At 51.9% G+C, this 231,041-nt stretch overlaps 2 protein-coding genes across 5 annotated transcripts; both read left to right on the plus strand.

The window, feature by feature from the left end:
- The first annotated feature begins 17,798 nt into the window (after positions 1 to 17,798).
- FHIP1B (FHF complex subunit HOOK interacting protein 1B) lies at positions 17,799 to 178,438 on the plus strand. Of its 4 annotated transcripts, none has more exons than XM_073661086.1 (14): positions 17,802 to 18,170; positions 111,372 to 111,631; positions 112,401 to 112,622; positions 114,936 to 115,328; positions 118,660 to 118,818; positions 119,390 to 119,476; positions 119,564 to 119,731; positions 121,889 to 121,968; positions 122,567 to 122,736; positions 129,343 to 130,371; positions 133,121 to 133,299; positions 133,543 to 133,705; positions 135,776 to 136,183; positions 136,291 to 137,673. In XM_073661086.1, exons 2-13 carry the CDS (start codon positions 111,503 to 111,505, stop codon positions 136,069 to 136,071), a joined length of 3,075 nt encoding a protein of 1,024 aa, XP_073517187.1. In that variant the 5' UTR covers positions 17,802 to 18,170; positions 111,372 to 111,502; the 3' UTR covers positions 136,072 to 136,183; positions 136,291 to 137,673. The 4 variants fall into 4 exon arrangements, with proteins under 4 accessions (XP_073517188.1, XP_073517189.1, XP_073517187.1 ...); XM_073661089.1 differs by having other exon boundaries at positions 17,812 to 18,170; positions 112,401 to 112,480; positions 115,232 to 115,328; positions 136,291 to 137,672; XM_073661087.1 differs by lacking the exon at positions 119,390 to 119,476 and having other exon boundaries at positions 17,799 to 18,170.
- A 943-nt stretch (positions 178,439 to 179,381) lies between these two features.
- LOC141188830 (uncharacterized) lies at positions 179,382 to 202,351 on the plus strand. The gene is made up of 2 exons (XM_073661090.1): positions 179,382 to 179,528; positions 199,213 to 202,351. Exon 2 carries the CDS (start codon positions 199,254 to 199,256, stop codon positions 202,092 to 202,094), a length of 2,841 nt encoding a protein of 946 aa, XP_073517191.1. The 5' UTR covers positions 179,382 to 179,528; positions 199,213 to 199,253; the 3' UTR covers positions 202,095 to 202,351.
- Positions 202,352 to 231,041: the final 28,690 nt, after the last annotated feature.

Raw genomic sequence — 231,041 nt, forward strand, 5'->3', positions numbered from 1 at the left:
TCCGCATCATCACTGCTACGCCTCCGTCAGGGAAGTCTCACCGTGGGCCAATATGCCATACGGTTCCGTACCCTTGCCTCGGAGCTGGCCTGGGATAACGACGCTCTGGTATCCGTCTTCTGGGAGGGTCTGTCCGGCCGTATTAAAGATGAACTTGCCGGTCGGGACATTCCTACCACTCTCGATGACCTAATAACTCTTGCCACCCGGATTGACCTACGGTTCCAGGAGCGTGCCAAAGAGGTCACCCGTGAGAGGAGGTTACCATGTCTAGCTCCTACTTTTCAGAAACCCGTCACTCCCTCCGTCTCTACCCAGGTACACTCTCCTGAGTCTATGCAGGTCGACCAGACCAAGATGGTCAAAACCCGTCAGGACTTACGCCGTGCCGAGGGGAGCTGCTTCTACTGTGGCAGTAAGGAGCACCGGATCCGTGCCTGCCCGGAGAAGTCGGGAAACGCCTGTGTCTAGGTTCGCTCAGAGAGGTCAACCTAGACAAGAAGAAATCCTCTCCATCTCTGCTGCTGTCAGTCTCAATCGTCTGCGGGGAGAACCATTATTTCGAACTAGCCCAACTTGACTCTGGAGCAGCCGGGAATCTTATTTCACAGTCCCTGGTAGAGAAATACCGCATCCCCACCAAACCTCTGGCTGTACCCTTGTCTGTTGCTGCCGTAGATGGGGGCCTCTTACCACGCCCCATCCAACTCATCACCGAATCCATTACTCTGCAGGTGGGAATGCTGCATTCTGAGAGTATCTCCTTTCATGTTCTGCCTGGACTCTCTCACGCCCTCTTGCTAGGCCTACCTTGGCTCCAGAGACATGCACCCGTGCTTGACTGGCAGACCGGAGAAGTCCTTCGCTGGGGACAGGACTGCCATAAGACCTGTCTGGTTCCCGTCCATCCCGTCCGTCCTTCTCCTACCCCAGCTAATCTACCTGGACTTCCGATTCCTTATTGGTCTTATGCTGATGTCTTTAATAAAAAGGAAGCAGAGACACTACCTCCTCATAGACCATACGACTGCCCTATCGACCTGTTACCTGGTACTACTCCTCCCCGTGGGCGTATTTATCCTTTATCCGCTGCTGAGACCCGGTCGATGTCCGAATATATTGAGGAGAATCTGGCCAGGGGATTCATCCGGAAATCTACCTCCCCGGCGGGAGCAGGCTTCTTTTTCGTCAAAAAGAAGGACGGCTCTCTCCGTCCCTGTATAGACTATAGAGGCCTTAACCAGATCACGGTGAAGAATAAGTACCCCCTTCCGCTCATTCCGGAGTTATTTGATCGTCTGAGGGGGGCTAGAATCTTCACCAAACTGGACCTCCGTGGGGCGTACAACCTGGTTCGTATCCGTCAGGGGGATGAATGGAAGACGGCATTCAACACCCGGGACGGCCACTATGAATATCTGGTAATGCCCTTTGGTCTCTGTAACGCTCCTGCCGTCTTTCAAGAGTTGGTCAATGACATCTTCCGGGACCTTCTCTACTCCTGCGTAGTGGTGTACCTGTTATGTTCTGCTACCAAAGCTAAGGAAAGAGAGGAGATCTGTCCCTACTATAAGACTCAGCTGAATCCCTACGATGTAACAGGGAACCTGATCCTGCGATCAGACCTGCTAAAGTCCTAATCTAGTCTGTACGGAGACCTATAGATTTGGGGAGGGAATCCCTACAAGTACTAAGGACTGGGAGGAATATGGGACACCTCCTAACAGAAATAGCAGCAGACAGACGAACAAACAAAATAGATAGAACCTAGAGGTCCGTAGACCAAGCAAACTAACAGAGTTAGATACAGAGCACAGGCTAGCTAGAAAGTAGATATACAATGAAGTCCAGCAAAGCCAGAAGGGCGGAGCAGGATTAAATAGGCCAACAAGGTCATGTGACCAGCAAAGGAAAAAAAACCTAACAGCAAGGTTCTAACAGTACCCCCCCTTCTAAGAGGATCCTCCGGATCCCCTAGGACCAGGCTTATCAGGAAATCTCCTGTGAAACGCTCTGATAAGTCTGGACGCGGAAACATCATCTGACCTCACCCAAGAGTTATCCTCGGGTCCGAAACCTTTCCAGGCCACAAGATACTGCAAACTACCTCTATACCGTCTAGAGTCAAGGATGCGAGAAATTTCATATTCCCCGTCCTCCACCACCGGAGGAACAGAGGCAGAGGCGTCACCATCCGACACAACAGCTTTTTTTAACAGAGAGACATGAAATACCGGATTAATTCTCCAGGAGGTAGGAACCTCCAACCTAACAGCAGATTGGTTGACAACCTGAAGCACCTTAAAGGGCCCTACAAACTTGGGACCCAATTTCTTAGAAGGAATCCTCAACCGCAGATTCCTAGAGGACAACCAAACCATGTCACCAACAGCGAACAAAACCTCCTGTCGTTTCCTATCAAAGTAGTCTTTAGATTTTCTGTTGGCCTCCTGAAGATTACCACGCACATCCGTCCAAACTCTTTCCAAATCACCGGAAAAATTCTCCTCCTCAGGCACGGCAGATCCCAACTTGGAGAACGACCCAAACGACGGATGTCTCCCAGAACAACAAAAAAAAGGCGAACAACCAGCAGAAGAAGATGTATGATTGTTCAGAGCAAATTCGGCAAGTGGCAGAAACTCAGACCACCCCTCTTGATTGTCTGCCACAAAACAACGCAAGAACTGCTCAACATCCTGGTTTTTCCTTTCTGTCTGGCCATTAGATTCAGGATGATATCCGGACGAAAACGACAAATGAATTCCCAACCTGTCACAAAAGGCACGCCAAAAACGAGCCACGAACTGAGGACCCCTATCAGAAACAATGTCAGTAGGAACGCCATGAAGTCTGACAATTTCCTTGACAAAGGCCTTAGCGAGAGTTTTAGCGCAGGGCAGTTTGACGAAGGGAACCAAGTGACACATCTTGCTAAAACGGTCCACGACCACCCAGATGACAGTAAAACCCTCAGAGGGGGGAAGGTCAGTTATAAAGTCCATAGCCAAATGTGTCCAAGGAGCACTGGGGACCTCCAAAGGACAAAGCAACCCCGCAGCAGGAGTATGTGAGGACTTAGATCTAGCACATATAGTACATTGGCGCACCCACTTAATGACTTCCTTCTGCCATCCAGGCCACCAAAAACTGCGACCCACCAGTCTCTTGGTCTCAGAGATTCCGGGATGACCTGCCAACCGAGATTCGTGACACTCAACAAACAAATCTCTCCTAAAGGTCCCAGGCACAAACAACCTCCCATGAGGAGTGTTAGATGGGGCATTCTCCTGAGCTTTAAGAATCTCATCTTCCAAAACGGAGTCTAAAGCAGCTATCACAACACCTTCTTGTAAAATGTTCTCCTCTTTCTCAGCACCGACTATGGGAGAAAAACTGCGAGACAAGGCATCCGCCTTAACATTCTTAGTACCAGGGATGTAAGTAACGGAGAAATTAAACCGCGAGAAAAACAGTGCCCACCTAGCCTGACGGGCATTCAGGCGCTTGGCAGCGTCAAGATATATCAGATTTTTATGATCCGTAAGAACCTGAACGGGAAATTCCGCACCTTCCAAGAAGTGGCGCCAGTGTTCAAATGCGAGTTTAATAGCCAATAATTCCCGATTACCAATATCGTAATTCAATTCAGTCTCCGAAAATTTTTTTGAAAAAAATGCACAGGGATGTAATCCATCCCCGTTATCCTGAGACAATACTGCGCCAACCCCCACAGAGGAAGCATCAACCTCAACCAAAAACGGCCTAGTAACATCAGGCTGCATAAGGATGGGAGCAGAGGTGAACCTCTCCTTGAGATACACAAAAGCTTCAATGGCCTCAGAAGACCACTGAACCGCATCAGCACCTTTCCTGGTGAGATCAGTCAGAGGTTTGACAATACTAGAAAAATTTTTTATGAATTTTCTATAGTAATTGGCGAAACCCAAAAACCTCTGTATTGATTTCAAACCAATAGGCCTAGGCCATTCCTGCACAGCCTGAACCTTAACCGGATCCATCTCAAAACCTTTGCTGGAGATAATGTAGCCCAAAAAACTAATTCTCTGTACAGCGAACTCACATTTCTCCAGCTTAGCAAAAAGCGAATTGTCCATTAATAACTTTAATACCTCACGCACGCTCCGCCAATGAGACTCCAGATCTGGCGAATAAATCAAAATGTCATCCAAATACACAACCACATTTTTACCGATCAAAGGTCTAAGGATGTCATTAATCAAATTCTGAAAAAATGCAGGAGCATTAGTAAGACCAAAAGGCATAACCAGATTCTCAAAATGACCCACAGGAGTGTTAAAAGCAGTCTTCCATTCATCACCCTCCTTCATGCGCAACAGATTGTATGCCCCCTTAAGGTCAATTTTAGAGAACCACTTGGCCCCCAATAACTGGTTAAACAGATCAGGAATCAATGGCAGTGGGTAAGGATTGCGTACCGTAATTTTGTTAATCTCACGAAAATCCAGACAAGGACGTAAACCGCCGTCCTTTTTTTTTTACAAAAAAAAATCCAACCGCCACAGGAGACTTAGAGGGCCTAATGTGACCGGCGGCCAAACTTGTCTGTATGTATTCCTCCAAAGCCTTCCTCTCAGGAATAGTAAGGTTAAATAAACGACTTTTAGGAAGAGTCGCTCCAGGGACAAATTCAATAGAACAATCATAGTCTCTATGGGGAGGCAAAACCTGCGATTCTTTCTCAGAAAAAACTCTCCAAAAATCCTGAATAGGAACAGGCAATTCTCCCCTATCCAAAGCTGCAATACGCCCGTTACAACACTTGTCATAACATTTATGGCTCCAGGATTTAATTTCACTGGTAGACCAATCCAGTACAGGATTGTGAAATTTTAACCAGGGCAAACCCAATATTACTGGAGAAGGCAAGTTATTCAACACTACCAAATCCAATTTCTCATGGTGAACACCATTAATAGTGAGAGGAAATTCACTGACCTTGAGAGTAATATTCTTCAAAGGGGAGCCATCCACAGAAACCACAGCAATGGGGGATGATAAAGGTTCAGGTTTTAAATTGAGTTTTTCCACGAATCCCCCATCAATAACATTCAGTGTAGACCCGCAATCAACAAACACCCGAAATTCCATTAATTTTTCCTGAGCAATCGTGGAAGCAGCTAAAAATATACCCTTGGAATTTAAACAGGCAATACGGGCGTGACTGACCATTTTTTTTTCTTTCTTCATACGAAGCTCACAGCCTTTAATCAAATGACCAGATTTTCCACAATAGAAACACAAGCCTTCTGAAAAACGACGGTGTTTTTCTTGAGAGCGAGATGCCACCGATCCAATCTCCATCGGTTCACCACTGTTAGTACACACATTCTCATAACCAGAAACTGACATAGCAGAGGATTTGCTCTCATTAACCCTTGCACGCAGTCTTCTGTCCACCCGTATAGCTAATTGCATAGCCTGTTGCAAATCCTCAGGTGTAGGATAAGCAATTAGCAGGTCTTTAACCTTTTCACTGAGCCCAGCAAGAAATAGACTTTTCAGAGCAGAATCGTTCCACCCTGTTTGAGTGGACCAACGACGAAAATGTGTACAATATTTTTCCATATTACCTGATCCTTGTTTTAAACGTCTCAACTCAGTCTCAGCTGATGCCACACGGTCAGGATCATCATATAATAGTCCTAAAGCAGAAAAAAAACTATCCACTGATCTGAAGCATGTATCACTAGGTTGCAAAGAAAAGGCCCACTCCTGAGGCTCTTTGCGCAAAAGTGACATTATGAACCCTACGCGCTGGGATTCATCCCCAGAGGACTTGGGTCTCAAACGAAAATACAATAAGCAAGCATTTTTAAATGAAAAAAATTCTCGATGTTCACCAAAAAATAAATCCGGCAAACATACCTTAGGCTCCAAGAAATATGCTCCAGGACAGTTACTCACGTGCTGACGGAGCTCGGCCACTTCCAGAGAGAGTCCCTGCAGGTGTTTAGCCAAATCCTGAACCGACACCATGATGGAACAAAAAAAAAATCTTTCCTTAGAGAATTTACAGGCTGGACTTACTGTTATGTTCTGCTACCAAAGCTAAGGAAAGAGAGGAGATCTGTCCCTACTATAAGACTCAGCTGAATCCCTACGATGTAACAGGGAACCTGATCCTGCGATCAGACCTGCTAAAGTCCTAATCTAGTCTGTACGGAGACCTATAGATTTGGGGAGGGAATCCCTACAAGTACTAAGGACTGGGAGGAATATGGGACACCTCCTAACAGAAATAGCAGCAGACAGACGAACAAACAAAATAGATAGAACCTAGAGGTCCGTAGACCAAGCAAACTAACAGAGTTAGATACAGAGCACAGGCTAGCTAGAAAGTAGATATACAATGAAGTCCAGCAAAGCCAGAAGGGCGGAGCAGGATTAAATAGGCCAACAAGGTCATGTGACCAGCAAAGGAAAAAAAACCTAACAGCAAGGTTCTAACAGTACCTGGACGACATCTTGGTCTTCTCTCCGGATCTCCAGACTCACCGGAGGGACGTTCGTCAGGTCCTGCTCAGGCTCAGGCAGAATTACCTCTTCGCTAAATACGAGAAGTGCCTCTTTGAGCAGACCTCGCTTCCGTTTTTGGGCTACATTATTTCTCAGACCGGCCTACGAATGGATCCAGAGAAACTGTCTGCCATCGAGAAATGGCCTCGACCGGAGGGGTTGAAGGCCATTCAGCGATTCCTGGGCTTCGCCAACTACTACCGCCTCTTCATACCACACTTCTCTTCCCGGACTGCCCCAATTTCCGCGCTCACCCGTAAGGGTACTAATCCCAAAGAGTGGCCGCCCGAAGCAGAGGAGGCCTTTCTTTCCCTAAAACAGGCCTTCTCTTCCGCCCCGGTGCTGCATCGCCCGGACGGCAACAAGCAGTTCTTCCTGGAAGTTGACGCCTCCTCCTCTGGAGCCGGAGCGGTACTTACTCAAAAATCATCTTCCGGGAGAATGGTAACTTGTGGCTTCTTCTCCAAACTCTTCTCCTCTTCTGAGCGCAACTATTCCATAGGAGACCGAGAGTTATTGGCCATCAAACTGGCATTGGAGGAGTGGCGTTACCTACTCGAGGGGGCTCTTCACGCTAATAATTTACACTGACCACAAGAACTTGGCTTACCTCCAGCATGCCCAGAGACTTAACCCGCGCCAAGCCCGGTGGTCCTTGTTTTTTGCTCGCTTTGATTTTGTTCTTCATTTTCCCCCGGCTGACAAAAACGTCAAAGCAGATGCCTTGTCCCGATCCTTTTTGGTGTCCGATCTCGAGGAAGAACCTAAACATATCATCGATCCCGCCAGAGTAATGCAGGTGGCTCCCGTGAGCCTAAATCGTCTTCCTCCCGGTAAGACGTTCGTATCAGTACCTGATCGGGAGAAGATCCTACACTGGGGTCACTCGTCTAAACTAGCTGGCCACGCCGGTCAGAAAAAGACCCTCCAGCTTATTGCCCGGCACTACTGGTGGCCTACCCTGCACAAGGACGTAATAGACTTTGTTTCTGCCTGTGTGTCCTGCGCCCGCAACAAAGTCCCGAGACACCTGCCAGCCGGTCGCCTTCTTCCGCTTCCTGTGCCTGCTGCCCCCTGGGAGCATATTGCTATGGACTTCATAACTGATCTCCCCGTCTCTGCCGGTTGTACGGTCATTTGGGTGGTCGCTGACCGCTTTTCCAAGATGGCTCACTTTATTCCCCTGCCTGGCCTCCCGTCTGCACCCGAGCTGGCTAAAGACTTTATCCGCCACATCTTCCGTCTTCATGGCCTGCCCCTCCACATCGTGTCGGATCGTGGGGTACAGTTCACCTCACGTTTCTGGAGAGCCACTTGTAAACTGCTAGACGTCACCCTGGACTTCTCTTCCGCTTACCACCCACAGTCCAATGGTCAAGTGGAGCGGATCAATCAGAACCTGACCATTTACCTCCGGCACTTCGTTAATGCCCATCATTCTGACTGGGTGGATCTCCTACCATGGGCCGAGTTCTCCTATAACAATCACGAGAGCGAATCCTCCTCCAAATCCCCGTTTTTTGTAGTCTTCGGTCAGCATCCTCGGATTCCTTTTCCTGTCTCCACCTCTGTGGACAACCCGGCTGCGGAATCTCTCGTTAGCAAATTTTCCTCCATTTGGGAGAGTACCCGATCCGCACTCCTTCAGTCGTCCGAACGGATGAAAAGACACGCTGACAAAAAACGCCTGGATCCTCCACAATTTCGTCCTGGAGATAAAGTCTGGCTCTCGTCTAAATATGTCCGACTCAAGATACCTTCTTACAAGTTAGGGCCTCGGTTCATCGGTCCTCTGGAGGTCATCAGTCAGATCAACCCGGTGGCCTATAAATTAAAACTCCCGGCCAACTTACGGATCCCTAACTCCTTCCATGTATCTCTCCTCAAACCTGTGGTACTTAACTCTTTTTCCAAGTCTACAGGTACGCCTCCTGCTCCGGTTTCTGCTGAGGACGAGTTTGAGGTAGAGAACATTCTGGCCACCAAAAGGGTAAGAGGAAAGACCTTTTTTCTAGTAGATTGGAAGGGGTTTGGTCCTGAGGAGAGAACGTGGGAGCCCCGGGAGAACATCCATGCCCCGCTCATCCTTGCTAAATTTCTGTCTGGCCTAAAAAAGGGGGGCCTAAAGGGGGGGGGTACTGTAGCGCCGGCGTCCCTGCCCTCTGCTAGGCAGGGACGCTGTTCCCCTCACCTCTCTGCTCCGTGCCCGGCGTCCTCCTCCCGCTCTGCTGGCAGCGCGCGCTCCTTCCCGGCCACTGTGCTTAGGGCGCGCGCGCGCTCTCCCTCCCTCTTAAAGGGGCCGCGCGCGCCGTCCTAAGGAGTCCCCGGCCAATGGCCGGAGGACTTCATCATATATAAGGCACCTCCTCCAAAATGGAGGTGCCCGAGCAATGTTGTTGCACTGTTTACTACTCTGCTTCAGCCCTCAGGTCCCGTTGCCAGTTACCTGCCAGATTCCTGCCTGATTATCTGCTACCTGCCTGCTAGTCTGAGGTCCGACGGTCTGCCTTACTACTCCTGTTAGTCTGTCTAAGGACCAGTCTGCCCGCTCACCTGGGAGCGCACATCAGCCACCTGCCTGCTTGCCCGAGGTCCGACGGTCTGCCTTCCAACTCCTGTCAGTCTGTCTATGGACCAGCTTGCCCGCTCACCTGGGAGCACACACCTGCTACCTGCCTGCTAGTCTACCTGGAGGCTCCGCCGTCACGTGCTGTGACCACCTGCCTGTCCAGTGACTCCTGCCCGCTCACCTGGGAGCGCTCATCTGCTGCCTGTCTGCTAGCCTACCTGGAGGCTCTGCCGTCACGTGCTGTGACCACCTGCCTGTCCAGTGACTCCTGCTCGCTCACCTGGGAGCGCTCATCTGCTGCCTGTCTGCTAGCCTACCTGGAGGCTCTGCCGTCACGTGCTGTGACCACCCGCCTGTCCAGAGACTTCTGCCCGCTCACCTGGGAGCGCTCATCTGCCGCCTGTTTGTTGGTCTTCCTGGAGGCTCCGCCGTCACATGCTGTGACCACCCGTTCATCCAGAGACTCTCGCCTGCTCACCTGGGAGCTCACGTCTATCATCAGCCGCTACAGGTCGTACCAACCCTTTACCTAGAGACTGCCCCGGTCACTTGCCGTGACCATCTGCCCGTTCATCCAGAGACTGCCCCGGTCACTTGCCGTGACCATCTGCCCGTTCATCCAGAGACTGCCCCGGTCACTTGCCGTGACCATCTGCCCGTTCACTCAGAGACTGCCCCGGTCACTTGCCGTGACCATCAGCCCGTTCATCCAGAGACTGCCCCGGTCACTTGCCGTGACCATCAGCCCGTTCATCCAGAGACTGCCCCGGTCACTTGCCGTGACCTCCAGCCCGTTCACTCAGAGACTGTCCCGGTCACCTGCTGTGACCTCCTGCCCGTCTTCCCTGGTCGCCACCCGCTCCCTTACAAGGACTGCCCCCTTGTATAGTAGCTCAGAGGTTCCGCCTCCCAGACCCGTTACATCGGCATTGCGCTGTGAGTCACACGTCTCGCGCCCGGCACAGATACAATATTCTAGATCTGCCGGTTGTGTCGGTGTTGCGCTGTGAGTCACACGTCTCGCGCCCGGCACAGATACAATCTTACAGATCTGCCGGTTGTGTCGGCGTTGCGCTGTCAGTCACACGTCTCGCGCCCGGCACAGATACAATCTTACAGATCTGCCGGTTGTGTCGGCGTTGCGCTGTGAGTCATACGTCTCGCGCCCGGCACAGATACAATCTTCCAGATCTGCCGGTTGTGTCGGCGTTGCGCTGTGAGTCACACGTCTCTCGCCCGGCACAGATACAATCTTCTAGATCTGCCGGTTGTGTCGGCGTTGCGCTGTGAGTCATACGTCTCGCGCCCGGCACAGATACAATCTTCCAGATCTGCCGGTTGTGTCGGCGTTGCGCTGTGAGTCATATGTCTCGCGCCCGACACAGATACAATCTTCCAGATCTGTCGGTTGTGTCGGCGTTGCGCTGTGAGTCACATGTCTCGCGCCCCGCACAGATACAATCTTCCAGATCTGCCGGTTGTGTCGGCGTTGCGCTGTGAGTCACACGTCTCGCGCCGGGCACAGATACAATCTTCCAGATCTGTCGGTTGTGTTGGCGTTGCGCTGTCAGTCACACGTCTCGCGCCCGGCACAGATACAATCTTCCAGATCTGCCGGTTGTGTCGGCGTTGCGCTGTCAGTCACACGTCTCGCGCCCGGCACAGATACAATCTTCTAGATCTGCCGGTTGTGTCGGCGTTGCGCTGTGAGTCATACGTCTCGCGCCCGGCACAGATACAATCTTCCAGATCTGCCGGTTGTGTCGGCGTTGCGCTGTGAGTCATACGTCTCGCGCCCGGCACAGATACAATCTTCCAGATCTGCCGGTTGTGTCAGCGTTGCGCTGTGAGTCATACTTCTCGCGCCCGGCACAGATACAATCTTCCAGATCTGCCGGTTGTGTCGGCGTTGCGCTGTGAGTCACACGTCTCGCGCCCGGCACAGATACAATCTTACAGATCTGCCGGTTGTGTCGGCGTTGCGCTGTGAGTCATACGTCTCGAGCCCGGCACAGATACAATATTCCAGATCTGCCGGTTGTGTCGGCGTTGCGCTGTGAGTCACATGTCTCGCGCCCCGCACAGATACAATCTTCCAGATCTGCCGGTTGTGTCGGCGTTGCGCTGTGAGTCACACGTCTCGCGCCCGGCACAGATACAATCTTCTAGATCTGCCGGTTGTGTCGGCGTTGCGCTGTGAGTCATACGTCTCGCGCCCGGCACAGATACAATCTTCCAGATCTGCCGGTTGTGTCGGCGTTGCGCTGTGAGTCATACGTCTCGCGCCCGGCTCAGATACAATCTTCCAGATCTGCCGGTTGTGTCGGCGTTGCGCTGTCAGTCACACGTCTCGCGCCCGGCACAGATACAATCTTCCAGATCTGTCGGTTGTGTTGGCGTTGCGCTGTCAGTCACACGTCTCGCGCCCGGCACAGATACAATCATCCAGATCTGCCGGTTGTGTCGGCGTTGCGCTGTGAGTCACACGTCTCGCGCACGGCACAGATACAATCTTCCAGATCTGCCGGTTGTGTCGGCATTGCGCTGTGAGTCACACGTCTCGCGCCCGGCACAGATACAATCATCCAGATCTGCCGGTTGTGTCGGCGTTGCGCTGTCAGTCACACGTCTCGCGCCCGGCACAGATACAATCTTACAGATCTGCCGGTTGTGTCGGCGTTGCGCTGTCAGTCACACGTCTCGCGCCCGGCACAGATACAATCTTACAGATCTGCCGGTTGTGTCGGCGTTGCGCTGTGAGTCATACGTCTCGCGCCCGGCACAGATACAATCTTCCAGATCTGCCGGTTGTGTCGGCGTTGCGCTGTGAGTCACACATCTCGCGCCCGGCACAGATACAATCTTCTAGATCTGCCGGTTGTGTCGGCGTTGCGCTGTGAGTCATACGTCTCGCGCCCGGCACAGATACAATCTTCCAGATCTGCCGGTTGTGTCGGCGTTGCGCTGTGAGTCATATGTCTCGCGCCCGACACAGATACAATCTTCCAGATCTGTCGGTTGTGTCGGCGTTGCGCTGTGAGTCACATGTCTCGCGCCCCGCACAGATACAATCTTCCAGATCTGTCGGTTGTGTTGGCGTTGCGCTGTCAGTCACACGTCTCGCGCCCGGCACAGATACAATCATCCAGATCTGCCGGTTGTGTCGGCGTTGCCCTGTCAGTCACACGTCTCGCGCACGGCACAGATACAATCTTCCAGATCTGCCGGTTGTGTCGGCATTGCGCTGTGAGTCACACGTCTCGCGCCCGGCACAGATACAATCATCCAGATCTGCCGGTTGTGTCGGCGTTGCGCTGTCAGTCACACGTCTCGCGCCCGGCACAGATACAATCTTACAGATCTGCCGGTTGTGTCGGCGTTGCGCTGTCAGTCACACGTCTCGCGCCCGGCACAGATACAATCTTACAGATCTGCCGGTTGTGTCGGCGTTGCGCTGTGAGTCATACGTCTCGCGCCCGACACAGATACAATCTTCCAGATCTGCCGGTTGTGTCGGCGTTGCGCTGTGAGTCACACGTCTCGCGCCCGGCACAGATACAATCTTCTAGATCTGCCGGTTGTGTCGGCGTTGCGCTGTGAGTCATACGTCTCGCGCCCGGCACAGATACAATCTTCCAGATCTGCCGGTTGTGTCGGCGTTGCGCTGTGAGTCATATGTCTCGCGCCCGACACAGATACAATCTTCCAGATCTGTAGGTTGTGTCGGCGTTGCGCTGTGAGTCACATGTCTCGCGCCCCGCACAGATACAATCTTCCAGATCTGCCGGTTGTGTCGGCGTTGCGCTGTGAGTCACACGTCTCGCGCCGGGCACAGATACAATCTTCCAGATCTGTCGGTTGTGTTGGCGTTGCGCTGTCAGTCACACGTCTCGCGCCCGGCACAGATACAATCTTCCAGATCTGCCGGTTGTGTCGGCGTTGCGCTGTCAGTCACACGTCTCGCGCCCGGCACAGATACAATCTTCTAGATCTGCCGGTTGTGTCGGCGTTGCGCTGTGAGTCATACGTCTCGCGCCCGGCACAGATACAATCTTCCAGATCTGCCGGTTGTGTCGGCGTTGCGCTGTGAGTCATACGTCTCGCGCCCGGCACAGATACAATCATCCAGATCTGCCGGTTGTGTCGGCGTTGCGCTGTGAGTCATATGTCTCGCGCCCCGCACAGATACAATCTTCCAGATCTGCCGGTTGTGTCGGCGTTGCGCTGTCAGTCACACGTCTCGCGCCCAGCACAGATACAATCTTCCAGATCTGTCGGTTGTGTTGGCGTTGCGCTGTCAGTCACACGTCTCGCGCCCGGCACAGCTACAATCTTCCAGATCTGCCGGTTGTGTCTGCGTTGCGCTGTCAGTCACACGTCTCGCGCCCGGCACAGATACAATCATCCAGATCTGCCGGTTGTGTCGGCGTTGCGCTCTGAGTCACACGTCTCGCGCCCGGCACAGATACAATCTTCCAGATCTGCCGGTTGTGTCGGCGTTGCGCTGTCAGTCACACGTCTCGCGCCCGGCACAGATACAATCTTACAGATCTGCCGGTTGTGTCGGCGTTGCGCTGTGAGTCATACGTCTCGCGCCCGGCACAGATACAATCTTCCAGATCTGCCGGTTGTGTCGGTGTTGCGCTGTTAGTCACACGTCTCGCGCCCGGCACATATACAATCTTCCAGATCTGCCGGTTGTGTCGGCGTTGCGCTGTGAGTCACACGTCTCGCGCCCGGCACAGATACAATCATCCAGATCTGCCGGTTGTGTCGGCGTTGCGCTGTGAGTCACACGTCTCGCGCCCGGCACAGATACAATCTTCCAGATCTGCCGGTTGTGTCGGCATTGCTCTGTGAGTCACACGTCTCGCGCCCCGCACAGATACAATCTTCCAGATCTGCCGGTTGTGTCGGCGTTGCGCTGTGAGTCACATGTCTCGCGCCCGGCACAGATACAATCTTCCAGATCTGCCGGTTGTGTCGGCGTTGCGCTGAGTCACACGTCTCGCGCCCGGCACAGATACAATCTTCCAGATCTGCCGGTTGTGTCGGCGTTGCCCTGTCAGTCACACGTCTCGCGCCCGGCACAGATACAATCTTCCAGATCTGCCGGTTGTGTCGGTGTTGCGCTGTCAGTCACACGTCTCGCGCCCGGCACATATACAATCTTCCAGATCTGCCGGTTGTGTCGGCGTTGCGCTGTGAGTCACACGTCTCGCGCCCGGCACAGATACAATCATCCAGATCTGCCGGTTGTGTCGGCGTTGCGCTGTGAGTCACACGTCTCGCGCCCGGCACAGATACAATCTTCCAGATCTGCCGGTTGTGTCGGCATTGCTCTGTGAGTCACACGTCTCGCGCCCCGCACAGATACAATCTTCCAGATCTGCCGGTTGTGTCGGCGTTGCGCTGTGAGTCACACGTCTCGCGCCCGGCACAGATACAATATTCCAGATCTGCCGGTTGTGTCGGCATTGCTCTGTGAGTCACACGTCTCGCGCCCCGCACAGATACAATCTTCCAGATCTGCCGGTTGTGTCGGCGTTGCGCTGTGAGTCACACGTCTCGCGCCCGGCACGGACCTCTATGGTAGTTACCGGTGATAGTGATGCTTAGGAAGCTTTTATTTCACAGCTGTAATCTGTCGCAGACAAAACCTACGACCTACGACCGGTCCAGGATTTCATGTGTCGATCTTCATGTCGAGCCGCGAGTGTCCGGTGTGTCGGATCTATTCACAGCCGATATTGTGTCTGCAGAGGACAAAAACATGGCTGATACTATCTACAGACTAATTAATAACTTGGCCAGTGAATTTGTACTGTCTCAATACTGATACTTTGCGGCTACATCTGTTACTGCCTATATATATATATGTATATTTAATATAATATGTATGGTCATTTATATCAACATGTAGCCTTCATTGTTCCCCTAAGCATTTGCACTTTTGAAATTATCTACAGATTAATCGATAGTTCGGTTAATAAATCTTTTATGGACTTTTCCTAACATCATCTTCCTTGTCCGTGCCGCTGTTAGTTTGTATTTTGTTTTTTGTGTCATTTTATCCGATTACTGGTCCCTGCTATCATGGATTTCTTCCCTTCCTCTCTTCTATGTTTGACTATGAATTAATAAAATTTATCTCTATTTTGATAATTTTGTGGATCTTTATTCGAAGTTTCTTCCTCTAGTTTGTTTCTCCATTTACTTTGCTTCGGTGATCCCATATACACATATATTGGTCCGTATTCGGGTGATGATGCTGTATTCATCTATGATTATTTCTACCCGGACGTGTTTCTCTATTTTTGCATTTATAGTATTAGTATTATTATTATTAGTAGTAGTGTTATTAGTAGTATTATTAGTAGTAGTATTATTATTAGTATAATTATTAGTAGTGTTATTATTAGTATAATTAGTATTATTATTAGTATTATTAGTAGTAGTATTATTATTAGTATTATTAGTGTTATTATTAGTATTATTAGTGTTATTATTAGTATTATTATTAGTATTATTAGTGTTATTATTAGTATTATTAGTGTTATTATTAGTATTATTATTAGTATTATTAGTAGTGTTATTATTAGTATTAGTAGTATTATTATTAGTATTATTAGTGTTATTATTAGTATTATTAGTGTTATTATTAGTATTATTATTAGTATTATTAGTGTTATTATTAGTATTATTAGTGTTATTATTAGTATTATTATTAGTATTATTAGTAGTGTTATTATTAGTATTAGTAGTGTTATTATTAGTATTAGTAGTATTATTATTAGTATTATTACTAGTAGTATTATTATTAGTATTATTAGTAGTAATATTATTAGTATTATTATTAGTAGTAGTATTATTAGGATTATTATTAGTATTATTAGTAGTATTATTATTAGTATTATTAGTAGTAATATTATTAGTATTATTAGTAGTAGTATTATTAGTATTATTAGTAGTAGTATTATTAGTATTATTATTAGTATTATTAGTAGTATTATTAGTATTATTAGTGTTATTATTAGTATTATTATTAGTATTATTAGTAGTGTTATTATTAGTATTAGTAGTATTAGTAGTATTATTATTAGTATTATTAGTAGTAATATTATTATTAGTATTATTAGTAGTAATATTATTAGTATTATTATTAGTAGTAGTATTATTAGGATTATTATTAGTATTATTAGTAGTATTATTAGTATTATTAGTAGTAGTATTATTATTAGTATTATTAGTAGTAATATTATTAGTATTATTAGTAGTAGTATTATTAGTATTATTATTAGTAGTAGTATTATTAGTATTATTATTAGTATTATTAGTAGTAGTATTATTAGTATTATTAGTAGTAGTAGTATTATTAGTATTATTATTAGTATTATTAGTAGTATTATTAGTATTATTAGTATAATTATTAGTAGTGTTATTATTAGTATTATTAGTAGTATTATTAGTATTAGTAGTATAATTATTACTATTATTATTAGTAGTAGTATTAGTATTATTATTCTAACTAGATTATTAGTATTAGTACATGTGTATTTTTTCATATTATGATCTCATTAATCTTATTAGTAGTGATATGTTATTACTATATTATATTGTTACAGTATTATTATTATATTTTATCATTTTCACATTATTTTCTTATTGTTTTTACCATTATTACATTATTACTATATTTTTATTGTATTAATAATAATTATTTGTGTATATTTATTGCCATGTGATTATTATTAGCCTTCCACTATATACTCATGACATATTATGCTATTACTCTCTATCAGTCCTCGCTCTTCCATGTGACCATTAGCTTATTACACTTCTAGCATCAGGTTATTATTACTATTTCCACTCTATCACTCTATTATTATTATTATTATTCCATTTCCAGTATTAGATTCTTCCTATCAATCTGTCCCTCCTCTTCCTCCTCCTCCTCCTCTTCCTCCTCCTCTTCCTCCTCCTCTTCTTCCTCCTCCTCCTCTTCTTCCTCCCCCTCCTCTTCCTCCTCCTCCTCCTCTTCCTCCTCCTCCTCTTCCTCCTCTTCCTCCTCTATCACTCTGTCACTCCACTTCCTCCTCCTCCTCTTCTTCCTCCTCCTCTTCTTCCTCCTCCTCCTCTTCTTCTTCCTCCTCCTCCTCCTCTTCTTCTTCCTCCTCCTCCTCCTCTTCCTCCTCCTCCTCTTCTTCCTCCTCCCTCCTCCTCCTCCTCCTCCTCTTCTTCCTCCTCCCTCCTCCTCCTCCTCTTCTTCCTCCTCTTCCTCTTCTTCCTCCTCCTCTTCTTCCTCCTCCTCCTCTTCTTCCTCCTCCTCTTCTTCCTCCTCCTCTTCCTCCTCCTCCTCTTCTTCCTCCTCCTCCTCTTCCTCCTCCTCCTCTTCCTCCTCCTCCTCCTCTTCTTCTTCCTCCTCCTCCTCCTCCTCCCTCCTCCTCCTCTTCCTCCTCCTCCTCTTCTTCTTCCTCCTCCTCCTCCTCTTCTTCCTCCTCCTCCTCCTCTTCTTCTTCTTCCTTCTCCTCCTGTTCCTCTTCTTCCTCCTCCTCTTCCTCCTCTTCTTCCTCCTCCTCTTCCTCTTCTTCCTCCTCCTCTTCCTCCTCTATCACTCTGTCACTCCTCTTCCTCCTCCTCTTCTTCCTCGTCTCCCTGTGACGACCTCTCGCCTCTTCCCCGTGATCTCCCCGCTGCGCTGTCTCCTCTCCCCGGGTGGCGCTGTTGTTGTACTTCTCGCTTCAGCCTCTAGATGGCAGTGCTGAATTCAGTCTGACATTTGCTCAGTGCAGCACACAAAGGTCGATGGGAAATGTAGTCCCTCATCCTTACTTATCCCAAAATAAAAGAACAGCAGAAGACTACAACTCCCATCACGTATCAGTGTTGTGGAGCAATTATATCCGTTACTACACGTCCCGGCATGCCTGAGAGATGCGCCTGCGCGATAGGGAATGGGCGGGGCCAGAATCCTGCACCTTCAGAGCGGAGCAAGATGGAGTCGGAGAGCTGCCGAGAGGACGGAGCCGAGCGGCGGCAGGTGAGCGGCGGCACCGGCACCGACGGACGGCAGCGACCGGACAGGGGCGACACCGGCCACACTGAGGAACAGCGGGGTCACCTGTGGGGGGAGGGGTTACATATATGTGTATAAGGGGTCACCTGTCGGGGAGGGGCTATATATCTATCTATCTCTTATATCCCCCCCACAGATGACAACCCCCTATATATATATATATATATATATATATATATATATATATATATATATATATATAACCCCTCCCCCACAGGTGACCCCCCCATATATATATAACCCCTCCACCACAGGTGACACCCCCATATATATATATAACCCCTCCACCACAGGTGACACCCCCATATATATATATAACCCCTCCACCACAGGTGACAACCCCCATATATATATAACCCCTCCCCCACAGGTGACCCCCCCCATATATATATATATATATATAACCCCTCCCCCACAGGTGACCTCCCCATATATATATATATATAACCCCTCCACCACAGGTGACCCCCCCCATATATATATATAACCCCTCCCCCACAGGTGACCCCCCCCATATATATATATAACCCCTCCACCACAGGTGACCCCCCTATATATATATATATATATATATAACCCCTCCACCACAGGTGACACCCCCATATATATATATAACCCCTCCCCCACAGGTGACACCCCCATATATATATATAACCCCTCCCCCACAGGTGACCCCCCTATATATATATAACCCCTCCACCACAGGTGACCCCCCTATATATATATATATATATAACCCCTCCACCACAGGTGACCCCCATATATATATATATATATATATATATATATATATATATATATATATATATATATATATATATATATATAACCCCTCCCCCACAGGTGACCCCCCTATATATATATATAACCCCTCCCCCACAGGTGACACCCCCCATATATATATATATATAACCCCTCCACCACAGGTGACCCCCCTATATATATATATATAACCCCTCCACCACAGGTGACCCCCCTATATATATATATATAACCCCTCCACCACAGGTGACCCCCCTATATATATATATATAACCCCTCCCCCACAGGTGACACCCCCCATATATATATATATATAACCCCTCCACCACAGGTGACCCCCCTATATATATATATAACCCCTCCACCACAGGTGACCCCCCTATATATATATATATAACCCCTCCACCACAGGTGACCCCCCCCCATATATATATATAACCCCTCCACCACAGGTGACCCCCCCTATATATATATATAACCCCTCCACCACAGGTGACCCCCCCCCCATATATATATATAACCCCTCCACCACAGGTGACCCCCCTATATATATATATATAACCCCTCCACCACAGGTGACCCCCCCCCCCCATATATATATATAACCCCTCCACCACAGGTGACCCCCCTATATATATATATATATATATATATATATATATATATCTATCTATCCCCTCCCCCATAGGTGACCCCCCCTATATATATATATAACCCCTCCCCCACAGGTGACCCCCCCTATATATATATATATATATATATATATATATATATATATATATATATATATATATCCCCTCCCCCACAGGTGACCCCCCCATATATATATATAACCCCTCCCCCACAGGTGACCCCCCCCTATATATATATATATATATATATATATATATATATATATATAACCCCTCCCCCACAGGTGACCCCCCCCTATATATATATAACCCCTCCCCCACAGGTGACCGCCCCCATATATATATAACCCCTCCCCCACAGGTGACCCCCCCCATATATATATAACCCCTCCCCCACAGGTGACCCCCCCATATATATATAACCCCTCCCCCACAGGTGACCCCCCCATATATATATATAACCCCTCCCCCACAGGTGACCCCCCCCATATATATATATATATAACCCCTCCCCCACAGGTGACCCCCCCCATATATATATATATATAACCCCTCCCCCACAGGTGACCCCCCCATATATATATATATATATAACCCCTCCCCCACAGGTGACCCCCCCCCATATATATATATATATATATATAACCCCTCCACCACAGGTGACCCCCCCCATATATATATATATATATATAACCCCTCCCCCACAGGTGACCTCCCCATATATATATATATATAACCCCTCCCCCACAGGTGACCCCCCCCATATATATATATATATATATAACCCCTCCCCCACAGGTGACCTCCCCATATATATATATATATAACCCCTCCACCACAGGTGACCCCCCCCCATATATATATATAACCCCTCCCCCACAGGTGACCCCCCCCATATATATATATAACCCCTCCACCACAGGTGACCCCCCTATATATATATATATATATATATAACCCCTCCACCACAGGTGACACCCCCATATATATATATAACCCCTCCCCCACAGGTGACACCCCCATATATATATATAACCCCTCCCCCACAGGTGACCCCCCTATATATATATAACCCCTCCACCACAGGTGACCCCCCTATATATATATATATATATAACCCCTCCACCACAGGTGACCCCCCCCCATATATATATATAACCCCTCCACCACAGGTGACCCCCCTATATATATATATATATATATATATATATATATATATATATATATATATCCCCTCCCCCACAGGTGACCCCCCCCATATATATATAACCCCTCCCCCACAGGTGACCGCCCCCATATATATATAACCCCTCCCCCACAGGTGACCCCCCCCATATATATATATATAACCCCTCCCCCACAGGTGACCCCCCCCCATATATATATAACCCCTCCCCCACAGGTGACCCCCCCATATATATATAACCCCTCCCCCACAGGTGACCCCCCCATATATATATATATATAACCCCTCCCCCACAGGTGACCCCCCCATATATATATCTATATATAACCCCTCCCCCACAGGTGACCCCCCCCATATATATATATATAACCCCTCCCCCACAGGTGACCCCCCCATATATATATATATAACCCCTCCCCCACAGGTGACCCCCCCCCATATATATATATATAACCCCTCCACCACAGGTGACCCCCCCCATATATATATATATATATAACCCCTCCCCCACAGGTGACCCAACCCCCCATATATATATAACCCCTCCCCCACAGGTGACCCCCCCATATATATATAACCCCTCCCCCACAGATGACCCCCCCCATATATATATATAACCCCTCCACCACAGGTGACCCCCCCATATATATATATATAACCCCTCCCCCACAGGTGACCCAACCCCCCATATATATATAACCCCTCCCCCACAGGTGACCCAACCCCCCATATATATATAACCCCTCCCCCACAGGTGACCCCCCCCATATATATATAACCCCTCCCCCACAGGTGACCCCCCTATATATATATAACCCCTCCCCCACAGGTGACCCCCCTATATATATATAACCCCTCCCCCACAGGTGACCCCACCCCCCATATATATATAACCCCTCCCCCACAGGTGACCCCCCCCATATATATATATAACCCCTCCCCCACAGGTGACCCCCCCCTATATATATATATATATATATATATATATATATATATATATATATATAACCCCTCCCCCACAGGTGACCCCCCCATATATATATATATAACCCCTCCCCCACAGGTGACCCCCCATATATATATATATATATAACCCCTCCCCCACAGGTGACCCCCCATATATATATATATATATATAACCCCTCCCCCACAGGTGACCCCCCTATATATATATAACCCCTCCCCCACAGGTGACCCCACCCCCCATATATATATAACCCCTCCCCCACAGGTGACCCCCCCCATATATATATATAACCCCTCCCCCACAGGTGACCCCCCCCTATATATATATATATATATATATATATATATATAACCCCTCCCCCACAGGTGACCCCCCCCCTATATATATATATATATATATATATATATATATATATATATATATATATAAAACCCCTCCCCCACAGGTGACCCCCCCATATATATATATATATATATAACCCCTCCCCCACAGGTGACCCCCCATATATATATATATATATATAACCCCTCCCCCACAGGTGACCCCCCATATATATATATATATATATATATATATATAACCCCTCCCCCACAGGTGACCCCCCCTATATATATAACCCCTCCCCCACAGGTGACCCCCCCTATATATATAACCCCTCCCCCACAGGTGCCCCCCCCTATATATATATAACCCCTCCCCCACAGGTGACCCCACCCCCCATATATATATAACCCCTCCCCCACAGGTGACCCCCCCCCATATATATATATAACCCCTCCCCCACAGGTGACCCCCCCTATATATATAACCCCTCCCCCACAGGTGACCCCCCCATATATATATATATATATATTATATATATAACCCCTCCACCACAGGTGACCCCCCCATATATATATATATAACCCCTCCACCACAGGTGACCCCCCCCATATATATATATATAACCCCTCCCCCACAGGTGACCCCCCCATATATATATATATAACCCCTCCCCCACAGGTGACCCCCCCTATATATATAACCCCTCCCCCACAGGTGACCCCCCCTATATATATAACCCCTCCCCCACAGGTGACCCCCCCCATATATATATAACCCCTCCCCCACAGGTGACCCCCCCCATATATATATAACCCCTCCCCCACAGGTGACCCCTCCATATATATATATAACCCCTCCCCCACAGGTGACCCCTCCATATATATATATAACCCCTCCCCCACAGGTGACCCCCCCCATATATATATAACCGCTCCCCCACAGGTGACCCCCCCCATATATATATAACCCCTCCCCCACAGGTGACCCCCCCATATATATATAACCCCTCCCCCACAGGTGACCCCCCTATATATATATAACCCCTCCCCCACAGGTGAACCCCCCCATATATATATAACCGCTCCCCCACAGGTGACACCCCCCATATATATATAACCCCTCCACCACAGGTGACCCCCCCCCATATATATATAACCCCTCCACCACAGGTGACCCCCCCCATATATATATAACCCCTCCACCACAGGTGACCCCCCCCATATATATATAACCCCTCCACCACAGGTGACCCCCCCATATATATATATAACCCCTCCACCACAGGTGACCCCCCCATATATATATATAACCCCTCCACCACAGGTGACCCCCCCCATATATATATATAACCCCTCCACCACAGGTGACCCCCCCATATATATATATAACCCCTCCACCACAGGTGACCCCCCCCATATATATATATAACCCCTCCACCACAGGTGACCCCCCCCATATATATATAACCCCTCCACCACAGGTGACCCCCCCCATATATATATAACCCCTCCACCACAGGTGACCCCCCCATATATATATATATAACCCCTCCACCACAGGTGACCCCCCCATATATATATATAACCCCTCCACCACAGGTGACCCCCCCCATATATATATAACCCCTCCACCACAGGTGACCCCCCCCATATATATATAACCCCTCCACCACAGGTGACCCCCCCCATATATATATAACCCCTCCACCACAGGTGACCCCCCCATATATATATATAACCCCTCCACCACAGGTGACCCCCCCATATATATATATAACCCCTCCACCACAGGTGACCCCCCCATATATATATATAACCCCTCCACCACAGGTGACCCCCCCATATATATATATAACCCCTCCACCACAGGTGACCCCCCCCCCCATATATATATATAACCCCTCCACCACAGGTGACCCCCCCCCCCATATATATATATAACCCCTCCACCACAGGTGACCCCCCCCCCCATATATATATATATAACCCCTCCACCACAGGTGACACCCCCATATATATATAACCCCTCCACCACAGGTGACACCCCCATATATATATAACCCCTCCACCACAGGTGACCCCCCCTATATATATAACCCCTCCACCACAGGTGACAACCCCCATATATATATAACCCCTCCCCCACAGGTGACCCCCCCCATATATATATATATATATATAACCCCTCCCCCACAGGTGACCTCCCCATATATATATATATATAACCCCTCCACCACAGGTGACCCCCCCTATATATATATAACCCCTCCACCACAGGTGACCCCCCTATATATATATATATATAACCCCTCCCCCACAGGTGACCCCCCCCATATATATATATATAACCCCTCCCCCACAGGTGACCCCCCCATATATATATATATATATAACCCCTCCCCCACAGGTGACCCCCCCCCATATATATATATATATAACCCCTCCCCCACAGGTGACCCAACCCCCCATATATATATAACCCCTCCCCCACAGGTGACCCCCCCCCCATATATATATAACCCCCCCCCCACAGGTGACCCCCCCCATATATATATAACCCCTCCCCCACAGGTGACCCCCCCCATATATATATATATAACCCCTCCCCCACAGGTGACCCCCCCATATATATATATATATATAACCCCTCCCCCACAGGTGACCCCCCCCCATATATATATATATAACCCCTCCCCCACAGGTGACCCAACCCCCCATATATATATAACCCCTCCCCCACAGGTGACCCCCCCCCCATATATATATAACCCCTCCACCACAGGTGACCCCCCCATATATATATATATAACCCCTCCCCCACAGGTGACCCCCCCATATATATATATATAACCCCTCCCCCACAGGTGACCCCCCCCTATATATATAACCCCTCCCCCACAGGTGACCCCCCCATATATATATATAACCCCTCCCCCACAGGTGACCCCACCATATATATATATATAACCCCTCCCCCACAGGTGACCCCCCCTATATATATAACCCCTCCCCCACAGGTGACCCCCCCCATATATATATAACCCCTCCCCCACAGGTGACCCCTCCATATATATATATAACCCCTCCCCCACAGGTGACCCCCCCCCCCCATATATATATAACCGCTCCCCCACAGGTGACCCCCCCCATATATATATAACCCCTCCCCCACAGGTGACCCCCCCCCCATATATATATAACCCCTCCCCCACAGGTGACCCCCCCCCATATATATATAACCCCTCCCCCACAGGTGACCCCCCCATATATATATATAACCCCTCCACCACAGGTGACCCCCCCATATATATATATATATATATATATATATATATATATATATATATATATATAACCCCTCCACCACAGGTGACCCCCCCCATATATATATATATATATAACCCCTCCACCACAGGTGACCCCCCCTATATATATAACCCCTCCCCCACAGGTGACCCCCCCCATATATATATAACCCCTCCCCCACAGGTGACCCCCCCCCATATATATATAACCGCTCCCCCACAGGTGACCCCCCATATATATATAACCCCTCCCCCACAGGTGACCCCCCCCATATATATATAACCCCTCCCCCACAGATGACCCCCCCCATATATATATAACCCCTCCCCCACAGGTGACCCCCCCATATATATATAACCCCTCCACCACAGGTGACCCCCCTATATATATATATATAACCCCTCCCCCACAGGTGACCCCCCTATATATATATATATATATAACCCCTCCCCCACAGGTGACCCCCCCATATATATATAACCCCGCCCCCATATATATATAACCCCTCCCCCACAGGTGACCCCCCCCCATATATATATAACCCCTCCCCCACAGGTGACCCCCCCATATATATATAACCCCTCCCCCACAGGTGACCGCCCCATATATATATATAACCCCTCCCCCACAGGTGACCCCCCCCCATATATATATATATATATAACCCCTCCCCCACAGGTGACCCCCCCCATATATATATATATATATATAACCCCTCCCCCACAGGTGACCCCCCCATATATATATATAACCCCTCCCCCACAGGTGACCCCCCCCCATATATATATATATAACCCCTCCACCACAGGTGACCCCCCCCATATATATATATATATATATATATATATATATATATAACCCCTCCCCCACAGGTGACCCAACCCCCCATATATATATAACCCCTCCCCCACAGGTGACCCCCCCATATATATATAACCCCTCCCCCACAGGTGACCCCCCTATATATATATATATATATATATATATATATATAACCCCTCCCCCACAGGTGACCCCCCCCATATATATATAACCCCTCCCCCACAGGTGACCGCCCCCATATATATATAACCCCTCCCCCACAGGTGACCCCCCCCCATATATATATAACCCCTCCCCCACAGGTGACCCCCCCCATATATATATAACCCCTCCCCCACAGGTGACCCCCCCATATATATATAACCCCTCCCCCACAGGTGACCCCCCCATATATATATATATAACCCCTCCCCCACAGGTGACCCCCCCCATATATATATATAACCCCTCCACCACAGGTGACCCCCCCCCATATATATATATATAACCCCTCCCCCACAGGTGACCCCCCCCCCCATATATATATCTATATATAACCCCTCCCCCACAGGTGACCCCCCCATATATATATATATAACCCCTCCCCCACAGGTGACCCCCCCCCATATATATATATATAACCCCTCCCCCACAGGTGACCCCCCCCCCATATATATATATATAACCCCTCCACCACAGGTGACCCCCCCCATATATATATATATATATATATATATATATATAACCCCTCCCCCACAGGTGACCCAACCCCCCATATATATATAACCCCTCCCCCACAGGTGACCCCCCCATATATATATAACCCCTCCCCCACAGATGACCCCCCCCATATATATATATAACCCCTCCACCACAGGTGACCCCCCCATATATATATATATAACCCCTCCCCCACAGGTGACCCAACCCCCCATATATATATAACCGCTCCCCCACAGGTGACCCCCCCCATATATATATAACCCCTCCCCCACAGGTGACCCCCCTATATATATATAACCCCTCCCCCACAGGTGACCCCCCTATATATATATAACCCCTCCCCCACAGGTGACCCCACCCCCCATATATATATAACCCCTCCCCCACAGGTGACCCCCCCCCATATATATATATAACCCCTCCCCCACAGGTCACCCCCCCCTATATATATATATATATATATATATATATATATATATATATATATATAACCCCTCCCCCACAGGTGACCCCCCCATATATATATATATAACCCCTCCCCCACAGGTGACCCCCCCATATATATATATATATAACCCCTCCCCCACAGGTGACCCCCCATATATATATATATATATATATATATAGCCCCTCCCCCACAGGTGACCCCCCCTATATATATAACCCCTCCCCCACAGGTGCCCCCCCTATATATATATAACCCCTCCCCCACAGGTGACCCCCCATATATATATATATATATATATATATAGCCCCTCCCCCACAGGTGACCCCCCCTATATATATAACCCCTCCCCCACAGGTGCCCCCCCCCATATATATATATAACCCCTCCCCCACAGGTGACCCCCCCCCCATATATATATATAACCCCTCCCCCACAGGTCACCCCCCCCTATATATATATATATATATATATATATATATATATATATATATATATATATATATATATATATATATATATATATAACCCCTCCCCCACAGGTGACCCCCCCATATATATATATATAACCCCTCCCCCACAGGTGACCCCCCCCATATATATATATAACCCCTCCCCCACAGGTGACCCCCCCATATATATATATATATATATATATATAGCCCCTCCCCCACAGGTGACCCCCCTATATATATAACCCCTCCCCCACAGGTGACCCCCCTATATATATATAACCCCTCCCCCACAGGTGACCCCCCCCCCCCATATATATATATATATAGCCCCTCCCCCACAGGTGACCCCCCCTATATATATAACCCCTCCCCCACAGGTGCCCCCCCTATATATATATAACCCCTCCCCCACAGGTGACCCCACCCCCCATATATATATATATAACCCCTCCCCCACAGGTGACCCCCCCCCCCCCCCATATATATATATATAACCCCTCCCCCACAGGTGACCCCTCCCTATATATATATATATAACCCCTCCACCACAGGTGACCCCCCCCATATATATATATATAACCCCTCCACCACAGGTGACCCCCCCCATATATATATATATATAACCCCTCCCCCACAGGTGACCCCCCCCATATATATATATATAACCCCTCCCCCACAGGTGACCCCCCCATATATATATATATAACCCCTCCCCCACAGGTGACCCCCCCTATATATATAACCCCTCCCCCACAGGTGACCCCCCCTATATATATAACCCCTCCCCCACAGGTGACCCCCCCCTATATATATAACCCCTCCCCCACAGGTGACCCCCCCATATATATATAACCCCTCCCCCCACAGGTGACCCCCCCCATATATATATAACCACTCCCCCACAGGTGACCCCTCCATATATATATATATAACCCCTCCCCCACAGGTGACCCCTCCATATATATATATAACCCCTCCCCCACAGGTGACCCCCCCCATATATATATAACCGCTCCCCCACAGGTGACCCCCCTATATATATATAACCCCTCCCCCACAGGTGACCCCCCCCCCCCATATGTATATATATATATAACCCCTCCCCCACCGGTGACCCCCCCATATATATATAACCCCTCCACCACAGGTGACCCCCCCCATATATATATATAACCCCTCCCCCACAGGTGACCCCCCCATATATATATATAACCCCTCCACCACAGGTGACCCCCCCCATATATATATAACCCCTCCCCCACAGGTGACCCCCCCCATATATATATAACCCCTCCCCCACAGGTGACCCCCCCATATATATATAACCCCTCCACCACAGGTGACCCCCCCCCGTATATATATAACCCCTCCCCCACAGGTGACCCCCCCCCATATATATATATATAACCCCTCCCCCACAGGTGACCCCCCCTATATATATATAACCCCTCCACCACAGGTGACCCCCCCCATATGTATATATATATAACCCCTCCCCCACAGGTGACCCCCCCTATATATATATAACCCCTCCACCACAGGTGACCCCCCCCATATGTATATATATATAACCCCTCCCCCACAGGTGACCCCCCCATATATATATAACCCCTCCACCACAGGTGACCCCCCCCATATATATATATAACCCCTCCCCCACAGGTGACCTCCCCATATATATATAACCCCTCCACCACAGGTGACCCCCCCCATATATATATATAACCCCTCCCCCACAGGTGACCCCCCCCATATATATATATAACCCCTCCACCACAGGTGACCCCCCCCATATATATATATAACCCCTCCACCACAGGTGACCCCCCCCATATATATATATAACCCCTCCACCACAGGTGACCCCCCCATATATATATAACCCCTCCCCCACAGGTGACCTCCCCATATATATATAACCCCTCCCCCACAGGTGACCCCCCCATATATATATAACCCCTCCACCACAGGTGACCCCCCCCCATATATATATATAACCCCTCCACCACAGGTGACCCCCCCCTATATATATATATATATATATATATATATATATATAAAACCCCTCCACCACAGGTGACCCCCCCATATATATATATAACCCCTCCCCCACAGGTGACCCCCCCCCCATATATATATAACCCCTCCACCACAGGTGACCCCCCCCATATATATATATAACCCCTCCCCCACAGGTGACCCCCCCCATATATATATAACCCCTCCACCACAGGTGACCCCCCCCATATATATATAACCCCTCCACCACAGGTGACCCCCCCCCCATATATATATATATATATAACCCCTCCCCCACAGGTGACACCCTCCATATATATATATATAACCCCTCCACCACAGGTGACCCCCCCCCCATATATATATATGTGGGGGTCGTGATGACATTCCACTCGTCCTCCAGTCACTCCAAATTCAAACTATGAGCATGGGTCAACCATTCAAAGAATGAGTCAGACAACAAGCTGGTTCAAGCTCAGAGCATGCTCAGAAGACTACTACAGTCAACCTCCTCAGCAATGTTCTGCCTTTACTTTTACATGCACAAATCTAAATACACTACATAATGGGAGGGGAAAGAGGTTGTCCGGGGCGGGGTAAACCATGAAAGTCCAGTGTCTGGCCACTCCTGATTGGTCCACATCTCCTTATCTCAGTCTCTGGGCAGATATTGCAGCCGTCAGCTTATAATCTTGTTTCGTTTCTCTGAAATAAGTTTTGGCAACGCTGGAAATGTCTTAGTTTAAGTTTCGATTTGAGTATTACGTAGCAAGGAAAGCTTATTGTTATAAGACACAAAATGGTGGTTAGTACATTAGCAAAAAAGCGTATAAAAGTTACAAAAGTATAAAAGTTACAAATATATATATTCTCTTTTACCCCGACATTCCCCCCTAAACACTAAGCTTTCCCTTGCTTCGGGGCCTTTGAGACTGTCCATGTGTGGGGAGAGGGGAGGTGGATTTCTTCACCCAATCATCTTAGAAGCTGCCCCCTTATGGGACGCCCCCAGACAATCGAGCCCTATCCTGAATGACACATGGAGTTCTCCCAACTGATCCTAAACTGAATCTTTCAATTGAACTTTGTTATGGGGGGGCTGGTTAGACTTGTTCAAAGAAGTGTATTTCTCCATATCTTCTCTTGATTCAGAAAGGTCCCGGAGGTTGGGACAGCATTGGTTATAGCTTTCCTATATAAGGGGACTATGCAGCACAGGACCACCAGGCCCAATACTAGTAGACCTCCCATTACTAGACAAACTTGTTGGAGGAATCCCTTGAGCCCTCCCAACCAACTTGAGAAAAAGGAGGTATCTACCCCTGTGTGGTAGCTGTCCACCCTGGGACAGACAGTAAGCATATGGAAAGGATATAGCAAAAGGTAGTCATCTTTTATAGACTCGTTCTGTCTCTCTTGCAGTGGGAGGCGTGAATCCAGGTGCTCTTGCCCTCAAGCTTCAGAGCCGTCGGGGTGGTGAGAAGCACAGTGTACGGTCCCTCGAACCGCGGCTGGAGGCAGTCTTTCCGGACAAACTTCTTCACATACACTAGATCGCCTGGGATGAAATCATGTACTGCATCACCTGTAGATTCTGGGAGAGAAGCAGATACTGGAGAGCGGGTGTTAGTCAATTCTCTAGACAAGGCAATCACAAATTTTACCACTCTATCATGTGTTTCAGACAACTCTTGGGGCCTAATCTCTCCTATCTTGGGTGGGGTCCCAAACAAAATTTTATAGGGAGTCAGCCCATGTTTGGCCTGAGGAGTGTGTGTGATATGATACAATACTATAGGGAGTAGGTCGGGCCAGGGGAGGGGATGATCTTAGGTCATTTTCAAGAGCTGGGTCTTGAGTGTGGAATTCATCCTTTCCACTTTGCCTGAACTGGCAGGATGGTATGGAGTGTGGAGGCCCAAATCTGTTCCCAACATGTTCCAGAGTTCTTCGTAGATATTTGCTGTGAAAGCTGGTCCTTGATCCGATTCTATGACTTGGGGAACTCCAAATCTGCAGGCAATTTCGGTGATCAGTTTCTTGGCTGTGACTTTAGCAGTCATGTTGACAACCGGGTAGGCCTCGGGCCAGGCTGAGAACATATCCACGGCTACCAAAACGTACTCCTATTTTCCTGCTTTAGACATTTGGATATGGTCGACTTGTATTCTCTGCCAAGGGTAGTCTGGTTTAGCCAGGTGTTGGAGAGGGACCCGTGCCGTACACGTTGGGTTGCAGGTAGCGCAGACAGAGCAGGATTTTGAGTATGCAGTCACAGTGGAAGAGATTCCGGGTGCAAAGTACAGTTTCTTGATACATGCCAAGGCTTGATTCTTTCCTCTGTGTGTAGGCCCGTGAGCCCATGCTGCCACAGCTGAGTACATGCGTCTAGGCAAGCAAGGCTTCCCATCCACTTGGTAAAGAGTCGAGTTGACCTTTGAATCTTTGCGACCTGCCAGCACGGCTCCTGCCGCTTTCCATTGCTTGACTTCTTCAGTGGGGGTCTTCCTTTGTTCCTCACACAATTTTTCTTCAGGCATCCTGACCCCCCTGGATTCCACTCGTGTCTCCGCTGGACTTGTATGGTCTTCCGCCGGCTGTTCTTTGGCTCTTGCTCTAGTGAGCGCCACAGCTACGGTTTGCAGGGTCTCCCCCATCTCTTCTTCCTTTTCCTGCCACTTTGATGACACATTCTCCACTGCTGCAGTCTTGGCTGCTTGGTCAGCTAGGTGGTTGCCCCTGGCTTCTCTGGATTCTAGTCTTCCATGAGCCTTGACCTTCATAACAGCAACCTGAATGGGTAGTTCCAGGGCCTTCATTAGGGCCTTAATCCATGAGGCATGTTTCACTGGTGTACCTGCAGCTGTGATGAATCCTCTAGACTTCCACAAGAGTCCAGAATCATTGCAAATTCCATGTCCATACCTGGAATCGGTATATATATATATTCGCCTTTGTTCCTGCTGCCAGGTGGCAGGCTTCTGTGAGAGCCACAAGTTCAGCTTCTTGTGCAGACATGTATGGTGGTAGAGCTTCAGCCTTGAGGACTGTTAGGTCTGTTGTGACAGCATATCCCGTGTGGAACTTCCCTTAAGGGTCTGCGAAACGGGATCCATCAGTCCATAGGTGCAAGGCAGGGTCTGCGAGCGGATGTGCCACCATATTCTCTGGAGCAGAAGTCTCTTCCTGCAAAATTTTTATACAATCATGAAGTTCCACCAATGGATCTTCACCCTCTTCACCTTCCCCCCTAGAAGGTGGAAGCAAAGTGGCAGGGTTGATAGTCAGACATCTGGTCAGCTGACTTGTCAAGGAGGATGTGAGCAGCGTGGACCGCCTTAAGGCACGTGGGGGCAGTTCGGGCGACAGGGTCCAGGCGGGCTGAGTAGTAGCCCAAAGGCCGATACTTAAGATCATAGCGTTGTGCTAGAACTCCAGAGACATGACCTTCTGATTCAGAGACAAAAAAGTGAAATGGCTGAGTATAGTCTGGTAAGCCCAAGACCGGGGCAGAGACAACAGCCTGTTTAAGGCGGTCAAAACATAGTCTGTGTTGATGAGAAACACGTGGATCTTCAGCATGAAGCCAAACTGAGCCTTCATTCTTGAGACAGTCGTACAGAGGTTGCATGAGCTTTGAGGCATCAGGGATCCATTGCCTGCAGTAAGTGATGAGGCCAAGGAAAGTCTGCATAGCGGAGTAGGTGGTTGGGAAGGTGATATCCATGATGGCTTGTTTTCTTTCTTCAGTCAGATGTCTAGTACCTTGTGAAATACAATGTCCGAGGAAAATGACCTTGGGCAGACACCATTGGACTTTGCCTTTCGAGACTTTACAGTTAGCTGAGTGAAGAAACCAGAATAGGGATGCTGACATCTCTGGCAAATTTTCTTCAGTGCCACAGAGTAAAAGATTATCCACATACTGTAGAAGGGTGACCTGAGGGTTCTCTTGAACCCATGGCTCCAGAATAGACTTCATAGAATGAGTGAATTGGTTAGGAGAGTTCTGGGCTCTTTGCGGAGTCCTGGTCCATGTAAACTGTGCTCCTTGAAAGGTGAAGGCAAAAAGAAACCACGAATCTTCATGTAAGGGTATACTGAAGAAGGCGTTGGCCAGATCTAACACCGTAAACAAGGTGGCCGTTGGAGGCACCTGAGACAAAAGGGTGTTTGGGTTAGGTACCACTGGAGTTTCTAAAATGGTAGCTGCATTGACGGCTCTGAGATCCTGAACCAACCGGTATCTTAGAGGCTCTCCCGGAGCGGTTTTCTTTTTACAGGAAAGAGGGGTGTATTGCATGGAGATACACATCTGACAAGGACTCCTGATTCCAGGAGGAAAACGATTTGGGTACCCAAGCTTTGTTCTTGTGCAGCCTTGAGGGGGGGGGGGGGTATTGTGGCAACCGTGGGTACCAGTGTCCAGGCTAGAGGTGTACTCGGACCGGGGGAACCTGCAGGAGGCCGACGTCCTCTGGCCCACTGGACCACAGAGAGTGAGGTTGTATGGTCATCATCATAAAAGGGAAGGCTTTAAGAACACAGCGGTCTTCAGTCCCTTGTTCGGAATGAGGGTCCCGCAAAAAAAAAGCTCCATACCATGGTTTCCGAAGGTAATTGTTGCCTTCATCCGCTCTAAGAGATCGGCTCCCAACAGATTGACAGGGCAAGTTTCAGAGACCAAGAATCTTGTGAGTACTCCGGTGAACGGTCCTGCAGACACAGGGACTGTGAGTGGAAAGGAAATATGTTGGCCTTCCACCCCAACACAGGTGAGGGTATCCGGTGATAGGGATACAGAAGGAGGGAGCTGTGCAGAGGAAATGACAGATGTGGCCACCCCAGTGTCCACCAGGAACTCCAGTGGTTGATGGTCCACCTGTAAAATGACAGTCTCTGAGGATGTGGTCAAGGCTACCACACTCCCAACATAACATTCATCCTTCAGAATCACGAGGTTGTCTTCTGTTTCTAGATGATCCCTTGTCATCTCTTCTGTCTTGTTTTCTATATGTGGGAGGAGTATCATCACCTGTGCCTTTAACCATTACCCACTTGATTCCATGTTGGTTGCCAGGGGGTGGGTAGCTTTCTTGAGCTTGATATACCATGGCAGAAACGGCTTTCTTCCTTGGCTTAGTATCCTTTTCCATTTTTAGCATGGCTTTTTTGGAAAGCTTTGACAATGTTTACTGCGTCGTTAAAAGAAGAAGAACGAATCTCGGGCCGTACTCTCAGGATGTCATCTCTGAAAGCGTCTTGTAGGCCATCTACTAGGGCCTGAACCAACAGGGCGGCCTGCGTCTTGACGTGAGGACTGTATCCGAGATCCTCAAAATGCAAGCTGAGTCTTGCAGCATATCTTTCCACAGATTCATCAGGGTCTTGTTGAACATCTTGTACAGACCCAGCTTGATCTGACAAGCGATTCTGAGCCCAGGCTTTTAACTGTTTCATGTATTCTAGGCCGGATTCATAAGTACTAAGGGATCCTGCTTTTGTGGAATCCATGGCCTTTTGAAAGCTCTCCGTTTTCGGCCAAGTGAGCCTGGCATTCTGCAGCCAGAGTAGAACCAGCAGCAAGGGCAATTTTACGAGCCAATCCTCCAGCATGGCTCATACAGGTGTTTGCAGGGTTGACTATGGCCCCCACCCGATGTGTAAGGATGTCACCATAGCCTATTGACAGAGTGACAGGGCGTCCTAATGGGTCTACTAGATTACGGGAGCGGCAGGGGTCCTAAACTTCTGAGGGGCTGGGGGGGGGTGCTCTTTCAGCAGTTGTTTGGAGCAAGGGCCGGAGTACGGGTAATGGATATGGGGTGGAGGATGCCATAGGAGACGTATGGGGTAAAGGGGGGGCTGGAGTATCTTGAGCCCATCCCTCATCTGGCTCCGTATCGTCTTGAGTAACAGTATGTTGGCGGAGGGAGAGCAGTCTGGCCTGAAATTCTGGGGAGTTGAGGAGGATATCCCCAGGGTTGTGGGTGACTCCCATAGGAAACAGGGGAAGCGTCTCAGCATCGTGGACTGGAGCAGAGGGTGTCACATTAGTTTCAGATGGGTACTCTGGGACTACGGGCTTTTCCACCTGTGCTGGTGGCTGGTAATATGCACCGGACGGATCTAGTAGTGGATATAGGCCGGATTGGGGCTTTCCGGGCCTCCCACAACAAGTAAGAGGTGTAGCAAGATGGCCGTTGGAGGGAGGAGGTGGGAGTGGGGGTGGGATTATTCTTGGGGGCAGGCTGGGCATCGTGCCATGGGCGCCCCCCCCCCCCCACAGACACAGCAGAACTTCGGGTTCTGCTGTCAGCACATACGACACGTCCATCCTTCCGATGATTTAGCGTCGGCGCCATTATAGGGTGGTGGCTGAGGGCTCGGTGTAGTGACAGGCATCAAAGGTGTAACGGCCATTTTGGGGGCACATAACAAATCACAATCTGCAGCTTTCATGTATCCGAACAAAGGCTCGGCATTATCTGTTCCCCCCCTGCACCATCTACTCTAAGATGTGCATGAGCCTGGAGTAGAAATCCTCACCCAACTTTCCCAACTTCTGTGTAACACATTCATTCTAAACTGAAAAGTAAAGCCTGCCTGTACTGGATAAGCTATTATGTTATACAAATTCCTAACATTCTTCTTGCCTTCTTGCCTTCCCGTAACTCCACTAATTGGCTTAACTCTCACAGCAGCATTCCGCAACTTACGAAATCTTTCAAATTTGAATATACGCAACATTTTCTTATAGAATGCAATGATCTGTCGCGACTCAGATCACTGGTGCAGTCCACAGGTCGCCACTCCTCAGTGTAGAGACACCTCGATACACTGTTGAGATAGAGAGACACCTCAATCTAACTCCTTTCCTAGCCTTGAATGGCGACTTTACAGTGCGACTCACCACGGCACCCTGACTACAGGTCACCACCCGTCAGTGTAGAGACACCTCGATACACTGATGAGATAGAGAGACGCCTCGATCTATCTCCTTTCCTACCACGGTACCACCCGACAGTGTAGAGACACCTCGATACACTGTTTAGATAGAGAGACACCTCAATCTATCTCCTTTCCTACCACGGTACCACCCGACAGTGTAGAGACACCTCGATACACTGTTTAGATAGAGAGACACCTCAATCTATCTGCTTTCCTACCACGGTACCACCCGACAGTGTAGAGACACCTCGATACACTGTTTCCTAACCTTGACTTAACAGCAGTCTCTGTGTTAGACGAAGAGCACACCTCAATTCGTCACAGATTCTGACAGCACAACACCTCCTTATGAGGTTTCTCTGTATAAGACGAAGAGTACACCTCAATTCGTCACAGATTCTTTCTCCCTTACACTACAATTCAGGAATGCTTTGTAACCTTGACTATCAGTTACGGGAGGCAGCTATCTAAGAAAAGTACAGTGACCGGGGGAGGAGGAGGTGGTGTGCACACGAGCACGCGCAGGCATGCGACGTCACTCGGTTTAACACTTGCTGGTTCAGGACGTGGTGCGGGACGCCCAAGGTCTCACCACTCGACCGGTCACCCACCCAGATCCATCCTGACAATCCCACAGAAACCGCTGCGGCTGACACACAGGCAAGTGAGACATATAAAATACATCTCAACTTACCGTGTTCGATGGAGGTTGATCAGGCCTCAAATTCAGCCACCGCGGTCACCACCAGGGAAATCAGCAATATGGGTCCGGGAGGGCAGCGTACCGCTAGCCACGCCGCACGTTGAGCGCCATTTGTGGGGGTCGTGATGACATTCCACTCGTCCTCCAGTCACTCCAAATTCAAACTATGAGCATGGGTCAACCATTCAAAGAATGAGTCAGACAACAAGCTGGTTCAAGCTCAGAGCATGCTCAGAAGACTACTACAGTCAACCTCCTCAGCAATGTTCTGCCTTTACTTTTACATGCACAAATCTAAATACACTACATAATGGGAGGGGAAAGAGGTTGTCCGGGGCGGGGTAAACCATGAAAGTCCAGTGTCTGGCCACTCCTGATTGGTCCACATCTCCTTATCTCAGTCTCTGGGCAGATATTGCAGCCGTCAGCTTATAATCTTGTTTCGTTTCTCTGAAATAAGTTTTGGCAACGCTGGAAATGTCTTAGTTTAAGTTTCGATTTGAGTATTACGTAGCAAGGAAAGCTTATTGTTATAAGACACAAAATGGTGGTTAGTACATTAGCAAAAAAGCGTATAAAAGTTACAAAAGTATAAAAGTTACAAATATATATATTCTCTTTTACCCCGACATATATATAACCCCTCCACCACAGGTGACCCCCCCCCATATATATATATATAACCCCTCCACCACAGGTGACACCCCCCATATATATATAACCCCTCCCCCACAGGTGACACCCTCCATATATATATATAACCCCTCCACCACAGGTGACACCCCCAGATATATATATAACCCCTCCCCCACAGGTGACACCCCCATATATATATAACTCCTCCCCCACAGGTGACACCCCCATATATATATATAACCCCTCCCCCACAGGTGACCCCCCTATATATATATATATATATATATATATATATATAACCCCTCCCCCACAGGTGACACCCCCATATATATATATATATAACCCCTCCACCACAGGTGACCCCCCCATATATATATAACTCCTCCCCCACAGGTGACCCCCGCCCCCGCCTGTCCCCAGAGTCCTCCACAGGAGCTATCACATCCATCTCTGGAGGCCAAACTACTGCACCAGCAGAATAGTGAGTGCAGCTCTGAAGTATAATAGAGGATGTAACTCAGGATCAGTAATGTAATGTATGTACACAGTGACTGCACCAGCAGAATAGTGAGTGCAGCTCTGGAGTATAATACAGGATGTAACTCAGGATCAGTAATGTAATGTATGTACACAGTGACTGCTCCAGCACAATAGTGAGTGCAGCTCTGGAGTATAATACAGGATGTAACTCAGGATCAGTAATGTAATTTATGTACACAGTGACTGCACCAGCAGAATAGTGATTGCAGCTCTGCAGTATAATACAGGATGTAACTCAGGATCAGTAATGTAATTTATGTACACAGTGACTGCTCCAGCAGAATAGTGAGTGCAGCTCTGAAGTATAATACAGGATGTAACTCAGGATCAGTAATGTATTGAATGTACATAGTGACTGCTCCAGCAGAATAGTGAGTGCAGCTCTGGAGTATGATACAGGATGTAACTCCGGATCAGTAATGTAATGTATATATACAGTGACTGCACCTGCAGAATAGTGAGTGCAGCTCTGGAGTATAATACAGGATGTAACTCAGGATCAGCAATGTAATGTATGTACACAGTGACTGCACCAGCAGAATAGTGAGTGCAGCTCTGGAGTATAATGCAGGATGTAACTCAGGATCAGTAATGTAATGTATGTACACAGTGACTGCACCAGCAGAATAGTGAGTGCAGCTCTGGAGTATAATACAGGATGTAACTCCGGATCAGTAATGTAATATATGTACACAGTGACTGCACCTGCAGAATAGTGAGTGCAGCTCTGGAGTATAATACAGGATGTAACTCAGGATCAGTAATGTAATGTATGTACACAGTGACTGCACCTGCAGAATAGTGAGTGCAGCTCTGGAGTATAATACAGGATGTAACTCAGGATCAGTAATGTAATGTATGTACACAGTGACTGCACCAGCAGAATAGTGAGTGCCGCTCTGGAGTATAATACAGGATGTAACTCAGGATCAGTAATGTAATGTATGTACACAGTGACTGCACCTGCAGAATAGTGAGTGCAGCTCTGGAGTATAATACAGGATATATCTCCGGATCAGTAATGTATGTACACAGTGACTGCACCAGCAGAATAGTGAGTGCAGCTCTGGAGTATAATACAGGATGTAACTCAGGATCAGTAATGTAATGTATATATACAGTGACCACCTGCAGAATAGTGAGTGCAGCTCTGGAGTATAATACAGGATGTAACTCAGGATCAGCAATGTAATGTATGTACACAGTGACTGCACCAGCAGAATAGTGAGTGCAGCTCTGGAGTATAATGCAGGATGTAACTCAGGATCAGCAATGTAATGTATGTACACAGTGACTGCACCAGCAGAATAGTGAGTGCAGCTCTGGAGTATAATACAGGATGTAACTCAGGATCAGTAATGTATGTACACAGTGACTGCACAAGCAGAATAGTGAGTGCAGCTCTGGAGAATAATACAGGAGGTAACTCAGGATCAGTAATGTAATGTATGTACATAGTGACTGCACCAGCAGAATAGTGAGTGCAGCTCTGGAGTATAATGCAGGATGTAACTTAGGATCAGTAATGTAATGTATGTACACAGTGACTGCACCTGCAGAATAGTGAGAGCAGCTCTGGAGTATAATGCAGGAGGTAACTCAGAATCAGTAATGTATGTACACAGTGACTGCACCAGCTGAATAGTGAGTGCAGCTCTGGAGTATAATGCAGGATGTGACTCAGGATCAGTAATGTAATGTATGTACACAGTGACTGCACCAGCAGAATAGTGAGTGCAGCTCTGGAGTATAATATAGGATGTAACTCGGGATCAGTAATGTAATGTATGTACAAAGTGACCGCAACAGCAGAATAGTGAGTGCAGCTCTGGAGTATAATACAGGAGGTAACTCAGGATCAGTAATGTATGTACACAGTGACTGTACCAGCAGAATAGTGAGTGCAGCTCTGGAGTATAATACAGGATGTAACTCAGGATCAGTAATGTAATGTATATACACAGTGACTGCACCAGCAGAATAGTGAGTGCAGCTCTGGAGTATAATACAGGAGGTAACTCAGGATCAGTAATGTATGTACACAGTGACTGTACCAGCAGAATAGTGAGTGCAGCTCTGGAGGATAATACAGGAGGTAACTCAGGATCAGTAATGTAATGTATGTACATAGTGACTGCACCAGCAGAATAGTGAGTGCAGCTCTGGAGTATAATACAGGATGTAACTCAGGATCAGTAATGTAATGTATGTACACAATGACTGCTCCAGCAGAATAGTGAGCGCAGCTCTGAAGTATAATACAGGATGTAACTCAGGATCAGTAATGTAATGTATATATACAGTGACTGCACCTGCATAATAGTGAGTGCAGCTCTGGAGTATAATACAGGATGTAACTCAGGATCAGTAACGTAAGGTATGTACACAGTGACTGCACCAGCAGAATAGTGAGTGCAGCTCTGGAGTATAATACAGGATGTAACTCAGGATCAGTAATGTAATGTATGTACACAGTGACTGCACCAGCAGAATAGTGAGTGCAGCTCTGGAGTATAATGCAGGATGTAACTCAGGATCAGCAATGTAATGTATGTACACAGTGACTGCACCAGCAGAATAGTGAGTGCAGCTCTGGAGTATAATACAGGATGTAACTCAGGATCTGTAATGTATGTACACAGTGACTGCACCAGCAGAATAGTGAGTGCAGCTCTGGGGTATAATACAGGATGTAACTCAGGATCAGTAATGTAATGTATGTACGTAGTGACTGCACCAGCAGAATAGTGAGTGCAGCTCTGGAGAATAATACAGGAGGTAACTCAGGATCAGTAATGTATGTACACAGTGACTGCACCAGCAGAATAGTGAGTGCAGCTCTGGAGTATAATACAGGATGTAACTCAGAATCAGTAATGTATGTACATAGTGACTGCACCAGCAGAATAGTGAGTGCAGCTCTGGAGTATAATGCAGGATGTAACTTAGGATCAGTAATGTAATTTATGTACACAGTGACTGCACCAGCAGAATAGTGAGTGCAGCTCTGGAGTATAATGCAGGAGGTAACTCAGAATCAGTAATGTATGTACACAGTGACTGCACCAGCTGAATAGTGAGTGCAGCTCTGGAGTATAATGCAGGATGTGACTCAGGATCAGTAATGTATGTACACAGTGACTGCACCAGCAGAATAGTGAGTGCAGCTCTGGAGTATAATATAGGATGTAACTCAGGATCAGTAATGTAATGTATGTACACAGTGACTGCACCAGCAGAATAGTGAGTGCAGCTCTGGAGTATAATACAGGATGTAACTCAGGATCAGTAATGTAATGTATATACACAGTGACTGCACCAGCAGAATAGTGAGTGCAGCTCTGGAGTATAATACAGGATGTAACTCAGGATCAGTAATGTAATGTATATACACAGTGACTGCACCAGCAGAATAGTGAGTGCAGCTCTGGAATATAATACAGGATGTAACTCAGGATCAGTAATGTAATGTATGTACACAGTGACTGTACCAGCAGAATAGTGAGTGCAGCTCTGGAGTTTAATACAGGATGTAACTCAGGATCAGTAATGTAATGTATATACACAGTGACTGCACCAGCAGAATAGTGAGTGCAGCTCTGGAGTATAATACAGGATGTAACTCAGGATCAGTAATGTAATGTATGTACACAGTGACCGCAACAGCAGAATAGTGAGTGCAGCTCTGGAGTATAATACAGGAGGTAACTCAGGATCAGTAATGTATGTACACAGTGACTGTACCAGCAGAATAGTGAGTGCAGCTCTGGAGGATAATACAGGAGGTAACTCAGGATCAGTAATGTATTTTATGTACACAGTGACTGCACCAGCAGAATAGTGAGTGCAGCTCTGGAGTATAATACAGGATGTAACTCAGGATCAGTAATGTATGTACACAGTGACTGCACCAGCAGAATAGTGAGTGCAGCTCTGGAGTATAATACAGCATGTAACTCAGGATCAGTAATGTAATGTATGTACACAGTGACTGCACCAGCAGAATAGTGAGTGCAGCTCTGGAGTATAATACAGGATGTAACTCAGGATCAGTAATGTAATGTATGAACACAGTGACTTCACCAGCAGAATAGTGAGTGCAGCTCTGTAGTATAATACAGGATGTAACTCAGGATCAGTAATGTAATGTATGTACACAGTGACTGCACCAGCAGAATAGTGAGTGCAGCTCTGGAGTATAATACAGGATGTAACTCGGGATCAGTAATGTAATGTATGTATACAGTGACTGCACCAGCAGAATAGTGAGTGCAGCTCTGGAGTATAATACAGGATGTAAATCTGGATCAGTAATGTAATGTATGTACACAGTGACTGCACCAGAAGAATAGTGAGTGCAGCTCTGGAGTATAATACAGGATGTAACACAGGATCAGTAATGTAATTTATGTACACAGTGACTGCACCAGCAGAATAGTGAGTGCAGCTCTGGAGTATAATACAGGATGTAACTCCGGATCAGTAATGTAATGTATGTACACAGTGACTGCACCAGCAGAATAGTGAGTGCAGCTCTGGAGTATAATACAGGAGGTAACTCAGGATCAGTAATGTATGTACACAGTGACTGCACCAGCAGAATAGTGAGTGCAGCTCTGGAGTATAATACAGGATGTAACTCAGGATCAGTAATGTAATGTATATACACAGTGACTGCACCAGCAGAATAGTGAGTGCAGCTCTGGAGTATAATACAGGATGTAACTCAGGATCCGTATTGTAATGTATGTACACAGTGACTGCTCCAGCACAATAGTGAGTGCAGCTCTGGAGTATAATACAGGATGTAACTCAGGATCAGTAATGTATGTACACAGTGACTGCACCAGCACAATAGTGAGAGCAGCTCTGGAGTATAATGCAGGAGGTAACTCCGGATCAGTAATGTATGTACACAGTGACTTTACCAGCAGAATAGTGAGTGCAGCTCTGGAGTATAATACAGGATGTAACTCAGGATCAGTAATGTATGTACACAGTGACTGCAGCAGCAGAATAGTGAGTGCAGCTCTGGGGTATAATACAGGATGTAACTCGGGATCAGTAATGTAATGTGTGTACACAGTGACTGCACCAGCAGAATAGTGAGTGCAGCTCTGGAGTATAATACAGGATGTAACTCAGGATCAGTAATGTAATGTATGTACACAGTGACTGCACCAGTAGAATAGTGAGTGCAGCTCTGGAGGATAATACAGGAGGTAACTCAGGATCAGTAATGTATGTACACAGTGACTGCACCAGCAGAATAGTGAGTGCAGCTCTGGAGTATAATACAGGATATAACTCAGGATCAGTAATGTAATGTATGTACATAGTGACTGCACCAGCAGAATAGTGAGTGCAGCTCTGGAGTATAATACAGGAGGTAACTCAGGATCAGTAATGTATGTACACAGTGACTGTACCAGCAGAATAATGAGTGCAGCTCTGGAGTATAATGCAGGATGTGACTCAGTATCAGTAATGTAATGTATGTACACAGTGACTGCACCAGCAGAATAGTGAGTGCAGCTCTGGGGTATAATACAGGAGGTAACTCAGGATCAGTAATGTAATGTATGTACACAGTGACTGCACCAGAAGAATAGTGAGTACAGCTCTGGAGTATAATACAGGATGTAACTCAGGATCAGTAATGTAATGTATGTACACAGTGACTGCACCAGCAGAATAGTGAGTGCAGCTCTGGGGTATAATACAGGAGGTAACTCAGGATCAGTAATGTAATGTATGTACACAGTGACTGCACCAGAAGAATAGTGAGTACAGCTCTGGAGTATAATACAGGATGTAACTCAGGATCAGTAATGTAATGTATGTACACAGTGACTGCACCAGCAGAATAGTGAGTGCAGCTCTGGAGTATAATACAGGATGTAACTCAGGATCAGTAATGTAATGTATGTACACAGTGACTGCACCAGTAGAATAGTGAGTGCAGCTCTGGAGGATAATACAGGAGGTAACTCAGGATCAGTAATGTATGTACACAGTGACTGCACCAGCACAATAGTGAGAGCAGCTCTGGAGTATAATGCAGGAGGTAACTCCGGATCAGTAATGTATGTACACAGTGACTTTACCAGCAGAATAGTGAGTGCAGCTCTGGAGTATAATACAGGATGTAACTCAGGATCAGTAATGTATGTACACAGTGACTGCACCAGCAGAATAGTGAGTGCAGCTCTGGGGTATAATACAGGATGTAACTCGGGATCAGTAATGTAATGTGTGTACACAGTGACTGCACCAGCAGAATAGTGAGTGCAGCTCTGGAGTATAATACAGGATGTAACTCAGGATCAGTAATGTAATGTATGTACACAGTGACTGCACCAGTAGAATAGTGAGTGCAGCTCTGGAGGATAATACAGGAGGTAACTCAGGATCAGTAATGTATGTACACAGTGACTGCACCAGCAGAATAGTGAGTGCAGCTCTGGAGTATAGTACAGGAGGTAACTCAGGATCAGTAATGTATGTACACAGTGACTGCACCAGCAGAATAGTGAGTGCAGCTCTGGAGTATAATACAGGATATAACTCAGGATCAGTAATGTAATGTATGTACATAGTGACTGCACCAGCAGAATAGTGAGTGCAGCTCTGGAGTATAATACAGGAGGTAACTCAGGATCAGTAATGTATGTACACAGTGACTGTACCAGCAGAATAATGAGTGCAGCTCTGGAGTATAATGCAGGATGTGACTCAGTATCAGTAATGTAATGTATGTACACAGTGACTGCACCAGCAGAATAGTGAGTGCAGCTCTGGGGTATAATACAGGAGGTAACTCAGGATCAGTAATGTAATGTATGTACACAGTGACTGCACCAGAAGAATAGTGAGTACAGCTCTGGAGTATAATACAGGATGTAACTCAGGATCAGTAATGTAATGTATGTACACAGTGACTGCACCAGCAGAATAGTGAGTGCAGCTCTGGGGTATAATACAGGAGGTAACTCAGGATCAGTAATGTAATGTATGTACACAGTGACTGCACCAGAAGAATAGTGAGTACAGCTCTGGAGTATAATACAGGATGTAACTCAGGATCAGTAATGTAATGTATGTACACAGTGACTGCACCAGCAGAATAGTGAGTGCAGCTCTGGAGTATAATACAGGATGTAACTCAGGATCAGTAATGTAATGTATGTACACAGTGACTGCACCAGTAGAATAGTGAGTGCAGCTCTGGAGGATAATACAGGAGGTAACTCAGGATCAGTAATGTATGTACACAGTGACTGCACCAGCAGAATAGTGAGTGCAGCTCTGGAGTATAATACAGGATATAACTCAGGATCAGTAATGTAATGTATGTACATAGTGACTGCACCAGCAGAATAGTGAGTGCAGCTCTGGAGTATAATACAGGAGGTAACTCAGGATCAGTAATGTATGTACACAGTGACTGTACCAGCAGAATAATGAGTGCAGCTCTGGAGTATAATGCAGGATGTGACTCAGTATCAGTAATGTAATGTATGTACACAGTGACTGCACCAGCAGAATAGTGAGTGCAGCTCTGGGGTATAATACAGGAGGTAACTCAGGATCTGTAATGTAATGTATGTACACAGTGACTGCACCAGAAGAATAGTGAGTACAGCTCTGGAGTATAATACAGGATGTAACTCAGGATCAGTAATGTAATGTATGTACACAGTGACTGCTCCAGCAGAATAGTGAGTGCAGCTCTGGAGTATAATACAGGATGTAACTCAGGATCAGTAATGTAATGTATATACACAGTGACTGCACCAGCAGAATAGTGAGTGCAGCTCTGGAGTATAATACAGGAGGTAACTCAGGATCAGTAATGTATGTACACAGTGACTGCACCAGCAGAATAGTGAGTGCAGCTCTGGAGTATAATGCAGAATGTAACTCAGGATCAGTAATATAATGTTTGTACACAGTGACTGCACCAGCAGAATAGTGAGTGCAGCTCTAGGGTATAATACAGGAGGTAACTCCGGATCAGTAATGTAATGTATGTACACAGTGACTGCACCAGCAGAATAGTGAGTGCAGCTCTGGAGTATAATACAGAATGTAACTCAGGATCAGTAATATAATGTTTGTACACAGTGACTGCACCAGCAGAATAGTGAGTGCAGCTCTAGGGTATAATACAGGAGGTAACTCCGGATCAGTAATGTAATGTATGTACACAGTGACTGCACCAGCTGAATAGTGAGTGCAGCTCTGGAGTATAATACAGGATGTAACTCAGGATCAGTAATGTAATGTATGTACACAGTGACTGCACCAGCAGAATAGTGAGTGCAGCTCTGGGGTATAATACAGGAGGTAACTCCGGATCAGTAATGTATGTACACAGTGACTGCACCAGCAGAATAGTGAGTGCAGCTCTGGGGTATAATACAGGATATATCTCAGGATCAGTAATGTATGTACACAGTGACTGAACCAGCAGTATAGTGAGTGCAGCTCTGGAGTATAATACAGGAGGTAACTCAGGATCAGTAATGTATGTACACAGTGACTGCACCAGCAGAATAGTGAGTGCAGCTCTGGAGTATAATACAGGAGGTAACTCAGAATCAGTAATGTAATGTATGTACACAGTGACTGCACCAGCAGAATAGTGAGTGCAGCTCTGGAGTATAATACAGGATGTAACTCAGGATCAGTAATGTAATGTATGTACACAGTGACTGCACCAGCAGAATAGTGAGAGCAGCTCTGGAGTATAATACAGGAGGTAACTCAGGATCAGTAATGTAATGTATGTACACAGTGACTGCACCAGCTGAATAGTGAGTGCAGCTCTGGGGTATAATATAGGATGTAACTCAGGATCTGTAATGTATGTACACAGTGACTACACCAGCAGAATAGTGAGTGCAGCTCTGGAGTATAATACAGGATGTAACTCAGGATCAGTAATGTAATGTATGTACACAGTGACTGCACCAGCAGAATAGTGAGTGCAGCTCTGGAGTATAATACAGGATGTAACTCGGGATCAGTAATGTAATGTATATACACAGTGACTGCACCAGCAGAATAGTGAGTGCAGCTCTGGAGAATAATACAGGATGTAACTCAGGATCAGTAATGTAATGTATGTACACAGTGACTGCACCAGCAGAATAGTGAGTGCAGCTCTGGAGTATAATACAGGAGGTAACTCAGGATCAGTAATGTAATGTATGTACACAGTGACTGCACCAGCAGAATAGTGAGTGCAGCTCTGGGGTATAATACAGGAGGTAACTCAGGATCAGTAATGTAATTTATGTACACAGTGACTGCACCAGAAGAATAGTGAGTACAGCTCTGGAGTATAATACAGGATGTAACTCAGGATCAGTAATGTAATGTATGTACACAGTGACTGCACCAGCAGAATAGTGAGTGCAGCTCTGGAGTATAATACAGGATGTAACTCAGGATCAGTAATGTAATGTATGTACACAGTGACTGCACCAGTAGAATAGTGAGTGCAGCTCTGGAGGATAATACAGGAGGTAACTCAGGATCAGTAATGTATGTACACAGTGACTGCACCAGCAGAATAGTGAGTGCAGCTCTGGAGTATAATACAGGATATAACTCAGGATCAGTAATGTAATGTATGTACATAGTGACTGCACCAGCAGAATAGTGAGTGCAGCTCTGGAGTATAATACAGGAGGTAACTCAGGATCAGTAATGTATGTACACAGTGACTGTACCAGCAGAATAATGAGTGCAGCTCTGGAGTATAATGCAGGATGTGACTCAGTATCAGTAATGTAATGTATGTACACAGTGACTGCACCAGCAGAATAGTAAGTGCAGCTCTGGAGTATAATACAGGATGTAACTCAGGATCAGTAATGTAATGTATGTACACAGTGACTGCACCAGCAGAATAGTGAGTGCAGCTCTGGGGTATAATACAGGATGTAACTCAGGATCAGTAATGTATGTACACAGTGACTGCACCAGCAGAATAGTGAGTGCAGCTCTGGAGTATAATACAGGAGGTAACTCAGGATCAGTAATGTAATGTATGTACACAGTGACTGCACCAGCAAAATAGTGAGTGCAGCTCTGGGGTATAATACAGGATGTAACTCAGGATCAGTAATGTAATTTATGTACACAGTGACTGCACCAGCAGAATAGTGAGTGCAGCTCTGGAGTATAATATAGGATGTAACTCAGGATCAGTAATGTAATGTATGTACACAGTGACTGCACCAGCAGAATAGTGAGTGCAGCTCTGGAGTATAATACAGGATGTAACTCAGGATCAGTAATGTATGTACACAGCGACTGCACCAGCAGAATAGTGAGTGCAGCTCTGGAGTATAATACAGGAGGTAACTCGGGATCAGTAATGTAATTTATGTACACAGTGACTGCACCAGCAGAATAGTGAGTGCAGCTCTGGAGTATAATATAGGATGTAACTCAGGATCAGTAATGTAATGTATGTACACAGTGACTGCACCAGCAGAATAGTGAGTGCAGCTCTGGAGTATAGTACAGGAGGTAACTCAGGATCAGTAATGTAATGTATGTACACAGTGACTGCACCAGCAGAATAGTGAGCGCAGCTCTGGAGTATAATACAGGATGTAACTCAGGATCAGTAATGTAATGTATGTACACAGTGACTGCACCAGCAGAATAGTGAGTGCAGCTCTGGAGTATAATACAGGATGTAACTCAGGATCAGTAATGTAATGTATGTACACAGTGACTGCACCAGCAGAATAGTGAGCGCAGCTCTGGAGTATAATACAGGATGTAACTCAGGATCAGTAATGTAATGTATGTACACAGTGACTGCACCAGCAGAATAGTGAGTGCAGCTCTGGAGTATAGTACAGGAGGTAACTCAGGATCAGTAATGTAATGTATGTACACAGTGACTGCACCAGCAGAATAGTGAGTGCAGCTCTGGAGTATAATACAGGATGTAACTCAGGATCAGTAATGTAATGTATGTACACAGTGACTGCACCAGCAGAATAGTGAGTGCAGCTCTGGGGTATAATACAGGAGGTAACTCAGGATCATTAATGTATGTACACAGTGACTGCACCAGCAGAATAGTGAGTGCAGCTCTGGGGTATAATACAGGATATATCTCAGGATCAGTAATGTATGTACACAGTGACTGCACCAGCAGTATAGTGAGTGCAGCTCTGGAGTATAATACAGGAGGTAACTCAGGATCAGTAATGTAATTTATGTGCACAGTGACTGCACCAGCAGAATAGTGAGTGCAGCTCTGGAGTATAATATAGGATGTAACTCAGGATCAGTAATGTAATGTATGTACCCAGTGACTGCACCAGCAGAATAGTGAGTGCAGCTCTGGAGTATAATACAGGATGTGTAACTCAGGATCAGTAATGTAAAGTATGTACACAGTGACTGCACCAGCAGAATAGTGAGTGCAGCTCTGGAGTATAATACAGGAGGTAACTCAGGATCAGTAATGTATGTACACAGTGACTGTACCAGCAGAATAATGAGTGCAGCTCTGGAGTATAATGCAGGATGTGACTCAGTATCAGTAATGTAATGTATGTACACAGTGACTGCACCAGCAGAATAGTGAGTGCAGCTCTGGGGTATAATACAGGAGGTAACTCAGGATCTGTAATGTAATGTATGTACACAGTGACTGCACCAGAAGAATAGTGAGTACAGCTCTGGAGTATAATACAGGATGTAACTCAGGATCAGTAATGTAATGTATGTACACAGTGACTGCTCCAGCAGAATAGTGAGTGCAGCTCTGGAGTATAATACAGGATGTAACTCAGGATCAGTAATGTAATGTATATACACAGTGACTGCACCTGCAGAATAGTGAGTGCAGCTCTGGAGTATAATACAGGAGGTAACTCAGGATCAGTAATGTATGTACACAGTGACTGCACCAGCAGAATAGTGAGTGCAGCTCTGAAGTATAATACCGGATGTAACTCAGGATCAGTAATGTAATGTATGTACACAGTGACTGCACCAGCAGAATAGTGAGTGCAGCTCTGGAGTATAATACAGAATGTAACTCAGGATCAGTAATATAATGTTTGTACACAGTGACTGCACCAGCAGAATAGTGAGTGCAGCTCTAGGGTATAATACAGGAGGTAACTCAGGATCAGTAATGTAATGTATGTACACAGTGACTGCACCAGCAGAATAGTGAGTGCAGCTCTGGACTATAATACTGGATGTAACTCCGGATCAGTAATGTAATGTATGTACACAGTGACTGCACCAGCAGAATAGTGAGTGCAGCTCTGGAGTATAATACAGGATGTAACTCAGGATCAGTAATGTAATGTATGTACACAGTGACTGCACCAGCAGAATAGTGAGAGCAGCTCTGGAGTATAATACAGGTGGTAACTCAGGATCAGTAATGTATGTACACAGTGACTGCACCAGCTTAATGAGTGCAGCTCTGGAGTATAATACAGGATGTAACTCCGGATCAGTAATGTAATGTATGTACACAGTGATTGAACCAGCTGAATCGTGAGTGCAGCTCTGGAGTATAATACAGGAGGTAACTCAGGATCTGTAATGTATGTACACAGTGACTGCACCAGCAGAATAGTGAGTGCAGCTCTGGAGTATAATACAGGATGTAACTCCGGATCAGTAATGTAATGTATGTACACAGTGACTGCACCAGTAGAATAGTGAGTGCAGCTCTGGAGGATAATACAGGAGGTAACTCAGGATCAGTAATGTAATGTATGTACACAGTGACTGCACCAGCAGAATAGTGAGTGCAGCTCTGGAGTATAGTACAGGAGGTAACTCAGGATCAGTAATGTAATGTATGTACACAGTGACTGCACCAGCAGAATAGTGAGTGCAGCTCTGGAGTATAATACAGGATGTAACTCAGGATCAGTAATGTAATGTATGTACACAGTGACTGCACCAGCAGAATAGTGAGTGCAGCTCTGGGGTATAATACAGGAGGTAACTCAGGATCATTAATGTATGTACACAGTGACTGCACCAGCAGAATAGTGAGTGCAGCTCTGGGGTATAATACAGGATATATCTCAGGATCAGTAATGTATGTACACAGTGACTGCACCAGCAGTATAGTGAGTGCAGCTCTGGAGTATAATACAGGAGGTAACTCAGGATCAGTAATGTAATTTATGTGCACAGTGACTGCACCAGCAGAATAGTGAGTGCAGCTCTGGAGTATAATATAGGATGTAACTCAGGATCAGTAATGTAATGTATGTACCCAGTGACTGCACCAGCAGAATAGGGAGTGCAGCTCTGGAGTATAATACAGGATGTGTAACTCAGGATCAGTAATGTAATGTATGTACACAGTGACTGCACCAGCAGAATAGTGAGTGCAGCTCTGGAGTATAATACAGGAGGTAACTCAGGATCAGTAATGTATGTACACAGTGACTGTACCAGCAGAATAATGAGTGCAGCTCTGGAGTATAATGCAGGATGTGACTCAGTATCAGTAATGTAATGTATGTACACAGTGACTGCACCAGCAGAATAGTGAGTGCAGCTCTGGGGTATAATACAGGAGGTAACTCAGGATCTGTAATGTAATGTATGTACACAGTGACTGCACCAGAAGAATAGTGAGTACAGCTCTGGAGTATAATACAGGATGTAACTCAGGATCAGTAATGTAATGTATGTACACAGTGACTGCTCCAGCAGAATAGTGAGTGCAGCTCTGGAGTATAATACAGGATGTAACTCAGGATCAGTAATGTAATGTATATACACAGTGACTGCACCAGCAGAATAGTGAGTGCAGCTCTGGAGTATAATACAGGAGGTAACTCAGGATCAGTAATGTATGTACACAGTGACTGCACCAGCAGAATAGTGAGTGCAGCTCTGAAGTATAATACCGGATGTAACTCAGGATCAGTAATGTATGTACACAGTGACTGCACCAGCAGAATAGTGAGTGCAGCTCTGGAGTATAATACAGAATGTAACTCAGGATCAGTAATATAATGTTTGTACACAGTGACTGCACCAGCAGAATAGTGAGTGCAGCTCTAGGGTATAATACAGGAGGTAACTCAGGATCAGTAATGTAATGTATGTACACAGTGACTGCACCAGCAGAATAGTGAGTGCAGCTCTGGACTATAATACTGGATGTAACTCCGGATCAGTAATGTAATGTATGTACACAGTGACTGCACCAGCAGAATAGTGAGTGCAGCTCTGGAGTATAATACAGGATGTAACTCAGGATCAGTAATGTAATGTATGTACACAGTGACTGCACCAGCAGAATAGTGAGAGCAGCTCTGGAGTATAATACAGGTGGTAACTCAGGATCAGTAATGTATGTACACAGTGACTGCACCAGCTTAATGAGTGCAGCTCTGGAGTATAATACAGGATGTAACTCCGGATCAGTAATGTAATGTATGTACACAGTGACTGCACCAGCTGAATCGTGAGTGCAGCTCTGGAGTATAATACAGGAGGTAACTCAGGATCTGTAATGTATGTACACAGTGACTGCACCAGCAGAATAGTGAGTGCAGCTCTGGAGTATAATGCAGGATGTAACTCAGGATCAGTAATGTAATGTATGTACACAGTGACTGCACCAGCAGAATAGTGAGTGCAGCTCTGGAGTATAATACAGGAGGTAACTCAGGATCAGTAATGTAATGTATATACACAGTGACTGCACCAGCAGAATAGTGAGTGCAGCTCTGGAGTATAATACAGGAGGTAACTCAGGATCAGTAATGTATGTACACAGTGACTGCACCAGCAGAATAGTGAGTGCAGCTCTGAAGTATAATACCGGATGTAACTCAGGATCAGTAATGTAATGTATGTACACAGTGACTGCACCAGCAGAATAGTGAGTGCAGCTCTGGAGTATAATAAAGAATGTAACTCAGGATCAGTAATATAATGTTTGTACACAGTGACTGCACCAGCAGAATAGTGAGTGCAGCTCTAGGGTATAATACAGGAGGTAACTCAGGATCAGTAATGTAATGTATGTACACAGTGACTGCACCAGCAGAATAGTGAGTGCAGCTCTGGACTATAATACTGGATGTAACTCCGGATCAGTAATGTAATGTATGTACACAGTGACTGCACCAGCAGAATAGTGAGTGCAGCTCTGGAGTATAATACAGGATGTAACTCAGGATCAGTAATGTAATGTATGTACACAGTGACTGCACCAGCAGAATAGTGAGAGCAGCTCTGGAGTATAATACAGGTGGTAACTCAGGATCAGTAATGTATGTACACAGTGACTGCACCAGCTTAATGAGTGCAGCTCTGGAGTATAATACAGGATGTAACTCCGGATCAGTAATGTAATGTATGTACACAGTGACTGCACCAGCTGAATCGTGAGTGCAGCTCTGGAGTATAATACAGGATGTAACTCAGGATCAGTAATGTAATGTATGTACACAGTGACTGCACCAGCAGAATAGTGAGAGCAGCTCTGGAGTATAATACAGGTGGTAACTCAGGATCAGTAATGTATGTACACAGTGACTGCACCAGCTTAATGAGTGCAGCTCTGGAGTATAATACAGGATGTAACTCCGGATCAGTAATGTAATGTATGTACACAGTGACTGCACCAGCTGAATCGTGAGTGCAGCTCTGGAGTATAATACAGGAGGTAACTCAGGATCTGTAATGTAATGTATGTACACAGTGACTGCACCAGCAGAATAGTGAGTGCAGCTCTGGAGTATAATACAGGAGGTAACTCAGGATCAGTAATGTAATGTATATACACAGTGACTGCACCAGCAGAATAGTGAGTGCAGCTCTGGAGTATAATACAGGATGTAACTCAGGATCAGTAATATAATGTATGTACACAGTGACTGCACCAACAGAATAGTGAGTGCAGCTCTGGAGTATAATACAGGAGGTAACTCAGGATCAGTAATGTAATGTATGTACACAGTGACTGCACCAGCAGAATAGTGAGTGCAGCTCTGGAGTATAATATAGGATGTAACTCAGGATCAGTAATGTAATGTATGTACACAGTGACTGCACCAGCAGAATAGTGAGTGCAGCTCTGGGGTATAATACAGGATGTAACTCAGGATCAGTAATGTATGTACACAGTGACTGCACCAGCAGAATAGTGAGTGCAGCTCTGGAGTATAATACAGGAGGTAACTCAGGATCAGTAATGTAATGTATGTACACAGTGACTGCACCAGCAGAATAGTGAGTGCAGCTCTGGGGTATAATACAGGATGTAACTCAGGATCAGTAATGTAATTTATGTACACAGTGACTGCACCAGCAGAATAGTGAGTGCAGCTCTGGAGTATAATATAGGATGTAACTCAGGATCAGTAATGTAATGTATGTACACAGTGACTGCACCAGCAGAATAGTGAGTGCAGCTCTGGAGTATAATACAGGATGTAACTCAGGATCAGTAATGTATGTACACAGCGACTGCACCAGCAGAATAGTGAGTGCAGCTCTGGAGTATAATACAGGAGGTAACTCAGGATCAGTAATGTAATTTATGTACACAGTGACTGCACCAGCAGAATAGTGAGTGCAGCTCTGGAGTATAATATAGGATGTAACTTAGGATCAGTAATGTAATGTATGTACACAGTGACTGCACCAGCAGAATAGTGAGTGCAGCTCTGGAGTATAATACAGGAGGTAACTCAGGATCAGTAATGTAATGTATGTACACAGTGACTGCACCAGCAGAATAGTGAGTGCAGCTCTGGAGTATAATATAGGATGTAACTCGGGATCAGTAATGTAATGTATGTACACAGTGACTGCACCAGCAGAATAGTGAGTGCAGCTCTGGAGTATAATACAGGAGGTAACTCAGGATCAGTAATGTAATGTATGTACACAGTGACTGCACCAGCAGAATAGTGAGTGCAGCTCTGGAGTATAATACAGGAGGTAACTCAGGATCAGTAATGTAATGTATGTACACAGTGACTGCACCAGCAGAATAGTGAGTGCAGCTCTGGAGTATAATACAGGAGGTAACTCAGGATCAGTAATGTAATGTATGTACACAGTGACTGCACCAGCAGAATAGTGAGTGCAGCTCTGGAGTATAATACAGGATGTAACTCAGGATCAGTAATGTAATGTATGTATACAGTGACTGCACCAGCAGAATAGTGAGTGCAGCTCTGGAGTATAGTACAGGAGGTAACTCAGGATCAGTAATGTAATGTATGTACACAGTGACTGCACCAGCAGAATAGTGAGTGCAGCTCTGGAGCATAATACAGGATGTAACTCAGGATCAGTAATGTAATGTATGTACACAGTGACTGCACCAGCAGAATAGTGAGTGCAGCTCTGGGGTATAATACAGGAGGTAACTCAGGATCAGTAATGTATGTACACAGTGACTGCACCAGCAGAATAGTGAGTGCAGCTCTGGGGTATAATACAGGATATATCTCCGGATCAGTAATGTATGTACACAGTGACTGCACCAGCAGAATAGTGAGTGCAGTTCTGGAGTATAATACAGGAGGTAACTCAGGATCTGTAATGTAATGTATGTACACAGTGACTGCACCAGCAGAATAGTGAGTGCAGCTCTGGAGTATAATACAGGAGGTAACTCAGGATCAGTAATGTAATGTATGTACACAGTGACTGCACCAGCAGAATAGTGAGTGCAGCTCTGGAGTATAATACAGGATGTAACTCAGGATCCGTAATGTAATGTATGTACACAGTGACTGCACCAGCAGAATAGTGAGTGCAGCTCTGGAGTATAATACAGGATGTAACTCAGGATCAGTAATGTAATGTATGTACACAGTGACTGCACCAGCAGAATAGTGATTGCAGCTCTGGGGTATAATACAGGATATATCTCAGGATCAGTAATGTATGTACACAGTGACTGCACCAGCAGAATAGTGAGTGCAGCTCTGGAGTATAATACAGGAGGTAACTCAGGATCAGTAATGTAATGTATGTACACAGTGACTGCACCAGCAGAATAGTGAGTGCAGCTCTGGAGTGTAATACAGGATGTAACTCAGGATCAGTAATGTAATGTATGTACACAGTGACTGCACCAGCAGAATAGTGAGTGCAGCTCTGGGGTATAATACAGGAGGTAACTCAGGATCATTAATGTATGTACACAGTGACTGCACCAGCAGAATAGTGAGTGCAGCTCTGGGGTATAATACACGATATATCTCAGGATCAGTAATATATGTACACAGTGACTGAACCAGCAGTATAGTGAGTGCAGCTCTGGAGTATAATGCAGGAGGTAACTCAGGATCAGTAATGTAATGTATGTACACAGTGACCGCACCAGCAGAATAGTGAGAGCAGCTCTGGAGTATAATGCAGGAGGTAACTCAGGATCAGTAATGTAATGTATGTACACAGTGACTGCACCAGCAGAATAGTGAGTGCAGCTCTGGAGTATAATGCAGGAGGTAACTCAGGATCAGTAATGTAATGTATGTACACAGTGACTGCTCCAGCAGAATAGTGAGTGCAGCTCTGGAGTATAATACAGGATGTAACTCAGGATCAGTAATGTAATGTATGTACACAGTGACTGCACCAGCAGAATAGTGAGTGCAGCTCTGGAGGATAATACAGGATGTAACTCAGGATCAGTAATGTAATGTATGTACACAGTGACTGCACCAGCAGAATAGTGAGTGCAGCTCTGGAGGATAATACAGGAGGTAACTCAGGATCAGTAATGTAATGTATGTACACAGTGACTGCACCAGCAGAATAGTGAGTGCAGCTCTGAAGTATAATACAGGATGTAACTCAGAATCAGTAATGTATGTACACAGTGACTGCACCAGCAGAATAGTGAGTGCAGCTCTGGGGTATAATACAGGAGGTAACTCAGGATCAGTAATGTAATGTATGTACACAGTGACTGCACCAGCAGAATAGTGAGTGCAGCTCTGGGGTATAATACAGGATATATCTCAGGATCAGCAATGTATGTACACAGTGACTGAACCAGCAGTATAGTGAGTGCAGCTCTGGAGTATAATACAGAAGGTAACTCGGGATCAGTAATGTATGTACACAGTGACTGCACCAGCAGAATAGTGAGTGCAGCTCTGGAGTATAATACAGGAGGTAACTCAGAATCAGTAATGTAATGTATGTACACAGTGACTGCACCAGCAGAATAGTGAGTGCAGCTCTGGAGTATAATACAGGATGTAACTCAGGATCAGTAATGTAATGTATGTACTCACTATTCTGCTGGTGCAGTCACTGAGTGCAGCTCCGGGGTATAATATAGGATGTAACTCAGGATCAGTAATGTAATGTATGTACACAGTGACTGCACCAGCAGAATAGTGAGTGCAGTTCTGGAGTATAATACAGGAGGTAACTCAGGATCAGTAATGTAATGTATGTACACAGTGACTGCACCAGCAGAATAGTGAGTGCAGCTCTGGAGTATAATACAGGAGGTAACTCAGGATCTGTAATGTATGTACGCAATGACTGCACCAGCAGAATAGTGAGTGCAGCTCTGGGGTATAATACAGGAGGTAACTCAGGATCATTAATGTATGTACACAGTGACTGCACCAGCAGAATAGTGAGTGCAGCTCTGGAGTATAATACAGGATGTAACTCAGGATCAGTAATGTAATGTATGTACACAGTGACTGCACCAGCAGAATAGTGAGTGCAGCTCTGGAGTATAATACAGGATGTAACTCAGGATCAGCAATGTAATGTATGTACACAGTGACTGCACCAGCAGAATAGTGAGTGCAGCTCTGGAGTATAATACAGGATGTAACTCAGGATCAGTAATGTAATGTATGTATACAGTGACTGCACCAGCAGAATAGTGAGTGCAGCTCTGGAGTATAGTACAGGAGGTAACTCAGGATCAGTAATGTAATGTATGTACACAGTGACTGCACCAGCAGAATAGTGAGTGCAGCTCTGGAGTATAATACAGGATGTAACTCAGGATCAGTAATGTAATGTATGTATACAGTGACTGCACCAGCAGAATAGTGAGTGCAGCTCTGGAGTATAGTACAGGAGGTAACTCAGGATCAGTAATGTAATGTATGTACACAGTGACTGCACCAGCAGAATAGTGAGTGCAGCTCTGGAGTATAATACAGGATGTAACTCAGGATCAGTAATGTAATGTATGTACACAGTGACTGCACCAGCAGAATAGTGAGTGCAGCTCTGGGGTATAATACAGGAGGTAACTCAGGATCATTAATGTATGTACACAGTGACTGCACCAGCAGAATAGTGAGTGCAGCTCTGGAGTATAATACAGGAGGTAACTCAGGATCAGTAATGTATGTACACAGTGACTGCACCAGCAGAATAGTGAGTGCAGCTCTGGAGTATAATGCAGGAGGTAACTCAGGATCAGTAATGTAATGTATGTACACAGTGACTGTACCAGCAGAATAGTGAGTGCAGCTCTGGAGTATAATACAAGATGTAACTCAGGATCAGTAATGTAATGTATGTACACAGTGACTGCACCAGCAGAAGAGTGAGTGCAGCTCTGGAGTATAATACAGGATGTAACTCAGGATCAGTAATGTAATGTATGTACACAGTGACTGCACCAGCAGAATAGTGAGTGCAGCTCTGGAGTATAATACAGGATGTAACTCAGGATCAGTAATGTAATGTATGTACACAGTGACTGCACCAGCAGAATAGTGAGTGCAGCTCTGGGGTATAATACAGGAGGTAACTCAGGATCATTAATGTATGTACACAGTGACTGCACCAGCAGAATAGTGAGCGCATCTCTGGAGTATAATACAGGAGGTAACTCAGGATCAGTAATGTATGTACACAGTGACTGCACCAGCAGAATAGTGAGTGCAGCTCTGGGGTATAATACAGGATATATCTCAGGATCAGTAATGTATGTACACAGTGACTGTACCAGCAGAATAATGAGTGCAGCTCTGGAGTATAATGCAGGATGTGACTCAGTATCAGTAATGTAATGTATGTACACAGTGACTGCACCAGCAGAATAGTGAGTGCAGCTCTGGAGTATAATACAGGAGGTAACTCAGGATCTGTAATGTAATGTATGTACACAGTGACTGCACCAGAAGAATAGTGAGTACAGCTCTGGAGTATAATACAGGATGTAACTCAGGATCAGTAATGTAATGTATGTACACAGTGACTGCTCCAGCAGAATAGTGAGTGCAGCTCTGGAGTATAATACAGGATGTAACTCAGGATCAGTAATGTAATGTATATACACAGTGACTGCACCAGCAGAATAGTGAGTGCAGCTCTGGAGTATAATACAGAATGTAACTCAGGATCAGTAATATAATGTTTGTACACAGTGACTGCACCAGCAGAATAGTGAGTGCAGCTCTAGGGTATAATACAGGAGGTAACTCAGGATCAGTAATGTAATGTATGTACACAATGACTGCACCAGCAGAATAGTGAGTGCAGCTCTGGACTATAATACTGGATGTAACTCCGGATCAGTAATGTAATGTATGTACACAGTGACTGCACCAGCAGAATAGTGAGTGCAGCTCTGGAGTATAATACAGGATGTAACTCAGGATCAGTAATGTAATGTATGTACACAGTGACTGCACCAGCAGAATAGTGAGAGCAGCTCTGGAGTATAATACAGGTGGTAACTCAGGATCAGTAATGTATGTACACAGTGACTGCACCAGCTGAATGAGTGCAGCTCTGGAGTATAATACAGGATGTAACTCAGGATCAGTAATGTAATGTATGTACACAGTGACTGCACCAGCTGAATCGTGAGTGCAGCTCTGGAGTATAATACAGGAGGTAACTCAGGATCTGTAATGTATGTACACAGTGACTGCACCAGCAGAATAGTGAGTGCAGCTCTGGAGTATAATGCAGGATGTAACTCCGGATCAGTAATGTAATGTATGTACACAGTGACTGCACCAGCTGAATAGTGAGTGCAGCTCTGGAGTATAATACAGGAGGTAACTCAGGATCAGTAATGTAATGTATGTACACAGTGACTGCACCAGCAGAATAGTGAGTGCAGCTCTGGAGTATAATACAGGATGTAACTCAGGATCAGTAATGTAATGTATGTACACAGTGACTGCGCCAGCAGAATAGTGAGTGCAGCTCTGGGGTATAATACAGGAGGTAACTCCGGATCAGTAATGTATGTACACAGTGACTGCACCAGCAGAATAGTGAGTGCAGCTCTGGGGTATAATACAGGATATATCTCAGGATCAGTAATGTATGTACACAGTGACTGAACCAGCAGTATAGTGAGTGCAGCTCTGGAGTATAATACAGGAGGTAACTCAGGATCAGTAATGTATGTACACAGTGACTGCACCAGCAGAATAGTGAGTGCAGCTCTGGAGTATAATACAGGAGGTAACTCAGAATCAGTAATGTAATGTATGTACACAGTGACTGCACCAGCAGAATAGTGAGTGCAGCTCTGGAGTATAATACAGGATGTAACTCAGGATCAGTAATGTAATGTATGTACACAGTGACTCCACCAGCAGAATAGTGAGTGCAGCTCTGGAGTATAATACAGGATGTAACTCAGGATCAGTAATGTAATGTATGTACTCACTATTCTGCTGGTGCAGTCACTGAGTGCAGCTCCGGGGTATAATATAGGATGTAACTCAGGATCAGTAATGTAATGTATGTACACAGTGACTGCACCAGCAGAATAGTGAGTGCAGCTCTGAGGTATAATACAGGATATATCTCAGGATCAGTAATGTATGTACACAGTGACTGAACCAGCAGTATAGTGAGTGCAGCTCTGGAGTATAATACAGGAGGTAACTCAGGATCAGTAATGTAATTTATGTACACAGTGACTGCACCAGCAGAATAGTGAGTGCAGCTCTGGAGTATAATACAGGATGTAACTCAGGATCAGTGATGTATGTACACAGCGACTGCACCAGCAGAATAGTGAGTGCAGCTCTGGGGTATAGTACAGGATGTAACTCAGGATCAGTAATGTAATGTATGTACACAGTGACTGCACCAGCAGAATAGTGAGTGCAGCTCTGGAGTATAATACAGGATGTAACTCAGGATCAGTAATGTAATGTATGTACATAGTGACTGCACCAGCAGAATAGTGAGTGCAGCTCTGGAGTATAATACAGGATGTAACTCAGGATCAGTAATGTAATGTATGTACACAGTGACTGCACCAACAGAATAGTGAGTGCAGCTCTGGAGTATAATACAGGAGGTAACTCAGGATCAGTAATGTAATGTATATACACAGTGACTGCACCAGCAGAATAGTGAGTGCAGCTCTGGAGGATAATACAGGATGTAACTCAGGATCAGTAATGTAATGTATGTACACAGTGACTGCACCAGCAGAATAGTGAGTGCAGCTCTGGAGTATAATACAGGAGGTAACTCAGGATCAGTAATGTAATGTATGTACACAGTGACTGCACCAGCAGAATAGTGAGTGCAGCTCTGGAGTATAATACAGGAGGTAACTCAGCATCAGTAATGTATGTACACAGTGACTGCACCAGCAAAATAGTGAGTGCAGCTCTGGAGTATAATACAGGATGTAACTCGGGATCAGTAATGTAATGTATATACACAGTGACTGCACCAGCAGAATAGTGAGTGCAGCTCTGGAGGATAATACAGGATGTAACTCAGGATCAGTAATGTAATGTATGTACACAGTGACTGCACCAGCAGAATAGTGAGTGCAGCTCTGGAGTATAATACAGGAGGTAACTCAGGATCAGTAATGTAATGTATGTACACAGTGACTGCACCAGCAGAATAGTGAGTGCAGCTCTGGAGTATAATACAGGATGTAACTCAGGATCAGTAATGTAATGTATGTACACAGTGACTGCACCAGCAGAATAGTGAGTGCAGCTCTGGAGTATAATACAGGACGTAACTCAGGATCAGTAATGTAATGTATGTACACAGTGACTGCACCAGCAGAATAGTGAGTGCAGCTCTGGAGTATAATACAGGAGGTAACTCCGGATCAGTAATGTATGTACACAGTGACTGCACCAGCAGAATAGTGAGTGCAGCTCTGGAGTATAATATAGGATGTAACTCAGGATCCGTAATGTAATGTATGTACACAGTGACTGCACCAGCAGAAAAGTGAGTGCAGCTCTGGGGTATAATACAGGATGTAACTCAGGATCAGTAATGTAATGTATGTACACAGTGACTGCACCAGCAGAATAGTGAGTGCAGCTCTGGGGTATAATACAGGATGTAACTCAGGATCAGTAATGTAATGTATGTACACAGTGACTGCACCAGCAGAATAGTGAGTGCAGCTCTGGGGTATAATACAGGATGTAACTCAGGATCAGTAATGTAATGTATGTACACAGTGACTGCACCAGCAGAATAGTGAGTGCAGCTCTGGAGTATAATACAGGATGTAACTCAGGATCAGTAATGTATGTACACAGCGACTGCACCAGCAGAATAGTGAGTGCAGCTCTGGAGTATAATACAGGATGTAACTCAGGATCAGTAATGTAATGTATGTACACAGTGACTGCACCAGCAGAATAGTGAGTGCAGCTCTGGGGTATAATACAGGAGGTAACTCCGGATCAGTAATGTATGTACACAGTGACTGCACCAGCAGAATAGTGAGTGCAGCTCTGGGGTATAATACAGGATATATCTCAGGATCAGTAATGTATGTACACAGTGACTGAACCAGCAGTATAGTGAGTGCAGCTCTGGAGTATAATACAGGAGGTAACTCAGGATCAGTAATGTATGTACACAGTGACTGCACCAGCAGAATAGTGAGTGCAGCTCTGGAGTATAATACAGGAGGTAACTCAGAATCAGTAATGTAATGTATGTACACAGTGACTGCACCAGCAGAATAGTGAGTGCAGCTCTGGAGTATAATACAGGATGTAACTCAGGATCAGTAATGTAATGTATGTACACAGTGACTGCACCAGCAGAATAGTGAGTGCAGCTCTGGGGTATAATACAGGATATATCTCAGGATCAGTAATGTAATGTATGTACACAGTGACTGCACCAGCAGAATAGTGAGAGCAGCTCTGGAGTATAATGCAGGAGGTAACTCAGGATCAGTAATGTATGTACACAGTGACTGCACCAGCAGAATAGTGAGTGCAGCTCTGGAGTATAATACAGGATGTAACTCAGGATCAGTAATGTAATGTATGTACACAGTGACTGCACCAGCTGAATAGTGAGTGCAGCTACGGAGTATAATACAGGATGTAACTCAGGATCAGTAATGTATTGTATGTACACAGTGACTGCACCAGCAGAATAGTGAGTGCAGCTCTGGGGTATAATATAGGATGTAACTCAGGATCTGTAATGTATGTACACAGTGACTGCACCAGCAGAATAGAGAGTGCAGCTCTGGAGTATAATACAGGATGTAACTCAGGATCAGTAATGTAATTTATGTACACAGTGACTGCACCAGCAGAATAGTGAGTGCAGCTCTGGAGTATAATACAGGAGGTAACTCCGGATCAGTAATGTAATTTATGTACACAGTGACTGCACCAGCAGAATAGTGAGTGCAGCTCTGGAGTATAATACAGGAGGTAACTCCGGATCAGTAATGTAATTTATGTACACAGTGACTGCACCAGCAGAATAGTGAGTGCAGCTCTGGAGTATAATATAGGATGTAACTCAGGATCAGTAATGTAATGTATGTACCCAGTGACTGCACCAGCAGAATAGTGAGTGCAGCTCTGGAGTATAATACAGGATGTGTAACTCAGGATCAGTAATGTAATGTATGTACACAGTGACTGCACCAGCAGAATAGTGAGTGCAGCTCTGGAGTATAATGCAGGAGGTAACTCAGGATCAGTAATGTAATGTATGTACACAGTGACTGTACCAGCAGAATAGTGAGTGCAGCTCTGGAGTATAATACAAGATGTAACTCAGGATCAGTAATGTAATGTATGTACACAGTGACTGCACCAGCAGAAGAGTGAGTGCAGCTCTGGAGTATAATACAGGATGTAACTCAGGATCAGTAATGTAATGTATGTACACAGTGACTGCACCAGCAGAATAGTGAGTGCAGCTCTGGAGTATAATACAGGATGTAACTCAGGATCAGTAATGTAATGTATGTACACAGTGACTGCACCAGCAGAATAGTGAGTGCAGCTCTGGGGTATAATACAGGAGGTAACTCAGGATCATTAATGTATGTACACAGTGACTGCACCAGCAGAATAGTGAGCGCATCTCTGGAGTATAATACAGGAGGTAACTCAGGATCAGTAATGTATGTACACAGTGACTGCACCAGCAGAATAGTGAGTGCAGCTCTGGGGTATAATACAGGATATATCTCAGGATCAGTAATGTATGTACACAGTGACTGTACCAGCAGAATAATGAGTGCAGCTCTGGAGTATAATGCAGGATGTGACTCAGTATCAGTAATGTAATGTATGTACACAGTGACTGCACCAGCAGAATAGTGAGTGCAGCTCTGGAGTATAATACAGGAGGTAACTCAGGATCTGTAATGTAATGTATGTACACAGTGACTGCACCAGAAGAATAGTGAGTACAGCTCTGGAGTATAATACAGGATGTAACTCAGGATCAGTAATGTAATGTATGTACACAGTGACTGCTCCAGCAGAATAGTGAGTGCAGCTCTGGAGTATAATACAGGATGTAACTCAGGATCAGTAATGTAATGTATATACACAGTGACTGCACCAGCAGAATAGTGAGTGCAGCTCTGGAGTATAATACAGAATGTAACTCAGGATCAGTAATATAATGTTTGTACACAGTGACTGCACCAGCAGAATAGTGAGTGCAGCTCTAGGGTATAATACAGGAGGTAACTCAGGATCAGTAATGTAATGTATGTACACAATGACTGCACCAGCAGAATAGTGAGTGCAGCTCTGGACTATAATACTGGATGTAACTCCGGATCAGTAATGTAATGTATGTACACAGTGACTGCACCAGCAGAATAGTGAGTGCAGCTCTGGAGTATAATACAGGATGTAACTCAGGATCAGTAATGTAATGTATGTACACAGTGACTGCACCAGCAGAATAGTGAGAGCAGCTCTGGAGTATAATACAGGTGGTAACTCAGGATCAGTAATGTATGTACACAGTGACTGCACCAGCTGAATGAGTGCAGCTCTGGAGTATAATACAGGATGTAACTCAGGATCAGTAATGTAATGTATGTACACAGTGACTGCACCAGCTGAATCGTGAGTGCAGCTCTGGAGTATAATACAGGAGGTAACTCAGGATCTGTAATGTATGTACACAGTGACTGCACCAGCAGAATAGTGAGTGCAGCTCTGGAGTATAATGCAGGATGTAACTCCGGATCAGTAATGTAATGTATGTACACAGTGACTGAACCAGCAGAATAGTGAGTGCAGCTCTGGAGTATAATACAGGAGGTAACTCAGGATCAGTAATGTAATGTATGTACACAGTGACTGCACCAGCAGAATAGTGAGTGCAGCTCTGGAGTATAATACAGGATGTAACTCAGGATCAGTGATGTATGTACACAGCGACTGCACCAGCAGAATAGTGAGTGCAGCTCTGGGGTATAGTACAGGATGTAACTCAGGATCAGTAATGTAATGTATGTACACAGTGACTGCACCAGCAGAATAGTGAGTGCAGCTCTGGAGTATAATACAGGATGTAACTCAGGATCAGTAATGTAATGTATGTACATAGTGACTGCACCAGCAGAATAGTGAGTGCAGCTCTGGAGTATAATACAGGATGTAACTCAGGATCAGTAATGTAATGTATGTACACAGTGACTGCACCAACAGAATAGTGAGTGCAGCTCTGGAGTATAATACAGGAGGTAACTCAGGATCAGTAATGTAATGTATATACACAGTGACTGCACCAGCAGAATAGTGAGTGCAGCTCTGGAGGATAATACAGGAGGTAACTCAGGATCAGTAATGTAATGTATGTACACAGTGACTGCACCAGCAGAATAGTGAGTGCAGCTCTGGAGTATAATACAGGAGGTAACTCAGGATCAGTAATGTAATGTATGTACACAGTGACTGCACCAGCAGAATAGTGAGTGCAGCTCTGGAGTATAATACAGGAGGTAACTCAGCATCAGTAATGTATGTACACAGTGACTGCACCAGCAAAATAGTGAGTGCAGCTCTGGAGTATAATACAGGATGTAACTCGGGATCAGTAATGTAATGTATATACACAGTGACTGCACCAGCAGAATAGTGAGTGCAGCTCTGGAGGATAATACAGGATGTAACTCAGGATCAGTAATGTAATGTATGTACACAGTGACTGCACCAGCAGAATAGTGAGTGCAGCTCTGGAGTATAATACAGGAGGTAACTCAGGATCAGTAATGTAATGTATGTACACAGTGACTGCACCAGCAGAATAGTGAGTGCAGCTCTGGAGTATAATACAGGATGTAACTCAGGATCAGTAATGTAATGTATGTACACAGTGACTGCACCAGCAGAATAGTGAGTGCAGCTCTGGAGTATAATACAGGACGTAACTCAGGATCAGTAATGTAATGTATGTACACAGTGACTGCACCAGCAGAATAGTGAGTGCAGCTCTGGAGTATAATACAGGAGGTAACTCAGGATCAGTAATGTATGTACACAGTGACTGCACCAGCAGAATAGTGAGTGCAGCTCTGGAGTATAATATAGGATGTAACTCAGGATCCGTAATGTAATGTATGTACACAGTGACTGCACCAGCAGAAAAGTGAGTGCAGCTCTGGGGTATAATACAGGATGTAACTCAGGATCAGTAATGTAATGTATGTACACAGTGACTGCACCAGCAGAATAGTGAGTGCAGCTCTGGGGTATAATACAGGATGTAACTCAGGATCAGTAATGTAATGTATGTACACAGTGACTGCACCAGCAGAATAGTGAGTGCAGCTCTGGGGTATAATACAGGATGTAACTCAGGATCAGTAATGTAATGTATGTACACAGTGACTGCACCAGCAGAATAGTGAGTGCAGCTCTGGAGTATAATACAGGATGTAACTCAGGATCAGTAATGTATGTACACAGCGACTGCACCAGCAGAATAGTGAGTGCAGCTCTGGAGTATAATACAGGATGTAACTCAGGATCAGTAATGTAATGTATGTACACAGTGACTGCACCAGCAGAATAGTGAGTGCAGCTCTGGGGTATAATACAGGAGGTAACTCCGGATCAGTAATGTATGTACACAGTGACTGCACCAGCAGAATAGTGAGTGCAGCTCTGGGGTATAATACAGGATATATCTCAGGATCAGTAATGTATGTACACAGTGACTGAACCAGCAGTATAGTGAGTGCAGCTCTGGAGTATAATACAGGAGGTAACTCAGGATCAGTAATGTATGTACACAGTGACTGCACCAGCAGAATAGTGAGTGCAGCTCTGGAGTATAATACAGGAGGTAACTCAGAATCAGTAATGTAATGTATGTACACAGTGACTGCACCAGCAGAATAGTGAGTGCAGCTCTGGAGTATAATACAGGATGTAACTCAGGATCAGTAATGTAATGTATGTACACAGTGACTGCACCAGCAGAATAGTGAGTGCAGCTCTGGGGTATAATACAGGATATATCTCAGGATCAGTAATGTAATGTATGTACACAGTGACTGCACCAGCAGAATAGTGAGAGCAGCTCTGGAGTATAATGCAGGAGGTAACTCAGGATCAGTAATGTATGTACACAGTGACTGCACCAGCAGAATAGTGAGTGCAGCTCTGGAGTATAATACAGGATGTAACTCAGGATCAGTAATGTAATGTATGTACACAGTGACTGCACCAGCTGAATAGTGAGTGCAGCTACGGAGTATAATACAGGATGTAACTCAGGATCAGTAATGTATTGTATGTACACAGTGACTGCACCAGCAGAATAGTGAGTGCAGCTCTGGGGTATAATATAGGATGTAACTCAGGATCTGTAATGTATGTACACAGTGACTGCACCAGCAGAATAGAGAGTGCAGCTCTGGAGTATAATACAGGATGTAACTCAGGATCAGTAATGTATGTACACAGTGACTGCACCAGCTGAATCGTGAGTGCAGCTCTGGAGTATAATACAGGAGGTAACTCAGGATCTGTAATGTAATGTATATACACAGTGACTGCACCAGCAGAATAGTGAGTGCAGCTCTGGAGTATAATACAGGAGGTAACTCCGGATCAGTAATGTAATTTATGTACACAGTGACTGCACCAGCAGAATAGTGAGTGCAGCTCTGGAGTATAATACAGGAGGTAACTCCGGATCAGTAATGTAATTTATGTACACAGTGACTGCACCAGCAGAATAGTGAGTGCAGCTCTGGAGTATAATATAGGATGTAACTCAGGATCAGTAATGTAATGTATGTACCCAGTGACTGCACCAGCAGAATAGTGAGTGCAGCTCTGGAGTATAATACAGGATGTGTAACTCAGGATCAGTAATGTAATGTATGTACACAGTGACTGCACCAGCAGAATAGTGAGTGCAGCTCTGGAGTATAATACAGGAGGTAACTCAGGATCTGTAATGTATGTACACAGTGACTGCACCAGAAGAATAGTGAGTGCAGCTCTGGAGTATAATATAGGATGTAACTCAGGATCAGTAATGTAATGTATGTACCCAGTGACTGCACCAGCAGAATAGTGAGTGCAGCTCTGGAGTATAATACAGGATGTGTAACTCAGGATCAGTAATGTAATGTATGTACACAGTGACTGCACCAGCAGAATAGTGAGTGCAGCTCTGGAGTATAATACAGGAGGTAACTCAGGATCTGTAATGTATGTACACAGTGACTGCACCAGCAGAATAGTGAGTGCAGCTCTGGAGTATAATACAGGATGTGTAACTCAGGATCAGTAATGTAATGTATGTACACAGTGACTGCACCAGCAGAATAGTGAGTGCAGCTCTGGAGTATAATACAGGAGGTAACTCAGGATCTGTAATGTATGTACACAGTGACTGCACCAGAAGAATAGTGAGTGCAGCTCTGGAGTATAATATAGGATGTAACTCAGGATCAGTAATGTAATGTATGTACCCAGTGACTGCACCAGCAGAATAGTGAGTGCAGCTCTGGAGTATAATACAGGATGTGTAACTCAGGATCAGTAATGTAATGTATGTACACAGTGACTGCACCAGCAGAATAGTGAGTGCAGCTCTGGAGTATAATACAGGAGGTAACTCAGGATCAGTAATGTAATGTATGTACACAGTGACTGCACCAGCAGTATACTGAGTGCAGCTCTGGAGTATAATACAGGATATATCTCAGGATCAGTAATGTATGTACACAGTGACTGCACCAGCAGTATAGTGAGTGCAGCTCTGGAGTATAATACAGGAGGTAACTCAGGATCAGTAATGTAATGTATGTACACAGTGACTGCACCAGCAGAATAGTGAGTGCAGCTCTGGGGTATAATATAGGATGTAACTCAGGATCTGTAATGTATGTACACAGTGACTGCACCAGCAGAATAGTGAGTGCAGCTCTGGAGTATAATACAGGATGTAACTCCGGATCAGTAATGTAATGTATGTACACAGTGACTGCACCAGCTGAATCGTGAGTGCTGCTCTGGAGTATAATACAGGAGGTAACTCAGGATCTGTAATGTAATGTATATACACAGTGACTGCACCAGCAGAATAGTGAGTGCAGCTCTGGAGTATAATACAGGAGGTAACTCGGGATCAGTAATGTAATGTATATACACAGTGACTGCACCAGCAGAATAGTGAGTGCAGCTCTGGAGGATAATACAGGATGTAACTCAGGATCAGTAATGTAATGTATGTACACAGTGACTGCACCAGCAGAATAGTGAGTGCAGCTCTGGAGGATAATACAGGATGTAACTCAGGATCAGTAATGTAATGTATGTACACAGTGACTGCACCAGCAGAATAGTGAGTGCAGCTCTGGAATATAATACAGGAGGTAACTCAGGATCAGTAATGTATGTACACAGTGACTGCACCAGCAGAATAGTGAGTGCAGCTCTGGGGTATAATACAGAATGTAACTCAGGATCAGTAATGTAATGTATGTACACAGTGACTGCACCAGCAGAATAGTGAGTGCAGCTCTGGGGTATAATACAGGATGTAACTCAGGATCAGTAATGTAATGTATGTACACAGTGACTGCACCAGCAGAATAGTGAGTGCAGCTCTGGAATATAATACAGGAGGTAACTCAGGATCAGTAATGTATGTACACAGTGACTGCACCAGCAGAATAGTGAGTGCAGCTCTGGAGTATAATATAGGATGTAACTCAGGATCAGTAATGTAATGTATGTACACAGTGACTGCACCAGCAGAATAGTGAGTGCAGCTCTGGGGTATAATACAGGATGTAACTCAGGATCAGTAATGTAATGTATGTACACAGTGACTGCACCAGCAGAATAGTGAGTGCAGCTCTGGGGTATAATACAGGATGTAACTCAGGATCAGTAATGTAATGTATGTACACAGTGACTGCACCAGCAGAATAGTGAGTGCAGCTCTGGGGTATAATACAGGATGTAACTCAGGATCAGTAATGTAATGTATGTACACAGTGACTGCACCAGCAGAATAGTGAGTGCAGCTCTGGAGTATAATACAGGATGTAACTCAGGATCAGTAATGTATGTACACAGCGACTGCACCAGCAGAATAGTGAGTGCAGCTCTGGAGTATAATACAGGAGGTAACTCAGGATCAGTAATGTAATTTATGTACACAGTGACTGCACCAGCAGAATAGTGAGTGCAGCTCTGGAGTATAATACAGGATGTAACTCAGGATCAGTAATGTATGTACACAGCGACTGCACCAGCAGAATAGTGAGTGCAGCTCTGGAGTATAATACAGGAGGTAACTCAGGATCAGTAATGTAATGTATGTACACAGTGACTGCACCAGCAGAATAGTGAGTGCAGCTCTGGAGTATAATACAGGATGTAACTCAGGATCAGTAATGTAATGTATGTACACAGTGACTGCACCAGCAGAATAGTGAGCGCAGCTCTGGAGTATAATACAGGATGTAACTCAGGATCAGTAATGTAATGTATGTACACAGTGACTGCACCAGCAGAATAGTGAGCGCAGCTCTGGAGTATAATACAGGATGTAACTCAGGATCAGTAATGTAATGTATGTACACAGTGACTGCACCAGCAGAATAGTGAGTGCAGCTCTGGGGTATAATACAGGAGGTAACTCAGGATCATTAATGTATGTACACAGTGACTGCACCAGCAGAATAGTGAGTGCAGCTCTGGGGTATAATACAGGATATATCTCAGAATCAGTAATGTATATACACAGTGACTGCACCAGCAGTATAGTGAGTGCAGCTCTGGAGTATAATACAGGAGGTAACTCAGGATCAGTAATGTAATTTATGTACACAGTGACTGCACCAGCAGAATAGTGAGTGCAGCTCTGGAGTATAATATAGGATGTAACTCAGGATCAGTAATGTAATGTATGTACCCAGTGACTGCACCAGCAGAATAGTGAGTGCAGCTCTGGAGTATAATACAGGAGGTAACTCAGGATCTGTAATGTATGTACACAGTGACTGCACCAGCAGAATAGTGAGTGCAGCTCTGGAGTATAATACAGGATGTGTAACTCAGGATCAGTAATGTAATGTATGTACACAGTGACTGCACCAGCAGAATAGTGAGTGCAGCTCTGGAGTATAATACAGGAGGTAACTCAGGATCTGTAATGTATGTACACAGTGACTGCACCAGAAGAATAGTGAGTGCAGCTCTGGAGTATAATATAGGATGTAACTCAGGATCAGTAATGTAATGTATGTACCCAGTGACTGCACCAGCAGAATAGTGAGTGCAGCTCTGGAGTATAATACAGGATGTGTAACTCAGGATCAGTAATGTAATGTATGTACACAGTGACTGCACCAGCAGAATAGTGAGTGCAGCTCTGGAGTATAATACAGGAGGTAACTCAGGATCAGTAATGTAATGTATGTACACAGTGACTGCACCAGCAGAATAGTGAGTGCATTTCTGGAGTATAATACAGGAGGTAACTCAGGATCAGTAATGTATGTACCCAGTGACTGCACCAGCAGAATAGTGAGTGCAGCTCTGGAGTGTAATACAGGATGTGTAACTCAGGATCAGTAATGTAATGTATGTACACAGTGACTGCACCAGCAGAATAGTGAGTGCAGCTCTGGAGTATAATACAGGAGGTAACTCAGGATCAGTAATGTATGTACACAGTGACTGCACCAGCAGTATAGTGAGTGCAGCTCTGGAGTATAATACAGGAGGTAACTCGGGATCAGTAATGTAATGTATGTACACAGTGACTGCACCAGCAGAATAGTGAGTGCAGTTCTGGAGTATAATACAGGAGGTAACTCAGGATCTGTAATGTAATGTATGTACACAGTGACTGCACCAGCAGAATAGTGAGTGCAGCTCTTGAGTATAATACAGGAGGTAACTCAGGATCAGTAATGTAATGTATGTACACAGTGACTGCACCAGCAGAATAGTGAGTGCAGCTCTGGAGTATAATACAGGATGTAACTCAGGATCCGTAATGTAATGTATGTACACAGTGACTGCACCAGCAGAATAGTGAGTGCAGCTCTGGAGTATAATACAGGATGTAACTCAGGATCAGTAATGTATGTACACAGTGACTGCACCAGCAGAATAGTGAGTGCAGCTCTGGAGTATAATACAGGAGGTAACTCAGGATCAGTAATGTAATGTATGTACACAGTGACTGCACCAGCAGAATAGTGATTGCAGCTCTGGAGTATAATACAGGAGGTAGCTCTGGATCAGTAATGTAATGTATGTACACAGTGACTGCACCAGCAGAATAGTGAGTGCAGCTCTGGAGTATAATACAGGATGTAACTCAGGATCAGTAATGTAATGTATGTACACAGTGACTGCACCAGCAGAATAGTGAGTGCAGCTCTGGGGTATAATACACGATATATCTCAGGATCAGTAATATATGTACACAGTGACTGAACCAGCAGTATAGTGAGTGCAGCTCTGGAGTATAATACAGGAGATAACTCAGGATCAGTAATGTAATGTATGTACACAGTGACTGCTCCAGCAGAATAGTGAGTGCAGCTCTGGAGTATAATACAGGATGTAACTCAGGATCAGTAATGTAATGTATGTACACAGTGACTGCACCAGCAGAATAGTGAGTGCAGCTCTGGAGTATAATACAGGATGTAACTCAGGATCAGTAATGTATATACACAGTGACTGCACCAGCAGAATAGTGAGAGCAGCTCTAGAGTATAATACAGGATGTAACTCAGGATCAGTAATGTAATGTATGTACACAGTGACTGCTCCAGCAGAATAGTGAGTGCAGCTCTGGAGTATAATGCAGGAGGTAACTCAGGATCAGTAATGTATGTACACAGTGACTGCACCAGCAGAATAGTGAGAGCAGCTCTGGAGTATAATACAGGATGTAACTCAGGATCAGTAATGTATGTACACAGTGACTGCACCAGCAGAATAGTGAGTGCAGCTCTGGAGTATAATGCAGGAGGTAACTCAGGATCAGTAATGTAATGTATGTACACAGTGACTGCACCAGCAGAATAGTGAGAGCAGCTCTGGAGTATAATGCAGGAGGTAACTCAGGATCAGTAATGTAATGTATGTACACAGTGACTGCACCAGCAGAATAGTGAGTGCAGCTCTGGAGTATAATGCAGGAGGTAACTCAGGATCAGTAATGTAATGTATGTACACAGTGACTGCTCCAGCAGAATAGTGAGTGCAGCTCTGGAGTATAATACAGGATGTAACTCAGGATCAGTAATGTATGTACACAGTGACTGCACCAGTAGAATAGTGAGTGCAGCTCTGGAGGATAATACAGGATGTAACTCAGGATCAGTAATGTAATGTATGTACACAGTGACTGCACCAGCAGAATAGTGAGTGCAGCTCTGGAGTATAATACAGGATGTAACTCAGGATCAGCAATGTAATGTATGTACACAGTGACTGCACCAGCAGAATAGTGAGTGCAGCTCGGAGTATAATACAGGATGTAACTCAGGATCAGTAATGTAATGTATGTACACAGTAACTGCACCAGCAGAATAGTGAGTGCAGCTCTGGAGTATAATACAGGAGGTAACTCAGGATCAGTAATGTAATGTATTTACACAGTGACTGCACCAGCAGAATAGTGAGTGCAGCTCTGAAGTATAATACAGGATGTAACTCAGAATCAGTAATGTATGTACACAGTGACTGCACCAGCAGAATAGTGAGTGCAGCTCTGGAGTATAATACAGGAGGTAACTCAGGATCAGTAATGTAATGTATGTACACAGTGACTGCACCAGCAGAATAGTGAGTGCAGCTCTGAAGTATAATGCAGGAGGTAACTCAGGATCAGTAATGTAATGTATGTACACAGTGACTGCACCAGCAGAATAGTGAGAGCAGCTCTGGAGTATAATGCAGGAGGTAACTCAGGATCAGTAATGTAATGTATGTACACAGTGACTGCACCAGCAGAATAGTGAGTGCAGCTCTGGGGTATAATACAGGAGGTAACTCAGGATCAGTAATGTAATGTATGTACACAGTGACTGCACCAGCAGAATAGTGAGTGCAGCTCTGGGGTATAATACAGGATGTAACTCAGGATCAGTAATGTAATGTATGTACACAGTGACTGCACCAGCAGAATAGTGAGTGCAGCTCTGGAGTATAATACAGGAGGTAACTCAGGATCAGTAATGTAATGTATGTACACAGTGAGTGCACCAGCAGAATAGTGAGTGCAGCTCTGGAGTATAATACAGGATTTAACTCAGGATCAGTAATGTAATGTATGTACACAGTGACTGCACCAGCAGAATAGTGAGTGCAGCTCTGGAGTATAATACAGGAGGTAACTCAGGATCAGTAATGTAATGTATGTACACAGGGACTGCACATGCTGAATAGTGAGTGCAGCTCTGGAGTATAATACAGGATGTAACTCAGGATCAGTAATGTAATGTATGTACACAGTAACTGCACCAGCAGAATAGTGAGTGCAGCTCTGGAGTATAATACAGGAGGTAACTCAGGATCAGTAATGTAATGTATGTACACAGTGACTCCACCAGCAGAATAGTGAGTGCAGCTCTGAAGTATAATACAGGATGTAACTCAGAATCAGTAATGTATGTACACAGTGACTGCACCAGCAGAATAGTGAGAGCAGCTCTGGAGTATAATGCAGGAGGTAACTCAGGATCAGTAATGTAATGTATGTACACAGTGACTGCACCAGCAGAATAGTGAGTGCAGCTCTGGAGTATAATACAGGATGTAACTCATGATCAGTAATGTATGTACACAGTGACTGCACCAGCAGAATAGTGAGAGCAGCTCTGGAGTATAATGCAGGAGGTAACTCAGGATCAGTAATGTAATGTATGTACACAGTGACTGCACCAGCAGAATAGTGAGTGCAGCTCTGGAGTATAATACAGGATGTAACTCATGATCAGTAATGTATGTACACAGTGACTGCACCAGCAGAATAGTGAGTGCAGCTCTGGAGTATAATACAGGAGGTAACTCAGGATCAGTAATGTATGTACACAGTGACTGCACCAGCAGAATAGTGAGCGCAGCTCTGGAGTCTGATACAGGATGTAACTCATGATCAGTAATGTATGTACACAGTGACTGCACCAGCAGAATAGTGAGTGCAGCTCTGGAGTATAATACAGGATGTAACTCAGGATCAGTAATGTATGTACACAGTGAGTGCAGCTCTGGAGTATAATACAGGAGGTAACTCAGGATCAGTAATGTAATGTATGTACACAGTGAGTGCACCAGCAGAATAGTGAGTGCAGCTCTGGAGTATAATACAGGATGTAACTCAGGATCAGTAATGTAATGTATGTACACAGTGACTGCACCAGCAGAATAGTGAGTGCAGCTCTGGAGGATAATACAGGATGTAACTCAGGATCAGTAATGTAATGTATGTACACAGTGACTGCACCAGCAGAATAGTGAGTGCAGCTCTGGAGTATAATACAGGATGTAACTCAGGATCAGCAATGTAATGTATGTACACAGTGACTGCACCAGCAGAATAGTGAGTGCAGCTCGGAGTATAATACAGGATGTAACTCAGGATCAGTAATGTAATGTATGTACACAGTAACTGCACCAGCAGAATAGTGAGTGCAGCTCTGGAGTATAATACAGGAGGTAACTCAGGATCAGTAATGTAATGTACACAGTGACTGCACCAGCAGAATAGTGAGCGCAGCTCTGAAGTATAATACAGGATGTAACTCAGAATCAGTAATGTATGTACACAGTGACTGCACCAGCAGAATAGTGAGTGCAGCTCTGGAGTATAATACAGGAGGTAACTCAGGATCAGTAATGTAATGTATGTACACAGTGACTGCTCCAGCAGAATAGTGAGTGCAGCTCTGGAGTATAATACAGGAGGTAACTCAGGATCAGTAATGTAATGTATGTACACAGTGACTGCACCAGCAGAATAGTGAGTGCAGCTCTGGAGTATAATGCAGGAGGTAACTCAGGATCAGTAATGTAATGTATGTACACAGTGACTGCACCAGCAGAATAGTGAGTGCAGCTCTGGAGTATAATACAGGATGTAACTCAGGATCAGTAATGTAATGTATGTACACAGTAACTGCACCAGCAGAATAGTGAGTGCAGCTCTGGAGTATAATACAGGAGGTAACTCAGGATCAGTAATGTAATGTATGTACACAGTGACTGCACCAGCAGAATAGTGAGTGCAGCTCTGAAGTATAATGCAGGAGGTAACTCAGGATCAGTAATGTAATGTATGTACACAGTGACTGCACCAGCAGAATAGTGAGAGCAGCTCTGGAGTATAATGCAGGAGGTAACTCAGGATCAGTAATGTAATGTATGTACACAGTGACTGCACAAGCAGAATAGTGAGTGCAGCTCTGGGGTATAATACAGGAGGTAACTCAGGATCAGTAATGTAATGTATGTACACAGTGACTGCACCAGCAGAATAGTGAGTGCAGCTCTGGGGTATAATACAGGATGTAACTCAGGATCAGTAATGTAATGTATGTACACAGTGACTGCACCAGCAGAATAGTGAGTGCAGCTCTGGAGTATAATACAGGAGGTAACTCAGGATCAGTAATGTAATGTATGTACACAGTGAGTGCACCAGCAGAATAGTGAGTGCAGCTCTGGAGTATAATACAGGATTTAACTCAGGATCAGTAATGTAATGTATGTACACAGTGACTGCACCAGCAGAATAGTGAGTGCAGCTCTGGAGTATAATACAGGAGGTAACTCAGGATCAGTAATGTAATGTATGTACACAGTGACTGCACATGCTGAATAGTGAGTGCAGCTCTGGAGTATAATACAGGATGTAACTCAGGATCAGTAATGTAATGTATGTACACAGTGACTCCACCAGCAGAATAGTGAGTGCAGCTCTGAAGTATAATACAGGATGTAACTCAGAATCAGTAATGTATGTACACAGTGACTGCACCAGCAGAATAGTGAGTGCAGCTCTGGAGTATAATACAGGATGTAACTCAGGATCAGTAATGTATGTACACAGTGACTGCACCAGCAGAATAGTGAGAGCAGCTCTGGAGTATAATGCAGGAGGTAACTCAGGATCAGTAATGTAATGTATGTACACAGTGACTGCACCAGCAGAATAGTGAGTGCAGCTCTGGAGTATAATACAGGATGTAACTCATGATCAGTAATGTATGTACACAGTGACTGCACCAGCAGAATAGTGAGTGCAGCTCTGGAGTATAATACAGGAGGTAACTCAGGATCAGTAATGTATGTACACAGTGACTGCACCAGCAGAATAGTGAGCGCAGCTCTGGAGTCTGATACAGGATGTAACTCATGATCAGTAATGTATGTACACAGTGACTGCACCAGCAGAATAGTGAGTGCAGCTCTGGAGTATAATACAGGATGTAACTCAGGATCAGTAATGTATGTACACAGTGAGTGCAGCTCTGGAGTATAATACAGGAGGTAACTCAGGATCAGTAATGTAATGTATGTACACAGTGAGTGCACCAGCAGAATAGTGAGTGCAGCTCTGGAGTATAATACAGGATGTAACTCAGGATCAGTAATGTAATGTATGTACACAGTGACTGCACCAGCAGAATAGTGAGTGCAGCTCTGGAGTATAATACAGGAGGTAACTCAGGATCAGTAATGTAATGTATGTACACAGTAACTCCACCAGCAGAATAGTGAGTGCAGCTCTGAAGTATAATACAGGATGTAACTCAGAATCAGTAATGTATGTACACAGTGACTGCACCAGCAGAATAGTGAGTGCAGCTCTGGAGTATAATACAGGAAGTAACTCAGGATCAGTAATGTATGTACACAGTGACTGCACAAGCAGAATAGTGAGAGCAGCTCTGGAGTATAATGCAGGAGGTAACTCAGGATCAGTAATGTATGTACACAGTGACTGCACCAGCAGAATAGTGAGAGCAGCTCTGGAGTATAATACAGGATGTAACTCAGGATCAGTAATGTAATGTATGTACACAGTGACTGCACCAGCAGAATAGTGAGAGCAGCTCTGGAGTATAATGCAGGAGGTAACTCAGGATCAGTAATGTAATGTATGTACACAGTGACTGCACCAGCAGAATAGTGAGAGCAGCTCTGGAGTATAATACAGGAGGTAACTCAGGATCAGTAATGTAATGTATGTACACAGTGACTGCACCAGCAGAATAGTGAGTGCAGCTCTGGAGTATAATACAGGAGGTAGCTCTGGATCAGTAATGTAATGTATGTACACAGTGACTGCACCAGCAGAATAGTGAGTGCAGCTCTGGAGTATAATGCAGGAGGTAACTCAGGATCAGTAATGTAATGTATGTACACAGTGACTGCTCCAGCAGAATAGTGAGTGCAGCTCTGGAGTATAATACAGGATGCAACTCGGGATCAGTAATGTAATGTATGTACACAGTGACTGCTCCAGCAGAATAGTGAGTGCAGCTCTGGAGTATAATACAGGAGGTAACTCAGGATCAGTAATGTAATGTATGTACACAGTGACTGCTCCAGCAGAATAGTGAGTGCAGCTCTGGAGTATAATACAGGATGTAACACAGGATCAGTAATGTAATGTATGTACACAGTGACTGCTCCAGCAGAATAGTGAGTGCAGCTCTGGAGTATAATACAGGAGGTAACTCAGGATCAGTAATGTATGTACACAGTGACTGCACCAGCAGAATAGTGAGCGCAGCTCTGGGGTATAATACAGGATGTAACTCGGGATCAGTAATGTATGTACACAGTGACTGCACCAGCAGAATAGTGAGTGCAGCTCTGGAGTATAATACAGGAGGTAACTCAGGATCAGTAATGTAATGTATGTACACAGTGACTGCACCAGCAGAATAGTGAGCGCAGCTCTGGAGTATAATACAGGATGTAACTCAGGATCAGTAATGTAATGTATGTACACAGTGACTGCACCAGCAGAATAGTGAGTGCAGCTCTGGAGTATAATACAGGATGTAACTCAGGATCAGTAATGTAATGTATGTACACCGTGAGTGCACCAGCAGAATAGTGAGTGCAGCTCTGGAGTATAATACAGGATGTAACTCAGGATCAGTAATGTAATGTATGTACACAGTGACTGCACCAGCAGAATAGTGAGTGCAGCTCTGGAGTATAATACAGGATGTAACTCAGGATCAGTAATGTAATGTATGTACACAGTGACTCCACCAGCAGAATAGTGAGTGCAGCTCTGGAGTATAATACAGGATTTAACTCAGGATCAGTAATGTAATGTATGTACACAGTGACTGCACCAGCAGAATAGTGAGTGCAGCTCTGGAGTATAATACAGGAGGTAACTCAGGATCAGTAATGTAATGTATATACACAGTGACTGCACCAGCAGAATAGTGAGTGCAGCTCTGGGGTATAATACAGGATGTAACTCAGGATCAGTAATGTATGTACACAGTGACTGCACCAGCAGAATAGTGAGTGCAGCTCTGGAGTATAATACAGGAGGTAACTCAGGATCAGTAATGTAATGTATGTACACAGTGACTCCACCAGCAGAATAGTGAGTGCAGCTCTGGAGTATAATACAGGATGTAACTCAGGATCAGTAATGTAATGTATGTACACAGTGACTCCACCAGCAGAATAGTGAGTGCAGCTCTGGAGTATAATACAGGAGGTAACTCAGGATCAGTAATGTAATGTATATACACAGTGACTGCACCAGCAGAATAGTGAGTGCAGCTCTGGAGTATAATACAGGAGGTAACTCAGGATCAGTAATGTAATGTATGTACACAGTGACTGCACCAGCAGAATAGTGAGTGCAGCTCTGAAGTATAATACAGGATGTAACTCAGAATCAGTAATGTATGTACACAGTGACTGCACCAGCAGAATAGTGAGTGCAGCTCTGGAGTATAATACAGGAGGTAACTCAGGATCAGTAATGTAATGTATGTACACAGTGACTGCTCCAGCAGAATAGTGAGTGCAGCTCTGGAGTATAATACAGGAGGTAACTCAGGATCAGTAATGTATGTACACAGTGACTGCACCAGCAGAATAGTGAGCGCAGCTCTGGGGTATAATACAGGATGTAACTCCGGATCAGTAATGTATGTACACAGTGACTGCACCAGCAGAATAGTGAGTGCAGCTCTGGAGTATAATACAGGAGGTAACTCAGGATCGGTAATGTAATGTATGTACACAGTGAGTGCACCAGCAGAATAGTGAGTGCAGCTCTGGAGTATAATACAGGATGTAACTCAGGATCAGTAATGTAATGTATGTACACAGTGACTGCACCAGCAGAATAGTGAGTGCAGCTCTGGAGTATAATACAGGAGGTAACTCAGGATCAGTAATGTAATGTAATGTATGTACACAGTGACTGCACATGCTGAATAGTGAGTGCAGCTCTGGAGTATAATACAGGATGTAACTCAGGATCAGTAATGTAATGTATGTACACAGTGACTCCACCAGCAGAATAGTGAGTGCAGCTCTGGAGTATAATACAGGAGGTAACTCAGGATCAGTAATGTAATGTATATACACAGTGACTGCACCAGCAGAATAGTGAGTGCAGCTCTGGAGTATAATACAGGAGGTAACTCAGAATCAGTAATGTATGTACACAGTGACTGCACCAGCAGAATAGTGAGTGCAGCTCTGAAGTATAATACAGGATGTAACTCAGAATCAGTAATGTATGTACACAGTGACTGCACCAGCAGAATAGTGAGTGCAGCTCTGGAGTATCATGCAGGATGTAACTCAGGATCAGTAATGTAATGTATGTACACAGTGACTGCACCAGCAGAATAGTGAGTGCAGCTCTGGAGTATAATACAGGATGTAACTCAGGATCAGTAATGTAATGTATGTACACAGTGACTGCACCAGCAGAATAGTGAGTGCAGCTCTGGAGTATAATACAGGAGGTAACTCAGGATCAGTAATGTAATGTATATACACAGTGACTGCACCAGCAGAATAGTGAGTGCAGCTCTGGGGTATAATACAGGATGTAACTCAGGATCAGTAATGTATGTACACAGTGACTGCACCAGCAGAATAGTGAGTGCAGCTCTGGAGTATAATACAGGAGGTAACTCAGGATCAGTAATGTAATGTATGTACACAGTGACTGCACCAGCAGAATAGTGAGTGCAGCTCTGGAGTATAATACAGGATGTAACTCAGGATCAGTAATGTAATGTATGTACTCACTATTCTGCTGGTGCAGTCACTGAGTGCAGCTCCGGGGTATAATATAGGATGTAACTCAGGATCAGTAATGTAATGTATGTACACAGTGACTGCACCAGCAGAATAGTGAGTGCAGCTCTGGAGTATAATACAGGATGTAACTCAGGATCAGTAATGTAATGTATGTACACAGTGACTGCACCAGCAGAATAGTAAGTGCAGCTCTGGGGTATAATACAGGAGGTAACTCGGGATCAGTAATGTAATGTATGTACACAGTGACTGCACCAGCAGAATAGTGAGAGCAGCTCTGGAGTATAATGCTGGAGGTAACTCAGGATCAGTAATGTAATGTATGTACACAGTGACTGCACCAGCTGAATAGTGAGTGCAGCTCTGGAGTATAATACAGGATGTAACTCAGGATCAGTAATGTAATGTATGTACACAGTGACTGCACCAGCAGAATAGTGAGTGCAGCTCTGGGGTATAATATAGGATGTAACTCAGGATCTGTAATGTATGTACACAGTGACTGCACCAGCAGAATAGTGAGTGCAGCTCTGGAGTATAATACAGGATGTAACTCAGGATCAGTAATGTAATGTATGTACACAGTGACTGCACCAGCAGAATAGTGAGTGCAGCTCTGGAGTATAATACAGGAGGTAACTCAGGATCAGTAATGTATGTACACAGTGACTGCACCAGCAGAATAGTGAGTGCAGCTCTGAAGTATAATACAGGATGTAACTCAGGATCAGTAATGTAATGTATGTACACAGTGACTGCACCTGCAGAATAGTGAGTGCAGCTCTGGAGTATAATACAGGATGTAACTCGGGATCAGTAATGTAATGTATATACACAGTGACTGCACCAGCAGAATAGTGAGTGCAGCTCTGGAGGATAATACAGGAGGTAACTCAGGATCAGTAATGTAATGTATGTACACAGTGACTGCACCAGCAGAATAGTGAGTGCAGCTCTGGAGTATAATATAGGATGTAACTCAGGATATGTAATGTATGTACACAGTGACTGCACCAGCAGAATAGTGAGTGCAGCTCTGGGGTATAATACAGGAGGTAACTCAGGATCAGTAATGTATGTACACAGTGACTGAATCAGCAGTATAGTGAGTGCAGCTCTGGAGTATAATACAGGAGGTAACTCAGGATCAGTAATGTAATGTATGTACACAGTGACTATACCAGCAGAATAGTGAGTGCAGCTCTGGAGTATAGTACAGGAGGTAACTCAGGATCAGTAATGTAATGTATATACACAGTGACTGCACCAGCAGAATAGTGAGTGCAGCTCTGGAGTATAATACAGGATGTAACTCAGGATCAGTAATGTAATGTTTGTACACAGTGACTGCACCAGCGGAATAGTGAGTGCAGCTCTGGAGTATAATATAGGATGTAACTCAGGATATGTAATGTATGTACACAGTGACTGCACCAGCAGAATAGTGAGTGCAGCTCTGGGGTATAATACAGGAGGTAACTCAGGATCAGTAATGTATGTACACAGTGACTGAATCAGCAGTATAGTGAGTGCAGCTCTGGAGTATAATACAGGAGGTAACTCAGGATCAGTAATGTAATGTATGTACACAGTGACTGCACCAGCAGAATAGTGAGTGCAGCTCTGGAGTATAATACAGGATGTAACTCAGGATCAGTAATGTAATGTATGTACACAGTGACTGCACCAGCAGAATAGTGAGTGCAGCTCTGGAGTATAATACAGGATGTAACTCAGGATCAGTAATGTAATGTATGTACACAGTGACTGCACCAGCAGAATAGTGAGTGCAGCTCTGGAGTATAATACAGGATGTAACTCAGGATCAGTAATGTATGTACACAGCGACTGCACCAGCAGAATAGTGAGTGCAGCTCTGGAGTATAATACAGGAGGTAACTCAGGATCAGTAATGTAATTTATGTACACAGTGACTGCACCAGCAGAATAGTGAGTGCAGCTCTGGAGTATAATATAGGATGTAACTCAGGATCAGTAATGTAATGTATGTACACAGTGACTGCACCAGCAGAATAGTGAGTGCAGCTCTGGAGTATAGTACAGGAGGTAACTCAGGATCAGTAATGTAATGTATGTACACAGTGACTGCACCAGCAGAATAGTGAGCGCAGCTCTGGAGTATAATACAGGATGTAACTCAGGATCAGTAATGTAATGTATGTACACAGTGACTGCACCAGCAGAATAGTGAGTGCAGCTCTGGAGTATAATACAGGATGTAACTCAGGATCAGTAATGTAATGTATGTACACAGTGACTGCACCAGCAGAATAGTGAGCGCAGCTCTGGAGTATAATACAGGATGTAACTCAGGATCAGTAATGTAATGTATGTACACAGTGACTGCACCAGCAGAATAGTGAGTGCAGCTCTGGAGTATAATACAGGATGTAACTCAGGATCAGTAATGTAATGTATGTACACAGTGACTGCACCAGCAGAATAGTGAGCGCAGCTCTGGAGTATAATACAGGAGGTAGCTCTGGATCAGTAATGTAATGTATGTACACAGTGACTGCACCAGCAGAATAGTGAGTGCAGCTCTGGAGTATAATACAGGATGTAACTCAGGATCAGTAATGTAATGTATGTATACAGTGACTGCACCAGCAGAATAGTGAGTGCAGCTCTGGAGTATAGTACAGGAGGTAACTCAGGATCAGTAATGTAATGTATGTACACAGTGACTGCACCAGCAGAATAGTGAGTGCAGCTCTGGAGTATAATAGAGGATGTAACTCAGGATCAGTAATGTAATGTATGTATACAGTGACTGCACCTGCAGAATAGTGAGTGCAGCTCTGGAGTATAGTACAGGAGGTAACTCAGGATCAGTAATGTAATGTATGTACACAGTGACTGCACCAGCAGAATAGTGAGTGCAGCTCTGGAGTATAATACAGGATGTAACTCAGGATCAGTAATGTAATGTATGTACACAGTGACTGCACCAGCAGAATAGTAAGTGCAGCTCTGGGGTATAATACAGGAGGTAACTCAGGATCAGTAATGTAATGTATGTACACAGTGACTGCACCAGCAGAATAGTGAGAGCAGCTCTGGAGTATAATACAGGAGGTAACTCAGGATCAGTAATGTATGTACACAGTGACTGCACCAGCAGAATAGTGAGTGCAGCTCTGGAGTATAATACAGGAGGTAACTCAGGATCAGTAATGTATGTACACAGTGACTGCACCAGCAGAATAGTGAGTGCAGCTCTGGAGTATAATACAGGAGGTAACTCAGGATCAGTAATGTAATTTATGTACACAGTGACTGCACCAGCAGAATAGTGAGTGCAGCTCTGGAGTATAATACAGGATGTAACTCAGGATCAGTAATGTAATGTATGTACACAGTGACTGCACCAGCAGAATAGTGAGTGCAGCTCTGGGGTATAATACAGGAGGTAACTCAGGATCATTAATGTATGTACACAGTGACTGCACCAGCAGAATAGTGAGCGCAGCTCTGGAGTATAATACAGGAGGTAACTCAGGATCAGTAATGTATGTACACAGTGACTGCACCAGCAGAATAGTGAGTGCAGCTCTGGGGTATAATACAGGATATATCTCAGGATCAGTAATGTATGTACACAGTGACTGCACCAGCAGTATAGTGAGTGCAGCTCTGGAGTATAATACAGGAGGTAACTCAGGATCAGTAATGTAATTTATGTGCACAGTGACTGCACCAGCAGAATAGTGAGTGCAGCTCTGGAGTATAATACAGGAGGTAACTCAGGATCAGTAATGTATGTACACAGTGACTGTACCAGCAGAATAATGAGTGCAGCTCTGGAGTATAATGCAGGATGTGACTCAGTATCAGTAATGTAATGTATGTACACAGTGACTGCACCAGCAGAATAGTGAGTGCAGCTCTGGGGTATAATACAGGAGGTAACTCAGGATCAGTAATGTATGTACACAGTGACTGCACCAGCAGAATAGTGAGTGCAGCTCTGGAGTATAATACAGGAGGTAACTCAGAATCAGTAATGTAATGTATGTACACAGTGACTGCACCAGCAGAATAGTGAGTGCAGCTCTGGAGTATAATACAGGATGTAACTCAGGATCAGTAATGTAATGTATGTACTCACTATTCTGCTGGTGCAGTCACTGAGTGCAGCTCCGTGGTATAATATAGGATGTAACTCAGGATCAGTAATGTAATGTATGTACACAGTGACTGCACCAGCAGAATAGTGAGTACAGCTCTGGAGTATAATACAGGATGTAACTCAGGATCAGTAATGTAATGTATGTACACAGTGACTGCTCCAGCAGAATAGTGAGTGCAGCTCTGGAGTATAATACAGGATGTAACTCAGGATCAGTAATGTAATGTATATACACAGTGACTGCACCAGCAGAATAGTGAGTGCAGCTCTGGACTATAATACTGGATGTAACTCCGGATCAGTAATGTAATGTATGTACACAGTGACTGCACCAGCAGAATAGTGAGTGCAGCTCTGGAGTATAATACAGGATGTAACTCAGGATCAGTAATGTAATGTATGTACACAGTGACTGCACCAGCAGAATAGTGAGAGCAGCTCTGGAGTATAATACAGGTGGTAACTCAGGATCAGTAATGTATGTACACAGTGACTGCACCAGCTGAATGAGTGCAGCTCTGGAGTATAATACAGGATGTAACTCCAGATCAGTAATGTAATGTATGTACACAGTGACTGCACCAGCAGAATAGTGAGTGCAGCTCTGGAGTATAATACAGGAGGTAACTCAGGATCTGTAATGTATGTACACAGTGACTGCACCAGCAGAATAGTGAGTGCAGCTCTGGAGTATAATGCAGGATGTAACTCCGGATCAGTAATGTAATGTATGTACACAGTGACTGCACCAGCTGAATAGTGAGTGCAGCTCTGGAGTATAATACAGGAGGTAACTCAGGATCCGTAATGTAATGTATGTACACAGTGACTGCACCAGCAGAATAGTGAGTGCAGCTCTGGAGTATAATACAGGATGTAACTCAGGATCAGTAATGTAATGTATGTACACAGTGACTGCACCAGCAGAATAGTGAGTGCAGCTCTGGGGTATAATACAGGAGGTAACTCCGGATCAGTAATGTATGTACACAGTGACTGCACCAGCAGAATAGTGAGTGCAGCTCTGGGGTATAATACAGGATATATCTCAGGATCAGTAATGTATGTACACAGTGACTGAACCAGCAGTATAGTGAGTGCAGCTCTGGAGTATAATACAGGAGGTAACTCAGGATCAGTAATGTATGTACACAGTGACTGCACCAGCAGAATAGTGAGTGCAGCTCTGGAGTATAATACAGGAGGTAACTCAGAATCAGTAATGTAATGTATGTACACAGTGACTGCACCAGCAGAATAGTGAGTGCAGCTCTGGAGTATAATACAGGATGTAACTCAGGATCAGTAATGTAATGTATGTACTCACTATTCTGCTGGTGCAGTCACTGAGTGCAGCTCCGTGGTATAATATAGGATGTAACTCAGGATCAGTAATGTAATGTATGTACACAGTGACTGCACCAGCAGAATAGTGAGTGCAGCTCTGGGGTATAATACAGGATATATCTCAGGATCAGTAATGTATGTACACAGTGACTGAACCAGCAGTATAGTGAGTGCAGCTCTGGAGTATAATACAGGAGGTAACTCAGGATCAGTAATGTAATTTATGTACACAGTGACTGCACCAGCAGAATAGTGAGTGCAGCTCTGGAGTATAATACAGGATGTAACTCAGGATCAGTGATGTATGTACACAGCGACTGCACCAGCAGAATAGTGAGTGCAGCTCTGGGGTATAGTACAGGATGTAACTCAGGATCAGTAATGTAATGTATGTACACAGTGACTGCACCAGCAGAATAGTGAGAGCAGCTCTGGAGTATAATGCAGGAGGTAACTCAGGATCAGTAATGTATGTACACAGTGACTGCACCAGCTGAATTGTGAGTGCAGCTACGGAGTATAATACAGGATGTAACTCAGGATCAGTAATGTAATGTATGTACACAGTGACTGCACCAGCAGAATAGTGAGTGCAGCTCTGGAGTATAATACAGGATGTAACTCAGGATCAGTAATGTAATGTATGTACACAGTGACTGCACCAGCAGAATAGTGAATGCAGCTACGGAGTATAATACAGGATGTAACTCGGGATCAGTAATGTAATGTATGTACACAGTGACTGCACCAGCAGAATAGTGAGTGCAGCTCTGGGGTATAATATAGGATGTAACTCAGGATCTGTAATGTATGTACACAGTGACTGCACCAGCAGAATAGTGAGTGCAGCTCTGGAGTATAATACAGGATGTAACTCAGGATCAGTAATGTAATGTATGTACATAGTGACTGCACCAGCAGAATAGTGAGTGCAGCTCTGGAGTATAATACAGGATGTAACTCAGGATCAGTAATGTAATGTATGTACAGAGTGACTGCACCAACAGAATAGTGAGTGCAGCTCTGGAGTATAATACAGGAGGTAACTCAGGATCAATAATGTAATGTATATACACAGTGACTGCACCAGCAGAATAGTGAGTGCAGCTCTGGAGGATAATACAGGATGTAACTCAGGATCAGTAATGTAATGTATGTACACAGTGACTGCACCAGCAGAATAGTGAGTGCAGCTCTGGAGTATAATACAGGAGGTAACTCAGGATCAGTAATGTAATGTATGTACACAGTGACTGCACCAGCAGAATAGTGAGTACAGCTCTAGGATAATACAGGATGTAACTCAGGATCAGTAATGTAATGTATGTACACAGTGACTGCACCAGCAGAATAGTGAGTGCAGTTCTGGAGTATAATACAGGACGTAACTCAGGATCAGTAATGTAATGTATGTACACAGTGACTGCACCAGCAGAATAGTGAGTGCAGCTCTGGAGTATAATACAGGAGGTAACTCAGCATCAGTAATGTATGTACACAGTGACTGCACCAGCAGAATAGTGAGTGCAGCTCTGGAGTATAATACAGGATGTAACTCGGGATCAGTAATGTAATGTATATACACAGTGACTGCACCAGCAGAATAGTGAGTGCAGCTCTGGAGGATAATACAGGATGTAACTCAGGATCAGTAATGTAATGTATGTACACAGTGACTGCACCAGCAGAATAGTGAGTGCAGCTCTGGAGTATAATACAGGAGGTAACTCAGGATCAGTAATGTAATGTATGTACACAGTGACTGCACCAGCAGAATAGTGAGTGCAGCTCTGGAGTATAATGCAGGACGTAACTCAGGATCAGTAATGTAATGTATGTACACAGTGACTGCACCAGCAGAATAGTGAGTGCAGCTCTGGAGTATAATACAGGAGGTAACTCAGGATCAGTAATGTATGTACACAGTGACTGCACCAGCAGAATAGTGAGTGCAGCTCTGGAGTATAATATAGGATGTAACTCAGGATCAGTAATGTAATGTATGTACACAGTGACTGCACCAGCAGAAAAGTGAGTGCAGCTCTGGGGTATAATACAGGATGTAACTCAGGATCAGTAATGTAATGTATGTACACAGTGACTGCACCAGCAGAATAGTGAGTGCAGCTCTGGGGTATAATACAGGATGTAACTCAGGATCAGTAATGTAATGTATGTACACAGTGACTGCACCAGCAGAATAGTGAGTGCAGCTCTGGGGTATAATACAGGATGTAACTCAGGATCAGTAATGTAATGTATGTACACAGTGACTGCACCAGCAGAATAGTGAGTGCAGCTCTGGAGTATAATACAGGATGTAACTCAGGATCAGTAATGTATGTACACAGCGACTGCACCAGCAGAATAGTGAGTGCAGCTCTTCAGTATAATACAGGATGTAACTCAGGATCAGTAATGTAATGTATGTACACAGTGACTGCACCAGCAGAATAGTGAGTGCAGCTCTGGGGTATAATACAGGAGGTAACTCCGGATCAGTAATGTATGTACACAGTGACTGCACCAGCAGAATAGTGAGTGCAGCTCTGGGGTATAATACAGGATATATCTCAGGATCAGTAATGTATGTACACAGTGACTGAACCAGCAGTATAGTGAGTGCAGCTCTGGAGTATAATACAGGAGGTAACTCAGGATCAGTAATGTATGTACACAGTGACTGCACCAGCAGAATAGGGAGTGCAGCTCTGGAGTATAATACAGGAGGTAACTCAGAATCAGTAATCTAATGTATGTACACAGTGACTGCACCAGCAGAATAGTGAGTGCAGCTCTGGAGTATAATACAGGATGTAACTCAGGATCAGTAATGTAATGTATGTACTCACTATTCTGCTGGTGCAGTCACTGAGTGCAGCTCCGTGGTATAATATAGGATGTAACTCAGGATCAGTAATGTAATGTATGTACACAGTGACTGTACCAGCAGAATAGTGAGTGCAGCTCTGGAGTATAATACAGGATGTAACTCAGGATCAGTAATGTAATGTATGTACACAGTGACTGCACCAGCAGAATAGTGAGTGCAGCTCTGGGGTATAATACAGGATATATCTCAGGATCAGTAATGTATGTACACAGTGACTGAACCAGCAGTATAGTGAGTGCAGCTCTGGAGTATAATACAGGAGGTAACTCAGGATCAGTAATGTATGTACACAGCGACTGCACCAGCAGAATAGTGAGTGCAGCTCTGGAGTATAATACAGGATGTAACTCAGGATCAGTAATGTAATGTATGTACACAGTGACTGCACCAGCAGAATAGTGAGTGCAGCTCTGGGGTATAATGCAGGAGGTAACTCCGGATCAGTAATGTATGTACACAGTGACTGCACCAGCTGAATAGTGAGTGCAGCTACGGAGTATAATACAGGATGTAACTCAGGATCAGTAATGTAATGTATGTACACAGTGACTGCACCAGCAGAATAGTGAGTGCAGCTCTGGGGTATAATATAGGATGTAACTCAGGATCTGTAATGTATGTACACAGTGACTGCACCAGCAGAATAGTGAGTGCAGCTCTGGAGTATAATACAGGATGTAACTCAGGATCAGTAATGTAATGTATGTACATAGTGACTGCACCAGCAGAATAGTGAGTGCAGCTCTGGAGTATAATACAGGATGTAAGTCAGGATCAGTAATGTATGTACACAGTGACTGCACCAGCTGAATCGTGAGTGCAGCTCTGGAGTATAATACAGGAGGTAACTCAGGATCTGTAATGTAATGTATATACACAGTGACTGCACCAGCAGAATAGTGAGTGCAGCTCTGGAGTATAATACAGGATGTAACTCAGGATCAGTAATGTAATGTATGTACACAGTGACTGCACCAGCAGAATAGTGAGTGCAGCTCTGGAGTATAATACAGGAGGTAACTCGGGATCAGTAATGTAATGTATATACACAATGACTGCACCAGCAGAATAGTGAGTGCAGCTCTGGAGTATAATACAGGATGTAACTCAGGATCAGTAATGTAATGTATGTACACAGTGACTGCACCAGCAGAATAGTGAGTGCAGCTCTGGAGTATAATACAGGATGTAACTCAGGATCAGTAATGTAATGTATGTACACAGTGACTTCACCAGCAGAATAGTGAGTGCAGCTCTGGGGTATAATACAGGAGGTAACTCAGGATCATTAATGTATGTACACAGTGACTGCACCAGCAGAATAGTGAGTGCAGCTCTGGGGTATAATACAGGATATATCTCAGGATCAGTAATGTATGTACACAGTGACTGCACCAGCAGTATAGTGAGTGCAGCTCTGGAGTATAATACAGGAGGTAACTCAGGATCAGTAATGTAATTTATGTACACAGTGACTGCACCAGCAGAATAGTGAGTGCAGCTCTGGAGTATAATACAGGAGGTAACTCAGGATCTGTAATGTATGTACACAGTGACTGCACCAGCAGAATAGTGAGTGCAGCTCTGGAGTATAATACAGGATGTGTAACTCAGGATCAGTAATGTATGTACACAGTGACTGCACCAGCAGAATAGTGAGTGCAGCTCTGGAGTATAATACAGGAGGTAACTCAGGATCTGTAATGTATGTACACAGTGACTGCACCAGAAGAATAGTGAGTGCAGCTCTGGAGTATAATATAGGATGTAACTCAGGATCAGTAATGTAATGTATGTACCCAGTGACTGCACCAGCAGAATAGTGAGTGCAGCTCTGGAGTATAATACAGGATGTGTAACTCAGGATCAGTAATGTAATGTATGTACACAGTGACTGCACCAGCAGAATAGTGAGTGCAGCTCTGGAGTATAATACAGGAGGTAACTCAGGATCAGTAATGTAATGTATGTACACAGTGACTGCACCAGCAGAATAGTGAGTGCAGCTCTGGAGTATAATACAGGAGGTAACTCAGGATCAGTAATGTAATGTATGTACACAGTGACTGCACCAGCAGAATAGTGAGTGCAGCTCTGGAGTATAATACAGGATGTAACTCAGGATCCGTAATGTATGTACACAGTGACTGCACCAGCAGAATAGTGAGTGCAGCTCTGGAGTATAATACAGGATGTAACTCAGGATCAGTAATGTATGTACACAGTGACTGCACCAGCAGAATAGTGAGTGCAGCTCTGGAGTATAATACAGGAGGTAACTCAGGATCAGTAATGTAATGTATGTACACAGTGACTGCACCAGCAGAATAGTGATTGCAGCTCTGGAGTATAATACAGGAGGTAGCTCTGGATCAGTAATGTAATGTATGTACACAGTGACTGCACCAGCAGAATAGTGAGTGCAGCTCTGGAGTATAATACAGGATGTAACTCAGGATCAGTAATGTAATGTATGTACACAGTGACTGCACCAGCAGAATAGTGAGTGCAGCTCTGGGGTATAATACACGATATATCTCAGGATCAGTAATATATGTACACAGTGACTGAACCAGCAGTATAGTGAGTGCAGCTCTGGAGTATAATACAGGAGATAACTCAGGATCAGTAATGTATGTACACAGTGACTGCACCAGCAGAATAGTGAGTGCAGCTCTGGAGTATAATACAGGATGCAACTCGGGATCAGTAATGTAATGTATGTACACAGTGACTGCTCCAGCAGAATAGTGAGTGCAGCTCTGGAGTATAATACAGGATGTAACACAGGATCAGTAATGTAATGTATGTACACAGTGACTGCTCCAGCAGAATAGTGAGTGCAGCTCTGGAGTATAATACAGGAGGTAACTCAGGATCAGTAATGTAATGTATGTACACAGTGACTGCTCCAGCAGAATAGTGAGTGCAGCTCTGGAGTATAATACAGGATGTAACACAGGATCAGTAATGTAATGTATGTACACAGTGACTGCTCCAGCAGAATAGTGAGTGCAGCTCTGGAGTATAATACAGGAGGTAACTCAGGATCAGTAATGTAATGTATGTACACAGTGACTGCACCAGCAGAATAGTGAGTGCAGCTCTGGAGTATAATACAGGAGGTAACTCAGGATCAGTAATGTATGTACACAGTGACTGCACCAGCAGAATAGTGAGCGCAGCTCTGGGGTATAATACAGGATGTAACTCGGGATCAGTAATGTATGTACACAGTGACTGCACCAGCAGAATAGTGAGTGCAGCTCTGGAGTATAATACAGGATGTAACTCAGGATCAGTAATGTAATGTATGTACACAGTGACTGCACCAGCAGAATAGTGAGTGCAGCTCTGGAGTATAATACAGGATGTAACTCAGGATCAGTAATGTAATGTATGTACACAGTGAGTGCACCAGCAGAATAGTGAGTGCAGCTCTGGAGTATAATACAGGATGTAACTCAGGATCAGTAATGTAATGTATGTACACAGTGACTGCACCAGCAGAATAGTGAGTGCAGCTCTGGAGTATAATACAGGATGTAACTCAGGATCAGTAATGTAATGTATGTACACAGTGACTCCACCAGCAGAATAGTGAGTGCAGCTCTGGAGTATAATACAGGATTTAACTCAGGATCAGTAATGTAATGTATGTACACAGTGACTGCACCAGCAGAATAGTGAGTGCAGCTCTGGAGTATAATACAGGATGTAACTCAGGATCAGTAATGTAATGTATGTACACAGTGACTGCACCAGCAGAATAGTGAGTGCAGCTCTGGGGTATAATACACGATATATCTCAGGATCAGTAATATATGTACACAGTGACTGAACCAGCAGTATAGTGAGTGCAGCTCTGGAGTATAATACAGGAGATAACTCAGGATCAGTAATGTATGTACACAGTGACTGCACCAGCAGAATAGTGAGTGCAGCTCTGGAGTATAATACAGGATGCAACTCGGGATCAGTAATGTAATGTATGTACACAGTGACTGCTCCAGCAGAATAGTGAGTGCAGCTCTGGAGTATAATACAGGATGTAACACAGGATCAGTAATGTAATGTATGTACACAGTGACTGCTCCAGCAGAATAGTGAGTGCAGCTCTGGAGTATAATACAGGAGGTAACTCAGGATCAGTAATGTAATGTATGTACACAGTGACTGCTCCAGCAGAATAGTGAGTGCAGCTCTGGAGTATAATACAGGATGTAACACAGGATCAGTAATGTAATGTATGTACACAGTGACTGCTCCAGCAGAATAGTGAGTGCAGCTCTGGAGTATAATACAGGAGGTAACTCAGGATCAGTAATGTAATGTATGTACACAGTGACTGCACCAGCAGAATAGTGAGTGCAGCTCTGGAGTATAATACAGGAGGTAACTCAGGATCAGTAATGTATGTACACAGTGACTGCACCAGCAGAATAGTGAGCGCAGCTCTGGGGTATAATACAGGATGTAACTCGGGATCAGTAATGTATGTACACAGTGACTGCACCAGCAGAATAGTGAGTGCAGCTCTGGAGTATAATACAGGATGTAACTCAGGATCAGTAATGTAATGTATGTACACAGTGACTGCACCAGCAGAATAGTGAGTGCAGCTCTGGAGTATAATACAGGATGTAACTCAGGATCAGTAATGTAATGTATGTACACAGTGAGTGCACCAGCAGAATAGTGAGTGCAGCTCTGGAGTATAATACAGGATGTAACTCAGGATCAGTAATGTAATGTATGTACACAGTGACTGCACCAGCAGAATAGTGAGTGCAGCTCTGGAGTATAATACAGGATGTAACTCAGGATCAGTAATGTAATGTATGTACACAGTGACTCCACCAGCAGAATAGTGAGTGCAGCTCTGGAGTATAATACAGGATTTAACTCAGGATCAGTAATGTAATGTATGTACACAGTGACTGCACCAGCAGAATAGTGAGTGCAGCTCTGGAGTATAATACAGGAGGTAACTCAGGATCAGTAATGTAATGTATATACACAGTGACTGCACCAGCAGAATAGTGAGTGCAGCTCTGGGGTATAATACAGGATGTAACTCAGGATCAGTAATGTATGTACACAGTGACTGCACCAGCAGAATAGTGAGTGCAGCTCTGGAGTATAATACAGGAGGTAACTCAGGATCAGTAATGTATGTACACAGTGACTCCACCAGCAGAATAGTGAGTGCAGCTCTGGAGTATAATACAGGATGTAACTCAGGATCAGTAATGTAATGTATGTACACAGTGACTGCACCAGCATAATAGTGAGTGCAGCTCTGGAGTATAATACAGGAGGTAACTCAGGATCAGTAATGTAATGTATATACACAGTGACTCCACCAGCATAATAGTGAGTGCAGCTCTGGAGTATAATACAGGAGGTAACTCAGGATCAGTAATGTAATGTATATACACAGTGACTCCACCAGCATAATAGTGAGTGCAGCTCTGGGGTATAATACAGGATGTAACTCAGGATGAGTAATGTAATGTATATACACAGTGACTGCACCAGCAGAATAGTGAGTGCAGCTCTGGAGTATAATACAGGAGGTAACTCAGGATCAGTAATGTAATGTATGTACACAGTGACTGCACCAGCAGAATAGTGAGAGTAGCTCTGGAGTATAATGCAGGAGGTAACTCAGGATCAGTAATGTAATGTATATACACAGTGACTGCACCAGCAGAATAGTGAGTGCAGCTCTGGAGTATAATGCAGGAGGTAACTCAGGATCAGTAATGTAATGTATGTACACAGTGACTGCACCAGCAGAATAGTGAGAGTAGCTCTGGAGTATAATACAGGAGGTAACTCAGGATCAGTAATGTAATGTATGTACACAGTGACTGCACCAGCAGAATAGTGAGTGCAGCTCTGGAGTATAATGCAGGAGGTAACTCAGGATCAGTAATGTAATGTATGTACACAGTGACTGCACCAGCAGAATAGTGAGTGCAGCTCTGGAGTATAATACAGGAGGTAACTCAGGATCAGTAATGTAATGTATGTACACAGTGACTGCACCAGCAGAATAGTGAGTGCAGCTCTGGAGTATAATACAGGAGGTAGCTCTGGATCAGTAATGTAATGTATGTACACAGTGACTGCACCAGCAGAATAGTGAGTGCAGCTCTGGAGTATAATGCAGGAGGTAACTCAGGATCAGTAATGTATGTACACAGTGACTGCTCCAGCAGAATAGTGAGTGCAGCTCTGGAGTATAATACAGGATGTAACTCAGGATCAGTAATGTAATGTATTTACACAGTGACTGCTCAAGCAGAATAGTGAGTGCAGCTCTGGAGTATAATACAGGAGGTAACTCAGGATCAGTAATGTAATGTATGTACACAGTGACTGCACCAGCAGAATAGTGAGTGCAGCTCTGGAGTATAATACAGGATGCAACTCGGGATCAGTAATGTAATGTATGTACACAGTGACTGCACCAGCAGAATAGTGAGTGCAGCTCTGGAGTATAATACAGGATGTAACACAGGATCAGTAATGTAATGTATGTACACAGTGACTGCTCCAGCAGAATAGTGAGTGCAGCTCTGGAGTATAATACAGGAGGTAACTCAGGATCAGTAATGTAATGTATGTACACAGTGACTGCTCCAGCAGAATAGTGAGTGCAGCTCTGGAGTATAATACAGGATGTAACACAGGATCAGTAATGTAATGTATGTACACAGTGACTGCTCCAGCAGAATAGTGAGTGCAGCTCTGGAGTATAATACAGGAGGTAACTCAGGATCAGTAATGTAATGTATGTACACAGTGACTGCACCAGCAGAATAGTGAGTGCAGCTCTGGAGTATAATACAGGAGGTAACTCAGGATCAGTAATGTATGTACACAGTGACTGCACCAGCAGAATAGTGAGCGCAGCTCTGGGGTATAATACAGGATGTAACTCGGGATCAGTAATGTATGTACACAGTGACTGCACCAGCAGAATAGTGAGTGCAGCTCTGGAGTATAATACAGGATGTAACTCAGGATCAGTAATGTAATGTATGTACACAGTGACTGCACCAGCAGAATAGTGAGTGCAGCTCTGGAGTATAATACAGGATGTAACTCAGGATCAGTAATGTAATGTATGTACACAGTGAGTGCACCAGCAGAATAGTGAGTGCAGCTCTGGAGTATAATACAGGATGTAACTCAGGATCAGTAATGTAATGTATGTACACAGTGACTGCACCAGCAGAATAGTGAGTGCAGCTCTGGAGTATAATACAGGATGTAACTCAGGATCAGTAATGTAATGTATGTACACAGTGACTCCACCAGCAGAATAGTGAGTGCAGCTCTGGAGTATAATACAGGATTTAACTCAGGATCAGTAATGTAATGTATGTACACAGTGACTGCACCAGCAGAATAGTGAGTGCAGCTCTGGAGTATAATACAGGAGGTAACTCAGGATCAGTAATGTAATGTATATACACAGTGACTGCACCAGCAGAATAGTGAGTGCAGCTCTGGGGTATAATACAGGATGTAACTCAGGATCAGTAATGTATGTACACAGTGACTGCACCAGCAGAATAGTGAGTGCAGCTCTGGAGTATAATACAGGAGGTAACTCAGGATCAGTAATGTATGTACACAGTGACTCCACCAGCAGAATAGTGAGTGCAGCTCTGGAGTATAATACAGGATGTAACTCAGGATCAGTAATGTAATGTATGTACACAGTGACTCCACCAGCATAATAGTGAGTGCAGCTCTGGAGTATAATACAGGAGGTAACTCAGGATCAGTAATGTAATGTATGTACACAGTGACTGCACCAGCAGAATAGTGAGTGCAGCTCTGAAGTATAATACAGGATGTAACTCAGAATCAGTAATGTATGTACACAGTGACTGCACCAGCAGAATAGTGAGAGCAGCTCTAGAGTATAATGCAGGAGGTAACTCAGGATCAGTAATGTAATGTATGTATACAGTGACTCCACCAGCAGAATAGTGAGTGCAGCTCTGGAGTATAATACAGGAGGTAACTCAGGATGAGTAATGTAATGTATATACACAGTGACTGCACCAGCAGAATAGTGAGTGCAGCTCTGGAGTATAATACAGGAGGTAACTCAGGATCAGTAATGTAATGTATGTACACAGTGACTGCACCAGCAGAATAGTGAGTGCAGCTCTGAAGTATAATACAGGATGTAACTCAGAATCAGTAATGTATGTACACAGTGACTGCACCAGCAGAATAGTGAGTGCAGCTCTGGAGTATAATACAGGAGGTAACTCAGGATCAGTAATGTATGTACACAGTGACTGCACCAGCAGAATAGTGAGCGCAGCTCTGGGGTATAATACAGGATGTAACTCAGGATCAGTAATGTATGTACACAGTGACTGCACCAGCAGAATAGTGAGTGCAGCTCTGGAGTATAATACAGGAGGTAACTCAGGATCAGTAATGTAATGTATGTACACAGTGAGTGCACCAGCAGAATAGTGAGTGCAGCTCTGGAGTATAATACAGGATGTAACTCAGGATCAGTAATGTAATGTATGTACACAGTGACTGCACCAGCAGAATAGTGAGTGCAGCTCTGGAGTATAATACAGGATGTAACTCAGGATCAGTAATGTATGTACACAGTGACTGCTCCAGCAGAATAGTGAGTGCAGCTCTGGAGTATAATACAGGATGTAACACAGGATCAGTAATGTAATGTATGTACACAGCGACTGCACCAGCAGAATAGTGAGTGCAGCTCTGGAGTATAATACAGGAGGTAACTCAGGATCAGTAATGTAATGTATGTACACAGTGACTGCTCCAGCAGAATAGTGAGTACAGCTCTGGAGTATAATACAGGAGGTAACTCAGGATCAGTAATGTATGTACACAGTGACTGCACCAGCAGAATAGTGAGTGCAGCTCTGGAGGATAATACAGGATGTAACTCAGGATCAGTAATGTAATGTATATACACAGTGACTGCACCAGCAGAATAGTGAGAGCAGCTCTGGAGTATAATGCAGGAGGTAACTCAGGATCAGTAATGTATGTACACAGTGACTGCACCAGCAGAATAGTGAGTGCAGCTCTGGAGTATAATAGAGGATGTAACTCAGGATCAGTAATGTAATGTATGTACACAGTGACCACCAGCAGAATAGTGAGTGCAGCTCTGGAGTATAATACAGGATGTAACTCAGGATCAGTAATGTAATGTATGTACACAGTGACTGCACCAGCAGAATAGTGAGTGCAGCTCTGGAGTATAATACAGGAGGTAACTCAGGATCTGTAATGTAATGTATGTACACAGTGACTGCACCAGCAGAATAGTGAGTGCAGCTCTGGAGTATAATACAGGATGTAACTCAGGATCAGTAATATAATTTATGTACACAGTGACTGCACCAGCAGAATAGTGAGTGCAGCTCTGGAGTATAATACAGGATGTTACTCGGGATCAGTAATGTAATGTATGTACACAGTGACTGCACCAGCAGAATAGTGAGTGCAGCTCTGGAGTATAATACAGGAGGTAACTCAGGATCAGTAATGTATGTACACAGTGACTGCACCAGCAGCATAGTGAGTGCAGCTCTGGAGGATAATACAGGATGTAACTCAGGATCAGTAATGTAATGTATATACACAGTGACTGCACCAGCAGAATAGTGAGTGCAGCTCTGGGCTATAATACAGGATGTAGCTCAGGATCAGTAATGTAATGTATGTACACAGTGACTGCACCAGCAGAATAGTGAGTGCAACTCTGGAGTATAATACAGGATGTAACTCAGGATCAGTAATGTAATGTATGTACACAGTGACTGCACCAGCAGAGTAGTGAGTGCAGCTCTGGAGGATAATAGAGGATGTAACTCAGGATCAGTAATGTAATGTATGTACACAGTGACTGCACCAGCAGAATAGTGAGTGCAGCTCTGGGGTATAATACAGGATGTAACTCAGGATCAGTAATGTATGTACACAGTGACTGCACCAGCAGAATAGTGAGTGCAGCTCTGGAGTATAATACAGGATGTAACTCAGGATCAGTAATGTAATGTGTATATACACAGTGACTGCACCAGCAGAATAGTGAGTGCAGCTCTGGAGTATAATACAGGATGTAACTCCGAATCAGTAATGTATGTACACAGTGACTGCACCAGTAGAATAGTGAGTGCAGCTCTGGAGTATAATGCAGGATGTGACTCAGGATCAGTAATGTAATGTGTGTACACAGTGACTGCACCAGCAGAATAGTGAGTGCAGCTCTGCAGTATGTAATGCACACGCCCGGACTGACTGGCGTGTGCGTGTTTATGTAGTGATTCCACTGTGCCATGAACCGGAGAGTGCCTGGAGGGGCGTAACTAAGTATCTGCCCGATCCGACCAAGGTCGCACGACGGCATACGACGCCAGTGCACCAGGGAGGAACCGAGCAGAGGAACCAGGGTCTACTCCAGGTCAGACTCCGGACACTGCTGTTGACCCACACCGGGGAATACAGGAACAGGCAGACTAGAGCACAGGCTGGGTAGGGTCCAGTACAGACTGGGAGACAAATTCGAAACCGCAGACGCGGCGGACAGGGCTGAGCAAAGCGAAAACCGCAGACGCGGCGGACAGGGCTGAGCAAAGCGAAAACCGCAGACGCGGCGGACAGGGCTGAGCAAAGCGAAAACCGCAGACGCGGCGGACAGGGCTGAGCAAAGCGAAAACCGCAGACGCGGCGGACAGGGCTGAGCAAAGCGAAAACCGCAGACGCGGCGGACAGGGCTGAGCAAAGCGAAAACCGCAGACGCGGCGGACAGGGCTGAGCAAAGCGAAAACCGCAGACGCGGCGGACAGGGCTGAGCAAAGCGAAAACCGCAGACGCGGCGGACAGGGCTGAGCAAAGCGAAAACCGCAGACGCGGCGGACAGGGCTGAGCAAAGCGAAAACCGCAGACGCGGCGGACAGGGCTGAGCAAAGCGAAAACCGCAGACGCGGCGGACAGGGCTGAGCAAAGCGAAAACCGCAGACGCGGCGGACAGGGCTGAGCAAAGCGAAAACCGCAGACGCGGCGGACAGGGCTGAGCAAAGCGAAAACCGCAGACGCGGCGGACAGGGCTGAGCAAAGCGAAAACCGCAGACGCGGCGGACAGGGCTGAGCAAAGCGAAAACCGCAGACGCGGCGGACAGGGCTGAGCAAAGCGAAAACCGCAGACGCGGCGGACAGGGCTGAGCAAAGCGAAAACCGCAGACGCGGCGGGGACAGGGCTGAGCAAAGCGAAAACCGCAGACTTGGCGGGGACAGGGCTGAGCAAAGCGAAAACCGCAGACTTGGCGGGGACAGGGCTGAGCAAAGCGAAAACCGCAGACTTGGCGGGGACAGGGCTGAGCAAAGCGAAAACCGCAGACTTGGCGGGGACAGGGCTGAGCAAAGCGAAAACCGCAGACGCGGCGGGGACAGGGCTGAGCAAAGCGAAAACCGCAGACGCGGCGGGGACAGGGCTGAGCAAAGCGAAAACCGCAGACGCGGCGGGGACAGGGCTGAGCAAAGCGAAAACCGCAGACGCGGCGGGAACAGGGCTGAGCAAAGCGAAAACCGCAGACGCGGCGGGAACAGGGCTGAGCAAAGCGAAAACCGCAGACGCGGCGGGAACAGGGCTGAGCAAAGCGAAAACCGCAGACGCGGCGGGAACAGGGCTGAGCAAAGCGAAAACCGCAGACGCGGCGGGAACAGGGCTGAGCAAAGCGAAAACCGCAGACGCGGCGGGAACAGGGCTGAGCAAAGCGAAAACCGCAGACGCGGCGGGAACAGGGCTGAGCAAAGCGAAAACCGCAGACGCGGCGGGAACAGGGCTCTGTTCACACGGAACAGACTAGAAGGGAAAGGCAGAACCAGATACCCACAGGGTACTTGCAGAGAAGTAGCGAGTGGACCACAAACTCACAAACGGAAGTACAGTGACAACGAGCAGGAGTTAGGTACGAGTTCAGACTCTGCAGAAAAAGGAATGGAACGGACATAGAGAAAAAACAGGTAAAAGATAGGAGAGAGTTCAGACTGGAACTGAGTGTACGGAGGAGACCGACACTGCAGCGGGATACAGGAGCGGGTCTGGGAATACGGCCCCCAAAGAGGCAGGACGAACAGGCAAGGAGCGTGTTCAGACTGGCCTGGAAATACAGCCTCCAGGAAGGCGGAACGAACAGGCAAGGAACGAGTACAGACTGCAGGTTAAGGTACACAGATAGGACACAGTACAGACACGGGAACTGATACCGCAAGGCAGGAGACATAGACAGGACTAAGTTCAGACTTGGGAACTGATACCGCAAGGCAGGAGACAAAGACAGGACTCAGTTCAGACACGGGAACTGATACTGCAAGGCAGGAGACATAGACAGGACTCAGTTCTGACACGGGAACTGATACCGCAAGGCAGGAGACAAAGAACGGGACCTGGCACCATCAGAGTGCAAGCACACACTGAATGAAACACTATGCTCAGGCAGGGGTTGATTGCCGCAGCTGGGTTATATACCAGTTGACAGACATCAATAGGCTGAGGACGCACAAGGGGTGTGACCCACAGCAGGTACAAAAAGCAGGAAGTGATCGGGCGCCGCCCTTAAGCAGCAGAAACAGACACAAACAGACAGCATGGAGGGAAGCCAGAGAGACATTCTGGACAGGAGATCAAGTGCGCGCTCTTGCACAGTGGGAGATGGACCACCATGCAAGGACGCCGCCAGGTATGTTACACAGTATAATACAGGATGTAACTCAGGAACAGTAATGTAATGTATGTACACAGTGACTGCACCAGCAGAATAGTGAGAGCAGCTCTGGAGTATAATGCAGGAGGTAACTCAGGATCAGTAATGTATGTACACAGTGACTGCTCCAGCACAATAGTGAGTGCAGCTCTGGAGTATAATACAGGATGTAACACAGGATCAGTAATGTAATGTATGTACACAGTGACTGCACCAGCAGAATAGTGAGCTCAGCTCTGGAGTATAATACAGGAGGTAACTCAGGATCAGTAATGTAATGTATGTACACAGTGACTGCACCAGCAGAATAGTGAGTGCAGCTCTGGAGTATAATACAGGAGGTAACTCAGGATCAGTAATGTAATGTATGTACACAGTGACTGCACCAGCAGAATAGTGAGTGCAGCTCTGGAGGATAATACAGGATGTAACTCAGGATCAGTAATGTAATGTATATACACAGTGACTGCACCAGCAGAATAGTGAGTGCAGCTCTGGGGTATAATGCAGGATGTAACTCAGGATCAGTAATGTATGTACACAGTGACTGCACCAGGAGAATAGTGAGTGCAGCTCTGGAGGATAATACAGGATGTAACTCAGGATCAGTAATGTAATGTATATACACAGTGACTGCACCAGTAGAATAGTGAGTGCAGCTCTGGGGTATAATACAGGATGTAACTCAGGATCAGTAATGTAATGTATGTACACAGTGACTGCACCAGCAGAATAATGAGTGCAGCTCTGGAGTATAATACAGGAGGTAACTCAGGATCAGTAATGTAATGTATGTACACAGTGACTGCACCAGCAGAATAGTGAGTGCAGCTCTGGAGTATAATACAGGATGTAACTCAGGATCAGTAATGTATGTACACAGTGACTGCACCAGCAGAATAGTGAGTGCAGCTCTGGAGTATAATATAAGATTTGTGTTAGAGTGGAGGAGCAGCACCTCGGTGCTTCTTCCCCTTGGGCGTCCCTCTGGTCCTCCCTCTGGTCCTCCGGTTGCCATTAGGACGTGTTGTTCTGTGGAGGGGACTCTGCTGACACCTCTATTATTTGGTAATCAAGTGGATTTTCTACATAATAAAATCCTGCGGTTGCTTCAGTTTTTCCTCTGCGGTGACATTACATATGACATTGAAGATGACTCCTATTTGTTGCCCGGTCAGTGAGCGCTGCTCTGCTGTATATGCAGCTGTAGGAACAGGAACATCCGGCTGCCGGAGACGTCTTATGGCCGTTCTCTGTATCATGTTTGTCTATAATATTCTTTCTAACCTCCTGAGATAACTCTGCTCTGCTTTCTGTGCTCCATGTTCAGTGCAGACACACTATGATACTAAACAGCACTATGACTACTTTGCTCCATGCAAATAGTCTCTGGCTGATCCCAGGTTTGTAGATGCCGATCATTATTGATATTCTGTGAATTTACATTAACCATCACTTGTGTCAGTTATCAGTCACCCGGGTGGGCTTGTCTTCCTTTACCAGTAGGGACCAGCAGTGTTGTCCCGGTCTGTGTGTAATGTGGGGTTCAGGTGGGATTTACCCCCTTTTCTTCTGTGGTCGCACATGGTCACTGTGTTCCGGCTCAGAATATGGATGTGTTGGTCGCCTTTCTGCAGACGTCTCCCCTGCGCTCGGTGTGGAGTCCTGGAGTATAAGGCTATGTGCCCACGATGCAGAAATGCTCCGGATTGTGCCTGCGGATTCCATGCGTTCTAATGTAAGTCAATGGCGGCAAAACGCCGTGCTTCCGCAAAATAATTGTTAGTGCTGCGTTTTTTTCCGCAATGATAATCTGCAGCTGAAATTTCGGCAGCGTGTGCACAGCACGTGCTTATTATCATTGGGAAACATGGCAGACCTTCTACCAAGCGGTTAAGCGTTTCTGCTGCGGAGACACTTAAAAAATGCATCGTGGGCACGCAGCCTAATAGGGGGCACTCAGCCTAACCCCCACTATTCAGCACCAGCGCCCCTCCTCCGCTCTGCCACATTTTCTATTGATTTCACAGCGGTGTCAGGAGGTTTCTCACTGGTACAAAGGTCAGGAAGGAATGGCGGACACACCCAGAGCCAGGAATGAGAGGTCATTGTGTCCTGAGCCTCCCTCACACATGACATCTCCTCCAGCTGCATACCTGTCCTATACTGTATGTATCCTCAGTGCTTCCTCCGTATACAGTGCAGTGGCTGGATGCAGATGTTATTTGTGCATTCACATGGATTAAGTCAGTCTGGGGGGGTGGGTTCTCGGATTGGCACAGATGAGCCAATATTTTTGGGGGGTGTCTTGCAGAGACGAGTCTGTGTTAGTGCTCCCCCCTACCCGCACTGTGTGTGTGTGTGTGTGTGTGTGTGTGTGTGTGGAGGGGGGGGACAGTGACCAGGACTGTGTGTGTGTGTGGGGGGAGGGCAGGACTGTGTGTGTGTGTGGGGGGGGGGGGTGGTAGGGCCAGGACTGTGTGTGGTGGGGGGGGGGTGTGGTAGGGCCAGGACTGTGTGTGTGGGGGGAGGGCAGGACTGTGTGTGGGGGGGGGGGGTGGTAGGGCCAGGACTGTGTGTGTGTGTGTGGGGGGGGTGGTAGGGCCAGGACTGTGTGTGTGTGTGTGTGGGGGGGGGGGGTGGTAGGGCCAGGACTGTGTGTGTGTGGGGGGGGGTGGTAGGGCCAGGACTGTGTGTGTGTGTGTGGGGGGGGGTGGTAGGGCCAGGACTGTGTGTGTATTGGGGGGGGTGGTAGGGCAAGGACTGTGTGTGTGTGGGGGGGGGGTGGTAGGGCCAGGACTGTGTGTGGGGGGGGGGGGGGGGGGAAGGGGTGGTAGGGCCAGGACTGTGTGTGTGGAGGGGGGGGGGTGGTAGGGCCAGGACTGGTGTGGGGGGGGGGGGGTGGTAGGGCCAGGACTGTGTGTGGGGGGGGGGGGGGGGTGGTAGGGCCAGGACTGTGTGGGGGGGGGGTGGGGGTGGTAGGGCCAGGACTTTGTGTGTGTGTGGGGGGGGTGGTAGGGCCAGGACTGTGTGTGTGTTGGGGGGGGGGGGTAGGGCCAGGACTGTGTGTGTGGGGGGGGGGGGGGTAGGGCCAGGACTGTGTGTGTGTTGGGGGGGGGGGGGTAGGGCCAGGACTGTGTGTGTGGTGGGGGGGGGGGGGTAGGGCCAGGACTGTGTGTGTGTGTGGGGGGGGGGGTGGTAGGGCCAGGACTGTGTGTGTGGGGGGGTGGTAGGGCCAGGACTGTGTGTGTGTTGGGGGGGGGGTAGGGCCAGGACTGTGTGTGTGTGGGGGGGGGTGGTAGGGCCAGGACTGTGTGTGGGGGGGGGTGGTAGGGCCAGGACTGTGTGTGGGGGGGTGGTAGGGCCAGGACTGTGTGTGTGGAGGGGGGGGGGTGGTAGGGCCAGGACTGTGTGTGTGGAGGGGGGGGTGGTAGGGCCAGGACTGTGTGTGTGGAGGGGGGGGGTGGTAGGGCCAGGACTGTGTGTGGGGGGGGGGGTGGTAGGGCCAGGACTGTGTGTGTGTGGGGGGGGGGTGGTAGGGCCAGGACTGTGTGTGGGGGGGGGGGGGGGGGGTGGTAGGCCAGGACTGTGTGTGGGGGGGGGGGGGGTGGTAGGGCCAGGACTGTGTGGGGGGGGGGTGGGGGTGGTAGGGCAGGACTTTGTGTGTGGTGTGGGGGGGGGTGGTAGGGCCAGGACTGTGTGTGTGTTGGGGGGGGGGGGGTAGGGCCAGGACTGTGTGTGTGTTGGGGGGGGGGGGGTAGGGCCAGGACTGTGTGTGTGTGGGGGGGGGGGGGGGTAGGGCCAGGACTGTGTGTGTGTGGGGGGGGGGGGGTGGTAGGGCCAGGACTGTGTGTGTGGGGGGGGTGGTAGGGCCAGGACTGTGTGTGTGTGGGGGGGGGGGGTAGGGCCAGGACTGTGTGTGTGTGGGGGGGGGTGGTAGGGCCAGGACTGTGTGTGGGGGGGGGTGGTAGGGCCAGGACTGTGTGTGGGGGGGGTGGTAGGGCCAGGACTGTGTGTGGGGGGGGGGGGTGGTAGGGCCAGGACTGTGTGTGTGGGGGGGGGGGTGGTAGGGCCAGGACTGTGTGTGTGTGGGGGGGGGGGGGTAGGGCCAGGACTGTGTGGGGGGGGGGGTGGTAGGGCCAGGACTGTGTGTGTGTGTGGGGGGGGGGGGGTGGTAGGGCCAGGACTGTGTGTGTGTGTGGGGGGGGGGGTGGTAGGGCCAGGACTGTGTGTGTGTGTTGGGGGGGGGGCAGGACTGTGCGTTATTTGGGGGGGGGCCAGGACTGTATCGTGTGGGGGGGGGGGGGTGGTAGGGCCAGAACTGTGGGGGGGGGGGCAGGACTGTGTGTGTGGGGGGGGGGGGGGGGCAGGACTGTGCGCGTTATTTGGGGGGGGGCCAGGACTGTGTGTGGGAGGGGGTCCAGGACTGTATCGTGTGTGTGTGTGTGGGGGGGGGGGGGGCAGGACTGTGTGTGGGAGGGGGTCCAGGACTGTATCGTGTTGGGGGGGGGGCAGGACTGTGTGTGTGTGTGTGGGGGGGGGGGGGGTGTGGTAGGGCCAGAACTGTGGGGGGGGGGTGCCAGGACTGTATCGTGTGTGTGGTGGGGGTGCAGAACTGTGTAGCGTGTATGTAGGGGGGTGCGCGGCCAGGACTGTGTAGTGTGTGTGTGTGGGTAGCGGGGGGCGGCCAGGACTGTGTAGTGTGTGGGGGGTGGGGCGGCCAGGACTGTGTAGTGTGTTGGTGGGGGGGGGGCAGGACTGTGTGTGTGTGTGTGGGGGGGGTGGTGGTAGGGCCAGAACTGTGGGGGGGGGGCCAGGACTGTGTGTGGGGGTGGGGTGGGGAGGGCCAGGACTGTGTGCGTTATTTGGGGGGGGGGGGCAGGACTGTGTGTGGGAGGGGGTCCAGGACTGTATCGTGTGTGTGTGTGTGGGGGGGGGGCAGGACTGTGGGGGGGGGGTGGTGGTAGGGCCAGTACTGTGGGGGGGGGGCAGGACTGTGTGGGGGTGGGGTGGGGAGGGCCAGGACTGTGTGCGTTATTTGGGGGTGGGGTGGGGAGGGCCAGGACTGTGTGCGTTATTTGGGGGGGGGGGGCAGGACTGTGTGTGGGAGGGGGTCCAGGACTGTATCGTGTGTGTGTGTGTGTGTGGGGGGGTGGGTGCAGGACTGTGTGTGTGTGGGGGGGGGGGGGTGGTGGGGCAGGACTGTGTGTGTGTGTGGGGGGGCGGGTGGTGGTAGGGCCAGAACTGTGGGGGGGGGGGGCAGGACTGTGTGTGGGAGGGGGTCCAGGACTGTATTGTGTGTGTGTGGTGGGGGTGCTGAACTGTGTAGCGTGTGTGTGTGGTGGGGGGGGGGCAGAACTGTGCAGCGTGTGTGTGGTGGGGGGGGCAGAACTGTGTAGCGTGTGTGTGTGGTGGGTGGCCAGAACTGTGTAGCGTGTATGTAGGGGGGTGCGCGGCCTGGACTGTGTAGTGTGTGGGGGTGGGGGGGAGGGCGGCCAGGACTGTGTAGTGTGGGGGTGGGGGGGGAGGGCGGCCAGGACTGTGTAGTGTGGGGGTGGGGGTGGGGGGGGCGGCCATGACTGTGTAGTGTGTGTGGGGGTGGCGGGGGGCGGCCAGGACTGTGTAGTGTGTATGTGTGTGTGGGGGTGGAGCGGCCAGGACTATGTAGGGTGGGGGTGTGGCGGCCATGACTGTGTAGTGTGTGTGTGTGTGTGTGTGGGGGGGGTGGTGGGGGGCGGCCAGGACTGTGTAGTGTGGGGGTGGCGGGGGGCGGCCAGGACTGTGTAGTGTGGGGGTGGGGGGAGGGCGGCCAGGACTGTGTAGGGTAGGGGGGAGGGCGGCCAGGACTGTGTAGTGTGGGGGTGGGGGGAGGGCGGCCAGGACTGTGTAGTGGGGGGAGGGCGGCCAGGACTGTGTAGTGCAGGTGGTGGGGGCAGGGCGGCCAGGACTGTGTAGTGCAGGTGGTGGGGGACGGCCAGGACTGTGTAGTGTGTGGGGGTGGTGGGGGGCGGCCAGGACTGTGTGTGGGGGTGGTGGGGGGCGGCCAGGACTGTGTAGTGGGGGTGGCGGGGGGCGGCCAGGATTGTGTAGTGTGGGGGTGGCGGGGGGCGGCCAGGACTGTGTAGTGTGGGGGCGGCCAGGACTGTGTAGTGTGGGGGTGGCGGGGGGCGGCCAGGACTGTGTAGTGTGGGTGTGGCGGGGGGCGGCCAGGACTGTGTAGTGTGGGGGTGGCGGGGGGCGGCCAGGACTGTGTAGTGTGGGGGTGGCGGGGGGCGGCCAGGACTGTGTAGTGTGGGGGTGGCGGGGGGCGGCCAGGACTGTGTAGTGTGGGGGTGGCGGGGGGCGGCCAGGACTGTGTAGTGTGGGGGTAGCGGGGGGCGGCCAGGACTGTGTAGTGTGTGTGGGGGTGGCGGGGGGCGGCCAGGACTGTGTAGTGTGTGTGTGGGGGTGGCGGGGGGCGGCCAGGACTGTGTAGTGTGTGGGGGTGGCGGGGGGCGGCCAGGACTGTGTAGTGTGGGGTGGCGGGGGGCGGCCAGGACTGTGTAGTGTGGGGGTGGCGGGGGGCGGCCAGGACTGTGTAGTGTGTGTGGGGGTGGCGGGGGGCGGCCAGGACTGTGTAGTGTGTGTGTGGGGGTGGCGGGGGGCGGCCAGGACTGTGTAGTGTGTGTGTGGGGGTGGCGGGGGGCGGCCAGGACTGTGTAGTGTGTGTGTGGGGGTGGCGGGGGGCGGCCAGGACTGTGGCGGGGGGCGGCCAGGACTGTGTAGTGTGGGGGTGGCGGGGGGCGGCCAGGACTGTGTAGTGTGGGGGTGGCGGGGGGCGGCCAGGACTGTGTAGTGTGTGTGGGGGTGGCGGGGGGCGGCCAGGACTGTGTAGTGTGTGTGGGGGTGGCGGGGGGCGGCCAGGACTGTGTAGTGTGGGGGTGGCGGGGGGCGGCCAGGACTGTGTAGTGTGGGGGTGGCGGGGGGCGGCCAGGACTGTGTAGTGTGTGTGTGGGGGTGGCGGGGGGCGGCCAGGACTGTGTAGTGTGTGGGGGTGGCGGGGGACGGCCAGGACTGTGTAGTGTGTGGGGGTGGCGGGGGGCGGCCAGGACTGTGTAGTGTGTGGGGGTGGCGGGGGGCGGCCAGGACTATGTAGTGTGGGGGTGGCGGGGGGCGGCCAGGACTGTGTAGTGTGGGGGTGGCGGGGGGCGGCCAGGACTGTGTAGTGTGGGGGTGGCGGGGGGTGGCCAGGACTGTGTAGTGTGGGGGTGGCGGGGGGCGGCCAGGACTGTGTAGTGTGGGGGTGGCGGGGGGCGGCCAGGACTGTGTAGTGTGGGTGGGGGTGGCGGGGGGCGGCCAGGACTGTGTAGTGTGTGTGGGGGTGGCGGGGGGCGGCCAGGACTGTGTAGTGTGTGTGGGGGTGGCGGGGGGCGGCCAGGACTGTGTAGTGGGGGCCATCTGGTTCTCATCTCGCCTTCTCTCCGCAGCTCGTGATCGCCGTGTGATGGATCCTCTGACTCCACAGACGGGATGAGTGGCGCCTCGTTATTTCCTCTGCTCCAGTGATGGGGCTCTGACGCCCCCACATCCAGTGACCCCCAGATCCTCATCTACAACAATGAGCTGGCTCAGTAAACTGAACCCCCGGGGGTCGGGCAGTAAGTCTGGACGTAACGCCAACCTGCAGCCGCAGGTCACCGCCGACCCTGAGACCTGCCTCATGGTGTTCAAGAACCACTGGTCCCAGGTGAGCCATGGGGGAGGGGCGAGATGTCATGTGATCGCACAATGTACATGGGGACTAATGTGCGACATGAGAAGACACCGCTGCGCCAATCGTCTACACGAGAATCCTCCTGCCGTTATGTGGCTGCAGCTCCCTGCAGACAGAAGGGAGAGAGGCTGCAGGATCTGACTACACAGGGACTGTGTGTTGCCTGTTTCCATGGAGACGCATAGCTCTGCATAAGAGCTGCAGACACAGAACGGTAGGCGGCTTTGCGGTAATAACTAGTCTTTGTCAAGGTGGAGATGGGGTGTAAAGGTCTCCTGTGAAGACGGGGGTCAAGGGGAGTATTGTGGGGGCTCTGAGGACTCATTTGAGGTGGGGGCGCTGTTTAATTGGAGTTTATGGGAATATTGGCTGGCGGCTGTGGTGGGGTGTGGTACTGCATGTGACAGAAGACGAGCATGCACAGGAGACGTCGTCCCGCTGATGGTCTCCTGACGGGACGTGACGGGGTGTGAACACTTTAGTCATCCGTTCCTCTCTCCACATTGTGATGTTTATCGTGATTGCATCGGGGTCTTCCTCCATGTCTGCAGTTAGTGATTATGGGTGGAATTGGGGGCGCTCTTCATGAGACTCCTCATTATGAGCTGTGGGGGGAGTAAGCGGAGTGATGGGGCCCCATAATGGGGCTGCTCTTCCTGAAACGCCCCGTGTCCCGGTAAAGGCCGTCCTCGGGGGGTGCCGTCCATTTCTTCCCGGTGCCACCATACTTCTGTTTCGGCAGGTTCTCCGAATCTTGGAGCGTCCTGGATCCGCCGACCGTGTGACCCCAGACGACCTGAGCTGTGTGCGGAATAACACCTACCAGATGCTGAGCCTGCTGGCCGAAGACCGCCCCCGGGAGGAGGAGGGCCCCGGGCCCATCCTGGGCTACGTGGCATCGGAGGGCGTCCTGGAGCGGCTGCTGAGGTGGCATCTGCAGCGAGACTTCACCGAGGACAAGAAGGTGATTCCACGGATAAGGGGGATGTGGGGGGGATGGATGCGCGGCCCCCCGGCGGCTGTGTGTGTGTGCGGGGGATGGATGCACGGCCCCCCGGCGGCTGTGCGGGGGATGTCTGGGTGGGGGTGGGGATGGATGTGTGCGGGGGATGTGTGGGTGGGGATGTATGTGTGTGGGGGGGGGGGGATGGATGCGCGGCCCCCCGGCGGCTGTGTGTGTGTGCGGGGGATGGATGCACGGCCCCCCGGCGGCTGTGCGGGGGATGTGTGGGTGGGGATGGATGTGTGCGGGGGATGTGTGGGTGGGGGGGGGGGGTGGATGTGTGCGGGGGATGGATGCGCGGCCCCCCGGCGGCTGTGTGTGTGCGGGGGATGGATGCACGGCCCCCCGGCGGCTGTGCGGGGGATGTGTGGGTGGGGATGGATGTGTGCGGGGGAGGTCTGGGTGGGGGGGGCGGATGGATGTGTGCGGGGGAGGTCTGGGTGGGGGGGGCGAATGGATGTGTGCGGGGGATGTCTGGGTGGGGGTGGGGATGGATGTGTGCGGGGGATGTCTGGGTGGGGGTGGGGATGGATGTGTGCGGGGGATGTGTGTGTGTGGGGGGGGGATGGATGCGCGGCCCCCCCGGCGGCTGTGTGTGGGTGAGGGGGGATGGATGCGCGGCCCCCCGGCGGCTGTGTATGTGCGCGGGGGATGGATGCACGGCCCCCCGGCGGCTGTGGTGGGGATGGATGTGGGTGGGGATGGATGTGGGTGGGGATGGATGTGTGCGGGGGATGTGTGGGTGGCGGGGGATGTGTGGGGGGGGGATGGATGTGTGCGGGGGATGTGTGTGGGGGGGGGGATGGATGTGTGCGTGGGGGGGGGGGATGGATGTGTGCGGGGGATGGATGCGCGGCCCCCCGGCGGCTGTGTGTGTGTGCGGGGGATGGATGCACGGCCCCCCGGCGGCTGTGGGGATGGATGTGTGCGGGGGATGTGTGGGTGGGGATGGATGTGTGGCGGGGGATGTGTGGGTGGGGGGGGGATGGATGTGTGCGGGGGATGTGTGTGTGGGGGGGGATGGATGTGTGCGTGGGGGGGGGGGTGGATGTGTGCGGGGGATGGATGCGCGGCCCCCCGGTGGCTGTGTGTGTGTGCGGGGGATGGATGCACGGCCCCCCGGCGGCTGTGCGGGGGATGTGTGGGTGGGGGGGGGGGTGGATGTGTGCGGGGGATGGATGCGCGGCCCCCCGGCGGCTGTGTGTGTGCGGGGGAAGGATGCACGGCCCCCCGGCGGCTGTGCGGGGGATGTGTGGGTGGGGATGGATGTGTGCGGGGGATGTGTGGGTGGGGGGGGGATATATGTGTGCGGGGGATGTGTGGGTGGGGGGGGGGGTGTATGTGTGTGTGTGGGGGATGTGTGTGTGTGGGGGGGGGGGATGGATGCGCGGCCCCCCCGGCGGCTGTGTGTGGGTGAGGGGGGATGGATGCGCGGCCCCCGGCGGCTGTGTATGTGCGCGGGGGATGGATGCACGGCCCCCCGGCGGCTGTGCGGGGGATGTGTGGGTGGGGATGGATGTGTGCGGGGGATGTGTGGGTGGGGATGGATGTGTGCGGGGGATGTGTGGGTGGCGGGGGATGTGTGTGGGGGGGGGGGGTGGATGTGTGCGTGGGGGGGGGATGGATGTGTGCGGGGATGGATGCGCGGCCCCCCGGCGGCTGTGTGTGTGTGCGGGGGGATGGATGCACGGCCCCCCGGCGGCTGTGCGGGGGATGTGTGGGTGGGGATGGATGTGTGGCGGGGGATGTGTGGGTGGCGGGGGATGTGTGGGTGGGGGGGGGGGGTGGATGTGTGCGGGGGATGTGTGGGTGGGGATGGATGGATGTGTGCGTGGGGGGGGGATGGATGTGTGCGGGGGATGGATGCGCGGCCCCCCGGTGGCTGTGTGTGTGTGCAGGGGATGGATGCACGGCCCCCCGGCGGTTGTGCGGGTGATGTGTGGGTGGGGATGGATGTGTGCAGGGGATGTGTGGGTGGGGGGGGGGATGGATGTGTGCGGGGGATGTGTGTGTGTGGGGGGGGATGGATGCGCGGCCCCCCCGGCGGCTGTGTGTGGGGGAGGGGGGATGGATGCGCGGCCCCCCGGCAGCTGTGTGTGTGTGCAGGGGATGGATGTGCGGCCCCCCCGGCAGCTGTGTGTGTGAGGGGGGGGGAGGGGTACGCTGCCCCCCTGCGGCTGGTGTGTGTGGGGGGGGGGGGGATGGATGCGTTGCCCCCCAGCGGCTGTGTGTGGGGGATGCGCGGATCCGTGTTAACCCTCTCCTCTCTCTCAGGTGGAGCAGTTGAAGCTGTACGAGATGTTGATCAGCCAGTCCCGCCAGCCTCTCCTGCGGTACCAGCCGGTGCTGCGGCCCCTGGTCGCCCTCCTGGGCTCCTTCTCCCCGGGGCCCGCCTCGCCGGTGCTGGAAAACAACCTGGTGCTGCTGCTGAACCAGCTGTGCGTGTCGCTGGCGCGGGAACCCTCCACCCTGGAGCTCTTCTTCCAGGACCCTGCCGGGCAGGAGGGAGCCGCCAACCTCCTCATCTTCTCGCTGCTGGTGCCCTTCATCCACCACGAGGGGCTGATCGGCCAGCAGGCCCGCGACGCTCTGCTGCTCATCATGGCCATGTCCTCGGACAACCCCACCATGGCGCGGTACATCACCGAGAACTCCTTCTTCTGCCCCGTAAGTGATTACCTCCCCGTAGCTGTAGCTCCCAGTGGTGGCGGCTGCTTCGGCACCTCAGTGTGACTCCCGGTGGTGGTGGCGGCTGCTGCAGCACTTCAATGTGACTCCTGGTGGTGGTGGTGGTGGCGGCTGCTGCGGCACCTCAGTGTGACTACTGGTGGTGGTGGTGGCGGCGGCGGCTGCTGCGGCACCTCAGTGTGACTACTGGTGGTGGTGGTGGCGGCGGCTGCTACGGCACCTCAGTGTGACTCGTGGTGGTGGTGGCGGCTGCTGCGGCACCACAGTGTGACCCCTGGTGGTGGTGGCAGCTGCTGTGGCAGCACCTTAGTGTGACCCCCGGTGGTGGTGGCGGCTGCTGCGGCACCTCAGTGTGACGCCCGGGGTTGGTGGCGGCTGCTTCTGCACCTCAGTGTGACGCCCGGTGGTGGTGGTGGCGGCTGCTGCGGCACCTCAGTGTGACTCGTGGTGGCGGCGGCTGCTGCGGCACCTCAGTGTGACCCCCGGTGGTGGTGGCGGCTGCTGTGGCACCTCAGTGTGACGCCCGGTGGTGGTGGCGGCTGCTGCTGCACCTCAGTGTGACGCCCGGTGGTGGTGGCGGCTGCTGCTGCACCTCAGTGTGACGCCCGGTGGTGGTGGCGGCTGCTGCTGCACCTCAGTGTGACGCCCGGGGTTGGTGGCGGCTGCTGCTGCACCTCAGTGTGACGCCTGGTGGTGGTGGTGGTGACGGCTGCTGCTGCACCTCAGTGTGACGCCCGGGGTTGGTGGCGGCTGCTGCTGCACCTCAGTGTGACGCCTGGTGGTGGTGGTGGTGACGGCTGCTGCTGCACCTCAGTGTGACGCCCGGGGTTGGTGGCGGCTGCTGCTGCACCTCAGTGTGACCCCCGGTGGTGGTGGCGGCTGCTGCTGCACCTCAGTGTGACGCCCGGGGTTGGTGGCGGCTGCTGCTGCACCTCAGTGTGACGCCTGGTGGTGGTGGTGGTGACGGCTGCTGCGGCACCTCAGTGTGACCCCCGGTGGTGGTGGCGGCTGCTGCTGCACCTCAGTGTGACGCCCGGGGTTGGTGGCGGCTGCTGCTGCACCTCAGTGTGAAGCCTGGTGGTGGTGGTGGTGGTGGCGGCTGCTGCTGCACCTCAGTGTGACTCCCGGGGTTGGTGGCGGCTGCTGCTGCTGCACCTCAGTGTGACTCCCGGGGTTGGTGGCGGCTGCTGCACCTCAGTGTGAAGCCTGGTGGTGGTGGTGGTGATGGCTGCTGCGGCACCTCAGTGTGACCCCCGGTGGTGGTGGCGGCTGCTGTGGCACCTCAGTGTGACGCCCGGTGGTGGTGGCGGCTGCTGCTGCACCTCAGTGTGACGCCCGGTGGTGGTGGCGGCTGCTGCTGCACCTCAGTGTGACGCCCGGGGTTGGTGGCGGCGGCTGCTGCTGCACCTCAGTGTGACGCCCGGGGTTGGTGGCGGCTGCTGCGGCACCTCAGTGTGACCCCCGGTGGTGGTGGCGGCTGCTGCGGCACCTCAGTGTGACCCCCGGTGGTGGTGGCGGCTGCTGCTGCACCTCAGTGTGACGCCCGGGGTTGGTGGCGGCTGCTGCTGCACCTCAGTGTGACGCCTGGTGGTGGTGGTGGTGACGGCTGCTGCGGCACCTCAGTGTGACCCCCGGTGGTGGTGGCGGCTGCTGCTGCACCTCAGTGTGACTCCCGGGGTTGGTGGCAGCTGCTGCTGCACCTCAGTGTGAAGCCTGGTGGTGGTGGTGGTGGCGGCTGCTGCTGCACCTCAGTGTGACTCCCGGGGTTGGTGGCGGCTGCTGCACCTCAGTGTGAAGCGTGGTGGTGGTGGTGGTGGTGGTGGCGGCTGCTGTGGCACCTCAGTGTGACGCCCGGGGTTGGTGGTGGCGGCTGCTGCACCTCTGTGAAGCCTGGTGGTGGTGGTGGTGGTGGCGGCTGCTGCACCTCAGTGTGAAGCCTGGTGGTGGTGGTGGCGGCTGCTGAGGCACCTCAGTGTGACGCCCGGGGTTGGTGGCGGCTGCTGCTTCACCTCAGTGTGACGCCAGGGGTTGGTGGCGGCTGCTGCTTCACCTCAGTGTGACGCCCGGGGTTGGTGGCGGCTGCTGCTGCACCTCAGTGTGAAACCTGGTGGTGGTGGTGGTGGTGGTGGTGGTGGTGGCGGCTGCTGCACCTCTGTGAAGCCTGGTGGTGGTGGTGGTGGTGGCGGCTGCTGCACCTCTGTGAAGCCTGGTGGTGGTGGTGGTGGTGGCGGCTGCTGCACCTCAGTGTGAAGCCTGGTGGTGGTGGTGGCGGCTGCTGAGGCACCTCAGTGTGACGCCAGGGGTTGGTGGCGGCTGCTGCTTCACCTCAGTGTGACGCCCGGGGTTGGTGGCGGCTGCTGCTGCACCTCAGTGTGAAACCTGGTGGTGGTGGTGGTGGTGGTGGCGGCTGCTGCGGCACCTCAGTGTGACGCCGTCTCCTCGGAACCCCAGCGTCAGTTGTGACATGTAATCGTACCCGGCTGCTGGGACCATGCGCCCTGTACTGGGCGGGGGTCACATGGGGGACGCTATTCCTGGAAGCTTCCAGCAGGGAGGGGGTTAATGTGCAGTCTATACCCGGCCCCCCCAGGGGCTGACACACTGGTAATTACATGTGTGAGCAGAGACGACGCTCCCTCCGCCAGGAATGCAGCCGCTCCCTGTCAGCGGCCGCTGCTGGACCAGGGCCAGGTGTGTGATGCTCCTGCCTGGAAACTCCCGGCCTGAGCGTCGCCCCCTGCTGGACCGGGGCCAGGTGTGTGCTGCTCCTGCCTGGAAACTCCCGGCCTGAGCGTCGCCCCCTGCTGGACCGGGGCCAGGTGTGTGCTGCTCCTGCCTGGAAGCTCCCGGCCTGAGCGTCGCCCCCTGCTGGACCGGGGCCAGGTGTGTGCTGCTCCTGCCTGGAAGCTCCCGGCCTGAGCGTCTCCCCCTGCTGAGTCACTGTGCAAACTGACACCAGCAGCAGCACCACTGTCACCAAGGGCAGGACCCAGCCCGCTACTTGCACATCCTCCACCAGGGGACCGTGGTGTGTGACCTGTTGGTGGAGATCAAGTAACACTTGTGCCACCGCCGCCCCCTGGTGTATGACCTGTGTAACTCCTGTGCCGTCGCCACCTGCTGTGCATACTGTCACACTGCACTGTGTGGCTCCACTGCTACAAAGCTGAAACTCTCTGTGCTGCTGTGACCGTAGTGTGAATCCCCCACTACTATTATTATATGATGCAGACGTCAGATAATTGGGGTCTGGACTCTGGGACCCCCTGGCATCAGGTAACAAATGTCTTCATCTTCTCTCCCCTCCCAGATCCTGGCCACGGGGCTGAGCGCTCTGTACTCCTCTCTGCCGCGTAAGATAGAAGTGCGCGGGGACGACTGGCACTTCCTGCGGCGGGAGGACTGGATCGGGGTCTCGTCCCTCGTCCTGTTCATGAATTCCCTCGAGTTCTGTAACGCCGTCACTCAGGTGAGTGCGTACGGCCATTGCACCTTCCTGCGCCCCCTTCGCCGGCCGCGCCTTCCCCTCCGCCGGCCTCGCTTTTCCTTCCTGCGCCACCCCCCCCCTTCCCCCATGTGCTGGACGTGCTGACCCCTGCAGCCAAGCGCCGTGCCACTCCCTTCCCCCTCCTCCGCTGGACGTTCTGACCCCCTTCCCCCTCCTCCGCTGGACGTTCTGACCCCCTTCCCCCACCATCGCCGTTCTGACCCCTTCCCCCACCATCGCCGTTCTGACCCCTTCCCCCACCATCGCCGTTCTGACCCCTTCCCCCACCATCGCCGTTCTGACCCCTTCCCCCACCATCGCCGTTCTGACCCCTTCCCCCACCATCGCCGCGCTGACCCCTTCCCCCCCCACCGCGCTGACCCCTTCCCCCCCCCCCCCCCACTGCGCTGACCCCTTCCCCCCCCCCCCCCCCACCGCGCTGACCCCTTCCCCCCCCCCCCCACCGCGCTGACCCCTTCCCCCCCCCCCCACCGCGCTGACCCCTTCCCCCCCCCCCCCCCACCACGCTGACCCCTTCGCCCTCCGCCCGCAGGTGGCTCATCCTCTGGTTCAGAACCAGCTGGTGGAGTACGTACACAATGGCTTCCTGGTGCCGGTGATGGGTCCTGCTCTGCACAAGGTGAGTGTGGGGGGGTCTGGGAATAACACAGGATAACGTCGTCTGCTTCTGGCCCCCCAATAAATCCTGCCCATCCCCACCCCCCAGACCTCCATCGAGGAGATGATCGCCAGCACCGCCTACCTGGAGCTCTTCCTGCGCAGCATCAGCGAAACGGCGCTGCTGAAAACCTTCCTGAGATTCATCCTCCTGCACCGGCACGACAGCGCCACCATCCTGCACACCCTGGTCAGCCGCATCGCCAGCAACTCCCGGGTGAGCGGGCCACAGCTGAGGGTGTGGGCGGGCGTATGTACTGATACATTGTAGCACAGGAGACAGATCTGCGCTGTGGATGGTCCGGAGTCTATTGTAACAAACGCTCAGCTGTGACAAGTAGTGATGGGTGAACCCGTGGATGTTCAGGTCCGGCCAAACATTGAAAAAAAGAAGTACCAGAACAGTACCCGGACCCCATTCAAATGAATGGGGGGCCGGAATATCCTGTGCTTCCCAAGCTCTCATCTGTGTGACAGCGCGAGAAACACCGGCTCTGATTGGCGGTAAGTTTCTTCCCACGCTAACATACAGATGACAGTGTGAGCCATCAGCTGTGACCGGCGGTGTGAAGACCCGGGGTCTCCTGTGGGCGTAATACTACCCAGACAACACACGGTGAGGGTAAAACAGTGCGGCAATACTTTACTGAAACACAAAACAGGCAATAAACACATAGAACAGTCCCAGAAAATGTCCAAGATGGTGGAACATTACACAGTCTCACCCTTCCTTCTCCGCCCGCCTGGGATAGAACAGCTGCGACTCTGGGACTTCCAGGACCAACTACCTCAACCAGTGGCCCCCTGCTTCTGGCGGGCCCCCACAGAGAGGAGGAAGCAGCAAGTTTAGGAAGCTAGCAGTCCATCGAGGTACAAGGCCAGGAGACCCGAGGGTCCCAACCTGGCCTCTCCGAGAGTTTCCATGGGGCCAGATGACCGGCTGGTCCCAATATGGGTTCCAGGTGACCGAAGGGTCCCACCTGGCAACCAAACAAGATATCCATGGGGCCTGGTGACTTCATCATCCCAACCTGGTTTCCCCAAATTTATCCATGGGTTCTCTGATGGTCAATGGAGCAGATCTGTATCCTTCCAGTCAGGGCTGTGTACCCTTAGACTGGAATTGTGTAGAATCCAAATCTGTGTCTCTCTGGATGGAGCCATGCTACCAAACTACTGGTCTGAAGAGGCTCTCTGAGTCTTTGATTCTCCTTGCATCAGGATAGAAATCTTATATTTACATATGTGGCTAAGGTCATCATTCACAGATCAGGGGGAAAGGTGCAGGGCTCAGGTCTCATTGTTTGAGCATTTAATCAATTTGCTTAGTTGGTATCATCCTGCTCTGTAAATCAACAACTAGCTGGCTTGGTACAATATGTAATTTGATTAGTAACAAACTATTGTTTCCAGCCTAAGAGAAGTCAAAATTCAGGTTTATACAAATACTGGTCTGTCCTTCTTGACCAGCCAAAGAAAAACACATTACATTCAAAAGTCAACACAAACACAATAGTGTATTTCTCTTGGCCTAACAAATCTAAATGTCTGGCTAATTAAGATTAGAAGCAGTATCATCAGAGGCTGTAAAAAAGTTACCGCATATCACAGGCATTGGCTGATGAGAGAGTACTACTCTCATCATCTTACGCCTGGTCTCACTGATATAGCCGCAAGAGCAGGCGAGGCTGATGAGAGTATGCACCAGCCGGCGCTTGTGCTAGAAATAAATAAAAAGGACATGCGGTCTCCTCTATTTTTGATAACCATCGCAGGTAAAGCAGTGGACTGCATCCCCAGCTGTCAACTTTATCATGGCTGGTTATCAAGAGTAGAGCAGGGTCCCACGCCCTATTTGTTAATTTTTTAAATAAATGAAAAAAGCGGCATAGGGTCCTCTTTAATTTTGACAACCAGCCCCCGCAGCAGGGAAAGTGGAACGAGCTGGGTGGACCACCACAATTAGTGCATCTAATGGGTGCAGCTGCAGGCTGCTATTTTTAGGCTGGGGAGGTCCAATATCCATGGCCCCTTCTCAGTCTGCTCAACTGTCTGCTTTAGCTTGGCTGGTTGTCAAAAATGGGGGTGACCCCACGCCGTTTATATTTTAAATTATTTATTTAAAAAAACAAATACGGTGTCGGACCCCTCTATTTTTGACAACCAGGGAGAAGTCCGTGTTCAGGGTCCATGCGTGGACACTAGGTGTTTAGTATAGACCCCAAACTTTACTGTTTGGGTTCGCCCATCACTAATTAGGAAGTATCCAGTTATGCCAGGGTTTCAGCCACGGATACCCCCAGGACTGGGAGATGGGGGGGATATGCTGTAATCACATAACCCCTCCTGTTCCTCTGCCGTCTCACTCCTGCAGCTCTGCATGGTGTCCCTGACATTGTTCCGCACTCTACTCAACCTGAACTGCGAGGACGTCCTGCTGCAGCTGGTGCTGAGGTAGGTGGGGGGCCGGGGAAAAACATGTCCGAGTAACCCCAGACCTCGCCCTCCTACATCACGTCTTATCCTCCACTCACCTCCAGAGCTGCAGTCACTATTCTGCTGTTACATCGCGTCTTATCCTCCAGTCACCTCCAGAGCTGCAGTCACTATTCTGCTGTTACATCATGTCTTATCCTCCAGTCACCTCCAGAGCTGCAGTCACTATTCTGCTGTTGTATCAGGTCTTATCCTCCAGTCACCTCCAGAGCTGCAGTCACTATTCTGCTGTTACATCATGTCTTATCCTCCACTCACCTCCAGAGCTGCAGTCACTATTCTGCTGTTACATCGCGTCTTATCCTCCAGTCACCTCCAGAGCTGCAGTCACTATTCTGCTGCCACATCATGTCTTATCCTCCAGTCACCTCCAGAGCTGCAGTCACTATTCTGCTGTTATATCAGGTCTTATCCTCCACTCACCTCCAGAGCTGCAGTCACTATTCTGCTGTTATTTCATATCTTATCCTCCACTCACCTCCAGAGCTGCACTCACTATTCTGTTGTCACTTCACATCTTAGAAACCTTTGCAGAAAGTTATTTGTCTCTTCTCAGGTATCTCATCCCCTGTAATCATGTGATGCTGAGCCAGAGAAGAGCAGTAAAGGATCTGGACTTGTACTCAAAGACGGCCGATAAGTTCCTGTCCCTCATCCCAAAATGTTGCAGAAAAGACAGTTTGTTGTCCCAGGAGAGAGAAGAAGAGCACGCCACCTGGACTAAAGGTGAGAATAGGGCGGCAGCACGCACACCCTGGACATAAAGGTGAGAATAGGGCGGATGTAACTACTATAATACTGCCTATGTACAAGAATTAACCTACTATATAAGCCTCCTATGTCAAGAATATAACTACTATAATACTGCCCCCTATGTACAAGAATATAACTACTATAATACTGCTCCCTATGTACAAGAATATAACTACTATAATACTGCCCCCTATGTACAAGAATATAACTACTATAATACTGCCCCCTATGTACAAGAATATAACTACTATAATACTGCCCCCTATGTACAAGAATATAACTACTATAATACTGCCCCTTATGTACAAGAATATAACTACTATATTACTGCCCCCTATGTACAAGAATATAACTACTATAATACTGCCCCTATGTACAAGAATATAACTACTATAATACTGCCCCCTATGTGCAAGAATATAACTACTATAATACTGCTCATATGTGCAAGAATATAACTACTATAATACTGTCCCCTATGTACAAGAATATAACTACTATAATACTGCCCCCTATGTACAAGAATATAACTACTATAATACTGCCCCTATGTACAAGAATATAACTACTATAATACTGCCCCCTATGTACAAGAATATAACTACTATAATACTGCTCCTATGTACAAGAATATAACTGCTATAATACTGCCCCTATGTACAAGAATATAACTACTATGATACTGCTCCTATGTACAAGAATATAACTACTATAATACTGCTCCTATGTACAAGAATATAACTACTATAATACTGCCCCCTATGTACATGAATATAACTACTATAATACTGCTCCCTATATACAAGAATATAACTACTATAATACTGCCCCTATGTACAAGAATATAACTACTATAATACTGCCCCTATGTACAAGAATATAACTACTATAATACTGCCCCCTATGTACAAGAATATAACTACTATAATACTGCCCCCTATGTACAAGAATATAACTACTATAATACTGCTCCCTATATACAAGAATATAACTACTATAATACTGCCCCTATGTACAAGAATATAACTACTATAATACTGCTCCTATGTACAAGAATATAACTACTATAATACTGCCCCCTATGTACAAGAATATATCTACTATAATACTGCCCCTATGTACAAGAATATAACTACTATAATACTGCCCCCTACGTACAAGAATATAACTACTATAATACTGCCCCCTATGTACAAGAATATAACTACTATAATACTGCCCCCTACGTACAAGAATATAACTACTATAATACTGCCCCCTATGTACAAGAATATAACTACTATAATACTGCCCCCTATGTACAAGAATATAACTACTATAATACTGCCCCCTATGTACAAGAATATAACTACTATAATACTGCCCCTATGTACAAGAATATAACTACTATAATACTGCCCCCTATGTACAAGAATATAACTACTATAATACTGCCCCTATGTACAAGAATATAACTACTATAATACTGCCCCTATGTACAAGAATATAACTACTATAATACTGCTCCTATGTACAAGAATATAACTACTATAATACTGCCCCTATGTACAAGAATATAACTACTATAATACTGCCCCCTACGTACAAGAATATAACTACTATAATACTGCCCCCTATGTACAAGAATATAACTACTATAATACTGCCCCCTACGTACAAGAATATAACTACTATAATACTGCCCCCTATGTACAAGAATATAACTACTATAATACTGCCCCCTATGTACAAGAATATAACTACTATAATACTGCCCCTAAGTACAAGAATATAACTACTATAATACTGCCCCTAAGTACAAGAATATAACTACTATAATACTGCTCCTATGTACAAGAATATAACTACTATAATACTGCCCCCTATGTACAAGAATATAACTACTATAATACTGCCCCCTATGTACAAGAATATAACTACTATAATACTGCCCCCTATGTACAAGAATATAACTACTATAATACTGCTCCTATGTACAAGAATATAACTACTATAATACTGCCCCCTATGTACAAGAATATAACTACTATAATACTGCCCCTAAGTACAAGAATATAACTACTATAATACTGCTCCTATGTACAAGAATATAACTACTATAATACTGCCCCCTATGTACAAGAATATAACTACTATAATACTGCCCCTATGTACAAGAATATAACTACTATATTACTGCCCCCTATGTACAAGAATATAACTACTATAATAGTGCCCCTATGTACAAGAATATAACTACTATAATACTGCCCCCTATGTACAAGAATATAACTACTATAATACTGCCCCCTATGTACAAGAATATAACTACTATAATACTGCTCCCTATATACAAGAATATAACTACTATAATACTGCCCCTATGTACAAGAATATAACTACTATAATACTGCTCCTATGTACAAGAATATAACTACTATAATACTGCCCCTATGTACAAGAATATAACTACTATAATACTGCCCCCTACGTACAAGAATATAACTACTATAATACTGCCCCCTATGTACAAGAATATAACTACTATAATACTGCCCCCTATGTACAGGAATATAACTACTATAATACTGCCCCCTACGTACAAGAATATAACTACTATAATACTGCCCCCTATGTACAAGAATATAACTACTATAATACTGCCCCTAAGTACAAGAATATAACTACTATAATACTGCTCCTATGTACAAGAATATAACTACTATAATACTGCCCCTATGTACAAGAATATAACTACTATAATACTGCCCCCTATGTACAAGAATATAACTACTATAATACTGCCCCTATGTACAAGAATATAACTACTATAATACTGCCCCCTATGTACAAGAATATAACTATACTTTGTGAAAGTTATGAAATGTTCTATAAAAACCTTAGATCAGGAACAGAGCAGACAGTGTTCACACTTTGCGTTTCTTCAGCGTGTTTTGATGCTTTTTTTATGCATATTTTCAGCTGCGTTTTAGAGTACCAGCGAAGCCCATGAGCTTTCAGTTATCTCACGCCCACCGCTTGGTGTCTTGTGCTTTGCGTGTTTCTTTACACAGTAGAGCATGTCGCTTCTTTCAGCGTTTTTCACCCATTGACAGTGATGGGCGCTGAAAAAAACCCTGAAAAAACTCAGGTCTCAGGTTTTGCTGCTTTTTTTGTGAAAAAAGCCAAGTGCAGCAGTATGTGAATCCCATTTTTTGTGATTTTCCCAAGTTTACCATCTTGTCTTACCTGAGATGGCCGTGTGGATTGCTACAGTTTAATTAAATTATAGAGGCAAAAAGTAAACCTTGGTGGACCAAGGTGTGAGATGGAACTGAGCAACTCCAGGGCCGACCAAAGTGTGAAAGTAAACCATGTCCTACAAACTCAATGCTCTGCTAATGTCTTAAGTAAACTATTCCCGACCAATTCCCCTCCCCCCGCTGTTAAATTTGTAATTCTGGTTAATATGGTGTCACATACATCTTGCATTGGTGACCTGTGTTCATTCTTCTGTGGTGGAAGCAAAGATTAACTTTGGGATCCTGAAAGCGCCCCACCAAAACATTCCACACTGCTTCTTTCTGCAGGTTTTGCTGCAGATAAAAACCGCACCAAAAACGCACAGTTTGAACATCTTGGCCTTTAGTTGAGATGAATCAGTGCTGCACTTTATGTACACGCTCAGTAGTGACCGGGGCTGTGGAGTTGGAAGTCAGGGAAATTGAGGAGCCTGCCACAATACCGCCCCCCCTGTGTATGAGAGTACACCTGCCACAATACCACCCCCTGAGTTCACCTGACACAATACCACCCCCCCCCCCAGTACACCTGAAATAATACCGCCCCTCTGTGTACGAGAGAACTCCTGCAACAAAACCGCCCTTCTGTGTATGAAAGTACACTTACCGCCCCCTGTGTACGAGAAAACACCTGCTACAATACCACCCGCCCCTCTGTGTACGAGAGAACACCTGCAACAATGTGTATGAGGGTACACATACCACCCCCCCGAGAACACCTGCTGTACTACTGCCCCCTGTGTACGAGAGAACACCTGCTACAATACTACCCCCCCCCCCCGAGTACACCTGCTACAATACCGCCCCTCTGTGTACGAGAGAACACCTGCTACAATACTACCCCCCCCCGAGTACACCTGCTACAATACCGCCCCTCTGTGTACGAGAGAACACCTGCCACAATACCACCCCCCCAGTACACCTGCTACAATATTGCCCCTCTGTGTACGAGAGAACACCTGCCACAATACCACCCCCCCCCCCGAGTACACCTGCTATATTACCGCTCTCTGTGTACGAGTTTACACCTGCTACAATACCTCCCCCCCCGTGTGACAGTACACCCGCTAGAGCACCTCCCTCCCGTGTATGAGTACACCCGCTAGAGCACCTCCCTCCCGTGTCTGAGTACACCCGCTAGAGCACCTCCCTCCCGTGTATGAGTACACCCGCTAGAGCACCTCCCTCCCGTGTCTGAGTACACCCGCTAGAGCACCTCCCCCTGTGTCTGAGTACACCCGCTAGAGCACCTCCCCCTGTGTCTGAGTACACCCGCTAGAGCACCGCCCCCCTGTGTATGAGAGTACACCCGCTAGAGCACCGCCCCCCTGTGTCTGAGAGTACACCCGCTAGAGCACCTCCCCCTGTGTCTGAGAGTACACCCGCTAGAGCACCTCCCTCCCGTGTATGAGAGTACACCCGCTAGAGCACCGCCCCCCTGTGTCTGAGTACACCCGCTAGAGCACCTCCCCCTGTGTCTGAGAGTACACCCGCTAGAGCACCTCCCCCTGTGTCTGAGAGTACACCCGCTAGAGCACCTCCCCCTGTGTCTGAGAGTACACCCGCTAGAGCACCTCCCCCTGTGTCTGAGAGTACACCCGCTAGAGCACCTCCCCCTGTGTCTGAGAGTACACCCGCTAGAGCACCTCCCCCTGTGTCTGAGAGTACACCCGCTAGAGCACCTCCCCCTGTGTCTGAGAGTACACCCGCTAGAGCACCTCCCCCTGTGTCTGAGAGTACACCCGCTAGAGCACCTCCCCTTGTGTCTGAGAGTACACCCGCTAGAGCACCGTCCCCCTGTGTATGAGAGTACACCCGCTAGAGCACCGCCCCCCTGTGTATGAGAGTACACCCGCTAGAGCACCGCCCCCCTGTGTATGAGTACACCCGCTAGAGCACCGCCCCCCTGTGTGAGTACACCCGCTAGAGCACCTCCCCCTGTGTCTGAGAGTACACCCGCTAGAGCACCGCCCCCCTGTGTATGAGAGTACACCCGCTAGAGCACCTCCCCTTGTGTCTGAGAGTACACCCGCTAGAGCACCTCCCCATGTGTCTGAGAGTACACCCGCTAGAGCACCTCCCCATGTGTCTGAGAGTACACCCGCTAGAGCACCTCCCCATGTGTCTGAGAGTACACCCGCTAGAGCACCTCCCCATGTGTCTGAGAGTACACCCGCTAGAGCACCTCCCCATGTGTCTGAGAGTACACCCGCTAGAGCACCTCCCCCTGTGTCTGAGAGTACACCCGCTAGAGCACCGCCCCCCTGTGTCTGAGAGTACACCCGCTAGAGCACCTCCCCCTGTGTCTGAGTACACCCGCTAGAGCACCGCCCCCCTGTGTATGAGAGTACACCCGCTAGAGCACCGCCCCCCTGTGTCTGAGAGTACACCCGCTAGAGCACCTCCCCCTGTGTATGAGAGTACACCCGCTAGAGCACCGCCCCCCTGTGTATGAGAGTACACCCGCTAGAGCACCTCCCCCCTGTGTCTGAGTACACCCGCTAGAGCACCTCCCCCTGTGTCTGAGAGTACACCCGCTAGAGCACCTCCCCCTGTGTCTGAGAGTACACCCGCTAGAGCACCTCCCCCTGTGTCTGAGAGTACACCCGCTAGAGCACCTCCCCCTGTGTCTGAGAGTACACCCGCTAGAGCACCTCCCCCTGTGTCTGAGAGTACACCCGCTAGAGCACCTCCCCCTGTGTCTGAGTACACCCGCTAGAGCACCTCCCCCTGTGTCTGAGAGTACACCCGCTAGAGCACCTCCCCCTGTGTCTGAGAGTACACCCGCTAGAGCACCTCCCCCTGTGTCTGAGAGTACACCCGCTAGAGCACCTCCCCTTGTGTCTGAGTACACCCGCTAGAGCACCGCCCCCCTGTGTATGAGAGTACACCCGCTAGAGCACCGCCCCCCTGTGTCTGAGAGTACACCCGCTAGAGCACCGCCCCCCTGTGTATGAGAGTACACCCGCTAGAGCACCGCCCCCCTGTGTATGAGAGTACACCCGCTAGAGCACCGCCCCCCTGTGTATGAGTACACCCGCTAGAGCACCTCCCCCTGTGTCTGAGAGTACACCCGCTAGAGCACCTCCCCCTGTGTCTGAGAGTACACCCGCTAGAGCACCTCCCCCTGTGTCTGAGAGTACACCCGCTAGAGCACCGCCCCCCTGTGTCTGAGAGTACACCCGCTAGAGCACCGCCCCCCTGTGTCTGAGAGTACACCCGCTAGAGCACCTCCCCTTGTGATGGTTTTGCGGTAGGTCTGCACTATGACTTTTCTTCTCCCGTTTTGTGTTTGCAGCTCAGGGCAGCCCGAGCATTGACTTGTCCTCCGTCCACACCGTGCCGCGCCCCTCCACCCCCTCCAGGATGGGCTTCTTTATGCGTCAGTCTACTCCGGAGAGCCCCTCGCACCGCTCCCCAGTCTTCTCCCCTCCGGACCCCGGCAGTCCCCGCCATGGCTCCTTCTCATGGGACGAAGTGTCCGAGCTGGACGGGAATTACCTGGAATATTTGCAGGAGGCGCGGGCCGGCATTGACCGCTGCACCCGCGCCTGTCGTGTCTGGTCCGCCCCCTATGATGGTGAGGAGCCCAGCCCCCGCAGTGTGTCGCCCCCCACGCCTGAGGAAGTCTCAGTGTCCCCCGATTATTTCTCTCCCCCTCCCTCATCCTCCAGGAGCCAGGACAGGGAGCGGGAGGCGCGGCGGCACATCATTACCCCGCGGACTAAGAAGCGCAGCCTCGAGGAGGGCGGGCACCGCGCTGCAGCCCATCACGACGGGCACTCCCAATCATCTCGCCATGGGGCACCGGTACCTGCCCTTATGAACGGGGCGGTGTCAGAGGAGCAGGGGCAACTGGGGGGCTCGCAGAGGGGGGCTGGGCATCTGGGGCGAACTGAAAGTTTTGAGATTAAAAAGGTGAAGAGGGAAGATGGAGCGATGGGCAGAGCCGAGGGTGCGGAGCAGAGCACCGCGGAGAACGTGCCAGATCGAGGGGAGACCCAGCGCTGGGCGGCCACTCAGTGGGACACAACCGACTCTGTGGACAGTCTGATCGACGAGCTGCTGGACCGGGCCCCGGCCGAGACCAACGGGGCCCATGTGAGCATCGAGGTGCTGGGGGAGGAGCTGAAGAAGATGGAGGACAGCATGCGAGTGGTGGCCGTGCAGGAGGAGCCAGCGGACGGGCACAGGACCATCCCCCCGGAGGACGAGCTGGAAGGCGAGGACCACCGGGAAACGGACAACTCCAAGAACCGCGCCGACTCGCTGACCCTCCTCTTGAGCAGCCCCCTGCGGGCACAGAACGGAGGCCAACCGTACACCGGTGGGTAGATCCGTGATGGCCACCACTTCATAACCCGTCCCATGCCGGTCTGTGCCTGCCCCCCACCCTATATGAGGCTGGCATGTGCCCGGCCCCCCGCCCTATATGAGGCCGGCCTGTGTCTGCCCCCCCGCCGTATATGAGGCCGGCCTGTGCCTGCCGTCTGCCCCCCACCCTATATGAGGCCGGCCTGTGCTTGCCGTCTGCCCCCCGCCCTATATGAGGCCGGCCTGTGCCCTGCCCCCCGCCCTATATGAGGCCGGCCTGTGTCTGCCCCCCACCCTATATGAGGCCGGCCTGCCGTCTGCCCCCCACCCTATATGAGGCCGGCCTGTGTCTGCCCGCCGCCCTATATGAGGCCGGCCTGTGCCCTGCCTCCCGCCCTATATGAGGCCGGCCTGCCGTCTGCCCCCCACCCTATATGAGGCCGGCCTGCCGTCTGCCCCCCACCCTATATGAGGCCGGCCTGCCGTCTGCCCCCCACCCTATATGAGGCCGGCCTGCCGTCTGCCCCCCACCCTATATGAGGCCGGCCTGCCGTCTGCCCCCCACCCTATATGAGGCCGGCCTGTGCCTGTCCCCCACCCTATATGAGGCCGGCCTGCCGTCTGCCCCCCACCCTATATGAGGCTGGCCTGTGCCTGCCGTCTGCCCCCCACCCTATATGAGGCCGGCCTGTGCCTGCCGTCTGCCCCCCACCCTATATGAGGCCGGCCTGTGCCTACCGTCTGCCCCCCGCCCTATATGAGGCCGGCCTGTGTCTGCCCCCCGCCCTATATGAGGCCGGCCTGTGTCTGCCCCCCGCCCTATATGAGGCCGGCCTGTGTCTGCCCCCCACCCTATATGAGGCCGGCCTGTGCCTGCCCCCCACCCTATATGAGGCCGGCCTGCCGTCTGCCCAACACCCTATATGAGGCCGGCCTGTGCCTGTCCCCCACCCTATATGAGGCCGGCCTGTGCCTGTCCCCCACCCTATATGAGGCCGGCCTGTGCCTGTCCCCCACCCTATATGAGGCCGGCCTGTGCCTGTCCCCCACCCTATATGAGGCCGGCCTGTGCCTGCCCCCCACCCTACATGAGGCCGGCCTGTGCCTGCCCCCCACCCTATATGAGGCCGGCCTGTGCCTGCCCCCCACCCTATATGAGGCCGGCCTGTGCCCGCCCCCCACCCTATATGAGGCCGGCCTGTGCCTGCCCCCCACCCCCCACCCTATATGAGGCCGGCCTGTGCCTGCCCCCCACCCTATACGAGGCCGGCCTGTGCCTGCCCCCCACCCTATACGAGGCCGGCCTGTGCCTGCCCCCCACCCTATGCGAGGCCGGCCTGTGCCTGCCCCCCGCCCCCCACCCTATACAAGGCCGGCCTGTGCCCGCCCCCCACCCTATACGAGGCCGGCCTGCCCCCCACCCTATACGAGGCCGGCCTGTGCCTGCCCCCTGTAACGGGTCTGGGAGGCGGAACCTCTGAGCTACTATACAAGGGGGCGGTCCTTGTAAGGGAGCGGGTGGCGACCAGGCAGGCAGTCACAGCAGGTGACCGGGACAGTCTCTGGAAGAACGGGCAGGAGGTCACGGCAAGTGACCGGGGCAGTCTCTGGGTAAAGGGTTGGTACGACCTGTGGCGGCTGAAGATAGACGTGAGCTCCCAGGTGAGCAGGCGAGAGTCTCTGGATAAACGGGTGGTCACAGCACGTGACGGCGGAGCCTCCAGGAAGACCAACAGACAGGTAGCAGGTGAGCGGGCAGAAGTCTCTGGACAGGCGGGTGGTCACAGCACGTGACGGCAGAGCCTCCAGGTAGGCTAGCAGACAGGCAGCAGATGAGCGCTCCCAGGTGAGCGGGCAAGCTGGTCCATAGACAGACTGACAAGAGTTGGAAGGCAGACCGTCGGACCTCAGGCTAGCAGGCAGGTAGCAGAATATCAGGCAGGAATCTGGCAGGTAACTGGCAACGGGACCTGAGGGCTGAAGCAGAGTAGTGAACAGTGCAACAACATTGCTCGGGCACCTCCATTTTGGAGGAGGTGCCTTATATATGGTGAAGTCCTCCGGCCATTGGCCGGGGACTCCTTAGGACGGCGCGCGCGGCCCCTTTAAGAGGGAGGGAGAGCGCGCGCGCCCCCTAAGCACAGTGGCCGGGAAGGAGCGCGCGCTGCCAGCAGAGCGGGAGGAGGACGCCGGGCACGAAGCAGAGAGGTGAGGGGAACAGCGTCCCTGCCTAGCAGAGGGCAGGGACGCCGGCGCTACACCCCCCGCCCCCCACCCTATACAAGGCCGGCCTGTGCCTGCCGTCTGCCCCCCACCCTATACGAGGCCGGCCTGTGCCTGCCGTCTGCCCCCCACCCTATACGAGGCCGGCCTGTGCCTGCCGTCTGCCCCCCACCCTATATGAGGCCGGCCTGTGCCTGCCGTCTGCCCCCCACCCTATACGAGGCCGGCCTGTGCCTGCCGTCTGCCCCCCACCCTATACGAGGCCGGCCTGTGCCTGCCGTCTGCCCCCCACCCTATACGAGGCCAGCCTGTGCCTGCCGTCTGCCCCCCACCCTATACGAGGCCGGCCTGTGCCTGCCGTCTGCCCCCCACCCTATACGAGGCCGGCCTGTGTCTGCCCCCCACCCTATACGAGGCCGGCCTGCCGTCTGCCCCCCTCTACCGCACGATGTCCCTATCCTCCATTGTTGTGACCCGTGTGCCAGTCTTGGTTGCTCTCCGAGTGCCGGGTGTAATCCTGTGATCGTCTTTTGCCGCAGGTCCTTTCATCGCCATCCTCTTTGCCAAGTTGGAGAACATGCTAACCAACTCGCTGTACGTCAACTTCCTGCTGACCGGCCTGGTGGCACAGCTGGCATGTCACCCGCAGCCGCTGCTCCGCTCCTTCCTGCTCAACACCAACATGGTGTTCCAGCCCAGCGTCAAGTCCTTGGTGCAGGTGAGGCTGATGGGCAGCGCTGGGTCCGCCAGCGTCTCTGGGGTCCGCCAGCGTCTCTGGGGTCCGCCAGCGTCTCTGGGGTCCGCCAGCGTCTCTGGGGTCCGCCAGCGTCTCTGGGGTCCGCCAGCGTCTCTGGGGTCCGCCAGCGTCTCTGGGGTCCGCCAGCGTCTCTGGGGTCCGCCAGCGTCTCTGGGGTCCGCCAGCGTCTCTGGGGTCCGGCCCTCATGGTTTCATCTCTCACAGGTTCTGGGCTCCGTGAAGAATAAGATAGAAGCCTTCGCAGTCGCGCAGGACGACTTCCCCATCCTCCTCCTTAAAGCCAAAAGGTTCCTGATCGCCCGGGGGAAGCTGGACTGGGGCGAGGGGCAGGGATCTGTGCCCGCCCTGCGCCGCTCCGACACACTGGGTGAGGTTCCTGACCTTTACGTCTGATCCGATGCAAGTACTCGTGCTGCAAAACAGCAGAATAGTGACCAGAGCCCTGGAGGATTAGACACGATGTAACACCAGAATAGTGATTACAGCTCTGGAGGTGACTGGAGGATAATGCACAATGTACAGTGAGTACGGAAAGTATTCAGACCCCTTTACATTTTTCACTCTGTTTCATTGCAGCCATTTGGTAAATTCTAAAAAGTTCATTTTTTTCTCATTAGAGTACACTCTGCACCCCATCTTGACTGAAAAAAAACAGAAATGTAGAAATTTTTGCAAATTTATTAAAAAAGAAAATCTGACATATCCCATGGTCATAAGTCTTCAGACCCTTTGGTCAGTATTGAGTAGAAGCCCCCTTTTGAGCTAGTACAGCCATGAGTCTTCTTGGGAATGATGCAACAAGTTTTTCACCCCTGGATTTGGGGGTCTTCTGCCATTCTTCCTTGCAGATCCTCACCAGTTCCGTCAGGTTGGATGGTGAACGTTGGTGGACGGCCATTTTCAGGTCTCTCCAGAGATGCTCAATTGGGTTTTGGTCAGCGCTCTGGCTAGGCCAGTCAAGAATGGTCACAGAGTTGTTCTGAAGCCACTCCTTTATTATTTTAGCTGTGTGCTTAGGGTCATTGTCTTGTTGGAAGGTGAACCTTCAGTCAAGTCTGAGGTCCACAGCACTCTGGAAGAGGTTTTCATCCAGGATATCTCTGTACTTGGCCGCATTCATGTTTTCTTCAATTGCAACCAGTCGTCCTCTCCCTGTAGCTTAAAAATACCTCCATAGCATGATGCTGCCACCACCATGTTTCACTGTTGGGATTGTATTGGGCAGGTGATGAGCAGTGCCTGGTTTTCTCCACACATACCGCTTGGAATTATCATCAATAAGTTCTGTCTTCATCTCATCAGACCTGAGAATCTTATTTCTCATAGTCCGGGAGTCATTCATGTGTTTTTGAGCAAACTCTATGCGGGCTTTCATATATCTTGCACTGAGGAGAGGCTTCCATCAGGCCACTCTGCCATAAAGGCCCGACTGGTGGAGGGCTGCAGTGATAGTTGACTTTGTGGAGCTTTCTCCCATCTCCCTCCTGCATCTCTGGAGCTCTGTCACAGTGATCTTGGGGTTCTTCTTTACCTTTCTCACCAAGGCTCTTCTCCCACGATTGCTCAGTTTGGCTGGACGGCCAGGTCTAGGAAGACTTCTGGTGGTCCCAAACTTCTTCCATTCAAGGATTATGGAGGTCACTGTGCTCTTAGGTACCTTGAGTAATGCAGAAATTCTTTTGTAACCTTGGCCAGATCTGTGCCTTGCCACAATTCTGTCTCTGAGCTCCTTGGGCAGTTCCTTTGAGCTGATGATTCTCATTTGGTCTGACATGCACTGTGAGCTGTGAGGTCTTATATAGACAGGTACGTGCCTTTCCAAATCAAGTCCTATCAGTTTAATTAAACACAGCTGGACTCCAATGAAGAAGTAGAACCATCTCAAGGAGGATCACAAGGAAATGGACAGCATGTGACTTAAATATGAGCAAAGGGTCTGAATACTTATGATCATGTGATATTTCACTTTTTCTTTTTTAATAAATTTGCAAAAATTTCTACATTTCTTTTTTTCAGTGAAGATGGGGTGCAGAGTGGACTCTAATGAGAAAAAAATGAACATTTTAGAATTTACCAAATGGCTGCAATGAAACAAAGAGGGAAAAATGTAAAGGGGTCTGAATACTTTCCGTACCCACTGTAATAGCAGAATTGTGACTGCAGCTCTGGAGATGACTGGAGGATAAGACACGATGTAACAGCAGAATAGTGACTGCAGCTCTGGAGGTGACTGGAGGATGAGACACGATGTAACAGCAGAATAGTGACTGCAGCTCTGGAGGTGACTGGAGGATAAGACACGATGTAATAGCAGAATAGTGACTGCAGCTCTGGAGGTGACTGGAGTATAAGACACGATGGAGCTTAGACTTTGTGCTTGCAGCTCTGGTTGTGAGCTTAGTCCCTCCGTGCTCCTGACTTCTTTTGTCTCCTGCAGTGAAGAGCCGGAAGCCGTCCATCGGAGAGCTGATTCTGCGGCACACGAACAGCCCCACGCGGGCGCGGCAGGCGGCCCAGATGGCGTTCCAGCATGTCCGGGATGGTCAGGTCCTCCACGCCCTCTCGGGGACGTCCATCTTTAAGACGTCAGCAGAGAAACAAAACGAGGCTCTCCGGGTGAAGAATGCTGTCTACTGCGCCGTCATCTTCACAGAGTTCATGAAGGAGCTGGCGGCCATCACCCAGGAGCACGCCGTCACCTCGCCCTACCTGCCGCCGGACGCCGAGGAGTGAGCGGGCTCTGCTGTGGGGTCAGCCGCCGGACGCTGAAGAGTGAGCGGCCTCCGCTATGGGGTCAGCCGCTGGACGCTGAAGAGTGAGCGGCCTCCGCTATGGGGTCAGCCGCCTCAAATGTGGGGTCAGCTGCTGGACGCCGAGGGGTGAGCGGCCTCAAATGTGGGGTCAGCTGCTGGACACCGAGGAGTGAGCGGCCTCCGCTGTGGGGTCAGCTGCTGGACACCGAGGGGTGAGCGGCCTCAACTGTGGGGTCAGCTGCTGGACGCCGAGGAGTGAGCGGCCTCCGCTGTGGGGTCGGTCGCCGGACGCTGCGATGACCGAATATGGGAAAACTCATGCTGTAACTATCCCCCGGTGTCCAGGGGTCCGCTGACCTGTGCCTGCCCCTCGACCACCCGGTGGATGCATCATCAGGGGGCAGCTCTGCTCTTGGGCCAAAATCACCATCAGCTGCCACCAACAATACAACCATCGGGGGTGCAATTTTTAACTTATTGCAGGTGTCTGTGTATATAGCTGTCTGTACATGTGTATATACCCATATTTATATACACGCTGCCGTATACCGCACTGTGTATACGGGCCGTTGTGGCCTGAGCAGGATAGACGGGTGGTCCTGGCCCCTGCGGCGGCTCTGCGCCGTATGTTGTACTGTCCGTTATAATGACTGTGCCATAAGAAACCAGCCACTGTCCTGCCATCTACTGCTCAGCACGGGAACTGCAGCGAAGACTGGCGTCGGTGAGTGCGGCGCCTGATCCGAAGCTGTCACCTGCTGCACGGTCTGAGTGACGGTCACTGTGGTTCCTAGGCATTAACCTAGCGGAGCAGAGCGGCTGTCACATTGCGTGACGCGCTCCGCTCACCTCCAGAGCAGCTGTCACGTTGCCTACTGCACTCCACTCACCTCCAGAGCAGTTGTCACATTGTGGCCTGCGCGTATCCAGCGCAGCTGTTGCTTTAAGTCTTACCGCTCACCTCCAAAACAGGTGCGCTGCTGGTTCGGTGTCTGCGCGCTCCCTACCCCGGGGTCGGTGTTATCTCTGCGAGTTTGATGTCGGCTCAATGACTGTTTCCAATCAAACACTAATCAGAATTGTGAGTGCAGCTCTGGGGGTGAGTGGAGGGTGAGACATGATGTGTGACATAACAGCCCCGCCCCTCGGTCTGTGGGTGGGCGGAGTCTCACCGCTGCATTTTAGTGAATGGTTTTATTTTTTTATTTTGCTTCTTTTCTTGTTTTTTTTTTTATTTCCGTTGATTCCCGAATCCAAGAACGACAAACCTGATCCTGTGTGAATTCTGTCTTACCAATCAGATTGTACAATCCTGATGATTTGTACAATCAGGGGCTATTTAATCCCAATAATTTGTACAATCCTGAAATTCTGATAATTTATAGAATCCTGAGATCTGTATAATCCGGGGTCTGTGCAATCTGGGGTCTGTACAATGGGAACGATTAGTGATGAGCGAGTATGTTTTGTTAACCCTTTCGGCGAGTATGCTCGGGCGAGTATCTTCAGCGTACTCTGTGATATATTTGAATCACTCCGGATTTGCGACTGTTTGATAGTTTTATTACATGTGAGGAATATCTAAGAAACAAGCATTCCTCACATGTAATAAAGCTGTCAAACAGTCACAAATCCGGAGTGATTCAAATATATCACCGAGTACGCTGAAGATACTCGCCCGAGCATACTCGCTCATGCCTAGTAACGATCTGTATGATCCCGGGCTGAGCGCTCTGGTGCCGCTGTTGGCGGTTGTTTACATTGCCTCCAATATACGAGGGGTCGGCGCTGTGTTTGATGCACAGCTTGGCGCAACTTTTGCTCTGTCCCAATGTTGGTGAATGTGTGTCCTGAATCATGTGTCTCGTGTCTGCACAGACCATACACTCTGTGGGTGCTCTCGCCGGTGACGCTCTTTGTGCAGACGCTCTCGCTGTTTTGCACATTTGGTTTTCAGTTGATTTTATATTTTTTGTGTTGCCAAATCGAAATAAGACCGGGCCCGGCTGCTATTACATGGGAGGTTGGACTCCCTGGCTCTCGTGGGGTCAGGTTGGTGGCCGTGCTCTCCCAGGGTTGACAGCCGGGCTCTCGTGGGGTTGCGTTAGCTCTGCGGCCGGGCTCTTTATGGCTCTCGTCGGCGGCCGGGCTCTTTATGGCTCTCGTCGGCGGCCGGGCTCTTTATGGCTCTCGTCGGCGGCCGGGCTCTTTATGGCTCTCGTCGGCGGCCGGGCTCTTTATGGCTCTCGTCGGCGGCCGGGCTCTTTATGGCTCTCGTCGGCGGCCGGGCTCTTTATGGCTCTCGTCGGCGGCCGGGCTCTTTATGGCTCTCGTCGGCGGCCGGGCTCTTTATGGCTCTCTCCGCAGGGTCGGGCTCTTTATGGCTCTCTCCGCAGGGTCGGGCTCTCTTGCGGGGCCGGGTCGGTGGCCGGGTTCTCTTGGGGTTGCATTAGGTCTGCGGCCGGGCTCTTTATGGCTCTCGGCGGCGGCCGGGCTCTTTATGGCTCTCGGCGGCGGCCGGGCTCTCTTGCAGGGCCGGGTCGGTGGCCGGGTTCTCATGGGGTTGTGTTAGATCAGAGGCCGGCCTCTTTATGGCTCTCTCCGCAGGGCCTGGCTCTCCATCGCGCTCATCTCGCTGCACGTTTCTTCATTTTAATTATTTTTGCTGTAAGGGTTAAAAGGGAATTTGGGTGTCTGGATCCGCACCGTCCGGCTGGGCGTCACCTGTCTGTACCGCGCTGTCCTCCCCTCCCCCCATACACAATGGCGGCGTCCTCCCCGCCTGCTGTGCTCTGCCAGGAGTCGGTGCATCGCCATCTGCAGCCGTCACTGTGGGGAAGGGTATAATGAGGGGGTCACATGACCTGTCGCCTTGACGCCAACCTTTAGTGAGGTCCAGATGACAACGTCCAATAAAACGTGTCAATGATCCTGTGTGGTCGTGTGTCTTGCGCCGTCGTCATAGCGCCTCTGAGGGCCAGGACACAGCAACCAACCAGAGTTCAGCTTTCATTTGGTGTGGAAGTTAAAGCTGACTAAAGCGGCAGCTGATTGGTTGCGAGGGCGTCGTCTTCTCCTGGTCGCTGTGTTGAGGGGACGTCCACTTTATGCTCCATCTTACCCGACCGCCATGTCTTGTGTAGGGGGGCCGGACGTGAGCCGACTGGAGGAGGTGAAGAGCCTTGAGGAGGGGTCTGAGGCCGCCCGGTGTTGTGGCCCCTTCTGCTTGTGCTTTACACCAGATGAGGTGGCCCCGGCGGAGGAGCTCCGGGCCCGGAATGCTGCGGCTGGGTCCACTGTACAATCTGAGCGGGCCGCAGGTAGCCATGGCAACAGGAAGGGTAAAAACTGCTGCACGGAACCAGACTGGGGCCCGATGTCTGGGGGCCACACAGGAAGCCGACATGTACTAAACACTCGGGAATAAACTAGCCTCGTTCACTCACTGATACAATGTAACGAGCCGTCAGCTGTGAGCAGAAACATCACCGATACAATGTAACGAGCTGTCAGCAGAGAGGACGGAGCGTCTCTTCCTGGAGTGATGTCTCTCAGGACCTGCAGCTGCCGCCTCCTGTCCCCCATTACTGTTGGGGTGACTGAACAATTGGTGATAACTATGTGCTGCTGGGAGCATTGATGTGAGGAGACAGGTGGTGACGGACGTGTGGGGCTCTGCAGTGACGGGGTCACGGTGACGGACGTGTCGGGCTCTGCAGTGACGGGGTCACGGTGACGGACGTGTCGGGCTCTGCAGTGACGGGGTCACGGTGACGGACGTGTCGGGCTCTGCAGTGACGGGGTCACGGTGACGGACGTGTCGGGCTCTGCAGTGACGGGGTCACGGTGACGGACGTGTCGGGCTCTGCAGTGACGGGGTCACGGTGACGGACGTGTCGGGCTCTGCAGTGACGGGGTCACGGTGACGGACGTGTCGGGCTCTGCAGTGACGGGGTCACGGTGACGGACGTGTCGGGCTCTGCAGTGACGGGGTCACGGTGACGGACGTGTCGGGCTCTGCAGTGACGGGGTCACGGTGACGGACGTGTCGGGCTCTGCAGTGACGGGGTCACGGTGACGGACGTGTGGGGCTCTGCAGTGACGGGGTCACGGTGACGGACGTGTCGGGCTCTGCAGTGACGGGGTCACGGTGATGGACGTGTGGGGCTCTGCAGTGACGGGGTCACGGTGACGGACGTGTCGGGCTCTGCAGTGACGGGGTCACGGTGACGGACGTGTCGGGCTCTGCAGTGACGGGGTCACGGTGACGGACGTGTGGGGCTCTGCAGTGACGGGGTCACGGTGACGGACGTGTCGGGCTCTGCAGTGACGGGGTCACGGTGACGGACGTGTCGGGCTCTGCAGTGACGGGGTCACGGTGACGGACGTGTCGGGCTCTGCAGTGACGGGGTCACGGTGACGGACGTGTCGGGCTCTGCAGTGACGGGGTCACGGTGACGGACGTGTCGGGCTCTGCAGTGACGGGGTCACGGTGACGGACGTGTCGGGCTCTGCAGTGACGGGGTCACGGTGACGGACGTGTCGGGCTCTGCAGTGACGGGGTCACGGTGACGGACGTGTCGGGCTCTGCAGTGACGGGGTCACGGTGACGGACGTGTCGGGCTCTGCAGTGACGGGGTCACGGTGATGGACGTGTGGGGCTCTGCAGTGATGGGGTCACGGTGACGGACGTGTCGGGCTCTGCAGTGACGGGGTGACGGACGTGTGGGGCTCTGCAGTGACGGGGTCACTGTGACGACGTGTCGGGCTCTGCAGTGATGAAGTCACGGTGACGGACGTGTGGGGCTCTGCAGTGATGGGGTCACGGTGACGGACGTGTCGGGCTCTGCGGTGACGGACGTGTGGGGCTCTGCAGTGATGGGGTCTCGGTGACGACGTGTCGGGCTCTGCAGTGACGGGGTCACGGTGACGGACGTGTGGGGCTCTGCAGTGACGGGGTCACGGTGACGGACGTGTCGGGCTTTGCAGTGACGGGGTCACGGTGACGGACGTGTCGGGCTCTGCAGTGACGGGGTCACGGTGACGGACGTGTCGGGCTCTGCAGTGACGGGGTCACGGTGACGGACGTCGGGGGCTCTGCAGTGACGGGGTCACGGTGACGGACGTCGGGGGCTCTGCAGTGACGGGGTCACGGTGACGGACGTGTGGGGCTCTGCAGTGACGGGGTCACGGTGACGACGTGTGGGGCTCTGCAGTGACGGGGTCACTGTGACGACGTGTGGGGCTCTGCAGTGATGGGGTCACGGTGACGGACGTGTGGGGCTCTGCAGTGACGGGGTCACGGTGACGGACGTGTGGGGCTCTGCAGTGACGGGGTCACGGTGACGGACGTGTGGGGCTCTGCAGTGACGGGGTCACGGTGACGGACGTCGGGGGCTCTGCAGTGACGGGGTCACGGTGACGACGTGTGGGGCTCTGCAGTGACGGGGTCACGGTGACGGACGTGTCGGGCTCTGCAGTGACGGGGTCACGGTGACGGACGTGTCGGGCTCTGCAGTGACGGGGTCTCGGTGACGACGTGTCGGGCTCTGCAGTGACGGGGTCACGGCGACGGACGTCGGGGGCTCTGCAGTGACGGGGTCACGGTGACGGACGTGTCGGGCTCTGCAGTGACGGGGTCACGGTGACGGACGTGTGGGGCTCTGCAGTGACGGGGTCACGGTGACGGACGTGTCGGGCTCTGCAGTGACGGGGTCACGGTGACGGACGTGTCGGGCTCTGCAGTGACGGGGTCACGGTGACGGACGTGTGGGGCTCTGCAGTGACGGGGTCACGGTGACGGACGTGTGGGGCTCTGCAGTGACGGGGTCACGGTGACGGACGTGTCGGGCTCTGCAGTGACGGGGTCACGGTGACGGACGTGTCGGGCTCTGCAGTGACGGGGTCACGGTGACGGACGTGTGGGGCTCTGCAGTGACGGGGTCACGGTGACGAACGTGTCGGGCTCTGCAGTGACGGGGTCACGGTGACGGACGTGTCGGGCTCTGCAGTGACGGGGTCACGGTGACGGACGTGTCGGGCTCTGCAGTGACGGGGTCACGGTGACGGACGTGTCGGGCTCTGCAGTGACTGGGTCACGGTGACGGACGTGTCGGGCTCTGCAGTGACGGGGTCACGGTGACGGACGTGTCGGGCTCTGCAGTGACGGGGTCACGGTGACGGACGTGTCGGGCTCTGCAGTGACGGGGTCACGGTGACGGACGTGTCGGGCTCTGCAGTGACGGGGTCACGGTGACGGACGTGTCGGGCTCTGCAGTGACGGGGTCACGGTGACGGACGTGTCGGGCTCTGCAGTGACGGGGTCACGGTGACGGACGTGTCGGGCTCTGCAGTGACGGGGTCTCGGTGACGACGTGTCGGGCTCTGCAGTGACGGGGTCACGGCGACGGACGTCGGGGGCTCTGCAGTGACGGGGTCACGGTGACGGACGTGTCGGGCTCTGCAGTGACGGGGTCACGGTGACGGACGTGTGGGGCTCTGCAGTGACGGGGTCACGGTGACGGACGTGTCGGGCTCTGCAGTGACGGGGTCACGGTGACGGACGTGTCGGGCTCTGCAGTGACGGGGTCACGGTGACGGACGTGTCGGGCTCTGCAGTGACGGGGTCACGGTGACGGACGTGTCGGGCTCTGCAGTGACGGGGTCACGGTGACGGACGTGTCGGGCTCTGCAGTGACGGGGTGACGGACGTGTCGGGCTCTGCAGTGACGGGGTGACGGACGTGTCGGGCTCTGCAGTGACGGGGTCACGGTGACGGACGTGTCGGGCTCTGCAGTGACGGGGTCACGGTGACGGACGTGTCGGGCTCTGCAGTGACGGGGTCACGGTGACGGACGTGTCGGGCTCTGCAGTGACGGGGTCACGGTGACGGACGTGTCGGGCTCTGCAGTGACGGGGTCACGGTGACGGACGTGTCGGGCTCTGCAGTGACGGGGTCACGGTGACGGACGTGTCGGGCTCTGCAGTGACGGGGTCACGGTGACGGACGTGTCGGGCTCTGCAGTGACGGGGTCACGGTGACGGACGTGTCGGGCTCTGCAGTGACGGGGTCACGGTGACGGACGTGTCGGGCTCTGCAGTGACGGGGTCACGGTGACGGACGTGTCGGGCTCTGCAGTGACGGGGTCACGGTGACGGACGTGTCGGGCTCTGCAGTGACGGGGTCACGGTGACGGACGTGTCGGGCTCTGCAGTGACGGGGTCACGGTGACGGACGTGTGGGGCTCTGCAGTGACGGGGTGACGGACGTGTGGGGCTCTGCAGTGACGGGGTCACGGTGACGGACGTGTCGGGCTCTGCAGTGACGGGGTCACGGTGACGGACGTGTGGGGCTCTGCAGTGACGGGGTCACGGTGACGGACGTGTGGGGCTCTGCAGTGACGGGGTCACGGTGACGGACGTGTCGGGCTCTGCAGTGACGGGGTCACGGTGACGGACGTGTGGGGCTCTGCAGTGACGGGGTCACGGTGACGGACGTGTGGGGCTCTGCAGTGACGGGGTGACGGACGTGTGGGGCTCTGCAGTGACGGGGTCACGGTGACGGACGTGTCGGGCTCTGCAGTGACGGGGTCACGGTGACGGACTTGTGGGGCTCTGCAGTGATGGGGTCACGGTGACGGACGTGTCGGGCTCTGCGGTGACGGACGTGTGGGGCTCTGCAGTGATGGGGTCTCGGTGACGACGTGTCGGGCTCTGCAGTGACGGGGTCACGGTGACGGACGTGTGGGGCTCTGCAGTGACGGGGTCACGGTGACGGACGTGTCGGGCTTTGCAGTGACGGGGTCACGGTGACGGACGTGTCGGGCTCTGCAGTGACGGGGTCACGGTGACGGACGTGTCGGGCTCTGCAGTGACGGGGTCACGGTGACGGACGTCGGGGGCTCTGCAGTGACGGGGTCACGGTGACGGACGTGTGGGGCTCTGCAGTGACGGGGTCACGGTGACGGACGTGTGGGGCTCTGCAGTGACGGGGTCACGGTGACGGACGTGTGGGGCTCTGCAGTGACGGGGTCACGGTGACGGACGTCGGGGGCTCTGCAGTGACGGGGTCACGGTGACGACGTGTGGGGCTCTGCAGTGACGGGGTCACGGTGACGGACGTGTCGGGCTCTGCAGTGACGGGGTCACGGTGACGGACGTGTCGGGCTCTGCAGTGACGGGGTCTCGGTGACGACGTGTCGGGCTCTGCAGTGACGGGGTCACGGCGACAGACGTCGGGGGCTCTGCAGTGACGGGGTCACGGTGACGGACGTGTCGGGCTCTGCAGTGACGGGGTCACGGTGACGGACGTGTGGGGCTCTGCAGTGACGGGGTCACGGTGACGGACGTGTCGGGCTCTGCAGTGACGGGGTCACGGTGACGGACGTGTCGGGCTCTGCAGTGACGGGGTCACGGTGACGGACGTGTCGGGCTCTGCAGTGACGGGGTCACGGTGACGGACGTGTCGGGCTCTGCAGTGACGGGGTCACGGTGACGGACGTGTCGGGCTCTGCAGTGACGGGGTCACGGTGACGGACGTGTCGGGCTCTGCAGTGACGGGGTCACGGTGACGGACGTGTGGGGCTCTGCAGTGACGGGGTCACGGTGACGGACGTGTCGGGCTCTGCAGTGACGGGGTCACGGTGACGGACGTGTCGGGCTCTGCAGTGACGGGGTCACGGTGACGGACGTGTCGGGCTCTGCAGTGACGGGGTCACGGTGACGGACGTGTCGGGCTCTGCAGTGACGGGGTCACGGTGACGGACGTGTCGGGCTCTGCAGTGACTGGGTCACGGTGACGGACGTGTCTGGCTCTGCAGTGACTGGGTCACGGTGACGGACGTGTCTGGCTCGGCAGTGACGGGGTCACGGTGACGGACGTGTCGGGCTCTGCAGTGACGGGGTCACGGTGACGGACGTGTCGGGCTCTGCAGTGACGGGGTCACGGTGACGGACGTGTCGGGCTCTGCAGTGACGGGGTCACGGTGACGGACGTGTCGGGCTCTGCAGTGACGGGGTCACGGTGACGGACGTGTCGGGCTCTGCAGTGACGGGGTCACGGTGACGGACGTGTCGGGCTCTGCAGTGACGGGGTCTCGGTGACGACGTGTCGGGCTCTGCAGTGACGGGGTCACGGCGACGGACGTCGGGGGCTCTGCAGTGACGGGGTCACGGTGACGGACGTGTCGGGCTCTGCAGTGACGGGGTCACGGTGACGGACGTGTGGGGCTCTGCAGTGACGGGGTCACGGTGACGGACGTGTCGGGCTCTGCAGTGACGGGGTCACGGTGACGGACGTGTCGGGCTCTGCAGTGACGGGGTCACGGTGACGGACGTGTCGGGCTCTGCAGTGACGGGGTCACGGTGACGGACGTGTCGGGCTCTGCAGTGACGGGGTCACGGTGACGGACGTGTCGGGCTCTGCAGTGACGGGGTCACGGTGACGGACGTGTCGGGCTCTGCAGTGACGGGGTCACGGTGACGGACGTGTCGGGCTCTGCAGTGACGGGGTCACGGTGACGGACGTGTCGGGCTCTGCAGTGACGGGGTCACGGTGACGGACGTGTCGGGCTCTGCAGTGACGGGGTCACGGTGACGGACGTGTCGGGCTCTGCAGTGACGGGGTCACGGTGACGGACGTGTCGGGCTCTGCAGTGACGGGGTCACGGTGACGGACGTGTCGGGCTCTGCAGTGACGGGGTCACGGTGACGGACGTGTCGGGCTCTGCAGTGACGGGGTCACGGTGACGGACGTGTCGGGCTCTGCAGTGACGGGGTCACGGTGACGGACGTGTCGGGCTCTGCAGTGACGGGGTCACGGTGACGGACGTGTCGGGCTCTGCAGTGACGGGGTCACGGTGACGGACGTGTCGGGCTCTGCAGTGACGGGGTCACGGTGACGGACGTGTCGGGCTCTGCAGTGACGGGGTCACGGTGACGGACGTGTCGGGCTCTGCAGTGACGGGGTCACGGTGACGGACGTGTCGGGCTCTGCAGTGACGGGGTCACGGTGACGGACGTGTCGGGCTCTGCAGTGACGGGGTCACGGTGACGGACGTGTCGGGCTCTGCAGTGACGGGGTCACGGTGACGGACGTGTCGGGCTCTGCAGTGACGGGGTCACGGTGACGGACGTGTCGGGCTCTGCAGTGACGGGGTCACGGTGACGGACGTGTCGGGCTCTGCAGTGACGGGGTCACGGTGACGGACGTGTCGGGCTCTGCAGTGACGGGGTCACGGTGACGGACGTGTCGGGCTCTGCAGTGACGGGGTCACGGTGACGGACGTGTGGGGCTCTGCAGTGACTGGGTCACGGTGACGGACGTGTCGGGCTCTGCAGTGACGGGGTCACGGTGACGGACGTGTCGGGCTCTGCAGTGACGGGGTCACGGTGACGGACGTGTGGGGCTCTGCAGTGACGGGGTCACGGTGACGGACGTGTCGGGCTCTGCAGTGACGGGGTCACGGTGACGGACGTGTGGGGCTCTGCAGTGACGGGGTCACGGTGACGGACGTGTGGGGCTCTGCAGTGACGGGGTCACGGTGACGGACGTGTCGGGCTCTGCAGTGACGGGGTCACGGTGACGGACGTGTGGGGCTCTGCAGTGACGGGGTCACGGTGACGGACGTGTGGGGCTCTGCAGTGACGGGGTGACGGACGTGTGGGGCTCTGCAGTGACGGGGTCACGGTGACGGACGTGTCGGGCTCTGCAGTGACGGGGTCACGGTGACGGACTTGTGGGGCTCTGCAGTGATGGGGTCTCGGTGACGACGTGTCGGGCTCTGCAGTGACGGGGTCACGGTGACGGACGTGTGGGGCTCTGCAGTGACGGGGTCACGGTGACGGACGTGTCGGGCTTTGCAGTGACGGGGTCACGGTGACGGACGTGTCGGGCTCTGCAGTGACGGGGTCACGGTGACGGACGTGTCGGGCTCTGCAGTGACGGGGTCACGGTGACGGACGTCGGGGGCTCTGCAGTGACGGGGTCACGGTGACGACGTGTGGGGCTCTGCAGTGACGGGGTCACGGTGACGGACGTGTGGGGCTCTGCAGTGACGGGGTCACGGTGACGACGTGTGGGGCTCTGCAGTGACGGGGTCACGGTGACGACGTGTGGGGCTCTGCAGTGACGGGGTCACGGTGACGGACGTGTGGGGCTCTGCAGTGACGGGGTCACGGTGACGGACGTGTGGGGCTCTGCAGTGACGGGGTCACGGTGACGGACGTGTGGGGCTCTGCAGTGACGGGGTCACGGTGACGGACGTGTGGGGCTCTGCAGTGACGGGGTCACGGTGACGGACGTGTCGGGCTCTGCAGTGACGGGGTCACGGTGACGGACGTCGGGGGCTCTGCAGTGACGGGGTCACGGTGACGACGTGTGGGGCTCTGCAGTGACGGGGTCACGGTGACGGACGTGTCGGGCTCTGCAGTGACGGGGTCACGGTGACGGACGTGTCGGGCTCTGCAGTGACGGGGTCTCGGTGACGACGTGTCGGGCTCTGCAGTGACGGGGTCACGGTGACGGACGTCGGGGGCTCTGCAGTGACGGGGTCACGGTGACGGACGTCGGGGGCTCTGCAGTGACGGGGTCACGGTGACGGACGTCGGGGGCTCTGCAGTGACGGGGTCACGGTGACGGACGTGTCGGGCTCTGCAGTGACGGGGTCACGGTGACGGACGTGTCGGGCTCTACAGTGACGGGGTCACGGTGACGGACGTGTGGGGCTCTGCAGTGACGGGGTCACGGTGACGGACGTGTCGGGCTCTGCAGTGACGGGGTCACGGTGACGGACGTGTCGGGCTCTGCAGTGACGGGGTCACGGTGACGGACGTGTCGGGGGCTCTGCAGTGACGGGGTCACGGTGACGGACGTGTGGGGCTCTGCAGTGACGGGGTCTCGGTGACGACGTGTGGGGCTCTGCAGTGACGGGGTCTCGGTGACGACGTGTCGGGCTCTGCAGTGACGGGGTCACGGTGACGGACGTGTGGGGCTCTGCAGTGACGGGGTCACGGTGACGGACGTCGGGGGCTCTGCAGTGACGGGGTCACGGTGACGGACGTGTGGGGCTCTGCAGTGACGGGGTCACGGTGACGGACGTGTCGGGCTCTGCAGTGACGGGGTCACGGTGACGGACGTCGGGGGCTCTGCAGTGACGGGGTCACGGTGACGGACGTCGGGGGCTCTGCAGTGACGGGGTCACGGTGACGGACGTCGGGGGCTCTGCAGTGACGGGGTCACGGTGACGGACGTCGGGGGCTCTGCAGTGACGGGGTCACGGTGACGGACGTCGGGGGCTCTGCAGTGACGGGGTCACGGTGACGGACGTCGGGGGCTCTGCAGTGACGGGGTCACGGTGACGGACGTCGGGGGCTCTGCAGTGACGGGGTCACGGTGACGGACGTCGGGGGCTCTGCAGTGACGGGGTCACGGTGACGGACGTGTGGGGCTCTGCAGTGACGGGGTCACGGTGACGGACGTGTGGGGCTCTGCAGTGTCGGGGTCACGGTGACGGACGTGTCGGGCTCTGCAGTGACGGGGTCACGGTGACGGACGTGTGGGGCTCTGCAGTGACGGGGTCACGGTGACGGACGTGTGGGGCTCTGCAGTGACGGGGTCACGGTGACGGACGTGTGGGGCTCTGCAGTGACGGGGTCACGGTGACGGACGTGTGGGGCTCTGCAGTGACGGGGTCACGGTGACGGACGTGTGGGGCTCTGCAGTGACGGGGTCACGGTGACGGACGTGTGGGGCTCTGCAGTGACGGGGTCACGGTGACGGACGTGTCGGGCTCTGCAGTGACGGGGTCACGGTGACGGACGTGTCGGGCTCTGCAGTGACGGGGTCACGGTGACGGACGTGTCGGGCTCTGCAGTGACGGGGTCACGGTGACGGACGTGTGGGGCTCTGCAGTGACGGGGTCACGGTGACGGACGTGTCGGGCTCTGCAGTGACGGGGTCACGGTGACGGACGTGTCGGGCTCTGCAGTGACGGGGTCACGGTGACGGACGTCGGGGGCTCTGCAGTGACGGGGTCACGGTGACGGACGTGTCGGGCTTTGCAGTGACGGGGTCACGGTGACGGACGTGTCGGGCTCTGCAGTGACGGGGTCTCGGTGACGACGTGTCGGGCTCTGCAGTGACGGGGTCACGGTGACGGACGTGTCGGGCTCTGCAGTGACGGGGTCACGGTGACGGACGTGTGGGGCTCTGCAGTGACGGGGTCACGGTGACGGACGTCGGGGGCTCTGCAGTGACGGGGTCACGGTGACGGACGTCGGGGGCTCTGCAGTGACGGGGTCACGGTGACGGACGTGTGGGGCTCTGCAGTGACGGGGTCACGGTGACGGACGTGTGGGGCTCTGCAGTGATGGGGTCTCGGTGACGACGTGACGGGGTCACGGTGACGGACGTGTGGGGCTCTGCAGTGACGGGGTCACGGTGACGGACGTGTCGGGCTTTGCAGTGACGGGGTCACGGTGACGGACGTGTCGGGCTTTGCAGTGACGGGGTCACGGTGACGGACGTGTCGGGCTCTGCAGTGACGGGGTCACGGTGACGGACGTGTCGGGCTCTGCAGTGACGGGGTCACGGTGACGGACGTGTCGGGCTCTGCAGTGACGGGGTCACGGTGACGGACGTGTGGGGCTCTGCAGTGACGGGGTCACGGTGACGGACGTGTCGGGCTCTGCAGTGACGGGGTCACGGTGACGGACGTGTCGGGCTCTGCAGTGACGGGGTCACGGTGACGGACGTGTCGGGCTCTGCAGTGACGGGGTCACGGTGACGGACGTGTCGGGCTCTGCAGTGACGGGGTCACGGTGACGGACGTGTCGGGCTCTGCAGTGACGGGGTCACGGTGACGGACGTGTGGGGCTCTGCAGTGACGGGGTCACGGTGACGGACGTGTCGGGCTCTGCAGTGACGGGGTCACGGTGACGGACGTGTCGGGCTCTGCAGTGACGGGGTCACGGTGACGGACGTGTCGGGCTCTGCAGTGACGGGGTCACGGTGACGGACGTGTGGGGCTCTGCAGTGACGGGGTCTCGGTGACGGACGTGTGGGGCTCTGCAGTGACGGGGTCACGGTGACGGACGTGTGGGGCTCTGCAGTGACGGGGTCACGGTGACGGACGTGTGGGGCTCTGCAGTGACGGGGTCACGGTGACGGACGTCGGGGGCTCTGCAGTGACGGGGTCACGGTGACGGACGTGTGGGGCTCTGCAGTGACGGGGTCACGGTGACGGACGTCGGGGGCTCTGCAGTGACGGGGTCACGGTGACGGACGTGTGGGGCTCTGCAGTGACGGGGTCACGGTGACGGACGTGTCGGGCTCTGCAGTGACGGGGTCACGGTGACGGACGTGTCGGGCTCTGCAGTGACGGGGTCACGGTGACGGACGTGTCGGGCTCTGCAGTGACGGGGTCACGGTGACGGACGTGTCGGGCTCTGCAGTGACGGGGTCACGGTGACGGACGTGTCGGGCTCTGCAGTGACGGGGTCACGGTGACGGACGTGTGGGGCTCTGCAGTGACGGGGTCACGGTGACGGACGTGTCGGGCTCTGCAGTGACGGGGTCACGGTGACGGACGTGTCGGGCTCTGCAGTGACGGGGTCACGGTGACGGACGTGTGGGGCTCTGCAGTGACGGGGTCACGGTGACGGACGTGTCGGGCTCTGCAGTGACGGGGTGACGGACGTGTGGGGCTCTGCAGTGACGGGGTCACGGTGACGGACGTGTCGGGCTCTGCAGTGACGGGGTCACGGTGACGGACGTGTGGGGCTCTGCAGTGATGGGGTCACGGTGACGGACGTGTCGGGCTCTGCGGTGACGGACGTGTGGGGCTCTGCAGTGATTGGGTCTCGGTGACGACGTGTCGGGCTCTGCAGTGACGGGGTCACGGTGACGGACGTGTGGGGCTCTGCAGTGACGGGGTCACGGTGACGGACGTGTCGGGCTTTGCAGTGACGGGGTGACGGACGTGTCGGGCTCTGCAGTGACGGGGTCACGGTGACGGACGTGTCGGGCTCTGCAGTGACGGGGTCACGGTGACGGACGTGTGGGGCTCTGCAGTGACGGGGTCACGGTGACGGACGTGTCGGGCTCTGCAGTGACAGGGTCACGGTGACGGACGTGTGGGGCTCTGCAGTGATGAGGTCACGGTGACGGACGTGTCGGGCTCTGCAGTGACGGGGTCACGGTGATGGACGTGTGGGGCTCTGCAGTGATGGGGTCACGGTGACGGACGTGTCGGGCTCTGCAGTGACGGACGTGTGGGGCTCTGCAGTGACGGGGTCACGGTGACGGACGTGTCGGGCTCTGCAGTGATGGGGTCACGGTGACGGACGTGTGGGGCTCTGCAGTGATGGGGTCACGGTGACGGACGTGTCGGGCTCTGCGGTGACGGACGTGTGGGGCTCTGCAGTGATTGGGTCTCGGTGACGACGTGTCGGGCTCTGCAGTGACGGGGTCACGGTGACGGACGTGTGGGGCTCTGCAGTGATGGGGTCACGGTGACGGACGTGTCGGGCTTTGCAGTGACGGGGTGACGGACGTGTCGGGCTCTGCAGTGACGGGGTCACGGTGACGGACGTGTCGGGCTCTGCAGTGACGGGGTCACGGTGACGGACGTCGGGGGCTCTGCAGTGACGGGGTCACGGTGACGACGTGTGGGGCTCTGCAGTGACGGGGTCACGGTGACGGACGTGTGGGGCTCTGCAGTGACGGGGTCACGGTGACGACGTGTGGGGCTCTGCAGTGACGGGGTCACGGTGATGACGTGTGGGGCTCTGCAGTGACGGGGTCACGGTGACGGACGTGTGGGGCTCTGCAGTGACGGGGTCACGGTGACGGACGTGTGGGGCTCTGCAGTGACGGGGTCACGGTGACGGACGTGTGGGGCTCTGCAGTGACGGGGTCACGGTGACGGACGTGTCGGGCTCTGCAGTGACGGGGTCACGGTGACGGACGTCGGGGGCTCTGCAGTGACGGGGTCACGGTGACGACGTGTGGGGCTCTGCTGTGACGGGGTCACGGTGACGGACGTGTCGGGCTCTGCAGTGACGGGGTCACGGTGACGGACGTGTCGGGCTCTGCAGTGACGGGGTCTCGGTGACGACGTGTCGGGCTCTGCAGTGACGGGGTCACGGTGACGGACGTCGGGGGCTCTGCAGTGATGGGGTCACGGTGACGGACGTGTCGGGCTCTGCAGTGACGGGGTCACGGTGACGGACGTGTGGGGCTCTGCAGTGACGGGGTCACGGTGACGGACGTGTCGGGCTCTGCAGTGACGGGGTCACGGTGACGGCCGTGTCGGGCTCTGCAGTGACGGGGTCACGGTGACGGACGTCGGGGGCTCTGCAGTGACGGGGTCACGGTGACGGACGTGTCGGGCTCTGCAGTGACGGGGTCACGGTGACGGACGTGTCGGGCTCTGCAGTGACGGGGTCACGGTGACGGACGTGTCGGGCTCTGCAGTGACGGGGTCACGGTGACGGACGTGTCGGGCTCTGCAGTGACGGGGTCACGGTGACGGACGTGTCGGGCTCTGCAGTGACGGGGTCACGGTGACGGACGTGTCGGGCTCTGCAGTGACGGGGTCACGGTGACGGACGTGTCGGGCTCTGCAGTGACGGGGTCACGGTGACGGACGTCGGGGGCTCTGCAGTGACGGGGTCACGGTGACGACGTGTGGGGCTCTGCAGTGACGGGGTCACGGTGACGGACGTGTCGGGCTCTGCAGTGACGGGGTCACGGTGACGGACGTGTCGGGCTCTGCAGTGACGGGGTCTCGGTGACGACGTGTCGGGCTCTGCAGTGACGGGGTCACGGTGACGGACGTCGGGGGCTCTGCAGTGATGGGGTCACGGTGACGGACGTGTCGGGCTCTGCAGTGACGGGGTCACGGTGACGGACGTGTGGGGCTCTGCAGTGACGGGGTCACGGTGACGGACGTCGGGGGCTCTGCAGTGACGGGGTCACGGTGACGGACGTCGGGGGCTCTGCAGTGACTGGGTCACGGTGACGGACGTGTGGGGCTCTGCAGTGACGGGGTCACGGTGACGGACGTGTCGGGCTCTGCAGTGACGGGGTCACGGTGACGGACGTGTCGGGCTCTGCAGTGACGGGGTCACGGTGACGGCAGTGACGGGGTCACGGTGACGGACGTGTCGGGCTCTGCAGTGACGGGGTCACGGTGACGGACGTGTCGGGCTCTGCAGTGACGGGGTCACGGTGACGGACGTGTCGGGCTCTGCAGTGACGGGGTCACGGTGACGGACGTGTCGGGCTCTGCAGTGACGGGGTCACGGTGACGGACGTGTCGGGCTCTGCAGTGACGGGGTCACGGTGACGGACGTGTCGGGCTCTGCAGTGACGGGGTCACGGTGACGGACGTGTCGGGCTCTGCAGTGACGGGGTCACGGTGACGGACGTGTCGGGCTCTGCAGTGACGGGGTCACGGTGACGGACGTGTCGGGCTCTGCAGTGACGGGGTCACGGTGACGGACGTGTCGGGCTCTGCAGTGACGGGGTCACGGTGACGGACGTGTCGGGCTCTGCAGTGACGGGGTCACGGTGACGGACGTGTCGGGCTCTGCAGTGACGGGGTCACGGTGACGGACGTGTGGGGCTCTGCAGTGACGGGGTCACGGTGACGGACGTGTCGGGCTCTGCAGTGACGGGGTCACGGTGACGGACGTGTCGGGCTCTGCAGTGACGGGGTCACGGTGACGGACGTGTCGGGCTCTGCAGTGACGGGGTCACGGTGACGGACGTGTGGGGCTCTGCAGTGACGGGGTCACGGTGACGGACGTGTCGGGCTCTGCAGTGACGGGGTCACGGTGACGGACGTGTCGGGCTCTGCAGTGACGGGGTCACGGTGACGGACGTGTGGGGCTCTGCAGTGACGGGGTCACGGTGACGGACGTGTCGGGCTCTGCGGTGACGGACGTGTGGGGCTCTGCAGTGATGGGGTCTCGGTGACGACGTGTCGGGCTCTGCAGTGACGGGGTCACGGTGACGGACGTGTGGGGCTCTGCGGTGACGGGGTCACGGTGACGGACGTGTGGGGCTCTGCGGTGACGGGGTCACGGTGACGGACGTGTGGGGCTCTGCGGTGACGGGGTCACGGTGACGGACGTGTCGGGCTCTGCGGTGACGGGGTCACGGTGACGGACGTGTGGGGCTCTGCGGTGACGGGGTCACGGTGACGGACGTGTCGGGCTCTGCGGTGACGGACGTGTGGGGCTCTGCAGTGATGGGGTCTCGGTGACGACGTGTCGGGCTCTGCAGTGACGGGGTCACGGTGACGGACGTGTGGGGCTCTGCAGTGACGGGGTCACGGTGACGGACGTGTCGGGCTTTGCAGTGACGGGGTCACGGTGACGGACGTGTCGGGCTCTGCAGTGACGGGGTCACGGTGACGGACGTGTCGGGCTCTGCAGTGACGGGGTCACGGTGATGGACGTCGGGGGCTCTGCAGTGACAGGGTCACGGTGACGACGTGTGGGGCTCTGCAGTGACGGGGTCGCTGTGACGGACGTGTGGGGCTCTGCAGTGACGGGGTCACGGTGACGACGTGTGGGGCTCTGCAGTGACGGGGTCACGGTGACGGACGTGTGGGGCTCTGCAGTGACGGGGTCACGGTGACGGACGTGTCGGGCTCTGCAGTGACGGGGTCACGGTGACGGACGTCGGGGGCTCTGCAGTGACGGGGTCACGGTGACGACGTGTGGGGCTCTGCAGTGACGGGGTCACGGTGACGGACGTGTCGGGCTCTGCAGTGACGGGGTCACGGTGACGGACGTGTCGGGCTCTGCAGTGACGGGGTCACGGTGACGGACGTGTCGGGCTCTGCAGTGACGGGGTCTCGGTGACGACGTGTCGGGCTCTGCAGTGACGGGGTCACGGTGACGGATGTCGGGGGCTCTGCAGTGACGGGGTCACGGTGACGGACGTGTCGGGCTCTGCAGTGACGGGGTCACGGTGACGGTCGTGTGGGGCTCTGCAGTGACGGGGTCACGGTGACGGACGTGTCGGGCTCTGCAGTGACGGGGTCACGGTGACGGACGTGTCGGGCTCTCCAGTGACGGGGTCACGGTGACGGACGTCGGGGGCTCTGCAGTGACGGGGTCACGGTGACGGACGTGTCGGGCTTTGCAGTGACGGGGTCACGGTGATGGACGTGTCGGGCTCTGCAGTGATGGGGTCTCGGTGACGACGTGTCGGGCTCTGCAGTGACGGGGTCACGGTGACGGACGTGTCGGGCTCTGCAGTGACGGGGTCACGGTGACGGACGTGTGGGGCTCTGCAGTGACGGGGTCACGGTGACGGACGTGTGGGGCTCTGCAGTGACGGGGTCACGGTGACGGACGTCGGGGGCTCTGCAGTGACGGGGTCACGGTGACGGACGTCGGGGGCTCTGCAGTGACTGGGTCACGGTGACGGACGTGTGGGGCTCTGCAGTGACGGGGTCACGGTGACGGACCCGTCGGGCTCTGCAGTGACGGGGTCACGGTGACGGACGTGTCGGGCTCTGCAGTGACGGGGTCACGGTGACGGACGTGTCGGGCTCTGCAGTGACGGGGTCACGGTGACGGACGTGTCGGGCTCTGCAGTGACGGGGTCACGGTGACGGACGTGTCGGGCTCTGCAGTGACGGGGTCACGGTGACGGACGTGTCGGGCTCTGCAGTGACGGGGTCACGGTGACGGACGTGTCGGGCTCTGCAGTGACGGGGTCACGGTGACGGACGTGTCGGGCTCTGCAGTGACGGGGTCACGGTGACGGACGTGTCGGGCTCTGCAGTGACGGGGTCACGGTGACGGACGTGTCGGGCTCTGCAGTGACGGGGTCACGGTGACGGACGTGTCGGGCTCTGCAGTGACGGGGTCACGGTGACGGACGTGTCGGGCTCTGCAGTGACGGGGTCACGGTGACGGACGTGTCGGGCTCTGCAGTGACGGGGTCACGGTGACGGACGTGTGGGGCTCTGCAGTGACGGGGTCACGGTGACGGACGTGTCGGGCTCTGCAGTGACGGGGTCACGGTGACGGACGTGTCGGGCTCTGCAGTGACGGGGTCACGGTGACGGACGTGTGGGGCTCTGCAGTGATGGGGTCACGGTGACGGACGTGTCGGGCTCTGCAGTGACGGGGTCACGGTGACGGACGTGTGGGGCTCTGCAGTGATGGGGTCACGGTGACGGACGTGTCGGGCTCTGCAGTGATGGGGTCACGGTGACGGACGTGTCGGGCTCTGCGGTGACGGACGTGTGGGGCTCTGCAGTGATGGGGTCTCGGTGACGACGTGACGGGGTCACGGTGACGGACGTGTGGGGCTCTGCAGTGACGGGGTCACGGTGACGGACGTCGGGGGCTCTGCAGTGACGGGGTCACGGTGACGGACGTCGGGGGCTCTGCAGTGACTGGGTCACGGTGACGGACGTGTGGGGCTCTGCAGTGACGGGGTCACGGTGACGGACGTGTCGGGCTCTGCAGTGACGGGGTCACGGTGACGGACGTGTCGGGCTCTGCAGTGACGGGGTCACGGTGACGGCAGTGACGGGGTCACGGTGACGGACGTGTCGGGCTCTGCAGTGACGGGGTCACGGTGACGGACGTGTCGGGCTCTGCAGTGACGGGGTCACGGTGACGGACGTGTCGGGCTCTGCAGTGACGGGGTCACGGTGACGGACGTGTCGGGCTCTGCAGTGACGGGGTCACGGTGACGGACGTGTCGGGCTCTGCAGTGACGGGGTCACGGTGACGGACGTGTCGGGCTCTGCAGTGACGGGGTCACGGTGACGGACGTGTCGGGCTCTGCAGTGACGGGGTCACGGTGACGGACGTGTCGGGCTCTGCAGTGACGGGGTCACGGTGACGGACGTGTCGGGCTCTGCAGTGACGGGGTCACGGTGACGGACGTGTCGGGCTCTGCAGTGACGGGGTCACGGTGACGGACGTGTCGGGCTCTGCAGTGACGGGGTCACGGTGACGGACGTGTGGGGCTCTGCAGTGACGGGGTCACGGTGACGGACGTGTCGGGCTCTGCAGTGACGGGGTCACGGTGACGGACGTGTCGGGCTCTGCAGTGACGGGGTCACGGTGACGGACGTGTGGGGCTCTGCAGTGACGGGGTCACGGTGACGGACGTGTCGGGCTCTGCAGTGACGGGGTCACGGTGACGGACGTGTGGGGCTCTGCAGTGATGGGGTCACGGTGACGGACGTGTCGGGCTCTGCAGTGATGGGGTCACGGTGACGGACGTGTCGGGCTCTGCGGTGACGGACGTGTGGGGCTCTGCAGTGATGGGGTCTCGGTGACCACGTGACGGGGTCACGGTGACGGACGTGTGGGGCTCTGCAGTGACGGGGTCACGGTGACGGACGTGTCGGGCTTTGCAGTGACGGGGTCACGGTGACGGACGTGTGGGGCTCTGCAGTGACGGGGTCACGGTGACGGACGTCGGGGGCTCTGCAGTGACGGGGTCACGGTGACGGACGTGTGGGGCTCTGCAGTGACGGGGTCACGGTGACGACGTGTGGGGCTCTGCAGTGATGGGGTCACGGTGACGGACGTGTCGGGCTCTGCAGTGACGGGGTCACGGTGACGGACGTGTGGGGCTCTGCAGTGACGGGGTCACGGTGACGGACGTGTGGGGCTCTGCAGTGACGGGGTCACGGTGACGGACGTGTCGGGCTCTGCAGTGACGGGGTCACGGTGACGGACGTGTCGGGCTCTGCAGTGACGGGGTCACGGTGACGGACGTGTCGGGCTCTGCAGTGACGGGGGTCACGGTGACGGACGTGTCGGGCTCTGCAGTGACGGGGTCACGGTGACGGACGTGTCGGGCTCTGCAGTGACGGGGTCACGGTGACGGACGTGTCGGGCTCTGCAGTGACGGGGTCACGGTGACGGACGTGTCGGGCTCTGCAGGGCTCTGCAGTGACGGGGTCACGGTGACGGACGTGTCGGGCTCTGCAGTGACGGGGTCACGGTGACGGACGTGTCGGGCTCTGCAGTGACGGGGTCACGGTGACGGACGTGTCGGGCTCTGCAGTGACGGGGTCACGGTGACGGACGTGTCGGGCTCTGCAGTGACGGGGTCACGGTGACGGACGTGTCGGGCTCTGCAGTGACGGGGTCACGGTGACGGACGTGTCGGGCTCTGCAGTGACGGGGTCACGGTGACGGACGTGTCGGGCTCTGCAGTGACGGGGTCACGGTGACGGACGTGTCGGGCTCTGCAGTGACGGGGTCACGGTGACGGACGTGTCGGGCTCTGCAGTGACGGGGTCACGGTGACGGACGTGTCGGGCTCTGCAGTGACGGGGTCACGGTGACGGACGTGTCGGGCTCTGCAGTGACGGGGTCACGGTGACGGACGTGTCGGGCTCTGCAGTGACGGGGTCACGGTGACGGACGTGTCGGGCTCTGCAGTGACGGGGTCACGGTGACGGACGTGTCGGGCTCTGCAGTGACGGGGTCACGGTGACGGACGTGTCGGGCTCTGCAGTGACGGGGTCACGGTGACGGACGTGTCGGGCTCTGCAGTGACGGGGTCACGGTGACGGACGTGTCGGGCTCTGCAGTGACGGGGTCACGGTGACGGACGTGTCGGGCTCTGCAGTGACGGGGTCACGGTGACGGACGTGTCGGGCTCTGCAGTGACGGGGTCACGGTGACGGACGTGTGGGGCTCTGTAGTGACGGGGTCACGGTGACGGACGTGTGGGGCTCTGCAGTGACGGGGTCACGGTGACGGACGTGTGGGGCTCTGCAGTGATGGGGTCACGGTGACGGACGTGTCGGGCTCTGCAGTGATGGGGTCACGGTGACGGACGTGTCGGGCTCTGCGGTGACGGACGTGTGGGGCTCTGCAGTGATGGGGTCTCGGTGACCACGTGACGGGCTCTGCAGTGACGGGGTCACGGTGACGGACGTGTCGGGCTCTGCAGTGACGGGGTCACGGTGACGGACGTGTCGGGCTCTGCAGTGACGGGGTCACGGTGACGGACGTGTCGGGCTCTGCAGTGACGGGGTCACGGTGACGGACGTGTCGGGCTCTGCAGTGACGGGGTCACGGTGACGGACGTGTCGGGCTCTGCAGTGACGGGGTCACGGTGACGGACGTGTCGGGCTCTGCAGTGACGGGGTCACGGTGACGGACGTGTCGGGCTCTGCAGTGACGGGGTCACGGTGACGGACGTGTCGGGCTCTGCAGTGACGGGGTCACGGTGACGGACGTGTCGGGCTCTGCAGTGATGGGGTCACGGTGACGGACGTGTGGGGCTCTGCAGTGACGGGCGTGTCGGGCTCTGCAGTGACGGGGTCACGGTGACGGACGTGTGGGGCTCTGCAGTGACGGGGTCACGGTGACGGACGTGTGGGGCTCTGCAGTGACGGGGTCACGGTGACGGACGTCGGGGGCTCTGCAGTGACGGGGTCACGGTGACGGACGTCGGGGGCTCTGCAGTGACGGGGTCACGGTGACGGACGTCGGGGGCTCTGCAGTGACGGGGTCACGGTGACGGACGTCGGGGGCTCTGCAGTGACGGGGTCACGGTGACGGACGTCGGGGGCTCTGCAGTGACGGGGTCACGGTGACGGACGTCGGGGGCTCTGCAGTGACGGGGTCACGGTGACGGACGTCGGGGGCTCTGCAGTGACGGGGTCACGGTGACGGACGTCGGGGGCTCTGCAGTGACGGGGTCACGGTGACGGACGTCGGGGGCTCTGCAGTGACGGGGTCACGGTGACGGACGTCGGGGGCTCTGCAGTGACGGGGTCACGGTGACGGACGTGTGGGGCTCTGCAGTGACGGGGTCACGGTGACGGACGTGTGGGGCTCTGCAGTGACGGGGTCACGGTGACGGACGTGTGGGGCTCTGCAGTGACGGGGTCACGGTGACGGACGTGTGGGGCTCTGCAGTGACGGGGTCACGGTGACGGACGTGTGGGGCTCTGCAGTGACGGGGTCACGGTGACGGACGTGTGGGGCTCTGCAGTGACGGGGTCACGGTGACGGACGTGTGGGGCTCTGCAGTGACGGGGTCACGGTGACGGACGTGTGGGGCTCTGCAGTGACGGGGTCACGGTGACGGACGTGTGGGGCTCTGCAGTGACGGGGTCACGGTGACGGACGTGTGGGGCTCTGCAGTGACGGGGTCACGGTGACGGACGTGTGGGGCTCTGCAGTGACGGGGTCACGGTGACGGACGTGTCGGGCTCTGCAGTGACGGGGTCACGGTGACGGACGTGTCGGGCTCTGCAGTGACGGGGTCACGGTGACGGACGTGTCGGGCTCTGCAGTGACGGGGTCACGGTGACGGACGTGTGGGGCTCTGCAGTGACGGGGTCTCGGTGACGGACGTGTGGGGCTCTGCAGTGACGGGGTCACGGTGACGGACGTGTGGGGCTCTGCAGTGACGGGGTCACGGTGACGGACGTGTGGGGCTCTGCAGTGACGGGGTCACGGTGACGGACGTCGGGGGCTCTGCAGTGACGGGGTCACGGTGACGGACGTCGGGGGCTCTGCAGTGACGGGGTCACGGTGACGGACGTCGGGGGCTCTGCAGTGACGGGGTCACGGTGACGGACGTCGGGGGCTCTGCAGTGACGGGGTCACGGTGACGGACGTGTGGGGCTCTGCAGTGACGGGGTCACGGTGACGGACGTGTGGGGCTCTGCAGTGACGGGGTCACGGTGACGGACGTGTGGGGCTCTGCAGTGACGGGGTCACGGTGACGGACGTGTCGGGCTCTGCAGTGACGGGGTCACGGTGACGGACGTGTCGGGCTCTGCAGTGACGGGGTCACGGTGACGGACGTGTCGGGCTCTGCAGTGACGGGGTCACGGTGACGGACGTGTCGGGCTATGCAGTGACGGGGTCACGGTGACGGACGTGTCGGGCTCTGCAGTGACGGGGTCACGGTGACGGACGTGTCGGGCTCTGCAGTGACGGGGTCACGGTGACGGACGTGTCGGGCTCTGCAGTGACTGGGTCACGGTGACGGACGTGTCGGGCTCTGCAGTGACGGGGTCACGGTGACGGACGTGTGGGGCTCTGCAGTGACGGGGTCACGGTGACGGACGTGTCGGGCTCTGCAGTGACGGGGTCACGGTGATGGACGTGTGGGGCTCTGCAGTGATTGGGTCTCGGTGACTACGTGTCGGGCTCTGCAGTGACGGGGTCACGGTGACGGACGTGTGGGGCTCTGCAGTGACGGGGTCACGGTGACGGACGTGTCGGGCTTTGCAGTGACGGGGTGACGGACGTGTCGGGCTCTGCAGTGACGGGGTCACGGTGACGGACGTGTCGGGCTCTGCAGTGACGGGGTCACGGTGACGGACGTGTGGGGCTCTGCAGTGACGGGGTCACGGTGACGGACGTGTCGGGCTCTGCAGTGACAGGGTCACGGTGATGGACGTGTGGGGCTCTGCAGTGATGAGGTCACGGTGACGGACGTGTCGGGCTCTGCAGTGACGGGGTCACGGTGATGGACGTGTGGGGCTCTGCAGTGATGGGGTCACGGTGACGGACGTGTCGGGCTCTGCAGTGACGGGGTGACGGACGTGTGGGGCTCTGCAGTGACGGGGTCACGGTGACGGACGTGTCGGGCTCTGCAGTGACGGGGTCACGGTGACGGACGTGTGGGGCTCTGCAGTGATGGGGTCACGGTGACGGACGTGTCGGGCTCTGCGGTGACGGACGTGTGGGGCTCTGCAGTGATTGGGTCTCGGTGACGACGTGTCGGGCTCTGCAGTGACGGGGTCACGGTGACGGACGTGTCGGGCTCTGCAGTGACGGGGTCACGGTGACGGACGTGTCGGGCTTTGCAGTGACGGGGTGACGGACGTGTCGGGCTCTGCAGTGACGGGGTCACGGTGACGGACGTGTCGGGCTCTGCAGTGACGGGGTCACGGTGACGGACGTCGGGGGCTCTGCAGTGACGGGGTCACGGTGACGACGTGTGGGGCTCTGCAGTGACGGGGTCACGGTGACGGACGTGTGGGGCTCTGCAGTGACGGGGTCACGGTGACGGACGTGTGGGGCTCTGCAGTGACGGGGTCACGGTGACGGACGTGTCGGGCTCTGCAGTGACGGGGTCACGGTGACGGACGTCGGGGGCTCTGCAGTGACGGGGTCACGGTGACGACGTGTGGGGCTCTGCAGTGACGGGGTCACGGTGACGGACGTGTCGGGCTCTGCAGTGACGGGGTCACGGTGACGGACGTGTCGGGCTCTGCAGTGACGGGGTCTCGGTGACGACGTGTCGGGCTCTGCAGTGACGGGGTCACGGTGACGGACGTGTGGGGCTCTGCAGTGACGGGGTCACGGTGACGGACGTGTGGGGCTCTGCAGTGACGGGGTCACGGTGACGGACGTGTGGGGCTCTGCAGTGACGGGGTCACGGTGACGGACGTGTCGGGCTCTGCAGTGACGGGGTCACGGTGACGGACGTGTCGGGCTCTGCAGTGACGGGGTCACGGTGACGGACGTGTCGGGCTCTGCAGTGACGGGGTCACGGTGACGGACGTGTCGGGCTCTGCAGTGACGGGGTCACGGTGACGGACGTGTCGGGCTCTGCAGTGACGGGGTCACGGTGACGGACGTGTCGGGCTCTGCAGTGACGGGGTCACGGTGACGGACGTGTCGGGCTCTGCAGTGACGGGGTCACGGTGACGGACGTGTCGGGCTCTGCAGTGACGGGGTCACGGTGACGGACGTGTCGGGCTCTGCAGTGACGGGGTCACGGTGATGGACGTGTGGGGCTCTGCAGTGACGGGGTCACGGTGACGGACGTGTCGGGCTCTGCAGTGACAGGGTCACGGTGATGGACGTGTGGGGCTCTGCAGTGATTGGGTGTCGGTGACGACGTGTCGGGCTCTGCAGTGACGGGGTCACGGTGACGGACGTGTGGGGCTCTGCAGTGACGGGGTCACGGTGACGGACGTGTCGGGCTTTGCAGTGACGGGGTGACGGACGTGTCGGGCTCTGCAGTGACGGGGTCACGGTGACGGACGTGTCGGGCTCTGCAGTGACGGGGTCACGGTGACGGACGTGTGGGGCTCTGCAGTGACGGGGTCACGGTGACGGACGTGTCGAGCTCTGCAGTGACAGGGTCACGGTGATGGACGTGTGGGGCTCTGCAGTGATGAGGTCACGGTGACGGACGTGTCGGGCTCTGCAGTGACGGGGTCACGGTGACGGACGTGTCGGGCTCTGCAGTGACGGGGTCACGGTGACGGACGTGTCGGGCTCTGCAGTGACGGGGTCACGGTGACGGACGTGTCGGGCTCTGCAGTGACGGGGTCACGGTGACGGACGTGTCGGGCTCTGCAGTGACGGCGTCACGGTGACGGACGTGTCGGGCTCTGCAGTGACGGGGTCACGGTGACGGACGTGTCGGGCTCTGCAGTGACGGACGTGTGGGGCTCTGCGGTGACGGGGTCACGGTGACGGACGTGTGGGGCTCTGCGGTGACGGGGTCACGGTGACGGACGTGTGGGGCTCTGCGGTGACGGGGTCACGGTGACGGACGTGTGGGGCTCTGCGGTGACGGGGTCACGGTGACGGACGTGTGGGGCTCTGCGGTGACGGGGTCACGGTGACGGACGTGTGGGGCTCTGCGGTGACGGGGTCACGGTGACGGACGTGTGGGGCTCTGCGGTGACGGGGTCACGGTGACGGACGTATCGGGCTCTGCGGTGACGGACGTGTGGGGCTCTGCAGTGATGGGGTCTCGGTGACGACGTGTCGGGCTCTGCAGTGACGGGGTCACGGTGACGGACGTGTGGGGCTCTGCAGTGACGGGGTCACGGTGACGGACGTGTGGGGCTCTGCAGTGACGGGGTCACGGTGACGGACGTGTCGGGCTCTGCAGTGACGGGGTCACGGTGACGGACGTGTCGGGCTCTGCAGTGACGGGGTCACGGTGACGGACGTGTGGGGCTCTGCAGTGATGGGGTCACGGTGACGGACGTGTCGGGCTCTGCAGTGACGGGGTCACGGTGACGGACGTGTCGGGCTCTGCAGTGACGGGGTCACGGTGACGGACGTGTCGGGCTCTGCAGTGACGGGGTCACGGTGATGGACGTCGGGGGCTCTGCAGTGACGGGGTCACGGTGACGACGTGTGGGGCTCTGCAGTGACGGGGTCACTGTGACGGACGTGTGGGGCTCTGCAGTGACGGGGTCACGGTGACGACGTGTGGGGCTCTGCAGTGACGGGGTCACGGTGACGGACGTGTGGGGCTCTGCAGTGACGGGGTCACGGTGACGGACGTGTCGGGCTCTGCAGTGACGGGGTCACGGTGACGGACGTCGGGGGCTCTGCAGTGACGGGGTCACGGTGACGACGTGTGGGGCTCTGCAGTGACGGGGTCACGGTGACGGACGTGTCGGGCTCTGCAGTGACGGGGTCACGGTGACGGACGTGTCGGGCTCTGCAGTGACGGGGTCTCGGTGACGACGTGTCGGACTCTGCAGTGACGGGGTCACGGTGACGGATGTCGGGGGCTCTGCAGTGACGGGGTCACGGTGACGGACGTGTCGGGCTCTGCAGTGACGGGGTCACGGTGACGGTCGTGTGGGGCTCTGCAGTGACGGGGTCACGGTGACGGACGTGTCGGGCTCTGCAGTGACGGGGTCACGGTGACGGACGTGTCGGGCCCTGCAGTGACGGGGTCACGGTGACGGACGTCGGGGGCTCTGCAGTGACGGGGTCACGGTGACGGACGTGTCGGGCTTTGCAGTGACGGGGTCACGGTGATGGACGTGTCGGGCTCTGCAGTGACGGGGTCTCGGTGACGACGTGTCGGGCTCTGCAGTGACGGGGTCACGGTGACGGACGTGTCGGGCTCTGCAGTGACGGGGTCACGGTGACGGACGTGTGGGGCTCTGCAGTGACGGGGTCACGGTGACGGACGTGTGGGGCTCTGCAGTGACGGGGTCACGGTGACGGACGTCGGGGGCTCTGCAGTGACGGGGTCACGGTGACGGACGTGTGGGGCTCTGCAGTGACGGGGTCACGGTGACGGACGTGTCGGGCTCTGCAGTGACGGGGTCACGGTGACGGACGTGTCGGGCTCTGCAGTGACGGGGTCACGGTGACGGACGTGTCGGGCTCTGCAGTGACGGGGTCACGGTGACGGACGTGTGGGGCTCTGCAGTGACGGGGTCACGGTGACGGACGTGTCGGGCTCTGCAGTGACGGGGTCACGGTGACGGACGTGTCGGGCTCTGCAGTGACGGGGTCACGGTGACGGACGTGTGGGGCTCTGCAGTGATGGGGTCACGGTGACGGACGTGTCGGGCTCTGCAGTGACGGGGTCACGGTGACGGACGTGTCGGGCTCTGCAGTGACGGGGTCACGGTGACGGACGTGTCGGGCTCTGCAGTGACGGGGTCACGGTGACGGACGTCGGGGGCTCTGCAGTGACGGGGTCACGGTGACGGACGTGTGGGGCTCTGCAGTGACGGGGTCACTGTGACGGACGTGTGGGGCTCTGCAGTGACGGGGTCACGGTGACGACGTGTGGGGCTCTGCAGTGACGGGGTCACGGTGACGGACGTGTGGGGCTCTGCAGTGACGGGGTCACGGTGACGGACGTGTCGGGCTCTGCAGTGACGGGGTCACGGTGACGGACGTCGGGGGCTCTGCAGTGGCGGGGTCACGGTGACGACGTGTGGGGCTCTGCAGTGACGGGGTCACGGTGACGGACGTGTCGGGCTCTGCAGTGACGGGGTCACGGTGACGGACGTGTCGGGCTCTGCAGTGACGGGGTCTCGGTGACGACGTGTCGGACTCTGCAGTGACGGGGTCACGGTGACGGATGTCGGGGGCTCTGCAGTGACGGGGTCACGGTGACGGACGTGTCGGGCTCTGCAGTGACGGGGTCACGGTGACGGTCGTGTGGGGCTCTGCAGTGACGGGGTCACGGTGACGGACGTGTCGGGCTCTGCAGTGACGGGGTCACGGTGACGGACGTGTCGGGCTCTGCAGTGACGGGGTCACGGTGACGGACGTCGGGGGCTCTGCAGTGACGGGGTCACGGTGACGGACGTGTCGGGCTTTGCAGTGACGGGGTCACGGTGATGGACGTGTCGGGCTCTGCAGTGACGGGGTCTCGGTGACGACGTGTCGGGCTCTGCAGTGACGGGGTCTCGGTGACGGACGTGTCGGGCTCTGCAGTGACGGGGTCACGGTGACGGACGTGTGGGGCTCTGCAGTGACGGGGTCACGGTGACGGACGTGTGGGGCTCTGCAGTGACGGGGTCACGGTGACGGACGTGTGGGGCTCTGCAGTGACGGGGTCACGGTGACGGACGTCGGGGGCTCTGCAGTGACGGGGTCACGGTGACGGACGTCGGGGGCTCTGCAGTGACGGGGTCACGGTGACGGACGTCGGGGGCTCTGCAGTGACGGGGTCACGGTGACGGACGTGTGGGGCTCTGCAGTGACGGGGTCACGGTGACGGACGTGTCGGGCTCTGCAGTGACGGGGTCACGGTGACGGACGTGTCGGGCTCTGCAGTGACGGGGTCACGGTGACGGACGTGTCGGGCTCTGCAGTGACGGGGTCACGGTGACGGACGTGTCGGGCTCTGCAGTGACGGGGTCACGGTGACGGACGTGTCGGGCTCTGCAGTGACGGGGTCACGGTGACGGACGTGTCGGGCTCTGCAGTGACGGGGTCACGGTGACGGACGTGTGGGGCTCTGCAGTGACGGGGTCACGGTGACGGACGTGTCGGGCTCTGCAGTGACGGGGTCACGGTGACGGACGTGTCGGGCTCTGCAGTGACGGGGTCACGGTGACGGACGTGTGGGGCTCTGCAGTGATGGGGTCACGGTGACGGACGTGTCGGGCTCTGCAGTGACGGGGTCACGGTGACGGACGTGTGGGGCTCTGCAGTGACGGGGTCACGGTGACGGACGTGTCGGGCTCTGCAGTGATGGGGTCACGGTGACGGACGTGTCGGGCTCTGCGGTGACGGACGTGTGGGGCTCTGCAGTGATGGGGTCTCGGTGACGACGTGACGGGGTCACGGTGACGGACGTGTGGGGCTCTGCAGTGACGGGGTCACGGTGACGGACGTGTGGGGCTCTGCAGTGACGGGGTCACGGTGACGGACGTGTCGGGCTCTGCAGTGACGGGGTCACGGTGACGGACGTCGGGGGCTCTGCAGTGACGGGGTCACGGTGACGACGTGTGGGGCTCTGCAGTGACGGGGTCACGGTGACGGACGTGTCGGGCTCTGCAGTGACGGGGTCACGGTGACGGACGTGTCGGGCTCTGCAGTGACGGGGTCTCGGTGACGACGTGTCGGACTCTGCAGTGACGGGGTCACGGTGACGGATGTCGGGGGCTCTGCAGTGACGGGGTCACGGTGACGGACGTGTCGGGCTCTGCAGTGACGGGGTCACGGTGACGGTCGTGTGGGGCTCTGCAGTGACGGGGTCACGGTGACGGACGTGTCGGGCTCTGCAGTGACGGGGTCACGGTGACGGACGTGTCGGGCTCTGCAGTGACGGGGTCACGGTGACGGACGTCGGGGGCTCTGCAGTGACGGGGTCACGGTGACGGACGTGTCGGGCTTTGCAGTGACGGGGTCACGGTGATGGACGTGTCGGGCTCTGCAGTGACGGGGTCTCGGTGACGACGTGTCGGGCTCTGCAGTGACGGGGTCACGGTGACGGACGTGTCGGGCTCTGCAGTGACGGGGTCACGGTGACGGCCGTGTGGGGCTCTGCAGTGACGGGGTCACGGTGACGGACGTGTGGGGCTCTGCAGTGACGGGGTCACGGTGACGGACGTCGGGGGCTCTGCAGTGACGGGGTCACGGTGACGGACGTCGGGGGCTCTGCAGTGACTGGGTCACGGTGACGGACGTCGGGGGCTCTGCAGTGACTGGGTCACGGTGACGGACGTGTGGGGCTCTGCAGTGACGGGGTCACGGTGACGGACGTGTCGGGCTCTGCAGTGACGGGGTCACGGTGACGGACGTGTCGGGCTCTGCAGTGACGGGGTCACGGTGACGGACGTGTCGGGCTCTGCAGTGACGGGGTCACGGTGACGGACGTGTCGGGCTCTGCAGTGACGGGGTCACGGTGACGGACGTGTCGGGCTCTGCAGTGACGGGGTCACGGTGACGGACGTGTCGGGCTCTGCAGTGACGGGGTCACGGTGACGGACGTGTCGGGCTCTGCAGTGACGGGGTCACGGTGACGGACGTGTCGGGCTCTGCAGTGACGGGGTCACGGTGACGGACGTGTCGGGCTCTGCAGTGACGGGGTCACGGTGACGGACGTGTCGGGCTCTGCAGTGACGGGGTCACGGTGACGGACGTGTCGGGCTCTGCAGTGACGGGGTCACGGTGACGGACGTGTCGGGCTCTGCAGTGACGGGGTCACGGTGACGGACGTGTCGGGCTCTGCAGTGACGGGGTCACGGTGACGGACGTGTCGGGCTCTGCAGTGACGGGGTCACGGTGACGGACGTGTCGGGCTCTGCAGTGACGGGGTCACGGTGACGGACGTGTGGGGCTCTGCAGTGACGGGGTCACGGTGACGGACGTGTCGGGCTCTGCAGTGACGGGGTCACGGTGACGGACGTGTCGGGCTCTGCGGTGACGGACGTGTGGGGCTCTGCAGTGATGGGGTCTCGGTGACGGACGTGTCGGGCTCTGCGGTGACGGACGTGTGGGGCTCTGCAGTGATGGGGTCTCGGTGACGACGTGACGGGGTCACGGTGACGGACGTGTGGGGCTCTGCAGTGACGGGGTCACGGTGACGGACGTGTCGGGCTTTGCAGTGACGGGGTCACGGTGACGGCCGTGTGGGGCTCTGCAGTGACGGGGTCACGGTGACGGACGTCGGGGGCTCTGCAGTGACGGGGTCACGGTGACGACGTGTGGGGCTCTGCAGTGACGGGGTCACGGTGACGGACGTGTCGGGCTCTGCAGTGACGGGGTCACGGTGACGGACGTGTCGGGCTCTGCAGTGACGGGGTCACGGTGACGGACGTGTCGGGCTCTGCAGTGACGGGGTCACGGTGACGGACGTGTCGGGCTCTGCAGTGACGGGGTCACGGTGACGGACGTGTCGGGCTCTGCAGTGACGGGGTCACGGTGACGGACGTGTCGGGCTCTGCAGTGACGGGCGTGTCGGGCTCTGCAGTGACGGGGTCACGGTGACGGACGTGTCGGGCTCTGCAGTGATGGGGTCACGGTGACGGACGTGTCGGGCTCTGCGGTGACGGACGTGTGGGGCTCTGCAGTGATGGGGTCTCGGTGACGACGTGTCGGGCTCTGCAGTGACGGGGTCACGGTGACGGACGTGTGGGGCTCTGCAGTGACGGGGTCACGGTGACGGACGTGTCGGGCTCTGCAGTGACGGGGTCACGGTGATGGACGCTCCTCGTGTCGCTCATGCTCTTTCAGATTTGCTGCCTGCTGGAGCCGCGGTCCGCGGCGGAGCGGTGTCCGGTGTTCCTGATCCTGATGTGCCCGGCCTGTGACACCCTGCACTGCCTGCTGGAGTTCCCCGCACAGCCACTCCTGGGACTGGAGCACACGGCGGCCATGATCTCCCCACACTGTCTTATGCTGCCCCCGTGTGCACCCAGCAGGGTCTCCCCAGCAGTCACTGCAGGAGGATGATCATCTCATCAGCACCAGGCCTGAGAACTTATGAGCCACCACCTGCTTAATGAGGCTGTCTGCACAGATCGACTGTTCAAACCAAGTCCAGGGGCGCAGTGATTCACGCCGGCCACATTTATCTACAACGTGACGCCTGTTCTCTCAGTCTCCACTCCCTCTTCTGTGATTGACAGCTTCATAGAGAAGAGATCGAGAGAAACAAGCAGGAGGGAAAGTGAATGCAAATGATTCGCCGCCGTGAAGCACCGAGCGCCTGCACAGTCATTCTGTTCTGCCAGAGTCCCTTTAAATGGCTGATAACAGGGAGTAATAGATTGTAGTCTCCAGTCCTACAGTCTCCTCCCCCAGTAATGGCTGATAACAGGGAGTAATAGCTTGTAGTCTCCAGTCCCCTCCCCCAGTAATGGCTGATTACAATCTATTACTTCCTGTTATCAGCCATTACTGGGGGAGGGGACTGGAGACTACAATCTATTACTTCCTGTTGTCTCCAGTCTCCTCCCCCAGTAATGGCTGATAACAGGGAGTAATAGATTGTAGGTCTTTTTTATTTATAGAAGAAAACATTACAGGACACAAAACAGAAGAACAAGACGACAAAAACCCGACACAAATCACAGAAATAGAAGATCCGACCTACAGAGAAAGAACAGAATCCCCCCAGGAATATATACATAGAGAAGAAATAACTATTATACAACCTATAAGACCCCCGGCCCAGCTTCATTCATACTACTATATACAATCCCACACAACACTCACACCGTCCTATATACACATAAAACACCGTCCTATATACAAGATTATATACAATAAAACACTAAACCTAATATAACGTATATACAACCGGAAACTAACATCAACCTACTGGTCCCACTGCCTGACCTTAGTCACCCCCTTACCGCACCTCATTCACACCACAGAAAACCAAAAATAACAAGATATACAATAGTGACATGGACAAATTTTTTTATTTTTATTTTTTTATATATATTTTTTTTATATTTTATATTTTTTTTTGTAATTTTTAATATATATACATAAAACACAGCCCTACACTAACTATCCCACCACCCCTGATCCAGCTCTGGCCACAAAGTTCAGGATTACTCCGAGCTAGGATCAGGCCCCAAAGTTTTTCCCCAGGCGGGGCCTGGACCAGGCCAGATCAGTCCTCTTATCACCGCTGATGAAAACCCCCCCAAATCCCCCACCCAACCTAACTAAAACCCCCTATTATACATTATATACAATATAAACAGAACACAACCTACACACTCACCATCCAAGGCTCAAGTTCGATGCCGGCAAACCTTCTATCCAGGAGACAGAAATACAAAACAAAAATCTAGGGTGGAAAGACATCAGCCCACCACCAGGATATAGGAGTACTACCGGACTAAGGCACCCTGAAGGAAAAGCCCCTCCAGAGACGGGCCGCCCTCCGGGCACCCAGTCCTTCATACTCCAGAGAACGTACCTTCACCAGGTCACCTAGGATGTTCCTACAGACTTCATCTACATGGAGGATTTTACTCTGCATCGAGACTAAAACTCGTGCGTTCCACGTGAAATACCTGACCACTGCGCTGACTATGAATAAAGTGTCTCGGTCCTTTCTCCCAAGGTCTCCGAACGCTCCATAGGCCCACCCGGCGTAGGACAGAGTAGCCAGCCGCGGCCAACCAATGGAAGCCCCCACCCTGTTGTACACCTCTGTATTAAAGGGACAATGAAGCAGGAAGTGCTCCATGCTTTCCAGCACGTTAGCACAAGCCTCACGGGGGCAATTCCTGTCCTCGGAGCTCCTGTACTTCAAATTGTCCCTCACATACAGCTTACCATGGAAGCAGCGCCAAGTCAAGTCCCAGTACTTCTCGGGGATCCTGCTAGAATTTAACAAACTCAACCCAACCTCCAGATCCCGACTTGGGCAGTCTTTGAGGACCAATGGACTCTGAAAATGAGAAAGCAAACCCTCATATCGAGGAGTTTCCTCGGGAGGGACCTCACCTCCCACATTCCCAGACCCCACCGGCGGATCATTTACAGAACCGGGGTAACGTAAGCCGAGAGATGCCCGTGTGGTGTGCGGAGATCCTTCACTCTTCCCCGTTTCCCATTCCTGGAAGAAAGGCTGAAACCATCCCTTGCAGGAGAATACCCACGGAGGAGCCCTCTCTTTCTAGAGGTTTGCCACGTTCACTTTCAAGAAGGTGTTCACTAAGAACACCACGGGGTTCACCATATTCAAACCCCCTAGTCTCCTCGTGCGGTAAGTGACATCCCGCTTGACTAGGTTCAGTCTGTTCCCCCATAACATCTGGAAGAACAAACTGTAGACCCGTGTCCAGAGAGGCTCTGGCAAGACACAGACGCTGCCCAGGTAGATTAGCAAGGGGAGCAGGAAAGCTTTGCACAGGCCAACCCTTTCCCTCAGGGTCAAACACCAACCCCTCCATTGGTCCACTCTTTGGGCGACACCTTTGATTCTGCCTTCCCAGTTTTTCGTGGGGTAATCACCCTGGCCGAATTCGATGCCCAGGACTTTGGCATGTTCTTGGGGTTCGGGGAGGGTGTCCGGAAGATCAAACCCGGGATCTCCGCCTCCCAGCCAGAGATTCTCACACTTATCCTGGTTGACCTTGGACCCGGATGCCTCCGAGTAGCGCTCCACTTCTGACATCACCACCGCTGCCTCCTCTTGCGAAGAAACAAAGACGGTGACATCGTCCGCGTAGGCTACCACCCTCAGGATAGCCTCCGGCACCGCCCCGCCCATCCGCACCCCCGCCAACGGTCCACAATCGATCCTTCTGAGGAAGGGATCGATCGCAAACGCGTAAAGCAAAGGGCTAAGAGGACAGCCCTGACGGACACCAGATCCTACCCCGAAAGGTCGTCCGATCCACCGATTTACCAGAGGGAAAGTCTCAGCCCCTGCATACAAGGTCTTAAGCCAGTCCACAAACCCTCCAGGCAGACCATACCTCAAAAGAGAGGACCAGAGGTACTCGTTTTTAACCCGATCAAAGGCTTTTGCCTGATCTAGGGTCAGCAAGAACCCCTTCCAGAGGCCCGCCCTGCCTTGCTCCACGGCCTCTCGGACACCTAGAACAGCACTAAAAGTGCTACGGACAGGAACGCAACAGTGCTGAACCTCCGAAAGGAGCCGGGGTGCAAACTTCACCAGCCTGTTGAAAAGTATCTTAGCCAAAATCTTCCTGTCCACATTGAGAAGTGCTATGGGACGCCAGTTCTCAATGCGTGACGGATCCTTACCCTTTGACAAAATGATCAAAGCTGACCTCCTTAATGATCTCGGCAGAGTGCCCGAGGAGAGACACTCGTTAAACACCTGAGTCAAGAGGGGGACCACAGAGTCCCTAAAGGTCCTAAAGAACTCGGATGTTAAGCCATCCGGACCTGGCGACTTTTTGGGCCTAAGCCCATCGATCACCAGTCTCACTTCCTCTTCTTTGATCGCTTTTGCCAAACCGCCCAGCGAGAGGTCAGCCCTTGGCTCAGGAACAGATTCAGCCAGGAAAGCCGACATCCCGTCACGATCCAGCTCCCTCCTTCCCAAGAGGTGCGAGTAGTAGGAACTGACGACCTCCAAGATCCCTGATCTGGACCTTCTCAGGGACCCCGTACTCTCCACAAGCCCCGTCACTATCTTACTATTCACTGACATCTTGCAGTTTCTGTAAGGGTCGGGCGAGCAGTACTTCCCGTAGTCCATCTCGAAAACCAAAGATGCATGCCTATCGTACTTCAGCAAGGATTTCACTCTGGAGATCTCCTCGCGGCTACCTCCAGTTGAGACAAGATGTTCGAGTTTCCTCCTCAGGCTCTGATACAGGCGATCCCTGTTCAGGCTTCTGAGGTTCGAGAGCTGCCGGAAGAATCTCGCCACCCGATGTTTGAACATCTCCCACCACTCCGACTTAGTGTTATTTAGGCCCAGCAATGGTACCTGGCTCTGAAGGAATTCCTCAAAAGACCGTCTTACAGCTTCTTCCTCAAGGGGTGACGAATTCAGTTTCCAATAACCTCTTCCCATCCGAGGAGTCTCTGTAACGTTCAGAGAAAACATAAACAGTGATCGGAGAACTCCACCTCCACAACCGACAACGGTGAAGAGACTGCCTCCTCCTTCAAATAAAACCTGTCTAGCCTAGATCTGCACTGACTACCTCTAAAAAAGGTGAATCCCATGTCGCCCGGGTTGTGCCGGATGTGGACATCCACCAGGCGAGCCTCACTTACTATCCTGTTTAACGCGATGCAGTCATAAGCCAGCTGGTCTCCGGCACCTCCTCTATCACAGGATCTCGTGATATTGTTGAAATCCCCTCCGAAGACCACCTGCCTACTCGAAAATAAAAAAGGTTTGATCTTCAGGAAGAGACATTTGCGGTCCCACTTGGACTGAGGACCATAGATGTTAATGAGCCGAAGCTCTTGTCCCCCCATGGAGACATCTAGGATCAAGCATCTCCCCATTTCTAATTCGATCACTCGTCTGCATTCAACCGCTGCACTCTTAAAAAGGACAGCCACCCCGCTATACGGCTCGTAGGAGGGTCCATGCCTCCACTCTCGCCTTGCTTTATGCAAGGTTGATATATCGGTCAACCTGGTCTCCTGCAAAAACAAAATGTCGGCGTTAAGTTGGCTGAGAAAATGAAAGGCCGTGTACCTTGCCGCATCTGACTTTATGCTGCAAACGTTAATAGTTGCCAGCGTCAACTGGGTGGGTGCCGCCATCATGATTGATTGAATTAGATAGCCTTTTTCTTCCCACCACTGACAGTCCCAACCTCTTCCTCCGATAATGACGGGTTTTTAGTGCGCTTAAGACAAACAGGCTTGTCCATTCTCTCCTTGCATACATTCTTGCCCTTGTCTGGCAAAGCCCTCTGGGTTAGTCGTCCCCCCAGAGGGCTTTGTATTTGCCCCCCGAGAGGAAGACCCAGCCATCTCCTGAGCCCCAACCACCTTGTCCGCAACTTCCTGCCCCTGGTCCCCACTTCCCCCCTCCAGAGGGAGGTCCTGGAGAGCCCCGAACAGGTTGGACAGATCCACCAGAGGGGGGGCGGCTGAACCCTCCAATGGCGCCTGGATCACGGTCAGAGAGTCAGAGGGGTCGCATTCCAAAGAGGCAGCTCGAGACCTGGTCCCCCTCCTACCTCTGGCCGTTTTCCTGTTACCCTTTTTCTTTTTCTGTGACCGCTCCCCCTCTCCCTCATCTAGACTGTCACCAGAAGAGGGTTCCTGGGAAGACGTGGCGTCCTCTCGCTCTTCCCTTTTAAGTCTCTTGACTTCCTCGCTCAGTTCGCTGTCTTTAGGATCCTCAGCTGCAAGTGAAGTACCTGGGTCAGAGTTTAGGGACATTACTCCCTGCCCCCTGTCCCCACGGCGCTGCTCCTGCCGCCTGATGTTGGATGGCGGCAGCTTGCTCCTCACCGGATCCCTGCCTACCCCGCCTCTGCTGGTCCCTTCACCGGCAAGATTAGTCCCGGCTTTCGCCTCTCCCGCACTCGCCGCTTTCAGGACCGCATTGGCGAAGGAACGCGGACAGCGACTGAACGGGTGACCGAGGTCACCACACAAGTTACACCTAATCCTGCCACAGGCAGCAGCATGATGACCAAGGTCCCCACACAGTGCGCATTTCTGGGTGGTACACTGCGCACTGAAGTGTGTGGGGCTACCGCACCTGTGACAGACCTTAGGCTGCCCCCGGTAGAAAATCAAGATCCTATCCCTCCCCAAAAAGGTTGAGGAGGGGATATGGGTAACAGTGTTTCCCGAAACCTTCAATTTCACCATGAAGGTCCAGGCCCCTGACCAGATACCATGGTCATCGAGATTCTTTTGGGGAATATCGGTGACCTCTCCGTATCGACTCACCCAGGTAGTAATGTCCATACAGGAAAGCGACTCGTTACTAGTCAAAACGGTCACTTTCCTGACTGAATTTTGGCGGGTTATTGCCAGGGGAAAGAGACCATGCCATTCGGGGCGACTCCGAGCCAGCTCAGACCAGAAAAGCTCAAGGCCCTCCGGTCTCACGAAGCTGACATCGAAGTAGGAGGTCCCGTAGGGATGGATCAAGGCAAAGATGTCATATGCCGCAAAGCCCATCCCCAGCAGGAGCTCAACCACCTTCGACCTATCAGGACAGGCATCCTTGCTTACCCACTGGAGACGGGCCACGTTCCTACGGTTACTCCTCTGCCCCGTTGTCGGCAGAGACCAGACAGTCTCTGCCCCTCTATCTCGGAAGGCTGAAAGACCATGTCTCTCTATCCAGAAAGACAGATCAACCTCCCTCCCCTCTACAGTAATGGAGCTCTCCCCTCTCCTCAGGGCGCCCAGGAGCTGCTGTTGCAAGTCACCATCCCCAGGGCCACCAGACGAGGGCGCACTACTGCCCCCAGCACTGACAGCTCCTGAATAGCTTTGGGCTGAAGCCCCCACCAATGCTGGGGGGACAGCGGGACCAGCGCCTACTCCCCCCCCCACCAACACCAGTGCTGCTCCCATCATTCACTCCACTACTACTCCCACCATTTGCTGCACCACTTTTCCCATCATTCACACTACTACTACTCCCACCATTTGCTGCATCACTGCTCCCACCATTTGCTGCACCACTACTCCCACCATTTGCTGCACCACTACTCCCACCATTTGCTGCACCACTACTCCCACCATTCGCTCCACCACTACTCCCACCATTCGCTCCACCACTACTCCCACCATTCACTGCACCACTACTTTCATTCCCTTTACTTGTCACCCCATTACTATCATTTTCTCCACTGTTCTCTGCACCTTGCACAGTCACATCCATTCCTTCTTCCCTTGTGTCTGGTGTCTCTGCACTCACACCTGCTGGGCCGGGGGAGGGGAGCACTCCTAGAGACTCCTTTCCCTGCAGCACCACACCTGTTTTCTTTTGATTGCTGCTGGCTTTCTGCAGGTCCTCTCCTGTAGCGCCCCGCCCCCCTACTCCAGCATTTTGGTCCTTGTTCTGTGCAGACTGTTTCCTGGGCACCGCTGCCCGCCCTGCACCCACAGATTTTGGGGCTTTACTGTCCTTTTTGGGCGCTGGGGCACACTGCCCCCCTGTCGCAGCAGTGTGCCCAGTGTTCCTCACATGTGTTTTTTTCACATCCCTCCCGGCCTCCCCGGCCCCGGTGACAACCGGCTTAGCCGCAGAGCGCAGGGAGGGAAACTCCACAGAACTTCCAAATGTCCGGCGCCGTGAGTACCTCCACAGCCTCGCCCCCTGCACTCCTCTCCCCACCTTGCCTCTGCCTCGAGCCCCCTGCAGAGCCCGTGCCTTTAGGTTTGGTGAGGTTTACACAGGAGGTGGCAGGCGCAACATCAGACATTGGTACATACTTGTAACTCACCACCTCCTGTGCGGCTCCTCCGGCCTTCTTTTTCCTCTTCTTGGTCTGCTCCACTGGTTCGTCCTCACCAAAAGAAAATTTAGTCAGGTCCACTGGAGACTCCAGCAGTCGGATCTACCTCAGCAATCCTCCTTCCTCCTCTTCCTCCCCCGACACTCCAGCCTCTGCTGTCGGAGTCCTCTGCGCTGCAGGGAGACCGCTTGAGCTCCGGCTCTGCCCCTCACTGGCTCCAGCACCTGGAACTCCAGTCACCTCTTCATCTTCCCCCTCCTCTTCACTAAGGACGCCGGCTGGCGGTTCTCCTGAGGTGTTTAACCCCTTCATTTCTGAGAACCGCAGCTGGTTCTTAAACCTCTCCAGGAAGGGACCTGCACTTTTCTCAATCCCCTCCCGGAGGAGCACTAACCTGACCACCTCATCTCTGAGGGCTTTAAACCTCTGGGAGGTCGCGGGTCTCTCCTTGTTGGACGCTCGGGTGTTCAGGATCCGGGCCTCCCTCAGCTCCTCTTTCAGCTGGGTTAGTGCTTTGCCGGCGTCCTCGTATTCTCGTAGCATGGCGACAACTCGGGAGGAGAAGGAACTTGTGGACTCGCTGGAGCTCATCTCTCCCCAGGATCTTGCTGGACTCTTGTTCCTGGGGTGCCCCGGTCTCCCTTTCTGGGCGGGCAATGAACCGTCTCCGGGTTGGAATAGGTGGGTATGTTCTTCTTCACCCTTCCCGATCTCCTTACTCCCTCCTGGGCCGGTTGTTGTGGCTCCTTGTCCCCCGCCGGCATAGACCGGGGAACAGAAGGCTGGGAAGCCATGCCGGCCTCCCAGTAAGCCTGCCTCTCCCTGGGGAGAAGAGAGGCAGACTATGGGCCTCCTCCTGGAAGTCCTGGAGCTCACAAGGCAGGTGCTACTCTCAGCAGGGAGAAACTGATTGTGGGCACCTGTCCTACAGTCTCCTCCCCCAGTAATGGCTGATAACAGGGAGTAATAGATTGCAGTCTCCTGTCCTAGAGTCTCCTCCCCCAATAATGGCTGATAACAGAGAGTAATAGACTGTACCCCCTTTTTTCCCTCTGTGTTTTCAGCGCTGGTCGTACGTCCTCCTCACACCGAGTCAGCACCGTCTCCATGAAGAGGATCTGCTTGGACATGATTCTGTGGGGCCCATTACCCACAGTCCAGAGCCCACTGTAACTGGTCACCCCAGGAGATCGGGGGGGAGTCTTCCCTAAACATTAATAATAAATCATATGTTCTTTACCCCAATACCTGTTTGTGGTGAGCAGTGATTTGACCATGACGCCCATTGTATATCCTAGAGGGCCACAACTGTCCTGAAGTCTGGGGTGACGGTCATAGTGGTCGTCTCCTCCAGTATGATGCTGGAGTCTGGCCCCCACATGGCAGGCAGGATGATGCGCCCTTCAGTCTCTGCGCCCCCGGCTGTGTTTGGGGCAGGAGCTCTGGGTCGTGCCGTCTTATGATGCCACAGTCTGCTCCTTGGGGGCGGAGCTAAATGATGCCGCAGTCTGCTCCTTGGGGGCGGAGCTAAATGATGCCGCAGTCTGCTCCTTGGGGGCGGAGCTAAATGATGCCGCAGTCTGCTCCTTGGGGGCGGAGCTAAGGATGAGCAGGGGTGGGTGTAAACAGAATAAATTAATAAGAAAATGTATGAGCAGAAATATGGGTCCAAAGAAGAGCGGAGTGTCCTCACCAGTGACCGTACAGTGCAGGGGCACATGACAGGGTGGGGTACAACACGACGAGGGTCCCCTACCATCAATGTCCTGTGACGCTCTGTCCCGAGAAAGTTACAATTCATAAACCAGAAGAGCAGCCATTCACTCGCCTAACCACGCCCACATGTCACAACTGGCGAGAGGGGCATAACATTGAAAAAAATAAAAATGACAAACAGTGGCCAGCTTGTGGCTCTCCCTGCCATTGGCTGCTTCACTTTGTGAATCCCCGCCCGCTTTTCAGATACATTGTGATGATTGCGGAAAATAGCAAAAAGATACAAATTGTTGGCTAAATACTCACAGCCCAATCCTGCAGTCACCGGCCAAGAAGCACAGTCCATATAGAGGCGCCTCCTACAGGCCATTCCAGGGGGTGAAGAACTGTGTAATTAGGTATAATTGTAATGTAAGGGAGTGCAGAGTTTACAGGACACCCACCCCTCCCCCTGTCCCCAGCACAGGTATCAAACATTGCACCTGTCTCCTCCCTCCCATCTGCTGCTGGACACATCCTGGCCGTAACCTGGAGCCGGAGACGGGATCTGCTAGGAGTTGTTAGTAACCAGATCTGTACACAGAGGAGAAGACAGCGAGGGGATCTGCCATGATCTCAGGTGAGCGATGGGGACGGGAGGGATACACAGGGGTCTCTACATGATCTCAGGTGTATGTACAGGTGAGTGACAGGAGGACTGGGGGATACACAGGGGTCTCTACATGATCTCAGGTGTATGTACAGGTGAGTGACAGGAGGACTGGGGGATACACAGGGGTCTCTACATGATCTCAGGTGTATGTACAGGTGAGTGACAGGAGGACTGGGGGATACACAGGGGTCTCTACATGATCTCAGGTGTATGTACAGGTGAGTGACAGGAGGACTGGGGGATACACAGGGGTCTCTACATGATCTCAGGTGTATGTACAGGTGAGTGACAGGAGGACTGGGGGATACACAGGGGTCTCTACATGATCTCAGGTGTATGTACAGGTGAGTGACAGGAGGACTGGGGGATACACAGGGGTCTCTACATGATCTCAGGTGTATGTACAGGTGAGTGACAGGAGGACTGGGGGATACACAGGGATCTCTACATGATCTCAGGTGTATGTACAGGTGAGTGACAGGAGGACTGGGGGATACACAGGGGTCTCTACATGATCTCAGGTGTATGTACAGGTGAGTGACAGGAGGACTGGGGGATACACAGGGGTCTCTACATGATCTCAGGTGTATGTACAGGTGAGTGACCGGAGGACTGGGTGATACATAGGGGTCTCTACATGATCTCAGGTGTATGTACAGGTGAGTGACAGGAGGACTGGGGGATACATAGGGGTCTCTACATGATCTCAGGTGTATGTACAGGTGAGTGACAGGAGGACTGGGGGATACACAGGGGTCTCTACATGATCTCAGGTGTATGTACAGGTGAGTGACAGGAGGACTGGGGGATACACAGGGGTCTCTACATGATCTCAGGTGTATGTACAGGTGAGTGACCGGAGGATTGGGTGATACACAGGGGTCTCTACATGATCTCAGGTGTATGTACAGGTGAGTGAGAGGAGGACTGGGGGACACACAGGGGTCTGTACATGATCTCAGGTGTATGTACAGGTGAGTGACAAGAGGACTGGGGGATACACAGGGGTCTCTACATAATCTCAGGTGTATGTACAGCTGAGTGAGAGGAGTACTGGGGAATACACAGGGGTCTCTACATGATCTCAGGTGTATGTACAGGTGAGTGACAGGAGGACTGGGGGATACACAGGGGTCTGTACATGATCTCAGGTGTATGTACAGGTGAGTGACAGGAGGACTGGGGGATACATAGGGGTCTCTACATGATCTCAGGTGTATGTACAGGTGAGTGACAGGAGGACTGGGGTATACACAGGGGTCTCTACATGATCTCAGGTGTATGTAGAGGTGAGTGAGAGGAGGACTGGGGAATACACAGGGGTCTCTACATGATCTCAGGTGTATGTACAGGTGAGTGACAGGAGGACTGGGGAATACACAGGGGTCTGTACATGATCTCAGGTGTATGTACAGGTGAGTGACAGGAGGACTGGGTGATACATAGGGGTCTCTACATGATCTCAGGTGTATGTACAGGTGAGTGACAGGAGGACTGGGGTATACACAGGGGTCTCTACATGATCTCAGGTGTATGTACAGGTGAGTGAGAGGAGTACTGGGGAATACACAGGGGTCTCTACATGATCTCAGGTGTATGTAGAGGTGAGTGAGAGGAGGACTGGGGAATACACAGGGGTCTCTACATGATCTCAGGTGTATGTACAGGTGAGTGACAGGAGGACTGGGGAATACACAGGGGTCTGTACATGATCTCAGGTGTATATACAGGTGAGTGACAGGAGGACTGGGTGATACATAGGGGTCTCTACATGATCTCAGGTGTATGTACAGGTGAGTGACAGGAGGACTGGGGTATACACAGGGGTCTCTACATGAACTCAGGTGTATGTACAGGTGAGTGAGAGGAGGACTGGGGAATACACAGGGGTCTCTACATAATCTCAGGTGTATGTACAGGTGAGTGAGAGGAGGACTGGGGAATACACAGGGGTCTCTACATGATTTCAGGTGTATGTACAGGTGAGTGACAGGAGGACTGGGGGATACACAGGTGTCTGTACATGATCTCAGGTGTATGTACAGGTGAGTGACCGGAGGACTGGGTGATACATAGGGGTCTCTACATGATCTCAGGTGTATGTACAGGTGAGTGACCGGAGGACTGGGGAATACACAGGGGTCTCTACATAATCTCAGGTGTATGTACAGGTGAGTGAGAGGAGGACTGGGGAATACACAGGGGTCTCTACATGATTTCAGGTGTATGTACAGGTGAGTGACAGGAGGACTGGGGGATACACAGGTGTCTGTACATGATCTCAGGTGTATGTACAGGTGAGTGAGAGGAGGACTGGGGGACACACAGGGGTCTGTACATGATCTCAGGTGTATGTACAGGTGAGTGACCGGAGGACTGGGTGATACACAGGGGTCTCTACATGATCTCAGGTGTATGTACAGGTGAGAGACCGGAGGACTGGGGGACACACAGGGGTCTCTACATGATCTCAGGTGTATGTACAGGTGAGTGAGAGGAGGACTGGGGAATACACAGGGGTATCTACATGATCTCGGGTGTATGTACAGGTGAGTGACCGGAGGACTGGGGGATACACAGGGGTCTCTACATGATCTCAGGTGTATGTACAGGTGAGTGAGAGGAGGACTGGGGAATACACAGGGGTCTCTACATGATCTCAGGTGTATGTACAGGTGAGTGACAGGAGGACTGGGGGATACACAGGGGTCTGTACATGATCTCAGGTGTATGTACAGGTGAGTGACCGGAGGACTGGGGGATACACAGGGGTCTCTATATGATCTCAGGTGTATGCACAGGTGAGTGAGAGGAGGACTGGGGGACACACAGGGGTCTGTACATGATCTCAGGTGTATGTACAGGTGAGTGACCGGAGGACTGGGGGATACACAGGGGTCTCTACATGATCTCAGGTGTATGTACAGGTGAGTGACCGGAGGACTGGGGGACACACAGGGGTCTCTACATGATCTCAGGTGTATGTACAGGTGAGTGAGAGGAGGACTGGGGAATACACAGGGGTATCTACATGATCTCAGGTGTATGTACAGGTGAGTGACCGGAGGACTGGGGGATACACAGGGGTCTCTACATGATCTCAGGTGTATGTACAGGTGAGTGACAGGAGGACTGGGGAATACACAGGGGTCTCTACATGATCTCAGGTCTATGTACAGGTGAGTGACAGGAGGACTGGGGAATACACAGGGGTCTCTACATGATCTCAGGTGTATGTACAGGTAACAGGAGGACTGGGGAATACACAGGGGTCTCTACATGATCTCAGGTGTATGTACAGGTGAGTGACAGGAGGACTGGGGAATACACAGGGGTCTGTACATGATCTCAGGTGTATGTACAGGTGAGTGACAGGAGGACTGGGGAATACACAGAGGTCTCTACAGGATCTCAGGTGTATGTACAGGTGAGTGACCGGAGGACTGGGTGATACATAGGGGTCTCTACATGATCTCAGGTGTATGTACAGGTGAGTGACAGGAGGACTGGGGGATACACAGGGGTCTCTACATGATCTCAGTCTTACATGAGGTAGTGAACTTGCTGGTTACAGTCTCACGTGAGGCAGCGAGCTTGCCAGTTACGCATTGTTACATGAGGCAGCGAGCTCACTGGTTACACAGTCTTACATGATGCAGCAAGCTTGAGGGTTTCACAGTCTTATAAAAAGGCAGCGAGCTTGCCGGTTACAATCTTACATGAGGTAGTGAACTTGCTGGTTACAGTCTCACGTGAGGCAGCGAGCTTGCCAGTTACGCATTGTTACATGAGGCAGCGAGCTCACTGGTTACACAGTCTTACATGAGGCAGCAAGCTTGAGCGTTTCACAGACATACATGAGGCAGCGAGCTTGCCGGTTACAGTCTTACATGAGGTAGTGAACTTGCTGGTTACACAGTCTTACATGAGGCAGTGAGTTTGCTGGTTACAGTCTAACGTGAGGCAGCAAGCTTGCCAGTTACGCATTGTTACATGAGGCAGCAAGCTCACTGGTTACACAGTCTTACAGGAGGCAGTGAGCTTGCTGGTTACGCAGTCTTACATGAGGCAGCAAGCTTGCTGGTTACACAGTCTTACATGAGGCAGCAAGCTAGCTGGCTACACAGTCTTACATGAGGCAGCAAGCTTGAGGGTTTCACAGTCTTACATGAGGCAGCAAGCTTGCCGGTTACACAGTCTTACATGAGGTAGTGAGCTTGCTGGTTACACAGTCTTACATAAGGCAGTGAGCTTGCCGGTTACAGTCTTATATGAGGTAGTGAGCTTGCTGGTTACACAGTCTTACATAAGGCAGTGAACTTGCTGGTTACAGTCTCACTTGAGGCAGCGAGCTTGCCAGTTACGCATTGTTACATGAGGCAGCGAGCTCACTGGTTACACAGTCTTATATGAGGTAGTGAGCTTGCTGGTTACACAGTCTTACATGAGGCAGCAAGCTTGCTGGTTACACAGTCTTATATGAGGCAGCAAGCTTGAGGGTTTCACAGTGTTACATGAGGCTGCGAGCTTGCCAGTTACACAGTCTTACACGAGGTAGTGAGCTTGCTGGTTACAGTCTTACATGAGGTAGCAAGCTTGCTGGTTACACAGTCTTACATGAGGCAGCAAGCTTGAGGGTTTCATAGTCTTACATGAGGCAGCGAGCTTGCTGGTTACACAGTCTTACATGAGGTAGTGAGCTTGCTGGTTACACAGTCTTACATGAGGCAGTGAGCTTGCTGGTTACAGTCTCACTTGAGGCAGCGAGCTTGCCAGTTACGCATTGTTACATGAGGCAGCGAGCTCACTGGTTACACAGTCTTACATGAGGTAGTGAGCTTGCTGGTTACACAGTCTTACATGAGGCAGCAAGCTTGCTGGTTACACAGTCTTATATGAGGCAGCAAGCTTGAGGGTTTCACAGTGCTACATGAGGCAGCAAGCTTGAGGTTTTAATTGTCTTACATGAGGCAGCGAGCTTGACGGTTACACAGTCTTACATGAGGCAGTGAGTTTGCTGGTTACAGTCTCACGTGAGGGTTTCACAGTCTTACATGAGGCAGCGAGCTTGCCGGTTACACAGTCTTACATGAGGTAGTGAGCTTGCTGGTTACACAGTCTTACATGAGGCAGTGAGCTTGCTGGTTACAGTCTCACTTGAGGCAGCGAGCTTGCCAGTTACTCATTGTTACATGAGGCAGCGAGCTCACTGGTTACACACTCTTACATGAGGCAGCGAGCTTGAGGGTTTCAGTCTTACATAAGGCAGCGAGCTTGCCAGTTACACATTCTTACATGAGGTAGTGAACTTGCTGGTTATACAGTGTTACATGAGGCAGCAAGCTTGCCGGTTACACAGTCTTACATGAGGAAGTGAGCTTGCTGGTTATACAGTCTTACATGAGGCAGCAAGCTTGAGCATTTCACAGACTTACATGAGGCAGCGAGCTTGCCGGTTACACAGTCTTATATGAGGCAGTGAGTTTGCTGGTTACAGTCTAACGTGAGGCAGCGAGATTGCCAGTTACACATTGTTACATGAGGCAGCGAGCTCACTGGTTACACAGTCTTACATGAGGCAGTGTGCTTGGTGGTTATACAGTCTTACATGAGGCAGTGAGTTTGCTGGTTACACTCTAACGTGAGGCAGCAAGCTTGCCAGTTACGCATTGTTACATGAGGCAGCAAGCTCACTGGTTACACAGTCTTACAGGAGGCAGTGAGCTTGCTGGTTACGCAGTCTTACATGAGGCAAGCTTGCTGGTTACACAGTCTTACATGAGGCAGCAAGCTAGCTGGCTACACAGTCTTACATGAGGCAGCAAGCTTGAGGGTTTCACAGTCTTACATGAGGCAGCAAGCTTGCCGGTTACACAGTCTTACATGAGGTAGTGAGCTTGCTGGTTACACAGTCTTACATAAGGCAGTGAGCTTGCCGGTTACAGTCTTATATGAGGTAGTGAGCTTGCTGGTTACACAGTCTTACATAAGGCAGTGAACTTGCTGGTTACAGTCTTACTTGAGGCAGCGAGATTGCCAGTTACGCATTGTTACATGAGGCAGCGAGCTCACTGGTTACACAGTCTTATATGAGGTAGTGAGCTTGCTGGTTACACAGTCTTACATGAGGCAGCAAGCTTGCTGGTTACACAGTCTTATATGAGGCAGCAAGCTTGAGGGTTTCACAGTGTTACATGAGGCTGCGAGCTTGCCAGTTACACAGTCTTACACGAGGTAGTGAGCTTGCTGGTTACAGTCTTACATGAGGTAGCAAGCTTGCTGGTTACACAGTCTTACATGAGGCAGCAAGCTTGAGGGTTTCATAGTCTTACATGAGGCAGCGAGCTTGCCGGTTACACAGTCTTACATGAGTTAGTGAGCTTGCTGGTTACACAGTCTTACATGAGGCAGTGAGCTTGCTGGTTACAGTCTCACTTGAGGCAGCGAGCTTGCCAGTTACGCATTGTTACATGAGGCAGCGAGCTCACTGGTTACACAGTCTTACATGAGGTAGTGAGCTTGCTGGTTACACAGTCTTACATGAGGCAGCAAGCTTGCTGGTTACACAGTCTTATATGAGGCAGCAAGCTTGAGGGTTTCACAGTGTTACATGAGGCAGCAAGCTTGAGGGTTTAATTGTCTTACATGAGGCAGCGAGCTTGACGGTTACACAGTCTTACATGAGGCAGTGAGTTTGCTGGTTACAGTCTCACGTGAGGCAGCGAGCTTGCCAGTTACACATTGTTACATGAGGCAGCGAGCTCACTGGTTACACAGTCTTACATGAGGCAGTGTGCTTGGTGGTTATACAGTCTTACATGAGGCAGCAAGCTTGCTGGTTACAGTCTTACATGAGGCAGCAAGCTTGAGGGTTTCACAGTCTTACATGAGGCAGCAAGCTTGCCAGTTACACAGTCTTACATGTGGTAGTGAGCTTGCTGGTTATACAGTCTTACATGAGGCAGCAAGCTTGAGGGTTTCACAGTCTTACATGAGGCAGCGAGCTTGCCGGTTACACAGTCTTACATGAGGTAGTGAGCTTGCTGGTTACAGTCTCACTTGAGGCAGCGAGCTTGCCAGTTACGCATTGTTATATGAGGCAGCGAGCTCACTGGTTACACAGTCTTACATGAGGCAGCAAGCTTGCTGGTTACACAGTCTTATATGAGGCAGCAAGCTTGAGGGTTTCACAGTCTTATATGAGGCAGCGAGCTTGCCGGCTACACAGTCTTACATGAGGTAGTGAGCTTGCTGGTTACACAGTCTTACATGAGGCAGTGAGCTTGCTGGTTACAGTCTCACTTGAGGCAGCGAGCTTGCCAGTTATGCATTGTTACATGAGGCAGCGAGCTCACTGGTTACACAGTCTTACATGAGGCAGCAAGCTTGCTGGTTACACAGTCTTATATGAGGCAGCAAGCTTGAGGGTTTCACAGTCTTACATGAGGCAGCGAGCTTGCCGGTTACACAGTCTTACATGAGGTAGTGAGCTTGCTGGTTACACAGTCTTACATGAGGCAGTGAGCTTGCTGGTTACAGTCTCACTTGAGGCAGCGAGCTTGCCAGTTACTCATTGTTACATGAGGCAGCGAGCTCACTGGTTACACACTCTTACATGAGGCAGCGAGCTTGAGGATTTCAGTCTTACATAAGGCAGTGAGCTTGCCAGTTACACATTCTTACATGAGGTAGTGAACTTGCTGGTTATACAGTGTTACATGAGGCAGCAAGCTTGCCGGTTTCACAGTCTTACATGAAGAAGTGAGCTTGCTGGTTATACAGTCTTACATGAGGCAGCAAGCTTGAGCGTTTCACAGACTTACATGAGGCAGCGAGCTTGCCGGTTACACAGTCTTATATGAGGCAGTGAGTTTGCTGGTTACAGTCTAACGTGAGGCAGCGAGCTTGCCAGTTACGCATTGTTACAAGAGGCAGCAAGCTTGCTGGTTACACAGTCTTACATGAGGCAGCAAGCTTGAGGGTTTCACAGTCTTACAAGAGGTAGCAAGCTTGCCGGTTACACAGTCTTACATGAGGCAGCAAGCTTGCCGGTTACACAGTCTTACATGAGGAAGTGAGCTTGCTGGTTATACAGTCTTACATGAGGCAGCAAGCTTGAGCGTTTCACAGACTTACATGAGGCAGCGAACTTGATGGTTACAGTCTTACATGAGGTAGTGAGCTTGCTGGTTACACAGTCTTATATGAGGCAGTGAGTTTGCTGGGTACAGTCTGACGTGAGGCGGCGAGCTTGCCAGTTACGCATTGTTACATGAGGCAGCAAGCTCACTGGTTACACAGTCTTACAGGAAGCAGTGAGCTTGCGGGTTACACAGTCTTACATGAGGCAGCAAGCTTGCTGGTTACACAGTCTTACATGAGGCAGCAAGCTTGAGGGTTTCACAGTCTTACAAGAGGTAGCAAGCTTGCCGGTTACACAGTCTTACATGAGGAAGTGAGCTTGCTGGTTATACAGTCTTACATGAGGCAGCAAGCTTGAGGGTTTCACAGTCTTACATGAGGCAGCGAGCTTGCCGGTTACACAGTCTTACATGAGGTAGTGAGCTTGCTGGTTACACAGTCTTATATGAGGCAGCAAGCTTGCTGGTTACACAGTCTTATATGAGGCAGCAAGCTTGAGGGTTTCACAGTGTTACATGAGGCAGCGAGCTTGCCAGTTATACAGTCTTACATGAGGTAGTGAGCTTGCTGGTTACACAGTCTTACATGAGGCAGTGAACTTGCTGGTTACACAGTCTTACATGAGGTAGCAAGCTTGCTGGTTACACAGTCTTACATGAGGCAGCAAGCTAGAGGGTTTCATAGTCTTACATGAGGCAGCGAGCTTGCCGGTTACACAGTCTTACATGAGGTAGTGAGCTTGCTGGTTATACAGTCTTACATGAGGCAGCAAGCTTGAGGGTTTAAATCTTACATGAGGCAGCGAGCTTGCCGGTTACACAGTCTTACATGAGGTATTGAGCTTGCTGGTTATACAGTCTTACATGAGGTAGTGAGCTTGCTGGTTACACAGTCTTACATGAGGCAGCAAGCTTGAGGGTTTCACAGTCTTACAAGAGGTAGCAAGCTTGCCGGTTACACAGTCTTACATGAGGAAGTGAGCTTGCTGGTTATACAGTCTTACATGAGGCAGCAAGCTTGAGGGTTTCACAGTCTTACATGAGGCAGCGAGCTTGCCGGTTACACAGTCTTACATGAGGTAGTGAGCTTGCTGGTTACACAGTCTTATATGAGGCAGCAAGCTTGCTGGTTACACAGTCTTATATGAGGCAGCAAGCTTGAGGGTTTCACAGTGTTACATGAGGCAGCGAGCTTGCCAGTTATACAGTCTTACATGAGGTAGTGAGCTTGCTGGTTACACAGTCTTACATGAGGCAGTGAACTTGCTGGTTACACAGTCTTACATGAGGTAGCAAGCTTGCTGGTTACACAGTCTTACATGAGGCAGCAAGCTAGAGGGTTTCATAGTCTTACATGAGGCAGCGAGCTTGCCGGTTACACAGTCTTACATGAGGTAGTGAGCTTGCTGGTTATACAGTCTTACATGAGGCAGCAAGCTTGAGGGTTTAAATCTTACATGAGGCAGCGAGCTTGCCGGTTACACAGTCTTACATGAGGTATTGAGCTTGCTGGTTATACAGTCTTACATGAGGTAGTGAGCTTGCTGGTTACACAGTCTTACATGAGGCAGCAAGCTTGAGGGTTTCACAGTCTTACAAGAGGTAGCAAGCTTGCCGGTTACACAGTCTTACATGAGGCAGCAAGCTTGCCGGTTACACAGTCTTACATGAGGTAGTGAGCTTGCTGGTTATACAGTCTTACATGAGGCAGCAAGCTTGAGGGTTTAAATCTTACATGAGGCAGCGAGCTTGCCGGTTACACAGTCTTACATGAGGTATTGAGCTTGCTGGTTATACAGTCTTACATGAGGTAGTGAGCTTGCTGGTTACACAGTCTTACATGAGTCAGCAAGCATGAGGGTTTCACAGTGTTACATGAGGCAGCGAGCTTGCCGGTTACACAGTCTTACATGAGGTACTGAGATTGCTGGTTATATAGTCATACACGAGGATGCAAGCTTGAGGGTTTCACAGTCTTACATGAGGTAGTGAGCTTGCTGGTTACACAGTCTTACATGAGGCAGTGAGCTTGCTGGTTACACAGTCTTACATGAGACAGCAAGCTTGCTGGTTACACAGTCTTACATGAGGCAGTGAGCTTGCTGGTTACAGTCTCACATGAGGCAGTTTGCTTGCCTGTTACGCAGTGTTACATGAGGCAGCGAGCTCACCGGTTACACAGTCTTACATGAGGCAGTGAGCTTGCTGCTTACACAGTTTTGAATGCATAATTGACCCACACTCACCCACGACCTACCTACTCAGTGCACATTATCTTTGAGGACACAGTACAAAATCTTTTTCCGCTTATTGGACCATACATTTCCTATCCACCACCCAGCAAACATCATTCTTTCTCTCGGAAGAAGTGTGAACACTAAAGTCGTTCAGTGAACGCCGACGTCCACGCTGTATGTTGAATCTAATGGATCAGCGGGTGATACACCACAGAGTATGGTAGGGAACAGCACCAGTCCATGGGCCCATTAATAAGGGGTTGCTCATTAATGGACTACTCCTTTAATAACTCAATACTCTGCATAACAGTAACATACCTGACTATAGTGGCATTATACTACTGAGCGGGGGGTGTTTTGCTGGGGGTGCACAGCACTTAGAGTATGGAACTCAGAATATGGGCACCTCAGATATTTCCACCACAACAGGGTCAGTGACAGCAATCAGTGGATATGACCGTCCAGGACACCGCAGTGGAGTCCACATAGTGGTTGCACCTTTCTTCCAGGAGGACAGTGGATTCATACTGCTCTTAAACTCTTCTGTAAGATAGATAATGTGGCCATAATGATGTCACTTACGATGGTTGGTGAGGATCCAGTTTCTCCCATCGCTGGTGATCAAATGATTCATGAGGATCTGGCTTTTTTCTCCACTGGTGATCAGATGATTGGTGAAGATATGGCTTCTCTCAACCCCAGTGATCAGATTATTGGTGCAGATCTGGCTCCTCACACCCTTAGTGATCAGATGACAGCTGAGGATCTGACTCCCCCTTCCCTCCCCCACCCCAGTGATCAGATGACCGCTGATGATCTGGCTTCTCCACCCCCACCCCTGTGATCAGATGATTAGTGAGGATCTGATTTCTCCCATCCCTGGTGATCAGATGATTGGTGAGGATCTGGTTTCTCCCACCATTGGTGATCAGATGATTTCTTGAGGATCTAGCTTACTCCACCCCCTGGTGACCAGATGATTGGTGAGAATCTAGCTTATTCCACCTCCTGGTGATCAGCTGGTTGGTGGGGATCTGGCTTCTCCCCCTTGGTGATCAGATGATTGGTGAGGATCTGGTTTATCCTACCCGTGGTGATCAGATGGTTGGTGAGGATCTGGTTTTTCCCACCCCTGGTGATCAAATTATTGGTGAGGATCTGACTTCTATCTCCACTGGTGGTCAGATGATTGGTGAGAATCTGGCTTCTCCCAACCCCAGTGATTAGATGGTTAGTGAGGATTTGGTTTCTCCCACCACTGGTGATCAGATGATTGGTGAGAATCTAGCTTATTCCACCCCGTGGTGATCAGATGACTGGTGAGGATCTGGCTTCTCCCACCCCATGTGGATCAGATGATTAATGAGGACCTGGTTTCTCCTACTCCCCTCCCCCCAGTGATCAACTGGTTGGTGAGGATCTGGTTTCTCCCACCCCTGGTGATCAGATGATTAATGAGGATCTGGCTTCTTCCTCCACTGGTCATCAAATGATTGAGGATCCGCCTTCTCCCAACCCCAGTGATCAAATGATTAGTGAGGATCTGGCTTCTCCTAACCCCAGTGATCAAATGATTGGTGAGGATCTGGCTTCTCCTAACCCCAGTGATCAGATGATTGGTGAGGATCCGGCTTCTCCTAACCCCAGTGATCAGATGATTGGTGAGGATCCGGCTTCTCCTAACCCCAGTGATCAGATGATTAGTGAGGATCTGGCTTCTCCTAACCCCAGTGATCAGATGATTAGTGAGGATCTGGCTTCTCCTAACCCCAGTGATCAGATGATTGGAGAGGATCCGGCTTCTCCTAACCCCAGTGATCAGATGATTGGTGAGGATCCGGCTTCTCCTAACCCCAGTGATCAGATGATTGGTGAGGATCTGGCTTCTCCTAACCCCAGTGATCAGATGATTGGTGAGGATCTGGCTTCTCCTAACCCCAGTGATCAGATGATTGGTGAGGATCTGGCTTCTCCTAACCCCAGGGATCAGATGATTGGTAAGGATCCGGCTTCTCCTAACCCCAGTGATCAGATGATTGGTGAGGATCCGGCTTCTCCTAACCCCAGTGATCAGATGATTGGTGAGGATCCGGCTTCTCCTAACCCCAGTGATCAGATGATTGGCGAGGATCCGGCTTCTCCTAACCCCAGTGATCAGATGATTGGCGAGGATCCGGCTTCTCCTAACCCCAGTGATCAGATGATTGGCGAGGATCCGGCTTCTCCTAACCCCAGTGATCAGATGATTGGCGAGGATCCGGCTTCTCCTAACCCCAGTGATCAGATGATTAGTGAGGATCTGGCTTCTCCTAACCCCAGTGATCAGATGATTGGCGAGGATCCGGCTTCTCCTAACCCCAGTGATCAGATGATTGGTGAGGATCCGGCTTCTCCTAACCCCAGTGATCAGATGATTAGTGAGGATCTGGCTTCTCCTAACCCCAGTGATCAGATGATTGGTGAGGATCCGGCTTCTCCTAACCCCAGTGATCAGATGATTGGAGAGGATCCGGCTTCTCCTAACCCCAGTGATCAGATGATTGGCGAGGATCCGGCTTCTCCTAACCCCAGTGATCAGATGATTGGAGAGGATCCGACTTCTCCTAACCCCAGTGATCAGATGATTGGTGAGGATCCGGCTTCTCCTAACCCCAGTGATCAGATGATTAGTGAGGATCTGGCTTCTCCCACCCCTGGTAATCAGGGCTCTGGTGTTGGGGTCCCACCACATTTACATTCTTAATTTTAGTGGTCTGTACCAGATATTGCCATCTGTCCCAATTATTTCCACACTACCAGAGGATCTTGAGTCTTTTGGTTGTGTCCTCGTTTCCTGTGTCCCTGAGCATCATCCTGTTCTCATGTATAATCTAAGACGTCTGTGATATCTGTTTACACTATGAGCGTCTGTGCTGGATCTGGATGCTGCTGATAATTAGATGCCCAATGTCTGTAAACTGAAGCGCAGAGCTCACACTCCAGGTAATCCAGTGCATACCACTGGTGGCTGCAGCATGGAGTCATACAGAAGGTCCAGCACTGCCATCATTTACTTCTACAGGAGGTGATCTACACAAGTAGACGTTCCTCAGCTAGAATCACACATTAGTTGCATCTTGTCGTTTTTTAGGGTGGCCGAGTCCATGCCCATTTATAGATCGACACAGTCGTGCTCATCTCCTGCAGCGCCATCAATGGTGCCACCATAGTGGCAGATCCCTTCCATAGCGCTCGACAGCAGGTGCTTCACGGCTGTGATTCAGTGTGGTGGGCTAGGAGGAACTTGTGACAATTTGTCCAGAGTAACATAGTATTTAAGGTTGAAGGAAGACTAAGTCCATCTAGTTCACCCCATAGCCTAACATGTTGATCTAGAGGAAGGCAAAAAAAAAACATGTGGCAAACACTAAGCTCCACATTGGGGAAAAAAATTCCTTCCCGACTCCATACGACAATCAGACTAGTTCCCTGGTTCAATGCCCTATCAAGGAGTCTAGTATATATAACCTGTAATATTATACTTTTCATCCAGGCCCTTCTTAAATGTTAGTAGTGAATCCCTCATTACACATAATGCGGCAGAGAGCTCCATAGTCTCACTGCTCTTACAGTAAAGAATCTGCGTCTGTGATTATGATTAAACCTTCTTTCCACCAGACATAGAAGATGCCCCCTTGTCCCCGTCTCAGGCCTCAGAGTAAAAAGATCAGTAGAAAAGTCTTTGTACTGTCCCCTCATATACTTGTACATAGTAATAAGATCACCCCTAAGCCTTCTTTTTTCCACAGTAAATAACCCCAAGTGTAATAACCTGTCTTGGTATTGCAGATCCCCCAGTCCTCTAATAACCTGTCTTGGTATTGCAGACCCCCCAGTCCTCTAATAACCTGTCTTGGTATTGCAGACCCCCAAGTCCTCTAATAACCTGTCTTGGTATTGCAGACCCCCCAATCCTCTAATAACCTGTCTTGGTATTGCAGATCCCCAGTCCTCTAATAACCTGTCTTGGTATTGCAGACCCCCCAGTCCTCTAATAACCTGTCTTGGTATTGCAGACCCCCCAGTCCTCTAATAACCTGTCTTGGTATTGCAGACCCCCAAGTCCTCTAATAACCTGTCTTGGTATTGCAGACCCCCCAATCCTCTAATAACCTGTCTTGGTATTGCAGATCCCCAGTCCTCTAATAAACTGTCTTGGTATTGCAGACCCCCAAGTCCTCTAATAACCTGTCTTGGTATTGCAGATCCCCCAGTCCTCTAATAACCTGTCTTGGTATTGCAGACCCCCCAGTCCTCTAATAACCTGTCTTGGTATTGCAGACCCCCAAGTCCTCTAATAACCTGTCTTGGTATTGCAGACCCCCCAATCCTCTAATAACCTGTCTTGGTATTGCAGATCCCCAGTCCTCTAATAACCTGTCTTGGTATTGCAGACCCCCCAGTCCTCTAATAACCTGTCTTGGTATTGCAGACCCCCCAGTCCTCTAATAACCTGTCTTGGTATTGCAGACCCCCAAGTCCTCTAATAACCTGTCTTGGTATTGCAGACCCCCCAATCCTCTAATAACCTGTCTTGGTATTGCAGATCCCCAGTCCTCTAATAACCTGTCTTGGTATTGCAGACCCCCCAGTCCTCTAATAACCTGTCTTGGTATTGCAGACCCCCCAGTCCTCTAATAACCTGTCTTGGTATTGCAGACCCCCAAGTCCTCTAATAACCTGTCTTGGTATTGCAGACCCCCCAATCCTCTAATAACCTGTCTTGGTATTGCAGATCCCCAGTCCTCTAATAAACTGTCTTGGTATTGCAGACCCCCCAGTCCTCTAATAACCTGTCTTGGTATTGCAGACCCCCAAGTCCTCTAATAACCTGTCTTGGTATTGCAGACCCCCCAATCCTCTAATAACCTGTCTTGGTATTGCAGATCCCCAGTCCTCTAATAAACTGTCTTGGTATTGCAGACCCCCCAGGCCTCTAATAACCTGTCTAGGTATTGCAGACCCCCCAGTCCTCTAATAACCTGTCTTGGTATTGCAGACTCCCCAGTCCTCTAATAACCTGTCTTGGTATGGCAGACTCCCCAGTCCTCTAATAACCTGTCTTGGTATTGCAGACCCCCCAGTCCTCTAATAACCTGTCTTGGTATTGCAGACCCCCCAGTCCTCTAATAACCTTGGTCGCTCTTCTCTGCACCCACTCTAGTTCAGCTATGTCTTTCTTATACACCGGAGACCAGAATTGTACACAGTATTCTAAGTGTGGTATAGAGGTAAAATTATCTTCTACTCATGAGCATCTATGCCTCTTTTAATGCATCCCATTATTTTATTTGCCTTTGCAGCAGCTGCCTGACACTGGCCACTAAGCGTAAGCTTGTCGTCCACCGATACACCCAGGTCTTTTTCAGTTAGAGTTTGGCCCAGTGTTTTACAATTAAGCATATAATTATACATTTTATTTCCTCTACCCAAGTGCATTACCTTACATTTATCCCCATTAAAGCTCATTTGCCATTTATCAGCCCAAGCTTCTAGTTTACATAGATCCTCCTGTAATATAAAATTGTCCTCCTCTATATTGATTACCCTGCGGAGTTTAGTGTCATCTGCAAATATTGAAATATTACTCTGTATGCCCCCTACAAGGTCATTAATAAATATGTTAAAGAGAAGGGGGCCCAATACTGACCCCTGTGGTACCCCAATACTGACCCCTGTGGTACCCCACTGTTAACGGAGACCCAGTCTGATTGTTTTCCATTAATAACCACCCTTTGTTTCCTATCACTGAGCCAATTCTTAACCCACATATATATATTTTCCCCTATCCCCATTGTTCTCATTTTATGTATCAACCTTTTGTGTGGAACCGTATCCAAAGCTTTTGAAAAGTCCATATACACAACATCCACTGCATTTCCTTGGTCCAGTCCAGAACTTGCCTCCTCATAAAAACTGATCAGATTAGTCTAACAGGAACGGTCCCTCGTAAACCCATGCTGATATTGGGTCATGAGGTTCTTCTTCTTCAGATACTCTAGTATAGCATCTCTTAGGAAACCCTCCAGGATTTTACCCACAGTAGAGGTTAAGCTTACCGGCCTATAATTTCCGAGTTCGGTTTTTGTCCCCTTTTTGAATATTGGCACCACATTTGCTATACGCCAGTCCTGTGGTACAGACCCTGTTATTATGGAATCTTTAAAGATTAAAAATAATGGCCTATCTATGACGTTACTTAATTCCTGCAGTACTCGCGGGTGTATCCCATCCGGGCCCGGGGATTTGTCACCTTTAGTGATTTTTAGACGCCGCCGTACTTCCTGCTGGGTTAAGCAAGTGACATTTACTGGAGAATTTTTGTTATCACTGATCATGTTTTCTGTCATGCGATTTTCTTGTGTAAATACGGTTGAAAAAAAATCATTTAGCATATTGGCTTTTTCCTCATCCTCATCCACCATTTCACCCAGACTATTTTTAAGGGGGCCAACACTATCATTTTTTAGTTTTTTACTATTTATGTAGTTAAAGAATATTTTGAGGTTATTTTTACTTTCTCTGGCAATGATTCTCTCTGCCTCAATCTTTGCTGCCTTGATTTGTTTTTTTACATAATTTATGTAATTTTCTATATTTATTTAATGCCTCATCACTACCTACTTGCTTTAGTTCTCTAAATGCTTTCTTTTTGTCACTTATTGCGCCCCTTACAGCTCTATTTAGCCATAGTGGTTTCCTCCTATTTCTAGCATGTTTATTCCCATAGGGTATATATTGTGCACAGCTCATATTCAGGATGCTAATAAATGTCTCCCATTTGCTTTGTGTAGTTTTATGTCTCAGGATATCGTCCCAGTTTATTGCACTAAGATCATCTCTCAACCGTTGGAAATTTGCCTTCCTGAAGTTTAGAGTCCTTGTAACCCCTCTACTACACATCTTATTAAAGGTTACATGAAAACGTATTATTTTGTGATCACTATTACCCAAGTGACCCCCAACTCGTATATTTGATATGCGGTCTGGCCTATTGGTTAATATTAGGTCTAGCAGTGCCCCCCTTCTTGTTGGGTCCCGAACCAGTTGTGAAAAGTAATTGTCTCTCATAGTTGTCAGTAACCTATTACCTTTGCTTGAACTACAGGTTTCTGTCCCCCAATGTATTTCAGGGTAGTTGAAGTCTCCCATAATAATGACTTCTCCTTGAGTCGCTGCTTCATCTATTTGCTTTATAAGGATATTCTCTGCTACTTCCATTATTTTTGGAGACTTATAACAAACCCCTATCAGTAATTTATTATTTTCCCCCCTCCCCTTATCTCCACCCACAGGGACTCTACATTTTCATTATATTCACATATATCCTCCCGCAAGACAGGTTTTAAGGATGATTTTACATATAAACACCCCCCCCCCCTCGCTTGTTTGTACGGTCATTTCTGAACAGACTATAGCCCTGTAAATTACCTGCCCAGTCATGGCTCTCGTCCAGCCACGTCGATATCACCACCATGTCAGAATTATTTTCCAACAAAATTAATTCTAATTCCTCCATTTTGTTGGTGAGGCTTCTGGCATTAGTGTACATGCATTTTATGTATCTCTCTGTACCTCTATTCCTTCTTACTTTATTGACTGTTCTAACCCCACCCCCAATTTCTTTATTTGTGCCCAGGTCACTATCTGCACTATCTTCCCCACCTATAAAATTAATACCCTCCCCCCCAATCCCTAAACACTCCTCCAACCTTCTAGCCATTTTCTCCCCCAGCACAGCTGCACCCTCCCCATTGAGGTGCAGCCCGTCCCTAGAGTAGAATCTGTAGCAAACTGAGAAGTCGGCCCAGTTCTCCAGGAACCCAAACCCATCCTTCATACACCAATTCCTGAGTCACTTATTTATCTCCCTAATCTCCCGTAGCCTCTCTGGCGTGGCACAGGCAGTATTTCAGAAAATACCACCTTGGAGGTCCTTGCTTTAAGCTTGCAGCCTAATTCCCTGAAATCATCTTTAAGGACCTTCCACCTACCTCTAACTTTGTCATTTGTACCAATGTGCACCATGACCGCTGGGTCCTCACCAGCCCCTCCCAGTAATCTGTCAACCCGATCAGCGATGTGCGGGACTCGAGCACCAGGTAGGCAGCACACTGTTCGATGATCCCTGTCTTTGTGAGAGATTGCCCTATCTGTTCCCCTAATAATTGAGTCCCCCACTACCAGCACCTGCCTGGCCGGCCCTGCTCTTCTTTTTCCCTCTTTACTGGAGCAGCCTTGCTGCAGTAGTGCTACCCCTGTACCGTCACTCCCCTCATCTGCCAACTTGGCAAACTTATTGGGGTGTGCCAGATCAGGACTAGCCTCCCTGGCACTCTTCCCTCTACCCCCCCTTCTAACTGACACCCAGCTAGCGGCCTCACTGTCCTTCAGCTCCCGACTACCACCCTCCCCCACATCTACCTCAGTGAGCAGCTTCTCAGTGAGCAGCAGACTCCTTTCCATGTTGTCAATGGATCTCAGTGTTGCCAGCTGCTCATTTAGATCCAGTACCTGGGCTTCCAAACACACAACGGGCACACATCTCGCGCAGCAGTAAGCAACCCCGACCGGCTGTTCAAGGAATGCATACATGTGGCAAGATGTACACTGGATAGCATTGCCAATAATGGAGCTCATTTCCTAATGGGGATTGCAATAGACAGAAATGTTAAGTAAAAAGAAATGTAAAGAATTAATAATATACAGACAGCAATTCAGTCCAAATTCCTCCCTTCCAAACTCCCTGAATCACAAGTCACTCACTTACTTCCGTTTGCACTTACACTCCGGTCACACTCAGCTCGTTCACACTCGCTAAGGAAGAAGATTTAAAGAGGTTTGTTTTTTTCCCTTTTAGCAGCAATCCAACCTACAGCTCAATGCACTACCAAAGTGGAGTAAAAATGAGCGAAACGCACCATATTTCCTTACTACCTTAAGTGCTTAAGTGCAGAGGAGTCCATGGCAGTCAGAACTCATGGGGAAGCCCAATCAAACACCATCCAAAACTTTCATACACGATAATCTAGACATTTGCCTATGATTTATTTTTTTTACAGATAACACATGTTGATGACACTGATTTGGATGTGATGTCCCCCGTGTTTTGGCCTCAAGGTTATTAGTTAGGGAAGCTTGTGGTTTTAGGTGTTTATTATTCACAGTTGCTTGATGGGACTTTCTGGGTGATCAGAGGTTGTGGGTCTCACTGGAGTTTCTTTCTTTCTGCAGGCTGTTTTCCCGTTACTTGAGCTGGTGAATGCTGTGTAGACATGGGTGACTTCACCATTTTACTGGACAACCTTGCTCAAACCTGTCAAGAACTGGAACAGATCAAAGCACAACAAGCAAAAGATCATGAGAGGGTGTCCAAGTCATTCGAGAAGACACTGCTTTCCATCCTTAAACAGGAGCAGTCCATCCTGAATCAGGTGGAGGAAGACCACCAACGGCTGAGGGATGAACTGTCCTCAATACAGAGGGATAACGAGCTTGCCCTACATAATGGAGTCTGTGAGATCAATAGCATGGTCCACACAATCTGCAATGTGTCGTCCCAGCTGAAGCAAGCGCTGGTCACCTCCAAAAATAATGAACTGGTAATGAGGCAAATTCAAGGAACAGTCTCCAACATCTTCTCCAAGAAGAACCGCATCCACATTAGACTAAAGAAAGTGCACTTTTCCCCTCAGCCTCTGCAGATGACACCTCTAGGGGAGATTGGATGTGAAGAGCAAACTCTTGGCTTATCCATCCCTTGTCTGAACATGAGCGTGGAATCCAACTGGAGCAAGAATACAACAAACCAACCAGTCCTATTAAGTGATGAAACTCCACCGTGGGAGGACAAGTCGGCCAATCCTGAGGGATATCCGGGAGGAAAGATGGAGTATGACAGCGACCATGAGTGCATGTCCACCACCACCACATACCAATCATCTGTGGATCTGCGGAAACAGCATGAAGATCAGAGGCTGAACCTTTCTCTGAGAGATCTGGCCGTCATGGAAGCCGACAGTGCAGCTCTGAGTCCTCAGGTGGCCACCAAAATCTGGATCACAGGCAACAAAAATACAGCACAGAAGATTAACAGGCTGCATGGATCAAAAGCCATGGTAGCAAATGGAGACCCGTCTAAAAAACCCTCCACCCAGCACCTAACCAGTAAAGGAACTAGCAGAAACCCTAAGAAAGAAGCATTTCAGCAGCTCAAATCGTCCTCCAAACGTAATCAAGCATCTGGAATGAAAAAAGAGACCATGACGAGGTTGGAGTCAGAAATCCTGGGCAACCTCCAAGAAACCAATGATAAAAGCGAGACCAAGACGATGTGTGAGGAGGAAGCACAAGATGGAGTTGCCAACCAAGAACAAAATACGTTATTTAGAGCAACTGCGGCCTGTGTGTGTGAAGACGAGTTTGAGAGCTCAGAAGACATCGTGGAGGGTCTGAAAACAGATGGTGTGAAGGATTCCAAGGCTTGCAGACAACTGGCCATCAGAGACAGCCGGGTCCCATCAGCCAAGAGGCAAAACAATGGAGAACAGGTAACCAGATTGAACTTAATGGATTTCAGTAGTCAAGACACCAAATCCAGGGAAACCTCACTGGAGACCAATGCAATTCAAGTGACACATCACAGACTGGCCTCAGGCATTGACTACATGCGGATGTCTGATGAGACCTCGGATTCTCTCACTGGAGACTTTCTCAATGTTCCTCAGAGGTCATGTTCTCCCAGCGATAGTATGAAGTCCTCTTATACCTTCATCATTGAGTCTCCAAAGAAGAAGCAGCCAAAGGTCAATTCTGGTACATATTCCCATTCACCGAATCCCAATAGCCGAGAGTCTAGAAAGAGACCACCGGTGATCACACTTGAAAAATCTAAAATAAAGTCAAAACAGCAAACTGCAGCTGTTCCGGATGGGAAGCTGAGACCCGTAGCTAAAATCAGAAATCAAAGGCTGCAAGGCAACTGGAGACCCATACTGCGCTCATCATCCTTGCCGTACATCGAGAGGTTATCTCGGCCACATACCGCTCCTTCGAGATCCACCAGACCAATGTCTGCCAAGGAAAGGAGAGATTCTGTGTCTAGTTCATCAAGCACGTGGTCGAATCCCAGGAGTGTGGCCACCCCCGCACCGTCAGGTGCTCTCCGTGAGATCCGGGTCAGGGTCAAGTCGGCTCAGTATTCTAGAAAGCCCCCAAAGACATCTACCCAGCATCCCAGAAGCCTGAGCAGGAGTGAGCCGAGCCTCTCTGACAACGCTTTGGACGCTGGTGGAGATGGCATCACCAGGCTTGTAAGACAGTTTGGCAAGTTTGGATCTGGACGGGGAGAGTTAAACCTGCCCCATGGCATTTCTGCCAGCAGCTCTGGCTCCATCTATATAGTGGATTATGGAAACAGACGGCTCCAGGTGATGGACACCAGGGGGAAACTTCTCCAACAATTTGCATTGGAAGCAAAGAATTACTTTGATGTTGCTGTGAGTAATCGGGGCCTGGTGGCTGTGACCAACTCCAGCGACCGCTCTGTGGATGTATATAGTAAACACGGGCGCCTTCTGCAAGTCCTGTCCAGAAACTGGGGCGCCCCGAGGGGCATCACTGCCAACTATAGAGATGAGTTCATAGTAGCGGACATGAAACTGGGCACCATCTCTGCCCTGAGCCTGGACCCAAGCTCCGGACGACAGAAGGAAATCACAGTGCTACCAGGATTTAATAAGCCTTACCTCCTGGCCTCCAATAGTCAGGGGCTTGTGGCCGTGTCTGAGAGGGGCTTGGATGGCGGCTGTTGCGTGAAGGTCTTAGGAGAGGACTGGCAACTCCTCAAGGTTCTGGGCCTCAAATCGAGCCCGGGCCCCGCTCTGTGCAATCCCTGGGGGGTGTGTGTGGACAGTCAGGGAGGAGTGCTGGTATCAGACTGGGCACAGACACATCGGATTATCTACTTTCCCGGCAGGACACCGGCCCGGGTCATAGTGCTAGACGGCCTCAGCAGCCCTCGGGGACTGGCCGTCTGGCAGGACGGCCTGGTGCTGGTGGCTGACAGCATGCACAACTGTATGAAGTTATTTCAGTACCAGGACCCGGAGGACTGAGTTCACATCCTGGGGTTCATCTTATTTCTGGTGGGGCCCCTGGGAGCAGATAAGTGGGGACCCAGCAGAACCTGGAGAACAATCCTAATAAAACCAGACGATCATTGGTGGAAGGTGGTGTCATGTCCGGAGGTTACTTACTGAGCACAGAGAGCAGGGGGTGAAGTGTAAACTGCTGGTTTAAATTAGCCTATTGCTCTCTGTTATCAGCCAATTCTAGAGTGGTCCTACAACAGATAAATGACAGGAAGTGCAAAGCCTCCTGCCCCCCCCAGAATCCCTACTTTATATCTGCTTCTCTTCTTATAACGCTCCAGCAGTCTGTGTGCAGTAACCGGATCCGCTGACGTCCAGGGCGAGATCCCGAGATCACGTTACAGGATGGTCTACAATTACCGCACCAGCAACAAAGACCGCCCTGTAATCTGCAGCCTGACCACAAGGAGGAGACAGTGAGTCCAGCCCCGGTGTATGAATGAAAAGGCTGCCCCATAACAGAGCGTCATCCACAGATCCCCCATAACAGAGCGTCATCCACAGATCCCCCATAACAGGGCGTCATCCACAGATCCCCCATAACAGAGCGTCATCCACAGATCCCCCATAACAGAGCGTCATCCACAGATCCCCCATAACAGGGCGTCATCCACAGATCCCCCATAACAGCGCGTCATCCACAGATCCCCCATAACAGTGCGTCATCCACAGATCCCCCATAACAGGGCGTCATCCACAGATCCCCCATAACAGAGCGTCATCCACAGATCCCCCATAACAGAGCATCATCCACAGATCCCCCATAACAGAGCATCATCCACAGATCCCCCATAACAGCGCATCATCCACAGATCCCCCATAACAGTGCGTCATCCACAGATCCCCCATAACAGAGCGTCATCCACAGATCCCCCATAACAGAGCGTCATCCACAGATCCCCCATAACAGGGCGTCATCCACAGATCCCCCATAACAGAGCGTCATCCACAGATCCCCCATAACAGGGCGTCATCCACAGATCCCCCATAACAGAGCGTCATCCACAGATCCCCCATAACAGAGCGTCATCCACAGATCCCCCATAACAGGGCGTCATCCACAGATCCCCCATAACAGAGCGTCATCCACAAATCCTCCATAACAGCGCGTCATCCACAGATCCCCCATAACAGAGCATCATCCACAGATCCTCCATAACAGAGCGTCATCCACAGATCCTCCATAACAGAGCGTCATCCACAGATCCCCCATAACAGAGCGTCATCCACAGATCCCCCATAACAGAGAATCATCCACAGATCCCCCATAACAGTGCGTCATCAAGAGGTCTCCCATAACAGTGCATCATCCACAGATCCCCCATAACAGTGCGTCATCCACAGATCCCCCATAACAGAGCGTCATCCACAGATCCCCCATAACAGAGCATCATCCACAGATCCCCCATAACAGAGCGTCATCAACAGGTCTCCCATAACAGTGCATCATCCACAGATCCCCCATAACAGTGCGTCATCCACAGATCCCCCATAACAGAGCGTCATCCACAGATCCCCCATAACAGGGCGTCATCAACAGGTCTCCCATAACAGTGCATCATCCACAGATCCCCCATAACAGTGCGTCATCCACAGATCCCCCATAACAGCGCGTCATCCACAGATCCCCCATAACAGAGCGTCATCCACAGATCCCCCATAACAGAGCGTCATCAACAGGTCTCCCATAACAGTGCATCATCCACAGATCCCCCATAACAGGGCGTCATCCACAGACCCCCCATAACAGCGCGTCATCCACAGATCCTCCATAACAGCGCGCCATCCACAGATCCCCCATAACAGAGCGTCATCAACAGGTCTCCCATAACAGTGCATCATCCACAGATCCCCCATAACAGTGCGTCATCCACAGATCCCCCATAACAGAGCATCATCCACAGATCCCCCATAACAGGGCGTCATCCACAGATCCCCCATAACAGGGCGTCATCCACAGATCCCCCATAACAGGGCGTCATCCACAGATCCCCCATAACAGTGCGTCATCCAAAGATCCCCCATAACAGGGCGTCATCCACAGATCCCCCATAACAGAGCGTCATCCACAGATCCCCCATAACAGGGCGTCATCCACAGATCCCCCATAACAGAGCGTCATCCACAGATCCCCCATAACAGAGCGTCATCCACAGATCCTCCATAACAGAGCGTCATCCACAGATCCCCCATAACAGAGCGTCATCCACAGATCCCCCATAACAGAGCATCATCCACAGATCCCCCATAACAGAGCGTCATCCACAGATCCTCCATAACAGCGCGTCATCCACAGATCCCCCATAACAGCGCGTCATCCACAGATCCCCCATAACAGAGCGTCATCCACAGATCCCCCATAACAGAGCGTCATCCACAGATCCTCCATAACAGCGCGTCATCCACAGATCCCCCATAACAGAGCATCATCCACAGATCCTCCATAACAGAGCGTCATCCACAGATCCCCCATAACAGTGCGTCATCCACAGATCCTCCATAACAGAGCGTCATCCACAGATCCCCCATAACAGCGCGTCATCCACAGATCCCCATAACAGCGCGTCATCCACAGATCCCCCATAACAGAGCGTCATCCACAGACCCCCCATAACAGTGCATCATCCACAGATCCCCCATAACAGTGCGTAAACCGCAGATCCCCCATAACAGTGCGTAAACCGCAGATCCCCCATAACAGAGCGTCATCCACAGATCCTCCATAACAGCGCGTCATCCACAGATCCCCCATAACAGGGCGTCATCCACAGATCCCCCATAACAGTGCGTCATCCACAGATCCCCCATAACAGAGCATCATCCACAGACCCCCCATAACAGTGCGTAAACCGCAGATCCCCCATAACAGTGCGTAAACCGCAGATCCCCCATAACAGTGCGTAAACCGCAGATCCCCCATCACAGAGCGTCATCCACAGATCCTCCATAACAGAGCGTCATCCACAGATCCCCCATAACAGAGCGTCATCCACAGATCCCCCATAACAGTGCATCATCCACAGATCCCCCATAACAGTGCATCATCCACAGATCCCCCATAACAGGGCGTCATCCACAGATCCCCCATAACAGCGCGTCATCCACAGATCCCCCATAACAGAGCGTCATCCACAGATCCCCCATAACAGAGCGTCATCAACAGGTCTCCCATAACAGAGCATCATCCACAGATCCCCCATAACAGGGCGTCATCCACAGATCCCCCATAACAGGGCGTCATCCACAGATCCTCCATAACAGGGCGTCATCCACAGATCCCCCATAACAGGGCGTCATCCACAGATCCCCCATAACAGTGCGTCATCCACAGATCCTCCATAACAGAGCGTCATCCACAGATCCCCCATAACAGGGCGTCATCCACAGATCCCCCATAACAGAGCGTCATCCACAGATCCCCCATAACAGAGCGTCATCCACAGATCCTCCATAACAGAGCGTCATCCACAGATCCCCCATAACAGAGCGTCATCCACAGATCCCCCATAACAGAGCGTCATCCACAGATCCCCCATAACAGAGCATCATCCACAGATCCCCCATAACAGAGCGTCATCCACAGATCCTCCATAACAGCGCGTCATCCACAGATCCCCCATAACAGAGCGTCATCCACAGATCCTCCATAACAGTGCGTCATCCACAGATCCCCCATAACAGAGCGTCATCCACAGATCCCCCATAACAGCGCGTCATCCACAGATCCCCCATAACAGAGCGTCATCCACAGATCCTCCATAACAGCGCGTCATCCACAGATCCCCCATAACAGGGCGTCATCCACAGATCCCCCATAACAGAGCGTCATCCACAGATCCTCCATAACAGCGCGTCATCCACAGATCCCCCATAACAGAGCATCATCCACAGATCCCCCATAACAGAGCGTCATCCACAGATCCCCCATAACAGTGCGTCATCCACAGATCCTCCATAACAGAGCGTCATCCACAGATCCCCATAACAGCGCGTCATCCACAGATCCCCCATAACAGAGCGTCATCCACAGACCCCCCATAACAGTGCATCATCCACAGATCCCCCATAACAGTGCGTAAACCGCAGATCCCCCATAACAGTGCGTAAACCGCAGATCCCCCATAACAGAGCGTCATCCACAGATCCTCCATAACAGCGCGTCATCCACAGATCCCCCATAACAGGGCGTCATCCACAGATCCCCCATAACAGTGCGTCATCCACAGATCCCCCATAACAGAGCGTAAACCGCAGATCCCCCATAACAGTGCGTAAACCGCAGATCCCCCATAACAGTGCGTAAACCGCAGATCCCCCATCACAGAGCGTCATCCACAGATCCCCCATCACAGAGCGTCATCCACAGATCCTCCATAACAGAGCGTCATCCACAGATCCCCCATAACAGAGCGTCATCCACAGATCCCCCATAACAGTGCATCATCCACAGATCCCCCATAACAGTGCATCATCCACAGATCCCCCATAACAGGGCGTCATCCACAGATCCCCCATAACAGAGCATCATCCACAGATCCCCATAACAGTGCGTAAACCGCAGATCCCCCATAACAGAGCGTCATCCGCAGATCCCCCATAACAGTGCGTAAACCGCAGATCCCCCATAACAGGGCGTCATCCACAGATCCCTCATAACAGAGCGTCATCCACAGATCCCCAATAACAGCGCGTCATCCACAGATCCTCCATAACAGAGCGTCATCCACAGATCCCCCATAACAGCGCGTCATCCACAGATCCCCATAACAGACCATCATCCACAGATCCCCCATAACAGCGCGTCATCCACAGATCCCCCATAACAGAGCGTCATCCACAGATCCCCCATAACAGGGCGTCATCCACAGATCCCCCATAACAGTGCGTAAACCGCAGATCCCCCATAACAGAGCGTCATCCACAGATCCCCCATAACAGTGCGTAAACCGCAGATCCCCCATAACAGAGCGTCATCCACAGATCCCCCATAACAGGGCATCATCCACAGATCCCCCATAACAGAGCGTCATCCACAGATCCTCCATAACAGCGCGTCATCCACAGATCCCCATAACAGCGCGTCATCCACAGATCCCCCATAACAGAGCGTCATCCACAGACCCCCCATAACAGTGCATCATCCACAGATCCCCCATAACAGTGCGTAAACCGCAGATCCCCCATAACAGTGCGTCATCCACAGATCCCCCATAACAGAGCATCACCCACAGACCCCCCATAACAGAGCGTCATCCACAGACCCCCCATAACAGTGCATCATCCACAGATCCCCCATAACAGAGCGTCATCCACAGATCCTCCATAACAGTGCGTCATCCACAGATCCCCATAACAGCGCGTCATCCACAGATCCCCCATAACAGCGCGTCATCCACAGATCCCCCATAACAGTGCGTAAACCGCAGATCCCCCATAACAGTGCGTAAACCGCAGATCCCCCATAACAGTGCGTCATCCACAGATCCTCCATAACAGAGCGACATCCACAGATCCCCCATAACAGCATCATCCACAGATCCTCCATAACAGCATCATCCACAGAACCCCCATAACAGAGCGTCATCCACAGATCCCCCATAACAGCGCGTCATCCACAGATCCTCCATAACAGCATCATCCACAGAACCCCCATAACAGAGCGACATCCACAGATCCCCCATAACAGCGCGTCATCCACAGATCCCCCATAACAGCGCGTCATCCACAGATCCCCCATAACAGTGCGTAAACCGCAGATCCCCCATAACAGTGCGTAAACCGCAGATCCCCCATAACAGAGCGTCATCCACAGATCCTCCATAACAGAGCGACATCCACAGATCCCCCATAACAGCATCATCCACAGATCCTCCATAACAGCATCATCCACAGAACCCCCATAACAGAGCGTCATCCACAGATCCCCCATAACAGCGCGTCATCCACAGATCCTCCATAACAGCATCATCCACAGAACCCCCATAACAGAGCGACATCCACAGATCCCCCATAACAGCATCATCCACAGATCCTCCATAACAGCATCATCCACAGATCCCCCATAACAGTGCATCATCCACAGATCCCCCATAACAGGGCGTCATCCACAGATCCCCCATAACAGAGCGTCATCCACAGATCCCCCATAACAGAGCGTCATCCACAGACCCCCCATAACAGTGCGTAAACCGCAGATCCCCCATAACAGTGCGTAAACCGCAGATCCCCCATAACAGAGCGTCATCCGCAGATCCCCCATAACAGTGCGTAAACCGCAGATCCCCCATAACAGCGCGTCATCCACAGATCCCCATAACAGAGCATCATCCACAGATCCCCCATAACAGAGCGTCATCCACAGATCCCCCATAACAGAGCGTCATCCACAGATCCCCCATAACAGAGCGTCATCCACAGATCACCCATAACAGGGCGTCATCCACAGATCCCCCATAACAGGGCGTCATCCACAGATCCCCCATAACAGAGCGTCATCCACAGATCCCCCATAACAGCGCGTCATCCACAGATCCCCATAACAGAGCATCATCCACAGATCCCCCATAACAGGGCGTCATCCACAGATCCCCCATAACAGGGCGTCATCCACAGATCCCCCATAACAGGGCGTCATCCACAGATCCCCCATAACAGCGCGTCATCCACAGATCCCCCATAACAGAGCGTCATCCACAGATCCCCCATAACAGCGCGTCATCCACAGATCCCCCATAACAGAGCGTCATCCACAGATCCCCCATAACAGAGCGTCATCCACAGATCCCCCATAACAGAGCGTCATCCACAGATCCCCCATAACAGAGCGTCATCCACAGATCCCCCATAACAGAGCGTCATCCACAGATCCTCCATAACAGTGCATCATCCACAGATCCCTCATAACAGCGCGTCATCCACAGATCCCCCATAACAATGCGTCAACCACAGATCCCCCATAACAGGGCGTCATCCACAGACCCCCCATAACAGAGCGTCATCCACAGATCCCCCATAACAGGGCGTCATCCACAGATCCCCCATAACAGAGCGTCATCCACAGATCCCCCATAACAGAGCGTCATCCACAGATCCCCCATAACAGCGCGTCATCCACAGATCCCACATAACAGAGCGTCATCCACAGATCCCCCATAACAGAGAATCATCCACAGATCCCCCATAACAGAGCGTCATCCACAGATCCCCCATAACAGAGCGTCATCCACAGATCCCACATAACAGAGCGTCATCCACAGATCCCCCATAACAGAGAATCATCCACAGATCCCCCATAACAGAGCGTCATCCACAGATCCCCCATAACAGAGCGTCATCCACAGACCCCCCATAAGAGCGTCATCCACAGATCCCCCATAACAGAGCGTCATCCACAGACCCCCCATAACAGCGCGTCATCCACAGATCCCCCATAACAGCGCGTCATCCACAGATCCCCCATAACAGCGCGTCATCCACAGATCCCCCATAACAGAGCGTCATCCACAGATCCCCATAACAGTGCATCATCCACAGATCCCCCATAACAGTGTGTCCTCCACAGATCCCCCATAACAGAGCGTCATCCACAGATCCCCCATAACAGTGCGTCATCCACAGATCCCCCATAACAGTGCGTCATCCACAGATCCCCATAACAGCGCGTCATCTACAGATCCCCCATAACAGTGCGTCATCCACAGATCCCCCATAACAGAGCGACATCCACAGATCCCCCAAAACAGAGCGTCATCCACAGATCCCACATAACAGAGCGTCATCCACAGACCCCCCATAACAGAGCGTCATCCACAGACCCCCCATAACAGCGCGTCATCCACAGATCCCCCATAACAGCGCGTCATCCACAGATCCCCCATAACAGCGCGTCATCCACAGATCCCCCATAACAGAGCGTCATCCACAGATCCCCCATAACAGTGCGTCATCCACAGATCCCCCATAACAGTGTGTCCTCCACAGATCCCCCATAACAGAGCGTCATCCACAGATCCCCCATAACAGTGCGTCATCCACAGATCCCCCATAACAGTGCGTCATCCACAGATGCCCCATAACAGAGCATCATCCACTGATCCCCCATAACAGTGCGTCATCCACAGATCCCCCATAACAGCGCGTCATCCACAGATGCCCCATAACAGAGCATCATCCACTGATCCCCCATAACAGTGCATCATCCACAGATCCCCCATAACAGAGCGTCATCCACAGATCCTCCATAACAGAGCGTCATCCACAGATCCCCCATAACAGAGCGTCATCCACAGACCCCCCATAACAGAGCGTCATCCACAGATCCCCCATAACAGCGCATCATCCACAGATCCCCCATAACAGAGCGTCATCCACAGATCCCTCATAACAGAGCGTCATCCACAGATCCCCCATAACAGAGCGTCATCCACAGACCCCCCATAACAGGGCGTCATCCACAGATCCCCCATAACAGGGCGACATCCACAGATCCCCCATAACAGAGCGTCATCCACAGATCCCCCATAACAGAGCGTCATCCACAGATCCCCCATAACAGAGCGTCATCCACAGACCCCCCATAACAGAGCGTCATCCACAGATCCCCCATAACAGAGCGTCATCCACAGATCCCCCATAACAGAGCGTCCTCCACAGATCCCCCATAACAGAGCGTCCTCCACAGATCCCCCATAACAGAGCGTCCTCCACAGATCCCCCATAACAGTGCGTCATCCACAGATCCCCCATAACAGAGCGTCAACCACAGATTCCCCATAACAGAGCGTCATCCACAGATCCCCCATAACAGCGCGTCATCCACAGATCCCCCATAACAGCGCGTCATCCACAGATCCCCCAAAACAGAGCATCATCCACAGATCCCCCATAACAGTGCGTCATCCACAGATCCCCCATAACAGCGCGTCATCCACAGATCCCCCATAACAGAGCGTCATCCACAGATCCCCCATAACAGCGCGTCATCCACAGATCCCCCATAACAGAGCGTCATCCACAGATCCCCCATAACAGAGCGTCCTCCACAGATCCCCCATAACAGAGCGTCATCCACAGATCCCCCATAACAGAGCGTCATCCACAGATCCCCCATAACAGAGCGTCATCCACAGATCCCCCATAACAGAGCGTCATCCACAGATCCTCCATAACAGCGCGCCATCCACAGATCCCCCATAACAGAGCGTCATCAACAGGTCTCCCATAACAGTGCATCATCCACAGATCCCCCATAACAGTGCGTCATCCACAGATCCCCCATAACAGAGCGTCATCCACAGATCCCCCATAACAGGGCGTCATCAACAGGTCTCCCATAACAGTGCATCATCCACAGATCCCCCATAACAGTGCGTCATCCACAGATCCCCCATAACAGAGCGTCATCCACAGATCCCCCATAACAGGGCGTCATCCACAGATCCCCCATAACAGTGCATCATCCACAGATCCCCCATAACAGTGCGTCATCCACAGATCCCCCATAACAGAGCGTCATCCACAGATCCCCCATAACAGGGCGTCATCCACAGATCCCCCATAACAGGGCGTCATCCACAGATCCTCCATAACAGGGCGTCATCCACAGATCCTCCATAACAGGGCGTCATCCACAGATCCTCCATAACAGGGCGTCATCCACAGATCCCCCATAACAGGGCGTCATCCACAGATCCCCCATAACAGTGCGTCATCCACAGATCCTCCATAACAGAGCGTCATCCACAGATCCCCCATAACAGAGCGTCATCCACAGATCCTCCATAACAGAGCGTCATCCACAGATCCCCCATAACAGAGCGTCATCCACAGATCCCCCATAACAGAGCATCATCCACAGATCCCCCATAACAGAGCGTCATCCACAGATCCTCCATAACAGCGCGTCATCCACAGATCCCCCATAACAGCGCGTCATCCACAGATCCCCCATAACAGAGCGTCATCCACAGATCCTCCATAACAGCGCGTCATCCACAGATCCCCCATAACAGGGCGTCATCCACAGATCCCCCATAACAGAGCGTCATCCACAGATCCTCCATAACAGCGCGTCATCCACAGATCCCCCATAACAGAGCATCATCCACAGATCCCCCATAACAGAGCGTCATCCACAGATCCTCCATAACAGAGCGTCATCCACAGATCCTCCATAACAGGGCGTCATCCACAGATCCCCCATAACAGAGCGTCATCCACAGATCCCCCATAACAGAGCGTCATCCACAGATCCCCCATAACAGCGCGTCATCCACAGATCCCCCATAACAGAGCATCATCCACAGATCCCCCATAACAGAGCGTCATCCACAGATCCTCCATAACAGAGCGTCATCCACAGATCCTCCATAACAGGGCGTCATCCACAGATCCCCCATAACAGAGCGTCATCCACAGATCCCCCATAACAGAGCGTCATCCACAGATCCCCCATAACAGTGCGTCATCCACAGATCCCCCATAACAGGGCATCATCCACAGATCCCCCATAACAGAGCATCATCCACAGATCCCCCATAACAGCGCGTCATCCACAGATCCCCCATAACAGAGCGTCATCCACAGATCCCCCATAACAGTGCGTCATCCACAGATCCCCCATAACAGAGCGTCATCCACAGATCCCCCATAACAGTGCGTCATCCACAGATCCCCCATAACAGGGCATCATCCACAGATCCCCCATAACAGTGCGTCATCCACAGATCCCCCATAACAGGGCATCATCCACAGATCCCCCATAACAGAGCGTCATCCACAGATCCTCCATAACAGTGCGTCATCCACAGATCCCCCATAACAGAGCGTCATCCACAGATCCCCATAACAGCGCGTCATCCACAGATCCCCCATAACAGAGCGTCATCCACAGACCCCCCATAACAGTGCATCATCCACAGATCCCCCATAACAGTGCGTAAACCGCAGATCGACCATAACAGTGCGTAAACCGCAGATCCCCTATAACAGCGCGTCATCCACAGATCCTCCATAACAGCACGTCATCCACAGATCCCCCATAACAGGGCGTCATCCACAGATCCCCCATAACAGTGCGTCATCCACAGATCCCCCATAACAGTGCGTAAACCGCAGATCGACCATAACAGTGCGTAAACCGCAGATCCCCCATAACAGTGCGTCATCCACAGATCCCCCATAACAGAGCATCACCCACAGACCCCCCATAACAGTGCATCATCCACAGATCCCCCATAACAGTGCGTAAACCGCAGATCCCCCATAACAGTGCGTAAACCGCAGATCCCCCATAACAGAGCGTCATCCACAGATCCTCCATAACAGAGCGTCATCCACAGATCCCCCATAACAGAGCGTCATCCACAGATCCCCCATAACAGTGCATCATCCACAGATCCCCCATAACAGTGCATCATCCACAGATCCCCCATAACAGGGCGTCATCCACAGATCCCCCATAACAGTGCGTAAACCGCAGATCCCCCATAACAGTGCGTAAACCGCAGATCCCCCATAACAGAGCGTCATCCGCAGATCCCCCATAACAGTGCGTAAACCGCAGATCCCCCATAACAGGGCGTCATCCACAGATCCTCCATAACAGCATCATCCACAGATCCCCCATAACAGCGCGTCATCCACAGATCCCCATAACAGAGCATCATCCACAGATCCCCCATAACAGCGCGTCATCCACAGATCCCCCATAACAGTGCATCATCCAGATCCCCCATAACAGAGCGTCATCCACAGATCCCCCATAACAGCGCGTCATCCACAGATCCCCCATAACAGCGCGTCATCCACAGATCCCCCATAACAGGGCGTCATCCACAGATCCCCATAACAGAGCGTCATCCACAGATCCTCCATAACAGAGTGTCATCCACAGATCCCCCATAGCAGAGCGTCATCCACAGATCCTCCATAACAGTGCGTCATCCACAGATCCCCCATAACAGAGCGTCATCCACAGATCCCCCATAACAGAGCGTCATCCACAGATCCCCCATAACAGGGCGTCATCCACAGATCCCCCATAACAGAGCGTCATCCACAGATCCCCCATAACAGCGCGTCATCCACAGATCCCCATAACAGAGCATCATCCACAGATCCCCCATAACAGGGCGTCATCCACAGATCCCCCATAACAGGGCGTCATCCACAGATCCCCCATAACAGGGCGTCATCCACAGATCCCCCATAACAGCGCGTCATCCACAGATCCCCCATAACAGAGCGTCATCCACAGATCCCCCATAACAGTGCGTCATCCACAGATCCCCCATAACAGAGCGTCATCCACAGATCCTCCATAACAGAGCGTCATCCACAGATCCCCCATAACAGAGCGTCATCCACAGATCCCCCATAACAGAGCGTCATCCACAGATCCCCCATAACAGAGCGTCATCCACAGATCCCCCATAACAGAGCGTCATCCACAGATCCCCCATAACAGAGCGTCATCCACAGATCCCCCATAACAGCGCGTCATCCACAGATCCCCCATAACAGAGCGTCATCCACAGATCCTCCATAACAGCGCGTCATCCACAGATCCCCCATAACAGAGCGTCATCCACAGATCCCCCATAACAGAGCGTCCTCCACAGATCCCCCATAACAGAGCGTCATCCACAGATCCCCCATAACAGAGCGTCATCCACAGATCCCCCATAACAGAGCGTCATCCACAGATCCCCCATAACAGAGCGTCATCCACAGACCCCCCATAACAGAGCGTCATCCACAGATCCTCCATAACAGGGCGTCATCCACAGATCCCCCAAAACAGAGCGTCATCCACAGATCCCCCATAACAGTGCATCATCCACAGATCCCTCATAACAGCGCGTCATCCACAGATCCCCCATAACAGAGCGTCATCCACAGACCCCCCATAACAGAGCGTCATCCACAGATCCCCCATAACAGCATCATCCACAGATCCCCCATAACAGGGCGTCATCCACAGATCCCCCATAACAGAGCGTCATCCACAGATCCCCCATAACAGAGCGTCATCCACAGACCCCCCATAACAGGGCGTCATCCACAGATCCCCCATAACAGAGCGTCATCCACAGATCCCCCATAACAGAGCGTCATCCACAGATCCCCCATAAGAGCGTCATCCACAGATCCCCCATAACAGAGCGTCATCCACAGACCCCCCATAACAGCATCATCCACAGATCCCCCATAACAGGGCGTCATCCACAGATCCCCCAAAACAGAGCGTCATCCACAGATCCCCCATAACAGAGCGTCATCCACAGATCCCCCATAACAGAGCGTCATCCACAGACCCCCCATAAGAGCGTCATCCACAGATCCCCCATAACAGAGCGTCATCCACAGACCCCCCATAACAGCGCGTCATCCACAGATCCCCCATAACAGCGCGTCATCCACAAATCCCCCATAACAGGGCGTCATCCACAGATCCCCCATAACAGAGCGACATCCACAGATCCCCCATAACAGAGCGTCATCCACAGATCCCCCATAACAGAGCGTTATCCACAGATCCCCCATAACAGAGCGTCATCCACAGACCCCCCATAACAGAGCGTCATCCACAGATCCCCCATAACAGAGCGTCATCCACAGATCCCCCATAACAGAGCGTCCTCCACAGATCCCCCATAACAGAGCGTCCTCCACAGATCCCCCATAACAGAGCGTCATCCACAGATCCCCCATAACAGTGCGTCATCCACAGACCCCCCATAACAGAGCGTCATCCACAGATCCCCCATAACAGAGCGTCATCCACAGATTCCCCATAACAGAGCGTCATCCACAGATCCCCCATAACAGAGCGTCATCCACAGATCCCCCATAACAGCGCGTCATCCACAGATCCCCCATAACAGAGCATCATCCACAGATCCCTCATAACAGCGCGTCATCCACAGATCCCCCATAACAGCGCGTCATCCACAGATCCCCCATAACAGAGCGTCCTCCACAGATCCCCCATAACAGAGCGTCATCCACAGATCCCCCATAACAGAGCGTCATCCACAGATCCCTCATAACAGCGCGTCATCCACAGATCCCCCATAACAGCGCGTCATCCACAGATCCCCCATAACAGAGCGTCATCCACAGATCCCCCATAACAGAGCGTCCTCCACAGATCCCCCATAACAGAGCGTCATCCACAGATCCCCCATAACAGCGCGTCATCCACAGATCCCTCATAACAGCGCGTCATCCACAGATCCCCCATAACAGGGCGTCATCCACAGACCCCCCATAACAGTGCGTCATCCACAGATCCCCCATAACAGCGCGTCATCCACAGATCCCCCATAACAGCGCGTCATCCACAGATCCCCCATAACAGCGCGTCATCCACAGATCCCTCATAACAGCGCGTCATCCACAGATCCCCCATAACAGCGCGCCATCCACAGATCCCCCATAACAGCGCGTCATCCACAGATCCCCATAACAGAGCGTCCTCCACAGATCCCCCATAACAGGGCGTCATCCGCAGATCCCCCATAACAGGGCGTCATCCACAGATCCCCCATAACAGAGCGTCATCCACAGATCCCCCATAACAGAGCATCATCCACAGATCCCACATAACAGCGCGTCATCCACAGATCCCCCATAACAGGGCGTCATCCACAGATCCCTCATAACAGCGCGTCATCCACAGATCCCCCATAACAGCGCGCCATCCACAGATCCCCCATAACAGCGCGTCATCCACAGATCCCCATAACAGAGCGTCCTCCACAGATCCCCCATAACAGGGCGTCATCCGCAGATCCCCCATAACAGGGCGTCATCCACAGATCCCCCATAACAGGGCGTCATCCACAGATCCCCCATAACAGGGCGTCATCCACAGATCCCCCATAACAGAGCGTCATCCACAGATCCCCCATAACAGAGCGTCATCCACAGATCCCCCATAACAGAGCGTCATCCACAGATCCTCCACAACAGAGCGTCATCCACAGATCCCCCATAACAGCGCGTCATCCACAGATCCCCCACAACAGTGCGTCCTCTACAGATCCCCCATAACAGAGCGTCATCCACAGATCCCCCATAACAGAGCGTCATCCAGATTCCCCATAACAGCGCGTCATCCACAGATCCCCCATAACAGAGCGTCATCCACAGATCCCCCATAACAGAGCGTCCTCAACAGATCCCCCATAACAGAGCGTCATCCACAGATCCCCCATAACAGAGCGTCATCCAGATTCCCCATAACAGCGCGTCATCCACAGATCCCCCATAACAGAGCATCATCCACAGATCCCCCATAACAGCGCGTCATCCACAGATCCCACATAACAGAGAATCATCCACATGTCCCCCATAACAGAGCGTCATCCACAGGTCCCCATAACAGCGCATCCACAGATCCCCCATAACAGAGAATCATCCACAGATCCCCCATAACAGAGCGTCATCCACAGATCCCCCATAACAGAGCGTCATCCACAGATCCCCCATAACAGAGCATCATCCACAGGTCCCCCATAACAGTGCATCATCCACAGATCCCCCATAACAGAGCGTCATCCACAGATCCCCCATAACAGTGCATCATCCACAGATCCCCCATAACAGTGCGTCATCCACAGGTCCCCATAACGGCGCATCCACAGATCCCCCATAACAGAGCGTCCTCCACAGATCCTCCATAACAGAGCGTCCTCCACAGATCCTCCATAACAGAGCGTCATCCAGAGATCCCCCATAACAGGGCGTCATCCGCAGATCCCCCATAACAGGGCGTCATCCGCAGATCCCCCATAACAGGGCGTCATCCACAGATCCCCCATAACAGAGCGTCATCCACAGATCCCCCATAACAGCGCGTCATCCACAGATCCCCCATAACAGAGCGTCATCCACAGATCCCCCATAACAGAGCGTCATCCACAGATCCTCCATAACAGAGCGTCATCCACAGATCCTCCATAACAGAGCGTCATCCACAGATCCCCCATAACAGGGCGTCATCCACAGATCCCCCATAACAGCACGCCATCCACAGATCCTCCATAACAGCGCGTCATCCACAGATCCCCCATAACAGCGCGTCATCCACAGATCCCCATAACAGAGCGTCCTCCACAGATCCCCCATAACAGAGCGTCCTCCACAGATCCTCCATAACAGAGCGTCCTCCACAGATCCTACATAACAGAGCGTCATCCAGAGATCCCCCATAACAGCGCGTCATCCACAGATCCTCCATAACAGAGCGTCATCCACAGATCCCCCATAACAGCGCGTCATCCACAGATCCCCCATAACAGCGCGCCATCCACAGATCCCTCATAACAGCGCGTCATCCACAGATCCCCCATAACAGGGCGTCATCCGCAGATCCCCCATAACAGGGCGTCATCCACAGATCCCCCATAACAGCGCGTCATCCACAGATCCCCCATAACAGGGCGTCATCCACAGATCCCTCATAACAGAGCGTCCTCCACAGATCCCCCATAACAGGGCGTCATCCGCAGATCCCCCATAACAGCGCGTCATCCACAGATCCCCCATAACAGCGCGTCATCCACAGATCCCCCATAACAGGGCGTCATCCACAGATCCCTCATAACAGAGCGTCCTCCACAGATCCCCCATAACAGGGCGTCATCCGCAGATCCCCCATAACAGGGCGTCATCCGCAGATCCCCCATAACAGGGCGTCATCCACAGATCCCCCATAACAGGGCGTCATCCACAGATCCTCCATAACAGAGCGTCATCCACAGATCCTCCATAACAGAGCGTCATCCACAGATCCCCCATAACAGAGCGTCATCCACAGATCCCCCATAACAGAGCGTCATCCGCAGATCCCCCATAACAGAGCGTCATCCACAGATCCCTCATAACAGCGCGTCATCCACAGATCCCTCATAACAGCGCGTCATCCACAGATCCCCCATAACAGAGCGTCATCCACAGATCCCTCATAACAGCGCGTCATCCACAGATCCCCCATAACAGCGCGTCATCCACAGATCCCCCATAACAGCGCGTCATCCACAGATCCCCCATAACAGAGCGTCATCCACAGATCCCTCATAACAGAGCGTCATCCACAGATCCCCCATAACAGAGCGTCATCCACAGATCCCTCATAACAGCGCGTCATCCACAGATCCCCCATAACAGAGCGTCATCCACAGATCCTCCATAACAGCGCGTCATCCACAGATCCTCCATAACAGCGCGTCATCCACAGATCCCCCATAACAGCGCGTCATCCACAGATCCTCCATAACAGAGCGTCATCCACAGATCCCCCATAACAGAGCGTCATCCACAGATCCCCCATAACAGCGCGTCATCCACAGATCCTCCATAACAGAGCGTCATCCACAGATCCCCCATAACAGTGCGTCATCCACAGATCCCTCATAACAGCGTCATCCACAGATCCCCCATAACAGTGCGTCATCCACAGATCCCTCATAACAGCGTCATCCACAGATCCCCCATAACAGAGCGTCATCCACAGATCCCTCATAACAGCGCGTCATCCACAGATCCTCCATAACAGAGCGTCATCCACAGATCCCTCATAACAGCGCGTCATCCACAGATCCTCCATAACAGCGCGTCATCCACAGATCCCCCATAACAGCGCGTCATCCACAGATCCCCCATAACAGTGCGTCATCCGCAGATCCCCCATAACAGTGCGTAAACCGCAGATCCCCCATAACAGAGCGTCCTCCACAGATCCCCCATAACAGGGCATCATCTGCAGATCCCCCATAACAGGGCGTCATCCACAGATCCCCCATAACAGGGCGTCATCCACAGATCCCCCATAACAGAGCGTCATCCACAGATCCCCCATAACAGCGCGTCATCCACAGATCCCCCATAACAGAGCGTCATCCACAGATCCCCATAACAGAGCGTCATCCACAGACCCCCCATAACAGAGCGTCATCCACAGACCCCCCATAACAGGGCGTCATCCACAGATCCCCCATAACAGCATCATCCACAGATCCCCCATAACAGAGCATCATCCACAGATCCCCCATAACAGAGCATCATCCACAGATCCCCCATAACAGAGCATCATCCACAGATCCCCCATAACAGAGAATCATCCACAGATCCTCCATAACAGAGCGTCATCCACAGATCCCCCATAACAGCATCATCCACAGATCCCCCATAACAGAGCATCATCCACAGATCCCCCATAACATAGCATCATCCACAGATCACCCATAACAGAGCGTCATCCACAGACCCCCCATAACAGAGCGTCATCCACAGACCCCCCATAACAGGGCGTCATCCACAGATCCCCCATAACAGCATCATCCACAGATCCCCCATAACAGAGCATCATCCACAGATCCCCCATAACAGAGCATCATCCACAGATCCCCCATAACAGAGCATCATCCACAGATCCCCCATAACAGAGCATCATCCACAGATCCCCCATAACAGAGAATCATCCACAGATCCTCCATAACAGGGCGTCATCCACAGATACCCCATAACAGCATCATCCACAGATCCCCCATAACAGAGCATCATCCACAGATCCCCCATAACAGAGCGTCATCCACAGATCCCCCATAACATAGCGTCATCCGCAGATCCCCCATAACAGAGCGTCATCCGCAGATCCCCCATAACAGGGCGTCATCCGCAGATCCCCCATAACAGCGAGTCATCCACAGATCCCCCATAACAGAGCGTCATCCACAGATCCCCCATAACAGGGCGTCATCCACAGATCCCCATAACAGGGCGTCATCCGCAGATCCCCCATAACAGCGAGTCATCCACAGATCCCCCATAACAGAGCGTCATCCACAGATCCCCCATAACAGGGCGTCATCCACAGATCCCCATAACAGAGCGTCATCCACAGATCCCCCATAACAGAGCATCATCCACAGATCCCCCATAACAGAGAATCATCCACAGATCCTCCATAACAGGGCGTCATCCACAGATACCCCATAACAGCATCATCCACAGATCCCCCATAACAGAGCGTCATCCACAGATCCCCCATAACAGAGCGTCATCCACAGATCCCCCATAACATAGCGTCATCCGCAGATCCCCCATAACAGAGCGTCATCCGCAGATCCCCCATAACAGGGCGTCATCCGCAGATCCCCCATAACAGCGAGTCATCCACAGATCCCCCATAACAGAGCGTCATCCACAGATCCCCCATAACAGGGCGTCATCCACAGATCCCCATAACAGGGCGTCATCCACAGACCCCCCATAACAGAGCGTCATCCACAGACCCCCCATAACAGAGCGTCATCCACAGACCCGCCATAACAGGGCGTCATCCACAGACCCCCCATAACAGGGCGTCATCCACAGATCCCCCATAACAGAGCGTCATCCACAGACCCCCCATAACAGAGCGTCATCCACAGACCCCCCATAACAGGGCGTCATCCACAGATCCCCCATAACAGAGCGTCATCCACAGATCCCCCATAACATAGCGTCATCCGCAGATCCCCCATAACAGAGCGTCATCCGCAGATCCCCCATAACATAGCGTCATCCGCAGATCCCCCATAACAGAGCGTCATCCGCAGATCCCCCATAACAGAGCGTCATCCGCAGATCCCCCATAACAGGGCGTCATCCGCAGATCCCCCATAACAGCGAGTCATCCACAGATCCCCCATAACAGAGCGTCATCCACAGATCCCCCATAACAGGGCGTCATCCACAGATCCCCATAACAGGGCGTCATCCACAGACCCCCCATAACAGAGCGTCATCCACAGACCCCCCATAACAGGGCGTCATCCACAGACCCCCCATAACAGGGCGTCATCCACAGATCCCCCATAACAGCATCATCCACAGATCCCCCATAACAGAGCATCATCCACAGATCCCCCATAACAGCATCATCCACAGATTCCCCCATAACAGAGCATCATCCACAGATCCCCCATAACAGAGCGTCATCCACAGATCCCCCATAACAGAGAATCATCCACAGATTCCCCATAACAGAGCATCATCCACAGATCCCCCATAACAGCATCATCCACAGATTCCCCCATAACAGAGCATCATCCACAGATCCCCCATAACAGAGCGTCATCCACAGATCCCCCATAACAGAGAATCATCCACAGATTCCCCATAACAGAGCGTCATCCACAGATCCCCCATAACAGAGAATCATCCACAGATCCTCCATAACAGGGCGTCATCCACAGATCCCCCATAACAGAGCGTCATCCACAGATACCCCATAACAGGGCGTCATCCACAGATCCCCCATAACAGAGCATCATCCACAGATCCCCCATAACAGAGCATCATCCACAGATCCCCCATAACAGAGCATCATCCACAGAACCCCCATAACAGCATCATCCACAGATCCCCATAACAGAGCGTCATCCACAGATCCCCCATAACAGAGCGTCATCCACAGATCCCCCATAACAGAGCGTCATCCACAGATCCCCCATAACAGAGCGTCATCCACAGATCCTCCATAACAGAGCGTCATCCACAGATCCTCCATAACAGAGCATCATCCACAGATCCCCCATAACAGCATCATCCACAGATCCCCCATAACAGTGCGTCATCCACAGATCCCCCATAACAGAGTATCATCCACAGATCCCCCATAACAGAGCGTCATCCACAGATCCTCCATAACAGTGCGTCATCCACAGATCCCCCATAACAGAGAATCATCCACAGATCCCCCATAACAGAGTATCATCCACAGATCCCCCATAACAGAGCCTCATCCACAGATCCTCCATAACAGAGAATCATCCACAGATCCTCCATAACAGTGCGTCATCCACAGATCCCCCATAACAGAGCGTCATCCACAGATCCCCCATAACAGTGCGTCATCCACAGATCCCCCATAACAGAGCGTCATCCACAGATCCCCCATAACAGTGCGTCATCCACAGATCCCCCATAACAGAGCGTCATCCACAGATCCCCCATAACAGAGCGTCATCCACAGATCCCCCATAACAGAAAATCATCCACAGATCCTCCATAACAGTGCGTCATCCACAGATCCCCCATAACAGAGCGTCATCCACAGATCCCCCATAACAGAGAATCATCCACAGATCCTCCATAACAGTGCGTCATCCACAGATCCCCCATAACAGAGCGTCATCCACAGATCCCCCATAACAGAGAATCATCCACAGATCCCCCATAACAGAGCGTCATCCACAGATCCCCCATAACAGAGCGTCATCCACAGATCCCCCATAACAGAGCGTCATCCACAGATCCCCCATAACAGAGCGTCATCCACAGATCCCCCATAACAGAGCGTCATCCACAGATCCCCCATAACAGAGCGTCATCCACAGATCCCTCATAACAGAGCGTCATACACAGATCCCCCATAACAGAGCGTCATCCACAGATCCCCCATAACAGAGCGTCATCCGCAGATCCTCCATAACAGAGCATCCACAGATCCCCCATAACAGAGCATCATCCACAGATCCCCATAACAGGGCGTCATCCACAGATCCCCCATAACAGAGCATCATCCACAGATCCCCCATAACAGAGCGTCATCCACAGATCCTCCATAACAGGGCGTCATCCACAGATCCCCCATAACAGAGCGTCATCCACAGATCCCCCATTACAGAGCGTCATCCACAGATCCTCCATAACAGGGCGTCATCCACAGATCCCCCAAAACAGCGCGTCACCCACAGATCCCCCATAACAGCGCGCCATCCACAGATCCCCCATAACAGCGCGCCATCCACAGATCCCCCATAACAGCGCGTCATCCACAGATCCCCCATAACAGAGCGTCATCCACAGATCCCCCATAACAGAGCGTCATCCACAGATCCCCCATAACAGAGCGTCATCCACAGATCCCCATAACAGAGCGTCATCCACAGATCCCCCATAACAGAGCGTCATCCACAGATCCCCCATAACAGAGCGTCATCAACAGGTCTCCCATAACAGAGCGTCATCCACAGATCCTCCATAACAGTGCGTCATCCACAGATCCCCCATAACAGTGCGTCATCCACAGACCCCCCATAACAGAGCATCATCCACAGATCCTCCATAACAGAGCGTCATCCACAGATCCTCCATAACAGAGCGTCATCCACAGATCCCCGAATAACAGAGCGTCATCCACAGATCCCCCATAACAGAGCGTCATCCACAGATCCCCGAATAACAGAGCGTCATCCACAGATCCCCCATAACAGAGCGTCATCCACAGGTCCCCCATAACAGTGCATCATCCACAGATCCCCCATAACAGAGAATCATCCACAGATCCCCCATAACAGAGCGTCATCCACAGATCCCCCATAACAGAGCGTCATCCACAGATCCCCCATAACAGTGCATCATCCACAGATCCCCCATAACAGTGCGTCATCCACAGGTCCCCATAACGGCGCATCCACAGATCCCCCATAACAGTGAATCATCCACAGATCCCCCATAACAGTGCGTCATCCACAGATCCCCCATAACAGTGCGTCATCCACATATCACCCATAACAGAGCGTCATCCACAGATCCCCCATAACAGAGCGTCATCCACAGATCCCCCATAACAGGGCGTCATCCACAGATCCCCCATAACAGAGCGTCATCCACAGATCCCCCATAACAGGGCGTCATCCACAGATCCCCCATAACAGAGCGTCATCCACAGATCCCCCATAACAGTGCGTCATCCACAGATCCCCCATAACAGTGCATCATCCACAGATCCCCCATAACAGTGCGTCATCCACAGGTCCCCATAACGGCGCATCCACAGATCCCCCATAACAGTGAATCATCCACAGATCCCCCATAACAGTGCGTCATCCACAGATCCCCCATAACAGTGCGTCATCCACATATCACCCATAACAGAGCGTCAGCCACAGATCCCCCATAACAGAGCGTCATCCACAGATCCCCCATAACAGAGCGTCATCCACTAATCCCCCATAACAGAGCGTCATCCACAGATCCTCCATAACAGCGCGTCATCCACAGATCCCCCATAACAGCGCGTCATCCACAGATCCCCCATAACAGCGCGTCCTCTACAGATCCCCCATAACAGCGCGTCCTCTACAGATCCCCCATAACAGTGCGTCATCCACAGATCCCTCATAACAGAGCGTCATCCACAGATCCCCATAACAGAGCGTCATCCACAGATCCCCCATAACAGCGCGTCATCCACAGATCCCCCATAACAGCGCGTCATCCACAGATCCCCCATAACAGCGCGTCATCCACAGATCCCCCATAACAGTGCGTCATCCACAGATCCCCCATAGCAGAGCGTCATCCACAGATCCCCCATAACAGTGCGTCATCCACAGATCCCCCATAACAGAGCGTCATCCACAGATCCCCCATAACAGAGCGTCATCCACAGATCCCCCATAACAGAGCGTCATCCACAGATCCCCCATAACAGAGCGTCATCCACAGATCCCCCATAACAGAGCGTCATCCGCAGATCCTCCATAACAGAGCATCATCCACAGATCCCCCATAACAGAGCATCATCCACAGATCCCCATAACAGGGCGTCATCCACAGATCCCCCATAACAGAGCATCATCCACAGATCCCCCATAACAGAGCGTCATCCACAGATCCTCCATAACAGGGCGTCATCCACAGATCCCCCATAACAGAGCGTCATCCACAGATCCCCCATTACAGAGCGTCATCCACAGATCCTCCATAACAGGGCGTCATCCACAGATCCCCCATAACAGCGCGTCACCCACAGATCCCCCATAACAGCGCGCCATCCACAGATCCCCCATAACAGCGCGCCATCCACAGATCCCCCATAACAGCGCGTCATCCACAGATCCCCCATAACAGAGCGTCATCCACAGATCCCCCATAACAGAGCGTCATCCACAGATCCTCCATAACAGAGCGTCATCCACAGATCCCCCATAACAGAGCGTCATCCACAGATCCTCCATAACAGCGCGTCATCCACAGATCCCCCATAACAGAGCGTCATCCACAGATCCCCCATAACAGAGCGTCATCCACAGATCCTCCATAACAGAGCGTCACCCACAGATCCCCCATAACAGCGCGCCATCCACAGATCCCCCATAACAGCGCGCCATCCACAGATCCCCCATAACAGCGCGTCATCCACAGATCCCCCATAACAGCGCGTCATCCACAGATCCCCCATAACAGAGCGTCATCCACAGATCCCCCATAACAGAGCGTCATCCACAGATCCTCCATAACAGAGCGTCATCCACAGATCCTCCATAACAGAGCGTCATCCACAGATCCCCATAACAGAGCGTCATCCACAGATCCCCATAACAGAGCGTCATCCACAGATCCCCCATAACAGAGCGTCATCCACAGATCCCCCATAACAGAGCGTCATCAACAGGTCTCCCATAACAGAGCGTCATCCACAGATCCTCCATAACAGTGCGTCATCCACAGATCCCCCATAACAGTGCGTCATCCACAGATCCCCCATAACAGTGCATCATCCACAGATCCTCCATAACAGAGCGTCATCCACAGATCCTCCATAACAGAGCGTCATCCACAGATCCCCGAATAACAGAGCGTCATCCACAGATCCCCCATAACAGAGCGTCATCCACAGATCCCCGAATAACAGAGCGTCATCCACAGATCCCCCATAACAGAGCGTCATCCACAGGTCCCCCATAACAGTGCATCATCCACAGATCCCCCATAACAGAGAATCATCCACAGATCCCCCATAACAGAGCGTCATCCACAGATCCCCCATAACAGAGCGTCATCCACAGATCCCCCATAACAGTGCATAATCCACAGATCCCCCATAACAGTGCGTCATCCACAGGTCCCCATAACGGCGCATCCACAGATCCCCCATAACAGTGAATCATCCACAGATCCCCCATAACAGTGCGTCATCCACAGATCCCCCATAACAGTGCGTCATCCACATATCACCCATAACAGAGCGTCATCCACAGATCCCCCATAACAGAGCGTCATCCACAGATCCCCCATAACAGGGCGTCATCCACAGATCCCCCATAACAGAGCGTCATCCACAGATCCCCCATAACAGGGCGTCATCCACAGATCCCCCATAACAGAGCGTCATCCACTAATCCCCCATAACAGAGCGTCATCCACAGATCCCCCATAACAGTGCGTCATCCACAGATCCCCCATAACAGTGCGTCATCCACAGATCCCCCATAACAGTGCGTCATCCACAGGTCCCCATAACGGCGCATCCACAGATCCCCCATAACAGTGAATCATCCACAGATCCCCCATAACAGTGCGTCATCCACAGATCCCCCATAACAGTGCGTCATCCACATATCACCCATAACAGAGCGTCAGCCACAGATCCCCCATAACAGAGCGTCATCCACAGATCCCCCATAACAGAGCGTCATCCACTAATCCCCCATAACAGAGCGTCATCCACAGATCCCCCATAACAGAGCGTCATCCACAGATCCCCCATAACAGTGCGTCATCCACAGATCCCCCATAACAGAGCGTCATCCACAGATCCTCCATAACAGCGCGTCATCCACAGATCCCCCATAACAGCGCGTCATCCACAGATCCCCCATAACAGCGCGTCCTCTACAGATCCCCCATAACAGCGCGTCCTCTACAGATCCCCCATAACAGTGCGTCATCCACAGATCCCTCATAACAGAGCGTCATCCACAGATCCCCATAACAGAGCGTCATCCACAGATCCCCCATAACAGCGCGTCATCCACAGATCCCCCATAACAGCGCGTCATCCACAGATCCCCCATAACAGAGCGTCATCCACAGATCCCCCATAACAGAGCGTCATCCACAGATCCCCCATAACAGTGCGTCATCCACAGATCCCCCATAACAGAGCGTCATCCACAGATCCCCCATAACAGAGCGTCATCCACAGATCCCCCATAACAGAGCGTCATCCACAGATCCCCCATAACAGAGCGTCATCCACAGATCCCCCATAACAGAGCGTCATCCACAGATCCCCCATAACAGAGCGTCATCCACAGATCCCCCATAACAGAGCGTCATCCACAGATCCCCCATAACAGAGCGTCATCCACAGATCCCCCATAACAGTGCGTCATCCACAGATCCCCCATAACAGAGCGTCATCCACAGATCCCCCATAACAGAGCGTCATCCACAGATCCCCCATAACAGAGCGTCATCCACAGATCCCCCATAACAGAGCGTCATCCACAGATCCCCCATAACAGAGCGTCATCCACAGATCCCCCATAACAGAGCGTCATCCACAGATCCCCCATAACAGCGCGTCATCCACAGATCCCCCATAACAGCGCGTCATCCACAGATCCTCCATAACAGCGCGTCATCCACAGATCCCCCATAACATACCATTTTCACTCCGCTGTTTCCTGTTGTCAGATGAGACCAAACACTTTAATTTCTTAAATTGGTTAAACTAAACAAATGTGAAAGACCAAAGACGACGAGTTTCGGGGGGTGGGCCAGATAGAGATGACGAATCACAGTGGTCTGAGGGGGTGGGACAGATAGAGGTGACGAATCACAGTGGTCTGAGGGGGCGGGACAGATAGAGATGACGAATCACAGTGGTCTGAGGGGGTGGGCCAGATAGAGGTGACGAATCACAGTGGTCTGAGGGGGTGGGACAGATAGAGGTGACGAATCACAGTGGTCTGAGGGGGCGGGACAGATAGAGATGACGAATCACAGTGGTCTGAGGAGGTGGGACAGATAGAGATGACGATTCACAGTGGTCTGAGGAGGTGGGACAGATAGAGGTGACGAATCACAGTGGTCTGAGGAGGTGGGACAGATAGAGATGACGAATCACAGTGGTCGTGCTGCTGACCCCGCCCCTGAGGAGCACAAGCATTACGTCTGATGAGCCTCCTGCTCCATGTTACGCTCGTGCCCGGACTGACTGGCGTGAGCGAGATTAGTGATCCCACTGTACCATGAACTGAGGAGTGCCTGGAGGGGCGTAACTAAGTATCAACCCGATCCGACCAAGGTCGCACGGCGGCTCAGTCGACACCATGGACCAAGGAGGAACCGAGCAGATGGACCAGGTGCGACTCCAGGTCAGACCCCGGTCACAGTTGTTGACCCACACAGGGGAATACAGGAACAGGCAGGTTAGACTGGCATACAGGCAGGTGGGTATTGGCAAGTACGGCCGGTATGCAGACAGGTGGGTACTGGCAAGTACTGCTGGTATGCAGACAGGTGGGTACTGGCAAGCACGGCTGGTATTCAGACAGGTGGGCACTGGCAAGCACGGCTGGTATGCAGACAGGGAGATACTGACAAGCACGGCTGGTATGCAGACAGGGAGATACTGGCTAGCACGGCAGGAGTGCAGACAGGGAGGTACTAGCAGGTTGGAGCGCAGGCTGGATAGGGTCCAGTACAGACTGGGAGACAGGTACAGAGCGGCAGATGCGGTAGACAAGCAGAGTAAAGCGAAACCGCCGGAGCGGAGGACAAGGCAGAGCAGAGAGGAACTGCTGGTGCGGTGAGCAAGCAGAGCGGAGCGAAAACCGCAGGTGCGGTGGGCAAGGCAGAGGAGTGCGGAACCGCCGGAGCGGTGGACAAGGCAGAGCAGAGAGAAACCGCAGTTGCGGTGGACAAGGCAGAGCTGAGCAGAACCGCCGGAGCGGTAGGCAAGGCAGAGCAGAGAGAAGCCGCCGGAGCAGTGGGCAAGGCAGAGCAGAGAGAAACCGCTGGTGCGGTGAGCAAGGCAGAGCAAAAAGAAGCCACCGGAGCGGTGGGCAAGTCAGAGGAGAGAGAAGAAGCCGGAGCGGTGGGTAAGGCAGAGCAGAGGGAAGCCGCCGGAGCGGTGGGCAAGTCAGAGCAGAGAGAAACCGCCGGAGCGGTGGGTAAGGCAGAGCAGAGAGAAACCGCAGGTGCAGTGGACAAGTCAGAGCAGAATGAAACTGCTGGTGCGGTGAGCAAGGCAGAGCAGAGAGAAGCCGCGGAGCGGTGGGCAAGTCAGAGCAGAGAGAAGCCGCCGGAGCGGTGGGTAAGGCAGAGCAGAGGGAAGCCGCCGGAGCGGTGGGCAAGTCAGAGCAGAGAGAAACCACCGGAGTGGTGGGTAAGGCAGAGCAGAGGGAAGCCGCTGGAGCGGTGGGCAAGTCAGAGCAGAGAGAAACCGCTGAAGCGGTGGGCAAGACAGAGCGGAGCGAAACCGCAGGTGCGGTGGACAAGGCAGAGAGAACAGGGCTCTGTTCACATGAAACAGACTGGAAAATACAGGAAGATGGCTAGAACACAGGAGGAAGATACGGAAGAAGGGGAAAGTGACAAGCAGAACCAGATACACACAAGGTACTTCCTATGAAGTAGCGAGTGGACACAAAACTCACAAACAGAAGTACAGAGACGAGTTGGAGTTAGGTGCAGGTTCAGATACTGCAGGAAAAGGGAAGGTACAGACATAGAGACAAACAGGTAACAGGCTAGGATACAGTTCAGACAGGAACTGCTACGGCAATGCGATACAAGAACGAGCCTGGGTATACAGCCCCCAGAGTGGCGGAAACAGACTAGAAGTCACAGGTAACAGGCCTGGGTATAAAGCCCCCAGAGTGGCGGACACAGACTAGAAGTCACAGGTAACAGGCCTGGGTATACAGCCCCCAGAGTGGCGGAAACAGACTAGAAGTCACAGGTAACAGGCCTGGGTATAAAGCCCCCAGAGTGGCGGACACAGACTAGAAGTCACAGGTAACAGGTCTGGGTATGCAGCCCCCAGAGTGGCGGAAACAGACTAGAAACAGGAAAGGACCTGGCAATTCAGTAGCAAAGACTAACTGAGTGAAGGTGTTG

The sequence above is a fragment of the Phyllobates terribilis genome, unplaced genomic scaffold, assembly GCF_046119375.1.
Source record: "Phyllobates terribilis strain yellow unplaced genomic scaffold, ASM4611937v1 Scaffold_2__4_contigs__length_985480577, whole genome shotgun sequence".
In the NCBI taxonomy this organism is placed as follows: domain Eukaryota; kingdom Metazoa; phylum Chordata; class Amphibia; order Anura; family Dendrobatidae; genus Phyllobates; species Phyllobates terribilis.

What these genes read in the sequence shown, in the direction of transcription:
- FHIP1B (XM_073661086.1), top strand. Translation starts at nt 111,503, where the DNA reads ATGAGCTGGCTCAGTAAACTGAACCCCCGGGGGTCGGGCAGTAAGTCT. An exon ending in TCTGTAACGCCGTCACTCAG is followed by an intron (nt 118,819 to 119,389) that starts GTGAGTGCGTAC and finishes CTCCGCCCGCAG; the next exon opens with GTGGCTCATCCTCTGGTTCA. An exon ending in CGGAGGCCAACCGTACACCG is followed by an intron (nt 130,372 to 133,120) that starts GTGGGTAGATCC and finishes CTTTTGCCGCAG; the next exon opens with GTCCTTTCATCGCCATCCTC.
- LOC141188830 (XM_073661090.1), top strand. Translation starts at nt 199,254, where the DNA reads ATGGGTGACTTCACCATTTTACTGGACAACCTTGCTCAAACCTGTCAA.